The sequence below is a fragment of the Lethenteron reissneri genome, chromosome 10, assembly GCF_015708825.2.
Source record: "Lethenteron reissneri isolate LAM-NWPU_2019-01 chromosome 10, ASM1570882v1, whole genome shotgun sequence".
In the NCBI taxonomy this organism is placed as follows: domain Eukaryota; kingdom Metazoa; phylum Chordata; class Hyperoartia; order Petromyzontiformes; family Petromyzontidae; genus Lethenteron; species Lethenteron reissneri.
The window spans coordinates 6,869,870-7,158,227 of record NC_083788.1 but is presented as its reverse complement, the minus strand read 5'-3'; the positions used below and the strand labels follow the sequence as shown (position 1 = coordinate 7,158,227).

Genomic DNA, 288,358 nt, shown 5'->3' with positions numbered 1-288,358 from the left:
CGCTTGTGTGTTGCGCCCGAAACGTCGTGGTTTATTTTATTTTATACCTACGTGACTTTACCGAAAGAACCAAAGAGTATAACTAGTTCTTGTTAGTCTTTAATTTGTCTTGTATTCTCTCTAATCTGGTTTGACCTATTAGCTTGAAGATGGAGCTTACTTTCAGCCAGGTTTGTTTGGGTCAGTGGCCAATAGAAATGTCTTCACCCAGCACACCACATCCAGTATCCCTCTCGCTATGGCTGTGGATATTGCTCATCTGCCACCTAATCCAGTCTTCTATTAGTAACCCAGAAAATATTTGAGAAATTACGCTCTGCCTAAACGTGCTTTAATTGTAAATAATAGATTGTACGATGCATGATTCAATTAATATATTGTGACCGTTTGAATATATTTTAAGCAATGAATTGTTGCATGCTTGCCGTGTAGAATACCGTACCGTCGAAGAGTGTGGTGTAAGTAAAATAATATACATTGGTGGCATTACGCTATATGTTGCTTCATAGCATATAGGTGCAGCCCACGTCCATATATTTGGGTTTGCGTTACACCCTGCACAATGGCAGAAGGCAGACTTCACACTTTGTTCAATAGATGCTGTTCGCAATAAAATATGTCAAACCCACATCTTGGCATAAAAAAACCTCCAAATGTTCACAATGGGATATTACACGGTCATAAAATCCACGTCTCTTTTTTTTCAGTTCTTAGAAACATTCACGGCACTGGTGTGTTTTCGGGTTCAACAGCGTGTTCGCCATGATGTCCGACATTTCGTTTCAGGTGCTGGGAGCTTGTACAGGAACTGAATGAATGTTCGACGTATTGCTCCATGTGCTGGGAGTTTCTTCGTTTCTCGACATCATGTCGAACAACATGCAGTACAACCCAAAAAACACATCAGGGGGCTATACAGCACAAGCAGAAAAACTTAAGTAGCAGTAAAGTTTATACAAATATTTTGATGTTGGCACCAAACGTAATGTTTTGGCACAGTTTTCACGAGGTGAAGAAAATTAACACTTAACGTGAAGGAAAATATATATTTTATTTTGCAGCCCCAGTTAGAGATCTCAATGTAATCTCAGACTGAAAATAAGTCACAAAAGGCCACGCCAACTTGCAAATTGATGCTGCGTCAGCACTCGCTTCCCCCTTAAAGTAACATTTCGAGTGCGTGAAACCTTTGAGCTTCAGCAACTAAAGCATATCTGATCTGAAAAATAAATTAATAGCAATTAAATCTGTCCCAATTACTTATTTGCTACCCCTAGAAGGAAATGGACTTGATGTTCATAAAGTATTTACAAAAATCCTTTTCTTTTTTCTATATATATTATTTTATTGCTCGTGAAACATTAACAATTAAAAACCCCCCTGGTGTATAAATTAAAAGACCAACGCAACACACATTTCAAACTTGCGTTGTCTTTCACACGCAATTGTATGTACATATATTTACATAATTTAAAATGAAATAAATGTGCAACATTTTTTGTTTACAGTTATAACTTGGTGTATTTTTGTTTTGATGATAATTTATAGAATATTCGTGGTTGTTTTTGCCCCCCCCCCCCCCCCATCTTTTTGGCTTAATCAACTTTCATCGTGAGTTGTGGCATGCCGATCGTGCTATGCTAATGGAGGCACGGGGATAAGAGACGTCCATTGTGGTGATTCTCACAGGCGGCAGAGCCTTAGATCCTTGCGTTCGGGAACTGCCCCAGGAGAATCGCCATCTCACTGTGTATCTTGTCTAGCACTTTGAAACTGGCTTCTCTAGGAGAGGGGTTGGTTGGTCTACAGGCTGGCGGGCCTAGCGTAACCTTATTAATGGTTACAGTAAATAAAATAGAGTGTTCTTTCAGTCAGCTCAACTCTACCGCGCAAAAGAAGCAACACAACGTAAAAGTTAGACTTCTCAGGCGCAGAATTGTTTTTCACGTAGTTAGTAAACATCAAGTAAATTGCATGCAACATATTGGCACCGTTCAATTTAAGTATACTTAAGTGTTCACCCCATCCCCAGCCCTCACGTTCACAATCTCTGGCCAGATTACATAATGCAAATCTGGCCCTTATGGAAATAAACTTGGAAAGGCTTACTACTGAGATTTCCCATGCATTCAGCCAAAACCAATCAATAAATAAAGCATGCTGTCCACCTCGCCCATGGTGAAACCCTCACCTAGGCCTTGGAATTAAATAAATTGATTCATTGAAAGGTTTGTTAAGGCATTTGCTCACCGAAAATGCCTTTTACCGGTCACTTATGCACCATGAAATGTCTCGCCCTCAGGCCTAAATCGATAGGAATTAAACAAAAAATTACTCAACTTCACATTACGAAGGCCTCGCTGACCTGGACTTGCACAGCAGCAGTGCTGCAGCCTAAACATTGCTGAAGACACCGTTTAGACTGTAGAGAGAGAACACAGCTTTTCTGGTGAGAAAGGCAGGGAAGAAATGTCGCCCTTGACTTCCTTCAGCACTGTCACCGCAGCTCACAGGAAAACTAAAATATCTGTACAAGTGAAGATAATATTTTTTTTATCACATTTTCATTGCCGTTTTTCTGCCGTAAGATTCAGCACGGCCACACTTTCAGCATTTTAGCAAGGCTGGTGAAAACTACAGGGTGCTTGGCACATTTCAAGCCCTGTGGTATTGTGGAGATTATTTCTCTCTCCAGATTGCTTCAATGTATTTATCCTCAGTGTGTTTAATAATATAATATATGTGTGCATTGTACTGGCGTGCACATGCATATTTTATTTTCCAAGTTGGTAGAGATGTTCGTCAACTGGAGAAGGTGATTATGGGAAACTCAGAGGCTGCATCTGCTCTCCGACTCATCAAACTGAAGATACAAAGTCTAAAAAAGTCCATTTTAAAAACCACTAAAAGCCAAAAAGGCAATGATGCCCATATTTTATGCGTTTGTGTAAATGTCATTTTTACTCCGCGTCCCTAAATCATTACCTCTCTTAAGCTGCCTCTGAGCCGGCACTACCTTTCAAAACACTATGAGCATCATGGAGTTGCATGCACATCCGTGAGCAGCAAGCAAGCAGCTAGGTTCGGCTTGTACTGCTCATCACATAAAGGCTATGAAACAACTTACTGAGCCACCCATCAAGCGTCTCACTGTTCAGCACCGTGGAAAAGATCGCTCGAACTCAACCTCCTGAAGCAACAAATGAAAGTGAGGAAATTCCTCGAGCAAGTCTTCTTTCTTTAAAGCTACTCCGATGTCAGAGAAGAGAAGGAGACACTCATTAATCATAGCAACCCACCGCCCCGCCACCGTACAACTTGGCCCAAAAAAAAAAGATGCAAGCCGCATTTACTGTGCTCAAGAGTGGTCTAATGGTCGGTTAGATGATGGGCTGTGGAATGTTCCCTGCTTATCGTTAAAAACAGTGAAGGTAAACACACACACACACACCCTCCTGCCCGGCTTCAAGGCCCGTTCAGGTTAAGCCCTTGTATTTCTTTTTACGCAAAGTTCTCCCTGCTCAGCCTAAAGATTTGCCGAGCATACAGAACTCTTTAAGGATCTCACATTTTCTCGAGAAGGGGAGGTCCCACAGGCCTCTTTGTTAACAACTAGGTGTCCCCTTGTTATATCTTTGGACCCCGCGACTGGCCCACACTAAAGTTCATCCTGAGAACGCGTCATTCACCCCAAATCAAACAGGCTCCAGCATTGAGGAGGGAGCATTGTTATGACTCCCCACACGCCCATCTGCCCACACATCTTTTTACAAACGCAGCTCACGTCTGCGCACCTACCCCACGTCCCGCGGCCAAAATATCGCTCTCCCATCACCCGCCGTCGCCGGCCTACTACGGCTCCGACAAGGAGGAGCCGGCGGTCGAGGAGGCCCTGGTGGAGTTGAGGAGGGACTTGTAGAGCACCGAGTTGATAAAGCGCGGGTAGGAGTCCCGGTGCATGAGCGTGTAGATTTGCAGCTGCGCGTCGTCGAAGGTGTGCGGTGTGGGCTCCAGCATGTTTCTGTTGATGACCTCTCGCACCCGCGAGTCCAGGCTCACCTGCGCGGCACGGCCCCCCAATGCCATACGGTCTCATGGACGTCCGCCACGAATGTTTATGGGTCAATGGGGGGAGGGCGAAGACGCAGCCTTTGTTACATGGATGGAATGGCGTGTTAAGCATGGGGATGCTGATGGGTTTCATGATGGCTCTTGTACGCGAAGACGTTAATGGGTTAGTGCGTTTGATAGTTGCATTTGTTAGGTAAATAGAATGATTGAGATATTACATATGGAGCTGTTAATGGGTTGATAATTGTAATGATAATTTCTATTTAGCACAAGATACAAGAAGAAGTTGAAATTAGGCACACAATATAATGCCTCCGAAACGTCGTGATTTTTATATTTATTTTTTATTTTACTTTTATTAATTTAAATTTTTTACCTACGTGACTTTACCGAAAAAACCTAAGAATATGAATCCTTGCAGTCACGAAAGCTTCAAATCTAGAAATAATGTAGATGTTTTTCCGAAAAAAAGTTCAGATGTTGAAGCATTGACATTAAAGATGATGGCCTCCATCAATCAAGCAGTGTAAGATATGTTCAACGCAGACGACGAAGAAAAGTTGTTACTTTGCTGATGACGCTTGGAACAAGAGTATGGTCATGAATTTATGATCGTTGTTGCCACTTTCTTTGGACAAACTATGTACAGTAGATGTGTTCATTACAAGGTATGGAATGTGGAGGTGTTGAATAATTGATTATGCAGGCATCCAGTAGGCATGTCGTGGAGATTGCTTTAACGATTAAAAAACAGTGGAGATGCTCTAGGATGGGGATGTTTATTCAGCAAAATATGGAGAAGTATCATTTTAACAGAGATATTGGAACAATTACTGGTCAAGATTTTGACCTCCATTAGACCTGATGCTGCCGTTTATTAGACACACAAAGGAGGTGTTTCGCCGAAATATGTTGGAACATGAAGTTGTTGATGAGGTTACCGACTTTAATTCGCCAGAAGTTGAAGCTGTATTAATCGCAGGCAGCATGGTGCAAACCTCAGACAGGGCAGTGATGAGTGTTCAAGGAATGATGAGCATAATTGCAGCCAGGGGCGGTTTCTTCATTAGGGCGATTGGGCGACGCACCACCAATGTCATTCAACCACAGAGTCACGCTAGCCGTCACTGTCAGCCTCTGGATATAGTCCAATCAGCGTCATGTCACGTTCTGTGGAGTACCGCCTCTTTTGGGGCGATTTCACTACGGCTGAGAATTGCCCCGAGTGGCCCCATAGACTTACATTCAAAGATGTTTTTTTTCGAACGGGGGCGCTCCAATGCATTCTCTATGGCTTCCGGGAGGGCAAGCCCTAACGTGCTTACGTCATCATACGTGCTTACGTCATCATACGTGCTAACGTCATCATACGTAAGCACGTTTCATCCAACAATATAATTTATCGCTACCTAGTGGAATCTTTAATAAAATAAACTTGAGTGGTTTGTTTTAATAGTGAGTATATAAACAAACAAGATGTATTGTAAGAGTCACTTTATTTTTCATTAATATTAAATAAGTGAAGTTGCCTTTACATGCTTAAGCTGTTAATTTATTCATTGCATGGGTGGACCTTATCCTTATCAATCATCCAGACATTTGCCCCCCCTGAGAGATTTTGCAGGAGCCGCCACTGATTGCAGCCACTGTCAAACAACAGTATGCAGCGTGTTCCCTGGCTGAATGCTGTTGGACTAGGGACTAACATATTGTTGAACTATTTGATCAATCATCATTAGCCATGATCAGTCCACTGCTTGATGAAGCCGTCACCATATCTCGCAATCCTGCAATGTATTAATCCACCTAACCCTACACACAAGCTGGTTCCATCACTCCCTTTCCTCATCTCCAAGGCTTTCTGTCCTGCCCAAACCACTTTCTTTTCTTAAAAGTTTGAATGCTCCCATCTACATCTTGCTGTCTCAGTGTAATTCCAAATGTGCAACATCTCCAAGCTTTGTCGCACATATTTCTTCAGCGGGTGCATGGTAATGGAATGGATAGATGGACACAGATGAATGCAGAAGGCATGGACTCTGACCTCCTTGGGGGACAGGATGGAGATGTAGTCTTCGTAGATGTTCCTGGCGCGTTCCTCGATGGCAGCGGGATCGCTTTCGTGTGTCAGCTCCTCGCACGACAGCCAGAAGAGCAGGTTCTCCTCGCTGAATTCGGAGCGCAGGAACTCGCGGAAGACTCGCCGTCCAGCCGCCGAGCGCATGAGCCGGTCGAACGAGCGGCCCCAGGCACGCACCTCCTCGGGAGACGGAGCACTGTTGACAAATCAAATCATCAGTATATTTGCTATCTGTGCCATTCTTATAGCACCCAAGGCTGTCACTAAGCATTGTCCCGCGGTAGTTAATGCTTGTGTAATAAAAGACTTCGTCACACACTGCTGGTCTCCGTTGCTCTTTATTCAACTTCTTCCTCGCACCCTGCTGGTCCCGACAGCGGACCAGCGTCTCCTCGCGCGCGCCCCGCACGCGCTTCCTCGTCAGTCCTTCCGCTTCTCCACTCTGCACACCGCTGGCCGACGGTGTGCCGAAGCCCCTTCAGCCACGTGGCTGAAGGCGCGGATTCCCTCCGGCCACCCAACGTGGTCCAGCTTCGTGACTCTCCCAACTGACCCGGAGCCCTTCCGGGCTCCCATCTATATCCCCTTCACCACGTGATCCTGTCTCCTCCCCTTCCGGACCTTCAGATCCGGCCTTCCCATAGGGCCCTGCTGGCTCCACCCCCATTCACCTCACTTCCGATTGGACCCGAGGTGAACGGCGGGCCCTCCCATATGCCCCCATACTGGGCTCCGCCCCCCAATACCCCGGGCCGTATGATTGGCCCAGAGCCCACCAGCGAACCCCGTTTACGCTCGCATTACACTTGTATGTGGCTTTACCCAATTAAGTAACTTGCAAATTTGGACCGTGATGCTGGCACACATGGCCTATTATTTTTTTGGATAAGTTCATGGGATCTACAGGCGGTCCTTGGAACTGCGTCAGGTTTACTTTCCTAAAAAAAGGTGCCGTAACTCGAAACAGCGTAAGTCGAGACAGATTTTCCTAGAGAAACAATTCTACAATCGGGGGTTACGTTCCTGACCAAGAGTCTGATATACAACTTTTATTGATACGAATACAAATAGCATATTTAATCAATCATATATAAAGTACAATAATAGTGTTTATGACGGTTTTTAACTTCATTCTTCATAATTCCTGGATTATTTGGATTGAATACAGAAATCGCCTTTCAATTAAATTTGCTTTTCAACACCATCACTAGAGCACGAAGCGTTCCTTTTATCAGCCGTTTTAAAAGATGAAATCAATAAAAATGCTAAATAATCATGAAGAATTCACAGAGAGTTTTAGCACTGGAGCGAGTCGATGAGCCGACGGACTGAGCGACAAACTGCGCAGAACCGGTGCCTGAGTCAGCGTCGTGCGTAAATGTGAGTCTGACCACCGTGGGTAATAAACGCTGGTGTGGCAATTGGCAACCTGCCGTAAGTGCAGATTGACATAAGTCAAACCGACTTAAGTCGATGATCGCCTGCACTGTGAAGTAGATGGTGCACACTTTTGGTTAATACACCCACAGTATTAGCCAGGGCAACCGCTTGGCTTGAACGGCAAACCTGCGAAACAAATGGTAAATGTGCTACTATTTATATCATCGCCTTGTCGAGTGAAAATAAGTATGAAAAAATATGCATATTCACAGGTTATGTAATGCTTTCCAAAATGCTAATTTCCTCGAGAGTATTTAATTAACACTACAGAAGCCAACCAGTATCCGTCAGGGCAAAATGTGTTTCTCTATTTGCCAATAGTCGTTCTTGCTGCGGTTTGTGACTCCAAATTTTAGAAAACTCTTTCAACACTGACCAGTTTTCGGTAAGGAAAGTGAGAAATGTTGTCATATGGGATCATCTTTGCGGGTTATTTTGTACCCCCTGCCCCATGTAGTATAACTGTACCAGGAGTGGATAGGATTGGTGTTAGGTTTAGAGTTAGGCTTGACCGTACAATATAGCCTGATCTATCCATATACCCCGCAGCTCATGGTCAAACGAACCCAACAGCAACTGGGGCCGTGATTGTCTGTCTGCATACGTTGTGTTGCGTAGCGAGTACAGCCCCCGCGGCTCCCACCTCTCGCCAGGGCTGGGGATGCTCTCCAGTTTTGTGTCCCGCGATGTACGCCGCCCCACATCCTCTTCCTCTCGGTTCCGGATGGCAAGGCTGCATGGTGCACGCATACACACACACGTGTAGATGTGGGGCCGTACGGCGAGGACATGCACGAGTGCGTATATTTGATGGTGAAATGGGTGTTAATGGTGAAGCGGTGATGGCCATGGTGGTGGTGGTTGTGGCAAAGCGGTTGATAGCAGTGAAGTGCATGATGATGGTAAGGTGGCTGATGATGGTAAAGCAGATGTGATGGTGAAGTTGATAGCGAGGAAGGGGAACGGTACATGGAACTAATGAATGCTCCAGAAAATGATTGAAAGTCATTCAACAGAATGCAGGACGTAACTGAGTTAAAACAATAGGAACGGAATGTTAGAAACTTCATCTCTTTTTTGTTTGATAATTCATTCCAATTTAATTAATAAAATGTGTGTTCTTCGAAATGTTTTTGTTTATTCATCCACTCCACTCTGTGCAAGGTGTCAGTTTATTTTTTTATCAGGCAATTTGTTTATCATGCCCAGTTTAATGTATCGTGTATGTACATATTCTGGACCCCTGCTTGTAGTCAGTGATGTTCACTGATGGATTGTTAAGGAGCATTCCAATAATTCAAGCGGGATTTCAACGAACACTCCAGATAAGATCCTGAGGATATCATAATGGAACATCAGCACTGTTTGGAACGAGCAGCACAGACCGGAACGTTTTTTTGTTAATCGTTCCCCATCTCTGGTTGGTAGCGATGATGGTGGCGATGCGAATAGACACGAATTCCAGGACGACGGCATGGACTATGGAAGATGAAGTGGATGATGGCGATGGCAGTGATGGTACCATGAGCAGCTGCAGCAGCAGCACCAGCAGAAGCAGCAGGTGTTAGTGGCTCCTTGTTGGGGGGCTCCTCGATGGACGGTCCTGCTGCCACGGGTGGTTGCGCGTGTGTCCGGTGACCCCTCTCTGGTGCCGGTGGTAGTTGTGGCGGTGGTGGTGGTGGTGGTGGCGGTAGCGGTGGTGGTGGTGGTGGATGTGGCGGCAGTGAGCCCTCCAACGGAGGATTGCCTCTTGCGCATGTCCAGCCCTCTCGCGTCTCTTCTGCTGGTTCAAGATAACAGCAGCATCATCATCGTTAGCATTGTCACGTGACACGCTAAGGCGTAAGACCTTTAGGTCACATGGCCACATTGGGAAACTCCAAGAGTAGAGCGTTTTACACGTCACCAGGCGGTGGTTTAGTAGTGCGTGCTTGAGACCGGATATACACTAGGTAGAGAGACGGTTTTCGTTACCGAAGGATAGTGCTTGTTGCTCCCGAAGTTGTTTGATAAAGACCTAAATTGCTTAATAAAGCCTACTTTTTACGAGACATTCTGAGTGTAATCGCCTTAAACTATTTCATTATAATTAACGTGCTGAGGAAGAAAGTAAAATAGACAAACGCGCTGAAAATCAGAACCTCATTGGAGGAGGTACAACCAGTACACAGACAGCTCCTGATCAATCCACTTTTGGATAAGGGCCTCGCCACGCAGGTCGCGAGTATTATTTGATCATTCTTCGTGCCGGTGAGCGCAGGCGGGTGAGGGTGGGGAGAACAGTCCAGTCGTGTCCAATAAATCGTGTTGCTCTGCAGACCGCAACAGCAACGACAGCGCAGCAGCCTATAACACCTGTGCTGTGCATGGTGGTGGCTGCTCCACGAATTATCCAGTCAAACGTGCCTCGTTTCCGAGGTCTCACGAGATCAAGTGCACTCTAGTTGATTTCGTCAGAGGCAAACTAGATTACTGCAGCACAAACTGATTTGACTAAGTCGTTGATGTAAAGGCATTTGCAACCGGTCATTTGGCAAAAGAGTAACCAAGCACCATGGAACCCCCTTCAGGGAGATAGCTTAAATGGTAAACGCCGAGTAAACGTGGAACGTTGGACCAACTTTGCGTCAACATTCGTCCAACGGTTCGAACCATATGCCAGTGTTTGCTCAACGTGGCAAAGTTTACTGGGCTTCATGGTTATAACAGTTGTCTTCAACTGATTTATATTATAATCTTGGACGGAGGGCTGTGTGCCTACTTGTAGTTCCACCACGGCACAACTTTGTTGGAACTTTCAGCACCCATATTTTTGGTTCGTTCGGTGAAGTCACGTAGATAGAAAAAATAATAACACATCACAACACAAGCAATCGTCTTCCTCCTGAAGACGATCGCTTGTGTTGTGATCGAAACGTCGCAGTTTTAATTTTATTTACTTTTTTTTCCCATCTACGTGACTTTACCGAAAGAACCAAAGAATATGAATTCCTGCAGTCACGAAAGTTTTAAGTCAAAATTTCAGCACCCAGTGTGTGAACAGCTCCCCACACACACGCCCCACACAACACGTGCGTCAGAAGCCTTTCATATATAGTAGGTCCTGTATTGAGAGAGTGTGCAGCCGGAATGGGCTGTAGGGTTCATTTGGCAAAGAAGCAGGGTTATCTCAAGTCGTGGAAACATGAGCTCAATTCCCACTAGGGTCAACCTAGTTCTCTCATTATCATCACTAGCAGCAGCATAATTGTTCTTCTGTGACAGACAAAATTATCACCGCCGGAGAAGGGTGCACATATTAATACAAGAATGGTTGTTTCCGTTTGTATCGAACTATCCTGGCCATAGGAACTTGGTATGTTTGGTCTGTACCTAAAAGCTCAACGACGGAGCACTGGCCAACACGCATTGGGAGATGGATGTATGAGACTCGATATTTTCGCACAATGTATCAGTTTATGCTCTCCTGCAAGTGCAATGTCCACCGTGTTGAATACATAAGGACACAGTGAGGTTAGCCTTTCATGCATTCAATGTATAACATATATACATCAAAATGTTAACATAGTACACGCACAGTTACGTTTATTTTTTTTTTGTATAAAAATAATGTAACATGTTAAGTCCATTATATGTGCACGCAAATGAAGACCTTAATATATTAGGTCAGTTCACATTTAACACCAGCATATAGTGTGTAGGATAGGCAAAGCCTGTGATAGGCCTTGCTATACAGTGCACAGGCACTCCTATTCCTGTAATAAAGCACAATAAAAGGCAATACTAAACTATTTCATTAAATTGATGCACCAATGAAAACAGTAATTTTCAATATTACATACTGAACTGTAATAATATACCGTGTTATACCAGTGTATTTTGTAATAAGCACTGCTGACACTTATAATTACTGCATTGAATAACATGAGAGATATAAAATAGAAAACATGTTTTTAATTAAAATTGTGAATAGAGTTTCAATAAATGTATTAGAAATGGTAATATTCAGAACTACGACATTGAAATTGTTATAATGAATCTAAGGAAAATATTATTGATAGGATACTATTGCATTAATGACACTCGATTTTAATCAAGATGCATTCACGCTCGCATTTAATTTTACCGTGAGATATACGACACGGAGGTATACATTCTAGTTAAGATGCTAGCTGCTAATGTTGGTCATGATTACGACGTTACACTATTCTTCTTTGTGCTGATGATGACGACGACGACGATGCTGGTCCATTATGTTAGCGACGATGGCCGGGTCACTGCTATTTACTAAAGATACTGCTAGTAAATAATCCCAGATTAATAATACTAGCGATGGAGATGTATGGTGTAAAGCAAGCGGTGATGGAAAATTATGGTAGTGTTGGAGACGGTAGATGTGAATTCAACCGAGTATCGATGCTTGTGCTCGATTCGCGTATGTTATGCTAGTTGACAGGTGCTGCGTGTGTAATGCTAGGACTGTATTAATGCTAGTTTGAATGCTAATGATGGATGCTCTGTGTGGGACACTGCCACTGCTATATCGTAGTAGTAATGCTGAATTCAATACGAATCCTGCGCATGTGCTAATGAAGGGTGCTGTGTTTGCGATGCCATTAACGCGTTCGCGCTGACGGTGAATTCTGCGCGTGAAATGCGCGTGCGGCATCAATGCGAGCATTGCATAGGCGCGAGTATTAATAATCCTAGCCCCGTAGCTAATGCTATCGATGGACACGCTCTTATATTCTAAGGGTGTCCTTCGTGTCAGCGGTGGACAGCTGTGCGATGATTGTTCCAAAGCCGGCATTGTCTCGATGATAACGTTGTGTGAATTGCCGGTATTCCACCGAGCCATTGGCGTTGCATTAATGCGAGTGCGGTATCAAGGGCTAGCGTCGATTGCTGCTGGCGTTATATAAACACAAAAATGCTCGAGTCGGATTAACGCTGGCGCCGCCGCTTGCGCTGATGAGAGTGAGTGGCAATGGACTCGGTGCGCGATGCCACAACCCCCCCCCCCCCGGCCTCGTCCCGTCTCGCTCTCACCTCTATGCGCTACTGCTGCTGTTGCTGCTGCTCGTCTCTGCTCCACCTCGGCGCATCCCTCCTCCTCCTCCACTTGCAGCAGCAGCAGTAGCAGCGACAGCGACGACGACGATGATGATGATGATCAGCAGCAGCAGCAGCGGCTCACGATACCCTCTCCAGCGGCACCGCGGAGAATGATGCACTCTGACCGCGCGTGTGTGAATCTGTGATGTGTGTGTGTGTGAATCTGTGATGTGTGTGTGTGTGAATCTGCGTGACTGTGTGTGTGTGGTGTGTGTGCTTGCTCTGGCCGCTATGTCTATCCCGTCAGTGCGAATGTGTGCGCGCATGAGAGTGTCAAGCTGTGTGAGAGTGACTGTGTGACTGTGTGTGTGCTGTCAGCTATATCTATGCAGTGTGTGTGAATCTGTGTGACTGTGTGTGTGTGTGCTGTCAGCTAAATCTATGCAGTGTGTGTGAATCTGTGTGACTGTGTGTGTGTGCTGTCAGCTATATCTATGCAGTGTGTGTGAATCTGTGTGACTGTGTGTGTGTGTGCTGTCAGCTAAATCTATGCAGTGTGTGTGAATCTGTGTGACTGTGTGTGTGTGCTGTCAGCTATATCTATGCAGTGTGTGTGAATCTGTGTGACTGTGTGTGTGTGTGTGCTGTCAGCTAAATCTATGCAGTGTGTGTGAATCTGTGTGACTGTGTATGTGTGTGTGCTGTCAGCGAAACCTATGCAGTGTGTGTGAATCTGTGTGACTGTGTGTGTGTGTGCTGTCAGCTAAATCTATGCAGTGTGTGTGAATCTGTGTGACTGTGTGTGTGCTGTCAGCTATATCTATGCAGTGTGTGTGAATCTGTGTGACTGTGTGTGTGTTAGCTGTCAGCTAAATCTATGCAGTGTGTGTGAATCTGTGTGACTGTGTGTGTGTGCTGTCAGCTATATCTATGCAGTGTGTGTGAATCTGTGTGACTGTGTGTGTGTGTGCTGTCAGCTATATCTATGCAGTGTGTGTGAATCTGTGTGACTGTGTGTGTGTGCTGTCAGCTATATCTATGCAGTGTGTGTGAATCTGTGTGACTGTGTGTGTGTGTGCTGTCAGCTAAATCTATGCAGTGTGTGTGAATCTGTGTGACTGTGTATGTGTGTGTGCTGTCAGCGAAACCTATGCAGTGTGTGTGAATCTGTGTGACTGTGTGTGTGTGTGCTGTCAGCTAAATCTATGCAGTGTGTGTGAATCTGTGTGACTGTGTGTGTGCTGTCAGCTATATCTATGCAGTGTGTGTGAATCTGTGTGACTGTGTGTGTGTGTGTGCTGTCAGCTATATCTATGCAGTGTGTGTGTGAATCTGTGTGAATGTGTGTGTGTGCTGTCAGCTAAATCTATGCAGTGTGTGTGAATCTGTGTGACTGTGTGTGTGTGTGCTGTCAGCTATATCTATGCAGTGTGTGTGTGAATCTGTGTGAATGTGTGTGTGTGCTGTCAGCTAAATCTATGCAGTGTGTGTGAATCTGTGTGACTGTGTATGTGTGTGTGCTGTCAGCGAAACCTATGCAGTGTGTGTGAATCTGTGTGACTGTGTGTGTGTGTGCTGTCAGCTAAATCTATGCAGTGTGTGTGAATCTGTGTGACTGTGTGTGTGCTGTCAGCTATATCTATGCAGTGTGTGTGAATCTGTGTGACTGTGTGTGTGTGTGCTGTCAGCTATATCTATGCAGTGTGTGTGTGAATCTGTGTGAATGTGTGTGTGTGCTGTCAGCTATATCTATGCAGTGTGTGAATTTGTGTGAGAGTGTGTGTGTGTGCTCTCAGCTGTATTTATCCAATGTGTGTGTGAATCTATATCAAGACTGTGTGCTGTGAGCTATATCTATCCAGTATGTGAGAATCTGTGTGACAATGACGGTGTGTTGTGAGCTGTGTTTATCCCGTGTGAGTGAGAGTGTGTGATTCTGTGTGTGCTGTGTTAGCTACGTCTATTCCGCGTGTGTGATGCTGTGTGTGTGCTGAGCCATATCTATCCAGTGTGTGTGTGTGATTCTGTGTGTGCTGGGTCCGCTATGTCCATCCCGCGTGTGAGAGAGAGTGTAAATATGTGTGTCTGTGTGATTCTGTGTGTGTGCTGGGTCAGCTATGTCCATCCCGTGTGTGTGAGTGAATCTGTGTGCGAGATTTTGTGGGTGCAGCCAGCAATATCTACCCCGCGTGTGTCCACTTTGTGTGATTCTATGTGGTTGTTGGGTGGTTCTGTATGTGTGCGATATATATTGTTCGGTGCTCGCTAACAGCACTTGCCCCTACAGTCTGTTAAGGCTATATGGGGGATCTTTGTCTTTGTTATATATTGTGGGGAGCGGTGGTGTAGTGGTTAGCGCGCTGCGCTATGAACCCGGCGACCCGGGTTCGATTCCCGCTCACGGCCAACACCGGTGACGATTATCTGAAACGGTCCAGGACCTCTCCTAGGTCGACTCAGCCTCAAATGAGTGCCTGGTGGGGAGACAAGCCACCGCATGCCCAAGCAGCTTCCGTTTGGCCGCATAGAGAGGGCTAAACGGGCACGGCATGGGCTGGATAAGAGATGGACTGATCCGGTACGGTAGGATGTGGAGCTGAGTGGACTTGCCGACGACTGGTACCAGCGGTGTCAAGATCGGCCTCTATGGAGGAGGCTCGTGAAGGAAGCTGCTACTGGGCAGTTGGAGGCAGTCGACCTCCGGCAACAACAGAGGACAGAGGAGTGACGCTCACAATAACGAGCGGAGCGCCGGGTGGATAAAATACAACAAGTTAGCACAGTAGGTCATACAGCTGATGCATCTACCAGTAATCTCAGCCAGCAAAACCATAGCACCTGGGTCTGTCCCGATACCTCCTGTCAGGGAGCCTTCGACACTGCACGTGGCCTCATGGTGCATCTGGCGTGTGGTGGTGAATGGCGGTTATTGGTATTGGTGTCATACCGACCTATATAGGTTTCCCCAACAATCTATGTAGTTTATACGGGCTTTTGACTTTGTGATGTTTACTATATCTATCACTTGCGTGTGAGAGACTGGGTTTCTGATCTGGACACAGTCCCATGAGCCAACATGCCCAGACACCGCATGCCCAAGCAGCTTCTGTTTGGCCGGATAGAAGGGGCTAAACGGGCACGACACGGGCTGGGAAAGAGGAGGGCAGAGGAGCAACGCTCACAACAACAGAGGGGTTAAAATCTAGCAAGTTTGCACAATAAGGGGCACATGTGGTGCATCTACCAGTTATATCAGTCAGTCAACCCATGGCACCTTGGTCTGTCGCGTGACCTCCTGCCAGCAGCGAGCCTTCGACACTTCACGTGGCCTCAAGCACGTCATTGTATAGATTGTTGAAAGCCTCAATACATGGTGTCCGTTGTATAGATTGTTTGACCATACTTCACCACGTTAGTCAATGCAGATTCGTGAAGGGGTGAGGAGTACCCAGGACTGGTTCAGATATCATTCGTCACTGGTGAGTCTCACCACAGACTCTGAACCCCAAGGCTCCTAACACCACCTTAGTCTGTCCCTATGAAGCTCACCACAGACACTCAACCCCAAGGCTCCTAACACCACCTTAGTCTGCCCCTATGAGCCTCACCACAGACTCTGAACCCCAAGGCTCCTAACACCACCTTAGTCTGCCCCTATGAATCTCACCATAGACTCTGAACCCCAAGGCTCCTAACACGACCTTAGTCTGTCCCTGTGAGTCTCACCACAGACTCTGAACCCCAAGGCTCCTAACACGACCTTAGTCTGTCCCTGTGAGTCTCACCACAGACTCTGAACCCCAAGGCTCCTAACACGACCTTAGTCTGTCCCTATGAGTCTCACCACAGACTCTGAACCCCAAGACTCCTAACACCGCCTTAGTCTGCCCCTATGATCCTCACCACAGACTCTGCACCACAAGGCTCCTAACACGACCTTAGTCTGTCCCTATGAGTCTCACCACAGACTCTGAACCCCAAGACTCCTAACACGACCTTAGTCTGCCCCTATGATCCTCACCACAGACTCTGCACCACAAGGCTTCTAACACTACCTTAGTCTACCCCTATGAGTCTCACCACAGACACTCAACCCCAAGGCTCCTAACACTACCTTAGTCTACCCCTATGAGTCTCACCACAGACACTCAACCCCAAGGCTCCTAACACTACCTTAGTCTACCCCTATGAGTCTCACCACAGACACTCAACCCCAAGACTCCTAACACTACCTTAGTCTACCCCTATGAGTCTCACCACAGACACTCAACCCCAAGGCTCCTAACACTACCTTAGTCTACCCCTATGAGTCTCACCACAGACACTGAAACCCAAGACTCCTAACACGACCTTAGTCTGCCCCTATGAGTCTCACCACAGACTCTGAACCCCAAGGCTCCTAACACCACCTTAGTCTGCCCCTATGAGTCTCACCACAGACTCTGAACCCCAAGGCTCCTAACACGACCTTAGTCTGCCCCTATGAAGCTCACCACAGACTCTGAACCCCAAGGCTCCTAACACGACCTTAGTCTGTCCCTATGAGTCTCACCACAGACTCTGAACCCCAAGACTCCTAACACGACCTTAGTCTGCCCCTATGAGTCTCACCACAGACTCTGAACCCCAAGACTCCTAACACGACCTTAGTCTGTCCCTATGAGTCTCACCACAGACTCTGAACCCCAAGACTCCTAACACGACCTTAGTCTGCCCCTATGAGTCTCACCACAGACTCTGAACCCCAAGACTCCTAACACGACCTTAGTCTGCCCCTATGAAGCTCACCACAGACTCTGAACCCCAAGACTCCTAACACGACCTTAGTCTGTCCCTATGAGTCTCACCACAGACTCTGAACCCCAAGGCTCCTAACACCACCTTAGTCTGCCCCTATGAGTCTCACCACAGACTCTGACCCCCAAGGCTCCTAACACCACCTCAGTCTGCCCCTATGAGTCTCACTGCAGACTCTGAACCCTAAGGACCCTGCGCGTGACGTCACCGTCACCTGACCGCCCGTGATCTCCGCAAGCTCCGTGTGGAGCGACGGGAAGTCGAGGTGAGGTTTTTCGTCTTAAATTGATATAAATTAAACAATTCAGTGAGCGCCGTCGTATCAGTTTTACCCTCACAATCACCCAGCGGCTCGTGTCGCGTCGTTTAATTTCACCGTCAAACATTTATATTTTTTGTTAACCCCTCGACGACTCCCGGCCCGCTTGGTCATTTGGTTAGCGGGCGAATGGTGCGCTGAGGCGGCCGGGGTAACAAGTCGAGGCCGATGGTGACTCCCGCGGTGTAGGCCGCAGTCGTCGGTCTGCGTGGTGACTCTTTACATGAATCGTTCTTATCCGTTTTACATTCCTGTGTGAACACACTGCCGTGTCAGTCATGGGAGTTGTCTTGACCATTAATGCACCACGCTGGTCAATGCCGGTTTCTCACGACGGGGGTAAGTTGCCTGAACCGCGCCAGATATCGCTAACCGCCGCCGATATCAACAGTGACCAGCAATCGAACTCCGTGATCGCCACCGGGTTCACGACTAATTCGCAATACATTCGTCAATAGTGCGGGTTCATAGCGCAGCGTACTATGGCCACCGCTCCCCGGACCTATAATGAACACCGTACAGTGACCAAGAAACAGTGATGATGCATGACCCGCCCAGAGATTGGATTTTACCAAGATTCGGGGTCACAATTCCATGAACCCCCCCCCCCCCTGCAGTTTCGTCTCAATTTTATAATCTCATTTGTGTTTATCAATGTTTTGGCTTCTTCTTGGTTGTTTCGGTAAAGTCACGTAAAAGGGAAATGATAAAATAATAAAAATAAAACAATAAAATAATTCTCACGACGTTTCGGCCACAACGCAAGCAGCCGTCCTCAGGTGAAGAACAGGTCTGTCGGAAAGACAGCGTCTGAATTCAGATGCTGTCTTTCCGACAGACAGATGAATCCCTGTAGTCACGAAAGCTTTAAATCGAAATGTTTTGGCTTGTTGGTACAAATTGTTTTGCCCACCATCATGAAAGTCCATTAGCAAAAATGTACAACTGCACAGAATATACACGAACTGTACTTTCCATGTACCGTACATGCATAGCCCCCTTTGTCAATACTGTACACTGCTGGATGAGAGCCTCCACACACCGTGTAGGCTGTGGGGGTTATTTGACAACACTTAATTTACATAAACAGCAAGTAATCGATTACAATCATACGATTAATGCAATACCTGTGTCGTGTGGGTTTTCATAGTTGCACTATATAGCTCTAATGTGTTTTATGTTCCTGAATAAGCTTCCAGCACGCGTAGCAGAACGTCGGACATGTGGGTGTGCGTGTGTATTAACTAACAACACTTGCCCCAACAGTCTATTCATGTGAACCTCTGTCTTTGTTGAAGCACCATGGATCGCCATGAAGTAACCGAGTTCGTCCCCACCAACATCGTGGCGGCAAAGGCAGCAGAGGTTCGCTCATCCAGCGTCAACTGGCAGTCTTACCTCCAGTGAGTGATACATCCAGACCCGTGGCGTTACACCGGGCAATTCTGACAATGATAAGCTTTCACGTATGCATGTATGTTGAAACTTCTTTTGCACCGTACGTAACCAACCATGCTAATCAGAGGTGCGAGGGAAGGGCAACATAATAAACACAAAAAGTAGTTCTAAAGAGATTCGTTTTTATTAGTCATGCTCTATCCACTGCTCCACGAAAGGCTCCCCATTAGCCATGCTTTATCCACTGGTGCATGAAGGGCTGCCCAAGCTCTTATCCCACAAGGTCTTGTGATGCGACAATCCAACGTGGTCTTATACATGAGCTGGTATACCCATGTTTGGCATACTCATATTTGCTTATACTCGCATATTCATATGTACATATTCAATGTACATACATATCCTGCCACTTCATCACCAGTATCGTCCAATGGCCATCCCTAATAATGATGTATCCTGCCCAAGCCCATTGAATCTTATTACTTGTGAATGATGTCTTTAATTTGCATTTGTCTTCTGATCCATGTGTTCCTCTAGGAATAACACTCAGGGATAGATTAGTCTTTTCGATTATATCAAATAATATTCTCTATAGCCAGGTGAGGGCTTGTCTTTTTCAAGGAAAATCTGTCAAATAAGTACAAACATAACACTTCTAAATCACAACGATTTAAGCACAGCAAATGAATTAAAATATAGCAATGTCAATACATAATTATAATGTCAAACTGGTAAAATAGAAAAGAAGATTAAAGTAAAATGAAAGAAATTACATTTTGAGTGCAATTCCGGTGTTCAACATCAAATTATTATTGCGAGCAGAATATTAAAACAATCATGTGCATAGAAATAACAACACAGCATATATGGAAGATGCATGTCTAGATGTGAACATTGATAAACGTGTAATAAAAAAAACACCTACATTCATAAACTACATGAGTCTCAATAGACAATAAAATGTGGTGGAGATGTGTGGCGCAGTGGCTGGTGCACCGTTCTATGGACCCAGTGACCTGAGTTCAATTCACAGTCACAGTTAACATCAGTGGCAAGTGATATCTCAACCGGTCCTGGTCAACTCCCCCTTCACAAACCCACCCTGACCGGCATGTGGTTAAGTATGATCATACAACCCCCATGAGCAGTGTGCTGTGGGGAGCCCTTCATCCAATATTGCATTGTCAAAGGGCTGTCCATAAGACATTGGCATTTAATGTGTAAGATAGTATCAAAATTGGAGCGTAAATTGCTGAGACTCAAAATCTCACCTGGAGTACTGCATACAACATAGGTGAATTTAAAAAAGATATAGATTTTTACCACACTTCAACGCAAGTACCATGAATGTAAGAATACATTTGAATCAAAGACTTCACCGATCATCGCTTGTGCATGGAAGGTTGGGGTTGCTGAAGGCGTACTGTGTCGCGTTGTGCCGTGCCACATTGGCAGGAGTCAGATGATCTCCCAGGATGACTGCGAGTTCATCAAGCGATTCGAGCGGATGCCCACCGCCCAGCGGCAGCACATTCTGGAGACGGAGGGCATACAGGTGCATACCCACACACGTGCAGTGACAGTGAGAGGCTGTGCGAATATGTATATATGTGTGTCCGTGTGGGTGTGGTTCTTGTGTGAGTTTGAGTATGTGAGGAGCAGAAGTGGTTAACACACTGTGCTATACACCTGACTCCCCAAGTTAGATTCCTGGCCATGGCTGACAACAGTGAAGAATATCTGAACCGGTCCTAGGCCTTCTTTAGGTTTACTCAGCTTGAACTGAATACTTGGTGTAGTGTGTAAACATCAGCATTGCGGAGACGAAGCTGGCCAGGTGTTGTGCTCTCCAGACCACCCCTCGTGTGCCGTGCCAACCTTAAAAGGTGCTCGCTAACAGAACATGACCGTGAAAAGCTTTGTTTGAAGTTTATTGAGTGCATGTGCACGTGCATATACCGGACTCTGCATTGACTGTGTCTACACGTGGGAATCAACCATGTCCCCAAGGGCATGTGGTCATTTCCCTGTGTGCTCGTGTCATGCCTGCTTTCCGTGTGCAGACAGCCAAGACGTTCCTGAATCTGATGTCGCAAATCTCGCGTGAGCAAACGGTGCAGCTGCTGCTCACCATGGTGGACGACATGCTGCAGGTGACCCCTCCACCACTTTTTCCATTCCTCTACGTTGATCGAGTGGTCAATTACTATTTTGGTTCAAGTGTGCCACTCATAGCTATGATTGTGTGGCAATGAAATGGTTAATTTGAAATTAATGCCGGTTACTTCAAGAGCATCATCCACTCAACTTGCTTGGGGATTACTTCTGTGGCCTTGCCACCATTGTGTTTTTCGCTGTTGTGGTGCAAACTATATTTTTATTTGCTCGTGACGTTGCATTCACTAGGAGGACCATAGCCGCGTGTCCATCTTCTTTGACCACGCCAGGCGTAACAAGTCCTCGGCCTGGTCCTACTTCCTCCCCATGCTCAACCGCCAGGACCAGTTCACCGTTCACCAGGTGCGCACTCTTGGGCGTCGTCAGAATGGATGTCGCCATGTTATTACTTGTTATACAAGTGATTTGAATCTTCTCCCCATTATTATGTAAGCACACGGGCTTTTTTCTTAATGCACTGCTGGATGAGGGCCTCCCCACGCCGTGCGTGTCATGCCAGTTGTTTGACTGTAGTTTACCACGCCAGTCAGTACGGGTTGATGATTGTGGGCGACATAGATGTAGGAGCATAGACGTACAGTACAATGATGGATTTTGCAACACTGCCCTCTAATGCCCACTTCTTGGCTCACAGCAGCTTCTAACACCAGTTGTATGTGCGGTGGCCACCCATCAAAGCACTATCTAGGCCAGGGGTCGGCAACCTACGGCTCCGGAGCCGCATGCGGCTCTTTACGGGCTGCTTCTTGACGATGAGTACGTATGTACTCAGATGCATTGCGGCTCTTGAAATACTGAATTTTGTACCGAATTGGAAAGAAATGGCTCTTCTAGGTTATTTTGGTTGCCGACCCCTGATCTAGGCTAAGCTATGAGGGCTCACGAGATCGGGTAAATTCTGGGTGATGTGGTCAAAAGGCGATGGAGCAACTAGAGCCCTTTGTCAATCAACTGCTACATGAAGGCCTCTGCACACTGTGTCAGTCACGGGGGTTATTTAACCAAACTTCACCACGCTGGTCAGTATGGGTTGGTGAAGCTAACCCACCATCGCACTGCAGTACACTGATCAATGCAGGCTCTACAGACTTACACAGCACCATTTGCAGCTAGGCACATGCTTCACCAACCTAAATAATATAATTAATTTAGTTAATTGGCGAGTGTATTTTGGCTTTGCCCTCGCTGGGGATTATCACGCTCTGTTGCCACATTGGAGTGCGTGCGCGTGCTCACCTGTGTGGACGCATGCGCAGGCTGCGCGGATCATTGCGAAGCTGGCGGCGTGGGGCAAGGAGCTGATGGAGGGGAGTGACCTGACCTACTACTTCAACTGGCTCAAGACACAGCTTGGCTCACAGGTGCCACACATACATGGACATAGGACTCGTATGATTACTTGTTACAAACAAAAACATAAAGGGCTACAAATATGCAATGGGCACCATCGTGGTGAGATGTTAACTACCTTGCCTGGTATACAGGAGGCCGTGGGTGTGATCCCGACCCTGATGTCCGTATATTTTGAGTTTGCATGTTCTCCCCGTGGTCATATGGATATTTCTCCGGGTCCGTTGGTTTTTTCCTCCACATTTAGAAACACGTGTTTAGAGCATTTTGCTGCTATAAATATCCACATGATAAGCCACTTCGTTGAGCTATCATTTGTGGCCAGGTCACTTCTGAAAAAGAGCTATGTAGATCAGTGGGCCTTACCTAGTAAAATAAAAAATAGTTAATAGTTTAAAGGAGTACCAATGTTCACCAATATTCCGAAATATATATTTGTTCCTAGGGGGAACAAATATTCTGGGGGAAAAAAACATGAATTAACTGGCACTGGCTGCACACGAACGCCTGACCGCCTTTGTCTTAAACACAGTTGTGACGCTTCTGAGTTGCTGACCCACACTATCGCTCCCTCTGTGTAATGTGTGTAATGTGTAGAAAAATCGCCCAGGTGGACAAGACGGTGGCCACGTCTCACCGACCGAGGTACGTCCGCTCCAGCAGAACCGTGCAAAACACGAGACGCCACAGGGAAATGACGGCACGGTGCCTCTCACTGAAGGTTACCATGTGAGAGTTTATAGTAGATTCCCGACACATGCGTTAAATGTGGTCGAATTAATTTGAGAGCTTCAAATGAAAATAAACTAAATAGGCGAGTTGAAAGGTTCCATAGCAACAACAAAAATGATTTTCAAATCAGTCAGATGCTCCGTCATTGCAGTGAAGTTGTAGTGAAGGCTTTGCATAGTGATTTAGAAATGTATACAATTTAAGAAACCAGCAGCAACCCAGCCCACGTTTGGGGTGAATTTATATTTTTCTAAACCACTGTCGTTAACGGATCTGCATTCCACAAGTGACTTAAACATCACAAGTCTTTGCCCACCACTACCAAGTCACTGACATTTCTGTCGCCGTTATGGCTTGTGCAGAACTCGCAGTACCTGCAGTGCTCGGCCGGATGCCTGCAGCTCATGCTCAGGGTGAACGAGTATCGCTTCGCCTGGGTGGAGATGGACGGTGTCAGCTGGTGAGTGATGCTTCTTCACACACACTCCAATGGCACGAAGACAAAGACCCTCCATATAGCCGAAATAGGTTGTTTGGGCAAGTGCTGTTATTGGGCACCTATGTGGAGGCTGGCGGCACATGAGGGAGTGGTGTGACCACCACCACTATGTCCGGTACTCATTTAAAAAGCTGAATCAACAATGGGTAGGCATATGATTAGTTCAGATATTTGCTACTGTTTGTTAGCCACGACCAGGAATTGAATTTGAGTCGCTGGGTTCTTAGTGCATCGCGCTAACTACTCCACTACTGTACTCACACACGCACACCGAGACACACAGGAACACACAAAGAGAAAGACACACGAACCAGTGGCAATGCACACACACACACTCACACCGACCACATGCTCAAACAAACACATAGACTCCACTGCGTATCTCTCACCATGCCTCTCTTTCCGCTGTGTGTGTGTGTGCTTCCACAGTGTAATGTCGGTCCTGCACACCAAGTGTGGCTTCCAGCTGCAGTACCAGATGATCTTCTGTCTCTGGCTGCTCACGTTCAGCCCGCAGATGTGCGAGAGCATACGTCGCTATAACATGGTCACCACGCTGTCCGACATTCTGCAGGAGTCAGTCAAGGAGAAGGTCACCCGCATCATCCTTGCCACCTTCCGTGTATGTCTGGTTCTCTCGCTCGCTCGCACACACACACTCACTCGTGCACAAAGCCAAACGTCGTTAACTTGTAAACAGCACTTGCCCCAACATGCATACGCACACACACATGTACAATCTTGTGCACATACTAGAAAATGTAGCATGCAGTAGTAAATCCACATACATGGGCAATTGCACATGAATGGATACACCCACAGTGAATATCCATGCACAGGTACACTCACACGCACACATGCACATGCACCCGCTGGTACACACACGCAACCATGAGCACACGCGATGGTGGTGGTGGGGGACGGTCATGGCAACAGTGAGTGTTGTCATTGTGGAGGTGGTTATTTTTATGGAGGTGAGGGTTGCTATGGTGGTTGTGACGGTTGGCTACGTACGGTGTGAAAGAAATTCAACATACATACATACGCATGATGGGTGTTGTTTTATGTGTTGTGATGATGGTGAGATGGTGGTTTTGATTGTTGTGGTGGTTGTGATGGTGAGTGGTGTGATAAGTGTTGTTTTGATGAATGTAATGGTTGTTGTGGTGGTTGTTGTGTGTGGAACAGAATCTTCTGGAGAAGAGTGTGGAGCGTGAGAGTCGGCAGGAGTACGCTCTTGCCATGATCCAGGGAAAGGTGAGCTGAACCTTTGAGCTATGGCAGCACCGACTAAATACAGGTAGTCCCCGAGTTACGATGATCCGACTTACGATATTTTGATCTTACGATGGTGATAGCGATACGACAAAATTGTAAAATATTTTAAATTTCGCGCGGCAGGCAAACGCAGCAGCGTACAAGGTACGATACTGTACATTGGGACGCTGCCGGGATGTAGGCATCTCCCGCCTTGTGTGATGCCTCACTCTGACCAGCGGTCGACGGAGTTAAGTTGTCTCGGTGTTAGCGCGTGTATTTTTTTCTGTGTTTTTTGTGTTTCAAAGCATGTTAAAAGTTTTTTTTATAGCAGAGAGGATTGTTTCCTGAAAAAACTTTCTATTAGATTGCAGTTCATATAGGTAGGCTAAGTATTTACCTTGGTTTTTTTTTACTTTACATTTTACTGTACAATACAGTATTGTAATTAATAAATACATACAGTATAAATTATCACCATTCTTTAAGACTCCTGGGTAGGCTAGGCCATCTTCGATTTACGATATTTTTGACTTACGATGGAGTCGTCGTAACGCATCTCTATCGTAAGTAGAGGACTACCTGTACAGCGTCCTGTTAAATCGTACCAACTTAGACTGAATACCACCAAATAGTCATACATCATGGAAACTGTCAGTGATTTGAAGACGGATGATGATGATGAATCAATTCATTGTTGCACCTTGACTTCTGTTATCATCGTCATTGAACCGTGCCGCAGGTGCTGAAGCAGCTGGAGAACCTGGAGCAGCAGAAATACGACGATGAGGATATCTCGGAAGACATCCGCTTTCTGCTCGACAAACTCGGAGAGAGCGTGCAGGACCTCAGGTGCACACGCGGTTCAAACAAAACGGGCTCCCGGGATGCGTGTGCAAGCATGGGTGTGTGTGTTTGTGTGAGTGCGACCGGGTGTAGTTCTGATCACACCACCTCATGTGCCGTGTTAATAGGTGATTGCGAACTGCCCTTGCCCTAGCAGCCTGTATTGGCTATATGGGAGATCTTGTACATCTGTGTGCACCTAATAGGAGCTCCCTAATGTAGTCTGTTAAAGACTACACGGGGCATTTTTGTCTCTGTTCAACAGGGCCAGCAATGGATCTCCATACACAGGTATAGTGTCCTGTGAGCTCTGGTGATCTAAGGTCATGGGTTCAATTAGCTCGCGATATCTGCACCAGTCCTAGGTCGACTCGGCTTTAAAATGAGTATTGGGGAGACAAAGGTGGCCAGGCGTGGTGTCTATCGCACCACCTCATGTGTTGTTCAGAGGTTTAATTAGCAGCGATAGTCTGGAAGGCTCAATGGAGGATTCTTATTTTTATCTTTTGTGTACTTATATATTTGCATTGCAGTTCATTTGACGAGTACAGCTCGGAGCTGAAGTCTGGCCGGCTGGAGTGGAGCCCCGTGCACAAGTCTGAGAAGTTCTGGCGTGAAAACGCGGCACGACTCAACGAGAAGAACTGCGAGTTGCTCAAGTGAGTCTCACCCTTTCTGTGTTTGAGGTGCTTTCCGTGTGTGTATGTGTCTGTGTGTATAGCACTTCGCGTGGTATAGCAGTTAGCACGCTGTCCTGCGGATCCGGCAACCCGAGTTAGATTCCTGCTCACAGCCAACACCAGTGACGAATATCTAAACCGGTCCTGGGCCTCCTCTAGGTCGATTCGGCTTCTAATGAGTACCTGGTGTGGTGTGTAAACATCGCCACTGGGGAGACAAAGTCGGCCGGGCGTGGTGCTGGCCATCCACCCCCTCGTGTGCCGAGCCGGCCTTCGTAGGTGCTCACTTAACAGCACTTGCCCCAACTGTTTGCGAAGGATATACTGGGGGATCTTTATCTTTGCTTTTTGTGCTTGGTTTTTCAGGATTCTGACACGTCTGCTCGAGCGCTCCGAGGAGCCTCAGATCCTGGCCGTGGCAGCGCACGACGTGGGGGAGTACGTGCGGCACTATCCCCGTGGAAAACGGTACTCGCTCGCTCGTCGCAGCCCAGCGCGCCCATACACCAACATCATCTACACACTGCGTTATGTTGGGGTGGCTCCGGATTATGGTTAGATGGATGCCGTCTTGTCAATAGCATCTCTTTTTCATGGTACAACCGAGCTGCGCCAGGGCCATGCCAAGCCAGCCTCGTGCGGTTCAGGAGGCGCCAGGTTGTTTTTCCGCCCCAGAAGCGCGGCGGTGGCAAGATGTTAACTTCCTTGCTTGGTATGCAGGAGGGTCGTGGGTTTGATCCCGACCCTTGACACCTGTTTATTTGTAGTTTGCATGTCTCTCTCCCCTTGGTCGCGTGGATTTTTCTCCGGGTCCTCCAGTTTTTCCCTCAACATTTTGAAACATGCTTTTAGAGAATTTGGCTGCTATACATTTATAGGTGGTAAGACACCTGGTTGTGTTATCATTTGTGGCCAAGTTGCTTCTGAAAAATAGCTATTTATCTCAGTGGGGCATACCTGGTAAAATAAAATAGGTTAGTTTTATAGAAGCGGAACTGTGCCGCTGACGTCATATGCAATGAATATGTCAATAACTCCATCCACCCCTGGGTCTGCTTGACCCAGAGCCAGATTCAGATGTCCTGTGAGGCCATCGTATCATGGTTTAGTTCTGGTTCGGCTTCGCAAATATCCATAACGTGAAGGTCCCCCGCTGGCTTGGCTTGGATGTGGTAGTCGAAAAGGAGTACAGATAGTCCCCGACTTACGATGGAGATGCGTTACGACGACCCCATCGTAAGTCGAAAATATCGTAAGTCGAAAATGGCCTAGCCTACCCAGGAATCTTAAAGAATGGTGATAATTTAGCAAAACAGAGCAATTTACAGTACCGTACTGTATAAACTATATGCGTACAGTACATCCCGGCAGCGTCCCAATGTACAGTATCGTACCTCGTACGCTGCTGCGTTTGCCTGCCGCGCGAAATGTAAAATATTTAACAATTTTGTCATCGCTATCACCATCTTAAGATCGAAATATCATAAATCGTACCATCGTAACTCGGGGACGACCTGTATAGGTGTCTCTAGTGAGCAGTCTGGCTCTTGGTGCTGATGCTGACCCTACGTAGTGAACACGTAAATATACCTCTACGTTGTGTGTTTGTATTTTTTCAGAATTATAGAGCAGCTGGGTGGTAAGACCCTGGTGATGAACCACATGCACCACGAGGACCAGCACGTGCGCTACAACGCCCTGCTCGCCGTGCAGAAGCTCATGGTTCACAACTGGTGGGGCCCTCAGTGCACACGCACACTGCACATTCACGTGAGCTATGGGCTTTTACACTGACAGGAGCATCAGGTGGACACAAGTGTCACGATATTAATGTCGTCATTAAATCGCCATTTAAACCAGGTGAGAGTTTATTGAGACCAAGCGTTTTTAACGGACACCTGCATAACACCAATATAATATTTCACTCATTAATTGTACAACACTCATTAATTGGCTGAAAACATCTTTATATTAGAGGAACGCAGAGCTTGGGTAATTGTTGGTGCCAGCCCACTGCCTGGCAGCCTTCCAGCTCATCTGTGGTTCCTCAGTGATTGTGAGATTCACTTTGCATGAACGACGCTATATAAATCTAAAAATTAATATTTACATTTGCAATCCACCGTTGGATTTGCAATCCACGCAATACGGGTCACAAGTGTTATTGATCGAACTTCACCACACTGTTCAGTGCACGTTGGTGAAGGCAGGGAGTATAGATGCGTGAGCATGTAGAATGTTGCTATTCAGTCCTGTAATTATTTAGTGTTGTGGTAAATGTAGCAAAGTGGGTGAAGAGGTCATGTGAACCCATTACATGCAACACTTATGGATCGAACAAAAATATAAATGCTTACACACGCAATTCGATTTGTGTGTGTCGTGAGCTGAAGCATCGATATTAAGAAAAGTGTCCTTGCCTTGTTTTAACCTTATTGACTACAATTTCATTCCTCTAGCCTTAATTTTTTATGGGGGCATTCAAAACGGGTATAAATCAAACTTGGTAAGGTGCAGGTACAATTCATATCAGTTTGAGAGCGAGAGCACCATCTGCAGCCTAGCTCAACAATTTGTCATGAGTTGCCAGCCATTCTCTACGGTTGGATGCATCCCAAAGTTGTTGTGACTTGCGGTGTTGACTACATCATTGTTGTTTTTGCTACCTTCCCTCCTGTCTCTTGCACCCTAGGGAATATCTCGGAAAGCAGCTCAAGTCCGAGGAGGCGACTGGACAGACCAGAGGCTAAATGACAGCACAACTGTGCACCTAACACTCCACAAATCCAGCAGGCATACTCATTCACTCAACTGTAGGCGGATGCACACTCACAAGAACACACATGCACATACACACAAGACAGTTTTTTTAATTTTTGGCCTGGATAGGCTTGTTGATAAGCAGTTATTAAGGTGAGGATGGCACATGAATGAGTAGGTGGTGAAAGCTGGTAAAATTACCCCCTGGCCGCCTTTGTTTTTCCTATGCTGATATTCATGACCGCACTGCCAACACACCAGGCACTGTATAGGAGGGGTTGATGTGGAGGCCTAGGCTAGGTGGTGATGGTAACACGGTTTGGCACTGACTGCAGACCATCATGTCACTACTGCACAACACACACCCATAAGGCACAAATATGTACAACATCAATAATCAACTCGGACACAAGTACACACACAGGCAGACATGCAGCCCATAGAGAAACTCTGACATGCTTACACATACAACACAAGTAAAAATACATTTCGTTTTATGTTGAGCTATTGCTAATATTCCAATATAATTATCGAATTTATGTGATAATGATGCAGTCTTTTTGGACATTCTTGGATAGCTACTGACCATAAAATCAGGGTGTCCTTTTTACCATTGCTTCATTTGGCTAGACCTGACTGAAGATATTTAGTCAAGCTGAAACCTGTTTTTTATTTTGCCGTGTTTTTGTGGTATGTGGAGCAATTTATGATTTGGCTCAATCGAGCTGCCTGCAGCTCATTTGCAAAGGAACCCTTTCACTGTTTTAAGTTCACTAATGGTGCGTAAATCATTCTCACAAAGGAATTTAGTGTTGACTTGTACATCTTTCTTATACTTGTGCAATTATGGGATCATTAACATCAGATACCTCTTTTTTTCTCACTGTACAACTGAGCTGCGCCAGGGCTGTGCCAAGCCAGCCCGGCACGACTTGGGGGAGAGGCCAGAATTTTCCACTGTGGAACAGAGGTCGCAACCGGGTACCCGATACCCGTACCCTACCCGATACCCGGCTACCCGTACCCAGCCGGGTACGGGTACCCGTTTGCGACCCTGGTGCGGCCGGGTACGGGTAGACCGTGAGTCACTGGTGAGTAACTGTCACTCATTTCCCAACGTCTTGTCTCTTCTCGCAATCAGGTACCCGATACCCGTACCCTACCCGTACCCGGCTGGGTACGGGTAGGTTACGGGTACGGCCGGGTACGGGTACCCGTTTGCGACCCTGGTGCGGCCGGGTACGGGTAAGGAATCAAAACCCGTTTGCGACCTCTGCTGTGGAAGCAGAGCCGTGATGCCGATGATGTGTACACAATGAAAAAGTCGAGACGTGAAGGTGACGCGGCGACACGGTGTTGTTTATCTTTCTTGCAATGCACCGCCGTCACAATAAGCCACGAGCCCCAAACTCTGGCCCTCCTTGGCCTCCGAGCCCAGATTCAGATATGCGAGTGCAGCGCATCACGTTTTTGGTTCCAGCTCGTCACAGCAAATAGCCTGTGGAAAAACACCACCCATTTTTTGAAGGCCCAGCTCAGATGTTCCACTGGGAAAGGGGGGGGGGGGCTGGCTTAACCTCCCCACTGTACGACAACGCACTTTTTTCTCGATGTGCCCCGTAACATGAATGCTACTTGGGGGCAGCAACCAAGTCCACTGTAAGGAACTAGAGATATAATGTGTACTGTGGGAATTAAAATGTTGATGCTTAATGTAATGATCCTGAAACCGATTAACTGTAATTGTCACAGTGGTTGTGTGGTGTCAATATTTGTGTTTGTGCCACGTTTTGATGTTTAGAAAGTTTCTTCTCGGATGTGAGCCGATGCTAAAAAACACTCTAACCACATCAGTGAAAACTAATTGGGTTAATGAAAATAAATGTACAACTGTGTCCGTGCGTCTGTCTTCCTGTGCAAAATGCCAGTGTGAGATTGTGAAATCTATGCCATCGTTAATCTCGGTGATAGGATTGCTGTCGTGGTATAATGCTTGGCACACCTGGACCTGCAATCCAGAGATCGTGAGTTCTAACTCTTAGGATTTTTCAGTTAAAACAATGATGCAAATTTCGATTTAAAGCTTTCGTGACTGCAGGGATTCATCTTCTTGGTTTTTTCGGTAAAGTCACGTAGAAGGGAAATAAAATAATAAAAATAACAATTCTCACGACGTTTCGGCCACAACGCAAGGACGGTTGCTTGCGTTGTGGCCGAAACGTCGTGAAAATTATTTTATTATGTTTATTGTTTTATTATTTCATTATTTCCCTTCTACGTGACTTTACCGAAAAACCAAGAAGACAATGATGCAAGTTTCTTTAATCCTCACCACCTGCCCACCCAACGGTATAACTGCGTCGTAGGTCAATGAGTTGAGTGGCAAGTCGCGTGTGGTGGAGAACTACTGAGCAGGGTGGGAATGGTAGGTGGGTTAAAGTGTGGGCATTCCCCCTCTTCGAGGAGTCGTTCTGGCCGTGGTGGAAGAGTTGGACAAGTTACTCCGAGGAGAGCTCTCGAGCTCGCTGTAGAAGGAGGCCGTTCCGCCAACATTTGAGTGAACAAGCAGTTGCAGGGCTGCGCCTCCAGCTGCATGATGAAAGACTAAACTATTAAAGTCACGTAGAAGGGAAATAATAAAAATAAAACAAAATCATTCGGAAAGACGGACCTGTTCTTCGCCTGAGGACGGCTGCTTGCGTTGTGGCCGAAACGTGAGAATGATTTTGTTTTATTTTTATTATTTTATTATTTCCCTTCTACGTGACTTTACCGAAAGAACCAAGAAGATGAATCCCTGCAGTCACGAAAGCTTTAAATCGAAATTTAAACTATTAAACTTTAATTTTTATTGACCTACTAAGGCCCACTGAGCTATAAAGCGTTTTTTAAAAAAGCGACCTGGCCACAAATGATAGCTCAACGAAGTGGCTTATCAAGTGAAAATTAACACCATCCAGATAAATTCCGATTTAAAGCTTTCGTGACTGCAGTGATTCATATTCTTGGTTCTTTCGGTAAAGTCACGTAGAAGGAAAAGAATAAAATAATCAAAATAAAACAAAAAATATTTTACAGGATTGAAATTGATTGGTCCACACCCGAGACAGCTTTCTTTAGAGCCTAGTCTCACAGCTGTCTCGGGTGTGGACCAATCAATTTTAAGGCCAATGCATACATTATCAGAGTTGTGTTTTTTGTTTGCATTCCGACTGCAGGTATTGTGATCAATGCAAACATGACTCCTTGTAAAAAAAGTGTCAGTTTTGTTGCCAGATAAAAGGGTAAAAAACCAATTATATTTTCTACTGGCAAATTAGGTTCCAATGGTGTAAATGCTTCACCCCGAGCTCTCATACTCTGATGGTGCGTTGTCTTTGAGTTGTGCGCCTTTTGGCATCATCTGGTCCAACACCATGTGAGACTAGGCTCTAAGGAAAGCTGTCTCGGGTGTGGACCAATCAATTTTAAGGACAGTGCACATTATCAGAGTTGTGTTTTTTGTTTGCATTCCGACTGCAGGTATTGTGATAAATGCAAACATGACTCCTTGTAAAAAAGGTGTCAGTTTTGTTGCCAGATAAAAGGGTAAAAAACCAATTATCATATTTTCTACTGGCAAATGAGGTTCCAATTGTGTAAATTCTTACCCCGAACTCTCATACTCTGATGGTGCATTGTCCTTGAGTTGTGCGCCTTTTGGCGTCATCTGGTCCAACACCATGTGAGACTAGGCTCTAAGGAAAGCTGTCTCGGGTGTGGACCAATCAATTACAAGGACATTGCATACATTATCAGAGTTGTGTTTTTTGTTTGCATTCTGACTGCAGGTATTGTGATCAATGCAAACATGACTTCTTGTAAAAAAGGTTTCAGTTTTGTTGCCATATAAAAGGGTAAAAAACAATTATATTTTGTTACTGGTAAATGAGGTTCCAATGGTGTAATAGTTTAGTTCCATCATGCAGCTAGAGGCGCAGCCCTGCAATTGCTTGTTAGCAACGACTGTCACAACGTTAAGAGTGCCACAAATAGTCCCGGCGGAAGACTACAAAAACACACGGTAACATCACCCACAAGTTACCAACAGCAAAGTCACCTGACTTTGTATTCATCCGCGTCGGTCAAAAACATCACAGTACGTCGTCACACACAAAGATAAACACATTTGTATAAAATATATCGCATCGATTCCAATCTAATGGAAATAAATGTGCGGTCTGTGATCGATAATTGAAGGTTTAAAGCCGTTTCACTGCGCGCACTACTTCTCGTCGAATTTGAACGGAGTTTTGGCGGGAAGGCACCGGCCGCCATCTTGTTTTATTCCCGTCGTGCCCCGCGGCGTAGCCACCGTGAAGCGAGCGGCGGCGCGAAAGCTGAGGTAAAACGACTCTCGATCTTATTAAAATACAATTCGCATAACGTTTACAACTTTATTATTTGATTCGTGCTAACGTTGTGCTCTGTTAAAGTGTCTGCGCTTATGCAGCGAGACTGCGAGTTGAGTTAAAAAGTCTTTGATGCGGCGCGTTAACACTGGAGGCCTGGGACTAGTCGAGGCGAGGCCTGTGCTTTATATGTATTTCCGTTAAACGTTAAATTATTTTTGCGTTTTCGGTTATCGGCGATGTTAAGTAACACCGCGGTAGTTTATATTTCGTGCCGTTGGGGTTTTGACGCATTCGTGACAACAGTGTTTGTTTCGCGAACTTGTGGATTTTTTTCGCGTGGCCTGGCTGGTACCACTTCGTTGTTAATTAAATGTTTTGTATATAACAACTATTGTTAGTGCTTTTGTTAGCATCTATGCACCGTTATAAGTTGCGTTTCGTGCTGTGGTTGCGATTTTGTGTTGTGGAGTGTTCTTTGTTTACATAACGAGCTAGTGTATCCACAATGTATACAGTACTGTAGGTTCAACTTCTTTCGCACCGTACGTAGCCAACCTGTGCGATTCGGGGGGTAGGAAAACAAAACTTCCGTGGCCAGCTGTGAAAATCCACCTCGACTGAATAATCTTGTCATTTTTTAAAATGTGTGTGATGCTAATTTCGATATTTTGAGGAAAACTTGGGGTTTATTTATGAAATGTATCCCTCTAAACCTAGTGTGTATTCGCTTTTTATGAATGTTAAAGTACTAACAAGGCGGGAGGAAAGATGTGAAGAAGACAGTGCTCTTTCTGACTGTTGGATTATACGTAATTATTATGTATGCATTGGTAGATTGGGTATGTGTTATACGTTGAATTAAAGCATAAACCAAACGCGTACCTATATAATAACACGTATTTACGTCAACATATTGGCCTCTTTGGAGCAATTGTGTTTTGTTAGTCTTTTGCGATGTTTTCCAACCTTTGATTTGAAATTTCGTAGGGTCCCGAAATGTTGGGATCACTGGCCTAGCTTACATACTTCGGCATATCGAGGTGTGGTCACAACGTTTTGAGATCTTGTAAGGTTTAAAACTCCTTGCCGACCTAATTCTTAACAATTTCATTTGTTTGCTTATGTTGGGTGGTGGAGGGTTACACGATAAATTTAGCCATTTTATTACGTGGTCTAACCCCTTAGAAAGCTATTATGAATCTTATTTTTATTACTTGGACACGATATTTTTTGTTAATTACTGAAATATTTAACTTTGAAAATAGATTGGGATAGAACAGCTCGTTTGTAAGCCTGCCCATGGTGTAAATTAACCCATACATAGCAAACAGGTAATTAGAAGTATACAAACATTTTAAATCTATAACTGTGTGTATTTTATAATTACACTTACATATTAGTTGCACACGTATATTTACCAGTATCAAAGCAACCACATTGCTTTGCGTTATGCCCTCAAAACTGTTTAGAACAGTGAACAAATAGGCTGTGTACTCGCTGCAAAACGTTATTACCGAATACATTTGGTGAAAATGTATGTAAAAAACGTTATTATACGTTCGGTTTATATCTGTATTATAGCCAAGATTTGAAAAGTGTCATTACATAAACAGTACAGTAAAATACAGAAATTAAGTCTTTAATTAATTATTGTTCCAGAAATCGCCATTGTAAAATAGGAAATTAATATCAACAAGCTCAGAACTTGTTAAATAAAGGATATTGATGTATTATTTTACGTACAAGACTATAGAAAAGCATTTGAAATTCATGAGGGTCTGTTGTAAATTTCGTAGAAACACGGGTTGAAATTTATTTACAGTACCAACGTTCCCATTACCTCTTTTTTTTAAATAAAATATGAAATCACGTTGGACAATAAGAGACTTTATTAGCTTATGCATGTAATGGTGTCCCCTGAAATTCAATCAGTTGTGATTTGGGGTCATGATTTTATTTGGTTATTTTTGTTCTGTGTCTGGAATTAATGTTGCCTGGAGAATTTAAGTAACCCATTTACAAAAAATACACAAACATACAATAATCTATTTTTACACGCACAATTAAATGAATGTATTCTGAGTGTAAGAATGGATTTTCATCGACGAATTGATTATAATTACATGCCTATTATGCTATTTTAGTGCATTAATTTGCAGTCTAGCTAGTAATAGACCTGCTTGTACTACTTAACTCAGAGATTTGAGGACCTGTAACCCACGGGCCAGATACAATCGGTCAATGACTTGCTTTTATGCAGTCTGTGGCCACATGGGGCCATATAAAGCTGACCACTTCAAAACGGCCTGCAAACGATATCCAGTCATCACTGCAAGCTTCTTAGCAGCACTAGAATAGAACATTTTTAGACCTAGCAATAGTGTATATTATGTTTGCACAGTTGGTCAACTGTTGTTTCTCGAGTTATATGGAGCACAAAGTAAATGTATACAGTATTGGCATGATCAAAATTTAGCATTAACTAATGCTTGGTTGCCTGCAAAAAGAATATGAAAGTCCGATTTGGCCCTCAGTAAGGAAAAGTGCCCCCACCCCTGGTTTTAAGGGGTTAGTTGTTGCAGTGATGGTGATTGTATCGGTGTGTGATGTGGCAGGGCGCGCTGGCGAAATTTCTATCTGAGGGAGGCAAGCGTTCTGTCCCAGACCCGCCGTCCACTCTCCCGCCACCATGTTCTACGCACACTTTGTGCTCAGCAAGCGGGGGCCGCTGGCCAAGATCTGGCTGGCCGCCCACTGGGACAAGAAGCTGACCAAGGCTCACGTGTTTGAATGCAACCTCGAGAGCAGTGTTGAGAGCATCATCTCACCGAAGGTTCGCCCTGATGTCATGTGACCTTTCCCCTATAATTTTTGTGAGCTCTATGCTCATTCGGTAAGGATGTGTGACTGATGTGGGGGTTATGGTTAATATTAACTTTTTGGACAATTCGTGAAGCCCACTGATCTGAGCACTGTTCCCTTGTTATTGTTCACAATAGTAGTCCATGCTGAGTTGGTCTCAAAATTGGCATATCAGTTGACTACTAGGGGGAGCGGCGAGCATATTTGTCCATTTTTTGTTACATTAAGCATTTTAATTTTCTTTACGGAATGGAAAATTACTTTTGTGACAGTAGCTAGCAATGATTGCCAATGACGATAGCCCTGAACTTAAATTGTTCTGGCTTATTTATTTGTCCTCATGCCGCAGGTGAAAATGGCGTTGCGTACGTCTGGCCATTTGCTGCTGGGTGTTGTGCGGATTTACAGCCGGAAGGCTAAGTACCTCCTCGCCGACTGCAATGAAGCCTTCGTTAAAATCAAGATGGCCTTCCGGCCTGGTGAGGAAATTGCTCTGTTCCCTGTTTGTCCGCAAACTGAAGAGCACGGTATTGGGTTGGTCCTAGGGCGCCATGCTGATGAGATGTTAAATACCTTGCCTTGATCGGCAGGTCATGGGTTAGATCCCGACACTTGACACCTGTATATTTGGAGTTCGCATGTTCTCCCCGCGGTTGCGTTTTCTTTTTTCGTGGTGCTCCAGTTTTTCCCTTCACAATTATAAACATGCATTTAGAATATTTGGCTGCAATTAATTTGTACATGATGAGCCATTTCGTTGAGCTATCATTTGTAGCAAGGTCGCTTCTGAGAAAGAGCTATATAGCTCAGTGGACCTTACCTGACACGACAAAATTAAGTCCTTTGCCACGTGCATTCTCAAATGTTCCTGGCACTAGCTAGTGCAGAGGGTGCTATGTCTTGAATTGTGCACGGGCGTATAAGCTGTTGGTTTTGTTTAAATGCATGTTTACAAGTCATGTGTTATAGATGTCTGTGGGGTATGATGTATGTGTATGGGATATGTAATTTTGTACGTATATGTGTGCAGGTGTTGTGGACCTTCCTGAGGAAAACAGAGAGGCTGCTTACAATGCGATCACACTGCCTGAGGAGTTCCATGACTTCGACCAGCCTCTGCCTGACCTCGGGTACGCTTGAATAACTGTTCCTACCTCATTGTGTCTGTCTTTGTATGTGTGTGGAAAGCAGCGATGCAGTGGTTAACACACTGCGCAAATACCCCGGCAGTTTATTTAGTATGGACCTGTCTTGGGTCTCATCTAGGTCAGCTTGGCCTTAAATGAGTAGTGCAGTGGGTGAACGTCAGGACTGGGTAGACCAAGGCGGCCTGGTGTTTTGCTATACCCCTGCTGGCTTTAGTTGGTGCTCGAGAACAGGACTTGCCCATTTCGCCTGGCTTTCGAGGGTGTCTTTGTCCATGTGTAGTGACATGAATTAGCAATGTAGCAACATTGCGCTGGCGGGGAAGGGGATCTGCGGCTTACAGCAGCCCTGACGTCAGCAGGCCAGGTGATACACCAGAGGGGATATCTGGGGGAAAGGTTACAGAAGGGGCACTTGGGGGAAGCCCGGGAACCCGCTTGGAGGTTCTGGAGAGGGGGTGTGGCCGGGGCGGAACGGGGCCACACTGGGAGCATAAAAGTGGGCTCTGAGCAAGAGCTCAGGGCTGTCGTTTGAAGTGGGATCCCCGGCGTGCTGTTGAAGATCAATCATCGCCATCGTCGCTGTCGTCTTCACTCGATATTGCGCTGCTAGACGGTAGTTGGCTGTCTCGGTTCAGTGCCGTCCGTGTTAGACTGCTAGTGTTGTGTATAGGCTAGCAACCCACGTAGAGTTGTGTATAAACGAGCGACAGAAGAGTGTACCAGCGTAGGGTGTGTATTGCGCAAAGGATGCTCGGTTAAATAAAATAAGTGCCTCCAAGACTTGGCGTCTCCGAGTTAAGTCACTACACATGTATGTGTAAGTGTCTGTTTATACCCGCTTGTCTTAGTATGTATGAGTGTATCCATTGATATGCTCCCTACGTGGTCCCTAACATCAGTGGCTCATAACACATTTGAGATTAAGGGAAGGAGATCCACGGTATATTTCCCTGTGTGATTGTGTTCTGTAACATGCCCTGTGGCTAAAGCTGTTGAGTGCAGTGTATGTAAGTACGGAACACTGATCAATGTGCATGCCGCGTGTAGGGACATTGATGTGGCACAGCAATTCACGCTGAACCAGAGCCGCTTGGAGGAGATCACCATGCGAGAGGATGTGGGGACGCTGCAGGTCTTGCAGGATGAAGGTTATGGTAAGGCGACCATGCTTGCCCCATGGCCCTTAAACATTTTTTGTCTTTTCCCCACTGTTTTATCCAAATGTTGTCTTCCGTTTCATGTCACGAGACAAATGATGCATTTGCATTCTGGCAGAGCAGTGAAACCCATTGTGTTAAAGAACAACCCATAGAAGTGTATACTACAGAGTTACCACGAAGATCCTTTAAGTGGTCTCTAGTTCAAACTAGAGGCCACGAAGATGCCAGTTTATCACAAGTGGCTGCCTGGTTTCGAGTGACCATTGCCAGCTGAGTGCTTTTACCACTGAGCCACCCGACCACCGGAGGCAAATGCCAGTAGCACCACTAATCCCTGACACCCCCCTCACCCCAGCTGGATTTGGCGTGGATGAAGATGAACCTGAGATCGAGCGCCACGGCAATTCCGCGCTGGGCGAAGACATGCTGGTGAGCATCACTGGTTCGAGCCTGTTGTTCGACGCCGAGCAAAGTCGTGCCGACGTGGTCAGTCCCGGCAGAGAGGTTGTCATCGCTGGTGGCATCAATGTGGAGAAACCACCACCCACTGCGCCCGACCTGGACCCGTTGGAGTTCACAGAGGAGCCTTGCGGGCAAGGCAACGATGGTTTTGGTGACGAGGATGGCATTCTGGGTGAGACGGCGTGCACAGTTTATTTTGCAGTTACTGTGTTGTGGTTACTACGCTGTTACTCTGCGACTCAAAAAGTCGAAGCTAGCTTAGAGTTTGCCTGGGTGAACTAACTGAAAAATATCTGTATGAAAAGGCTGATGGATTAATGTGTTTTTTCAACGTATTTTTTTCTTGGATTAACATACCCTTGTTTGTTTATTAATTCTATTTTCCATTATACAATGTGGTTTTGAATTAATGGCAAACAACAGTCAAGCGTGGCGAAGTATGGCCAGATATCCCCCACGACCCATACGATGTCGGTAGGCCCTCATTCAACAGAGGATTGAGAAAGGGCTGGCCATGTACATATGTACTAGTGTGAAAATACGTGGTTGATTGAGTTTTTAACTTGGAGGGAAGTAACAGAGAGGCGAGCGGAGGGACAAAACTGCAATTGAGTAGATTTTTGGGGGAGATGAAAGTCAAGAGGTTCAAAAGAGGAATGGTAATAGGCCTGGACTTAAAACAGGAAGTAGTCACCATTAGGAGATTCAGACAGCAGGGGCAGCAGACTGAATGGCCATCCATCAGATAAACATTGAGTGGGTGTCAGTTCAATACCTTAGAAAATTCGGTGGCCAGGTTTCTCTGGTGCTGGCTGCACCACCCCCTCATCTTATCTACCTTGTTTAATAGGTGCTTGCTAACAGCATTTGTGCGTGGTGCGCGCGTGCAGTGGATACCCTCCTGCGTAACGAGCCTGGAATTTTCGACGATCCGGCTATCAGGGCCTCGGAGGACGACGTGGGGCTGCCCATTCATGGCCCCAACGATGACGATGATGTGGATGATGACGATGATGGTAATGCATTTCTTGCTTAGTTCATTTAGTCTTGAAAGTGATTGTATTGATTGTTTTGATTGATGATAGTATTCTGTTGTTTTGTTTAGTGTTGCGTTTATTGCATTGATAATATATTTAGTTTATTTTACAATACTGTGATTGTTGCACTGAATGTGTTGTGGTGATTGTACTGTCTTTTGTATTATATTTTATGCATTTTTATTGTTTTGCTTAGATTGTATTGTGTTGATTGTGCTTTGTCAGTTACATTTAATTGATAACACTAGATTACTTGCATATTATATGATTTAGATTGTAATTACCACCACTACTCCCCTGTGCCTCAGTAGTCGGACCCATGAGCCCCGTGTCTGATGACGCGGCGGAGCCTGTGCCTACGCTGGCCGAACAAACCACACTGGTGCCCAACGAGCGCGAGGCCTTCGCTCTGGAACCCATCGACATCACGGGTAAATCACTAACCGTCACTCATCATGTGACATACTGCTGCCTTATTCCACCGCCCCTTTTCCTCCAGCACAGATGTGTACTGCTTTTGCTCCACAATTATTGGGGGACCACAACTATCCAGGTGTTAGTGAATAATTTGGATAGAAGTGGAATCAGAAATTAAGTAACTGATGTTATTAAATGTGATGTGGAATTAAATATAGGAATCTCGAAAGCATTCATCATTGTGCAGGCTTTGTTAATCCACTGCATGAAGGCCTCCATACATTGTTGGTCATTAGAATTGGTTGATCATACTTATCACACTGGGCAGTTCATATTGGTGAGAGGGGGGACCAGGACTGGTTTAGATGTCACTTACCACTAATGTTTACCTGTGACCAGGAAATGAACACGGAACACTGGGTTTAAAGTGTAGTGCACTGAATATTGTGCCCCCCCCCCCACATACATGAACACACATTACTACAAAGACACAGTCATCATTAGCATTACCTTATATGTGAAAATTGGGTAATGTTTCAGCAAAGGTCCTTATTTATAGTAAACGCAACATAGAATGATTCATTGTCTTATTGTTGAAGATCACACTCGGGATTGGATTTTTACCTGGTAGATGGTGCTGTCATAAAAGTGCTTGACTGAAAATAACATTTAAAACTGGGTTGGCTGGGGAGTTGATTCCGTTCAATTGTTATTCCTGATCAATGACTCCATTGGAAAGACTGGCCCTTGCCACATGCTCAGAGCTTCAGATAAAATGTAGTGCCACCCCATGCTTATTCATAAAAATATTTAATATGCATAACATGTCCCTGACTGCACCCCCATCCCCTGCCACCAACTATGTTGCACGCAGTCAAGGAGATCAAGGCAAAGCGGAAGCGCAAGCTGATTGTGGATAGTCTGAAGGAGCTGGACAGTAAGACTATCCGCTCACAGCTCAGTGACTACTCGGACATCCTGACGACACTCGACCTGGCACCGCCTACCAAGAAGCTCATGATGTGGAAGGAGAGCGGTGGAGTCGAGAAGCTCTTCTCTCTGCCTGCGCAGCCACTATGGAACAGCCAGCTGCTCAAGGTGACCTGGGGATGAGAGTCCTGGTAAAGGGCAATGTGGGGCTGGGAGACCTAGGAAAGGGTGGCCTGATAAAGAATTAGCTGTGAAAAGGTGAAATAAGCCAGTGAGCTTGGACAGTTTTGGGGCAATGAGATCTGGAAAAAGGTTCTCTTTGTTGGAATGGTCTACTTGGGTAGACCTGGGAAAAGGTGAGCTAGGGAAATTAAACCCAAGCAAGGATGACATGGGGATGTCGTATGAGAGGTTGACTTACCTGGAAAAGTTTTGCTTTGGGAAATGGTTAGAAAGGGAATAGGGATTTAGGAAAACGTTATGTGGTGCAGAATTAGTTGGATCTGGGAGACGTGAAGTCGAATTAGCAATATTCGGGTGGTCAAGGAAAAGTTTATAAACAACCTTGATGCAGCCAGCCATGGAGGCAAACTACCCCTTAGCACAGCTTAATATAATTCTGTCTAATGGATGTGTTGAGATATAGCCTTGAAGATTATTTGACAGCCCTGACCCCTACCACCTTTATGTCTTGAGCAGCTATTTTCACGCTGCCTGGCGCCGGTGGTGGCGGAGGAGCTGCGTAAGAGGAGACAGGGAGGCGAGGCTGACGCGTTGGAGGAGCTCATGAGAGAGTGCGAGAACCCTGAGGTCCCGCGACATGGACACCACATCATCGGTATGGTGGTGTCGCAGACACAAGGCATGGGTAGACACAGACACACAGGAGATATGGCACAGGGGAATGTGGCAAGTGAAGATAATCATGGGGACATTGTACAAAGAGGAGACACTACACTGGGAAATTACAATCCTTGAAGTGTAACCTTATGGCAAGATCAGTGACTAACTCGGCACATCACCTCTGTCTGTAAATCTCTGTATCCATATCGATGTCTGCGTGGATGTTCCTGTCTCTGAAAGTTTGTTTTAATGTGCCCGTGTCTCTTCATAAGCCTTTGTCTCGGTGCTTGTATCTACGTGCTATTGTATGCGAGTCTGTTTCTGCTTGGCCAGGTGTCTATATTCATGTGTCCACAAGCTTATGAACCTCTGTATGTTCATAAGCGCCTCTGTATATGCTTGTGTCTCTATGTAACCTTGTGTCTGCTTGCCTGTGCGTGTGTCAGCGTGGTATGCGCATACCCGTGTTTAAGTTCATGTCTTCCCGTGTGTCAAGACGAGGTGATTGCGGAGGAGCCAAGTCGCCTGCAGGAGTCTACACTGGTGGTGGAGGGGTCGCACGCCAGCATGGATGACAAGGGAACTGCCCCCCAGCAGCAGCCCCTGGCACCACCCGCCACACCCTCGCACGGCAAGGGGGTCAAGCGCAAGGCCAGTGACCTCTCTGCACCAGACCTGGCGCCACCCGCCACCCCGCAGCCTGAGCTGCCACCGCCGCCACAGCACACGCCACAGACGCCGCAGGATGTGCCGCCACCGCCAGAATTCATGGAGCCCATGCTTGTGAGTGATGTACACCTGTTATTAAAAGAGGCAATGCAAAAACACATACATGGGTCTTACCTGATCAGGACAGACTTAGACTGCATGTTCCAGGCTGTCTGATAAAAGATAGAAGCTTAATTAATAAGAAAAGAAATAAAAAAAATTGTCAAGCATTTTGTCATGGCACTATAGTGACATCAGTTATGCGACTCCATACATCAATGCTGTGATAACACAAGTTAACTTAAAACTTACGCCTTTTTTATTTGCTAAAAAAATATATTTTTTTATCAGGTAAGGCCCACTAAACTGTATGGCTCTTTTTCAGAAGCGACCTGGACACAAATTAGAGGCAAATACTGTAAATACATGTTTCTAAATGTGGAGGGAAAAACCGGAGGACCTGGAGAAAAATAAACACGACCATGGAGATAACATGCAATCTCCAAATAAACAGGCATCAGGGTCAGGATCGAACCCACTACCTCCTGTATACCAGGCAAGGTAGTTAGCATTTTGCCACCGTGGTGCCCTAGTACTGTAAATTACAGCCCTTTGTCAATTCACTGCAGTATGAAGGCCTCTCAACACTTTTATTTATGGGTGTTGTTTGACCATACTTCACCAACAGTGTGTTTTGGTGAATATGGGGGACCAGTGCAGGTTAAGATATCACTCGCCACTCATGTTAGCCGTGGCCGGGAATCGAACTCAGATCACCCTGGTTTGATAGCGTATTGCTCTAACTACTGCATGATTTTTCACCCCCCTTTCTCCCTCACTACCTCCCTTGAGAGAGTGCTGTGACAGAGCACGTGATCATGATTTTTTTTGTATTCTCATAATATTGACGCATCCGATAACCTATTTTCCTTTGACCCGGAAGCCGGACACCACTTTGGAGCCCCCTCCACTGGAGCTGACGATGCTGGACGAGCAGCCGATAGTGCCGGCCAGCCTTGAACAGCCGAGCGAGCAGCCCAGCACCGTCTCCGACATTAGCTTGGCTCTCGATGGGAAAACCAAGGAAAAGACGGGAGAAGAGGAGGAGGAGGAGGAGGTGAGAGCACCCTTTCTTTCCCTCAGAGACACAGCGATTCCCTGATTTATTAGGGATTGGAACGATTTGTTTATTAAGTCACAAGTTAAAATGCATTTTTACACTTGTGATATGTTATTCGAATTGTGTGTGCAAGAATCGATTGTGTTCAATCTATATGTGCCGTAAATATATTTGACCGTTTGCTAGGCCTGTTAAACGAATCACCCCACTCGCGATTCCATGAATTGTCACGGTATGGGGCTATGATTCGACCAAAGAAAACCAACAATTTTTTTACAGTTTAACGCGTAGGCTTTCGCGTCCATTTGGGCCTGCATAGAAGTGAAATTAAACATGTTAAAGTAGCGCTGCAATTGAACACTTACAATGATGCACAAATCAACAGGGCACTGAATGCCAAAACCCAATCAAATTACATGAAAGTTGAAACTGACCAAGTAATTAAAACTATTAAAATACCGTACATTGCGGGAGTAACTGATAAACTAGGCAGACTTTTGGAAAAACCAAACATCCGAGTCAGATTTGGCACAGTCCAAAAACATACATAAACTAATATCTGGTACTAAAGATGTATTACCGAAGCTATCAACAGAAGGTGTGTACCGGATTAATTGCACTTGTGGCAAATGTTATGTTGGGCAGACAGGAAGAATGATCAGCATGAGACGAAAGAACACCAAAGGAATATTAAATACTCCCAAATACAACTGTCGGCAGTGGCAGAACATGCGTGCCAATAAGGACACTACATTTATTTTGATATGGTTGAAGTTCTGTGCAAAACGAGTTACTACTGGCCAAGACTAATTAGAGAATCTATTGAAATTGAGAATTTGTTTTACCGTTCGGATAGCTACAGGCTTAGTGCTGCTTGGAAGCGAATCATCAAATAATACATTGTTGAAATCCGTGCCTATCCAGGTCACCATATGTCAATAGGGATAACCTGTCAAAGACAATAACAGGTACTGCTGTTTTAGTGCACACAAATGATAGGTGGTACAGGAACAATGTGCTTGCATAATGTATTTTGATTTCCATATGAAATAACCCAACCGGCAATGGATACCCATTGTTATTTATATGCATTAATTAATCCCCCCCCCCCCCCCCCCCCCGTCACACGTGAAGGGCTCTCAAGTGATATCACATCTATCCCTGTAAGGAACGAAATAGGAGGATTTCTCCATAAATCTGTCTGTCTGTCTGATGATGCTCGTTGTCGTTACTGCCGGAGCAGCAGCCCTGATTGAGTCGGCGCTCGCGTTTTATCCTGCCCAGCGTGGCGAGGCTCCTCCCTCGGCCCCCCCCCCCGCACTCCTCTGGATTCCCCAGAGGGTTGCTCTGTGCTTTGCCCACAGGTCCAACTGGTAGAATGGGCTGTTACCCCTAATTCCATTGTCTACCAATCCCTCAGTGGCACGCGCTACAGTGACTCATTCAATGTCACTACACTAGTAACGAATTGGCATGCTCTTTTTATTTGAAAAACCTTACTAATTGGCTGGTTTAACGACACATTTATGCGATCTAACCCAGAAAAACCTATATTATGGATATTATGTTAACATTTTAGAGGTTGCCGGGTTCATGTCAATGAGAAAAGTTCTGATTCGTAAAAGTATGCATTTAAACACATGTCTTTCCTACATAATGTCAGAGCACGAACCTTCGGCTGTTGGTAAGGCTAAAATCAAACAGCTTATCTTTTGTGTTTGGTTATGTCAAAGATCATTTAACAATTAGGGTTGGACATTGCAACGTTGCAAAAGCCTTGGTGTTTCCGTATGTTTTTAACGCACCTTTATTTTTTTTTTGCGGGTGTTTTGATAACGTTATATAACTTGACACCGCCTGGGGGTGTCTGCATGTCTTGGAAACAACTTTACATGCTGCGTGTGTCCACAGGAGGTTGGTGATGAGAACCAGGACCAGGAGGAGAAGAGATGGAACAAACGCACACAACAGATGCTGCATGCGCTACAGGTACCCCACGTCACTCACATAACCCACCTGTTTTTGTTGTCTGCCTGCTTCATAGCACCTGCAGCGGTAACGTGTGTATGTTGAACTTATTTCGCACCGTACCTAGCCAACCGTGCTATTTGAAGGTGTAACAATGAGACCACACAGTATAGCGGGTGGCTGATATCACTCTGAGCCAGCACCACAGTGATTTAAGCCTTGGAACTGGATGGCTTTCTCAAAGTGTTCATAATGGCCCTGACAGAGCACTTAGCCTCTGCTGCAACCCCAGGTTTAAGCCTTATGGGTGGGTGTCTTTCTCTTGAACTTTATAACGACTGTCTCACCCTGGGTTCCCATTCAAGATTAACCAGGGTGATTGAGTCTTTTAAATCTTAAATACTGCATATGTTATGCATTAGCTTCATTAGACTGAAAGTGTGTATCATAGCATGCTTGCTATCTTGTTTCACACCAATGTTTGTCAACACTAGTCCAGGGTCGTGATGCATGGAGAGATGACGTGGGGGATAGTTGGAGTGTTAAAATTATCATAATTTCACTTCATAACCTCATCTTGTTGTATTAGACAAATGCCACAGTGCTGTTTTTTTACATCCCGCTTCCACTGGGATAAAACTGGTGTCTCTTACCGCTGCCATTGGGTTTTACTCCCTGCTTGCCCCCCCCCCTCCTTCCACTACACGCAGCGGGTGCTGGCGAAGACGGGCGCCGACTCGGTGAGCTTGCTCGATTTGTGCCGACGGAACAACCGCAAGCAGGCAACGGCGAAGTTCTACAGCTTCCTGGTGCTCAAGAAACAGCAGGCCATCGACTTGCGGCAAGATGCGCCATTTGGCGACATCGTGGCCACGCCCGGCCCACGCTTTCACAACCTGTGACGGCCGCATGCGCGTGCATAGTGGTACCGAGGGGGAGGGATAGGAGGTGGTGGGATGGAGCAACGGGGGGGGGGGGCGGGCAGGGGAGGGGAGGGGGGACGCTACAGCCACCACCACCGCCGCTGTCCCTTTTGTACCGCTCCGTCGTTTGGCACTGAGTGTCAGTCAGAGCGTCTCTTTGCAGTGAGATGCAGCTATTGTATGTGTGTGCACAAGTGTGTGCATATTTGTGTTTGTTTTTTATATTTACATGCACATACTTGTAAACACTCGGTGCTGCCACTGACCCTCTCAAGGAGGTCATGAGTACACTTATTCACCTGTTAATGCTTGCCTCAGCCACGCCTCCTCACCCCCACAGGTAGTTTTCACAGATTGAAATCTCGTTCCCAAGCCCCGTCTTACCTGATGGTGAGAATGGGAGACTTGTAACGGTTTGGGAGGAATTCACTGTGTGTGTATATATATGTACATACACATGTTTACCTGCACATGTGTACAATATGCACTCCGTGTATACACACTGTCCACGCAGTGCATGTACATGCACTCAGTGTAGAGGTGTACACATGTACAGTGTATACACGTGCAGTCTGGTGTAATTATGCACATGTATGGCACGTACATATACACATATACACAGTATCAATATGCGGTGTATGTGTGTATACGCACTGTGTGTGTGCGTGTATATGCTGTGTTTATGGTTTTTTTAATATAAAAATGTTCACTGTCTTAGGGCACATGAGTGCAGCTCTTTAGGTCAATAACATGAATGTTCAAATTGCGATGAAAGCACCAAGTTTAGTGCAGATGCAGTTTAATGTATAGTTTTTTAGTACTGTTATGTTATGACCCTGACAGCTTCACTATACACACTATGACCTTGGGAATTAGTTAATGACTCCTATTCTCTATTTAAATTACGTTGCAAGCTACATCTATCAGATTTGGTGCTTTTGCATTTTGAACTGTTGCCTACACATACTGCAGAAAGGATTATTTTCGTCACTAAATGCCCTCTAGTTGTAACTCCAGGAAAATTTTAATCAAGTTACGTGTCCTGACAGTGAGAAATGATGCAGTGCATAAAATGTACATTTTGTGTTGATAATTATATGTATTAAGAAAGGAATAAAAACATAAAATAAAAAATATGCCAGAAATGTAAAAAATACCATATTTCTATTGGGTGCTGGAATAACAAAGCTGGCTAGCTGAAATGGTGAAGTTTGTGTTTCAGTTAGAGGTATGTTACGTATAAGGTTAGTTATAACAAAGGTAGTGTTGCAAGGGATTTTTTTAAATGAAGGATAGTGTAAAGGGTAGTTCTATCGATACGGATAGGGAAAGCATGCTAATTTTATGGATGTGCTTGTGCAGAGAGGGTTGATGCTTTTTTAAGTGTAGGTATAAGCCAAGCAAACTTAGTGAAGAGATAAATTCACAGAACTGTGCAGCTGAGTTTGAATCTCAGACCATTTATTGATTAATATTTTAGTTATTTATTTTGGTGCCACATTCATCACTGGCGTTGGTAAGAGAACGTCAGCCATTGGTACAGGTAGCTGATCGTTGGGCTGAATAACCCTCCCTGGCCAAGAGGTGTGGCAGCCATTTGATTCCCCTTCGAGATCTCACCACTGCTCGGTGCAGCTCAAGGGATTTCATTGAATGAAAATTTCAGTGCACAATGGTTTTATTTGAATGTTCTAGTTTGTTTTAAGTTAATAATTAACTATTGTGAACTCTTTTTGGAGTGGCTTCCTTTTCTAAAACCTGGTTAAGCCCACATTTACAATAATTGGTTAAATAAATTAGTAAATGTTCATGATTATTTTGATTGCAGAAATATGTGTACTAATAGTGGCCAACTGCCAATGTTTATTTCTCAGTTTTTTTCATGAAATTTGAATTGTGGCATCAACACTGGTTTAACATTTTATTTTTAAAACATCTATTCATATGGTCATAAATAATAATAAATTGAGGGAACTGAAATTAAATTCTAAAAAAAACATCCACAAGTTTCATAGAGGAAATAGATTTTTAAAAATAACCAGAAATGCAGAACCCATTTCGATGTTCCCTAAATATGAAAACCTTTGTATAAAATAAGTTTGTTATATTACCATATGAAACTCAATTATCGCTTGCAAGGGAGATCTGTAAGCTAACTATGCAGTTTAATACAATTTGCAGTATTTCTAAATGTAAGATTTTCCATGTCTTAAAGAAATCCTACATTTGATAATGAAAACGGGACATTTTGTTAATAAATTAGAGTTGCCTATGGCCTCCCAGATCTCCTTTGAAAGACAATCGTTGATATAAATCAGCTCCAACCTGGCTGAATAATGGCCGGTGAGAATCGGAAAGAGTCGTTGGTAGGGTGTGGTCAAATTGGGGGGATTCTTTAGCATTTGGGTCGAGCAAAAAAATTATCACCTTGGATGATCATCATTAGGGCGAGCAGACGAGTGGATTTAAATGGGTTCTGTAGAACTGTCGAGACCCAAAAGTTGTGTAGAAATGTGAACCCATTGAACGATTGCACGTTACAAAACTTGTGGGGTTTGATTGTTGATCTTTCTAAATTTGGATTCATTTACATGTGAAGATATTCTGGGAATACAACCTGATTTGTTAACAAGCATGGTTCTGAAATTGGATTTTAGCAGAAATGTGTAATCCAGTGGTGCGTTTACAAGTCCATCCCTATGTACTAAGGTTTTGGATGTTGGCAAGCCTTAACTCAAAGGCATCCATTGCTTATATCAATAATATCTGTTTAATGTTGTATCAGATGTCACAGACCTTATTCAAATGGACCACTTGTGCAAGTTTATGTTTTTTGGTTTTGACATGGTGTTCGGTTGATAACTCCTTTCTCTAGAACTGCTTTGTGTGTTTAGTTGTCCTTCCCCCGCAGCTGCGATTAGCACGGTGGGCGATGTACGGTGATAACGAAGTTCAACAAAATACGATACAGGACCATACTGCTGAGAGGAATATTAGCCGAACATCATTCCCGCAATCGGGCTTTATTAAAAAATATATATTTTAACCTGTTAGACATTACATTTTAAAAGTCATTCATAACCATTAGGGTTGTTGGTTATGTATTTTAGATCGAGTTACACGCTTTTTTCAGGCTCATGTGTGTGTTATGTTCACGTTTTATATAAAAAAAAAACATTTTATCTACGTTTGCTCACTTGGAAAGTTATACTTTGAACCGTGGGTAAAGATGGCGTTCTTTTATGTTGCATTGTCGAGCTTCTAGTCCTTTCTCTCTTTTACCAAGCTTTGGCATTTGAGTGTAAGCCAGGTAAAGTGATGTTCATGGTGATTGGTAAACGTGTAATAAGAGATGCAGGAAAGTGTAAGGTGGGCTTTAAAAAAAATACATTATCTGGCATCGTTATTTGGTTTACTCCCATAATCTGAAAGTGAAAAATCGCCAGAAACCCATTTGTGAACATTTTCAAAAATAAAAATCAATATGTAGTTATATTTACCCGTTTCATATGATACACAGTCTTCATGGTCTCCCATCTGGTAAAATACATACCTTTTATTAAGGAATTATTTTGGCTGTTCAAGTTAAGTTTTTGCTTAAGTCATGCAAATGTTATGGGGATATTTGGGCATTACACTATTGAGTTAACGTTGTTAAAATGCCAAAAAAAATCAATCATCTTCAGTACAAAAAAAACCTGTGAAACGGTCATGAAATTAGATTCCAGTTAAAAGCAAATATTTAGTCTTGACTTGTTTGCACTTGTGAATGCATGCAAACTCTACGAATTGGTAATACATTGCAATAAAGACAGTTTACTTTAACAACTTACAGGTCATAAACCTTAATAGTTCGGTTTTATTGGATCAATTATAAACTACAAGTGCGAAAAATATGACTGTCTCGCATTTTAAAAGTCACTTCAAATGTTTTGCTACAAATCTGAAGAAAAGTCCCCCCCCCCCCCCCCCCATGTATTTTCACTTTTAATAACGCCAAAAGTGTCCCTCTAAGTCACCACATCGTGGCTGAAACCCGAGCTCCCAGAGCCAATATTCATGACATCAATTTCATTCTTGTTCCCCGTCGCTTTATAGGGGAGTTGGTTGTATGTACATAAAGACATGTTATTAAAATATAAATGATTCATATGTTTGAGTTGATGTAAGTTTAGTTGCTGAGGACGGTGCCCTTTGGCCTTGCGTGTGTTTCCGAGCTGTAAAGGTAGCTGTAATATGAATAACAATAAAACCGTTTTAAATAACATTTGCTTTTTTTTGCTCATTGATTTGCTGCCCAACATCTTCCACAACGTAACGATTCATTGTTATTTCATATTGACGGTAATAATTTTTTGGTAAATATTTCCTGTCGGCAGTTAAACGATTACTCTGCAGAGGGAGACTAAACAATACCAAAAATGTCAAAGCACCCCAACATTTTTTATTGGTGTCAGATCTACACCCGCGGACCTCTTCCATTTTTCTAAACCGCTACTGTCAACAGCTTCATTCCGTGGTCGTGACGTGCGCTACTGCTGGAACCACGTGTTGTTTTCAGCAAAACGTTTGTATCGGGGCAACTTAATTCACATTATATGCCCAGACTCAGGCATTTCCGCTGAACCCCAAAAAATCCCTCCAATGCGTTTGTCTGGCTTCATGAATCGAGGCGTAAATCACGTTGAACAGTAATGGTGCCTTATTTTGTATGAGCCGCAGGTACATATCTTGAATCCTCGCTGCGCTTTTGGCTATTTAAGTCTAAGGTACAAACAATGAACACTTGAGAGTGCTTAAATCTGGCTGAGCCCCCGGTAAAACGAACCATTAAGATGCCTTAATCTTGCTCATTGAGCATCAGACACTGATGCCGAAGGTCACGATCTCGTTCCACGAACAAAGTTACACAGCGATGGGAGCGGTGGTGTGTGTGGTTAGCACACTGCGCTATGAACCAATGTAGTCTGATGTGGTGTTGTGTGGTTAGCACACTGCGTTATGAACCAATGTAGTCTGTACTACTGAGCTCGATTCTCGGACATGGCTAAACATCAGCTGCGGAGAGACTACTGAACCTCACCGTTCAACACAACCCGCACCGACCAACGGGGTGAAGTATAACAACCAAAAAAACACCCCCCAATCTCATCCATGATCAGCGCGGTGTGGAAGAGAGAGATAGAGGGAGCCCTTCATCCAGCAGTTGCCATTCATTGACAAAGCGGTGCCACGTTACCGCAAATTCCTTATCGTTTTCAAATCAGTCAAATTGGCATCGGACGATTGACGCGCCGTGCATGTGCGCGTGTGTACGCGCACTGCACTGTGGGAGGGAGGGTCGCAGACTTCCGGTACAGTCCCGTACAGTGAAGTGCATCTCCGTGTCGCTCGCAGCGGAGTGGTGCCGGGCCGCGGGCTCCTTCCGTGATGATCGCCTCGAATTGGCGTCGCGAGCGTTGAAGTGTGCGTCTATTTATCTGTGTTTATTATCGATAAAGAACAAGAAGCGGCGGGGGTAGGGGGGGTAGTAGAAGAAGCTGGTGAGGAAGAGAACGCGAGTTCTGTATGCGGCGTCTCCATGGCGCTTAGGGAGCTCAAGGTTTGCCTGCTCGGGGTGAGTTGCCGGGGTCCAGTGGTTTGTTGAAGTATGATTGTGTGTGTGTGCGTGGGTATGACTGTGTGTATGTGCGAAGTATGACTGTGTGTGTGTGCGAAGTATGAGTGTGTGTGTGTGTGAAGTATGACTGTGTGTATGTGTGAAGTATGATTGTGTGTATGTGCGTGGGTATGACTGTGTGTATGTGCGAAGTATGACTGTGTGTGCGTGGGTATGACTGTGTGTATGTGCGAAGTATGACTGTGTGTAGTGTGCGAAGTATGACTGTGTGTGTGTGCGAAGTATGACTGTGTGTATGTGTGAAGTATGATTGTGTGTATGTGCGTGGGTATGACTGTGTATGTGCGAAGTATGACTGTGTGTGTGCGAAGTATGATTGTGTGTATGTGTGAAGTATGATTGTGTGTATGTGTGAAGTATGATTGTGTGTATGTGCGAAGTATGATTGTGTGTATGTGCGAAGTATGACTGTGTGTGTGTGCGAAGTATGATCGTGTGTATGTGTGAAGTATGACTGTGTGTATGTGTGAAGTATGATTGTGTGTATGTGCGAAGTATGATTGTGTGTATGTGCGAAGTATGACTGTGTGTATGTGCGAAGTATGATTGTGTGTATGTGTGAAGTGTGAGTGTGTGTATGTGCGAAGTATGACTGTGTACGAAGTATGATTGTGTGTATGTGTGAAGTGTGAGTGTGTGTATGTGCGAAGTATGACTGTGTGTATGTGCGAAGTATGATTGTATGTGCGAAGTATGACTGTGTGTATGTGCGAAGTATGACTGTGTGTGTGTGAAGTATGACTGTGTGTGTGAAGTATGACTGTGTGTATGTGCGAAGTATGACTGTGTGTGTGTACGAAGTATGACTGTGTGTATGTGTGAAGTATGACTGTGTGTGTGTACGAAGTATGACTGTGTGTATGTGTGAAGTATGACTGTGTGTATGTGCGAAGTATGACTGTGTGTGTGTACGAAGTATGACTGTGTGTATGTGCGAAGTGTGATTGTGTGTATGTGCGAAGTATGACTGTGTGTATGTGTGAAGTATGACTGTGTGTATGTGCGAAGTATGACTGTGTGTGTGTGCGTGAAGTATGACTGTGTGTGTGTGCGAAGTATGACTGTGTGTATGTACGAAGTATGATTGTGTGTGTGTGTGAAGTATGACTGTGTGTATGTGTGAAGTATGATTGTGTGTATGTGTGAAGTATGACTGTGTGTGTGTGCGAAGTATGATTGTGTGTATGTGTGAAGTATGACTGTGTGTATGTACGAAGTATGACTGTGTGTGTGTGCGAAGTATGACTGTGTGTATGTGCGAAGTATGATCGTGTGTATGTGCGAAGTATGACTGTGTGTATGTGTGAAGTATGATTGTGTGTATGTGTGAAGTATGACTGTGTGTATGTGCGAAGTATGATTGTGTGTATGTGTGAAGTATAATTGTGTGTATGTGCGAAGTATGACTGTGTGTATGTGCGAAGTATGACTGTGTGTATGTGCGAAGTATGACTGTGTGTGTGCGAAGTATGACTGTGTGTGTGTACGAAGTATGATTGTGTGTGTGTGTGAAGTATGATTGTGTGTATGTGCGAAGTATGAGTGTGTGTGTGAAGTATGACTGTGTGTATGTGTGAAGTATGACTGTGTGTATGTGCGAAGTATGACTGTGTGTATGTGCGAAGTATGAGTGTGTGTATGTGTGAAGTATGACTGTGTGTATGTGCGAAGTATGAGTGTGTGTATGTGTGAAGTATGATCGTGTGTATGTGTGAAGTATGACTGTGTGTATGTGCGAAGTATGACTGTGTGTGTGTGCGAAGTATGACTGTGTGTATGTGCGAGGGTATGACTGTATGTGCGAAGTATGACTGTGTGTATGTGTGAAGTATGATTGTGTGTGTGTGTGAAGTATGATTGTGTGTGTGTGAAGTATGATTGTGTGTGTGTGTGAAGTATGATTGTGTGTATGTGCGTGGGTATGATTGTGTGTATGTGCGAAGTATGATCGTGTGTATGTGCGAAGTATGACTGTGTGTATGTACGAAGTATGACTGTGTATGTACGAAGTATGACTGTGTGTATGTGTGAAGTATGATTGTGTGTGTGTGAAGTATGATTGTGTGTATGTGCGTGGGTATGATTGTGTGTATGTGTGAAGTATGATTGTGTGTATGTGCGAAGTATGATTCTGTGTATGTGCGAGGGTATGACTGTATGTGCGTGGGTATGATTGTGTGTATGTACGAAGTATGACTGTGTGTAGGTGTGAAGTATGACTGTGTGTAGGTGCGTGGGTATGATCGTGTGTATGTGTGAAGTATGATTGTGTGTGTGTGTGAAGTATGACTGTGTGTATGTGCGAAGTATGATTGTATGTGCGAAGTATGACTGTGTGTATGTGTGAAGTATGATTGTATGTGCGAAGTATGATTGTGTGTATGTGCGTGGGTATGATTGTGTATGTGTGAAGTATGACTGTGTGTGTGTGCGAAGTATGACTGTGTGTATGTGCGAAGTATGATTGTGGGTATGATTGTGTGTATGTGCGAAGTATGATTGTGTGTATGTGTGAAGTATGATTGTGTGTATGTGCGTGGGTATGACTGTATGTATGTGTGAAGTATTATCGTGTGTATGTGCGTGGGTGCATGTGTATAGCTGTGTGTACAAGTAGTGTTGTGGGAAGCGGTCGTGCACTGTGGCTAGCGACCTGGGCTACCGTGTCTTGGGGTCTCCCCTAGGTCGACTCGACCTCAAATGAGTGCCCGTTTGCGATGATGGTGGTGGTGTTGTTGGTGTGTCAGCAACCCCCACTGAAGAGAACAGCAACAACGCCGACTGGGCGTGGTGCTGGCCGTGCCGGCCTTGGTAGCTGATCGCCAACATCACTTGCTCCGGCATTCTGCTGTTAAAGGGCTACACGAGGCATATTTGGTTTGTAAGTCGCATGGCTGAATCGGTGCTTGTAGGTGAGAATTAAAAGTTTATCTGTTCGGGGTGAGTGGTCAAGTGTGGCGGCCTTCATAGGCGAGCGAACAGCAGCTTAATGGCCTTAATTGGTGCTCGCTAACAGCACTTTCCACGACGTTCCTGTTAAAATCAACACGGAGGATCTTTATATTTTGATTTAAAGCTTTCGTGATTGCAGGGATTCATCTTCTTGGTTCTTTCGGTAAAGTCACGTAGAAGGGAAGTAATAAAATAATAAAAAGAAAACATAATAAAATTATTCTCACAAATTTTAGTATGTTTTATTTTTATTATAATAAAAAGAAAACATAATAAAATTATTCTCACAAATTTTATTATGTTTTATTTTTATTATTTTATTACTTCCCTTCTACGTGACTTTACCGAAAGAACCAAGAAGAGGATCTTTATCTTTGTGCGTGTGTGGTCATATGCTCGTGTGCATTAGACTCGTGTGGTTATGCGAGTGATGTGTTGTTGTTGTTGTTGACGCAGTACGTGGTTGAGCGTGAGAGTTGAAGGTTTGACTGCTCTGGGTGGGTTCGGTCGAGGATTCAAAATAGTGGTGAAGTATGGTTATTTGTGTGCGATTGTGTGGTGGTGTGTTGTGTGTGTGTGTTTGGTTGTGCTCTATTTCGGCATGCTTATGTGCTCGCTCACAGGCTTTGCTTCAACAACCGGTGTATTCTACACAGGGGATCTGTGTCTGTGTGTGGTTGTGGGTGTGTGCGGTTTCGTGGTGTCGCGAATTGTTTTTGTAATGTGTGCGTTTAGGTGTCCAGTTTATCTGTAGTGTGGTAAGGTTTGATTCCTGGCCACAGCTTACATCAGTGGTGAGCGCTATCTGATCGGTGCTGGGCCTCCGCTAGCCTGACTCGGCCTTAAATTAGTACCTGGTGCAGATTGTAATAATACACATTGGGAAGATAAAGGCGATCGGGAGTAGTTCTAGCGTCTGGTTTTGTATACGAGTCTGTAATCATCTCATTCAATCAAATCATAACACCTGGGCCTGTCCCCGTGGCCTGTCAGCGAGCCTTCCTCACTTCACGTGGCCTCGAGGTGTACCTAGCCTGGCACAAACGCCGTGTTTCACGTCATCGCCACTTAATGACGAATTGAAGTTGTAGTTTATTTAAGTGGCTATGTGGTTGTTTGGTTGACTCGTTTATAGTATGTGTAGCTATTAGTCTGTAGACATGGATGAGAGTGAGATTGTGGGCCCCTTACGTGATAAATGTGATTGTGGGATAGTGTGATTTTTTTAAGTGTGTGTGAATCTGCTTTTATATGAGGTCATGTTGGTGAATGTGTGTATATAGGCGAGTGTGGTAAATAATGTACGTTATGTGTCGGTGGGGAGTTGGAGTGGTTGTGTATGATTGTGGATAAGTGGTTATATGGACGAGCGCAATTATAACATTACACGTTTAAGTAGGCAAGTATGTGGCTTTGAGCATGTGGATGCGTGGCCATAATTACACTAATTGACATTCAAATGGAACGCTCTCTTCTTACCCAGGCTATCAGTCTAAACCGTTATTACTCTAAGGTTTTTTCGGTAAAGTCACATAGGTAAAAAAAGAATAAAAGTAAGATTTATATATATTTTTTTTATTAATTTTAATTTTATTATTTCTTACCTACGTGACTTTACCGAAAAAACCTAAGAGTATGAATCCTTGCAGTCACGAAAGCTTCAAATCTAAACCGTTATTGTTGATGGTGTTTGCAATTTTTTGTTGTGCCACGTGATCCAGGATACCGGGGTGGGCAAGTCAAGCATCGTGTGCCGCTTCGTTCAGGACAACTTTGATCCCAACATCAACCCAACCATCGGGTGCGTCGTGGCTGGCTCCATGACTCAATACTTCCACAGCCTCCAGCCGCCACCCCCCCCCCCCGTCTCCCTTCCCCCAGCTTCCTGCCCCGTTGGTTGAGTTGTGTTATTCTGCTTTCCTGGCTCTTAATTGGACTTGCGTGGAGTTTCGTGGAACGTAGAGGTGCCAGCGTATGGAAGAGGAAACGTTTTTCCAGACGGAATATTTCCTTGTGTATGCAGTGTGTTTCCGATTTGCAAAAAGTACTTTCTTGAATAAATACATTATTTGGCAATTATTAATAGAACGGCAGCTCATACTGTATGAAAATGAGGAGCCTAATGTATTTTTTTGGAATGTTGTGTAAAGATCTATTTTTCTCAAATTTATTTCACCCGTGCTGTTGATATCATTCAATGAGGTTAAGATAATCCAATTGAAAATATCATAGTGCAGGATAGCGCATGTGTCAGAGAATGGCCGCATAACAGACTTCTCATGAAATAATCCTTCAGGTGGCCTTTATCCTTTTCACGGTAGGGGGGGATACTTTGCCATACGCCATTTAATATGTCAGCATCACAGCCAAACAGTTTGTTTTTACTAACGAGAAGTTAAGGCAGTCAAGTTAAAATGTTTTGATTTTCTATGCAACAATTGGTGCCCCAGTTGAGACAAATCAACTCGCTACTTCAGCACCTGGTTTCATCACGGGCTACTTTGCCATACGCTCTTTAATATGTCAGCATCACAGCCAAACAGTTTGTTTTTACTAACGAGAAGCTAAGGCAGTCAAGTTAAAATGTTTTGATTTTCTATGCAACAATTGGTGGCCCAGTTGAGACAAATCAACTCGCTACGTCAGCACCTGGTTTCATCACGGGCTACTGAATCCCAAAATTTTTAACCCAGAATCTCTGCAGAGGGAGCCTAATGACCTCCAAGCCACCGGCCAGGCCCAACACCTTGGGAGTTTTTAAGATGAAGCCTTGGATGAATAATGTCATGGGCCTGAAACTTGTGACATTGTCACTGAAAGGATTAATATACCCATTTGTGGTTTCTCTGCCTTCAGGGCATCCTTCATGACCAAGACGGTGCCCCAAGGGAACGAGGTTCACAAGTATCTCATATGGGACACAGCTGGGCAGGAGCGTGTGAGTATACCCACTCGCATACATCAATCCAATGTATAACAAGCAGAATGTTGGGACAGGGGCTTCTAGCGAGCACCTGTTAAGGCTTTAGAGTGCATGAGAGAGGGTCGTGGGGCCAAAATCGAGCCTCACTGATGATGTATGCACATTGCACCAAGTATTTATTTCAGGCTGAATCAACCTAATTGAGGATGAACTGGTTTAGGTGCCACTTGTCCAATGAAGTTAGTAGTCACCGTTGGGAATCGAACCCCTGGCAGCTGAGTTTTTAGTGCAGTCATATCACATGAGCACATGTTTACTTGACTACATGGGACGCATGCTTCAGCCTCCCCCTAGGATCCCTTGGGACTTGTTGGTGTTGCCCTCGCTGCCCTGGCTGCCCTGGGCTCATTGTTGTTGGTCCTGGGCCCTGTTTGGTTCATTACAGTGATTCTGCGACAGTGTCTCTCCCTGCCCTGTCACCCCCACCCTACTTATAACTGTCTTGAAATGTGAATGCATATCGACACTGCGTACACGTGTAGTGGGTTCACTTGAAGGACACAGAAATTCAGGAAGCTATACGTTTATTCTACGACCACAACGGGGTGACTACATAACCAGTCACCAAAACGGGGTAACTATATAAACGGGTCAAGTCAGTCGGCACACTGCCTGACCCACGATGCCGAGCACGAAGACCGGAGACCGAGGAGAAGATGTAACACGGCGGGTTCCATTCCAGCAGACAGCCCCGATGGGACCCCGGGACCTCCCTGTTATGCCCCCCAGCGTGGCCTGGCTCCACCCTCGGCCACGCCCCCTTCTGGAACTTCCCAGAAGATTCTGGGCCAGTACTACCACATGTCCCTTCTGTCACCTTTGGCCCACATCCTTACCCTGTCCTATCACGTGCCCTTGCCTGCCAATCGAGCTACTACATCCTCAAATGCCCCCTACTCTGCCAGCCCCCAGAATGGATGCTCCCCTGGAGACCTCTTCCATGACATCGTGTCCTCTGCTGGCAGAGGGCTACTACACATGCAATTCCTCTCTCTGTCAGGTAGATGGCGCTAGGCGCCGTAGTGACCCATTATATATCACTACACACGTGTTGTGGGTTGAATAACTAGAAGAAGGCTTCTCTGAGGCAACACAGTTTTTATTTAACAATTAGCACCTAACACAGAGAGGTAACGGCCCCCTCACACCCGATACACTATGGAGGTTACTCTCCAGACTACTACGCCTCTCACTGGATAATCTACGATTCCTCCGCGAGTGAAGCTTGAATCTTCACTGGTAAACAAGCTGGAGCCGACCCTTGCCAGGAGTACGGCTTCTGCCCTCGGGGCTCTTCAGTCTTCAGGAGGCTTCTTGTCTTTAGCTGAACGATGAATCCCGGGACCGTCCAGATGTCCGGCCTTTATACAGAGCCATGGCTCGCTCCTCCCCGGCCACGCCTTCCTTCTCGAACCTTCGAGAAGGATCCGGGGATGATGTCATCCCCCAGTCCCACCCTCCTGGAGTCTGGGGTTTGCTCCTTTTACATACTGGTCCATAGGGTAACCGTTGGACCCTATGGCGCATAGACTCTCAGCACTGGGCTCAGTCCCTCTGTTGTCCCCCTATTGGCATGAGGCCGGTATTGCCGGCTACAGCATGAGAACGGCCCATCTTGGCCCAATAACACCGTTACACACGTACAAAAACTTGTGTCAATCTGGCGCTGAATGAGGGCCTCCCCGCGACGTGCAAGTCGTGAGGGTTACTTGACCATGCTTCACCATGCTGGTCATTGTGGGTTTTTGGCGACTGGTGGCCAAGTCGCCCTTGCAAAAGACTTGTATAGCTCAACGGTATTTACTCGCAAAATGAACTTCTGATTCTCTTGGTGGTGGGAGCTAGGGAGCATACGCATGTGGAGCACAGAAGCATGTTTGATCGCGTTGCACTTCTCGCTGCTGCCCACGACGTAGCCCCACGGTGTAAATCACTGTATTGACGTAAATCGTTATTGTCGTTGTTGTGCTCATACTTGCGTGTTCTGGTGCTGGTGTTGTGCCCCATAGTTCCGCTCGCTGGCACCCATGTACTACCGGGGGTCAGCCTGCTGCCGTGATCGTCTATGACATCACCAAGGAGGTGAGGGCATCCGCTACCACTGCTGAATTTACTGGAAGTCAGGACTCGCTTCCGGATTACTTTCCGGTCACAATTGCTTCAAAAGGAGTAATTTTACACTGCTGCCTTGTAACAGGTGTGAAAATTGCTGATAACAAGAGCATAATAACAGCCCGAACAGCCCATGACATTGTTCTGAGAATTATTTTTGTTGACTAAATCAATCCGTATCATTAAGTGCTCTGTCTATGGACAGGTCCGAGGCACAATTTCCTCCACTCTGCTTTCAGCTGCTCTCTTTGTCCTCATCTTGTTGAGCATTGTCTCGTGTAGCCATTCTTTTTATTTCTTGCGGTCTTTTCCCAAAGAATTTTCCCTCAATCACCTGCTTGGGCAAAGCCGTTCGCTTTCACTCTACTGTCTGCCCAATCCAGATTTGTCATCCAATTCCTGTGTCTTTGTGTACTTGTGGCCTTGCGTCTCTGTCTCTACGTCTGTCTTCTTGCAACAGGACGTCCTTGTGTTCCTGTAACAGCATGTCCTTGTGTTCCTGTAACAGCATGTCCTTGTGTCTCTGGGTGCCAGGAGTCGTTCCAGATGCTAAAGTCATGGGTGCGGGAACTTCGCCAGCACGGGCCCCAGGACATCATCGTCGCCATCGCAGGCAACAAGTGTGACCTGGATGACATGAGGTATGCGCAGATTTGCACGCCGTACCGTACCAGCCACACCAGACTACCCCAGGCTACTGTTATCACACTCTCTATATGCCAACCACAGAACGCTGTGCTATGATAGTCGCACCATACAATGACATAATGCTGTTATGCTGTACATCATAACCACAGCATTCTGTACCATGCTGCCTTGAACATTACTCATCATGTCCACAGTCTCTAGTGTATAGCTATGTTTGAATATCAACACTTATAACTTTAAATGCAGGTTAATTAGGCATGGTCACACTGAGTGAAGACATTCTTCCATGCACGTCTTGGCACACTTGGCTCGTATTTTTACCTTTGGTTATTTGATGTGTTTGGGTCGGTTGTTGAAAATGACAGACGTCTAATGCCCTCACAGACAAAAGTCGAGAGGTGTGAGGTCCAGCGATCTTGAGTAGCCATTCGGAGGGAACTCTCCATCCATTCCTCCACCCTTGTGGGGGATGTCTCGTGCAGAAATTCACAAACGGGGATCGCAGAATCTCATAAAATTACAATGCTTCCTGACTTTTGCTGATATCCTGTATGTGCACTGTGCTGTGGTGATGCCGATGGTGTTGGTGTTAGTATGGTGCAGTTGTGGTGATGGTGCGTGCGTGGGTGCGCAGGGAGGTGTCCGTGCAGGATGCGAGAGACTACGCCGACTCCATCGACGCCATCTTCATCGAGACGAGCGCCAAGTCGGCCATCAACATCTGCGAGATCTTTGCTCGCATCAGTGCGTGCAACGCTACCGCCACCCCATGCACTACACCAGGGTGTTCCCAACAATTTTCAAGCGAGCCATGTACTTATGCTAGCATGTCCTGACGGGCCACATGATGTCTTAACGCCATTCTGTAAGGTGTACGGACGTTTAGTGATAGGTTTTTACCCTTTCAACTGGTACAAAAACTGACACCTTTATACAAGGCATCATGTTTGCAATAACCACAACACAAGCAGTTAAAATGCAAACAATAAGAAACAACGCTGATAATGATAATGATATACACTGTCATTGAAGTTGATTGGCCAAAAGGCGTCATCTGGTCCAACACCAATGGAGACTAGGCTCGAAGAAAAGGTGTCTCGGGTGTGGACCAATCAACTTCAAGGACAGTGCATATCATTATCAGAGTTGTTTCTTTTTGTTTACATTTTGACTGCTTGTGTTGTAGTTATTGCAAACATGATGCCTTGTATAAAGGTGTCAGTTTTTGTACCAGTTGAAAGGGTAAAAACCTATCACTATATTTTGCCACTGGTAAAGGAGGTCTCAGTGTACGGACGTTGTGATGTCGCATCATATTATGATGTCATACCGTCTACATGTGTGACCACTGGTTTTGTCTGTAGCACCATCCCACACACTTCTCTATATATATCGGTATGTGTGTGTTCCTTCCATGTGTGTCTCCCTTGTGTCACATGTATAATTTGTGTCCTGTGTGTCAGATTTAAGTGTGTTCTTTATTTTGATTTAAAGCTTTCGTGACTGCAGGGATTCATATTCTTGGTTCTTTTACCGAAAGAACCAAGAATATGTGTTCTTTATGTTTACATTTATGCATGTGTGTCGGTCCGCTGTGCGCGTGTCCCCTGTGTATTGTGTGGCCCTTACATGTCTATCACATGCATCACCTGTACACATCCACATGACCCTATTTGCACAAGTTCAACATTCCTCGTGTGTCGTCATATTAACGCGTTCCCTTCTTACGTGCCATGTCTGTCCACCGTTGTGCATACCCGTACCTGCGCGTGTGTAGGCGAGCGCGTGCCTCCTGGCAGCCAGGACTCGTCGGATCGGCCCGGGTTCCAGCTGCGTGGAGCGGGTCAGCCGGCGCGGCGCTGCTGCTGACAAAACAGTCGCTACTCGCCAGCTCGCTCGTCTCCAAGGATCGCCGCAACCCGTGTGTCGGCACGCCCACGCCGTTTGGCTGTCTGCTGAACTGCGGCTAAGGATATAAATCAGGGGTGATTTTTCTCCTTACCGTGGGCCGAGTCGGACCTTCGGTTGCCTTTGGTGGGCCACGCAGTGCCACGCACCTTTTCGTAGGCATTTGATAATGCGAACAAATAACTTGCGTGTCGACCTGGAATAAAGAGAGCTTTGTAGTGGTTGAAGTGACCGAATTTACTCAAATAAGGTTGAAAATCTTCCATTCTAGTGACTAGATAATTATTCATTCGAGATGCGTGCAGCATCGGATAAATACCTTGTGGCCATTTCAAAGTTCTGGGTCCTCGTGGTCATGGGCCGTGTGAAAATTAATCTGTGCCGCCATAGGTTTCCCCCACCCCTTCTCAAAGTGATTGTTCTACAAAATAAAAATCAGGATTATTTGGTGCTGATATATCGGCCTTTAATCCAGCAGAGGGCGATGTGAATAGTTATGTATGCTGCTGGATAACCGAGCAGTTAGCATGCTCGCCGTTGACTCGGTACACTCGAGTTCGATTCCCGCTAAAGCCACCTGGTCATTATGAAATTTAAAAGCAACGTTCTGCTGTAAGATGGACTATAAAGATTGTGTTAGGTTATTTCAAAAATCTACTCTCAGCTAAATTGAGAAAGGCCTGGTGAGCCTGGAAGTAAGCCTCGCACAGTGTCTCCTGACATAGCTTAAGAATTCAGTGTATGTTTACTGTAATAGTTAATCTCATTTTCAGGTGTGGCTCGTTCTGTACAAAATGTCTTAATTCCTGGAATTGATGCTGTGGTGGATTTGAAATTGTATTTTATTTTTTCTCATCACTGAATTTGTTCGCTGGTGATGAAGGCGTACCTCTGCCTAGAATTTCCTGTTTAGGAAACTGCAATCGCGTAACTTTAGCTGCCGTAATTTTTAGACAAATCGTACTCGATTTGTATCAGATTGAATAGCAAATATCGACCATATTATTGCTTCCAGTTCAGTAAATACCATACTCCACTGCCTATTTTCCCATTTGTTTATTTGCTGCTCCACCTCTCCAATTTTTCCCCTCGTTTCTCTTCTATGATGCAAATCATTGAATGCTCTAAAGTCTAAACCGTCCTTAATTGCGATGCAATCCCAACTCCACGTGTGTTTATAGGATTTGTTTTGTGTATATATGCTATAGCTGCGGGTTACTTGTCTTCCTTACCCCAATCAGATAAAATCACCTTCTGAATCGGTTGTAATTCTGTGTGCCGTACAAGAACATAATTGTGGCACATCGCCTGATTGGCAAATAGAGGCGGGTTTAACGACAGAATTATATATTTACGCGATCTAACCCAAAAAAAACCTGTATTATGGAGGCCTTGATGTAATCGACAAAGAGCCTTGGTAGCCTCTGGGTTAGCACACTCACCACACCACTGAACTGGTTTGCAATTGAGTTTACACTAAAGTTCCTGCTATAACCGCCAAGTAACTTCTATGGGACATTGGCATGTTCAAAGCCAACTGTACTGAAGTATGGACTTTAAATATTCCGTGGCATGATTTGTAAGAATAGCATATTGTGTGCCACCATGTCATCCAAATGTCATCTGAAAATGATATACAACTAAATTTCTAAAAATGAATAACTTCTCCCTGCGTAATTATGATTTACCAAGAAGTGGTTTTGAATAATTAATTAACTCTGGCACTTCGTTAAATTAATGATTAATTTCACAATGTTTCATCGGAGTGGCCCAGGGTTCTCTGATGCTGGTGTTTGCATCAGCATTGAGTAGATCTGATTTAAATCTCTGGCCGTCAGCCACGATTCTTGTGTGGAGTGTTTGATTGGCTCGGTCTGGTCACGAATTATAATGTAAACATTTATTTTGCACTTAATTTACTCAGCCCAGCTCTTCTAAGCTTATTCAGTAGATAGGCACTGGGAAAAAAATGTTGTTTGCACAGCCAAAGAATGGACATTGTGTTTGTGTAAGACAATTGAAGGTTGCCATGTGGAGGCCAATGGTGGCACTCTTTCGGGTCATTCCACGTGATGTGCAGCTTTGCTCTCTGTGTGGGGATTTGAATTGAATTTAAATGTGCTCTGTGCCTCTGCAAGGGGGATGTAATTAATGGGAGGGGGAAATGTAGCTGCAACATGTTTGAATATTGCTATTTTTATTAAAAAAGAGCTAACTAAAATATATGGAAACTGTTAGAAATGCTTTTCTGATGGTGTGTATCTTCAGTGGTGGTTTTGCATGCCTTGTGGGCTGGACAACATTTACCGTATTTTCCGGATTGAGCAAATTTCCCCTGTAATTTAAAACAAAAGTTGCGTCTTATATTCCGGTAGGTGAGTGTGATCAAACTTGCATAACTTTGTTGACACCGGGTTCACAAATTTGGGATGCATCTTACTTTCTGGAGGGTTTTTTTTTTAATCCGGAGAATATGGAGGTACCTAGCCCGTTTTGACTTCACCCTGCACTTGTATATTCTCAGTTAAAGGCCTGCTGCACACATTTTTTCTTGCAGCCTTGACGGCCTGTACAACCCCATGTGTGCAACAGTGATGTGCGGTGAGGTCAATGGCTGGGGAGGCACTGGCTAGTGTCAGAGCCAGATTCACACACAGGGGGTGTGGCCTCATGGAGGGGTGTGGCCTCACTGAGGGAGGCGTGTTAGACACGTCCCCCTCAGTGAGGCAGATGTGATAGCTGCCTCCCCTGGTGCTTTTTCATTGCAGTTTCATGACGAGACCAGCGAGCCTAAATATCTTTATACACATACGTGAAATAAGTTTCCTGGAGTATGGAAGGCGAGGACATGAAATGAAGGGGTCTATAAACATTACATTGGTGACATACTGAGATAGTAACAGGCACGCGCTTATTGCCCGCGGTACATCCAGTTACTGAGGGGTTGCGCAATCAGAGGGGAGGCTGAGCGCGTCGCTGCCTCACCTCTCGTGTCTCCCTGTATTTGCAGCGGAGCTCCGCAAATTTGGCGATTTTGACTATAAAAATTATTGGAATCGTACACAAATTACATTAATAGCACAGATCAGTGAAAAAAACCTTAATATTTGTTTTATTTTATTCTTTTTTTCGTAACAGCTATTTTCATTTTCTCCCCTGGTGTGCAACCCAGGGCAGCGTTACTTGCTGCTCCTTTGACTCATGCTGCCCTGTGGCTGTGTGGAGCTCCAGTTTGATGTTAGCGCTGCGATGGGGGAAAAAAATTTACGAGCCAATAAAATTATCGGAGTTACTACAAATGCGTATATGCTATTGAGTAGACATGTGATGATACAATGATTAATGGATTAAAATTAGATTATAATCACGATAAATGCATCTAATTGCGTGTAAAATGAAATGTGAATGCAAAAATACAATGTATTTATGCAAATAGCGTAAACATAACTGCAAATGTGGCATGAAAAGTGAGAAACTACAATTGAGATGACAAAGGAGACTTGTTAATGTGTTAATTCAATCATGGCTATGAATTGTACTAATTGCATGCCTGGTATTTGGCATAATAAAGAGTTGCTTTTGGTAAGTGGGAATCTCACTAAACAGTATTGGATTTAAACTCGGACTCAAGTGGGCTTCAGACTATTAATGGCAATGTCATTCAGATGTGGCTTATATGGGATTTAGCAGGAATCCATTATACTACACCAGTTTGTACAGCCACTCCAAAGTTAAGATTGCACTTCAATTAATTCCCTGTGGTGTTGTTGAATGGGTTTTGTCTCGTGTTTGTCATGGTTTTCTTCAGATGGTGTGGTCCGTTTATTTCACCACAGTGTTTGGTTCTCTGCCTTTGGGTTGCCTCTGAGTCTGATTTTCGCCGGTTCGAATCCAGGCTCCTGCGGGCAGTTTTCGTCTGGTTTTTGCTGCGGACAAATAAAAGATTGCACGATGCTATTTGCAGCCTCGCATCTTAGTGAACGGGTGAATCTAAAACTAAGCGAGTAATAGTTGTAGAGACATACATATATACCTGTCAACCCATACGGTTTAACCGTATTTTTTTCCAATGAAATTTAGTTTTCAGGTCCTTTCGGCGTACAGCCGTTTCAATACGGGCATTTTTGTCTTTCTTTGTGTGTCTCCCTTGTGATGGGACTTTGTAGGATGAACTTTGAGATTTAATAGGGCACCGGGTGACCAATAAGGTCTGAATTGGTCTGTAATAAGGTAAGCACTGATAAGGGCTTGACAGGTATGTTAATATAGCCCCTTTTCATAAGCGACCTGGACACGCATAGCTCAACGAAGTGGTTAATATGAAAATTAAAGCAGGCAAATACTCTAAAAACATGTTTCTAAATGTGGGGGGAAAACCGGAGGACCTGAAGAAAAAAAAATAACTTTACCTGGGGGATAAAGATACGCAAACTTCAAATGTGCAGGCGTCAGGGTCAGAATCGAACCCACAAATTCCTGTATACCAGGAGAGGTAGTTAACATCTCACCACCTCAGTGGATGAGTGGAATCACAGGTGGCGTGTACCTCTAATGCCAAAGCCACGGATTCCTTCCCTGAAGGAGGTGCACTTCTTCAAAGTGGATTTTTAAATCCTTTATATTACGTTCGCTTGCTTGCTTGCTTACGACCGTGCAAATCTTTCGGTCGTTTTTTAACCCACTTCACGTGATCCAATCGAGCTGACATTTTGCACACAGACTCGTTGTGCGAGACAATTAATGTTCGTGAAAAAAAAATGCAAAAATTTTACACTATTTAGGGAAAACAAATTACATATTTAATTACCAATTGCTTAATACTGGCAGACAATCATCTGACCCATAGGTGGCAGCCATCTCAAGCCAGAGGACGAGAGGACTCTAGCCGCCACGCATATAAAGGATTTATAGTGAAAAACTTATTTTTCTTGCGGGTTATACTTATTTAATCCTTTATATTAAGTTTGCTTGCGTGCTTACGACCGTGCAAATCTTTCGGTCGTTTTTTAACCCACTTCCCGTGATCCAATCGAGCTGACATTTTGCACACAGACTCGTTGTGCGAGACAATTAATGTTCGTGAAAAAAATGCAAAATTTTTACACTGTTTAGGGAAAACAAATTAAATATTTAATTACCAATTGCTTAATACTGGCAGACAATCATCTGACCCATAGGTGGCAGCCATCTCAAGCCAGAGGACGAGAGGACTCTAGCCGCCACGCATATAAAGGATTTATAGTGAAAAACTTTGTTTTTACGGGTTTACTTTTTTAAGATGACCTACAGTGACTTGCGACTCCCCAAACCAAGCAATGGGCCATATCCCGAATAACCACATTCTACAACCCCGAAGCTATCGCATGGTTGGCAAGCTTAAAACCTTGAAGAATTACCCAAAACATCAGCCTATAACGCTGCCAATGTGTGTTTGTCTCTGTTATAAGGCAGTGTTGACGAATGTGCTGAGTTAAAACATATATTGAGACTTACGCCGCAAACATGTTTCAATAAATACTCATATCCTTATGAGTGCCTATCTTATTACAGACCTTATTGGTCACCCCGTGCCCTAATACATCTCAAAGTTAATCCTACAAAGACCCATCACAAGGGAGAAAACACAAACATAGACCAAAACATTGCTCGTTTGGAGCTGAAAACTAAATTTCCTTGTATAAGAATACGGGCAAATCGTATGTGTTTACAGGTATGAATACTATAGTGTAACTTGCTTATTATTTGATGGACAACAATTTCAGCAGGGAGATTATGGATCTGTTTTAGCTCTTGAGGTCTAGAGTGCTGGCATGGTGATTAGGTTGATAGCGGTTTTGAGAGCAGTGCCATGAACTTGCTAACTTGTGTTAACATTTAATTCCTGGCCACAGACATTAACCACATACAACCGTAGAAAAAGTGTCGATTTATATCTGAACCGAACCTACAACCCATAACATCGTCAGCACCCGCATTGAAGTGTAAATTACGTGGCGTGGTTTATCCAGCAGTGGATAAGTGAATTGACAAAAAGGCTGCAGATTATTCATTTATCTTTCTTAGTTATCAGTGGGATTTGTTAAAACAATTTGTGGCAGGGTTCGCATGGCAATAGCCCATAGCCTGGTCTAAACACACCACCACCTCACTCAATATGCAGCAAACCAGTCATGAATTCGACTGTTTTTGTTGTTGTGTTCTATACTATACATAACCATTAATATAGCGTGTCATAAAGTACTGTTTACCCCTTATTCTTGTACAGGGATATTTATTTTTCAGGTTCAGACTGTGAACAGGCGTTTCAATGTCACATTTTTTCTTATTTATTTGTGTTTTGTCCCTTGCGATGGGACTTTGTGGGATGAATGTTGATATTTTTCAGGGCACGTGGGTGACCGAATTGGTCTGGAATAATGTTGGCATTGATCAGGGTTTGACAGGTATGCGTTAAATTTTGATTTAAAGCTTTCGTGACTGCAAGGATTCATATTCTTACTTATAAAATAATGTTATTATTTCCCTTCTACGTGACTTTACCAAAAGAACCGATAATAGATTTCGATTTAAAGCTTTCGTGACTGCAGGGATTCATCTTGTTGGTTCTTTCGGTAAAGTCACGTAGAAGGGAAGAAATAAAATAACACATTTTCAATATTTCCCTTCTACGTGACTTTACCGAAAGAACCAATGATATGTACGCATTAACCAAAAGGCTTCGCTATAAAGTGGTTATCATAGTGCGAGTGTTGCATGCATTTCACTGTCAGTCATCACCGCGCCCCACGTATTGATCATTCGCCTGAAACATTTTTTCCCGCCAAATTCCTCCACTGTTACTGTAACAATTTCGATAACCTTCCGATCTCTACCACGTGACCGATAACTGACGTGTTTTTTTCCCGCCAAATGCGGCGGTGGGGTGGGGGCTATTTTGTTTGTTAGGGGGAGGGGAGGGGGGGGTCGTCTAATTACATCGACCGCCGCGCACGAGCCAATCAGAATCAAGTTATTTTTTTCCCGCCAACAACACTCGTGGGGGGAGGGGCTGTGGGGGGGGGGTGTTGTTTTTCTCGCTCGGCCATCGCGAGAAACCTGTCTGCCGTTACCACGTGACGCACACGGACCAATGAGAATTGTGGGTTGTTTTTTTTACGACGCAATCCGCCAACCCAAGCGGGTTCGGTTTCGCTCCCGAGTGGGTCACGAGGAGGCCCCGGTCACGTGACAACGCACGGAACCAATCATAAGCTAATTATATTTCCCGCCAACGGTACGAGAGCCGTTGCATGCTTTGCTCGGTGGGGGTGGTGAGAGGGGGGGGGGCTGTCTGCCAGCCCCGTCGCCCCGTCACGTGACACGCGCGGGCCAATAAAAGTCGACTTGGAGTTGCTTTCCCGCCAAAAGCTTGCAAGCTTTTGCAACCTATGCCCCGCCCCCCTCTCTGTCCACACCGCCTCGCGTTATGTTGCAACGCTGTTGGCTGCGCGCATGCGCACACGAGAGGCCGAGTTGAGCTCCCCCCTCCCTTTTTTTGTTGCTGTCGTCTCGTCCCACAATGGTAGGGGGGGGATTGGTGGGGGGGGGGTTGGTGGGGGGGGATGGCTGGGGGGGATTGGTGAGGGGGGGATTGGTGGGGTGGGGTTGGTGGGTGGGGATTGGTGGGGGGGGGGGATTGGTGGGTGGGCTGGGTGATTGGTGGTGGGGGGGGATTGGTGGGGTGGGGGTTGGTGGAGGGGGATTGGTGGGGTGGGGTGGTTGGTGGGGGGGGGATTGGTGGGTGGGGGGGGATTGGTGGGTGGGGGGGATTGGTGGAGGTGGGGATTGGTGGAGGTGGGGGGATTGGTGGGTGGGGGGGGATTGGTGGGTGGGGGGGATTGGTGGGTGGGGGGGGATTGGTGGGTGGGGGGGGATTGGTGGGTGGGGGGGGATTGGTGGGTGGGGGGGGATTGGTGGGTGGGGGGGGATTGGTGGGTGGGGGGGATTGGTGGGTGGGGGGGATTGGTGGGGTGGGGGGGATTGGTGGGGTGGGGGGGGAGTGGTGGGTGGGGGGGGATTGGTGGGTGGGGGGGGATTGGTGGGTGGGGGGGGGATTGGTGGGTGGGGGGGGATTGGTGGGTGGGGGGGGATTGGTGGGTGGGTGGGGGATTGGTGGAGGTGGGGGGGGGATTGGTGGGTGGGGGGGGGATTGGTGGGTGGGGGGGGATTGGTGGGTGGGGGGGATTGGTGGGTGGGGGGGGATTGGTGGGTGGGGGGGGATTGGTGGGTGGGGGGATTGGTGGGTGGGGGGGATTGGTGGGTGGGGGGGATTGGTGGGTGGGGGGGATTGGTGGGTGGGGGGGATTGGTGGGTGGGGGGGTTGGTGGGGGGATTGGTGGAGGTGGGTGGGGGGGGATTGGTGGGGTATCCACGCCGAGCCAATCACAGCAGGAGGTTGTTGTTGGGGGGCGGGGCCTGCGGTGTTAACAGGCGCGCGCGCGCGCGCCACGGAGCGGTGTCTTCAGTCGTCAATTTGCGCCAGAGACAGAAGCTGTGAGCCATGGCTGAGGTGAGATCTGTTCGTCTTTTTTCCTTCATCTCCTCACCACCATCAACATCTCTTAAGCCCCAGACGTAGCGGTGTAGGATTCGGGCGGGTTCCCGTGCCCGCGAGCAAAATCGTGAGGTAAAATCGCGACCCTCCGTTAAGGCTTTTGTGGGCAAACCGAAGGCGAGGTTCTGTTGGGAGCCGTTGTGACACGAATCGAGGGATAAATTACGTTGAGCATGATAACAAAAAAAAGGCAATAGCTTCGTCCACTATCGCTACCACCAACAAAGAATATAAATAGAGACGACGTTTTGAACAATGACCCTAGAGAGCGCAGATGCTGCTGAGGCGAGGGAAATGGTTTCGTCGTTTCCCTCCATTTATTGCACATTTTTTGTATGAAAGTAATATTTTATTTGGTTAGTAATGTGATTTATGCTTTGTTTTTTTCCATGCGAACGTGTGCTTTGTGAGTGGCTGTGACGAGATTATTTTGTCGGAAAAATGAAATTATTTTTAATATTTTTATTTGTTTTGGGGCGGGTGCTGAGCGCGCGCTTTTGCTTCGGCTCGAATCGCGTAGAATTCAAACATTTTTTTACGGTAATGTCTAAAAATAAGTAAATAATTACCTGTTCGTGCATGATTATTCACGAAATCGAGACAATAGCGTGTAAAATATGCAAAATAGAACTGCGGATAAATAAATAATTGCGTAATGCGACGGTCTTAATAATTAAGCCTTGACTCGTGTTTAAAATTTACAAACACTTTTGAGGCATTTAATCGCGATAAGTGTGTAAAATAACTGCAGTATTATAACCCGCAAAAATACGTGACGGCGGATATCATTTGAAATACACATAACAATGATTTGTATTACTATGTAGATTATATTTGTGTTAAAATCGGTACATTATCTCGTTACGTTTAATTTTTTTTAAGCTTTATACTTTTGTAGTAATATTGCAGATAAACATTGCCACGTTTTGTTGTGTCGGTGGGGCGGGGGGTCCTCATTGTCTGAACAAAAGCGGCGTGGCTGACTGTCAAGTGTAAAGAATAAAGCCCAAGCAGCCTCCTTAGAACCCACGGTGGCAATCGAAACCACTTAATACTATCACATTTTTAATGAATACATTGGTAGAAAATTAGCAAATGTTAGCGAACGACTAAAAATATATACACTTTGGGGCGTATCGCACAAGCAGAAAGCATTAATTTTCGTCAACCAGTGTCCGTTTTGCTAAAACAAATTGTCGCTTTTAACACTTAGATTTCGATTTAAAGATTTCGTGACTGCAGGGATTCATCTTTTTGGTTCTTTCGGTAACGTCACGTAGAAGGGAAATAAAAGAAAATGAATATAAAACAATAAAAATTCTCACGACGTTTCGGCCACCTGATGATGACGATTTCTTGTGTTGCAATCGAAACGAGAATTTTATTGTTTTATTATTTATTATTCCCCTTCTATTAAGAACCAAGTACATAACACTTGGGGCACTCCTACAAAGATAGTTGCTAGTTTTCGTTGCTTTCGTGGGAACAATAAACCAAAACCCGTGGTTGTAAATTCTTGTGCTGTTGATTTAACAACAACAACAACGTTGGACGTGTAGAGAGATGGGGGGGAGGGAGGTTTACGTAAACGTCGCCCTTCCCGCCGAAATTAGATTAGATGACAGAAAATAAAATAAATAACGCGAACATGTGGTGTGTTATATTCTGGCGGGAAATAAAACAGACGCGTTTTTATCTTTGCAAGCCTGTGTCCCAATGAGTTTATTAAACATCAATCTTCCGTTATGCACACGTGAGTGTACTGCTGCTGACGTCTTGTGTCTATCCATTGTGTTGTGTGTGTGTAGTGTCTGTACGTTGTACTGCTGTTGACGTCTTGTGTGTAATCCATTGTGTTGTACGTACGTGTGTGTGGTGTCTGTGCGTTGTACTGCTGTTGACGTCTTGTGTCTATCCATTGTGTTGTACTCCGTGTGGTGTCCTTGCGTTGTACACATTATTGTCTATTTGCCCGTCGTGATCCGTCCACTGCTGGATGAAGGGCCTTGAACGCCCAACAAGCCGTCGCCATTTCACGCTCTCGCGATTGTAATAACATGCGCACGAGCCGATTCCCCCTCGCTCCATCTCCACCATGAACGCATGCCTCCTTTGCCTTCCAATCCGGTCACTATTCACCACCCGAGCGATGTGGCTTGTCTGAGCCCATTTGTGTGAATGTGCAGTATTTTGGGGGGGCGGAAAACGTCAATTTCACCTGCGTATTTTCTGTAATCCATGCCTCCAATCTACCTAAACGTAATTGAAATGTTCGTGTCATTCAATTGTTTGTGCATTTGTCGGTGTGCCTTTGTTGTGTGCAGTTAGTTGCTTTTTTAGTGTGCGAATAATTTCGTATTTGTGATTTTTTTTTTTTTGATTTGCGAATACCGCGTGTTTAATTTAATATTTGTCATTCCTTTGTTAAGCCCTGGCAGCTGTTGGTTGTGGTGTGATGCCTAATTTGCTTGCTTTCGTATTCGCGTGCATGGGCGTGGTAGGTGTCTGTCGTACGAGCATTGTGTGGCTTGCAATGTTGGGTGCATTAGTTCACCCTGTTTGCTGCATGCGATTTTATGTTGCCTACACTTTTCCACAGATTTGTCCGAAAAATAATCACAAATCTCTACTTTCGCCTTGACGGATGCGTAATTGATATGCTAATGTCATTTGTGCATCGGCTGAGAGCTGAGATGCGTGTGAACGTGTCCACATGTCGCCTATTGTGGAGACAGATTTAATTACTCCAAACCGACGCGTTCAAAATGCCCTTCTCGAACATTCTGTCCTGTGATTCTCTTGGGATTCTGTGCAATTCCCGAACCCTTTTCATTCAAAAGTTGGTAGTATGAACATTGGTATACGCTCATACATAGCAGCCCTGTAGCTTCCAATTTAAGAGCTCTTTGGCCTAATATGGTGTGTATTTCTACTGCTTACCTAGCCCCGTTTTAAGATTTCAGCATACAGAAAAAACCTGTGCTTTGCTGATTACATTTGACAAAATGTCTGGTGCACACACCCATGTCAGACATGTCAGCAAGCATACTGATGTAGCAACTGTGGTTGGCGCTTGTGGCTACACAAGGGGTTTGCCTCGAGTGTTTATCTGCCTGTTATCAGCAATCCCTTAAGTTTTGGGCAGATCAGTGTAATCGACTTGAGTCTTTTTAAAATACACCCATTTTGTAAATACTGTAATTAAGATGTACAACATTAATTGAGCCTATTGTGGTATGGTACATGCATTAAAATGAAACTAAACTTCTTGGCATAACGTCAGCTATTAGACAAAGGGATGAGGAAAAAATCGAAGTGGCCTGCCACTGCTTAAACCAATTCCACAGATAGGTGCAATGCAGGAAACTTGAAAGCAACGGTAGGATTGTGAGGTTATTGATTTGGTTTTTGTGAGCTCAATTGAAGCTGCGCAACATAGCTGCGCAACAATTTTGCCTTGACACTGGGTGTGACAGTGCCTTGAAATGTCAGATCGGCCTTTGTAGTTACTGACACTGTTGCTGCCTGAGCTTGAAAAGCCAGGTCATAATTTCCAGCCCGTGCAGAGTCCTGGGAAGTTTTATTTGGGCACCACTTCTGTGGAAAAATAGGGGAGTAGTGCTACTGTGCAACGCTCATGGCAACAGATTGTAAAGGTCGTCAGCCTTGGGCAGTGTTGCCATCTGCTTGGCCACCGAGATGCGATAAGGATTTACAATGACTCCCTTCAGGGTAGTCGTTCGTGCTTGGGTTACTGCTATTTTCTGGCCCTTAGTGAAGGGGAAAAAAATATTCTAATTTTCAAAGGGTAGATTGGATGGGAAAAGTGAGTCGTTCTATAATGGATGATAGTTTATTGAATGATCAGGATAAGGTTTGAGGAAAATTAATGGACATTATGTGCTGCAGTGAAGTAGCATTGCACAGCGATAGCGTTTTGATGTGTAGACAAAGGGACACTTTTACAATACAATTAGGATTTATATGGCACATAAATGCCGTAACGTCTCCAAGATGCGGTACATAACAATGGAATATGGGCATCATATTGAAAGGAGGCATGCTTTTATTTAAAATACTTCTAGTGAGGGAAATGGGAAGGTCAAAGATCAACAGCCTTTCCTTCCAATTGGGTGTGGAGAATGTTTACAAGGGATGCATAACGCATCTCTTGCTGACCACTTGCTGATTATTCCACTTGTGTGTTGCACAACATGTGCCTCGTAATTATCTTGTTTTGCCTTTTGGTAACTACGCTAAATTATTTTGTACCCATTTGAGATTTGGAATAAAACGTTGTTTTGTCTGGTGTGGGAGTGATGCTTGGAGGGCGAGTGAACTGTTATTCTATACCCAAAGTCAGTACCAATATGCACATTGACCATGTGTGCAATTTTTGCCTATACTGGATTACTACATTACTAGCAATGGCAACTGTCTACTAAAACCATCTTTGTCTTTTGTGAGTTTGTGCATAAGGTAGTCTGTTTGAATGCATATATGCGTAGCTTTTAATTCTAACTTAATAATTAAACTTGCTCAGACTTTCAGCCATTTTAACTGGGCACAGTTAATATCTTAGCGAGGTTGGTGAGAGGGCTTGACTGAAATATTTGCACAATGGTGTGTTTTTAGAGCATCAGGTCTACTGTTTTCAGTGGGTAACACAACAGCTGCAAGTCTCAAATCCTAAGCACTTTAATTTAACCAACGCTGTCGTGTGTAGCTGATAATTCTGATTTGAAGTTAAGTAATCGGTTTGAACACTCGACGAATCGGATAACACATAGTTAAGTGTCACCTTTGTTTCCACAATTGATGCTTTATGCGCTTGGTGACATCACTGGCATCGGCCATGGTCTCGTGTTGGGTGTAATTGGAAGGGTTTGCTTGCTTTTGGGATTAATTATGTGGAGGGTGGCCACTTTTTAAGGGATTTAGCCAATTGACCGAAAAAATGGTTGATTACGCTTTTTTGCTTTATCAAGGTATCCCAGCTCGAAAGTGCAAAATAATAACTCCGTTCAGAAACAACAATTAAGCTGCCACCCTACAATGGCGATTGCAATTTCATCTTAAAACAAGCGCAGGTCTCAACTGATTCTCTAAACAACTCCTCGAATGTGTGCTTGTGCGCGCAGCATCAGGAACTCGAGGCAATTGAGGTGAAGGAGCTGAACAAGCGTGCGTCGGGCGCGGCATACGAGGTGATCCTCAAGGAGCCCAGCACGGGCACACCGGCGCCACCCTTCTCACCCACGCGCAAAGACTGCTCGCTTGAGGAGATCCAGAAGAAGCTGCTTGCCGCTGAGGAGCGCAGGAAGGTACAGTGCTAACTGATCTGACGTCATTCCCACTGATGCGCTTTGTATTGCCATTGACGGTTACCTTCCCTTGAATCAGGTGAGAGCTCATCAAGGTTCATTGGTTCTTTTCATAGAGACCTGAGTAGCAATGACTGTTTAGGAATGGTAGTTAATTTTTCAGTGGTGTGAATTTCAATAATTTCTGTGCAAGTTGATCTACTGTTACAAATGGTATGCAGAATTAGCTTTGGTTTGTTTCCAACATATTTTGTCCTTTAGGCTCTTTCATATTTCAAGTTCAAGGAACTTGGAACTTTTGAAATGATTTCCCTTAAAGAGATTTAAGTCTCAATGGGCTCTCAGCTGATTGTAAATAAACTGCATTCATCTCGGTCCTTGGAGAGCTGCTAATTGTTCAGTGATACAATTCCACACCTTATTGAACGGGCTGCTTGGTTAATTGCAATAAAGAGTAATCTTCATAGGCTATTCCCTGCAGTGTACAGTTCATGTGGCTAGTCAGATTTAGCCACTGGTTTATACTATTTAAGAGAACCGTCTGTTTGGTACAATTTTATTGTGTTCCCAAAGCCTTGGGGTAATTTGGCGTGGCATTTGTGCACTGCACCCACATAGGGGGGAGCCGCTCAACTGTCAACTCGCCACTTCACGTCCATACCTACGAGCCTGGACAGGCACACGTCTGACTTATTGCGTTGTTTTTATTATATTTAAATTTCGACCTATGCTATAATAACTGTGCCTAGTGTAGTTACGACAAATTTTTGCTGTTAGCCTTTCAGTTTTGCTCGTATTCCTGTGGTTTTTGTTTATGAACATTGCATGTAACTTAAATCCCTTTGTAGCACCTCCATGTACGGAACAGGAGATGAGACCTTTGGGCACTTGGCGCTTTACTCTTGTGTATTAAATACCGACTGCGAATCCTAAAAACCGACTGCTTCTCACCCAGTCCCATGAGGCGCAGGTGCTGAAGCAGCTGGCGGAGAAGCGCGAGCACGAGAAGGAGGTGCTGCAGAAAGCCGAGGAGGAGAACCAGTCGTTCATGCGCCAGTCGGAGGAGAAACTGCAGAACAAGATGGGCTCCAACAAGGAGAACCGCGAGGCCCTGCTCGCTGCCAAGATGGAGAAGCTTCGCCAGTCTGTGAGCGGCTCTTCACCCCGTGGTTTTCTACTGCATGGGCTGCACTTACCCCTACCTAGCAAGGCTATTTTAATGTCGCTCAGCTTTGGGATTTCTTCGTAGCATAGCGTCCCGACATTGGTATTTAATGAGCATTTATCCTTTTTGAGAGGTTGACAAATTATTTATTTCTGAACGATGGTACCTAATTGGTTTACATGGTGTCCATAGAAAATAAAAAAAACACCAAATTATTACGTCTGAAATTGTAGAATTGCCAAGGATAGATCCACCATAGATATTGGGTTCTGATTATTATAAATTTAGTTCTCTAATCCTTATGCAATGCTTATTATTCATTTAACATAAAGCCATCTTGTGTGCCCGATCCCAGCTGGCTGGATAGTGCTAGAATAGGTGCAGATCATGCATAAAAACGGTTTTTAGGTTACTGTCAGCAGAAGGCAGTGCAGAAAAATATCTTATTGTACTGGCACGATGCTGCAAAATCTGGCTGCCATCAACATCGCACAACAAGAATCGTGACGTATTGTCATGGAGGCCCTCCATCATTGGAATGATGAAAAGGGTCTTACATGAATATATTGTAATGCAGTATTAGGCAGCGTTTTATGATGCTTCACAGCGGTAACAGCTGGAATACATTGCACAATACAAACTGCAGGATACTACATTGAACACACTGCATTGTGCACCCACAAATGTAAGTGCCTGCTGACCTATACCTAAAGTACTTAACTTGTGGGGTTGGCCCTCAAAGCCTTTCAGGGTGGTGTACTGGCTGTGGCATGGACACACTAACTTACAAAAAGGGCTCTCTAGCCTTCTGTTACTGCTACATCCCACATTCAAATGAAGATTTAACTGCATTGAGTGCGATGAGGGGGGTTTGGGGATTATTGGGCTGGATTGGAGGGGGACCACCGCACAATACGGTATGCTGCTTGTTGTCGCACTATAATTGACACCCCTAATATGTGCGTGTATTTGCAGGAGAAGCGTGCTGAGGAGGTGCGCAAAAACAAGGAGAAGTGCCCAGAGCCGTGCCGCCAATAGAGCACTGCCTTGTCCCAATCTCCCTTTCCACCTTTCCGTCACGGCACGGTCGTCCTTGACCCATGGCACCACGGCCATGAGAAACGCCACACCTTGCCCCACTGCATCGGACAACTCAACCCACCCACACCCCCTGGCACTGAACATGCTTTTAGTGTCGCCATTGCCACCCATAGTGCAGGCGTGACGAGTTGATTTAGTCGGTGATCGGTAGAAATGTTGGCTGGATTCCAATTAATCCAAATGGATGTTCCATAGATACTGGGTTGCCGTATAAAGTGGCATGGGGGAGTTCGGCATTGACTTGCATAGGAGGGTTTGGGTTTTGCATATAGTTTGCCATTTCCATCCCACATTGTGGTGTGATTTAATAAAAGCAGGCAAATGTTTAAATAACAGGTTAAAACTAATGCACAGTTCTGAAATGTGTCATTGGTAAAAAAATGTAATTGTAAGTACTGTGAAGCACGATTTCTTCCTGCTTTTATAATCCTGTAGCACAATTTGTGGATTAGTTGTATGTACACAACAACAATACAACTCCATCTGATGTGGAGGCCAACTGATGGACATCCCAAATTTACAAGAGTGAAAAGTTGTTTCTGCTGAGCCGTTGTGCCATGAGGGTTTAGTGAAGAGAGCGGAGGCCATTCCCTATGACCTGCATCTATGCTCTGGCCCTAGATTATCTGGCTGTATATACACTGCATTTCCTACACCCATGCTTAAGTCAAGTTGCCTGTCATTTACATGTAATTTTTTAAACCAGTGTTAGGTCCAGTATATCTAACAGTTAACTACAAAATACACACGTGGGACGTGGCAATTCCTAGGGAGGTAATACTTTATATGAAGGGAGATCACTGCTTTGTCTGCATTACAAAAAAGAAATCGCAATGCTAAAATATTCTGCTTATTGGATGTCTCTGGCTTGTGATGTGCACTCAGTCTTGTAATTGCTTCACCTTCATGCCTACGTGCTTCTGTATTCTGCTCGTTGCTATATACGTGACCATGAGGAAATGTGCTTATTGACGGGCACAATGTGTTTCCACCTACATTTTCTTAACCTCGTGAAATTCGATCATTAAAATCTCGAAAAGGGTTACCGATTCGTCATAAAACAACAAATATTGGCAAGATGTCGCATGTCCATTAAGTTTTATTCTTGGAGAAAAAATTTAGCTGGAAACTGCCAAAAACTCCCAGAGCTGCTGCCATGTTTTGAGGTGTTGTGTGGTTTGTGGTATTTACTCATGAGACTCGTGGAACACATTACCCTTTCATGCTATATAATCGAGAATCTGAGGTGGAATTGAGCTTTATGACATCACCGCTGCATGATCTGGCTGTGAGGAAACTACGTTTGCCACTTGGCATCTGCCGTTACACTTTTGGGAACTGGCTTTGAAATGTTTATGAAATGCATATGGCTGCAATAACTCCTGAAACCGAGTTCCACCTCGCGTTCTGGTGCATTTCATGCTTGTACATGCCTTGCAGCCATTTAATTAAAAACACCGTAAATTCCTAATGGTATTCGTTCACAGCCTGATCGTGACGTAGGGATAATTGCGTGGTCACATAGCATTTTTGGAAAACAGTGAGTTTTTTCACGTGGTTTACCACTTCATTTATATACGGCCGCGCCATTTATCGCGATGTGTGCCCTCTGCAAGTTTAATTCATTGTCTCGGCAAATCTGTGATGCTTACTCAAGACCGAACCTCCGTGCTGTACAGCCCCTGCGCCTTGTGGGGTTGTTAGTGGTTACATTGTTAAAACTGTCGTATGTGAAGGCGTTGCCCTGAGTGCTTTTCGCCACATCTTGCCTCCTTACACCGCTCTGCGGTCTTGCACTAGGTCACGCTTAAGGCCTTGGTACGTTCGGACGTGCCAACACTGCTTTGGGCCTAATGAGCACGTACACATGCCGATTTGTAATGGTCTTGGACAACTGGTCAAATTGTGAAGCAATGCTTGTTAGAAGTTATTTCTTGGAAAGTCTTCAAAAGACTAATATGCTTCTGCAGAAATCGGTCATCTAAAGGTATGCAAGACTGAATATGCTCAATTTATAGACTGAAAGTTTGAGGACCCAAAAGCTATTAGTCTTTTGTTGGATGAATGTTAGATGCCAAAGAAGTTTGCATGCTCGTGATTTTTCCGTGCGTGACTTGACCCCATGTGCAGCTGCAGAGTGGCCCTCAGAGCGTGGTTGCTGGGTTCGTGGCTGGATTTTGTTGGGACGTGGTTAAGTTTTAAGCTCTTTACCTTGTAGCGTGTTGTGTTCGTTTTGATAATAAACTTAGTGTGACACTGCCTCACGATGTGCGTGTATGTCGTGCATGTGTTCATGGGTGCCAGTTGTAAAATGGTGTAACCGCTTGATCCACGACACCACATTTGTTTGAAAGATTCGCATTTTGTTATCAAATAAGTTGGGATTTTGCCAACTTCACAAGGAACATTCGTACTCTGGTTCTTTTGGTAAAGTCACGTAGGTAGACAAAATGATCTAATGCGATAACGATGTGGTTTCTAACTACCATGGGGTCGATGGAAGTTGATGCTTGTTTTGATATTTTCTTTTATTTGCAAAATGGTTTCTACCAGAAATATACGTATGATCATTATTCTGGCTACAATGTTCGGACATACTAATGCATGTGTAGTGTACTAATTCAGAGACGAGTAGGAGGCACGCGTGTTTATTCCGGCCTTTGCAGCCATGGGGTATAACTACATATCGGGTCAGGACAACCAACATGCTTCCAGATGCACAGCTTTAAGAGAACGACGAGTTTTATTTTAGCAGCAGCCCCGACTAAGTCGGAGCTTTCCTTTTATGCTCCCCAGCGTGGCCAGACTCCACCCTCGGCCCCGCACCCCTCTGGATCCCCTAGGAGACTCCGTACCAAGCCCACAGGCCCAACTGGTAGAACGGGTTGCTACCCCCAATCCCATTGTCTTATCAATCTCCCAGCGCCACGCGCTACAGGGACTCATTCAATGTCACTACACATGTATGTCCTGTACGGTGAACTTCGCATCGTACGTAGCCGACAGCCATAATTGGAGGTGCGGGGGAAGGACAAACAAAGCATTTAGATTTAAAGCTTTCGTGACACCAGGGATTCATCTTCTTGGTTATTTCGGTAAAGTCACGTAGAATGGAAATAAAATAATAAAAATAAAACAATGAAATCTCACGACGTTTCACTTCTGGAAGGGGTGTTATGTTTTATTATTTTATTATTTCCATTCTACGTGATTTTACCGAAAGAACCAAGAAGATAACTAAAAGCAGTTCTAAAGAAATTAGTTTTCAACCTAAATTTAAAAGCGCATGTCTTGGCTTTTTAATATTGGAAGTAAGAGCGTTCCAGACGGCCGCAGAAGCGCATCTGAAAGCGCGGTGCCACGAAAGGGGGCTATCTAACGGGGGAGGGGTTGATATACAGCAGTTGCTTCATATTAACAGCGGTTCAGCTAATAAAGAGACATTTCCTGAGGACACAACATTTGAACGGCAGAAAAGGGGTAAGCGATTGCTTTGCTGTAACTACACCGGAAGGTGATACACCGATTGTAGCGTTATTGTGCAATTGGAAATCAATGTAAATATTCACTTCTGGAAGGGATGTTCAGTGAATTTGAATATTCATCAGCCTGTTCTGGGGCGGTGGTGACAACGACCATCCGCTACGTAACGAGGTGGGGGACAGAGCCCGACTGACGGCGCCGCGGCTACGGAGGCTGTGATCGCCACGTGGGTGTCGAACACGAAATCAGCAAGGGTCAGGGTCTTGCCTATAAAGGAGAAAGACACACTCATACCTCTGACAATCCATAAGGTTCACCCGTATTCTTGTACAGGCAAATTTGAGTTTTTATTATGTCCATACGGCGTACAGCCGTTTCAACACGGGCAAAATTAGATGTTCTGTTCCTCCCTTCTGATGGGACTTTGTAGGATGAACGTTGAGATTTATAAGGGCACGCGGTGACCAATAAGATCTGAATTGTTCTGTAATCAGGTTGGCACTGATAAGGGGTTGGGGGTCGTCCATAAATGACGTCACGCGATTTTGGACGATTTTTTACCCCCCCTCCTTCGTCACACGACGTCACAAAAAGTCAGACCCCCCCTCAAATATGACGTCACAAAGCTCTGCCCCCCACCCCCAACATCATATTTCCATTTTGAAAATAAAACACGCTTCAAATCGCTTTAAACTATTGTCATTGTAGTGCGTATTTAATGTTGCGCTGCACTCTGATGTTGTAGGAGAAAACATTGATTAAAAAGTCAATTCAATTAAGTAGCACGTGTTGTCTATATTTATTTAAAGTGATCCAATCGAGCTGACATTTTCCACACAGACTCGTTGTGCCAGACAATTATTGTTCGTGAAAAAAAAATTCCCAAAATTTTACACTTTTTAGGCAAATTTTTTTTATTTTTAAATCCTTTATATTAAGTTCGCTTGCTTGCTTGCGTGCTTGCTTGCTTGCTTGCGTGCTTGCTTAGGACCGTGCAAATCTTTCGGTCGTTTTTTAACCCACTTCCCGTGATCCAATCGAGCTGTTTAGGGAAAACACATTAAATATTTAATTACCAATTGCTTAATGGTGGCAGACAATCATCTGACCCATAGGTGGCAGCCATCTCAAGCCAGAGGACGAGAGGACTCTAGCCGCCACGCATATAAAGGATTTATAGTGAAAAACTTAGTTTTTACGGGTTAATTTTTTTCTTCTTGGTTCTTTCGGTAAAGTCACGTAGAAGGGAAGTAATAAAATAAGAATAAAAAAAATAAAAAAAATTGAGTATATTTAATTTTATTATTTTATTATGTTTTATTTTTATTATTTTATTACTTCCCTTCTACGTGACTTTACCGAAAGAACCAAGAAGATGAATCCCTGCAGTCAGGAAAGCTTTAAATCGAAATTTAGTAATGTTTTGTTTATGTGACAAACCTTACTAATTGGCTGTCGGGTGGTGGCGGGTTTAACGACACACATTGACGCGATCTAACCCAAAAGCCTCATATCCAGTAGCATATTTACATTTCGTGGGACGTTGAGAGAGGTGTTTTATTATTTCGCTTTTATGTTAAGTAAATACTGCCACCCTCTTCGGTGTCCGATCTGTCACCAATACAAACTGATTTACTCTGCCTCACGACAAATTCTCCCAGTTAATTTAATTTCCCCCATGCGTGGCATATGCCTGTACGCCCAGGTTGTCGGATAAGATTTCAAGTTTCTTTACGATTCAATTTACTGATAAGTGTATTGCCATAGAGGTCTAGGCATGTCACCACTGGACATCTGTAACAAGTATAACCCGTAAAAACAAAGTTTTTCACTATAAATCCTTTATATGCGTGGCGGCTAGAGTCCTCTCGTCCTCTGGCTTGAGATGGCTGCCACCTATGGGTCAGATGATTGCATGGCAGCATTAAGCAATTGGTAATTAAATATAATATTTTTGTCCTAAAAAGTGTAAAATTTAGGAAAAAAATTTTCACGAACATTAATTGTCACGCACAACGAGTCTGTGTGGAAAATGTCAGCTCGATTGGATCACGGGAAGTGGGTTAAAAAACGATTGAAAGATTTGCACGGTCCTAAGCAAGCAAGCACGCGAACTTAATATAAAGGATTTTTTAAAATACATTTATAGCTCATCGGATTCTTCCGGTATACTCTTTGGTTCTTTCGGTAAAGTCACGTAGGTAGAAAAATAAAACAAAATAAAAATAATATATCACGATAATTTTTTTACGCCCAAAGACGACCGCTTGTGTTGCGATCGAAACGTCGTGATATATTATTTTTTATTTTGTTTTATTTTTCTAACTACGTGACTTTACCGAAAGAACCAAAGAGTATGGATTCCTGCAGTCACGAAAGCTTCAAATCAAGATCTTCCAGTATAAATACATATGATTCTGACTACTTTGACGGCGAGTAACATCATCTGAGTTATGTAATGGAGCAAGTGACCGTAAACATGCGAGTTATATTTCATAAACGAAGCTTCGATCTCGTGCAAATATGCAATAGAGTTAGTTTGCTGTGCCTTTACTGCTAAATGGATTTTCCCGCCGTGTCGATCACACTAAGTTTACACAAAATAATCACCAGCGTCGTTGTTGGGAATATACAAGATTTGAAACAGGTCCAGAGTTTCCTTGCATTGCTTCATGTTAATCTAGAAATGCATTAATTTGGTTGAACTTTTACAAAAAATACATTTGCTTTTTTAGACAAAGTGAATCACCGGTCAATGGCCAGGGTCAACGGCGGCGTGGTGTATTCCGCAAAAATGCCCGATTGTGAGGGCGGGCACAAGCCGGCGTGAGTAGTTAAACGTTGAGTTTTATAAGGGCACCACGGGGTGACCAGCCCCTCCCCACCCAGCCCCACCCATCCCACGCCCCACCCAGCCCCACCCTCCACACCTAGCCCCTCCCCACCCAGCCCCTCCCCACTCTCCCCTCCCCACCCAGCCCCTCCCCTCCCCACCCAGCCCCTCCCCACCCAGCCCCTCCCCACTCTCCCCTCCCCACCCAGCCCCTCCCCACTCTCCCCTCCCCACCCAGCCCCTCCCCTCCCCACGCAGCCCCACCCTTCTCACCCAGCCCCTCCCCACCCTCCCTCTTCCTCCCCACCCAGCCCCTCCCCACCCTCCCCTCTCCACCCAGCCCCAACCCTCCCATTTTTGGATGCACGACGGACGGACACAATAATCCCCTGTGGGTTGGTGTAACCAGGAGGTTCCTACCAGTATAAACGTGTTTTGTCTATTTGTAAATAGGGCTAAATAAACGTGTTTGTGTCTATTTGTTTGTGTTTCTCCCTTGTGATGGGACTTTGTCGGATAAACGTTGAGGTTTATAAGCGGCACGGTGGTAACCAATAAGTTCCTTAATTGGTCTGCAATAAAGTAGGGCAGTATATTCATATTCTTAGGTTTTTTTCGGTAAAGTCACGTAGGTAAAAAATTAAAATTAATAAAAGTAAAATAAAATACAAATCACGACGTTTCGGAGGCAACACAAGCTTCCGTCTTCAGGTGGAAAGTAGGGCAGGTTGACAGGTATGAGACCACCTCTGTATGCTCTGAAGCAGTATCCATTGCCAGTGGCGGCTCCTGCAAAATCTCTCAGGGGGGGCAAATGTCTGGATGATTGATAAGGATAAGGTCCACCCATGCAATGGATACATTAACAGCTTAAGCATGTAAAGGCAACTGCACTTCTTTAATATTAATGAAAAATAAAGTGACTCTTACAATACATCTCCTTGTTTGTTTCTATACTCACTATTAATACAATCCACTCAAGTTTCTTTTATTAAAGATTCCACTAGGTGGCGACAAATTATATTGTTGGATGAAACGTGCTTACGTATGATGACGTTAGCACGTTAGTGCGAGCCCTCCCGGAAGCCGTAGAGAATGCATTGCAGCGCCCGCCGGTCGAAAAAAATCATCTTTGAATGTAAGTCTATGGGGCCACTCGGGGCGATTCTCAGCCGGAGTGAAATCGCCCAAAAAGAGGCGGTAGTCCACAGAACGTGACATGACGCTGATTGGACTATATCCAGAGGCTGACAGTGACGGCTAGCGTGACTCTGTGGTTCAATGACATTGGTGGTGCGTCGCCCAATCGCCCTAATGAAGAAACCGCCCCTGTCCATTGCGTACATTGTACTGGAATCACCACGCACATTCCTGACGAATTTGGGGGATGGGTCGGGGTTTAACGCGTGTAACTTGCACATGACGTCATCTCCCTTCTAATAAAATGACGTCACGCTCATGGGCCGTCAATTAAATGACGTGACGTCATTCACAGGCCCCTCCTTCTTTTACCGACTCCGCGCGCGCGCTCGAATTGCATCCGCCCACGTGGTCGAAGCTTTTTTTTTAAGTTCCCGCCATCAGTAAAAACACAAACAGTGGTGGATTTAAAGTTACAATTGAGTGGCGAAATTACGAAAGTTGCTGGTTTTCGACTACTCGGAGGCTCTCGGGACCCGATACGAGTGATGTCGGATTGGGAATGCGACGAACCTAGCGTGGTATGAGGTCGCGGTCGTGCGGGTTTTTTGTTGTTGATTTAGTTTCCAAGTTTTTCTTGGTCCACCTCCGGGTATCACAAGTCGTGTCACGGGTGTATATTTGTTATAAATGTTGTAACTAGGTTGGTTTTTTTTTTAATCGCGGGCCAATGTTGTGGAGTTATATCGTCACACGAGTCGTTGCTCAATATTTGTGTGAATCTGCCCAATGTAAACTTACTACGGAAGCATTTGAATGCATATGGTAATCTAGAATAGATATAGAATACGTTGCGAGACTAATTTATCGTAAACAATTTGTGTTTTTTAAGAATAGCCAGCGAGCCCGAACAAAATTACATGACGCATTAAAATAGATGTTTTATAATCTTGCAACTTACTCGCTTGTTAGGGTACCCCACAAAGTAGAGGATTTGGAACAACATATTTGATATTTTGATTTAAAGCTTTCGTGACTGCAGGGATTCATATTCTTGGTTCTTTCGGTAAAGTCACGTAGAAGGGAAGTAATAAAATAAAAAAAATAAAAAAATATCACTGTTTCGACTGCGACACAAGCAATCAGTCGAAACGTGAGAATTTTTATCGCTTAATATTTGTATTTTATTATTTCCCTTCTACGTGACTTTACCGAAAGAACCAAGAATATATTTGATATTCTTTGGGTCTTTCTGTAAAGTCACGTACGAACGCCTGTTGCGATCGAAACGTCGTAGTTTTTTGTTATTTCTTGTTGTTTTCTTTGAACCTATCTACGTGACTTTACCGAAAGACCCAAAGAAAATGAATTTCTGCAGTCACGAAAGCTTTAAGTCAAGATTTTACATATTTGATGTTAATTATTCGTACATTCATTTCGCAGAACCATGTTGGTTCATTCAATGGGGGGGGGGGGGGGGGTAGCCTCAAAAAGGTTAAGAATAGCGGTCGTAATTAGTACTTAAATCCATTTGTGAGCGTCGTTGTAGAGATTTATCCATGTCCTCTTATTTTTAGATAAAAATTATATCGTACACGGCCCATCGTAAATAGATTTTCGTTCGCAAGATCGGATGCGTGTGTCGTGACCGTAAGGATGGAGTGTAATTAATACATCCAAGGATAATTATGCGTCTCCTGTGATATTAAAAGCTTGAGAGGGGACAATGTCAGCAATCTTCCATTACAGTGACTGCCTTTAAACGTTTCCATTTCACAGGCAGCAGCTGCTGACAAGAAGGGGCCCACATATGGTACGTTGGTCATTCCGTGCGTGCATATCTCGACGCTTTCTTTGTACACTTTTCGGATAATACTGGTAGGAACCTCCTGGTTACACCAGCCCACAGGGGATTATTGTGTCCGTCCGTCCGGCCGTCGTGCAGGGAGGGGCTGGGTGGGGAGGGCTGCGTGAGGGGCTGGGTGGGGAGGGTGGGGCTGGGTGGGGAGGGTGGGGCTGGGTGGGGAGAGGCTGGTTGGGGCTGGTGGGAAGTGGGGCTGGGTGGGCAGGGGCTGGTCACCTCGTGGTGCCCTTATAAAACTCAACGTTTAACCTACTCACGCCGGCTTGTGCCCGCCCTCACAGTCGGGCATATTTGCGGAATACACCACGCCGCCGTTGACCCTGGCCATTGACCGAGCAACCCAACGTTCCTACCAGCTCCCTCCGCAGGAGGACAATGTGTTAATTTCAACATGTAACGCGGCCGCACAGGATTCGCTCACTCACTCTCGCGCCTCTCATCCTCCTTCGATATGGCCCCTCTCGTTCTCTTCATCCCCAGCCATCTCTCTGTCCCTCCATGTGTCCAATCCTGTTTACGGTCCTTCTTCCTCTTTACACCTCTCTACTGGAATAAACTTCCGCTGTACATTATTGAGTAGTCTCCATCCTTAATGTTCTGTTCCTCTCTTAAAGCTTACCCCCCCCCAACCAGAACCCAGCAGCACTGAGTTCGGGCTTAGGTCGGAGAAATTTCTATAACCCCCCCCCTCCCTTGTTACGGATTTGTGCCTTTTACCGGGTTCTTGTCAAATATAAAAACTATACATAAAATAAGTAATATTTTAAAACACTTTTTTTTAAACACGCTTTAATGAAATGTACAGTACGAGTAATGGCAGAACTCCACGATTCCAGGAAGGGGCCGCATATCGTAAGGGGCCGTGGTGATTTACAGGCAACGTTAGTTGAGCGTGGACAATTTGAGCCAAGGTGAAACACAACATAAAAAAGATGGTTTACATTTTTTTATTTGATTTTTAATGATATAATATAGTATTGCCATCAATATGACGTAAGTATACCAAGTTTGCAGTCGATACCACATTGGGAAGTGGGTTAAAATTGAGTTGCAAGATTTGAGGATACGACAACAACAACAGTGAGTTAATAGAAAGCGTGTTAAGATTGTAATTTTTTTTTATGATTGAATATAGTATTGTCATCAGTAATACGTAAGTATACGAAATTTGCAGTCGATACCACATTGGGAAGTGGGTTAAAATTGAGTTACAAGATTTGAGGATACGACAACAACAGACAGAGTGAGTTAAATGAAAGCGTGTAAAAAAAGCTTACCTCTTACATATTTCCCATTCCCTCTCCTCACCCCTGCACTCCTTCCCGTTCCTCCCCATCCCCTTCGTGGTCCCAAAGTACCCTTATATCGCGGTCACTTATTCCTCAATGCTTGCGCGCTCATCTCATCCAAATAATCTTATTTTGTTTCGGTCTTTTTAGACTATGTTAACGGCCTTGAGAGAAGGCGCTCTATAAATATAAAATAAGATAAAGAGAACGATGAGGCACGAGGAGGAACCACCGATTAAGGGGAATGCAGCAGCCACGCAGAGAGTCCGAACCAACAATTGCCCAAGCTCTGCTCTCCTTTATACATTAAGGTGTTATTGGCCAATTAATGAGCGCTTACATGTGGGTGGAAACCGGAGCACGCGGAGAAATCCCACGTATGTGAATGGACTTATCCCATACCGATGGAACAGATGGAATCCACAGTTTGCTGTATCGCCTTCTGGCGAGCTAGGATATGGCACCTCGATGCCCATGGGAAGGGAGTTTCACAATATTTGTGTGATCCACCAACACTCTCCTCCAGAGTGCTCGATTAAAGACGTGCGTGACCAACACCGCCTGGCTAATATCTCCGTCAATGTCAATATTTCTTATCCATGCCTTGGCAGGTAATATGCACTCCGTGAAAACGTCCTTATCAAGGCACAGTAGGTTCAGAGATGGAGAGAGGAACTCATGAATTCGGGAATATACACAAGTCAAAATGCATATTAACCGTAACCGAATGTGAGTGGGCTTTGGCAGGAAAGATCGCTGGACAGGATGGTGATAGCTAGGGGTTGAGACTAATGACTGAGTGGCAGCCAAAGGAGGGAACACGCCTGAGGATGTCCACTGCTGTGATGAAGACATTACCGTATTTTTACGTATATAACCCGCGGGGTATACCACTTTTTACAAACAAAACAAGACCCTGCGGCTCGGGGAGGTCTTTATTCATATTAAATGTAAAAATGTTGTTTATTTTAATTTTAATGTTTTGTGCATGCGGAGCGGCAGTGTTGGAGTTAGTGTACTGCGCTGTGAATACGTAATCTGAGTTAACTTCCCACTCATGGCTAACATTAGCAAATATCTGAATCGGTCCAGGGCCTCCCCTCGGTCAACTCGGCCTTAAACGAGTACCGAGTGGCATGTGTAAACATGAGTGTTGGGGAGACAAAGTTGGTCAGGTGTGGTGATGGTCCCATAACCTCCTATTACTTGCCATCCCTCATAGATGCTCACTAAAAACTCTTGCCTCCACAGTCTCTACAACAATATGGGGGATTTCGATTTAAAGCTTTCGTGACTGCAGGGATTCATCTTCTTGGTTCTTTCGCTAAAGTCACGTAGGCTGCTTGCGTTGTGGCCGAAACGTCGTGAGAATTATTTTATTATGTTTTATTTTTATTATTTTATTACTTCCCTTCTCCGTGACATTACCGAAAGAACCAAGAAGATGAATATGGGGGATATTTGACTGTGTGATTCCAACTCACGGTTAACACTGGTGATTCATCTTCTTGTTTCTTTCGGTAAAGTCACGTAGAAGGGAAGTAAATGTAAGGACAACTTGATTTCCAAATTCAATCGCCTCTCAAACAAGAAACCGGACCCACACATTGAAAAGCTAGATATTAACAAAGTCGTAATTAATCGCAGTAACAGTCCTATTTCTGAAGGTTTGAAATCCGTTTTAGCTAAAGGACTAAACTTTGCAGTCACACCTAGACACATACCAGTTAATGATATAATTGCTCGAGTAGATGTAGCTCTCAAGGGCTTGAGTCACATCGCTGCAGACGTAGCAAGATCCGAAATCTCTGTAACCCTCAAAAACGCTAAGATGCCAGCTAGCAACATCAGCAAAGAGGAGCGTTTTGAATTAGCTCAATTAAAAAAGAGGGATGACATTGTCATCCTCTCAGCCGACAAAGGCAATGCCACTGTCATCATGGACAAAATAGAATACAACAACAAAATTCAAGAACTACTAAACGATGGCAGCTATACAAAAATAAAAAGAGACCCCACCAACAGCCTCGTCTCCAAAACCAACAACATCATTTCTGCTTCAACCGCATTAATTGATCAGACCAAACAGTTCTCGTTGAAACCTTCTGCAGCCAGACCACCAAGATTGTACGGCTTGCCAAAGATACATAAAGAAGATACACCTCTTCGTCCCATTGTCTCTACTATCAACTCCCCCACTTACAAACTGGCTCGTTTTTTGTCTGAAATCCTACGGCCTTTCACTGGAAAAACCACCTCTGCAGTACTAAACTCTACTGACCTGGTATCGACAATCAAGGGGATTGCCCTGTCCCCAGACGACCTGCTTGTCAGTTTTGATGTGGTTTCCTTGTTCACCAAGGTACCTGTGCCTGACACCATCGCAATCATTGAAGACTTGGTTCATCAAGGACTGAATGCTGGGGTACCCCCCCTGGTGAGACACTGCTTAACCAATACATACTTCACCTGGAATGGAACCTTCTACAAGCAAATTGAGGGCACCCCAATGGGCTCCCCCCTATCTCCGGTTGTAGCCAACATCTTCATGGAGAAATTTGAGACGGACGCCATCCAGACTGCCACTCTACGCCCGACCTTATGGAAGAGGTACGTAGACGACACTTTTGTCATCTGGCCACATGGCCGGCCTGCTCTAGACCAATTTCTCGACCACATCAATTCCATACACCCAGCCATCAGATTCACCATGGAAGTCGAAAATGATGGCAAGCTACCCTTTTTGGATGTCCTAATCAAAAGGAGACCTGATGGTTCAATGAGCCACTCTGTCTACAGGAAAGCCACCCACACGGATGCTTATCTAAAACCGGATTCCCACCACCATCCATCTCAGAAGAATTCCCTCATCAAGACTCTATATCATAGAGCCCAATGCATCTCCGACCATGAACACATTTCCAGTGAACTCAAACACGTACGCCAAGCTCTTAAGGCAAATGGTTACTCCGACTATACAATCCGCAAAGCCATCACTCCAACCATCAAGAAGGATCCTGTTGAGGAGCCTTTCAAGACCATCACCTTACCCTACATTGCTGGGGTCACAAAAAAGATCTCCAAAATCCTGATTAAACACAAGATCCAGGTCCGATTCAACACAGTGCATAAAATCCGTGATCTGGTACCGTCTGTAAAAGATGTGGTTCCAGACATACAGTACCCTGGCGTCTACAAACTAAGTTGCCTCTGTGGTAGCAGTTACATTGGGGAAACCAAACGACATGTCTCGGACCGCATCCGTGAACATAAAGCTGACCTGAAACACGGTAGGACTAACACCTCAGCCGTGGCAGATCACTGTTACAACTCAGTGGGCTCACATGATATTGACTTCTCCAAGACAGAGGTTCTCTGCAAGCCATCTGGCTATCATGAGAGATTCGTTCATGAGGCGATCCACATATACAAACACAGAGACAACTTTAACCGAGAAGATGGATTCTGGCTCAGCAATCATTGGAAGGACGTAATAAACCATTTCGATACACATTAGGGTGTGTAGAATAATACATAGTGTGATATTAAATGTATAAGATATAGGTTGGTTTACAGCAATACAGTATATAATTTAATGTTGGGTTTATCTATGGCAGTATATAGTACGGTATATGCTCGTGTGATGTAAGAGAATAAGGTTTAGATGGAAGCATATTATAGAATTTTTACGAGGTAAAATTGTAATGTATTACTTGCTGTTAGTAACTCAGCTTATTATAGAGTATAGTAAGTATACTGATGGTGCGATGCAGTTTATACTTTAGTTTTTTATGTAGTTTATACTTTAGTTTTCTACGTGGTTGTTGAGTAACTGCAGCTACATATCATTAACATTCCTTTCCTTTGTTACTGCTAATCCCTGCACCCCCCTTGGTTGCTGCTGATCCTGCATAATGCATGGGCATAATATGACTTTGACACCCCCCCGCCCAACGCCTACGCATTTTCCATGAATATGCTAAATCCCTCTTCACATGCACATTCTTTTTGTTAAGGCGCTCTTCAACCCCCAATGCAGCTTATATATAAGCTCCTAGTTTGGTAGTGTCTCATTCTTCACCTGAAGACGGCTGCTTGCGTTGTAGCCGAAACGTCGTGAGAATTGTTTTATTATGTTTTATTTTTATTATTTTATTACTTCCCTTCTACGTGACTTTACCGAAAGAAACAAGAAGATGAATCCCTGCAGTCACGAAAGCTTTAAATCGAAACACTGGTGATGATTATCTGAATCGGTCCTTGGCCTCACCTTGTTGCCTGAGCGTGGTGTTGGCCACCCATCCTCTCGTGTACTGTGCTCGCTAACTACACTTACCCCAACAGTATGTTAAAAGGATATATATGGAATGTTTGTGTGTGTGTAGTCCATGGGCAGGAGAGGTATGTGTCAGAGTGCCCGCATTCAATCGCCAAAAGTGACGCCGAAGATGATGGCGATGATGACGGTGGCTGCTGCAGCTTCTCCATTGATGTCGGCGATGTTGGGCGGGTCATCGGTAAGATCTCCACTGCCTCGCCATGTTTACTTGATGTGGCCTGAGAGCTTGAGGAATTCATAATCCAGTTCGTGGCTGGCCACTTGCACAAATTAGACAACCGGACTGTTGAACATTTCCAACTTTAGTATATTGGCATGTCATTTTAAAGGGAATTATAGTTTTAGAATAATATGGCCTATTTAGGGAACAGGTCAGTGGTTTGCACATGAAAATAATTGCACCGTCAACACCATCCCAGTGCGGATGTGAAAGTCCGTGTCTGGGTATGTCCGACACCAGGAAAGGATGGACAAATGATGTCTACCTAAATCGGTCATAATTGATTGACATAAGAGAACATCTCATTGGGTCAAGGTAGATAAGCCATCGCCAGCCATGGTTTTTATAGGTTTCTGCTGGGGCTACGTTAGCAGGGGAAGAGCAGCAAATCCCATTGCTGTACATGTATGCTCCCAATGTCTATGTTCCTCACTGTCACCAACCTGCACTTACCTGCGTTTTGAAATATATAAGCCCCCAAAGTCTCACAGTGTCGGAAGGCCCTTATCCAAAAAGGGGATTCACAAAAAAGTGTTCTTTATTAAACACGGAGTGAAATGTCCACTTGGGTCTGCAAATGGAAATTGCAGGGGGATTTGAATGGTTTAAGAGTTTTTTTTTTTCTGTGCCCCGCAGGAAGGGGTGGCAGCAAAATCCAGGAGCTGGAGAAGCTGAGTGGAGCGCGGATTAAGGTTGGGGGTGTTCCTGTGTTCGTTCTAACAAGGGGGCCGATCTGCTCCAGACCACATCTGTGCTTCCTGTTGACTGATTCCATTTTAGAACGACTGTAATGTTTTAGCACTGGACCAAAAACCTGCGCCCAAATGATCGTATTAAAAAAAATCCTACTTAACCACTATTGTTGCCTGGCAATACAATGTTGATTTCTATTGCGTTTAAATGCGACAGGATGTCAAGATGCTGGAGAGAAGCCATGAAATATTTAGTTTATGTGGAGAGGCACAGTCAGAGGCAGTGGTCACGAGGAATATTTTGAGTCTGGACTTGGACGGAGTTGACAGCACATGTAAAGGGGGAGGGAGTTCCAGACTACGTTAGCTTTTGGAGGAAACTGAAGAACCCAGATGAAACTCATTCAAAACAGGGAGAGAACATACAAACTACACAAAGGTGCCCAATTCAGGAATTGAACCCAAGGACTTCTTGCAGTGAAACGCAAACAAATGTTACCACTGTGCCACGTTGCCACCCAAATTGATCTGGGATTTGGACCGGGAGCCAATGGAGGAATCAGAATTATTGGGGCGATTAAATAATATGCCCACTATTTCTGTTCAATGCATATAAAAAAAAATCGTATTGCATTGAAGCCATTGATATTTTGCCTTCACTCGCCCACTCCCCGTTTACCCGCAGCTGCTGAGAGATGGGGACGAGGGCACCGTGCAGCTGGTGGGCAGCGCAGGCGCGCGGCGCATTGCCCGCAACCTGATCCGCAATATCACGGGGAGTGGGGCAGAGAAGAGCCACCAAGGCAGCCAGGGGAGGTGGCGCCCGGCTAGGGAGGGTATGGAGGGCAGGGGTGACCCCAGTTGGGGCGGTGGGACTAGAGATGATGGTAGAACGGTATCGAGTGGTGGTGCTAGGGAAGGTATTGGTGGGACTGAAGATTGTGATGATAGTGGTGGTGTGAGTAGAGGTGCTTGTAGAGGTGGATTTGGAGGTGGTGAAAATGAGGTTGGAGGTGGCAGTGGTGGGTTTGGTGGTGGTCGTGGGTTTGGTGGTGGTCGTGGGATTGTTGATAGTCATGATGGGTGTGGAGGAGGTGGTCGTGGTGGATCTGGAGGTGGTGGGTTTGGTGGTGGAGGTGGTGGGTTTGGTGGTGGAGGTGGTGGGTTTGGTGGTGGAGGTGGTGGGTTTGGTCGTGGAGGTGGTGGGTTTGGTGGTGGAGGAGGTGGTGGAGGTGGTGGGTTTGGTCGTGGTCGTGGAGGTGGTGGTTTTGGTGGTGGAGGTGGTGGTTTTGGTGGTGGAGGTGGTGGGTTTGGTGGTGGAGGTGGTGGGTTTGGTGGTGGAGGTGGTGGGTTTGGTGGTGGAGGTGGTGGGTTTGGTGGTGGAGGTGGTGGGTTTGGTGGTGGAGGTGGTGGGTTTGGTGGTGGAGGTGGTCGCTTTGGTGGTGGAGGTGGTCGCTTTGGTGGTGGAGGTGGTAGCTTTGGTGGTGGAGGTGGTAGCTTTGGTGGTGGAGGTGGTAGCTTTGGTGGTGGAGGTGGTCGCTTTGGTGGTGGAGGTGGTAGCTTTGGTGGTGGAGGAGATAGCTTTGGTGGTGGAGGTGGTACTGGTGGTGGCGGGACAAGGTCGAGTGGTGCAGCCGCTGATTCTGAAGACACCGAAAATCCCCCGCGGATTCGCATTGACTGGGCAAGCATCAACGAACGCCAGGCCGATTTTGTGGCACTCAAGTGGAATGGTGCGCTCACAGACAACATGTACGCACACACGAACACACGCACACACGAACACGGACCATCTAAGAACTCTAGGGGGGCGGTCGGTCCGGCCATCTGCATATCCACACCCTGGAATTCCTCCCCCCTCTCTCCACAGACTGTCCTCCCATCAAGAAGAATTTCTACTTTGAGTCGCCGAGCGTGACCAGAATGAGCCCTGAGGAGGTGGCCGAGTGGAGGTTCGTGCCGTGTGATGACGAGAGAAGAGTGGCTTAGTCCCAAGGGAGAAGATAGGGGTGGTCTCTACGAGGATGGACGGCTTGGTGTTTAGACCAGTGTTCGTCACTTTTTCAGAGGGCCACTTTCGCCTTGACTTCGTTAGGAAGGCCGCCCCACATTTGAAACTCTTGGGTTTGACAGCGCGATGATGTGTTTTCACATTTGTGTACATCACCCGCGGGTCTTGCAATAAAGAACATTGGTTTAGACACTGGTGTTCTGCGCTAGGGTGCAAGGGTCTACAGGAGGATGGCCTGGTCTTGAGAAGGACAGCATTCGGTAGATGTCAACGTTGTGTGTGTGTGTATATATAGATTGTCTAATCTGGAGGCGACACTGGTTTTCTATGTGGTTGCCTAGTTTAGATGGTGTTGATATGTTTTAGAGAGTGAATGGCTTGGCAGAGTGAGGGTTGCCTCATCTAGGATGAGGTTGTCCCTGTTTGGTGAGCGCAATGTGGTAGTGGCGTAAAGCACGTGGGTGTATGGTCCGGTGTCGCATTACGCTCTATATAGATGGGCAAAATACGTTCTAATTGCTGCAAAATATCTAATCGCATACAAATTACCAATTAACACCCCGTCTTGTGTAATTTAGATACAAGTTACCAATTTGAAGTGTGTAAATCAGTTTCCAATTACAAGCTACGTATTCAATGAAATGATATTTTAATTAAATGTAATTTATATACTTCCCATCTCTGCAATGTTAAATTATTCGGTGATGCTGTGTTGGCAGTGGTGCATAAGCACAAATTAACTCAAGATTGTCACGAACACTGGCCTTAAAAGGGAAAATATCTAGTAGGCGACGTTTCAGATGATGGCCTGTCTGCATAGCAAAACAATGGTGACGATTAGGCAACAACCTTTGTATTCTCTGTTTTTTTTCCGGCCTCTACTCACCACTAGGCAGAGCAACAATAACATTTCCGTGGTGGACATGTGCGAGGAGGGGAGTCGCAGCATACCCAACCCTGTGCGCACCTTTGCGGACGCCTTTGAGCATTTCCCCGACATCTTGGACAACATCTGTCGCGCAGGCTTTACCACGCCTTCACCCATACAGGTTGGCGCATCATCACGGAGCATCGGCGGTGGGGCCCTGGGTAATTTTTTTTGTGGGGGGGGGGGGGGGGGTCGACAATTTTTGTAAACCTGTTAGATTAACTTTATACCCCCACATCTGGGGAGGGTCCACTTTCTAAAACTTTTTGAATCACGGAATACTGGGCTTTTATAATAGAAGAATTGATCCAGGGAACTTTGTCTCTTCCCACTGACACAATCCTGCGGAGGAGGGAGCTGGTAGGAACGTCGGGTTGCTCGGTCAATGGCCAAGGTCAACGGCGGCGTGGTGTATTCCGCAAATATGCCCGACTGTGAGGGCGGGCACAAGCCGGCGTGAGTAGGTTAAACGTTGAGTTTTATAAGGGCACCACGGGGTGACCAGCCCCTCCCCACCCAGCCCCACCCCTCCCACCCCCCACCCTCCCCACCCAGCTCCTCCCCACCCTCTGCACCCAGACCCTCCCCACCCTCCCCTCCCCACCCAGTCCCACCCTCTCCACCCAGCCCCTCCCCACCCAGCCCCTACCTCCCCACCCAGCCCCTACCTGTACGACGGACACAATAATCCTCTGTGGGCTCGTGTAACCAGGAGGTTCCTACCAGTAATGTCTCTACTCTGCAGGATCCCCTGCCTCCCATTTGCACAGCATCTCTCACATTGGCCATTTCCTTACCAGGCCTACTGCCGGGAACCCTCGCCCGTACCTGCGTCATGTCTCAACTCCGCAATTATAATGGTCTCCTCTACGGTCTCATTAAAGCCCTCATCCTCAAACTCTGGATGATCCCGAATTCCAGACTCCTCGCTCATCACCACATCACCCGAATACTTTGATCTTTTCACTGGTTCCAAATCTAATCCTGGATCAATTTCAAGATGACACACTATCTTAAATATCATCCATGTACTCGTTCCCTGCCTACCTCTCCCCTCTGCTGCTGTTTATGGACTCTCTGCTCCAGCAACCACGGTTTTGTGTTGAAGCCCCCAGTCAATCTTTGCTCGGAAAATGAGAATGACCAATCTCTCACCGTCTCCATTGTCTGGAACTCGCTTCCCCCAGTCATCTGTGCTGTTGACCCCCTGTTGAAGTCCAGGTTCAAGGATTTTATTTCAGTGCCTGGGACTGACAGCCTACGACTAAATCATTTGGAGTGCACCCTCTCATGTCAGATTTCAGAAACCAAGTAGGCTTCAGCTTGGTGCTTGGATGAGTAACCACCGTGCATACTGGGTGTTGAAGGCTGCGGGGCTACGTGTTCAGCATTTACACAATCCGTTGTACTACACGTTGTACTGCACGTTGTGCTGCACGTGCATACATCCACGCCTAACTGGAGTGGTGAAGTTTGGTCAAACAATTTCCATGATGATCGTGGCATGAGGAGGCCATCGTATAGCAGTGGGTTGATGAACGGCTGTAATTAGTTTGAACGTATTGTTATATGACAATTTGTGTTGAGTAGACATTGTTATTGTGCTGTTGCGATGTTTGCGTTGTTGCCTTAGAGCCAGGCGTGGCCCGTGGTTCTGCTGGGCTGGGACCTCGTGGGCATCGCTCAGACAGGCACAGGGAAAACACTCGCCTTCCTCTTCCCAGGGTTCATTCACCTTACCCTGCAGCCAATGTGAGTCTCTGAGTGCCACCTTATCCTGCAAGTCCCCCGAGTCTCTTCCTGTTTCACTCTGCAGGTCCCTAAGTATCTCCACACACCTCACTGCAGTCAATGTGAGTCCTATATGCTTCTAAAATGGTTCCTGTGTGCCTCCTTGATGCTTAGCATATGGTTCCAAAATGCACCTCATTCCGACGCTTGCGGATTATTTCCCCGTCGCTTGTGGTTTTATGTTTTGTACAGCAGTTTGAGATGTGGTCACATTTATACGTTTCGTAAATGGCTGGAGCGGTGGCGCAGTGGTTAGCACACTACACTCGAAACCTGGTAACTAGAATTTGATGCCCAGCTATGGATAACTTCACTGGTTAGTGATGTCTCAACCAGTCCTTGGGCCTACCCTTCTCGAATGTGTACTGACCAGCGTAGTGAAGTATGGCACATGAGGTGTGAAGTAGCCTTTATCAATGGGTTGAAAAGAGTCCAATTATATTTGAAATCGTACACTTAAAACATTTATATTGCAATTGTGTTATCGTGGTCATGTTCACAAGATGAAGAGGTTTTCATTCAGACCCCTCAGGAGTGCATACCACCTTGTGTTAGATAATTAATGCTGAAAATGGTCACTTAAAAGCTATCTGTCCGCATAGTGGAATAACTTTTATTTGCATATTAATCCAACCAAAAAATGCTGTTACTGAAATCAAGGAATATTTGATGAAAACCCAAATTAAAATTTAATACGATTTGTTTCATTGTGCAGACTTTGATCATCCGGTTGAGACGATCACTTCGGTAAACTTAATAACCAATTTTAATCACTGGTAGTTTCTCGGCATTTCTGGCCCTTTGGTCATGAGCCCCCCTAGGGCCCACCTCCTGCACTTGCTGAGTGTTCCCATGTGCCCCCCCCCCCCCAACTCCCCGTACTTCGTGTGTCGCGGTGGAAGACCCCGGGAGCAACGGGAGGGCCCGGGAATGCTGATCTTGACGCCGACACGCGAGCTCGCCCTGCAGATCAAATCGGAGTGCAGCAAATACTCGTACCAGGGAATTACCAGGCGAGAGCCTCCTCCGTGCAGCCAAACACCCACGACATCAATCGCGCAGACTGCATTTGCGTTCAGTCGCCGCTGGTCACGTCAGCGGCGATCGAAACACTCGCCTCAACAATAAATCACTTGGATCGCAGCAACAATGAAACGTCAGATCGGTCACGCACATTGTAATTCTCCACCGATCACATCGATAATCGTCGAATGATGGGTCCACATCATCGGTCGTTACTGATCACATCAACGCTTAAATGTCGGTTGGTGTCCTTCCTACTCGAAGAAGCGTTGGGTGGTGCTGGTGTTTCACTTCCATGATAGTGACTGGGGTATCTGAGATTGATTCCTGACCATGGCAAACGTCAGTGGCAAGTGATATTTTAAATTGTCCTGGCCAACACGTTCCTGCTCCCCTCCCCCGCACACCTTCGACTCTCACTGACTAAAATATTGAGGTATGGTCAGACTGACATTATGTACGGAGGCTCTCAACCAGCAGTGAGTTGACAAAAGAGCTTGTACATGTACCTTGCGATTCTTACGCGAGCACATCACCGGTGATGGGCGGTTTCTGAAACATGAGCTGGGCCTCTGTAGGGTGAACTTGGCATTAAACGCTGCCATGCTCTTTGTGTGGTCGTGCACCCGCAGCGTGTGCATCTACGGCGGGGGCAACCGCAGGGAGCAGATCGAAATCGCCACCAGGGGCGTGGACATCGTTATCGCGACACCTGGACGACTCAACGACCTCATGATGAACGGGCACATCAGCATGCGCGGCATCACTTATCTGGTGAGAGCTGCCGATTCCCGGCACCGTCACCAGTCGGCGAAATAATGAGCGCTAGTCTTCCTCGTGCTCCCCCTAATCCTCATGATGTGCAGCCTGACATCACGTTGGCTGCTGGATAGTACAACCAGGTTCCTTATTAAATACGAGGTTGAATAAAGAAAATAATAATAATAATATTTGGAACTGTTCGCAGTGGTGCAGAAACACAAAGCCTTCCCATGATTATTATCACTGTTGTCGTTCAGGCAGAAGTCTGGGTAGGAACTAGGATATCCACTCCAGATGTCACCACACTCGTTTACTTGACAAGAATTAACGATGGGCACGAGTGTTCATGCTCATTTCATGGTTTCGTCATCCTTATCCCTGCCGTGTCCCCAGGTGCTGGACGAAGCTGACCGCATGCTGGATCTGGGCTTTGAGCCGCAGATCATGAAAATCCTTCTGGACGTGCGGCCAGACAGGCAAACTACCATGACTAGGTGATCTTGCTGCCACCTCCGCCGCCATCTTAACCTTTCTCCCCCCTCTGCGGGCGTTTCCCCAAGCGCAGCTTTCTGCCGTCCGCCATGGAGCCCTGCAGCCTATAACACCTGTTATGCATGGCCGTTTCCTATCCACGCACATATAATCATGGAATACAATAGATACAAAAAAAGCTCGATAACAGACACGGCCATAACTCGACGGTGCGCTTTTGGGTTGTGCCGTGCGATGTCTGTTTCGGACCACTTGCTCGGAGCTTCTTGGGCAAGTTCAGAAACCCGAAAACGCATCGAGAGCGATGTAGCGCAGCCGCGAAATTCTACGCAGTGGCTTTGGACGAAACGTCTTACTCGCATGCACGCATCCGTTTGTCTGCACATGCAAAACTGCACAGCGCGACGTGGCCGCCCGGAGTGAGGCGTCTTGCGCGCTCCTACCTCAAGGACCCAGTGCTCGTCTACGTCGGCTCCTTGAATCTGGCGGTGAGTGGCGATGGCTTCTCCCGTCTTGCAACGCGGGAATACGGAGATGTGGTAGTGTGCTGTATGATAACTTTAGGGTTCTAGATTTGCAGCTTTCGTGACTGCAAGGATTCATACTCTTAGTTCTTTCGGTAAAGTCACGTAGGTAAAAAATGAAATAAAAATTAATAAAAATAAAGCAATGAAATCATGACGTTTCTTGTGTTGCCTCCGAAACGTCATGATTTTATTGTTTTATTTTTATTAATTTAATTTTTTACCTACGTGACTTTACCGAAAGACCTAAGAGTATAACTTCAGGGTTCCCACTTCTGACCAGTGTGCCATTTTTCGTGCAACTGTGCCTGCGAACCCCTGAAGTGTGCGAGTTCGATTTCCATTCGCGACACATTTGTGACGAGTGATATCTGAAATGGTCATGGGCCACCCTCCCCTCTTCACCAACCCCCCACATCGACTCGGGTGACTCTTTAAAATTAGACCATCCTTGTCTCTTGTGTTCTCACCTGGTTACACAAACTTGACTTTACTTGACCCAGTGTGGTGAAGTATAGCCAAACAACACCCGTGATCAACACAGCATACAGAGTTATACATCCAGCAGTGGATTGCACAAGGGGCTGTGAATGATCGGTAAATGAATGCCAATTTTGTGTTTATGGGGGTTAATGCTGTAGTTGTTAAATCCCACTGAATTCATCGGTGCCGAGATGCACGGTTCTCCACATGCAATGTGCACCGCATTTGAAGCTTGGGAACACTGGGGCTCACCCTGCCTGTCTGTGTTGGTGTGCTGCGCGGGGTGTTCCCCCCCCCCCCACTGCACGCTGATGGGTTTTCAACCGAGCTGTGCGGGCGGGGGGCAATTACTGCCAGCCACCTGCTTGTGTGTCTACAAATAAACCACAATACCTTGCTGATGTCATCAAGGAGCATAAACCATCTCGCAAACTCCGGTCATCCTTGCCATCGGCTTTTAACTAACCATCGAGCAAAGACTGTCACTGTACCGTGCGCTTTTATATGCGCTTCTGCGGCCGTCTGGAATGCTCTTCCTATATTAGGAAGCCGCTGGAGCTATGCACTTTTAAATCTAGATTGAAAACTTCTTTCTTTAGAACTTTTTGTGTTTTAGTTTGTCCTTCCTCGACACCTCCGATTAGCACGGTTGGCTACGTACGGTACAACAGTTCATCATACGTACATACACACGCTTGTGCGCATCACTTGTGCTGCAGGCCGTCCATTCGGTGCACCAGGAGGTGGTGGTCCTGAACCCCGAAGACAAACAGGACTTCCTTTTCAAATTCTTTGCCAGCATGCAGCCCAGTGACAAGGTCCTCGTCTTCACGGGGCGAAAGGCCATGTGAGGACACGAAGGGCATCTGCCGAGAGGCGGTGCCGTCACCGGTGGTACTGTGTGTAATGATACGGACGTGTGGTGTGTGCCGGTGTCATGTGATGCTGTGTCTAATGCTTTGGTTGCTGTATTTTGGTGCAATATTTAGTGTGTGCTGCTCTTGTGTTTTCTGTGCTGCCGTGGTGCTGTCTGCGGTGCTGTCGAAGCGACTCCTGAATGGCGATGGCATGGGGAGGCCGTCATCCACCAGTGGATTTGTCATGGCTTATGAGTACAAATCTTTGCCTATCAATACATCATTGGCAGATGTAGTCGGTGGTGTTGAGGCTGACAATCAAAATCACTCAGACAGAGGTGGGGGGGGGGGATTAAAAAAATCCACTCATTTCAACTGCCACACCGGGATATCAAACGAGTGACATTTCGATTTTAATTCTAGTGTGCCAACTATTACACCATAGCAGCATGCCATTTTATACATTTATAAAAAAAAAATTTTCCCCAAATGCATTTTGTTTAGGGTGTGGCGTGTCGTGCGTTTCCACTGTGTAATTCTGGGTGCTTATCTCCATGTTCTGTCTAGCCATGCGTGTGTGCAAAGCGTTGGCTTTGCGCCTTCGCTCTGCTCCCCCTCCTTGGAATTGCGTCTTTGGCTTTGAACCAATTTTTGCTCGGTGGGGCGGGCAATTTGGGGAGAAGGAGACGGCTGCCATGGGAACCGATGCCATGGCAACACATCCGATGGCAGCAGTCGCTAGGGCGAGCGTGTCGTGGCTGCGGAGGCCGATGAGGCTTGCGCGGAGTCTTGGTGCATGTGACGGGTCTAAAGCGCAGCATGGGTGTGTCGAAGGCGTTTTGAGCCGCTCGGAATAATGGGAAAACGCTCGACGTGTCATCGATTCACCCCATGGTGATTCAGCACCGAGACAGGCAGCCAGGAGTGGTGTTGGCCACAACCCCATACCCTTGTGTGTTGTGCCATTCTTTATAGGTGCTTTGTAATAGCACTTTCCCCAACAAGTCCTATGCTGACCTGCCCCTACTGGAGATCTGTGAAAAAGAGCTTCATAGTTCTATATTTGGGTTTGCGTGCATGTGTCTATACACAGCTGTGTGTGTGTGTGTAGGTGTCTTCTCAACCCACAACACCTGGGGGTCTGCCTGTGACATGCGACAGACCACCTAGCTTGGCACAATCCATAATGACGTCATTGTCACTTAGTAGCGAATAGCAGCTGTTGTTGATGTTCTTGTGTTGCGTACGCATGTGCGTACATGTGTGCAAATACGCATGTGCATGTCATACGCACACGCGTACACACACCCCCTCGTGTGCCATATTGGCCTTCATAGGTGCTCGTTAACATCACTTTCCCAAGCAGTTTATGGATATAGGGGGATCTTTGTCTGCACAACACGCACACCCATGAGTGCAGGGCCGATCACCTCTCCACGAAGTGTTGCCTCATGGGCCTCGATGTCCAGAGTCTCCATGGCGACCGCGAGCAGTTCGACCGAGAGCAGGCGCTAAGTGAATTCCGCAGCGGTGAGCATTTGCTCCCATCCCTGTGTCCACCTTCCCCTCCCCTCTCCTCCCAGCCTCCACATTCCCCCCCACCCCACCCCTGTACTACATCGCAGTGGTCTCGCTCTCCAAGCGCGGCGTTTTTTGTCCGCTTCTCGGCAGACGGCGCACGTTGGCGATGCACGCCCAACTTTGTTGTGCAGTGTCTTGATGCAGTCACTTTCAGACGGTACATAGATCCAAGCTGTATTATTGATTTGTGTCGCAACCCTGTGGAAATGTCCACTTGTCTGCCTGCGGAGGCAACCAGAGCCTGTGGAACTCCACGCGCACCAGTGAATTGGTGGGAGTGGTGGCTGCTCGGCGAGTGGTGTGCGGTCCGCGCTGTGATGTCATCCGTAATGCGTTGGCTTCACACCACATGCATCGGTCACATCTGGCAAACCCAGCAGCATTTCACCTGAGGACGGCTGCTTGCGTTGTGGCCGAAACGTCGTGAGAATTTTTTCATTATGTTTTATTTTTATTATTTTATTACTTCCCTTCTACGTGACTTTACCTAAAGAACCAAGAAGATGAATCCCTGCAGTCACGAAAGCTTTAAATCGAAATCCAGCAGCATTTGTTAAGCTTCACGAGACCCGGAAGGTGGAACCGGTCCAGAATATTCTTGGTTTCACATTGCTGGATAACATTTTGCAGGAAAGCCAATATGCTGATGCACATGTATATTATTTATATGGAGGGACAGAATGGAGTTTTACTTACATTTACTTTTACCCACAAGTCTCTAAAATAATGCATTATGAGTTTTTTTTATTATACCTGGTGTGGTTGATAATTGGTTTTTTACCCTTCTATCTGGCAACAAAACTGACACCTATTTACAAGGAGTCATGTTTGCATAGACTGCAATACCTGCAGTCATAATACAAACAAAAGAACATAACTCTGATAATGTGCACTGTCCTTGAAGTTGATTGTTGCGGTGTGCAGTGACCACGATATGGCCATGGTGCGAGATGTCCATGGTGTGGGCATTTCCTATTGTGTGGTGTCCGTGGTGTACGGTGGTGCGTGGTGTTGTGCGGTGTTCCTGGAGCGGTGGTGGTGTACGGATGCGAATGCAGGCTGCGTGCGGATCCTCATAGCCACGGACGTGGCCTCGCGCGGGCTGGACGTGACCGACATCACACACGTCTTGAACTACGACTGTCCACGCCACATGGAGGAGTACGTGCATCGCATCGGCCGCACGGGCCGCGCCGGGTGGGAGCATGCATTGTGTACACACGCGCACACACAATATCACTGCTATACACCGTGTGCAGCGCGTCACTTCGGTACACACACTGCACACACATACTCTTAGTTCTTTCGGTAAAGTCACGTAGGTAAAAAATGAAATTAATACAAATAAAATAAAAATATAAAAATCACGACGTTTCGGAGGCAACACAAGTCTCCGTCATCAGGTGGGACCGTCACAGCCACATTTGCTGCATCATGTGACGGTCCCACCTGATGACGGAGACTTGTGTTGCCTCCGAAACGTCGTGATTTTTAATATTTTATTTTATTTATATTAATTTTAATTTCATTTTTTACCCACGTGACTTTACCGAAAGAACTAAGAGTATGAGCCCTTGCAGTCACGAAAGCTTCAAATCTAGAACTACAAACACACTTGAGGCTAATACACATGCGTGATGCCATGCGTTTGTACGAATGCAACATTGAAACGCCACTGCACGTGTGACACCGACACACACACACAATGTCAGTTTTTTTTTCTACTTTCTGAGCACAGGGTCCAGAGGCCCACAATGAAAGCATGTTATAGATGAAGCCGTCACGTGTTTCTTGAATTGAGAGCCTATGAGAACTTGGGACAAGAGAGAGTGGGAGGGAAAGAGAGGAGAGCCGTGTGAGGAAAGGAGACAGTGCTGTGACCTGCAGTGCGGAGGTTGATCGCAGATTGCGCTGCGTGCCACATACTGCAAACGGCATATTGTTGTAACCTGCTGACAAGAAGCTCACTCGTGGGATGGGATGTGTGCCCCCCCCCCCCCCCCGTGCTGGGCAGCAAGGAGGGCAAGTCGGTGACTTTGGTGACGCGAAGTGACTGGAGGCATGCGGCAGACCTTATCAGCATCATGCAGGAGGCCGGGCAGGTGAGGGGAAGAGGATCCGCTATTGGATGAGGATGTTTCGATTTAAAGCTTTCGTGACTGCAGGGATTCATACTCTTAGTTATTTCGGTAAAGTCACGTAGGTAAAATTTTAATTAATAAAAATAAAACAATAAAAATCACGACGTTTCGGAGGCAACACAAGTCTCCGTGATCAGGTGGGACCGTCACAGCCAGATTTGCTGCATCAAGTGAGGCAAGGATTGCATTTAAGGGATTACATCTTGAATCCTTGCCTCACTTGATGTAGCAAATCTGGCTGTGACGGTCCCACCTGATGACGGAGACTTGTGTTGCCTCCGAAACGTCGTGATTTTTATTGTTTTATTTTTATTCATTTCATTTGTTACCTACGTGACTTTACCGAAATAACTAAGAGTATTGATCTTCTTGGTTCTTTCGGTAAAGTCACATTCAGACGCCGTCTTTCCGACAGACCTGTTCTTCACCTGAGGACGGCTGCTTGCGTTGTGGCCGAAACGTCGTGAGAATTGTATTTTATTATGTTTTATTTTATTATTTCCCTTCTACGTGACTTTACCGAAAGAACCAAGAAGATGGATGAGGATGCTTGTTAATACATTTGCATGTACACAACAATTACAACCACAGTTGCCATTGGTCGCTAAGTTAGCGGTGATTCCACCACGGCGTTTGTGTAAGGCAAGATGCACTTTTGGAGGCTACGTGTAATGTAGAATGCTCACTGCTGGCAGTAGGTCAGAGGACAAACCCAGTTGTTATGAGTTGACCGACTGAGATGGATCCACAGACATGTACATATACATACACTCACATGTCCATAGCCTCGCAGATACACAGAGACATCAGAATGTATATGTCGGGAAGTTCCAGATGGGTGGGTTTTTTTGGATGTTAATTGAATCTCCCAACACGTGTAGTGAGTCCCAACTGAGTCGCAGACGTTGTTTTAGGGAGCAACACGATTTATTAAACTATTTGCACAACATGCTCCAGGCTATTAACACAACACACTCTCGGGTGTTGACCACCCAACTAACCACGCTACGGCGAAACTAGACACGGTTCCGCTATCCCGGTCCGGACCACAAGCTGGGTCCCAGACCGCGTGGCTAGAGGCTTCTTCAAGCTTGATGTGGGATCTCCTGCCTCTCCAACAGTAAGAACCCCGAGCCCCTCACAGGGGGGGGGGGGGCCCTTATATCGGGCTGGGGCAGGCTCCGCCTCTCGCCCCGCCCACCTTCTCGGTCTCTCTCGCCCTTGCCTGAAGGCTCTCGAGAGCTCTTCCCGGACCATGTGACCACTAGGGGTCGGCACGGTTTGAACCGACTCAAACTGGTTTCAAATTGAGCAAACCAAACTAGCGACGACTGAACCAAACCAAACCAAAACCAAACCAAACTAAGCTAAACCAAACCTCTTGAGTTGGCTTGAACCGAAAAGATGTGCGGCAAACAATATTCGCATTCAATACAAATATCAAGTGTATTAATCGCTAATTTCTACGCAGGCTTTCTTCATATTGAGATTCACTAGCAAGTACTGGACGACGATGTCGTCCACAGCCATCTCCTCAAGCTTGGCACGCCCAATGTCCTTGAACGCAGTGTGGTAGTTCAATGGCAGTGAAACCCCAACACTAGGCAACATCCGCGCCCACGAGCGCACACACATCTCGGCCTTGAACGTGCACTTGTGCAGGTTTGGTCGGTCGAGAAAGGAGCGCTTGGCGGCCGAGTTTGCTCTCTCGGAGGGCACGGACGACGCCGGGATAGGCAAATAGTCGAGGGCCACGCGTCGTAGGCGCGGGTACTTGCCGCCGTACAGCTTCCACCACTCGACGACGTCCATGCTCAGGTCCTGAGTCGGCTCAAGCAGGAAGCGGTCGACCTCGGAGGCGGCGCCGTCGTGAGCGTTGGGCGCGTAGACCATGTCAAAGAGGATGTTAATGCCGCCACGCGGCGCCGCCTTCGGCGCCGCGTCCGTCGTCAACGCTGGGTAGCGCTGGTTGAGAATGTCCGTCATCATGTCCTTGATATTGCTGTACTCGGCCTTTACAACCAACCAAACTAGTTTGAGCCGGTTCCACCCTGTCCGAGCCAAACCGAGTCGGTTTTCGTAGCCCCAAACCAAACCGAACCAGTTCAAACAGAGCCAAACCAAACCGATTTGGTTCGGTTCAAACCGCGGTTTGGTGGTTTGAGCCAAACCGTGCCGACCCCTAGTGACCACCCATTGGCCCCCTCCACCGGTGACCCCCCTCCAGTATCATCCGGTCACATGTCCCCAGGTCAACCAGAGTATCATGCCCCCAACGTAACCCTAGCTGGCTGACACTCTCTCGCTCTCTCAACGGGAGCCCGCACCGCACGCTGTGCGTGGTGCCACCGCGCTTAACCAGCGCTCACCCAAGCCTCCACTAGGGCTGGTACTACATCCCGTGTCCGAGGTGCACCACAGTGACATTTCCAGTCACTACACATGTGTAAAGAGTAGCCCGGAAATAGCTTGATGCCCTGTCTTACTTTTCCTCTAACCCTTTTCTGCCTTTCCCTTTCAACTCTCGTCGAATCACTTTCCACTCCTCCCATTTCCCCCACTTAGAGGAGTGGGAGGTGGTCCCATTGACTTCATCCATCATGTGGCTGGCGATGTTATCTGTGAGTTCTGAACATCCCTGGGCTTATTCTTTGTTGGTGAAGGCCAGAATGGTGTCACCATTATTGTTTTAGGTGTGTGTACCCAGAAACCCTTGGTGAAGGAAAGATTGGTGATTCAAGCAGTCGCCCATTAAATTGTCCCTTTGTGTGCTTGCTTCAAATGAGCAGATCCTACACACACACACATACAGACAGGTATATGCATGTGTGTTTATATAGGTACGTGGGTGCACGTATAGGTGTGCTTGTGGATTTGCATGTCTGTGTGTGTATGTGTGTGTGCGGTTGTGTAGCGGTTGGCGCACTGCTCTGTGAACTTGGCGACCCAAGTTTGATTCTCACTCAAGGCCAACATCAATGACGATTATTTGAACCGGTCTTGGGCCTCCCCCTCCCCTAGGTCGACACAACCTCATGAGTACCTGGTGTGGTGCGTGTGAACGCCACCACTCGGGAGACAAAGGCAGAGCTGGCTGTGGTGCTGGCCTCCCACCCCCTCTTGTGCCGTTCTGGCTTTCATAGGTGCTCGGTAACAACAATTGCCCCAACAGTCTGCTACAGGCTATACGGGGGGAGATCTGTCTTGTATACATACATGTGTGTGCGGGTGTGAGTTATTGAATGAATGTGATTGTATGCGTGTTTGTGAACACAACTCAACAGCCTGCGAATAGCGACGATTCTAACTCCGCATGTACAACTACTCAACATCGGAAACTCAACATCAACTCAACAAAAACCTAACATCAACCGCAACTCAACAGCATCTCAACTCACCAATTCAACATCTCAACTCAACAGCATTTCAACAAGTCATCTCAAAAGCAACTCAACTCAACGTCGTTTTACCCCACTGTCTGTGGGTCGTGTCCACAACTCGCAAACTCTTCACTCTCCATAAGAGGCTTTTTGGGTCACTCTCTTCACTCTCACTCGCCCTGCCCATGAGTGGTGACCATAGTGGATAGAGGCTGAATGGTCCGAGTCCTCGCCCTGGGAGAGGGAGAATCTACACTGATTGTTTTACCTTGTCAAGTCCACCTCAAGACATTTGGGCCTTAGTGACTCGACCAGGAATGGTTAATCCCCACTGTAGATTAAACATTAGTTATCTCTTGGTATGTGCACAATACTACATAGCCCTTCGACAACAGTTTCCCCCATTGTGTCTGTGTGAATGTGTTTATTCATCTATTAGGCACTGTGTAGTAAAAAAAGAATACTGTAATTGATTTATTTAATTTCAAATTTGAGTTGTATAAAATGTTGTAGTTATGTTTTACAGTGACTGAGGTGAGTGTGAAGTTAATGTAGCTTAGATGCAAGTTAACTGTGAGGTGTATAATGTATGTGGTTCTTCTTCTTCTTGGTTCTTTCGGTAAAGTCACGTAGAAGGGAAGTAATAAAATAATAAAAATAAAACAATAAAATAATTCTCACGACATTTCGGCCACAACGCAAGCAGCCGGTCCTCAGGTGAAGACCAGGTCTGTCGAGGCGACAGCGCTGTATGTGTTTCTTTATAGAATCTTATTTTGTGTGCGGCATTGTGCATGAAGGAGAGACTGATTTAGGCAGTCCTTCTGTCGGGAGCTTGGACCGCTTCAGCTTCGACCTCTGGTATTCAGGTCTGGGTGGACTGGTTCTGGCTCCAGGTCACCATGCAGGGTGTGGACAGTTCTCCACTCGGCAAGAAACTGCCGAACAACAGGGAGTGGCACTTGTTTTGAACAACATCACTTGCCCCAACAGTCTGTTAAAGTCTATACGGGGCGGGGGGGGGGCATCTTTGTCTTATGCGCATGTGTGCGTCGGTCAGGATGTGCCGCAGGAGCTAGAGGAGATGGCCGAGCGGTTTGAGCAGAACCAGCGCGAGAAGGAGCTACGCGGAGACCGACCCAGGTGGGCAGTCGCCCTCATAATTACAATAATGCAGAGTCCTCTTGTCGGTCGACTGCTGTGTCGCCCGTGGGAGATGATTGCTCATGCTTCACCATGCTGGTGGGGTGGGTGGCTGCAGGACCAATTTAGACGCTACTCAGATTTTTCGTGGATATAATTTACCCTCCGAATTCACCGTTTGAGTTCATATTTAATCATTCACAAGCATTACGTTTCGCATGTAATTTGATGCACGTGTCGCGAGAATAACGTTGCATTTTAATGGATGAATCGTATTTGAGAGTTACGTGCCCAATCGTAGTTAAGTCTTGCTGTTGACCGGGGGTGGGGAACGTCCGGCCCGCGGGCCGTATAAGGCCCGCGAAATAATTTGGTCTGTTCCAGCCGTCACATTAGGGGTGAGTTAATTAAATGTTTGACCAAATATAACGGGCCAGTTTTTAAGTTGATAATTTTGCATGGCCCGCGAATGATGTTATAAATGGCCCTTGGCAGAAACAAGGTTCCCCACCCGTGCTGTCGACCAATGCGTTTGGCTTCATTGATCATCCAGCAGTGAATTTCTCACCGGCGGTCAGTAGCCTCCTTCACTTCATTATCACTCTTCTTTTGTGACTACCATGGGCGCGGTTTCTTTACTCATTGGTTCCTCCATTCATCCACACTGGAGGTCACAAAACTTGTTTTTCTGATTCTTTCCAAACACACTTTTGATTTCTAAAGTGAGTTCAAGAAACATTAAACTCTTACTCATTATGCCTTTAGTGATATTATTTTTTGGGGGCCTTCAGACGATCTAACCAAAAAGCCTTTATTATGAATACTATTGGTCACGAAAGCTTATGTTTAAACTGCCTTTTAGGCCTGTTCTCCACTTTTGTAAGGAATTCCTCCCCTGCCATTTAAAATTTCCTTTCTTGATTGAAGATATCTCTTTTTTGCATGTGGTTTCTGATGTGCACTACATCAAATAAAAATTGCAGGTTTGGTGGGCGAGGAAGATTTGCGGACCGCGATGCCGTCGCCGGCGTGTTCGAGGGACTCCTGTAGAGGGGGTACGCGAGGGGGTCCATTGCACCCCTGGAACCTTGGATGCACATCGGTAGCATGTCTACTTCAGACTTCTTTCCTGGTTTCTGTCTGCAGCTGAATTTCGTTAATGTTACAGCTAGCCCAGCATTCAGGCGATAGTACTGCACCACTGTAATCATATGGGGGGTTCCCAATTGAAGTTGGCTGCCAGGGATTTTGTGGGCCTTGTAAAATCTGGAAGTCTCCTGGCATGTTATAGACCGGTGTGTTTTGTTGGAGGTACATTCCCCCCTCTCCCCCTTTGAGTGTGCTGGAGTCTTGTGAAAATTGTTCTGGATTGTCTCCGTTTGCAATGTATTTTCGAGCATTGTGTGAAGGCTGGCATTCTAATGAAAGTGTTGGAAGGGAAATATTTTTTTCCCCGTTGACATGGGAAAAAAAGGTCGGACCGGTATGAAAGTGCTGTTGCTCATTTTTACATCAACATGATCCCGAGTCCTTGAATTTTGTCCATGTACACGGTGTTATTTAAATGTTTTTATTTGTCAAAACGGCTGTGGCAACAACACTTGTAGACCACAGCGTTTGGCTAACTGGAAACTTTCAGCGTGTAGTGATGTAAAAATTCGATATGGCCAAGTGTTTTTAAATATTACAGTTCCTGATGGACATGGGCAAAGTTGTGCGCTTCAGTTTAAGTGATTTATAAATTGTAAAGTGCCTATTTTCACTGCAATAAACAATGTCATTGGATTTGTAGCTTGGTGTGGATATCCACTGCCACCTTGTAACCTGTGTACACATACAGTTTGAACCGACTCAAACTGGTTTCAAATTGAGCAAACCAAACTAGCGACGACTGAACCAAACCAAACCAAAACCAAACCAAACTAAGCTAAACCAAACCTCTTGAGTTGGCTTGAACCGAAAAGATGTGCGGCAAACAATATTCGCATTCAATACAAATATCAAGTGTATTAATCGCTAATTTCTACGCAGGCTTTCTTCATATTGAGATTCACTAGCAAGTACTGGACGACGATGTCGTCCACAGCCATCTCCTCAAGCTTGGCACGCCCAATGTCCTTGAACGCAGTGTGGTAGTTCAATGGCAGTGAAACCCCAACACTAGGCAACATCCGCGCCCACGAGCGCACACACATCTCGGCCTTGAACGTGCACTTGTGCAGGTTTGGTCGGTCGAGAAAGGAGCGCTTGGCGGCCGAGTTTGCTCTCTCGGAGGGCACGGACGACGCCGGGATAGGCAAATAGTCGAGAACCACGCGTCGTAGGCGCGGGTACTTGCCGCCGTACAGCTTCCACCACTCGACGACGTCCATGCTCAGGTCCTGAGTCGGCTCAAGCAGGAAGCGGTCGACCTCGGAGGCGGCGCCGTCGTGAGCGTTGGGCGCGTAGACCATGTCAAAGAGGATGTTAATGCCGTCCGTCGTCAACGCTGGGTAGCGCTGGTTGAGAATGTCCGTCATCATGTCCTTGATATTGCTGTACTCGGCCTTTACAACCAACCAAACTAGTTTGAGCCGGTTCCACCCTGTCCGAGCCAAACCGAGTCGGTTTTCGTAGCCCCAAACCAAACCGAACCAGTTCAAACAGAGCCAAACCAAACCGATTTGGTTCGGTTCAAACCGCGGTTTGGTGGTTTGAGCCAAACCGTGCCGACCCCTAGTGACCACCCATTGGCCCCCTCCACCGGTGACCCCCCTCCAGTATCATCCGGTCACATGTCCCCAGGTCAACCAGAGTATCATGCCCCCAACGTAACCCTAGCTGGCTGACACTCTCTCGCTCTCTCAACGGGAGCCCGCACCGCACGCTGTGCGTGGTGCCACCGCGCTTAACCAGCGCTCACCCAAGCCTCCACTAGGGCTGGTACTACATCCCGTGTCCGAGGTGCACCACAGTGACATTTCCAGTCACTACACATGTGTAAAGAGTAGCCCCGAAATAGCTTGATGCCCTGTCTTACTTTTCCTCTAACCCTTTTCTGCCTTTCCCTTTCAACTCTCGTCGAATCACTTTCCACTCCTCCCATTTCCCCCACTTAGAGGAGTGGGAGGTGGTCCCATTGACTTCATCCATCATGTGGCTGGCGATGTTATCTGTGAGTTCTGAACATCCCTGGGCTTATTCTTTGTTGGTGAAGGCCAGAATGGTGTCACCATTATTGTTTTAGGTGTGTGTACCCAGAAACCCTTGGTGAAGGAAAGATTGGTGATTCAAGCAGTCGCCCATTAAATTGTCCCTTTGTGTGCTTGCTTCAAATGAGCAGATCCTACACACACACACATACAGACAGGTATATGCATGTGTGTTTATATAGGTACGTGGGTGCACGTATAGGTGTGCTTGTGGATTTGCATGTCTGTGTGTGTATGTGTGTGTGCGGTTGTGTAGCGGTTGGCGCACTGCTCTGTGAACTTGGCGACCCAAGTTTGATTCTCACTCAAGGCCAACATCAATGACGATTATTTGAACCGGTCTTGGGCCTCCCCCTCCCCTAGGTCGACACAACCTCATGAGTACCTGGTGTGGTGCGTGTGAACGCCACCACTCGGGAGACAAAGGCAGAGCTGGCTGTGGTGCTGGCCTCCCACCCCCTCTTGTGCCGTTCTGGCTTTCATAGGTGCTCGGTAACAACAATTGCCCCAACAGTCTGCTACAGGCTATACGGGGGGAGATCTGTCTTGTATACATACATGTGTGTGCGGGTGTGAGTTATTGAATGAATGTGATTGTATGCGTGTTTGTGAACACAACTCAACAGCCTGCGAATAGCGACGATTCTAACTCCGCATGTACAACTACTCAACATCGGAAACTCAACATCAACTCAACAAAAACCTAACATCAACCGCAACTCAACAGCATCTCAACTCACCAATTCAACATCTCAACTCAACAGCATTTCAACAAGTCATCTCAAAAGCAACTCAACTCAACGTCGTTTTACCCCACTGTCTGTGGGTCGTGTCCACAACTCGCAAACTCTTCACTCTCCATAAGAGGCTTTTTGGGTCACTCTCTTCACTCTCACTCGCCCTGCCCATGAGTGGTGACCATAGTGGATAGAGGCTGAATGGTCCGAGTCCTCGCCCTGGGAGAGGGAGAATCTACACTGATTGTTTTACCTTGTCAAGTCCACCTCAAGACATTTGGGCCTTAGTGACTCGACCAGGAATGGTTAATCCCCACTGTAGATTAAACATTAGTTATCTCTTGGTATGTGCACAATACTACATAGCCCTTCGACAACAGTTTCCCCCATTGTGTCTGTGTGAATGTGTTTATTCATCTATTAGGCACTGTGTAGTAAAAAAAGAATACTGTAATTGATTTATTTAATTTCAAATTTGAGTTGTATAAAATGTTGTAGTTATGTTTTACAGTGACTGAGGTGAGTGTGAAGTTAATGTAGCTTAGATGCAAGTTAACTGTGACGTGTATAATGTATGTGTTTCTTCTTCTTCTTGGTTCTTTCGGTAAAGTCACGTAGAAGGGAAGTAATAAAATAATAAAAATAAAACAATAAAATAATTCTCACGACATTTCGGCCACAACGCAAGCAGCCGGTCCTCAGGTGAAGACCAGGTCTGTCGAGGCGACAGCGCTGTATGTGTTTCTTTATAGAATCTTATTTTGTGTGCGGCATTGTGCATGAAGGAGAGACTGATTTAGGCAGTCCTTCTGTCGGGAGCTTGGACCGCTTCAGCTTCGACCTCTGGTATTCAGGTTTGGGTGGACTGGTTCTGGCTCCAGGTCACCATGCAGGGTGTGGACAGTTCTCCACTCGGCAAGAAACTGCCGAACAACAGGGAGTGGCACTTGTTTTGAACAACATCACTTGCCCCAACAGTCTGTTAAAGTCTATACGGGGCGGGGGGGGGCATCTTTGTCTTATGCGCATGTGTGCGTCGGTCAGGATGTGCCGCAGGAGCTAGAGGAGATGGCCGAGCGGTTTGAGCAGAACCAGCGCGAGAAGGAGCTACGCGGAGACCGACCCAGGTGGGCAGTCGCCCTCATAATTACAATAATGCAGAGTCCTCTTGTCGGTCGACTGCTGTGTCGCCCGTGGGAGATGATTGCTCATGCTTCACCATGCTGGTGGGGTGGGTGGCTGCAGGACCAATTTAGACGCTACTCAGATTTTTCGTGGATATAATTTACCCTCCGAATTCACCGTTTGAGTTCATATTTAATCATTCACAAGCATTACGTTTCGCATGTAATTTGATGCACGTGTCGCGAGAATAACGTTGCATTTTAATGGATGAATCGTAATTGAGAGTTACGTGCCCAATCGTAGTTAAGTCTTGCTGTTGACCGGGGGTGGGGAACGTCCGGCCCGCGGGCCGTATAAGGCCCGCGAAATAATTTGGTCTGTTCCAGCCGTCACATTAGGGGTGAGTTAATTAAATGTTTGACCAAATATAACGGGCCAGTTTTTAAGTTGATAATTTTGCATGGCCCGCGAATGATGTTATAAATGGCCCTTGGCAGAAACAAGGTTCCCCACCCGTGCTGTCGACCAATGCGTTTGGCTTCATTGATCATCCAGCAGTGAATTTCTCACCGGCGGTCAGTAGCCTCCTTCACTTCATTATCACTCTTCTTTTGTGACTACCATGGGCGCGGTTTCTTTACTCATTGGTTCCTCCATTCATCCACACTGGAGGTCACATAACTTGTTTTTCTGATTCTTTCCAAACACACTTTTGATTTTTAAAGTGAGTTCAAGAAACATTAAACTCTTACTCATTATGCCTTTAGTGATATTATTTTTTGGGGGCCTTCAGACGATCTAACCAAAAAGCCTTTATTATGAATACTATTGGTCACGAAAGCTTATGTTTAAACTGCCTTTTAGGCCTGTTCTCCACTTTTGTAAGGAATTCCTCCCCTGCCATTTAAAATTTCCTTTCTTGATTGAAGATATCTCTTTTCTGCATGTGGTTTCTGATGTGCACTACATCAAATAAAAATTGCAGGTTTGGTGGGCGAGGAAGATTTGCGGACCGCGATGCCGTCGCCGGCGTGTTCGAGGGACTCCTGTAGAGGGGGTACGCGAGGGGGTCCATTGCACCCCTGGAACCTTGGATGCACATCGGTAGCATGTCTACTTCAGACTTCTTTCCTGGTTTCTGTCTGCAGCTGAATTTCGTTAATGTTACAGCTAGCCCAGCATTCAGGCGATAGTACTGCACCACTGTAATCATATGGGGGGTTCCCAATTGAAGTTGGCTGCCAGGGATTTTGTGGGCCTTGTAAAATCTGGAAGTCTCCTGGCATGTTATAGACCGGTGTGTTTTGTTGGAGGTACATTCCCCCCTCTCCCCCTTTGAGTGTGCTGGAGTCTTGTGAAAATTGTTCTGGATTGTCTCCGTTTGCAATGTATTTTCGAGCATTGTGTGAAGGCTGGCATTCTAATGAAAGTGTTGGAAGGGAAATATTTTTTTCCCCGTTGACATGGGAAAAAAAGGTCGGACCGGTATGAAAGTGCTGTTGCTCATTTTTACATCAACATGATCCCGAGTCCTTGAATTTTGTCCATGTACATGGTGTTATTTAAATGTTTTTATTTGTCAAAACGGCTGTGGCAACAACACTTGTAGACCACAGCGTTTGGCTAACTGGAAACTTTCAGCGTGTAGTGATGTAAAAATTCGATATGGCCAAGTGTTTTTAAATATTACAGTTCCTGATGGACATGGGCAAAGTTGTGCGCTTCAGTTTAAGTGATTTATAAATTGTAAAGTGCCTATTTTCACTGCAATAAACAATGTCATTGGATTTGTAGCTTGGTGTGGATATCCACTGCCACCTTGTAACCTGTGTACACATACAGCCCAGAATGCGTGTATCCAGGGCAATTATTTTTGGGCAGATCGACATCAAAACAGCAGGTGTGGGGGGGGAGTGTTTTTGCAAGTGGAATTAAAAACGAATGTTTTCAGTTTGCATATTGACATGAATCAGAAACATGATTTCTGAAATAGAATGGAACTTCTAAAGTGAAGTCACGTAGATAAAAAAGAATAATAAATGAACATAAATCAATAACATTTTTTACCTACGTGACTTTACCGAAAAAAACCTAAGAGTATGAATTCTTCACGAAATCCAGTCACGAAAGCTTCAAATCTAGAATACATCTAAAGTGCACAAGGTTAAGCATGCAGGTGAGTGGTTTGCACCAAGCAGTAGAATGACCGTAACGATAATTAGGTGGGGTTGGAGAAAACTCAAGGGGGATGGGTGCTGATGGTCGAAACTGATAACAGTGGGAGCCAAAGGAAGGAACATTCCCGAGGGAACGACCTCTGGATATGGAGCGATGACATTTGCTGTGCTGGTGCGAGTAGGATTGTGGAATAACGAGACCAGAGGGTATATTACAAACTCATTTTACCAGGCGAGGCCCACAGCTCTATAGCTCTTTGTTCAGGACACGACTTGTACTACACAGAGCTCGCCGAAGTGGTTAATCGCGTAGAAAAATGTATAGCAGTCGTACTCTAAAACGCAACACTTATACATGTTAAAGAAAAAGCCGGAGGACCTGGAGAGAGACCTGCAAATCCCAAATATGGTCGGGCACGAACTTGCGGCCTCCTGTATACGAGGCAAAGTAGGTAACGTCTCAACTACTGCGGTGCCTCCAACGCGACTGGGTATGGCAATGACTTGAGTTGATCCGAGTACTGGACTGCCGGTGGCTCTCTTAATTGCGGACATGGTTTTTCACCGCAAGACGCAGGGTGTTCGAATTTACTGGAGCTGCCCCCTAATGTGTGTGCACATTCCACATCAACCACTGCCACCTCTCGATCATCTCTGCACGTTCATTCCGCAATCCACGAGATGCTTGGTGTGCAAGCTCTACACGCTGCGTGTGCTTTATTAATCGTTTTTACAACAAGACCTTTATCCGGCAGTAACAACAGTCGATGTATTGGAATGGTGTTTAATCGTTGCCAACACATCTTAAGCGATCCTTTGAGCCACGAAATCTTCACTCGAGAAATATTTAAAGCCAGGCGGGTTTGCCAATTATAATTGTTTGTTTAATGCACTGCCTACACTCACAAACACGAGTTTTGCAGCCTGCTTGCTGTACTGTAACCTAGAGGCACAAACAGTTACGTTCCACGCGCACGTGGACGGCTCAAGGGGATCAACAAACTACGTCACATTCCGGGCTTGCCACCACATGTCCATTGAGTATGCCTCGAGAGATGGCTGTGACGAGGGATTATATAGTAGTGGGGGGGAGGAGCCAGGGGGAGTGGGGGGGTGTGGGCTGGGAGGTGGGCATGGAGTTCAAACTAAAGCTTTGTGATGCAGGCGGAAGTTGAGCTGGTTAATAGGAAAGCTACTAAATGAAAACGGCTAAATTAAATCACCGAAACACTACAATGCTCTCCACTCCACTATGCAATACACCACTACTATAGACTGCTATACATTACACTTATACAGTCCACAATACACTACACAACTGTTGCCTTGGCAGGGCCACACCAAATGACGTTCCCCACCCCTGGCCTACCGCGTGTTCACACCACGCGTTTTCGCGATAACGCGGTTTTCTAATTGGCGAACGCTTTACGGGCAATGCGGAACACGCACCGTTATAACGCGGTTTCCGAGCGGTTGGCAACGAACTCTTTTCTTAAGCTGCGTGGCCGAGCGGTGTGATATGGGACGCGGAACGATACAGGACACGGCGGCGGTACCCTTAGCTATTGGTGCCATCATCGTTACTGGACATGTGTGAAAAGGAGCTTAATCTTAATTTTGGAGCTTTCGTGACTGCAGGAATTATTCTTTGGTTCTTTCGGTAAAGTCACGTATAAAGATAAAATGATAAATTAAATAATAGCATACGACGTTTCGATTGCAACACAAGCAATCATCATCAGGTATAATGAAATAGCAACATAAAATCTAACCAGAAAACTATAGACAGACATATAAGCAGACAGATATCACCAAGATACAGAGAGAGAGCAACACAGGTATAGAGAGGGGGGATCGTCTCTGTGGGGTGGCCTAATATTAATATTTCATCGAATTCCTCCAGTCGAAAGAAAATATTCTGATCTTACTGTGTGTGTGTACATCGTATCTCGCCAAACTTTATCGTTACATAATTTATGGGGAAATTTCGATTTAAAGCTTTGGTGACTGCAGGGATTCATATTCTTGGTTCTTTCGGTAAAGTCACGTAGAAGGGAAATAATAAAATAATAAAAATTAAACATAAAAGCATCCGACAGCTCTGTTTCTTCACCTGAGGACGGCTGCTTGCGTTGTGGCCGAAACGTCGTGAGAATTTTATTGTTTTATGTTTATTATTTTATTATTTCCCTTCTTCGTGACTTTACCGAAAGAACCAAGAATATGGGGAAATTGTTTTCGCAAGAATGCGTTTTACCCTTGACGTGGCACTTTTCAGGAACGCATCTATCGCGTTAAACAAGGGCTTACTGTATGCACAGTATGGCCCTAAACATCGCCTATTCTTTATTTTTCCTTTGTAGGCCACTTATTCATGTACCAAACAATTTTTAAATCAAATTGAAGTAAAATTGTTTGTCATATTGCGTTGGCAGTGATGAACAAATAACCAAAAACTCAACCCATTCTTCAATAACAGTGGCCTTGAAATAAAAAATATATAACTTTTAGAAAAGCGCATGCTCTATATAGGAAGGTGTTGTATATGTTGGTTATCAAAATTTGTTATGTTGTATGCGTGCGTGGGTGAAATTATTATGTTGTATATGTGGGTTATGAATTTTCAGTGAAAATAATAATAATTAAATGAAATTTGGCCAAATGTGTAATTATCCGGAAATATGTTAATTTATGTAATTATGCACATTTTATTATGCCAATTCGAGAGGTAATCGTATTAATTATGCGAGTGGGTGTAATTATGATAATGCAAGTCGTTATGATAACCAGACCCCGCCTCGGTGACGAGGGTGGGTTATCGATCGGAATAAGGCAATTAATCGTATGCAGTTATGCAGGTGTGGTGTAAGTATGCAAGATTAACTTAGATTAACTCGGCATCGTTGTCTAGGTTCGTCTCATTCTCGCTTTAACATTCCCAGAGTGTGTATTCGTGGTTATATTTTAGGTCCCCGGTTCACCCCGTTATCGCTTTAACATTTACTGAGTATGTATTAGTGTGTTTATTAAGGTCACCAAGTTCAGATCTCAACGCAGAAGCAGATCTTATGCATAGATTTCAGGAAAGAATCACACAACCACTTCTGTATTGATCAATTTATTACTAATTCAACCTTAACTATGATATAGTATGCGAACTCTCAATCCCGGAACGTCAACACGGCATCAATACAGTATCATCAACGATTGTCTGATTTCACTTTGACAACGGCACATGGATCCCGCATAACGCGATGGTTGTTAGTGAGAGAGAGAGTCGTTAAAATATGCAAATACTATGCTAAGAAAACCTTAACGTTAATGAATGATTATACTCAATATTGTTCACGCAGTACCGCCCTCCTTATTGATCATACGCAACCCTTATCACGTTGTTAGCACCTTGGGTCACGGGACAGTTGAATATTCTGTAGAGGATGCGAGTACGTGCGGCGATTATGACTGAGAGATACTTGAAAGATTATACGGCGATAAAAAAACACAATCAAAAACAGTTATTATTCTTAAAGGCACCAATCTCAACAGATACATCGGCAGGTTATCTGACAACAGAACGGCTCGGAGTAAGGGCCTGCGACGGTGCTCCTTTTCCGAAGATCGTTATCTTATACCAAGTTTACTAATTGGGGACCAGATCACCTGATAAGGATCCGGTGGGCCACCACTCCCCACGTGAGCGTGGCTCGGCGGAAGGAGGCGCCAAGAATCAGTTCGTATTGATGGATCTGTTGGGAATTTATGCGATTAAGAGTACAGCCCACTAAATATTAAAGATAAAAATTACGAATACTTTTATAAACGACGGATGGCCATCACTCGGTCTCGTTGTGATGCCTTCCCAGCCACGGATGGCTTATGGGTTCGAGTGTGTTTGAGTGGTAAGAGTTGTCTTGAATAGTCAGTGTTCGGAGTCGATTCTTTATGTCAAACAGACGCCTGGTGGTCGTGTGGTGAGGGGGCGGTGCGCGTCATACGTATCAGTCGCTCCCCTGTCACCGTGGTGAACTGGTTCGGATGCCCGTTGATACGCTGTCGCAGTTCGGAACCCGGTCGGTAGGTGGCGCCCACAACTCGCTCGCAGCGTGCAGTGTTGGGTCGTCGACCAGGGTGTGCACGGAGCCTCGTCGCCAAACCGCGACCCTCACCACTCTGGCGGCAGCAGAGACCTCCGACTCGGCAGAGGTTGACCCACGCAGGCCGAGTTGAGCTGTCAAGCGGGTCTTGCCCGCCTGCAGAGGAGATGGGGAGCCGCTTGAGTCGAGCCCCGAGAGCCGGCTTTGGTAAGCCGATCGAACTCGGCTGAGTCCCAGACGAGCTGAAGATGAGTCGAGCCGACCCGCTGGTCGCAGCTCGCTCCTGAGCCGACCCTCCCGGTCGAGCTCGCTCCTGAGTCGACCCGCTGGTCGCACTAGTTTCCAATGCTCAGGATCCTTTCCTTTATGCCGAAAAATCCCCCTGGATCCCGCCCACAAGGCGGGGCTTCTTTCGATTTTTGCTGTGTCAGGATTTGTCCGTAGGCAGGTGTGTCCATGTGTGTGTCCGTACGTCCGTATGTCCTTGTGTGCATCACCCACGGTATATTCCGTTGTCACACTCCCTCCATAAACCCACGAGCAAACAATCAGATGTTACAAATTGCCTCGAGGTCGTCTCTCTGTCTGGGTGCAATATTATCTCTTGTCTGGCCTTCTTCATGAACCCAAAACACAGACGTTACAAATCGTCTCATAGGCGTCTTTGTTCGTGTTGCACAACCTGGAGGGAGGGGCAACACTCTCTCCGACCCGGCGCACAAAGAAATGGTTAAAAAGTTTTAAGTTAACATTTGTCCCTTACTATTCACAGTTATGATTCTGTATGTAACCTAAGGTCTGTCGTTTCCCATCGTGGTGCTTGACTCAAGTGGAGGTGTTTCCCCGAGCGTATACACACTCCTATCCCGCGCTGCGGGAATACAAAGACGGCCGGGATCTCCCTTTCTCTCCGACCCTGGGTTTAACATCGTTTTTTATTATGTATTATATTCGACCTGGTGGTGATTCATCCCGTTATCCTGGCTTTTCATAAGTTTTACTTTTGTCTTTTCATGCATATGCTTCGGGTCGAGTTGTATAGAAAGTATTAAAGTATGGAAATAACATTTCATATTGACTTAATGATGGTGATGGTTCAGTAGGCGTAACTTGTGACCTGGTTTAATTGGAGTGGGTGTGAATATCAAACTTTAGCCTACCCTGTTGTTAAATTCCGACTTTAACGTTACTTTAATAGCAATACAGAATAATTGAGCTTTTTGTCTTAACTAGGCGAACGCGAACTTCTGGTGACCCCCGCAGCCTTGTTGTTCAGCTGGGTCTGCCTCCTTGAGAGATATACAACACTCTTATTCTCGTCTCACTGTGGCCATCCAACCTTCTGCTCTGGGAGTGTTATTCTTAATTTCAGGTCCAAGGCCCCCTCACGTTCAGACGTGCAGGGTTGTTTAAATCAGCTCCCTCCCCTGTGCACACAGCCTTGAGCTGACCCACTTCTTTGACCACTCACCCTGGATTTAATAATTTAATTCCTTGGCCTTTTTGGGTTTATCTTTGTTCCCTCAGCTGCAGGAGGACAAGGCGTACTTCTACCTCCCCCCTGTGTGCACGTGTTCTAACTAGCTCGGAATCCCTAAACACACAATCAGTGATGATTCCTGGCTTTCTGTGGTTGTGATTTAGACAAAGGCGCCTCTGTTTTCTTCCATTGCCTTTGAGTCGACACTGCCCTATTATTTGCCCATGTGCTGAGGTCATAGAATTCGTTTTGACTTCAGTAATATTAACATTCAGTATTGGATTAGCAAATGGGCAATGGTTCATTGATGTAGCTCGCAGCCTGGTCTCCAATTTGAGCGAGCGCGAGGATCGATAATTCAGCCTACTCTGTTGTTGAATTTCGAATTTTGACGTTACTTTAAAACCATGCAGGATGGTTGGGCTTTTTGCCTTAACTATGTCTGGCTGACACTCCCACTGTCTCTGCCGCCTGCACGGGTGACATGTGCCCGTTCATCAGGCCTTATCTTTCCTTGAAGCAAGGTTGCAAATTCTGCCATCCTAGCCCTCCTCCAGTTCATTACTTAACAACACCTGGTGTTTTGCAGTTTGCTGCGCTTTGGTGTGTTTCATTCATTAAAAAAACAAGTAAAAAGATAATATATAAAAATATCATCAAATATTATTAATCTCAATTTTGGAAGAAGGGTTAGTATACAACAAAGGCCATTTCCCGAGATGTATAAATGAACCTCATGGCGGGACCCCGGGGTCCCATAAGCCCCCGGCTCTCGCATGAACTGCATTGTGACGTCATTGTATGTCTGTTGAAGGCGAACGACACTGCGATCTGTTCCTCTCCACGAGCTCCACACGATGCGCTCATCAAAGTTTCGCTTGTTCACCTCTTCTGCGCATTCGTCCTCGCCACTGCGAGGACGACAACAGAACGATCCACGCCAGGTGGATTTAATGTGCGCGGTGGGACGGAGTCGCACAAAAATAAACTATTTTTTTACGATTTTGACTTCCCCGGGGTCCCGTCATAAGGTTCATTTGTTATTTTAAGGCCACATAGATTATTCAGATTATTTTGCCGCTATACATCTTCACATAACATGCTACCTTGTTGAGCTATCGTTCGTAGCCTGGTCGCTTCTGACAGAATAAGTTAAACAGCTCGTTGGGTTTTTACCCACTGAGGGGGGCGGGGCTACGGGTGGGAGAGGGGGCGAGGGGCGGGGCTACGGGTGGGAGAGGGGGCGGGGCTGAGGAGAGGGGGGCGGGGCTACGGGTGGGAGAGGGGGGCGGGGCTACGGGTGGGAGAGGGGGGCGGGGCTACGGGTGGGAGAGGGGGGCGGGGCTACGGGAGGTCACGGGTTCATCATCGTCGGGGAGGAGGCGGCGGCGGGAAAGACGCGGCGTGTTGCTGCCGAGGGGATAAATTGTCGCCTCCGCCGGGGTTCAAGAGACTCGTGGGGGCAGGGGACGGGAGTCTCGCCGGGGAAGTGGTGGTGGTGGTAGTGGTGGTGGGGAGGGGTATAGCAGCGAGTAGAGAGAGAGATAGAGAGAGATAGAGAACAACGGAGTCGTCGTTCCTCCTCTCCGCCGCCGCGTTGCTATCGAGTGAGAACATGGCGGGCGTTGCGCGTGGAGTTTGCGACGCGTCCTCCTCGTCCGCCTCGGCCGCCGCGCTCAGGTCGGCGAGCCCGAAGGCCCGCGGCGAGATGTGGGCCAACTGGAGCCACGTGTTCGTGTTCGACCGCCGCGGGACGAGCGAAGGTGACGGCAGCGAGAAAGTCCTGGACGTGACCGGAGTAAAGCTCTTCAGGGAGTTCAGGAGTCTCGTGGCGCAGGTGAAAGGGAGTCGCGGGAACACAACGCGGGGGGGGGGGGGGGTCAGAGAGAGTCAGAGAGAAAGAAAGAGAGAGGATCGATGAGATGGTTGAGGTTTGTTGATAAGGGAATGAGAGAGTGGAGACTGGAGAGAGGTTGGCACGTGTATCAACCACCACCACCACCCCCTCCTGTGATCTTGAGTTGCGAGGGGATAACTTTGGTGAAGCTTTTGAGAGACGCTTCTCTTGGGGCTGGTGACAGGAGATGATGAGGTGGGAAGTACACGGTGTCTCGTCTGACCCGAGATCTGACGAGGGTGAAGCTATTGTGGATTTGTGTGAGGTCCCTCAGAGGCAATGTTTGAGGCGTTTTGCTGGAGCTGGTGGTGGGACGAGATAAGTTACCGTGGTGCCAAGTGTCTCCCCGGGTCACTTGAGAGTAACGGTGGTGGTGGATATTGGGGAAGTGGTACGCAGCGCGGAACTGTTATAGATACCGTCTCGTGTGATTTGTTTACAGAACAAACCCGTCATTCCATTCACTGAGTAGAGGGGGTGGGGTGTGTGTGTGTGAGTGTCAGGCAACCACTGTTCTAGAAAGTTCAGTGGTAGCCGTGGATCCTGTGGCAGGTGAGATGAGAGGAGGTGGAGGTGTTTGTCTCTGATGCTCCTCGGAGCAACAGAAAGGAAAATAGAAAAGAAAACTTGTGGCGCTGGTGAGATGAGTGATGGGATGCAGTGTACAGGGTGGTCCAGGTGTCTTGTGACCCCCCGCCCCATACCCATCCAAATTAATTGACCCCGAACATTGCTTTTCCTTTGAATATTCATTTCTGTTTTAAACAAACCTTCAAAGAAAATAGAAAGTTTTAGAGAATTAAATGGTTGGTCACAGAACATCTGGACCAGTCTGTGCAGAAGAGGGATATGGGAGTAGGGGGGGAGAGAAGAGGGTGTCAGCTGTTGCTGGAGAATGTATGTAGGTCGGTGTTCTTCATTGCAAGGCCCGAGGCCAATTGGCGGCCCCTGGTGGCCTTGAGTGCGACCCCTTGGCATGTGGCCCTCGAAAATACACAACATGTGAAAACACCCCCCCCCCCTTCCCCCATCATAGTGCTGTCAAACCCCCCAATGCTATACATATATACGGAGTGGCATGAATATACAGAGTCACCCACTAATGCATACCTGCAGTTCACACGTACACACACGTGTACAAGATTTTTGGCATGGCCCTTGCAGGCCTGTACTGCGTACCCAAAGTTTGAAAACTGTCAAGAGAGTTCATGGGAATCATGAAGCTGTTGACAGGGGTCCTTCACAATTCCTGCCTCTTTAGCGTGCATCCTGATGTGTTGTTTAGGGCCCACGTTTCTTTAGCTATCGTGTCCGGAGGGAGGTTATGGTTTATGATTAGAGGTTGTTTTTATTGGGTTAAGTGTAAGTGTTTGGGGTTGGAGTTAGTGTCACTGTTAGGAGTTATGGTTTAGGGTTTAGTTTTTTGGATTAGTGTTAGAGGTTCGGGTTATGGTTAGGTGTAAGGGTTGCTGTTAGGTGTTGAGTTTAGTTTAGGATTTAAGTGTTACGACAAGCGTTTGAGTTTATGCTTGGGGTTATAAACGGGAGTAGCTAAGACCACTGTGATGTTATATATCTCCAGAGTGAGAGAGACGAGCATTAAGGTCTTCAGAAAGTTCCAGAAACTCATGAAGCAGAAGATAAGAGGAGAGGAATAGAGGATACGGAAGAGACCGTACACTCCCGTTACGTGGGCTGCACTGCACAGGGGACGAGACATAGGTTAAGAGATGGGGGAGGAGGGGAGCAGACGACTACACCACGTGTGCTATTGTCATTTGTGATGTATCTTTGGGTCTGCACATAGCCCTCACTGACATAAATATTTCCAGCTGCATGTGACCTTCTAACGAATTCCTGTTGCGTGCAATGCAAACATCTCCGTGCTGCGTCCACGATTCCACGGTTTGCATCTCCACGCTCCACCCGTCTCGGAGTAGTGCAGAGATGTACGGTGCTAGAAGCTGGAGATGTTATGGCCTGAGTTCAGCAGAGACGTGGCTTAGCGATGCGTGGAGAGAGCAAAGTTTTGAAGGTGGAGATACACTGCATCAAATTAATAATTAATTAGATAAGCAGAGTAGTAGCATTGGACAGCATAAAGTATATGTGTTTTATGGCAGGACATATAATTCCTTTTGTGAATGCTTTCCCACATCTAATATTTCGTTTTATCGTCTCCTGAATTAACTATTTGATCAAGAATTCACTGTAGTCATTGTTTGCATGTACATTTCTATTTAGGTATATTGGAATCAGTGTGAATCGTTAATCATTACTGTACAGTACATGTGTAGCCTAAAACGTCCATTGAGCAGCAGGGGACAATGCTTTGGTAACTGCTCAACATGAGTTACCAGGTGCCTGCAGCTGGAGTGCAGCCTTGGGCCAATTGCAAAATGGCTTAAGTGGTGAGTTCTCTGAACTGCAGGCCACCTTGCCCCCCTCCTAAGGTGATAGACACCTCTATGATTTCCCAACTGTGTTGTCGGCATCCTGACGCGAGACAAAGGATGCATTCATTAGAAGAAATTGAGTGCATAATGCATAGTGTTCCCTTACCAGTCAAAGTTATACTTCGAAATGTCAGAGCTGGAATTTAACACAATGAAATACAAAACCAAATTTATCAATTTAGTTTTTTGTGTGTGCTGTATTGGTGACCGGCCTGAGACCAACGTGGTTTTTCGAGAACCCAGCTTATTCACAACTAAGTCTATGTGAGTGTAGTCCACAGCCAAGATGCTCGCCCACGCATTTATCATCAGCCATGTGTACTACTGAAACAGCATCTTTGGCTGTGACGCTGCTGTGTACCTCCATCCACTCTGGTCAGTGCTAAACACAGCAGTCTGATAGTTTGGAAGCAGAAATTTGATTCGTTCACGACTTCGATATGAGACGTGCTACACTGGCTACCTATTAACCACAGGATTGCTTACAAACTATGCCTCCTCGTCTCCAACAGTCTGCATACATCCACTCCATCCTATCTCGCCAATCAGGGCGTGCCGGTCTCAACAGACCCACATGGATGGCGTGTTCGATCCGCAGCCCACGGTGATCTGCTGTACCCTCATGTGAACCTTGTGTGATACAGCCAGCGTAGTTTTGGGGTCTCCTGCCCGAAGACCTGGAACGAGTTACCAGCTCATGTTTCGGGATCCATCCCTGAGCCTGAGCCAGTTTTGCAATTGACAAAAAAACAACGTTGTTCAAAAGAGCTTACATCTGTGATTATTGCGCATTCCTGATGGACTGGATTCATAAGAGTGCCCGATAAATGCTCAGACTTAAGCAGGTCTGTGGGTCTCTATGTAAGTCAGTGGGTCTATATGTAAGTCATCATTGGTGAGAGGGTTAAGACCATTAACTCCCAGTACTTGAGAACGCAGTTTTAAACAAGAGCACCTGAAAACTGAATTTAAAGTTAGGTGTCTTAGCTACGGCAAGCGGCTCAGCATCCCTGACATCACATTCCTGAAGGACCCTGTGCCCATTTTTTGCAATATTGACGTTTATGTTTGGTTGTTGCTGCTGTGCTCGCGCACCGTGAATCTCCCTTGTTTAATAGCCGGTCAACTGGATAAATGGGATCATCTATGTAACGAATGAAAAATAAACTTAATCTGAGCCACCCGGCACAGCTGCTTGTTTACATTTTTTCATAGTAAACAGAGAAAACCCCATTGTGCACTGGTTTCCGCAACAGCACTTTCACAATGTAGCAACTGGCGAGTGGACTAGTGAGTGAATTGTCAGGATTCTTGCACCAGCACCACGGTGGTTACCGTGCAGCACCACTGTGTTTCGTGTGATTTTGTTTTGCCCGCGCATGCATCCGTTATGTCTGTAATCCACCACTTCAGAGGATGGAGTTGGTGGATCACTCAGAGATTACTGTGTGCAGAGAGACTCCTGACCTACTGTGTCACAGGATAGCCAGGATATGGCAGTGCAGCACAGCAAGCTGGTTGCTCATCTTCCTCATCAGGATGGATTCCAAAAACACACCTTGTCTTAAGCAGGTCACTCTTGCATATGAGACTGTCCTTTTGTCTTGAGGACTCACCTGGTTAAACAAATAAACTTGGAACTTGAAAATCCATCATTGGACTGCATTTATAAGCTTCCTTGCCCATGCTTTCCCGCCTTCACAAACCGACACTTGCTGGTGTGGTGAAGTATGCTCAGAAACCCCATGACCCACACAGCATGGAGGAGACCCTCATCTAGCAGTGGATTGACAAAAGGGCTCTACATGTATCTTTATTATGGTAATGTTGACATTTTGACCATGGCGTTGTCTCATTTGTGGAACTGCCAAGCTGAGTGGCCGTGACAGCTTCAAGTGCTTGAATGCGGAGACCTCGGTCCGGACCACCGCTGTAAATGTTTGCGTGTGCATATTTTCCAGCTCTTCCACATCGGGAGTGAAGACAGCTTTGTCATCACAACCACGAGCAGGAAAGAGATCAAGGATGACAAGTCCTTTGGTGAGTCAAGATCGGGATGCAGGAGATCGTCTTTTGCTGTGCATACTACGGCTCAATCCCATTGACCTTCCACCCCCAGCGATCTGGTGCGTTGTCATGTTTCAGGGTCGTGATGTGAATCCAGAGTCGATAATTTTTGGTCGTCTCTTATATTCCGCATGGTATGCGCACCCTCGGTGTGTAACTACCCAAAGGAGACGAAGAAAGGGTACTGTGATCAGATATGGGTGCCACCGTCACTAAAATCAAAGATTGGAAAAAAAAATGAAGAGAAGTTAAACGGGAGGGGGGGTGGGAAACTTCCACTCGTACAACTCGATTATGAAAGCCGCTGGGTCCACGAACTATCAGCAACAACAGTCCTACTGTTATCGACCGCCATATCCCAGCTGCTCCTGATGTTTCCATTTAATTTCTCTCTATACAAGTGCCTCCTCGTCCACTCAATGGGGCATATCTTTTTCTCTGTCATCCTAGGGTTGCCATTACTTTTGCTGAATGCCTGTTTGGTGGAATTCTCCATTAAACTGGTTAGATCGTGTAAAAATATAAATGTGTCGTTAAACCCGCCACCACCCGACGCAGCCAATTTGTAAGGTTTGTCACGTAAACATAACTTTTTGTTACTACTGTAATAAACCACTGCGACGACGATCTGTAACTTGTGTCTTCTTTATTATTTATTCATTCCTTGACAGCTGGATAGCTCCGCGCTCTTCACTTTGATACGGCTGCACTCCCGTTCCGCGCGGTTAGATGTTGTCCCTCGCGCCGGCTCGCTCACACCCTCTCCCGCTCCCGTGCGCCGCTGACAGGCGGCTCGCAAGGAGGAAGCCTCCGGCCCGCCACATGGCCGCTGGCGTTCCGGAGGCGAGAGACGTGGTCCCGCTCCCTGGCTCCACACACTGACCCTGAGCCCCTTCCGGCTTTTCCTTATATCCCCTGACCTACGTCACCAAGTCCCGCCCACAGCCACGACCCTTCTAGATGGTTACTCTCCAGAGCCTTTGAGCTCCACCCTTGAACTTCGGCTCATCCCTCTGATTGGTTGATGGCCCAGGCGGCGGAGCCTATCCCACTGATCGGCGGTGAACTCTCGTATTACATCACCCCCCCCCCCCCCCCCCCCCCCGGTGTAAAAGGCTAGCCGTCCCGGCTATAAATGAAGCGACGAACAATACGAGAGCCGATGGGAATGAAGACAATACAACAGTAAGAACACTAACAGGGCGCCTAACGAGCGCACAAGGCAAGGTAAGTAAGAATAACATTCAACACACGACAGCAGCAATGATAAGATGCATACGAACGCGCTATGCAAGAAGGGTCTAACAGTCACCAACAAAAGGGAACAAGATTTTGAGCATGTACGCGACGCAGGTCCATCCCCCGCTGCAGCCCGATGTGCCGCCGATCCATTGGGCGTCCGACTTGGCGGACGAAGGTCCCGCCGGAGCGGGGTCGACCGCAGCAGCCGGAGCGTTTAGGGTCTGTGAGTCTGTGGAAGGCAAACCAGACCCCTTCTGGGGATCAACCGGCAACTGAGGTGACCCATCGGACGCATCAGACCCTGGCAGGGTAGTTAATGGGGATGAGGGAGCAACACGCGGAGCAAAGAAGGGTTTCAACCGCTAAGTGTGGACGTACCAGCGGTGCGAACCCAACCGTATACGTACACATTGAGGACTTCGTACCTCTATCAAATCAACAGGCCCCTGCCATGGCTTGTGTAATTTGGGAGAAATACCCACCGGTACCTGGGGACAGTGAAGCCAGGCCCGGTCGCCTACGGCCCATGGCATTTCGCATCGCAATCAACAAGCGCACCTTTCATTACGGGCCTGGGTCTTTGCCTTCGCAATTCTCGCCGCCTCCCGTGCCTCCGTGACTTGGTGAATCGAATCGCGGACATGTTCTGGCAGGGTCAGCGCAGGTTCTTTGGCGGGCGCCCCTAGTTGCACGCCAATCAGCGGCACGTTTTCCTGACCGTACATGAGGAAGAACGGTGAGTAACCCGTAGAGGCATGCGGGGCCATACGGTAGGCGGACAGTACGCTAGGAATGTGAAGGTCCCAATTGGCCTGTTTTTCGTGCACCATGTGACGAAGCATGGCAGACAAAGTACGGTTGAACCGTTCCACCATTCCGTCTGTTTGCGGATGGTAGGGTGAAGTGCGTATCTTCTTTGTGCCCAAAGCGTCACATACGTCGCGTAGCAATTCGGCCCTGGTCTGCGATCAGCCATTCCGAAGCCCCCTTGTCCATCACATAACCGTTCAAGAACACATCCGTAATGGACGCCGCTGATTGATCGGGCAGGACCCAAGCCATTGGCCAACGCGAAAAATACTCCACCCCCACCAGCAGAAATTTGTTACCCCTGGCGGAAGGAGGAAATGGCCCGAGGATATCAAGAGCCACAAGCTCATTAATTTGCGTAACCATAATCGATTGTAAGGGTGGAATATATTTAGTGCGTGGGGGTTTCCGCCGAGCACATTCGGGACACGTCTGGATGGCCTTGGCGACATCAGCCGTCATGCCAGGCCAAAAATAATCTCTTTGGATCGTGAGTAGTGTTTTCTGCACGCCGAGATGCAACAACTTGTTGGCGTGCAGTGTTCGAATCAGCTCTTGTGGAAGCATCACGGGAACTACCAGGCGCCAATGGCCCAACAGGTCATCCTTCCACATCAATAGGCCCTCCCGAAAGGCAGCCTGGCAGAAACCGTCTTTGCACGGGGCCCTGTGGGGCCCGTCAGCCCGAGTTTGCAGCGAAACTAACGAGTCGTCCAACAGCTGCTCGCATATCCATACCGACCGTGGCAGGTTCAATGCACCGTCGGCCGGCCCCGGTTCCGCACGTTCCGCGGAGTCCACCCCCACGGACATGACAGGCCGAGGGGGCTGAGGAAGAACCGTGCACCGGTTAGTGCCGGACGCGCAGGCACAAGGGGAACCCCCGGGTAACCTGGAGAGCGCGTCCGCATTATCGTGGCGAGTATCTTTATGGTAACATATCTCAAAACAGAACTCGTGCAACGTTTCAAGCCAACGCGAAAGCTGGTCGGACGGTTGTTCAATTTTGAACGAGTATTGCAGGGCGGCATGGTCGGTGCGTACCAGAAAATTTCTACCATACAAGTAAGGCCGATATTGGCGAATGAAATGCATTATTGCCAAAAGCTCTCTGCGCTTAACACAGTAACGAGTCTCCGCTGTAGAGAGAACCCTGCTACCATATGCCACGACCCTCTCTGTGCCATTTTTACGCTGGGACAGCATGGCGCCGATGTCCGTATCACTGGCATCAGTGTCCAGGATAAGGGCAATGAAAAGTCAGCGCGGATGCCAACCGATCCCAGAGGGTTCGAAACGCCAATTCTTCCTCGGATCCCCATTTGAACCTCTGATTTTTCCCCGTCAGGACGTGCAGGGGCCTAGCAATGGTGGCAAAATTTGGAACGAAGCGGCGGTAGTAGGACGCGAACCCGACGAATCGACGCACTTCCCCCATGGAGGTGGGGGTCGGCCAGTCACGAACGCAAGAGGTTTTGTCCGGGTCCGTGGCGATGCCGTCGGAGCTTACAATGTGACCTAAGTAACGCACGGATTGTTGCAGAAGATGGCACTTCTTAGGCTTGAATTTTAGATTAGCAGACCGCATTCTATCTAAAACAACCTTCAAGCGTTGGAAGTGTTCTTCGAACGTGGACTGAAAACAATGACATCGTCTTAAGTATATGAGACATCTGTCCTATTGTAGCCCCGCCAACACCAGCTCCATCAAACGTTGGAACGTGGCGGGAGTGGCGTTCAGACCCATAGGAAGGAAATTAAACTCAAATAGGCCCTGAGGCGTACGAAATGCCGTCTTTGGTTTCGACGCCTCATCGAGAGGCAGCTGCCAAAATCCTGCCGAGAGATCGAGGGTGGAAAATAATTTCGCTTCCGACAAGGCAACGTCCACACCCTGTATAGTACCCGGTACGGTGGAGGACTCCGACGAGGCCGCGACGACATGGCTCGCCAACCTCCTCCGCTGAGTGACCGTACGCGGCAGACCCCCAGCAGCATCATGCGCGTCGCGAGCCGAAGGAACATTTAGTGCGCCGGAAGATGCATGAGGTGTCAGTACATGCCGGGTGTCCGATGCGCGCCGACTTGCCTGGCCAGGGATATGGTCCGACCATGTAGGCGACTCCGAAGGTGCAGTCACGGACGACGGAGGAGGACGGAGACCACTCCGGCAGTCACGCGCAAAGTGCCCATCCGCCCACACTTGAAGTACGTCGTCCCCGCACGTCGGGAGGCCCCCTCGGCATTCCCACGCGGCGTCAGGGCACCCTCCCGACGCCCCATGGACCCCCGTCGCGGCACCCAGCGAGGCGCGGCAGCGGCCAGATCCCCGTCATTATCGTCGTCCGGAAAATGGACGACGCGAGAAGGCGCCCAGCCAACCGGTTCTCCATCCTTGGCGGGGTCCCCCGTCCAGGCGGCCATCTGCTTCCACCGACGCAAGTTGACCTTTGCGTCGGGCACCTGGCGGCCCATCGGGATGTCAACGGTTCGTGGCCGCACACCGGTAGCGAGATGTCCATTTCCTTAGACAACTCCAGCATCTTAGCTAGATTCAAAGGGTCGAGTAAGTCGGCCGTGGAGTCGGGGTAGACGGCCATCGCGAGCGCCACGAGCGCGCCGCAAAAGGCGAGTGGAGACTCGTTGGCCCCCCGGCGCCAATGCATGTACTTCCTCTGAGCGTCAGACGGTGGTTCGTAAATTTCCGCCATCTCGACGAATGCGTCTTTCAGCGTTTTCTTCTTTTCCGAGGGAATAGATCGGAACACTGGCAACGAAACGTCGTCCAGCAATGTAGGTAAGGCTTTCAACGCCTCCTCCGTCCACTTCACTGAATAGAAAGCGGATTCGAACTGCTAAGTAAACGCATTCCAGTCGCCGCCCGCGATGAATTCTTTAATGTTGGGTAGGCGATGGCTGCGCCGAGCGCCGCCATCCTTGAGCAATGCCGCCTCCCCCAGGCGTGCGCCACGCGGTTCGGACAAAATGGCGGCATCGGGTGACACGCTCGCGACCGCGCCCAAAATGGCGATTTCGCACCACGTGGCGCCCGCCGTGGTCGTGATGGCGGCCAGTCCTTCCGAGACCGCCTGACGGGAGCCCTGCTCGCTTCCACTCGGCAACGTTTCCCGCGGTGGCACCGGCGCCACAGACGAGGCGACCATCGTGACGAGGTTTAGCAGAACAGCTTGAAGAGAATCGATCTGCTCCGCCAGCCGCCGCCAACCATCTTCCGCGGCCGGAGACGAAGACAGCTCCGCGCCGACGTCCTTGTCCGGTCCTTTGCTTGAGCCAGCCGCGGTTGCGGCAACCGGGTCCGTCAAGTCTTGGCTGAGCGGGTCATCATCGTCGTCCGAGGACGGCGCAGGTGGATTACAACAATATGAAATAACATGACAACCTGTGAATGGGCTATATTTAGTCTCCATGGAAATATCATGGTTCTTATTATTTGGGTCTTTCGGTAAAGTCACGTCGATAGAAAAAATAAAAACAATATACAAATAAAGACCCAAAGAATATGAATTCCTGCAGTCACCAAAGCTTTAAGTCAATATTTAACATGGTTCTGTTAAGAAAACTGATGTACTAGGGTGCACCACCACTGCAACAATGGGCAGCTTTTAGTTAAACCAATGGTGTAAGTTTCTTAAATTCCCCCACCTCTGTCCACCCAGCAGGACAAATGGGTACACCAGTCGCATGTGGTGGGGTAAAATGTGGGTACCCCCCCACCTCTTCCAACCCGTCTGGCCAGCCTTGGACCGTAGGCCAAAAACACCCTCTAGAACTCTCTCTGGTGGAGGCCCTTCCACCAGTAGTGTTGTCAGAAAGAAAAAACGCAGGGCTGCACCTCTACCTTTCACCTTGTATTTCGAGGAAAGCGCCGTGAAACCGATCAGTGTGTGGAATCGGCAACCCCCGAATCGCGACGATGGAGCGCATTGCGGAGCGTGTGACATCGTCTCTCACTGCCACCGTTGGCCAGTTGTTATTGGCGGTGTCGGTGACTGCGCGCCGACATGTGTGCACGCACGTGTATGTGTGTCACTCGTGCGTCCATGCGCCCGTTTCACGTGTGCCCCTCCCCCGCCCCCCCTGCAGAGCAGGGCGTGCTGGGCTGCCACGGTGACCTCACGCTCTACGTGCTCTCATCCGTGGAGCAGGAGCTCCCTGCACAGGCGTGCGAGCGAATCGACTTTCTACCGCACTACGACACTCTGGTGAAGAGCGGCATGTACGAGTACTACGCCAGCGAGGGGCAGAACCCACTGCGTGAGTTGCCGCCGCCTCCTGCTGCTGCTGTTGCTGCTGTCACTGTTTCTGCGGTTGCTACTGCTGTTGCTTCTGCTGTTGCTGCTATAGCTCTTCTTCTTGGTTAGGCTGTGGTTGATTAGCGCATTTGGCTACGTTCGGTACGAATGAAGTTCAACATACATAGTGTTGTTGTTACTGCTTTTGCTGTTGCCGCTGCTACCGCTACTTTTGTTGCTTTTGCTGTTACTGATTCTGCTACTGTTACTACTGTCACAGTCACTTTTGATGGTTTTGGTGGTGCTGCTGTGCTGTTGCTGATGCTGCTGCATACTGCTTTTTAAGCCACATTTTTTTTGCTGCATTTAACACAAAACAGCATTTTACAGAAGTCACCGGGTGGCTTGAGGTCAGAGCATTGAACCGACACTGCTGAGATCCTCTCGTTAATTATAGGTTCCTGCTGCTTTTGGTTAAACCGGGTTCTTCATTGTAAGGAGTTGATGGTCTCTGCGTGGCACCCAATAAACACGTAAAAAATCGCATTAAATTTGATTCTGTACTGAATTTGGCTAAGTTGGAGATCTGAGAATGAATAATATTGCTTTGTCCATGCATCAAACAGTACTCTGACAGTGGGTGAGAAATTGCTGCCCTCTACTGTGTGGAACAAAAAAACTCCACACATTCGTTAATAACACTGCTTGTGTGTGCGGTGGCATAGTGGTTCGCTCGCTACAAACACGGCGAGTGAGTTCGATTCCTGGCCACGGGTAACATCAGTGGCTGTTATCTGAGCCATTCCTGGGGTCACCCAAAGGGTGACACAACCTTAAATGAACATCTAGTAGTGCAGTGTACCAATATCACCACTGGGGAGACAAAGGCGAGTTGGCGTGCCCCCTTGGGTACCTTCAAAGATGCTCGCTAACCGCACTTGCCCATATAACGATCAAGGATGAATAATATTAACGTGTTTAAGCAAACGGATCGTCTACCGCCGGCTGCATTAAAGAATTAAGTTGAGTACCCTGGCCACTTATTTTGCTGAGCTGCGTGATAGCTATCAGTCCGGGGTACGGTGGCATACAAGTGACACCTCTCCCACAGTCCCACTTCTCCTGGTAGTATTTGTCTGACAGCTGAAGAAACTGAACTGTGGCTCATTTGAAGGCCAATGTAGACAAATTATTATCGAGGCTTCACCCCCCCCTCCCCGTTTCCTATGCGTACGTACATTGTCAGTAGACTCCCCATACGCAAGCGTATGCATTTGGGTTAACCCCCCCTCCCCCCTCCATGCGTGTGTACTAAATGAATGGCCTCTTAGTGCACTTGGCTATGAACCCAGCTACTACCCGAGTTCGATTCCCGCTCACGGCCAACGCCAGTGACGATTATCTTAACCAGTTTTGGGCATCCCCGAGGTGCGGTACTCAGGCGTGATGTTGGCTACCCACCCCCTCGTGTGCTGTTGGCCTTCGTAGGTGTCCGCTAACAGCGCTTGCCCCAACATTCCGTTTAAAATGATATAGGCGGATCTTTGTTTTTGTCTTTTCTTTGCAGCGTACGCCTTCGCTGAGCTCATAGACAATGCGTTGGCGGCGACGGCAGGAAATTCAGCAAGGGAGATAGTCGTCCGTCTGGTAAGAGGGACGTGATGCATCATTTCATACAAAGGCTTGCACGACCAACATCACTATTCACAATTGGATTATTTTGGGTTAGATTGTGTGGTCATGTCAATCAGGGCTGTCAATCAGGGCAAGCAATGCGAGTTGTCACATGGGCAAACTTGCTAGTTGGTTTAGTTTTTCAGCAGACCAGTTTCGTTAAAAAGGAAACAAATGATATTGGCAATTTTGTTTGACGTTTCGCTGGCGATAACAACCAGTGTCATCAGGTGCTTGCAAGAGTGACGCATTTTGGTGTCTCCACCCAGCTTAGAGGACATAGACAAAGTTATTTGCTAGCCAATTTCATTGCTCGGCAAGACAAGAGACAAAAATATGTTCCATTCACCAACCCGCACTGACCGGTGTGGTGAAGTATGGTCAACCGTATGCCCTCGAACCTCGAACCCTCTATGAATGGCACACCTATGTACGACTTACGGAAACTATATTGGTCATGTTACAAATAGGGTAAAGGGCCGATTAAACCGCACAGGAAATTGAGAAATATTACAAACAAGAACGTGAAAATGAGACGTAAAAGAAAGGCTTTTTGAATGCGACCACGACTCTGAATCATGACAGCTTATAAAATCGTTGTGTGAGTTAATTATTTATTGGCTCTGTTGCATCCTAAAGGTTTTTTTTCTCTACAAATAGTGACACTGCACTACAAAAATCTGTAAAAAAACAGTTTGTGAAATTTGTTTTTTCCCTGGCCACATCAGCTTATTATAATTAATGGCGCTAGTTTTTCCACTTACCCTTTATTGAGTTCAAACAGGATACTGCACACTCCCACTCTTCAATGAGAATAAGAAGGAGGCAAGCTTAGTTATTAGGATTACCGACTTTATTGATGTGTAGTGTATTAAATTACTCGCACTGACACGGAGTAACAAGTCACCTGCTTACACTTAATTAATTCTACTCTCGCACCAGTTGTAGGCACACCTATGACTGCCTCTCACTGTCCTCGCTGTCACCACACACAAACCGCTTCCTCCTACTACCCACTCTCATCTACCCCACACCCCACCTACTCTCTCCTATCTCGCTACGCTGCCCCGTACCCACTCACCCGTTTGTCCCGGGCTGGGGGTTCAGCCAACACCCGCCCGACGACGGCGTGAGGGGCGAGGTCCCGTTGACGGTTTGAGGGGCAGCGGCGAGATGTCTTCTCTCTTGGTCCCCGAACAACTCGTCGCACTCACGCGCACTCCCGCTTATATACCCCTCCTCATTCCGAGTCCTCACGTGCTCCCCACTTAAGCGCTTGTCGCACTCATTAAACCCTTATCATCGCCCCCATCTCCCGCCTCTCCGGCGCCAACCTCATGCCTTAACGTGCACACCTGCTCGTCCCCGATTGCACCCGCTCAACTGTGCGCACTACGTACATCTCTACTCTACAGATGTATCCGGTCCGTTTTGTCATTGTGCAAAAGAAAAAAATAAGTTTTAAACAAGCGATGGTGTGATTTAACCAATTTATATTTTTAGGTTTTTTCGGTAAAGTCACTTAGGTAAAAAATTTAAATTAATAAAAGTAAAATAAAAATCACGACGTTTCGGAGGCAACACAAGCTTCCGTCTTCAGGTGGAACCGTCACAGCACGATAGCTGTATCACTTGATCACTTGATGCAGCTATCGTGCTGTGACGGTTCCACCTGAAGACAGAAGCTTGTGTTACCTCCGAAACGTCGTGATTTTAATTTTAATTTTACTTTTATTAATTTTAATTTTTTACCTAAGTGACTTTACCGAAAAAACCTAGGAATATGAATCCTTGCAGTCACGAAAGCTTCAAATCTAGAATTAACCAATTTAGTTGAAACTGTGAACACGCCTCGGAGATATGGGGACTGTACGTACATTCTACTCGCGTATATTACTTGCACACTGTGTCAGTTGTTATTTTGAGTATATTCTTGAGTAAAATGTTGCAGTTTTTAATTAGTGTATTTCCATGTATTCCAGGATGCTGTATATTATTATAGATTGCTATTTCAGTTGCGACCTATAGGGAAGGCTGTAGAGCAAACTAGACATGATATGTGGTTGGTTCTCAGAAACCCTGCAGCCACTCCAGGATCACACCATTCCAATCCATGTGATATAATGATAAACATTGATTCTTACACATGTACTTCTACGCTTGCATTCTCAACTCAAATAATAATTAACAACCGGTGAATTGATGCATTGTTATACTCCTAAGAAATATAGGTAATTTGTTATTATTCATTGAACTGTGGTCCTGACTTGACCAGTGCGTGGGATTTTAATCGTTGCATGCATGCCTCTTAAATTAGCTCGCAAAACCGTGTCGCTTCCTCCTCACCCTGACCTTGCCGTCTGTTCATTTCTCCTCTGCCCCCCCCACCGCCCTCTCCTGTTCTGCTCTTTCTGCTCCGCCAGCTGTTTGACGAGACGCAGGGCCGGCCGGCCGTGGTGGTAACAGACAACGGTTGCGGCATGACGCCCCGGCAGCTCAACAACTGGGCCGTCTACCGGCTCTCCAAGTTCACGCGGCACGACCCCGACGCCAGCGAGTGAGCCTCGCCCCACGCCCCTCCCCTCGCCCAGCACCCCTCGCTCCTTGCCCCGTGCTCCCGCGCCTCGCCTCACCTCGCCTCACCTCGCCTCACCTCGCCTCACCTCACCCCCGCGTCTCACCTCACCCCACACCTTGCCTCGCCCCACGTCCCTCCCCTCGCCCAGCGCCCCACAGCCCTCACTCCTTGTCTTGTGCAATGCAACGGGACCCGTTCCCCATGCCTCGTCCCACACCTCACCTCACGCCATGCCTCACCACTCCTCACCCGACGCCTCGCCTCGCCCCACGCCTCACCTTGCCCCGTGCCATGTCTCCCGCGCCTCGCCAACGCACCACTTGTCAGCGATGTGTTTTAACCGAGCTACGTTTAGAGAGGCTCACTGAAGTAACCGTTCGCTACCTACTCTAATGGTGATCTGTTGCAGTGGCTGTTAATTTAATAGAGATATGTTTGGCAGGTGCACGTCATTCATGGAAGTAGCTTTTACATTGTAGATGTTATTTGTTAGCCGGGCTACATTTATTTTCTCAAGAGTCCCTCAAATACAGAAACTCCTTATGCGTTGTTGTAAAACATTATGGGTAAAATCGTATGCAAGCAGAGCTCTCTCCTGTCTCCTGTTATAAATAAATACCAATTCAGTCCATCGGTCTCTGGATTTTCACAGCAGAATTATTTGTTTATCTATGCGGAGACAGGAAACGGAGTTCTGCTTATAAATACTCTCATGGGGGACTATTACAGTGGTCATCACTTTAATAGAGATGTAAGAATGGCAGGTGCAAGAAACAAAGCAAACAGCATTCGCCTTGTAAGTGTTGTGTGTCAACCGTGTTACATTCATGTTCAGAGAGCCCGAGACTAGCGTCTATACATACAACTGCTTCTCTGAAAAATCAACAAGCCCACGGTTCGATACAGCACCTTGAGACCCGGTGACATTCAGACAGTTTATATACACATTGTAGTGTAATAAATTTAGGTAAACATGCAGCCCAGCATTAATTGATCATGCCTTTGCTGGCAGATGGGCCTCCACTAGAGGGACCTATAGAGAACCCCTCCAGTAAGAGGGCAGATGACCTAATCTCACATCCTGACCATATGTCTTGGAAGAGCTGTGGTGTACACACACATTTTATACCACGAGACCTGCTGATTGACTTGCTGTGGTGCAACCCATTTATATACTGCCGGGTTCACAGAGGCGGTAGGTTCGTTGACTCGGTCATTGTTTCAATGGCCGAGGCCAGGAAGTTGACCCTGCGACCTCTGCGTTGCGAGTACGGTGTGCTGACCCGCGTCTGCTGTGTTTGTATCGCCGTGCAGTGGTGGCTCGGGCTACAAGCCCCCGTTGGAGGTGATGCGCAGCATCAACAGCGACATCTCCTGCTTCGGCGTCGGAGGCAAACAAGCCGTCTTTTACATCGGACACTGCACACGGGTGAGCCGAGGGCCTCCCCTGGGTCCGCTCAACCTGAAATTAGAGCCCAGCAGGTGCTAGGTGGATTATTCCATTGCTGGATCGTGAGAGGTTACAGCCCACTGCCAAAACTAGTTGGGGTACGCAAGGGTCTTTTTTGTCTTTAGTTTGTTGTCCTTCCCCCGCACCTCTGATTATCACGGTTGGCTATGTCCGGCGCGAAAGAAGTTCAACATAAATGCATACACATCAGTCGCTTGTTGCAGAGGTGTTTATGGTTCGAATCCAGCGACCGCCCTGGTTATTGCTGTGAGTGTAGTAACTGCAAGAACATGCGCCGTCTGCTTCACAGTGGATGTTAAAGATGTATGACGTCATTTGCAAGAGTAGGCCGTAATTGTGTGCTAGTGTCATGGACCAAATTTGCTAAATTGCTGTAAAAACTTGGCAGGACCTTGCTGAAAAAGATTAGCAAGACTCTGCGAGGATATCTTGGGAAGTGCCGCGATTATTGCACTGCAGTACAAACCCGCTGACCCGAGTTCGATTCACGCTCACGGCCAAGACCAGTGATGATTTTCTGAACCAGTTGTGGACCTTCCCTAGGTCGACTTAGCTGCAAATGAGAACCTGGTGCGATGTGTAAATAAAGCCACTCGGGAGTGAAAGGCAGCCAGGCTTGATGCCGCCGCCCACCCCCTCGTGTGCCGTGCCAGCTTTCATAGGCGACACTTGCCAACAGCACTTGCTCCAACAGACTGTTAAGGCTAGATGGGGGATCTTAGTCTTTTTTATATATTGAACATCTCAAAAGAGTTTGGTGCGACGTGAAGAACGTGTATTGTAAGCGGCGGGAACTGGACAACAACCGGCTGTGGCCATGGCTTGCAGATGATCAGCAAGGCAGCCAGCTCCACGGACGTGCATGAGCTGTGCCTCTCCAAGGAGGACTTTGAGAGGAAAGAGCGCAGCAATGAGGCCATCTACAGCAGCTACATCCGCAACCGCATGGTGGGGAGAGCACCGCACTGACAGACACAAGCGTAGGGGGCATGGAGCCACAGACAAAGTTCAGGTCAAACTTAATTTGGAGTTTTCGTGACTGCAGGAATTACTCTTTGGTTCTTTCGGCAAAGTCACGTATAAAGATTAAATAATAAATAAAATGCAAGTATGCTAGTATTTAATTTATTAACTTATTATTTTATCTTTAAACATGACGGGAATATGAAATAAAATACTAGTATGGTAGTATTTAATTTATTATTTTATCTTTATATGTGACTTTACCGAAAGAACCAAAGAGTAAAGTTAAGGTCATCCACACTGTGCTTTTAAAGCCCAGTTTAATCAAAACTATGATTTTACTGCTCTCTGTGACCCCGTGGATCTCTGTGAGTCTGTGAGCCTTAAGTTTCTACATACGAGTCCACTGGGCTCTAACCGAGTCTGCCGGTCTCTATATGAGCTTATGGTTTCTTTGTGTGGTCATTGGTGACTGTGCTGAGATCATCAACTTGCATACACTTAAAAACAGCTTATTCACAGGCGGCTGCCCTAGATTCACATCCGATCCATGTCACTGCATCCCCGAGTCGCCCTGAACGTGTGCGTGTGTGCGCGTTGCCGTGTGTGCTCGCACAGCCGGGCGACTCATCCCACGTGAGCGCCGACGATGACCACTTTCTGCGGAGCCTGATCGCAGAGGAGAAGGGCAAGCCCAGCTTTACCAACGTGGTGGTGACGGGCATCGCACTGCCGCACATCCACTACCTCAAGGCGTCCTTCCACACGTGGACGCGCCAGCTCGCGTGCGTACCCCCCCCTCCCCCCTTCGGCTTCTCCCCTCTCTCCCCACCCCTGCCCCTATTTGATTTATTTAGGAACGGTAATACCTCGGTTAACAAATCATCTGGGAACGAAGCTCCTGTATAAGGAAGTTGGCTGTTGAGGGCCCCCCTACTATGCAATGATCTAAAAAATATCTTCAGAAATGGTGAAAATCAATTGTAAAGGGTGAAGCTTTATACGCTCCGCGTGTCCTATAAATACAATCGAGTGGGGTTTCTGTGCTGTTCATTATCAGGAGCCCATCAGCAAAGAGCTTCACAAGTCTCCCTCACTTGGCCCATTTTGGTCAAATGCGATCGTGTTTTTTGCAGTGATAAAGTGACTTTACTTACCCCCATTATGTCATCCAACTGACAATCGAGTGCGAGTGGCCTTACTGGGGAAGAAGCGCGGCGGAAATCATGTCTTCGGAAACGAAAATGCAGATCATAAAGGAGAGGAGTGGCGGGAGAGATGAAAAGTGATGTGGTGCGTTCCTTCGTGTTGGCGCAGTCCACCTTAAAGACCATTTTAAACCAAGCGGACAAAGTGAAGGCGATGAAGCAGCAATGGTTTCCTATTCTATACCCCCCTTCTCTGAGGTCCTGATACGCATCCCAATGTCTCCCATGTTACATCTACCTCTAGTAAAGAAGTTTCTGATAACAAAGTGACATCATGGAACGCATCTACTTTGTTGACCTAGGTATCTATATTTATAAAAGGGAAATTTGCGAATGTGTGTCTGTTCGAAATGTTTAGCGTACTTCCCGACATGCAACAAACTTGAAATTTGGCATGTGGGTAGCTTCCAGACTGTACACAATGCACAAAGTATAAAAATTGACTTTTGTATTTTGGGGGGGGGGGGGGTGGGCGCAATAATGCATATAACTTGCACGGCAAGTGAGCGGTGACGTCACATCTGTGATGTCACCCGCATGCGGCAGCGTTACGCAGTGTGCCTGCTGATGTCACACATCCCCCCCCCCCAAACCCTCCTCCCGCACAAATGCGCGGCGTAGCTGTCTTGACTATTTTCAGCTCGCTGTTAAATATAAAGCGGAAAATACATCTGTTTGTGTGAAGCAGCAAAAACTCTCGAACGCTGAGCTCCGAGGTCATGACATTTGCACAGCTTACGCTGTCTGGAATTTCTAAGGGAACGCGACTATTTTCAGCTTGTCACGTCATTCCCTTCCCGAGTTGCCTAAACCGACCTTGCGTATAAGTGGGTTAAGGTTTAATTTCCTTGAGTGAAAAACATCCGATTTAGTTAAATTGATTTGTTTCGGATTTTTTCTTTCTTGCAAGCATAATTATTTTTCAGGGTTTTTTCAGTGAAATATAAGGGAATAATATGAAATTAATCCTGGACAAGAATCCAAGTCCCGGGCGAAGCCGGGTAGTAAAGCTAGTACCTGTATATGATTGATTCATAATACACAATGACAAAAGCCAACCCTATTTCCCAGATCGTTTGATATCTCGCATGAAACAGATGGATTTGACACACCGTTCACACACACACACACACTGGCTCCTGCCCCTGGCCGACCCCCTTTGTCTTCCCAATCGAATGATGCCAGCTTTTTGTCGTCTGCCAGCTAGAACCAAGCCTATCCCAACCCCTCCTTATCAGTCGCAACTTGTTCTACTGTCATCAAAATTTCACAACCACTTACAATAACCCAGTTCATTTCAAATAATAATCGTCCGATGTACAATTTTATAACACGTCTTATAGGCTGCAGGGCCACATGGAAGGTAGCGCAAGACAATGCGGCAACATCGCTTGTTGGACCGTACTTTTATGCTCCTGTGCCAATGCTCCCTGCCTTCAGCAAACCCGCAACGATCGGTGTCGTAAATCGTGTTCAAATAACCACCATTTCCCGCACGGTGTGGCAAGCCCCTCATCGAGCAGTAGATTTCCAAACAGGCTGGAACGTGCACTTTGCCATGATCATTTGGGCGAAGCCTAGATCCCAACATACGAATAGATGTTTCCGATCGCGCCGTCTGGAAACATGGTTCTTTCCGGATGCCAACATAGCCCAGCACAGCAGGGCGTGTGATTGCCGGTGCTGTCTCCGCTTGCTGTTCGTGTGCAGACACATCTACCACTACTACATCCATGGTTCCCGTGGCAATGAGCTTCCCACTGCCAAGTTGGCTGCCAAGCGCCACGTGGCCTCCAACATCAACATCGAGGCGAGTGCTCTGCGCAATCCCACGCAAATACGGGCGCCTTGCAGAGCACCCACACTTTTACACTGCTGCGGTTTAGGGAATTTGCCACAGTTGCTGTTGTTGCTGCTGCTGGTGGTGGTTTGTGGCGCTGGCAGCATTGGTGGCTGGAGGTGATGGTGCCAGTGTAATTCATGCTGTTGGTATTAATGGCACTGGTAGTAGAAGTGATGGTGCTTGTGTCGATGATGCAGCTGTTGCTGCTGCTACTGATGGTAGTGGCAGTGTTGTTGATAGTGATGCTTCTGCTGCTGTTATTTCTGTTGCTCATGGTTATTGGTGGTGTTGGGCGGCGGTGTTGATGACGGCCATCGCTGCTGCTGCCACCGCCACAGATTGCTCTGTACGAGCGGCAGCGCGCGCCAAAGGTGGTGAACCTGCGCGAGGTGACGGACGACATGCAGACGCAGTATGTCCGCACGGCGTGCGATACCTTCGAGTTCCGCGCGCGCGAGTCCGGTAACTTGGGATCCTCCATCGAGGGTGTGATCCGCTACCACCCGTTCCTGTACGACCACGAGACGTACCCCAAGGACGTCGCCTTACCCCGCAGTGAGTGCCACGTAGTGTCTTAGCGGTATCACTGTCAGTGCTGCAGAGTGCCTTACCGCTTCCTACAAAGCATTTCATTATTCCCTCCCCACACGGCCGCAGTATTCTCTCCCCATTCATCCCATTGGTCTCTGCATTCATCCCATCGTCTCCCTGTTCATCCTGTTATATCTCCATTCATCCCATTGTTCTCTTCCCATTCATCCTATTGTTTTCTCCACCTTAATCCCATTGTTCTCTCCCCCTTCATCCATTGTTGTCTCCGCCCTCATCCCATTGTTCTCTACACCTTCATCCCATTGTTCTCTCTGCTGTCATCTCATTGTTCTCTGCCCATGTATCCCATCCTGTGCAACCCTATCTCCTCCCCGTGCATACAATTGATCTCTCCACGTCTCACCTCTGCCTGCTTTTCCCTGTGCATCCCCATTTTCTCTCCATCCACCCCCCGCCGTGTGGTGCAGACGAGCCACTCATGGACGAGGAGGATTACGATGTATTCATGCTGAACCCAACTCCACAGAGCAAGCGTCCCATGTTTGAGTGCTACTGGAACGGGCGGCTCATCCCCTACACCACAATCCAGGAGTGAGCGCTGACAATACCACAAGGCGATGGCGATATGAACACGGGAGACGCCGCATGACAACATAACACAGCAATACCACGCACGGAGACATCACGCAGAGACACCACATGGGAATACTACAAAACATTACCACACGGTGACACCACACAGAGATGCTACACGGCCACATGGCGACACCACATTGTGACATGGAGGCACCACAATGCGACAGCACACAGTGACAGAGTGTCCCACTTTATTTGGATGCTCAGCCAATTCCATTAATGAGGGTTTGGCTTCATTTGGGGAGGAAATGGCAGAACCCGGAGAAAACCAATCGCGCAAACGTTCGGACGACACTCAGCACTGCCATCTCCTGGCCACAACTCCGATTGCCGCACATCGTAGAGGTTACACCGTTGCACGTCCACAGCATTGTCCGTCATCCTGTTGCCTCCCGTTGTCGCCATGCCCCCCACCCCCGGCAGCTTTGAATGGTGCGAGCGGCCGAAAAAGTATGGCTCCGTTCCCCCCGAGTGCTACAACCGCATCTCGGGCTGCCTCTTCTCCAACGATCGGCTGCAAGTGAGCACCAACAAGCTGACCTTCATGGACTTGGCAATCCGACTCAAGAGCAAGGACACCATCTTCACACGCCTCGTGAATGGACAGGTACCGCCGCCCGCTGCGCCATTCCGTTCACAACGTAGATTTTTGTTAAGTGTTTATGGGGGGGGGGGGGGGGGCGGTCGGGGGAGTCACTACTATAACGTTCTTAAATATGATCCGATATGAACGAAACTTTAGTAAAAAGTTGTATTGCCATTAGCGACTTGCCCAAATGAAAACCGCCGGGCACGCTGATCAAAATGTAATTGCACAAAACTTGGAAACATGAACCAATGCAAAAAGGACCGTTTGCCGAAATGGAAAAGGGTATTGCCCAGACGGCTGCTTCTGAACAGGTATCTGTCTGCGTCGTCCTTCAAATTAAATGCTTCTATGTATGCATGATGTTTCCTTCCTTGTGAAAGAAAGCTGCCGGGGGCCGGCCGGTTCAAGTCTCCAGAGTTTGGAGCCAGTGTTATATGTGCTCTCCTTCGCTCTTCACTCTCCCTCACCACGCTGTCACACTGCGCCTCTTTCTCTCACACGCTTTCTAGCCATTCCCTTCCCATTTCATTATCGTTTGTGTCTTTTGGTCTCTCCTCTCTCACTCTATTTCTCTCTTGCTCGCCCTCACTCATTTTCTCACGCTCTCACTCAACCTTTCCATCACATCTCTCTCCCTCCACACTCCCTCTCTGCCACGGTCTACATCATTCTATCCACTTCTCCCTCATTTTCACTCACCATCCTGCACCCTGACCACTCCCCCCCCCCCCCCCCCCACTTTTGCTCTCTCAGGAGCAGCGAGCTCGCATTGAGCGCGAGTTCCTGCAGTGGCTCAGGGATTGCCATGAGCGCTACGACAAGCAGGTGAAGTTTTCGGGCTTCTGCAGCACATTGACACGCTCCGACGTGCCCAAGCGCATGCAGACGCCCTGGGCCGTGTTCTCGCGCATTGAGTGGGATGGACGCCTCTTCAACACCGGCGACCTGGTAAGCATAGTACGAGCAGGGGGGGAGAGGGGTGCGGTGATGTGGCCTCGCGGTAGTGGCAGCCGGTGGTGGCTTTGCACAAAAATTGGGAAACTCCGTTCTCGTGGGTTTCGGGGAGGTGCCATACCCTGGCCCACCAGGAGATGGCGACAGTAAAACCTTGGATTGCGAGCATAATTCGTTCCGGAAACGTGCTCGTAATCCAAAGCACTCGTATATCAAAGCGAATTTCCCCGTAAGAAATAATGGAAACACAGATGATTTTTTTCCACGACCCAAAAATACTGTGTTCGTATAAAAATGATTAATACAAAATACCTTTTTATATTTTTATTATTTATATTTAATATAGAGTAATAAAATGTATTAATACAATTTTATCGTGGCTGGTGTGAGGGAGACGAGAGAGAGGAGAGGAGGGTTATTGTGTAGGACGACTTTCACTTGCAGGACAGTTACTAAAGAACAGTTACTACACTTGGACACAAAATAAAAAAATGCTTACGCACACACTCGTGGTCACAACACTATAGTAAGCAGTATACGCTCGCACGGATGTTGACTATACGAGTGAGGCACGCCAACTGAGACCGAGCATGGGGTCACGTGACGCTCGGCAGACAAAGCGTATACTGTACGTACTACAGTAGTAGTCCTGTTGCAAGACATCGCTCGTTTATCAAATTAATATTTATTTAAAAATTTTGCTCGTCTTGCAAAACACTCGCAGACCAAGTTACTCGCAATCCAAGGTTTTACGGTATATGTATGGAATAGTGTTGCCATCACACGTGAGGGTTTTCTCTCGGTCGACTCAACCTCAACTTTGCAGTCCGTCAACATCAGTACAGGGGAGACAAAATTGTCCTGGTGCGGTGTGCTGCACACACCACCCCTTCACGCAGCATTTAGGCCTTAATAGACACCCGCGAACAAGACTTGCCCCGACAGTCTTGCATGGCTGTACGACGGATCTTTGTTGGTACGTGTGTGTGTGTGTTCATATACACATGCGCGTTTGTGTGTGGTTGGCAGGTGAAGACTATTAAAACACAGCCCATTTACTACGGTAAAATCCAGCGCTTCCTACTGTATGGCGATCACGAGAAGGACGTGTACGCCACGGGCGGGGAGATGGAGATCTCGCAGGTGAGCAAGTGCAGCTTCTGTTCCTCACGCATGCCGACCGGTATACTCTCAATGAAAGAAAACTTGCATAATGAGTATATTGCTACCGTAAAATATAAATGCTCTTGTAATGCAGTTAGGGGTGCCACGGTAGCGAGTTGTTAACTACCTCGCCTGGTATATAGGGGGACGTGGGTTCGATCCCAACCCAAACGCCTGTATATTTGGCGTTTGCATGTTCTTCCTGTGGATGCGTGCATTTTTCTCCGTGTCCCCTGGTTTATCCCTCCACATTTAGAAACACGCGTTTAGAGTATTTGGCTGCTATAAATTTCCATATGACAATAAGCCACTTCATAGAGCTATAATTTGTGGCCAGGCCGCTTCTGAAAAACAGCTCTATAGCTCAGTGGGGATTTGCTGGTAAAATAAAAATAGATAGTTTATTCTAGGGGTCCTAATGGCTGCTTGTAGATCAAGATGAACAGAGTACCGGCTTGAAAGTAGGCCATGATCTGCCAGTAAGGGGGGCAACGTTGCTATTGGTTATTCCGATTCTGTAATTTGTGAGTTGCTCGATTTTGGAAAATTACGATAGCGATGCTGGAACGCGTTGCCTTACTACTACTTTTTTCAAATGACGTCATGGAATCTTTTTCGTCCTCTGTGAAGCAGACAGGGCATGTATTTTACGGTCAACACACCCGCAGTATGAGTGTCACGATCTTAGTTAACTTTCCATTAAAATGAGTTCACATGTCGAACAAGCTGCCAGCACCTGGAGCAAAACGTTGGGACATCGTGCCATACAGCGCACGGTAAAACCGGAAAATACGTCGGAGAGCTGCACAGAACAGCTGTGAAAACCTCCACAGTGGCACAGTGAAGCCTCCATAATCTGGGGTAATGGTGGGGAGGGATAGCCCAGATTTAATTAAATCATATTACCAAACATACAGAAATTGGGCTCTAATCATGTGTTCATTGTTCACCTGAGTAGAATGTGTGTGAAGACGCAGAATGCTTTCAATGCTTTTATTCTATTGTTTCTTTGGCAATCGCCGACATGTTTGCAGTCAAGTGGGCACTGCTTGGCTGACCCTCGGTGACCGAGGAGCGGCTTGTAATTAATTGAGCAGAAAATATTAACAAATATAATTTGTGGAGACGCAGACCGTAGGGTGCTCCCCGCTGCTAGGAGGGGGTACGCATGTGCGTGGCCGTGATGGGTGTGCCTCAAATAATGCACCTCGCCTGGCACAAGCAGCTTGGTGACTTTATCAGTTTGGTGGCGAGTGGCGGCTTTTGTTGTGACAGGTGCATGTGTCGCTGTCTCTCGCAGGAGCCGCGCGAGTTGTACAGTGAGCTGCGGGTCGTGCCGCTGTCTAAGCTCGACCGTACAGCGTCGATCTCGCAGATCAAGAAGTGCATCGATGACGAAATGGCAAAGTGGGTGGTGTCCTCTTTATCTGGCTACACCCTCACACGAGCTTTTGTTTGCTCCGTTTCCTCTATTTGACTTGGAAAATCTCAGGTGTGGTCATTGTATGTTATTAACAGGGAATTTTTTGTTATTTAAATAGTGTATTTGACTCGGTACATTGCCTGGATATTTAAATTTTGAGTGGGGGACTCCCGCACAGGGGGTTGCTGCCTGTAGTGTAACGGTCAACACGCTGGAGTTGCAACCCAGAGGTTGCCAGTTCGATTCCATCTCCCAGCGTGGTAGTTTAAACAGTGGGGCAAGCTTCCTAAATCCCTTCCCGCCTCTGTCCACTCAGCAGTATAAATGAGCATAGTCCAGTTAGTTGATTGGCTGATCGGGTGCAGTAGGGTAAAATGTGGCTACTTCAAGATGTCCGGGCTAGTGTAGGAGAGTAGGCCAAATACACTCTGGATGGGCATTGTCTTGGGTTGAGACTCCATTGACACAAGCAATCAATTGCAGGTCTGCACCTTGTAACCTTTTTTAAAATTTAATGCATGGATATTTAAGTGTGCGTGTGTACTGCCGTGTATGTAGGTTTCCAGACAAGTTCCTGGTGACCTGGCCCGAGGGAGGAGAAGTGACCGAGAGTGATAAGAGACCGGCCGGCACCCCCATAGGTGAGAATCCTCGACGGGACTGGGAACACGAGGCTGTGTTACTCATGGCCGGAAGCGCGTTTCCCAACAGCGCAGCGGCAATGCAGGGGAGTTTAAGGGCGACGATGCAGCAGACAGAGCGGACAGTGAGCAGCATGCATGGCAAAGCGCACAACCCGGCTGGAGATGGAGAAGAATAAGCCACAACAGAGCAGATATTGAGCGTGTACTCATGGGGGGTGAAGCAAACAGCTGTTTGTGCAAGTGCTATGCCGTACGCAGCTGACCTGACTTAGAGAGCACATTTCATCCACATAATCTGCCCTCTCTCAAGAAAAGACCAATTTCTGGATCGTGGCACTTTTGTGGGTGACCCAAGTTTTGTTGAATGTGTGAATCATCACATGCTGACAGGGCCGGGACGGCGGTCTGTTCAAACAGCTGACCAGACAGCAGGCAGGCACTGCGCATAGCATCCCGACCTCGATAGTAAAGTCGTGTCAACAAACGCACACTAAATAAGTAATTTAACAAGCTAGAGAGATTGGGATGTTATCACTTGACCACATGCAGCCAATTCTGAGTGAGGTTCCTGCTATTATGAGTTGACGCAGATGACTGTACTGCGGAGTTTTATGGTGGTGGCGCGTGTGTTGACCAATGCCACATTGCCCAATGGTCTCCGCCGGCCCCTCTTGCAGGCCCCCTGCGCGTGGAAATTCTAAACAGGCGCGGTGACCCGATGCAGAAGCTGCCCGGTGGAGGCCAGACCTCCACTCGCAAGTTGCTGGTGGAAGCTCAAGATCCTGTTCCACTGTGAGTCTGCAGTCCTCCACCACCACCCAGTCACTATTTCTTGTTTACATTGAGTGGTGAGTTTGCAGACTTTTTGACCACGGTCAAAGGTCAAAAGTTCGTATACAAGTCATCATCATTACCCTGGGTCGATCGTTTTTTCCCTCATTCAGAATGAGCCTTGATATGATTGCGTACAACAAGAATGTCTGTGATGGCCATGCATAAAGAGTTGTGCACGTGGGAGGATAACATTCGATGTACACTAGAGAATTATACTGGTAGGAACCTCCTGGTTACACCAGCCCACAGGGGATTATTGTGTCCGTCCGTCGTGCATCCAAAAATGGGAGGGGTGGGGCTGGGTAGAGAGGGGAGGGTGGGGAGGGGCAGGGTGGGGAGGGGCTGGGTTGGCAGGGGCTGAGTGGCGAGGGTGGGGGTGGGAGGGGTGGGGCTGGGTGGGGAGGGGAGGGGCTGGTCACCCCGTGGTGCCCTTATAAAACTCAACGTTTAACCTACTCACGGCGGCTTGTGCCCGCCCTCACAGTCGGGCATATTTGCGGAATACACCACGCCGCCGTTGACCTTGGCCATTGACCGAGCAACCCAACGTTCCCACCAGCTCCCTCCGCAGGAATGTGTTTTAAATAAACTACTTGCTGTACTGCCACCTATTGGCCATCTTGCAGTTCCAGTGGATTTTTTGGACTTTAGCAGATGCAATCCAAAAACCCCTTGAAGGTTTTTAAATGCATTCTCGAAGCGGATGATGTGCGAGACGGGTGTCTGCACACCGCATGTGTTTGTGTTGCTTGCGTCGCTCACTGCAGCTACGAGCGGAGACAAGGAAATTGTGTCCCACATCAGCCAGCACGGAGGCAGCAAGTGGCCTTTCTGGTTTAAGAAAATGGGTGAGTCTTTCTCAATCACTCGATGTTGAAACTAAAGTCACGAGCCACAAAACGAACACCTCTTATACAATACAATTTGGATTCATACCGGTGGTTTTCATCCTTTTAGGTACCGTACCCCCCCCCCCCTCCACTCGAACGAACACTTGCAGGGAGATCACATGTTTACACTGTGAGTCAACATTGTCTTAGTAAGGCATTTGGCTCATGTTGTGTAGTATGTGGCACTTTAGTTCCACCTTGCAAATTCGAAAGTTCTCCTGCACAGGATCCATGCCGCAGCCTGTGACCTCCCTCTAGTCATTGCCTCCTACTGGCTGGCTAATGCCCCATGCCACCCTCGCAAATGAGACTATATCCTGGTTATCTTGAGTTCTCACCAGGTTAAACGAAACAAACTTAAAACTGAACTACGCTATCCACAGACACGTAACGCACGCACATTACACACACACACACATTCCCACCACACTATGCATGCTTATAGTCACGCTACACACTTTCCGCCCAGCATCATGAACTGCTTTTGCATTGGACACTATGCACATTGACGTTTCGTTGTTTGTAATGTTTGTGATTTTGCAGAGAACCTTAACAAGCGGGGCAAATACACACTGCGGCTGCAGGTGCTGAACGAGAGCAACGGGAACATGTTTTCCGGGCACCAACTGCCCTCGGAAGCCATACACTTCACCGTCACCGGTGCGTGTCACCTGCACTGCCACCGCTCCACGCCATCGGCACCACCAACAGCGGCTAACACGGGAGACCATGATAGACAAGAGACGGTTAATGACGGCGAGCCTACGAGTTGATCACCCGGATATGCGCCTGTTCTGGGCAGATCTGGGAAGCTAGGCTCGGGTTGAGTGAGCTTGGATGTTGCAAGATTTGGCGGCCACTGTGCATGACAGCTGCCAGAGGCTTACAGGGGTTCCGTGGTGCTACTCCCAATGCACGTGTTGAGTCGTGCGCATTGGAGTCGATTATTTTAGATTTATTGGAGTGGTATGCTAACGCCATACTGATGATAAGTTTAGGCTACGAGAGCGAGTATGAATTTACAAATATAGAAACGAAACAAAGAAACATTCCAGGTTATTGACAACCGTTTGCTTCGGTTGTGCCCGTCTGCCTTCGCATTGAAGGATGTTGACTCATTAGTTTTTCGTGGATGTGCTGTCTAGCTCTCCATTGTGTTTCCATTTGCTGGAAGCTTGTTCAGGAACTGAATTAAATAAATTTACTGAATCCAGTTCTTGCAGGGGCTCCCAGCACATCGAGCGAAACGTCGGACGTTGTGCAAAACAACGCGCACTACGTCCGGAAAACACAGAGTCCCAGGATGTTGAAGTTGTAATTGCTGATGTTCACTCCCACGCAGAGGCCAAGCCAGACAAGTTCACCGTGGGCTTCCTGGAGTCACCCTTTCTCATTGGCACCCCGTTCAACATTCCGCTCGACATGAAGGACGAGTTTGGCCACGACAGTTGCCCTCCAATGGGACTCAAGCCCATCCTGGAGGCAGCGTGAGTGCCCAATCGCTGTGTTGGCTCAGTCGAGATGTGATTCCAGTTCCCCTGTTGTCATCGTTCTGTAAGACGCGAGGTCCATTCGTTATTCTCACAATCAAAGCAGCAATCAAAGCATCAGCCGGTGTAAGAGAATAGCCCACAGGAAGGAGATTTCAAAGAATTGATTTTGAGATCTACTCAAGTAACCCCTTGGGAGGGCTGCAGTTTCCCACTTCTTTCGAGTTGTTCATCGCATGATAGTCAAAATTGATATTTTTTAGCTCTATAATATCATACAAATTTTGATTCATATGGCATAAAAAAACAGATGCAGTGTGGCTTATTTGACAGAGGCAGTCAGTCATCGGCAGAGGAAACAGGAATCTCTTGTATGGCTTTGAACAGGGCAGGTAGTCAACCCTACAGGTGGGTGGGTGAAAAGAGTTGCAGACAATGGGTATGACAGAAGAGAATGAGTGACCTCCCACACAGCAGAGGTTGACTTGGGGGCTTGAATAGGGAGCCTGTGGCAACATTCTTCAAGTCTACATGCAGTTGAGTTTGCGTGACGTTTCGTGGCTTACGACTCTCTAAGACACGCCAGCCCAATGGCTTGCCCATGTGACTGATGTTGCGGGATCCGTCTGCAACTGATAGCGCGGCTCTGGTAATTTCCCCGTAGAAATTAGCCGAGTGGCTGTAACGGAAATTGAAACTGTCAAGTCGGTGGTGCACATGCTCTCTGGGGCTGGCACACTGACTATTCGGATTACCCAGCCTCGCCAGTCAGGAGTCGGCACACCAGCTGCTTTAAGATTCGCTCACAGATACAGACAGAGAAACACTATACACACATACTATATATGCACACACACACACTAAACACAAACATGATACACGCACGCCATACATATATACACACACGACAAAAACAGCAACGGCTGCCAATTGCTACAAACCGGCAGTGACTTCACCACAGCGCTTGTGCCAGGTTAGATTTCCTTTGAGATGACGTGACGTGTGGAAGGCTTGCTGGCAGGAGGTCACTGGATAGACTCAGGTGTTATGGGTTCACCGACTGAGATGGCTGGCAGTTGCACCACTTGATAATACACACACACGTGCTGTGTACGTACACACAAACATGCTAGACACGTATATAACTACACACACACACACAACGCGCGTACATTGCGTTACGCACACATAGACACATGTTACACATACATGCTAACCTAGGGGAGACCCATGACCAATTCTGACATTGCTCGCCTCTGATGTTAGCCGCAGCCCAGAATCAAATCTCGGTCATTGGGTTCGTAGCTCAGTGGTTGAACTACCTCTCCACCCACTCCCTGCAAATATGAATGAATGCACACACACCCATAAACACATAAGCACGTACATATATATGCACCCGGCATGTATTTACATGTATATGCACATGCACAAAACCATGACAGAGATCCTTGGTGCAGCCTTACAGTCTGTTCGGGCAAGTGCTGTAAGCGAGCACCTATAAACGCACGCTCGTCGATACAGAAAGGCAAATGCTACATGTATATGACATTCTTTTTTTCTTGTGACGTGCCTTTATTTAGGCACTTGATAACACGCAAATTACTTTATCTGCAATGGCCTGAGGGTAACCCCCCCCTCCCTGGCCTGAGCCACAGAACAAATAAATCCACGTCCGTGTGCCGGGTTTTGGAAATCAGTTGCGACGGATGCAAACGGTCAGAGTTAACGCGAAACATGCTTAGGAGGAATTGAACACACCTGGTTTCTCCGAGAAGGTACAAAAAAGCCCAGACCGACTGCTTCCACTCCACATGTGGACTCAATGCACACAAATGAACTCCATAAGCGCACACACACACACAAGTTTCGCATAAATTACTGGCGCCAGCAGCCAGTCCCCACTTGCGACATATTTCTAAGTGTGCTTGACCCCGCTTGGCGGCGTGCAGCTCCATGCGTTTTACGGCATAGTTGGAAAAGCTTTTTCCTTATTGAGGGCCGAATAGGATCTTCTCGGTTCTTTCGGTAAAGTCACGTAGAAGGGAAGTAATAAAATAATAAAAAATAAAACATAATAAAATAATTCTCACGACGTTTCGGCCACAACGCAAGCAGCCGTCCTCAGGTGAAGAAGCAGGTCTGTCGAGAAGACAGCGTCTGAATGACACGCCCCAGGCTTGGAGCGTCTATTTAAGCTAGGTTGGAGCGGGAAGGTGCGCCTTAACAAAATAATTTGCATATCAATAGGAAGAAAGAACCAAGAAGATGAATCCCTGCAGTCACGAAAGCTTTAGGCCGAATAGGACTTTCAAATACCCTTAGTGGGTGACCGCAGGTTAAGTCACAAGCCCTGAACAACACTTGATGCTTTCGCAACCAATATGATTCATAAGAGATTTTTGGGTCGGGTCACGTGGAGTACAATTCCAATGTCTGTCATGCACCTTCCTCCACCCGACACAGCCAGCCAACTTTATTTATTTGGGTCTGTCGGGTGAAGGAGACTGCTATAAATTTCCACGTGATAAGCCACTTTATTGAGCTATCATTTGTGGCTAGGTCGCTTCTTAAAAAGAAGCTAATTGGTTAGGACTCTTTACTTGGTAAAATTAAAATAGGTTTTATTTTTTTGTGATTTGCTTCCCTTTCCTCTACTTTGCACACCCATCGTGCTTTCATATTGTTATAATTTTCTGACCTGCCCCTACTGGATATCTCTGAAAAAGAGCTGTATAGCTCTTCGGATTCCTCCACTATTAATACACATTCTGATTCTGATCTGACCCAAATACAGTGTATGAATCGCAAACGCTTGTCCCTGCAGTGACAGAAGTGACTGATTATGCTGAAACTAGCAGCACAACGTTGTACAGTATGACAGTAGAGTGTTCTGCACTGACCCCTGCTGGGAATGGACCCCCATGGCAACATACAACACCTGTGTTCAGAATCGTAATTGTTATTTATACTAGAGGATGAGCAATAAAGCACTTTTTCAAAGATGTTCAGTAGGGGCGAGTCAGAAAGTTTAAACAACAAACAATACGAAACACGATAAAGGTGCAAAGTATAGGAAAGGTAAGCACATCGCATATGGTCGTCGTTTCTCCACTAGGGTTCTGCATTTACATGCTTGGCCAAGTCCATTTATGAGTGTTTGGCTTATGGGAAGAAACCAGAGTACCTGCAGAAAATCCATGTGTACGAGGGGGTATCACTCACAGCCGTCTCCTGGCCATCTGTCACTATCAACTCTTACAATACCTGGACAGCCCTGGTGGTCGGCCATCCAAGTACTAAACCTAGGCTCAATGTTGCTTAACTTGTGAGATCGGATACATTTATGATGATTTGAATACAGACCACACGTCATTCGTTACCTGAGTTGGTGACTCCCGACAAGCTCAGATCGGTTTTAATTTGTGCGACCCCAACTCGCTCTCTGTATAATTCCGCACCATGTCTCCCTGCAGGGGCCTTGAGCTGTCTTATGATAGCACCGTCATCAGGGGCACCACCCTCCTGCTCAAGGGCGTCACCGCCAAGGGCACGGTGCACCACTGCCAGGGCAAGGTGGGCACACGCGTGTGCACACTTGCACACACACAAACACTGGCGCGCAAATGCGCTTGGGCACGCATACACATGCGCACCCGCACACATGTGCGCACATATGTTCACATGCGCGCACATGTTTGCACACATGGTTCCAGCCTCAGCGCTGCTTCCATTATGGGCCGCAGACGATAACGGTAGGATGCTTTGCTATCGTATCAAACCGTGCATTTAGGCCCGGCTCACAGTCACTCTTCCCTTGTCGTGCAGAATTTCAACCTCAAGGTGACGGTGCCCAACCTGAAGGAGAGCACGCAGATGCTCAAGATCCGCCTGCTGCCAGGTTCTACACGCTTGCGCGATGGGCAATGTCCGAGTGACACTGCTTGACAACGCTCATGTCTGCTCGTACACGCGTACACGCGCAGCCCTTTTGTTACTCATCTAACGGATGAGGGCCTCCCCATGCTGTGCAAGTTGTTGGGGGTTGTTTGACCATACATTGGCACACTGGTCAATGCCCGTTGAAGTGGGTGACTGAAAGTGGGAATCGTAGACCTTGGGGCCTAGTAGTTCAACGCAACAATGGATTTTACCCCAACAGTGTGTCGACTGGACGGGGAATTTCTGTGCGTGAGTATGTGTGCAGGCATATTAGATTCCCGCTCTTGGCCAAACTCAGTGACGAATATTTGAACCGGTCTTGGGCCTCCGCGAGGTGAACTCGGCCGTAAGAGTGTACCAGGTGTGGTGTGTAAACATCAGCACTGGGGAGACAAAGGTGGCCGGGTGTAGTTCTGGCCACGCACACCCCCTCGTGCGCCGTGCCGGCCTTCATAGGCGCTCGCCAATAGCACTTGCCCCAACAGTCTGTGGGATCTTTGACTCTCTTTGTATGTGTGCAGGCCCGCCCAGCATGCTGAGGGTGAAGCCCGAAGCGGAGCTGCTGCTGGTTGAGAACGGTACCGCGTTGCACTTCACGGTGGATATCATGGACAAAGCGGGGAACGTCTCGTCTCTGCCTAAGTTGATCATCCAGTGTAAGGTGCGAGGAAGCTCGCAGTCACGGTGATGTGTGGAGCAAGCAGGGTATGCTCACGGAGCACCTACATAACTTGGTGGCACTGTGCCGCAGAGCGTTCACTAATTGCATTTCATTAATATGCGTACGTATATGTGTGTGTCTGCATGTGTTTGCGTGTGTGGGGAATGGCAGTGCAGTGGTTAGTGCCCGAGTTCGAATCCCGCTCACGTCCTACACACGATTATCTGAAATTGGTCTTTTGCCTCCCCTAGGTCGACTCAGCCTCAAATGAGTACCTTGTGTGATGTGTAGACAAAGGTGGCGGGCATTGTTCTGGCCACTTCTGCCACCTCCAGCGCCCTGCATAGATGCTTGCTAACACCACTTGGCCCCAACATTCCGTAACTTTGAATGGGGCCTCTTTGTCTTTGTCAGTTTGAGGGCGCCCCCGGTCTTCCCGTGTACATGGCGGACTGCAGCAACGCCAGCTCGGCCACTCTCACGGGGCCTCCCATCCACATCGCCTCTCTCAAGGAGGATAAAATCATCACGGCCTTCATTAGCATACAGGTATCAGTGCAGCGTCCTTGCCATTTCGTTTGGCGCAGGCTACGGATACAAGCAGATCACGCAGTACGATGACAAGATTTCCTTTTGGCATGCTCCGAATGGATAGACTTTCATGTGCCCGCCACACTACTTGGGTGTGCCTAAATTCCTTGTGGAGGGGCACCTATTACCTCTCATGAAAAAAGATATTTTGAAAAATAATATATTGTGAAAATTAATGTTGTTAAAAAATATATATTGTGAAAAATTACGTGAAATTTAATATTAATTTCATTTTTTACCTACGTGACTTTACCGAAAGAACCTAAGAATATGAATCCTTGTAGTCACGAAAGCTTCAAAACTAGAATTAATATCTTTTCATAAAAATTAACATCATTGGGGAATTTTATAAATAATGTATTGTCTCGTGATAAATCCAACGGCATGTCGTTTCGTGAGCATTGACATCGCGGCGTCCTGCCGATGCGCCGCAGAACAACAAAGAAGTTCCGCCGGTGGAGCGCAAAGTGAAGCTGCAGCCCAGCAGCCGCGCCGCCTCCATCCAGATCTTCAACCTCGGCAACAACCGCGCCACGCTCATCCGTCCAGCCGACGAGATCAACTGGCCTGCGGGCGAACACCTGCGCAATCTCCTCTACAAGCTGTACGACGAGGGAGACCGCGAGATCATGGTCAACGCCACGCTTGTCTCCAAGATGCGGGTGGGGTCCCCCCCCTGCCTCTCCCCTTCGCTCGCATGCGTGCTTGCTCGCGCACTCACCCCCCCCACTCCCGCCCTGTCATCTACCTGCCCTGTCACCCGCTCATTCGGCTGCTCATCCTGCCACTCGCCCGTTTACTGTCACTCACCTTGCCCTCTTGTCTTACTCGTTCATTCGCTGACTCGCTCACTTACTCGCCTGCCTAGCCTCTTGCCTGGGTTCTCACTCTCCCATTCACTTTCCTGCCCTCTCTCCCCCTCACTCACTCAAGCTCACCCTCTTCGCCTACGTTCTGCTCACTTATTCATTCACTTGCCCTCTTTACCCTCTGACTCGCTTGCTCATCCTGTTACCTTCTTGCTTTCTTACTCTCTTGCTCTGTAACAAACTCATCCTATTGCCCGTTTGCTCTCATTCCTGCTTGCCCATGTGCTCTCTCGCTCATTCATTCATTTGTTCACTTGGGCACGACATTTGGTCTGGCTGACTTGAGCCTGGCATACAATGACAAGTGATGAATGGCCCAGCTCGATATGGACATTCTGAAAAGTTTAGGCCACACGGGGAGAGCCCATATTAAACGGTCGTTAAGAGATGGTTCCGTCTGATGATTGCTTTCATTTCACCTGCTGGACGCTGAAGGTGACGTGGACCCCCAAGGTGAACCGGGAGTTACTCATGCAGGGCCTTCTGCCGGACGTAAAGGTTCCCACGCTCGCCAGCGAGCCCAAGTACTGCCAGATCTTCTTCCAGGACGACAACAACACTCTGGAGACCTCCTTCACCATCAGGTGGGCGCTACGCGGCAGGGCGCACTGTCAGCAGTGGTTGGCATGGTGCCAACCACAATCGGGCCCCGTCTCTGGTGCGTGGTTCTCAGTGCAGTTGCACCGCCTGCACACTCGATAGATACACGACTTGAGTGGTGATGCTGTTTATCGGAATTTGCCCAGCACTCTCCGAGCCAAGTTAAGGCACAATGATATTATTTAATAATCAGCCATTATTAAATGATAATAATCAAACAGAAGTTTGAGCTGGGTCGATAAAACTCCACGCACACAGAGACACTTGGTGGTCTACAAAAGTTGTCATTCCAGCCTCATCTTTACCGCTTGACCACAGTGGCAGTGTCCCTGGTGTTCGCCATCACTTCGGCTGCAGGTTGCAATGCTTTCGTGATGTGCTGTTGAAAATGGCTTGAATTTTATTTTTTTAAAATTCGTCAAACGACTTTAGCTTTAGAATAACCCTGCAACATTCAAACAGTTTAATAGAGGTGTCCGTGTGTGTGGGGAGCGGGTAGTGCAGCGGTTAGTGCGCTGCGCTATGAACCCAGCGACTCGAATTTGATTCCCGCTCATGGCCAACACTCGGTCGACATAGCCTCAAATGAGTACCTGGTATGATGTATAAACATTGCCGCTGTGGCGGCATGGTGCTGGCCACCCACCCCCTCGTGTGCCGTGCCAGCATTCATCGCTAACAACACTTGCCCCAACAGTATATTAAGGCGATACGGGGGATCTTTGTCTTTGTGGTCGATCGGTGGGCACAGAGCCATCCCGGATGAGCCCAAGAACCTGAGGGTGACGCTGAAAGGCTTACCCATCATACAACTGGACGAGATGCTGAGCGCTGAGATCCGTGAGTGTGGAAACCGGCAGCCCCAACCGCAACCACCGCGCCACTGTTTTCCATCTCAACTGTGGTCATGCAATGGTTCACTCCTCATGCTGGCTCCCTCACGGCGCTCGGTCTTTCCAACTGTTCGGAAAATCTGCTCCTTGCTCCTGCTGCCTCAATGCGTCGCTGCCTCTGAGTTGAGTGCAGTCCTGCCCTGTGCTTCTTGCTAGAGCTCTTTCCACACATTCGCCGTCCGTCTCCAAAATTTCCACGATTGGTGGTCACATTTGGGTTCACTCGATGAATCGAACTTTAGTTCTTTAAAGGCACCTTTCTTAAACCAAGACCCCCCTCTACATTATTATTAAACCAATGTTCTCTTGCATAGTTTGTGCCGCTGCAATTATATTGGACCATCTCGTTTATTTATTTCGTTTGTTTCGTCTCGCTTGTTTTTGTTAGCCTCAAGGTTTCATTTGGATAATATTTGCGTGAATTCTCAACAAGCAGTTATCACCAATGCTGATTTCTACACATCATCGTCGGCGCATTTCATCAAATTCCTTGTGGGATGAATCGTGGCACCTCTGCTCTTCTGGATAAGCAATGGCCATTATTATTATGATTACTTGTAACTGTATGTTGCATCATTGTTTACGTTAATAAGGGAGTACCTTTGCTCAACCAAATGGTGCAAACTCTACATTCCTACAACTTAGCATATGTAGAACACCAGACCATGGTCACCAGCATTGCAAGCCCAGTGCCGATTATGGGGCTCGTATGGGTGGTTAGAATAATTAATTAAATGCTTCTTTACCTCCTGCTCTGTCCCCTACCGGCCACCAGAAAGCGCCGCTCTATCCAGCAGTTTTCTGATTGGCTTCTGATGGTCATATGGTGGGATTTCTTGTTGTTTAACCTCCCTGCCCCCCCTCTCCTCGACTGACCTTCGACCCCATTGCCCCTCACACTCCCGACAGTGGTTGAAGTGACGGATCAGTTCGGAAACACCGTGATGTCGTCCGGCTTCGCGACGGCGCTCAATGTCTCGGCCAAAGGTCTCGACCTTTCGACGCTCAACATGAGCTGGCAGGTGCGTCCGCTGCTCTGGCGCCCACGTATCCCAGCTGCCACGGTCACCATGTGGATGTGTGTGTGTGTATGGGGAGCGGTAGCGTAATGGTTAGAGCATTGCACTACCAACTCGGCGACCTAAGTTGGATTCCCGCTTATGGTCAACACCAGTGACGATTATCTGAATCGGTCCTGCGCTTCCCCTAGGTCGACTCAACCTGAAATGAGTACCTGATGTGATTTGTAAACCGCCACTGGGGGAGACAAAGGCGGTTGGGCGTGGTGTTGGCCACCAACCCCCTCGTGTGCCGTGCCGGCCTTCATGGGTGCTCGTTAACAGCACTTGCCTGTTAAGGCTATACGTGGGATCTTTGTCTTTTGGATCTGTTTCCTGTGGTTCTTTAGTAAATTAATTAATGGCGAAAGGGGTTGCCAGCCCCTCGCACCCGTCCTAGTATTACGGTTACCCACGGGGGTGGATGTGAGAGACACTCACAAACACCACAGTGTTGTTGTCTGACATGACGAAGCGGTTGGGGTGGGTTTGCCACCTGGCACCTCATCTAGCACAAGCACAGTGGTGATGTCACCATCACCTAGTGGTGAATGGCAGCTGTTTTTGTTGGAGTGTGTGTGGGGAGCAGTAGCATATCAGTTATCACACTGCTATGAACCTGGCGACCCACGTTCTATTGCCACACATGGCCAACATTGGTGATACATTTCTGAACCTCTCATGGGGCCTCCTGTAGGCCAACTCATCCTTAAATGAGTACTTGGTGCAAGGTGTAAACATCAGCACTGGGGAGACAAAGGTGGCCAGGTAGATTTCTGGCCATACCACTCCCAAATTTCAGAATTTACCCGCAAATTACTTGAATGTAATATACACCACAGCCATCGCCACCAACTGCGGAAACTTGGCAAGATCCTTCTTGAGACTCGGTCGGGTTTCCTTCGGTAAATAAGCATAATAATAATAATTGCACGCGCGCGTGTGTGTGTGTGTGTTTGTGTTTTTCAGGAGTGCTCCGGCAGCGTGCTGGTGAAGGGCATTCGCTTCCAGTTAGGCCCCCTGGGCCCCAGGGAAATTTTATTCTCGCTCAAGGACCTTAAAGAACACCTCATAGTCACCCTCGACGCGGGCCAGCCCGCCACGCTGCAGCTGCTGCCCTGGCACGACACGCAAAAGGCACTTGCACTCTTAATTATTCGCGCTCACCGCCAACCGTCGCAGACTTGGTGCAGCATCTGAAAACAAAATTTACTCTGCATTCTGCAGGACAATATGATGTGGGCTCATGTAGCGTCGGAATGTGACCCACCGTATCTTGAGAGGACGAGCAGAAACGGTGGGGATATTTATTTTATGGAGAGAAAATAGGGCAGTCATTCGGTGAAAGACAGAGGGAAGAAAGCAAGGTCGTGAGACCCTGCACTTGAACAGAGGCCGAGGCAGCACAGATGGCAACATACGGTGACAAATAGACAAAAATAATCGATGCTTGAGTCATGACAATGCATTGAATCACTGGGTGGGGGCTTGAATATTAATGAGTATTTACATATGGGAGGAAACAGGAGGACCTGGAGAAAAGCCACATGTGCAAGGGGGGAACTCTGTATCCTGTACAGATGGAACAGTTGGAGATTAGTCCACAGCTGATGTATCACCTCCTGGAGAGCCCAGCGTATGGTACCACAGGAAGGGAGTTTTGCAACATTCTTGTGTCGCACCATCCCTCGCCTCCACAGTGCCAGACTACAGGTGTGCATAGACACCACCACCCATCACTTAGCATCTCTCTGCTCCAGCGAGCATGGGACTGCCCCTTGGGTACTAGCTGACATAAGGATAATGAAATGCAGTATTGGCTTAGCTGCCCCGAAATTTCCAAATCTCTCGACACGTGTGATGTTTTCTGAGCACATGTGCAGTGCGTGGGTCGACGCGAGGTTAAAGTCAATAATCGTCTGTGCTCATCTGAGTTGCTAATTGTGTTGTGTGCCTGTCTTTACGCGGTGAGTGGTGGGGTATGATGGTTGGCCAGCAGTGCAGAACTATGAGCTCAGGATCCCGGTTTCAATTCCTGGCCATGATGCTCGTTACCGATGTCAATTGGAATCGGAGCATGGCCATGTTCTGAAATGAGTACCTAGTCTTAGTGTAGTGATCTCAAAAACATTGGCATTGTGGAGATAGAGGCAGGCAAGCGTGGGTGTTGCTGGCGTTGTGTGTGTGTGCGCGCGCGTGCATGTATACGTATGTTCGAGCGCATCTGTGTGTGGGTGTCGAGCGCTGTTGTAGTCGTTAGTGCACTGCATTTCAAACCGGTGACCTAAGTTCGATTGACAACTACAGTTAACATCATTGGTGAGTGATATTTGAACTGGTCTTGGGCCTTTCCCTAGGTCATCTCAACTTTAAATGAGTAGCTAGTGCTGTGTGTGTGTGCATTTGGGTGTAAACATCAGCAACTGGCCAGGTGTACAGTGTTGGCCTTCATGGGTGCTTGCAAACGGCACTTGCCCCAACAGTCTGTATAAAGGTTATATCGTGGAGATCTTTGTCTTCTGTGATGGTGTGCGTGTGCAGCCCATCACTGTGTACAACTGCAGTAGCCTGGAGAAGCCCTTGACGGTTCAGCTGTGCGACAAGTGGGGAAACCCTTGCCAGCAGCCGAACGTCCGTGTGCAGCTCATCACCCCGCACTCGCTCAAGGTCTGTTCCAGCTTCTCCTTCATGTATGAGATCCCAGCTATGTCGCTCAGCGCTCGAGCAAGCTGCTCGCAATCGGAAGGCCGCGAGCTAAAATCCTGGTTGGTAGTTGTCTCAGCCCAACATCCCCTGCGGGTCAATAAAATAAGTACCGCTTCATGGGGAATAGTCAACATTGGATGTCCTAGATATCGACTCGTCGCCACCATACGAATGTGAAACTTCCACCACTGGCTCAGGACGGTAAATTGGGGGTAATTTTTTTATGGATTGGGGAAGAGAGTTTTCAAGGCTGGGGAAAGACAACGAAAAGGCACTTTCCTGACAATGCCCATGCAACACATCAAGGCACCCATGTGGCACATCAAGACACCCACATATTCCATTAAGGCACCCATGTGACACCTACTGGACTTCGAAAATAGAGATGTCTCTTGTCCATTCCGAGGTCAACAGGGGGTAGTGTGCTCTTAGAAATGACTTGGGCATTTGGGGAAACGCCCTCTGGACTCGGCTTACTTTCTTAGCATTTTTTTTCACTCTGATGGATGAATTATTCAATGCAAAACCAAAGAAATACGTCTTTGGTTCAATGTGATTTTAGCAGTGGATGGAATCGGCAGAGACACCACGGCATTATCGCAGTACATCCCAACGAACCTCGATGGATGAGAGGGTTGCGTTGTTGATTCTGTAATGGCCCTGTAGTCTACACGTTTCTGCACTGTACAGGTTTTATATGCTGACGACTTAACGAGATGGGTGCCATACTCGGGGATTTTTTATTTGAATAAAACGGAGATGGAATACACGGATTGTGGTGAAGCATGCGGAGTGTATCCTGAGAAGCACTTTCCCGGGTCATCTCGACGGTGCAGGCATTGCGTGTGGATTATTTATTTAGTTAGCGAATTAGTTTTGACACCGAGAGTCACACCAGAGTCAGAGTTGGTAGAATTCAGTCACGACTGGTTGGATCGTTAGCTTCCCCTCCCCACCCTTCCCTCGATGGGGACCCGGGCACTGACGGAGAGGAGGTGGCATGAACTTCGAAGCCATTGCCCCCCAGCGTGTATGCACGCAGATGTGACTTGTCTTCAGGGAGCGGTAATGCGACGGGAAAGTGTGTCCCAGCCACCGCAGTCACCATGTGGATGTGTGTGTGTGTATGGGGAGCGGTAGCATAATGGTTAGAGCATTGCACTACGAACTCAGCGACCTAAGTTGGATTCCCGCTTATGGCCAACACCAGTGACGATTATCTGAATTGTTCCTGAGCCTCCCATAGGTTAACTCAACCGCAAGTGAGTACCTGGCGTGATGCGTAAACATCGCCACTGGGGAGACAAAGGCGGCTGGGCATGGTGAGGGCCGCCCACCCCCTTCGGTGCCCGTGCCTGCCTTCGTAGGCGCTCGATAATAGCACTTTCCCCAACAGCCTGTCAAGGCTATAGGGGGGAATCCTTGTCTTTGATTTGTCTTCGTGCCAGCAAAAGTGACACTGCGCGGTGAGAAGAGCACAGGAGCAACGTCAATTACGTACACGTGACGTCACTTCTGGTTTGACACCGTATATCCGAAATTTCATACCTAGGCCATGCTTTTTAATGAACCGAAAATCGGAAACACCATGCCTGGCCTGCGTGCATGTACGTTGTGCGCTATGTTGCTGGTGTGTGCTGTCGCGCTGACTCCTCGTGGCTGTGTGGAACAGCTCTCTCCGGCTGCCACCACTCAAAAGACGAACAAGCAGGGGAAGGCCGAGTTTGGGGTCCTCCAAGTGAACGCGCCCTGGTGAGTCAGCCATTCCACGCCGCGTCGCATAGCAGGGGCAGAGGTAGAATGTGAGATGGTCCTGGGTCGCCTCTAGGTCGACTTGGCCATAAATGAGTGCATGCTGGGATTTGTAAACGTCAGCACTGGGGAGACATCAGTGGTCAGGTTTGGTGCTGGCCACAACACTCATAGGTGCGCTGTACTGGCATTCATTGGCGCTCACTAACAACACTTGCTCCAACAGCCTTTTGAAGGCTACTCGGGAGAGCTTTGTACATGTATGCGTGTGCTTGTGTTTTTTTTGTATAAGTATGCTTATGTGTGAGTGATAAATGTATGTATGTTGACCAATGTGGTGATGTAGGTCACGTAAACATCATGACCCACCCAGAGTGGAGAGGCCCTTATCCTGCAGTGGGTTGAAAACACTGGCGGTACATACACATGCATGTATAAAAATGTGTGTATGTTTGTGTATTTATGCTGTGCACACCTGTATGTGCATGGCGAGTAGTGGCGCAGTGGTTCGCGTGCAAGGCAACGAACCAGATTATCAAAGTTCCATTCACGCTCGCAGTTAACATCGGTGAAGAATATCTGAACCGGTCCTGGGCCTCCTCTAGGTCAACTCAGCCTTAAATGAGTACCTGGTGCGCTGTGTAAATAGCACCGGAAAGACAAAGGTGGCCGGGCGTGATATTGGTCACCCACCCCCTTGGGTTCCGTGCCGGCCTTCGTAGTTGCTCACTATCAGCGCTTGGCCCAACAGTCTGCTAAGGCTATACGGGGGGGGGATCTCTGTCCTTGTGTGTGCGGCACACTCCAGCGGAGACTTCACGCTGCAGCTGAAGGCCCACGTGGGGAAACAGGTGCTGGAGGGGCCCAAGATCCTCCTGTCGGTGCTGCCCGATCCCAACAAAGCCGCGCAGCTCCTGGTGGACTTCAACAAGCTGGTGCAGCACACTGTGGGAGGCATCCTCACAGGCATGGCTACCACACACAGACTGCCCAGTGTGGGTACATTGTGTGTGTATGTATGAGTGTGCTTGAGTGTGGGGAGCGGTGGTGCACCAGTTAGCGCACTGTGCTACTAATACGCGACTCGAGTTCGATTCCCGCTCACGGCCAATAACAGTAACGATTATCTGAACCGGTCCTGGGCAACTGCACCTCAATTGGTTATCTGGTGTGATGAGTAAATATCGCCATTTGGGAGGATAAGGCGGTCGGGAGTGCTGCTGGGTCACCCACCTCCTCGTGTGCCATGCCGACATTGACACGTGCTCGCTTACAGCACTTGTACCAAAAACAGTCTGTTCAGGCACCTGTGGGTGATGTCACCTCCACTTAGTGGCAAGTGGTGGTGGTTGTTGTTTGGGTATATTTTTGTCTCTGTGTGTGTCTGTGCGATTATGGAGAGCAGCGGTGCGATTACAGGTTTTTATTCCTGGCTATGCATAACGCTAATTACAAGTGACAAATGAATCTGTCATCGGCTGATGATTACATAACTGGGAAGCAAAGGTGGCCGGGCAAGATGCAAGCCACATTACTCCTCTGTCTTGGCCTGAGTAGGTTCTCGTTAAAAGCACTTCGCCACTAGAGTTCAAAGGGCTAAATGGGGATCTTTGTTTTGTGTGTGTACATATTAGTATTGTCATGAGTGGTTGATTTTGTCAATAAATAGTGAGCGAACCATCATACTGATCCCTTGCCAGCACAGCTGGGCTGCTGGCTTTGAATCTGCGTACCCACTGAGATTAAACCAACTGCTCAAGTAGAGCGAGTTTGACCAGCTCGGCCTGGTCACCAATCATTGCACGAAAGAAAACTGTTATGAGTTAACCACTGAATATTTGTTTAGTCTCAGGACACTTTTTTTCAGATGCGTCCTGCATTGGGTTGTTTGTTCATCGCCATTAATGAGAATTTCGCTTCACATGTGAGAAAACTCTTAAGTACCCGGGTAAAACCCACCACACATATGAGGCGGTAACGCTTAGATCTCCACAAAGATGGATTCAACAATCCATGCTGTACTGCTATATTTTGGCCACCTCGCAGCCTAAGCGTATGAGTCAAAGTTAAATCCTACTCAACTTGTTGTTGGTTGTGGAATTTTCGCATTAATATGGCAGGGGCAAGTGTATCCACAGGACATTTTCTGTATTCCATACAAATTGAAACTCATTTTATTGACCCCGGAGGGATGATGGTCGAACGCTCAACCCTCGGATTGCAAGCCGCTCATAGGGCGGTTTTCCATCCAAGTACTGGCCACACTAAATCCTGCTTTAATTTCTGAGTTCCGACGAGATCGGGCCTGTTCAGGACCATTTCATTTAACATTTTGCTCGCGCTTGCACGTTTTCATCAAATTGCTGCCTTCGTTTTGGCTGTTGCAGCTTAATGAGCGGTTGAATGATTAATGACGGATAGAGGTTCCCAGTTGCGACACAGCCAGTGTTGTGCTTGAGCCTGGTTGTCGTTTCTCGAGATTTGTCGACTGCTGCCAGCACGGCCCCTTAATGGGCACTGAATGGCACCGTTACGCCGGTGCCATCGGCGGTAATTAGGCACGAGCCAGCTGTGTTTGTGCTGTCACCAAGGCAGTAAAGTGACACACATACACGTGCCAACAAGTGTGCACGCGTGCGCGCACACACACGCCATAGCTAAATATGATACTTCAAAGGGGCACATTTTTCAGTTCCGTGTTAGGACGGAACAGTCTTTGAAGCCGCGCGTGACCTTAAACAATTCGCGCATCCGATCCAAATTAAAACATTTTGCAAGGGAGATTAAGCCAATGAGACTTTGTATGTGCATGGAGTTTCATTATCTCAGAAGTCCCAGACCTTGTAAAAATTCGATTTTGTTCTTTGATTTGGCCTCGTCTGGCTTTGTAAATTCGACAGCTCTAATTCAACAGCTCGATGCAGAGCGAATCACTCGCCCCCATCTGCACAGCTAAGGAGAGTGCAGGGCAGCCCTTTGTGAAAGATAGACCCTTGAAGGATGTCGTGCATGTGATATACGTTTCTAAAACGACAGGCGGCTGTGAACTGTCTGGAGCCGTTATATATGAGTGTATTTTACTTAACCGGTCATGATTAAACCAGACTTCTCATGTGTAATGAGGCGATGGTATCAGCCCCATCACTAATGACTTCACAAAAAACCCTGTAGTATGAAAATAAGGATTAGCATTTTTAATAATAAACACATCACGGTGCTGTGTGATGGAAGCGATACATTTGTAACACTGGTGTCACAAAGCTGGCCAGCTTACCCAGTGGAAGAGGGAGCGATTCGCAGTTGGAAGGTCGCGATTTAAAAATGCTGGCTGACTTAGCCAACCATGCTTTCGGTGTCGATGAAATGTGTACTACTTTGGGAAAGGGTCAACAGCGGTTTCCTATGGATGGCCTCGCCACCACCATAAGAATGCAGAATCTCCAATGCTGGCTCTCTGCAGGGCTGCAAATAGGAGATGAACACCAATGTCTCCTTGCTTCTTCAAGTAGGAAAGCACTTTGACTTTGGTAGTCGTGATGAGCGCATGGCGCTCGCACCGTCGCGGCTCTGCGTGCGGTTGACGGAGGGCCGTGTCACTCTGTGGCGACGTTTCCTCTAAAACAAAAACAGCGGAAAACAGAAAAAGACACGGCCATGAATATTTTAGTGCCGTGCTTTCCAGGAAGGTCTATTCTTGTCGTCGCGTGGGTACGCACACGTGCCAACGCTGTTTAAAACCTGCTTGAATCGAGGCGTTGTCTGCACTGCAGTTTATCTCCCACAGAAGCGAGTGGCCGTTATGCACCCTTTTATTTTGGCGGAAATTGGGAGCAATAGTGTGTGCGTGAGAATGCATTCAGTAGGCGCTTGGAATGGTGGTGGTGGTCATGATGGCAACGATGTTATTAGTTGTAGTGCCGGTTATTTTGTGACGACGTGTCTGTCCATCTTGCTGTGGTGGCTACGCATGTTGTCTGTAGTACAGAATTTTGGATGCGAGGGTGGGTGGATTACACAGATGTTGTGAATCTCCCTTTCCTCTGGGCGTCGAGGTGCCATGTGCCCTGACTCGCCGTGAGAAAGATGGTATAACAAGTGGACTAACCTCAATCTTTTTCCATCTGTGTATGGTGATTGTGTTGTCTTCTCATGCACATAGGCTTTCTCTGGATGCTCTGGTTTCCTGGCAAACTTAGAAATACTCAAAACATTGGTTCAAAACATTAAAAATTTTAACCCCTCCTGAAAAAGTCTTTGGATTTAGTTTGGCTTTTTGTGTCTAATTAATTATTCATCTGATATAAATGTAATCTTATGCTTGTGATGCTCTGCATTTTATTGTACGTGTGAGAATTGATTACTTGAAATGCATAGCAATGATGTGCCCATGAAAGGCCGATGTTACATTGAAGAGACAATGAATCAAACTAAAATCGTAGAAACCATACGGAAAATTTCGAAAAAATAAAAAACGAGGCCACGTGGAAATATTTGAGCCAGCGCTTCTCCTAGCCGCTTTGGGGTGGTGTGAATCATTACAATCCCAGTGGTGTACTCTGAAAAAAGGCTATTGTGCAAAACATCACCGATTGTGGATTTTATTGACGAATGCGTTGCGTTTTTTTGTTATTTGTGCCCGTGCATACCACTGCCGATGCAGTATAACTAAATTATGTATTACCATATACATATTGGATCATCTCTACGAGAGGTGTATAGTTGCGCCTCGTTACGGATGGGTGCGATTGACGGACAGAACTTATGGGGTAAAAGCTTTCAACCTTGCTTGGAAAGCCTTAAAAACACATTTAACCTGCTCCCCGATCATTTCCCCTATTGTAGGGCAGTGAGCTCAGAGACGCCCATGGCAAGTCTCTAATTTTTAGGGTGTATTGCTCCGGGTGTGGTCCACGTTATTTGCTGTTTTTCCTCATCTTCGGAAAATCTTCTTTGTATTCTGGGTTCTTGAATGACAAACAAAATTACAAAACAATTTACGCCACGTGCTCGATGCGGTGACCTGCTCTCAGACCTCATGGTGCAAGTTCTGGCTGAGGATGGGAAGCTGATGAAGAACGTGACACCCAACAACCTGAGCATGAAGATCTGGAATGCAGACACCAAAGTCTCCCCCAAGTCTCCCTCTAAGGTATGCAGGGTCAGTGCCAGCTGGACAGCTCCCCTATCCGCTAAAATTACATTGTTGCGACCGTGTCCGCACACGTGCAGTTACATAACGGTCCGTATGTAACGTTACGTGTCGTGCAGCCCTTTGTCCGTCCATTGCCGGCTGAGGGCACGGCAAAATGTTTGACAAGACATTGGCCGCGCTGGTCATTGCAGGCTGGTGATGATTGAAAGAGAGTGGCTGGCGGAGCATGCAAGTCCAGGACAACAATAGACGTCGCTGCCTGGACCCTCTGCTTTCCGTAATATAGCCCCCATAGCCTGTGACACGTATGGTGCTCACCCATCCCAAGTTCTATACAGGCTCTAGCCCAACATTCTATGACCTTGGGCACATTGCGGGTGATGTGGCCGTAGCTCTGTATTCGTTCAGGAGGTTCGGGGAGTCTGAAGAGCGTTTTTTTTTTTAAGGAAGGTTCTGCACCAGTATGAATAGAGGCTTTCTTTCCGAGAGTAACCTCACTTTTCCCACCTATGTCACCAGCACGCCAACCACCAATACCGTGTTGTAGATGCACAGGCAAAATATCTTTCCATGTGACGACACATCTTCCGGGCCATGTGAATTTTTTCCACGTGCGTTCACGCGCGCACGCCGCCACCGCCGCAACTCAATTGTTTGATCAGCCCCGTCGGCTTGTCTCCTGCATGTTTGTGCGGCGGTAAAGTTTGATTGAACCTCCCTCTGCCCAACACGGCTTGTCGGACATTCCAGAGTAGCCTTCGTGGCCCAGGCATTCTTGACGGTAAGCGGCTAAAGTTGACGATCGCCCACTCTGCAAACAGATGCAAAGCTTTGAGTCGTCCAAATTAGCGTTTGCCTGTTTGCTCGCCCATCATTGCCTGCCTGCTTAGGTTTACTGCTGTCCCCCCTCCAATATTTCTGCACTGCCCCCCTCCACTGCTGTCAACTTTACCCACCTGCCTTTGCCTTCTTATTCTCACCAGCAATCCCCATGCATGCCTTATTCTCGCCTGGTCCACCATCAATTGTCTTCTCTACCAACACCGGTCCTTGGAGATTTTGAGGTTTAAAAAAAAAAGATAGAATTCCCTTTTTTTTTTGTACGATAGCCTCTGCGGCCATCTGGAACGCTCTTCCTTCTGATATTAGGAAACCACTGGAGTTGTTTACTTTTAAATATAGATTGAAAACTATTTTTTTTAAACTGCTTTTTGTGTTTAGTGTGTTGTCCTTCCCCTGCACCTTTGATGAGCAAGGTTGGCCATGAAGTATGCGAAAGAACTTCAACATACATGTATGAATATGGAATGAAACACGCTGAACCCGCCAATCCAACATAGTTTCCAGCTGTACGGAAGTAACGGTTATTGGACAGCAAAATCGATGCGGGAGTATAGAAGTACATTTTAAGTACATTATAATGATGTATTGTACTTTACTGATTATCCTGCCCACAACATAACTCCACAGCCTCTTACACATGTTATGCACGGTGGGTGTCCATGCAATCACGATCCAGATTCAAACCTGCTTAGCTTCCGATATATGATGAGATCGGGCTCATTTCGAGTACTTTGGTCTTAGGTGACTCTGTACAGGTCTGGCATTAATAATAATTCATAACGCGTAACCCTGTGCCCCCTCTACCGCATGAAATACGAGGGCGCTGTTAAAGCGAATAGCCTTTCCTTGCAAACTGTGGCGTCCGCAAAGAGAGTAATTGAGGTGACACATCCCTGGAGGGTCCTCAAACAGGCAAACATCCTCTCCAGCAGAGAGAATCCCATCCTGTGTGTGCGGCCCGAGACAAAGTGCAACATAAAACTCTTCAAGCTGCCAATGCTGGCTCACGGCTCCCCTGTCAGTCCTCCCCTTAAGGAGACGTTTGTCTCAATGCGATGTCATCATCAGCAGCAGAAACATGATCAATCGTCTGCTGAATAAAAGGCCTTCTGAAGCCACCACCATTTGTCATGATTCCGCTTTCCGACAATCCACACGTGAGCTGATTTAGAATCTCCATCTCCGCCGAGTTCCCTCCTTTTGCTGCAACTCAATCACGAGTCTCATCAACCGGACATCATTCCTTCGATCGAAGCGTCGCCTCCAAACCCACTTTATTTTCTTTACAGCGTGTGTGATGCCTTCAACTTACATATTTTCTCAAATCTTTATTCGATTACGTTTCTCTACTTTATATTCTCAAAAAAATTGGTGCGCCCCCCCCCCTCCCTTGTCCTGCCATCCTTCTTCATCAACCCACACTGACCAACATGGTGAAGTATGGTGAAATAACCCGCATGACCATGTATAACATCGACACAGGCATTTAGCTTGCCAAGCCGCACCTTGCCACCTCTGGAAAGTTGGGACGTTCAACAGCGAACCCGTCTACCGCAACGTGTGAGAAACGTCAAGCGAGAGGGCTCTCTGCCTCCTTCGTACTCTCATCGCCGCTTGCTGCGCCCGTTTAGGCCTCCCGCTGTCGCAGCCCGCCGTCCGGGCCACGGCGTTGCTTCGCACACACAGAGAGGGGAGCACGTACACTTGTGTGCTGTTCCCGCAGCGATAGGATCTGACGCTGGCAGGCACGGGCAGTTTCTGAGGCCAAAAAAACACAAAACAAATGTTGGCGGCGAGTTAGCAGCGTTGGGAAACTTGAAGAAAAACATTTCTGCAGATCTTCTTGGTTCTTTCGGTAAAGTCACGTAGAAGGGAAATAATAAAAGTATAACATAATAAAATACAAGACCTGTTTTTCACCTGAGGACGGCTGCTTGCGTTGTGGCCGAAACGTCGTGAGAATTGTATTTTATTATGTTTTAGTTTTATTATTTTATTATTTCTCTTCTACGTGACTTTACCGAAAGAACCAAGAAGATGAATCCCTGCAGCCACGAAAGCTTTAAATCGAAATTTCTGCAGATTTTGCTCTTTTTGGGTATCCCTTCTCGGTGTTTGGTTCTTCGACAGGAATACGGACGAGAATAATGGTAGCTTTAGTGAAAAATTTCGTGGTGGAATTAAGGAGACGCAAATTTTAGTTGTGGTTTTTTTCTCATTTCTCTGGTGAAAACTTCACTTTTCCTATGCCACGGGCGGGAGCGTGCATCTCGGCTTGAAATTCTTCCCAGGCCTTACCCGGCAAGGAATTTCGAAAATTTTAAAACGTTTAAAATGTCGAGTTTATTTGGACAGCCTGCATCGCGGCCCTGGGGTCAGCACGTACGCAACTCATGCCCTGAAGCATGAAGTGGTAGCTACGTTCCCAGTTCATCTTCTTGGTTCTTTCGGTAAAGTCACGTAGAAGGGAAGTAATAAAATAATAAAAATAAAACATAATAAAATAAAATAATATAATATTTTATTATTATTTTTATTTTTTATTTTATTACTTCTCTTCTACGTGACTTTACCGAAAGAACCAAGAAGATGAATCCCTGCAGTCACGAAAGCTTTTAATCGAAAAGTTCCCAGTTATTTAAATTAAGTACATCAGAATCTTTATTTATCCTGGAGAAATGCAATGAGCTATGAAGCTCTTTCACAGATGTACAGTAGTCTCACAGATGTCCGATAGAGCTGAATTGATTAACGTCGACATTTTTTCTATGCAGTGACTCGTAGTATTACACGGTTATTCTGTGCGATGTCATTGAACGGTAAAATCACATCCGCTGAAATGTAAGGCCGATTAAGTTACTTATTTTGGGAAGGGAAACTGTAGCTTTCTATTTGCAGCTGGCCCATGCGCTCAATCTCATAATAATGTCAATTCTTCCTAAAAATAGTCTCAAGACTTTTTTCGAGGGCCCTGCATATGGATGTTTGGCCATTGTCTGTTCAGGAGAATTTTGGATATTGGGAGGAAGCTGGAACACCCGGAGAAAACCCGCGCAAACGATTTTTCGCACGGGTTTACAAACCCTCTTGCTGTACTGCCATCCCTTGAAGCTAACAATGTACAGTAATGGGCTTTTTACAGAAATAATGAGAATGATTCAAATGGGCTTCACTTCTCTTCTCTCGAAATGCAGCCACAAAAATATGAATGTTGTAAATGTCTATTTTTTATCGAGTGGGTCTGAATTTTGCCTTAAAACTTTCGTGACTGCAGGAATTCATATTCTTGGTTCTTTCAGTAAAGTCACGTAGATAGAAAATAAAAATAATAAAATAAAATTTTCATTTAAAATAAAAATCAATTGAAAATAAAGCAAAAAAATTGCTAAACAACACAATCCAAAAAATTGTTGAATAAAATTTTTATAAAAATTTCTAAATTAATTTAAAATAATAAAAGCAAATAAACCCACGACGTTTCTATCACAACAGAAGCGGTCTTCATCAGGCGGAGAGAAGTGGTTTTGACTATCCGTTGGGGGCTGGCAGCCCGGCGCGACATCGCGTGATTGAGGTTATCCTCGCTCCGTCGCAGTGAATTAGCATGTTCGTTATTGCTGCTATTAGACGTGTGTCGACCACGATTGTTTTTTAATAGCACCGCTCAAAAGCTATCCCCGGGAAATGTCTGCGGATTATTTAAGGTTTTTAATTTGAGTTATATTGCTAATTGTGAAGGTTTTGGGACAATTTGCCAGGCGCCGATGATTCAGGAAACCACACGGAACTAACCGAGTTTGTGCCGTACTCTAGATTTTTACTTGTGTGCACTTCAAGATACTTCCGGCATCATCATGGGTGTTGTATTTCTCCCGTCACTGAGGAGCGTGGGTTTTTCTCCAGATAATCTTGCCGTTTTCCCCATCAGCAAAATCACAACATGTGAAGGAATTGGCCTGAAATCCGGAATGGGGCGGATGCTCCTGAAAAGACGAATTCGTATCATGAATTTTAGTGAGGCTCCTAGGACAAACAACGGAACTCTTTAATTGTTGCAAGGTTTCGTCGATACGATGCCGCCGCAGTGTTGCTGCGTATGTTCGCACGGGTTTACTGCGTCGCTGTCATGTGTTTCTAGGTTGTAATGCACATTGTTCGATGTGATGTTTTATTGTTTTTGTGCTGATTTATGTTTGCTTTGTTGCTGCCCTTTATTTTATTTGTTTCCCTTTCGTCATTTCGGTAACCTCCCCCCCCCCCTCCCAAAGTCACGCTTTCAAATGAGACAATATACTGATCTCTTGAGTTCTTACCTGGTTAAACAAAATAAACCTGGAACTTGTCCGACGTCTCGCTCCACGTGCTGAGAGGAAAACGTCAGACGTCACGCGTCGTAAGCAGAAAACGCATCGAAGAGCTATCGTGCTGTCGTCACCAAACTAATCTCACTGTCGGTCCCCTGGAACGATAATATCTTGTTGCCGTAGGATGAGAAACTTGATTTGGCTCGATTTGGCCTGATCTTACCCCAGAACTCGAGTTGAAGAACAACTTGAAGTGGTAGAAATAAAGAAATCACAATTTGCATCATTTGCTGAGCTACTAAACTGATCACATGAAATATTTCAGAGTTTGATTTCGGAATTTGCATAGTTTGCTGCATATTATTGATCATCCCTCCTCCAGTTTTCACGTGGCTTTCACAACCCCGGGTGCAAATTAAACAATTCCACATAAAACATCTTTCATTGGCATGTTTGGTGGTGTATTTCTGCTCAACCCACAGGGAATTCTGGCCCACTCAGCTGGTTTGAATACAGTTAAGGATTGAATGAATTAATCTCACTATAACTCACCGAGTATGACTAACAAAATAGATGAGCAAACCAAAACACTTTCATATATCTGGTTTGAATAAAGTTAACGAACGGATGAATGAGTCCTCGGGCAATCACCTGGTTTGAGTAACGCTAATGAATTGCGTTGCAGAGCATCACATTCCAGTGCAACATGCCCCAAGCGGGAGACAAGGAAGGACATTTCTACTTCCGGTGAGTGACTGCCTAACAACCAACAATTTTACACCATACCCGTTGCTGTTAAAACCTTTTAAAACCCATACTTCACCACGATGGGCGGTCCCGGTTGGTGCAAGGGTTTCATTACTTGAGATATTTATTCTCGCCATGTTGGGCATTACACCTTCGTGGAATTTCTCACAACAACCGTTTGATGATGATTGCTTGTGTTGCAATCGAAACGTCGTAGTATGCTAGTATTTAATTTATTATTTTATCTTTGTACGTGACTTTACCGAAAGAACCAAAGAATAATTCCTGCAGTCACGAATGCTCCAAAATTAAGATTGAACCGTTTGACCATGTGGGCATGCGCGCGTGGACCTGTTTTCCATAAGCGGGGAGTGTTCGTGCCGCACTGTTAACCCGGTGGACCCGAGTTCGATTCCCGCTCATGGCCAACATGGGTGACAAATATCCGAACCGGTCTTGGACCTCTCCTTGAGTCGACTCAGCCTTTAATGAGTACCTGGTACGATTTGTCAACATCCGTTATTGGGGAGACGAAGGCTGTAGGCCACCCACCCCCTCGTGTGCAGTGCTGGCCTAAATAGATGCTCTAATAGCACTTTGCCGCAACAGTTTGTTAAGGCCGTACGGGGGGATCTTTGTCTTTGTCATTTATTTTTTATACAGTACTAGCTTTACTACCCGGCCACCTTTGTCTCCCCAATGGTGATGTTCACACACCACACCAGTTACTCGTTTGAGGCTGAGTCGACCTAGGGGAGGCCCAGGACCGGTTTAAATAATCAACACCGGTGGTGGCCGTGAGTGGGAATCTAACTCGGGTCACCGGGTTCGTAGCGCAGTGTAGCGCTAACCACTACACCACCGCTCCCCCCACACACACACGCAGACACACAGACACAAACACACAGGCAGCACGCTAACCAATACACTACCGCTCCCCCCACACACACGCGCGTGCGTCCATAGGTACACATACACGTGCTTGCTGCAGACACGCAACTTTCAGGGTGCGTACGGCAGTAAACGACTAAAATAAACCAATGCTGCGCGAAGAACGCCTTAGACCTGCAACACATTTGTATTTCACTTTACCCGCGGAGGGTTTGGGGGTGGCGTGACATCAGCAGGCACACTCCGTTAGGCTTCCGCATACGGGTCACATGACAGATGTGACTGTCACAGCAGCTGACTTGCCGTGCAAAATATATGCATTATTGCGCCCCCCCCCCCCTTCCCCCCATGGTGTACAGTCTGGAAAGTACCCACATGGCAAATTAAAAGTTTGTTGCATTTTTCGATTTAAAGCTTTCGTGACTGCAGGGATTCATCTTCTTGGTTCTTTCGGTAAAGTCACGTAGAAGGGAAGTAATAAAATAATAAAAATAAAACATAATAAAACAATTATCACGACGTTTCGGCCACAACGCAAGCAGCCGTCCTCAGGTGAAAACCAGGTCCGTCGAGGCGACAGAGTCTGAATGAAACAGCACACGAGCTTGGAGCATATATATAAGCTGGGCGCATTGACAAAGGAATTTGCATATCAAAATGAATTTAGCATATTTATGGGAAATGCAGGAATGTGATTAGTACTGCATATGCATGTGCATTATGCAGGATTAACAGCATCAGCAGTGACTGCAGCTCCCTTTGATGCTGTTAATCCTGCATAATGCACATGCATATGCAGTACTAATCACATTCCTGCATTTCCCATAAATATGCTAAATTCCTTTTGATATGCAAATTCCTTTGTCAATGCGCCCAGCTTATATATATGCTCCAAGCTCGTGTGCTGTTTCATTCAGACTCTGTCGCCTCGACGGACCTGGTTTTCACCTGAGGACGGCTGCTTGCGTTGTGGCCGAAACGTCGTGAGAATTGTTTTATTATGTTTTATTTTTATTATTTTATTACTTCCCTTCTACGTGACTTTACCGAAAGAACCAAGAAGTTTGTTGCATGTCGGGGAGTACGCTAAACATTTTGAACAGACAAACATATTCACAAATTTCTCTTTTATATATATAGATACAACATAGACCCCCCCACACTTGCACATGCATGCACACATGCACATTGAGCATTGATCGGTGTGTGTGTGTGCGGACCGGTCTCTCGCAGGAATAAAGTTCTGCCGGAGGTCACTGGGATGTACAACATTGAGTTCATATACACCCACGAGAAGACAATGCTGAAGGGAATGCTGGTGAGTGGCAGTCTAACACCAGATGTGCATCTCTATACAGCAGCAGACTGTAATGCTGCAAAGTAGGCATGTGATGAGTCTCTGTCCCCCTTGCGATTTGACGAATTTCCGTGGCTCTTGGTCGTGATTTGTTTGGACAATTGAGAATTTGTTTTCATTTGTGGGGAATTTAGCAGCTTCTAGTGACATTAGAGGTCATGTGAACCCATTACTTACAAGGTATATGATTCTGAAACGGTCCATTCTCCAACGCTCGATGGGGCGGAACCAAAGCGCAGTGGTTTGCACAATGCTCTACGAAACACCAGTGGCCTGAGATTGAATTTCCCTACCACCTTCGCCAATCCATTTTGACCAAGCGTATATTATAAATCATTCGATTAATTGTTTTGTTTGGATTAGGAGGCCTTCATCCAGCAGTGGATCAACAAAGGGCTGTAAGTGGTAGGGAATCAAGTCTGTGTGCTAACATGTGTTACCGCTCGCCCATCTCGTCGTAGCTATGTGATGTTTGTAATACGTATTGATTTCAACCAATGAATCATCCCACTGGGGACAATGGTCGAAAATAAGTACCACTTTGTGGGGACTTCAACAGCAGTTTACCTACGGTTAGACTAACCCCCACCATCGGAATGTGGAATTTCCACCACTGACTTATGGCTGTAATATTCTTAGGTTTTTTTCGGTAAAGTCACGTAGGTAAAAAATTTAAATTAATAAAAGTAAAATTAAAATAAAATAAAATCACGACATTTCGGAGGCAACACAAGCTTCCGTCTTCAGGTGGAACAGTCACAGCACGATAGCTGTATCAAGTGAGAGAAATTCCAAGAAAACCGTACTTGTAGATATACTGGTTGAGGGTGGGAGGAGCCAAGGTAGGCCCTGAATATTATTTTTGTGTGACGGAAGCTTGTGTTGCCTCCGAAACGTCGTGATTTTATTTTATTTTTATTTTACTTTTATTAATTTTAATTTTTTTCCTACGTGACTTTACTGAAAAAACCTAAGAATATGAATCCTTGCAGTCACGAAAGCTTCAAATCTAGAATTATGGCTGTAAACTGCAGATTAGCACCGCCTCAATGCTCATTTGAGCAGTAGGGGGTCCTTAGTTGTGATCTATAAAACAATAGAGGAACAAGGAAAGGAAAAAAGAGAGAAATTGGCAGAGATGGTAAAGAGACTTGCAAAGCGACGGGCTGTGAAGACAATGTAACCGTAATTTGACAAACATCCCAATGCTCAAAAATTACCAGCTAATCACTCGATTTGGAATCACACACACACACAGCAGCAGCAGCATCGCCCCCCTGCTGCGAAAACGTGGCAGCACTTTCCTGAAAAAGTGTCTCGAGACTCGGCAAAGCTTTTCTGGGTGAAACAAGCCGCGGGCAGGCCAGCCAGACAGGGCACTTGCGTTCCTTGACCGCATCCCGCTCTCTCTTGGCCACGCGCGTGCCCAATTCAGGTCACGCTGGAGGTGAAGCCGGGGCCGCCCGAGCGACTGCAGCCGGACGTGACACCGGCCACGCTCACCGTGTCCAACTCGCGCTCGCTCGACAGCCGCACGCTTCTGCGCGCCGTCACGCTGCGGCTCACGGTGAGCGTCGCGGCGCTTCCTGCGTTCTCGTGGCACCCACCGGCAGGCCGGTGTGGCTCTCGTACCCATTAGGGCGTCCTCCCAGCAAACCATTCCCGGTGGTTGTTGGCTCGATCAGGGGTTGGCAACAGAAGTAGCAAAAAGAGCTTGTCTTCTTGTTTCTTTCGGTAAAGTCACGTAGAAGGGAAATAAAAAAATAAAACATTGTAAAATAATTCTCACGACGTTTCGGCCACAACGCAAGCAGCCGTCCTCAGGTGAAGAACAGGTCTGTCGGAAAGACAGCGTCTGAATTTCCCATAAATATGCAAAATTCTTCTGATATGCAAATTCCTTTGTCAAGGCGCCCTTCCACCCCTAACCCAGCTTAAATATACGCTGCCAAGCTTGGTGGTGTTCATTCAGACGCTGTCTTTCCGACAGACCTGTTCTTCACCTGAGGACCGCTCATCCTACCAGTTATCTAAGAGAGCGAATGGAGGTCACTTTGGCTAACATTTCAATGCAGGGGAACAGCCCCACTCTGAAAGTTGGGCGTATCCTACTAGCGAATGGTTCTTGGTGGTTATTAATTAGATCACAGATAGAAGCCGCAAAGTGCTTGGATGGGCGACCGTCATGCACAACAGCTGGGCCTGTTTAGTGGACGGCAGACGGCAGTGCGGTAAATCCATTGGTCTATTGTACTTCTATGCTCCCACACGCTGTGGACCCAACCTTCGCCTACCCACACGGACTAGTATGATGTGGGGGAGGCCTTCATCCAGCAGTGGATTAAGAAAGGGACATAACCCGTGTGTTATAACACGGCATGTCGCGTCGCAGGATCAGTTTGGGAACCCGACCGGTTGCGACTTGGACGGAGAGGTGGAGGTGACCATCGAGGGGAGTGAGGAGGTGAAGACAGAGGGGGAAGAGAGGCCGCTCTTCATTGGACATAAACCCTCGGTCCAAGTCCCACTCACCGCCGGCGTCGCCAAAATTCAGGTGAGCGGCAGAGGTGTGGCACCTTCCGATTAGCACGGTTTGCTACGTATGGTGTGAAAGAAGTTCTACATGCACACATGGCCGAGCGGCTCCGAGGTAAGTGCCAAGTCGCCACCGCTGAGCACTGTAAGCTCAATGGCAGGTTTGAGCCGCCTGTGATGAAACCTGGTTTTCATTTGTCACGAGTCGATGGTCTCAGCCTGGTTAACAGTGATTACACGAATACATCGTGTTAAAATAAATTCTGCAATTAATTTGGCTACGTTCCAGCTCTGAGAGTTAACAGTATGGCGTGGGAGAGGCCTTCATCCAGTGCTGTTTGTGGCAGGGTGGGTGAAATATAGCTGCTCCCTACTATGTGAACCAGAGGTAAATATAAGGGATCTTACGAGGAAGCTCGGTAATAAGACCAAGGGATTGTACTGCTGTGCGAGAGATACACATCGATTCTCCGTCTCATAGCGGCATGGCTCTTAGAGCACAGTTGAGATAACATTTTCAGAAAGTATTTTTTAAAAACCTGCATGAATAAATATAGAATAGACACTGGGCATGGTATTGTTTTTTCTGTTGGAGATGGGTGGACAGTACAGAGGCCAATATTGCATCACAGCACAGAGCTGTCAACACCAAGATTCTGGATTCAAATCTGCATGTCTCTTGTGTTTAAAATGAATGTTTGACTTCATGTGGGAGGAAGCCGGAGTACACGGAGAGAAAACCCACCACCCATACGAGGGGGTGACACTCGAAACTTTGCACGGATGAATTTCTTAATATAGTCTTTTACAGCTACCCTCTTCGCCATGCGTGGTAATTTCTCATGCAAGTCCTAACCAGACTCAACTCTGCTTAGCTTCAGGGATCGAATGCGATTGGACCTGACTTCCGGATTTGCGTGGTGATTTGCGATGCTCTCTCTGCCTATCGATCCAGGACACCTGTGAAAACGAATGTAGTCCGTATCACAGTGTTGTTCCTGGCCAAATATTCTCATTAAATTAATATTACCAAGGCTCACCGCTGTGCGCGGCAGAACGGATGTCAAGGACCATGGGGGAATTATTCTCGAACGTGGGCATCTTTGTGTGCCAGGGCCGGTAGCTCAAATAGTGAGCTTGAAATTACCCGCAACTCGGTCGTAAAATAAAACACGTCCCGACTAGGGTTTCCCAGACCCCTTCCCCCTCTCTTTCCAAACAAATCACGACTCGCACCTGGTTAAATAAAGGACATTGAATTTAATTAATGCACACACACACACGTGCATGCGCACGAAACAGAAATACTGCTCGTGGCTACACCAAATCCTCCGTGACTAATCTTCGTAGACAACCACTAATTTCTAGGTGCTTTTATGCCACTTAGGGTGTTGGCTTGTGCTCATAATTTTGACAGAAATGTAGCATGTCGTTAAGCTTTACGAGCCTGTCGTTAAGCGGACTTTAACGAGCGAGCGTGCCGATCGGCCCTCTTCCTGCTGCTTCTGCAGCCGCCATCGTGGTGGCCTGCACTATTGCGGTGTTTGCGCTGCGGCTGACGCTGTGCGGTGGTGTACATCCCCCTTTCGCGTCCACACCGGGAGGATCCCGTGCTAGCGACATGACGATGGGCAACTGAACAGAGAGAGGACGCGCACAGTGTTGTCAGCTGTGCACATATACACTTGAATACAATGACAAAGATCCTCGCATAGCCTAACAGACTTGGGGGCAAGTGCTGTTATTCAGCACCTACAAAAGCCTCCACGGCACACAAGGGGGTGGGTGGCTAGCATCATGCCTGGCCGCCTTTGTTCACAGTGGTGATGTTTACACACTACGGCAGGTACTTATTTGAGGCCGAGTCAACCTAGGGGAATGCCCAGGACCAGTTGAAATAATCGTCATTGGTGTTGTTATGTAGCGCAGTGCTCGTGAGTGCTGCTCCACCACTCCCCACACATGAACACACACGCACATATATATTTACACGAGCATATACAGTGTACACAATCGTGTGCACACAAACATAAGCACTTAAACATTCACACATGAACATTCGTATCTGTGCACACGAACGTACACACACGTGAATATATGCGCACGTGCACATACATACTCGCACATACACAAAGTTCCTCCTCTTCATTCTCATAAGCGATTGGGGCAGACTTGCATGCATTGTGCGCGTGTGTGAAATACACACACGTCCACATACATGCACAAAGGCACAGCTCTCCCTGTTTATCCTCACAGAATATTGGGACAGACCCACGCACATTCACACAGCGCACATGCTCACGCACGCATGCGACTCACTGCTCCGGTTCATCAGCTGTGCAGATGAGTGAGTGGATTGCTCTGTGCCTTCCTCGCGGAACAGAGTCCCGCCGAGTTGGGGCTCGGCCGAATCCCGAGAAGAAAAAAGCGAATCCGCACGAGCGATGTTGTATTGTTTTCCTCTTTTCGTCAGAGGCCGGCGCCGAGACGGTTAAACTGGGCCACGCTTGGGGAACACGGTTTCATCTCGGGTGGCTGCGCCGATTCGCAGCCTAGCGTCTTGGCGGTGCCGGCCCAGTGCGTCTCAGACGAATGTAGCAAGCGGCCTTATCTCCCCTGAGCCCCACTCCCTCAGTAGAGAGGACAATAATTCACCCCCTGCCCACCCCGTGAAGATTATGGGGTCGTAATTCGTTTCAACAATCAGTTGCTTTTTTCTGTTTTTGTTTGCAGTGTTTTGATTCACTCCATGAGCCTAAGTGTAACATTAACATGTCACATGCATGTAATAATACACATAATAATTTACAGTCTTTCGTCAGTCAACTGCTGGATGAAGCCCTCGCCATTCCACTTTGGTCATTGGAGGTTGTTTGACCAAACTTCACCTTGCGACTCAACGGCGTGGGTTTAAGAAGCGACAGAATACCAGGACCAGTTTATACTGGTAGGAACCTCCTGGTTACACCAGCCCACAGGGGATTGTTGTGTCCGTCCGTCGTGCATCTAAAAATGGGAGGGGTGGGGCTGGGTGGAGAATGGAGGAGCTGGGTGGGGAGGGTGGGGAAGGGCTGGGTGGAGGTTGGGAGGGGTGGGGCTGGATGGGGAGGGGCTGGTCACCCCGTGGTGCCCTTATAAAACTCAACGTTTAACCTACTCACGCCGGCTTGTGTGCTCGCCCTCACAGTCGGCCATATTTGCGGAATTCACCACGCCGCCGTTGACCCTGGCCATTGACCGAGCAACCCGACGTTCCTACCAGCTCCCTCCGCAGGAATGTGTTGTATCGCTCGCTGCTGATCTTAGACGTGGAGGCTGGGAATCGAAACCTGCAGATGTTATCCTCGATGTTTATGTCAAAGTCAAGGTGTCACTTTACTCAAATGAGCAGTGAATGATCCCAAGGCAGTGGTAAAAATTCCACGTTTCCTTTGACTTTGGGCCAGATGGCAGAGCCAACTAGAATGATGGTATGTGGTACTATAATTGAAAGGAAAAAAAAAACCCTCACGTACGCACACTCGTACGATATATATTCACGTTAATATTTATTCCCCTATTAAAGACGTGCGAGCATGAAGTATGCATACAAGTGGTCGTTCCGTTCTGTAAGTAGGTGCTCGAGTAAAACAAACAAGTGCTGCTCGGAGCTTGTTATCAACGCCGATCAGAAAACTAAAACCAACACGGCCCCAATACACAATGCACGGCAGCCAAGGCGTTGCACGGGCAGTGTCACTCTTGACAAATTACTGCCCGAGTGCTTTGTGAGCCAGCGGTCGAGCATTTGGCAGTGGTGGCGACGGTGAATGGTGGTGGTTGTCGTGGCGGTGGTGATTGTGGTATTCGGGTTCGTGGTGACGCTGTTTGTGGTTTGTGTTGTTCACAGCCACGGCAATGTCTCCCGAGTGTGAACGGATTGCTCGAAGCTGCCAGACTGTGATATTTTTTTCACAATCGGCTGTTGTGAAATGTGATTCGGGAAAAAAAACTACTTTTGAACTAACGTCTGTTCTTTTTTGGACCCCGCTGTAGCAATCGGGCGCTTTTGGGCCCTTCGGCTCCAGAGTTTTTTTGGCGGTGTTTACCCCCCCAAAAATCTGGCAGCCCTGCCTGCGCTCCATCGGAATGTCCCGATTTAACCCAAATGTCATCCGCTCGGTGCCGAAGCCACGGCTCCCGAGGGGGGGGCCTCCGACGCTGGCCCTGTGTGCACGCGGGTGATTGCGATCGCGAATTGTTGATGTCGTGTTGTTATTATGGCATTCGGCCATGGGTCATTTTCAGATTAAAGTTTTGGGCAGTGACACTGGCTGGCACACAGTGACCTACCCCTGCCGTGTAGTACCGTTGGGTCTTTAATAAGTGTGTAATACGTTTGTAGCTATCATCTCACTCGACTCCCCTCCCCTCCACTGTCTCCTACATCTCCTCTCATCTCTTTATGCTCCCCATAACACTCTTCTCATCTTTCTCTACTCTCCTTAGTCCACTCTCTGCTCCAGCAACCAAAGCTTTCTATCCATGCCCTCAATCAACCTTTTACTCAGTAGGAGGGCTACTAATTATCTTCTGCTACCTCCAGAGTCTGAAACTATTTTTCCCCAGCCAGGTGGTGGTGATGATGAGCTATGTACAAACGGCCTAGGTTCAACAAATGTGGCTGAAACCCTGTTTTAATCTTCGTGGGGTTTTAGAAATGTCTAAACTCTCTTCCAATTACTTTTTTTTGTTGAAAGTTGGAATTAATTTTGTTAAATTTTTAAAACCCTTGTGGGGGAGTTGGTGCGGGTGGCAGGACAGAGAGACTTAAACCATGACATTTCACACGCAGTGTTAACTACCTCGCTTGGTATACAGGCGGTTGTGTATATTTGGAGTATGCATGTTCTCCCCTGTTGTTGCGTGGATTTTTCTCCGGGTCCTCCGGTTTTTCCCTCCACATTTAGAAACGTGTTCAGATTGCCTGCTCTAAATTTCTACATGATAAGCCACTTCGAGCTATCATTTGTGGCCAGGTCGCTTCTGAAGAAGAGTTCTTTCGCTCAGTGGGCCTTACTTGGTGAAAAAAATAATAGTTTAGATTGACGGACAGGTGCCCTTTAGTTATAATGAGTGAAGAGCCCGTTGAGGGCAGTGGTTTCTCTTTTAAAGGAGACCTGGGTTGCATGGGCTCCTCAACCCCGCCCAATGAAGACAGTGCTCGGTTACTGCTGTGTCTCGGGGCAGCCGAGGCTGTGCAGGGAAAATGCGAACCACGATGACCCACATACTAATCCACGCCTCGCTGGAAAGCGGAAATGGCCTGCGGAGTGAAAGTGGGATTGTTAACGGTGCCGGGGCCGGGCTCTGGATGGGAGGGAGGGATGGTGCGCACGCATTTTTAGTTGATGAAGACGCGCGCTCTTGGATGTAGACAGTCACGAGTCGAATGCTACGGAGCTGTTTGATGTGGCTAATTGAATTCCCAGTGTTTGGCATGGGCAAATGTCACGTGAACGGGCGTGTGTGTGTATTCACAGGCTTTTAAGTTTGTGTATACGTGTGTGTATGTGGACAGGCCACTGCTTGAGAAGCGGTCTTGTGGTTAGCAGCACTGCACTCCTATCCAAGCGATCTGGATTCGATTCCTTGCCACAGCTAGCATCAGTGGTGGTCCTAGGCCTAGGTCAACTCAGCTTTCAACGAGTAACTGGTGCAGTGTGTGTAATGATCATTAATTGGCCGGGCGCAGTGCTGGCCACCACAAATACTCGTGCCATGTCGGCAGCCTTCATAGGTGATCGTTAACTCTACTTTCCAAAACAGCTTTTGGACAGGCCACCCCAAAAGAAGTGGTGGTGCAGTGGTTAGCACACTGCTCTTGCATCCTATCCCATCGACCTGGGTTTGAATCCTGACTACAGACAATATAAGGGGCGAGTGGTTATGAATTTGCCTGTGTCTTCACAACCGATTCTGACTTAAATGTGTATGTAACTGGTTGTCGTATATAAACATTAAAAACTGGATGGGAGTGGTGTGGGCCACGCTATATCCCCTCGTGTGCTCTGGCAGCCTGAAGCACTTGCCTCAACCACCTGTATGACTGCATGGGTGTTTGTGTTGTGTGTGTCAACTGTTGTATATGCAGGTGTGTTGTTATATTTGTGTGTGCATGCGATATTGTGTGGTCATGTGCGTGTATGAGTGTGTTGGGCAGAGCACCATGCCGAGCACAACTTGTCCACTTGTGAAATGAATGAGTGCGTGCACGTGCATTTGCGTAAGTGTGCCCGTGCGTCTGTCTCATTCCGTCCGTGTGTCAGTGTGCTCGACTTGCTAAGTTCATCTTTGTTTCTTTAGCTCGTGTTCGTGTGTTTGTATGGATGTGTGCGCATGCATGTTTTCAATTTCTGCAGTTCAGATTCGTTTTTTTAGCTCCTAATCATTTGCGTCCTGTGCAAGTTTGTGCGTGTGTGTGTGAATGCATAAGTGCGTGCGTGCATTCAGCTTACTTACGTTCATATTCATTTATTTAGTTCATCTTCATAATTGCGTCCCGTGCAAGTTCTCGTGTTCATGCATGTGTGCGTCAGTCTTTATTTTTGTGTGTGTGAGAATGTGGGGAGTGGGAGTGTTGTGGTTAGCGTGTTGCGCTGTGAACCCGGCAATACGGGTTCGATTCCCGCTCACAGTCAACACCAGTGACGATTATTCGAATCGGTCCTGGGTCTCCCCTAGGTCGACTCAGCCTTAGATGAGTGGTGCCTTACCGGCCGCCATCGGTACTCGCTAACAATACTTGTCCCAACAGTCTGTTAAGGCTCTACGGGGTTCTTTGTCTTTGATCTTTGTGTGAGAATGAATGCTCGTGAGTGTGAATGTACGCGTGTGCGCGTGTGTGTGCCTGCGTGCCACTGCAGCTGCACTAGTTGTTAGGAAATTCCAAGTGCAGATGGGCGTGCGGTGAGTACGTCCAGCCGCGCGCAGTTTTGTGGATCAAATCCAAAAGTGCCCCACAACTTGTGTGTTTTTTTTTTAATCTCCTCGCTTATTTCCTGACCATGCAATGGAGTAATCACATTTACTCTGCCATATTGGTTCCGGGGGGTTTTTCAGAGAAAGCTAAATGGAAACTATAAATACAGCCGCGCTTGCGTGTGCGCTCTTAAATTAAGACAGAAACAATGAGTCCCCGCCTACCCAGACCTGCTCGCTCGCTCACTCGCTTGCACACACACACACAGCAACAGGCATGGCGTTTCCCTCCGAATGTGGACTCTAAATGGAAAAATAATACGGATTTATTTGACTGCACTCGGTTAAGCAAAAGTGAAAGAGGCTGGGTGATGTAGAGGGTGCGTGCCTATGTCAGGGCATTGAGCCAACACCTTTAGAGGTGACCTGGGTTCAAGCCCTGTGGCTGCGATGTCTCAGGAGGCTGAGGCTGATAGGTCGTCAGAACACAAAGTCAGTACTTCCAAAGACCTTGGTTGGAGCCCCATGAGCGGCTGTTTTTTTGTGTGTGTGTCCAATCACGGAACATTTTTTGTATTTTTTTCATGCTTCTTTGTTTTGCAATCTACAATCAGGGCGAGTTTTCCCATCTGGGATGACATGGCCTAAGTGTATCGTTACAGTCGCCAACTCTTGCAAGCAATGACGTCCACAATGCAATTACAATACAATTTGGATTTTTGTAAAGCTTCTAAATACGACCGCATTTGCAACATACTCTTCAAAATCAGGCATTTTCTGTTCTTTATAGGGAGAGAGGGGGAGGCAATCGGTCATAGGCAGAGGATGAAAGGGAAGCTCACGAGCCTGCGCTTGAACAGGGGCAGGCACTGGCGGAGCCAGTGTCGGGGTGGGGTGGCACGTGCCCCCCCAATGATCCGATCGAAATCCCTAATTTCGATCGGATCATTGGGGTTTATTCGTAATTAATCGGCATTTTGCGACTGCCACTGTGTAGCATATTATTACGTGCCAGGGACTCTATGAGATGATAGGACAATAATCTGAGTCCATAATTGTCAATAAGTAACGGCAAGCGGTTATAAGTGACTCAGAGAATTGTGCGCAGTTGCGTATACAGTGCACGACTTCCCTGAAGGCATTCACCTTCAGCGAGCGTGATGCCGATCACACACGGTTCGAATTCGACCCTCGATCGATGGCTCCGCCATCGCCGCACACGCGTCGAATAAAAAGCAAGGGACAAGTTCTTGCCTACTAACAACTCCGATCATTTTTCATTGCTGGAGGGGTTGCCCCCCCTACCTGAAAATCCTGGCTCCGCCATTGGGGGCAGGCAGTCGACAGCACGGATGTATTGATTCATCAATCTCCATCTGTTCTTATGCTCACGATCGATTAAAATCCATTCTTACATTTGGTACGGCACGTGTTGAACTGCGCGCAAGAAACTCAATGAAATCCGCATTCATTGTTCACGTCATGATGGGTTTACATGACCCCCTGCCGCTGCCACCACAGCCGCCACCGCATTCACCGCAATGGGGGGAAAAAAACGTTCCTTGACTATTGGTTCGAATCGCCACCTATGGTTTGCGACCCATGAATCATGACGGTTCATACAATCTCAAATGATTACTAGCCCCGAAGTCCCTGGACATCCACTACCCGGCTGATGGCTCACTTAGCCGTCGCGTTTAACCGCACACACGGGCCGCGAGGCTGCTGCTCGGGAGCCGGAAACGTTGTTCCGCTTCGCTTGAGCCATGTCAGTGCAGGTAGTCCACGCGCCGCTTGTGCCCGTCCATCCCCCTCCCGTGGTGCCCCGGCCTAATGACGAGGTGGTTGAGGGGCGCCATGCTGGCGGCTCTGCTCGTGACCTCCTCCCCCCGCCCGCTTCTCAGCCTCGCGAATCAGCTGCTTGCGGTTGAAGCTGTGAAAGTCCTGCGATGCTCCAAATCCATCGCCATGTCTTCCTCCTGCGCCCTCTTCTTTTTTAAAAAGCCTTTATATTAAGTTCGCTTGCTTGCTTGCTTACGCGCTTACGACCGTGCAAATCTTTCGGTCGTTTTTTAACCCACTTCCCGTGATCCAATCGAGCTGACATTTTACACACAGACTCGTTGTGCGTGACAATTTATTTTCTTGAAATTTTCCCCCCAAAATTTTACACTTTTTAGGAAAACATAAATTATATTTAATTACCAATTGCTTAACGGTGGCAGGCAATCATCTGACCCATAGGTGGCAGCCATCTCAAGCCAGAGGACGAGAGGACTCTAGCCGCCACGCATATAAAGGATTTATAGTGAAAAACTTTGTGTTTACGGGTTAATTTTTTTTCAAGTCCCGTGACAATCGGTGGATCAGGCCGGAGTCCATGTCTTGGAGATTCGCCAAGCGGAATCGCTTGGAGTCGAGTTTGTCTTTGCTGTAAGCAAGCAGTTGCAAAAATGTCCGCATCTAAGCGAATTCGGTTGCATGGAACCAAGTTGCGCGACCGATCGCCCTGGTGTGGACCCAGATTTATCCACTGGCTTTCGGATGGTTCGCTGAATCTGTTGATGTGACCAAAGAACTGCGGTTTTGTTTAATGGTGGATATTAAGTCGTTCTTTTTATCCCGGTTGGTCAGTAATTGCGATTGTACGTGTTCATTAGTTGCGTGCGCTGTCCGTTAGATCTGTGGTAACTTCCAAAAGTCTTTAATATCACAACCAGGTCAGGGAAAAGTCATGCATACACGTGGTTTATGTGACGCTTTCCAATATGCGTTTGTCTTTTGAAGTATTTAATTAACAGCATGATAGCTGATGGGAAGCTGTGATGACGGGCGTGCTTGCAAATTTGAAAATGCAATGCTCCATTTTGCTTTGGTTTGTGCCTCCCAGTATTTTGCAACCTCTTGGTCAATTTGACCGATAGATTTTATTGTTTTTTATTGGGTAAATCCCTAAAGGTAACACAATGTTCTCCTAAAGTTTGGACAAATTATATGGTGATGCTGCTGCTGCGTTGGACAAGGACAGTTTAGAAAAAAATCTCAACGTTTGTGTCAACACCACTGCCTTAAAAGAAAGAAAATAGGCAACGTTTTGGGCAATTTCCTTTCTAAATAGCACATGTGTACTAAATGTTATTTACTTTTAAGGCAGTGCTATTGACATGTTTTGTATTATTATTCTGGAGTTTGGTTCATATTGGATCGGATTTACGAGAACTATAGTGCCCACCAGAATATGAATGGGCAAACTGAGCTAACTCGTGAATGCTTTCAACCTTAGTTTGAAATTGGTAAAAAGAATGGGGGCCACTTACGTTCTGAACAAATTCCACAGCAAAGGTCACCGCGTCTGTAATGTGGAGGAAGCACTGGTGACTTGACTGATCGCACGTCCTGCGATGGCGATTGGCTGTCGCGGAAAGATTCCTCCCGTCGCCGGGAATCTCCCAAAACCGTTTGAAATGACCAACGCTCACCCGAAAGTGACCTGGACGTGTGACCTAAAATGTGCGAAAGTGACTTCTGGTGAACTGGAAGGGACTTGAAATGCCAGTGGGGAAGGCCGGCGGGGGGGACTTGGGTGTCAATTGCTTAGGGACCCTGAACACCGGTAAACACGGCGCCGGCTGAGATTTGCGGCCAGGAAGCGTGCTTTCTTGCTGCGCTGCAAAGTGGAGAGGTGTGGAGCACGTGGAAATGGTGGAGTTGACGGGCGGTTGCACACGCAGTGGGGAGGCGCCTGCTGAAAGCGAAAGCTATTTAGAAACTTTATTTATTTTTCACTGGCGCCCAATAGTGCTTCCTCTCTTCATGTTCGTCAAGTCGTCGTCACTGCTGGTGACTCGTCCACCCTTGGTAGTTGTACTGCACTTCTTATTTTCTATGACGGGAGAAGCTTCCAATGGGACGTCTAGTTTGGCGATCCACTCGGTGGCTTCCTGACTTGCTAAGTCGATAAATGAAGCACAGATCTGAGTGGGTAGGTTAATGCTATACGTTCCACGCTCTGGGACTTGGAGGTCACATCACCCATCTTCCCCTTGTGAAGCAGGTGGCCGCATCCCCCTTGTCCTGTGCGAATTTAGTTGAGTGCTGTCCCCACTGTCTTGAAGGGAGGTCAGTGGTGAGGTGTTGGTTCTTTATGTTGCATGCGTCCCATGATTTCGTCCGTCTGTACTGCACTCGGGTCTGATAAATTGAAACCAAAGCAGTTTAACACGCAGCCGCTATATCTGCCACTTTCAGGCAAATTCTACTCATAGTATCGTCCAGTCTCCCATGACCGGGATGGGAGTTGGATTTAATTACCAACATAATTCAGGAAACCTGCGCAACAAGCAGTCCCATAAAAACAGCTGTGCGCGGCAATGGATATTCGCTTCCAGATGCAAACGCAGGCAGCGCGTGTGCATTTCGGTGTTCTTACTCGAATGCGGAGTCCTGAAGCACGAGCTTAGATTTGGCCATTTGATTTGTGGCCTCACCAAAATTAATATTACCGCCATATTTACTATTTATGGCGCAGCTCCTGCCACAGACGTCGTAATTCTCTCTGTGGATGTCCTGTTGCCTTGCGGCTGCCAATATCAACAGCAATTGATATGTTTTTCTCACTGCTCCTCAAATCCTGAACTTGCGCGTACATCTCAGTGTGTGTGTGCTAGGGTGCACAGTGTGTCATGTGTATGTCTATTTCCGAGCATGTCTGGCGCGGTGGGTTAAGCGCCCAGCTCGCAATCGGGTTACGAGTTCAAATCCCGGTCGAGCGCATCGATCGCCCTGTGGTTGCTAAAACACATGTACCATTTTGTGAGAAGCCAACCAGAGCTGCTGTTTGTACGGATAGTCCTGCTCTCTCCACAGGAATGTGGAAATCCTAATTGCTGGCTGTTTGTGGCAATTGTGTGTTGGGGCAGTGGTGCTGTGGTTAGTTTTGCTGTTCCCTGAAAATTGCCTGAAATGGACATCAGCCCCTCCCGTAGGTTGACTCAACATAAAATGAGCACCCGGTGCATACATAAACATGAGCAGTGGAGAGATGAAAGCGGTGTGCTGGCGTTAATATATGCTCGCCAACAGCACCTGCCCTAATAGTCTTATGCAGGCTACACGGAAGGTCTTTGTTTTGCAATGTCCAGTGGGCAAGCAAGCACGTGCGGGAATGCCTGTCCGCACATCCCTCCATAGCCTCGCCCCTCTGCGCCGTCAAAAGACGTTGGGGAAGCGAGCGAGAGGCGTTTTTCCTCTTCCCATGGTCGCATCCACCCATGCCACATTTGATTTGGCTCTGGCCATCGCCCCCCTACCCCCTCAACATCTCCTACCCCGTCGCTTCCTCTACCAAAGCCTCCTCTCCCACTACCATCCACCAACCCTTTCCTCCATCCGCTCTTCTCTAAGCTCACAACCACCCGCCCTTCCTCCACACGCCCATACCCCCCCCCCCCCCATCAATCCTCCCCCCTCCCGCCCCTGTCTTTTTCTTTCTTCACGTCACGCCAATGCCTCTCGCCAAACCAAACGGCGTGGTTGCCAAGCCAAACGTCGGGCCGGCGATTGAGACGCACGTCGGCAGGTCGGCGAGGCCGCGTGGCCCGAGCCGTGTCCCGTGAACAACGATGATCGGTTCTCCGCCATCGTGGGGCACAGGCGGCGGCGCGGGTGGCGCGGACGGCCGCTCGCGGCGCCGTGGTTTTGTTTGTGGCAGCGAGGAGCGGATTACGGCGTCGGTGACGACAGTCGGGGCGGGGCGGGGGGGCTGGGATTGAGAATAAAAAAAGCAAAAGCCCCGTGACGGCCGTGAGAGCCGCTGCTGCAGCCATAGCTGGTTTATTTTTGTTGATTGCAGAGAGATTAAAAGTGAGACGTTTTGGCTGTCGGCTGAATTGTCAGCGTAGCTGGTTTGCGACGGTGCCAGCCTTGTTGCGATTTGCAAGCGCGCAAGTTCAAATCTCACTCTGGGTTCAATTTACTGACCGACATTGTGATCGTTGCCTCTTGTACATGTACAGCCCTTTTGTTCGTCCACTGCTGGATGAGGCTCCCCCCCCCCCCTTCCCCACCTGCATCTCTCATGCTGTGTGGGTTGTGGGGGTTATTTTTTATCATACTTCACGCCGGTCAATGCGGGTTGCTGAAGGCGACGGAGCGTAAATGAGGCCAAGTACAAGTACATTTCAAAAATGGAAATCAGCATGGGTGCAAGGGGGAATATAGTTTGTTGGAATGCAAGACCGTGAGGGATGATAATGGCTTGGGGGGGAGGCCTTCATTCAGGTGCGGGATATATCATGGCTGATGATCGTCATAATCATTGTGTTGCAGCCCCAATAGGCTTGTGTAGCGAGTCTACCGGGCGCCGTTAACGGCGAGCGGCAATGCCTACAAACCGTGGGGCGTCCGTTGAAAACAAATTGAATTGGCATGGCGTAGAGGCTTGTTAAGCAAGCGCACATCCTCTGCGGCTGTGGGGGACGTGAGCAGCTTTATGTCTGTGTGTCTAAGCTGTGAACACGATTGATTGGTTAATGAAACCGCGCCCCCCCCCCCCGACCACCCCCGCCTTTGTCACCTCTCCAGGTGCACTCACAGTCAGGGATGCAGGTTCAATTCCCAGTCGGGGGTCGACTGCGGTAGTAACATTGAGTGGTGCCTTCATGTGAAGTAAAATGTTATCGTCCTGGTTCTTGCCATGGGAATGTGAAATGTTGGCTGCTTAGCTCGGAGCCGATCCGTTCCTTATTTTGAGCATGGATCACAAGATTCACATGATTGAAAACCAGAGGGAGAGTCCGTTGAGACCGAGACTGTTTTAACAAGGGAAACCTGCTTTACAAAGGAAATATAACGCGCACACATTTTTTCCCATCCTCTTTCTGCTTCTTGCACTGCTCGACTTTGGAATTCCCTCCCAATCTTCTCCGTTTCCCCAGTTTCCATAACCTCCACTCAATTTCAAGAAACGTAACAAACCGTATCTGTTTCACTTTCAGTAGCTACTATTAGTCGCTGTCCGATTGGCGTTTTGTGCCTTTGGGCCTGTGCTCAGCCACCGTGATTTCAAAAAACTAAAAAAACTAAAAAGAGAGGATTTCCAATGAGAGATGAGTACCACCCAGGCTCTCAAACAATTCGTTGGCACTTTCTCTGCGAATCCCCAAGTCCCCTGTGCTTCGTGCTGCTGATGAGATTACTTTCTGTAGCTTAAATTACAGCAGCAAGTGCACTTTCTTTCCGCAGTACATTCACCATTGTCATATTCAGCTCCACGGGCCATTTCTGCTTTCCAGCGAGGTGTGGATTAGTATGTGGGTCATCGTGGTTCGCATTTTCCCTGCGCAGCCTCGGCTGCCCCGAGACACAGCTAGTAACCGAGCGCTGTCTTCATTGGGCGGGGTTGAGGAGCTCATGCATCCCATGTCTCATTTAATAGAGAGACCACTGCACTCAACGTGCTCTTCTGGGGGGTGGGGGGCCAGCCAGGCGTGTGGAGTGGAGAGGAAAGCACCAAGGCCCAGCCCTTTCCCGTGCCATTGATGTTGTGCTACTTTCATTGTGTGCGCGTGGGTGTTGGCATCGCATTTACAAAGTGGTGCCGTGGCCCTGGGAAACCCTGGTACCTTGAACCCTGGTACCGTTAGTTCCTGGCCATGCGTGTACTCAAGTGCTCTGGTAGTGTAGCTACAAACTTTTTTATTTTATTTTACTAGGAAAGGCCCGCTGAGCTTTATAGCTCTTTTTGAGAAGTGACCTGCTACAAATGATAGCTCAGCAAAGTGACTTATCACGTGGAAAATTATAGCAGCCAAACACTCTAAAAGCAGATTTCTAAATGTGGAGGTAAAAACCGGAGGACCCGGAGAAAAATCCACACGACCCCACATGTTACAGGCGTTCGGGTTGGGATCAAACCCACAATCTCCTGTATATCAGGAGAGGCAGTTGCATATCTCCACCATGGAGTGCCTCTCACCACCGCGAATGACTCCAGACTCACAACCAGCAATCGAACTCATGTTTTTAGAAGTGCCGGCTCATTTCGAGGTGGTCAGTAGATGGCGGTACGTAAGTTTATGTTTGAGTCTGTCTGTGCAAAGCTCTGAGGGTTACCTCCTCATCCATGTTGGTTTTTTCCGGGCGCTGTTGGCTTTTGCCCACATGAAGCCAAACGCTCATTGATAGAATTGTCCAAACTTCTTAATGAATGTAGCAGGACTCTTCCTGAACAAGAGGTGTATGACTCAATGAAGCTCACCTGAATAAATGGCGTAATTAATATTATGGTTGAAGTGGTAGCACAGTGGTTAGCTAACTGTGCTCAAAACATGGAGACCTGAGTTTGATTCCTGGCCGCATCTAACATCTGTGGTGAGTTATATATAAAACTAGTCCTTCACCAACCCACACTGACCAGACAACATCCCCCATGACCAACGCGGCGAACTCCAGGGTTGGATTTTAGACACCCACACATGGATTGAACTCAGGACCTCACAAGTGCTGGCTGATTACTCTAACATGAACATCAAACCTTGGAGAAACACCTAGTCCCAGGGCTTGAATCCAGTGCTTCAAAGCTATTGTGTTTATTGCTCTTACTTTGAATTCATCCTCCTAAGAGACACCTACACCCTGGGATTGAACCCAGGCACTCCGAGGCGCGCTGGCTGCCATGCCCTGACGTGAGCATCACCCCCCTTAGGGAGGCTGCTGTCCCCTTGCCTGCCAGCGTGTTTGTTTGTCCGAGTGACCGTGCGGCTTCATTTTGCACCGAAAAAGAAAGAAAAACCTTCGCGCCACAACGCTAGCTTTGTCCACACATCGTGAAAAATGTCACGGGCCCAAGACATTGCAGGGATGAGCGAGTGAGCGAGCGGGGTGGGCGAGCGGATGGGGGAGCGAGCGAATGGGGGAGCGAGCGAGCGGGCGGGGGAGTGGGCGGATGGGGGAGCGAGTGGGTGAGCAGGTGAACTTTCGGCTTGGTTTTGTGTTTACGGCAGTGATGCATTGCTTTGGGTCGCAAATGCCACCCTGCTTGCACGGCCGTACTGGCCCAACACCATGGAGCATAGATGTACAAGTATGACAAATGGATTTTTCTGTACTGCCCTTTGCTGCCCACCAAATAGTGCCGCAAACGCTGTGACAGCCTGTTTGTGCATGATAGTTCATACATGGTGCCACCCGGTATCAACGCTGCTCAGCGACTGAAATCGGATGGGATCGGGCTCTTTCCGAGTGATTTGGTTCCTGGCCATGTATTTGTCATTTGAGCTACAGTACTGACACCCACACGGCGAGTGGGATTGCCTCCTCTTGCGGGCGATGACATTGCAGCATCTATAAAAAAAAATAACAACCGACCTTTCAGCAGCATAACACAGAGGGACTCCTGTTTGATTCAATCAATGGTGCGTCAGTTGAAGCAAAGGGCAGGTTTCTTGGGTTCAGCACAGTTAGTCAATCGCCAGTTCAACTGGGGTGGGATAAAGTGTGGGTACTCGATCTTCTTCCAAGGCACCTGGTGAGCGTGGATAGAATAGGCCAAATAACCTCGAGGGGTAGTCTAGGGCTCTCTTGGAGGCCTTTCTGCCAACAGTGGCATGAGCAAGCAATTGTCGGGCTGCACCTTTACCTCCACATGTAGAGAAACATGCTTTTAGATTATTTTGCTGCTATAAATGTCCACATGATAAGCCACTTCGTTGAGCTGTCATTCGTGGCCAGGTTGCTTTTGAACACGAGGCTAATAGTTGAGTGAGCTTTACCAGGTGATATAAACATAGTTTAGTTTTATTTGTATATTTTTTTAAAGTGATTTGTTTACATTTCCTATACTTTGCTGCACTCCTGTTGTGTGTTGGTGTTGTTTGTCGTTGTAATGTTCTGACCCGCCCCTACTGGACATCTGTGAAAAGTAGCTTTGTAGTTCATCGGATTCCTCCAGTATAAATAAGTATTCTGATTCTGATCTTTTTGTGGTGAGCTAGGAACTGGGGGCTCCCCCCCCTAGATATGGCAACGGTATTCCAAGTTTGGCCCGACTTGTGCCAGGCAGCTCCCTGGGCACGCGGCTCCTCTGGGCGTTTGGCTCCTGGTTTCTAAAGTGTGAGGTCGAGCAAGCGGCTAATTACTCTAAGATGTAACCCCGTAATTTGTCATCAAGTTTCTTCATTTCTATTCAAAGTCGTGTCCAAGGAAAATATTTTGCCACTACATTTGCATTTTGTAGCCGTGAGCATGAAGGCTCCTCTTTGTTTCCCGGCATCGCGTAATGTTGTTTTAGTGTGCTGTACCTTGAATGATTAATTTAGAAACATTGCGGCCCTCAAGTGGGCTCGGGATGTTGAATAAGCGTACATTTTTTCAACGTGTCTTTAATTGCCTTCAGGTTACATGTGATTTTAATCGGGAATTTATAAAGATAATAAACTCATGTTTTGATGCAATACAGACCAGTGGACCAATCATGCGTCTCATGTTGTCCTGTGTCTCATGCCCTCCATTGTTTGGTGATTTCTCTCTCATACCCTCCTGTGTCTCATAAATTGGTACCTTGTACCTCCAGGTTGAGTAGGCAGCAAAGTGAACTCCTTGATAACTAGAGCTCTCAGAGGCAATGTGTGGTGATGGTGAGGCTCAAGTAGTGGGCTCCCACAACACCGGTTCTCCTGGGAGGCTGCTTGGGCTGCACCGTGGAGAAAGCGATGGAAGCCACTGCCAGCGCATTCCAGTTTCTCAATCCACCCTCCACGCGTTGACACCTTAGGCTGGAAAACCCACGGCGAACTTTGTTACATCTGAAACCCGGACCAACGAACCGCCACTCTTCTCATGTCCTTCCATGTGTCGGGTGCCCCTGTGTTTCCTGCTGCCCATGCGCTTGTTGTACCCCATGTGCGACGGTAGCCCTTGCTACAACTGCACCTAGCAGGAGTGTGCCCTGCTGTGCGGTTGAACCGCCCGTACGTGTGTGACAGTATATCTCTCTCTCTCTCTCCCGCGGTCTCTTCCGCCCCCCCCCCCCCCTCCGGCGCCTCGTGCCGCAGAGCCTGGTGCTGGCAGAGGACACACCGGGCCACGACAGCGCAAAGTACGTGCTGTGCTTCGAGGTGCGCGGCGAGGCCCTGCCGGAAGAGCCGCCCGTGCAGCCCTACAGACTCCCCTTCATGTTCTACAACGGTACGACCACAGCCGTAGCCAGGCAACCTGGTTACCCGGAGCAATGTGCCATCCTCACCCTACCCCACACAAACTGCTGCGGCGCCGGCACTGCCCCAACGTACCTTGGAGCCGGAGCCACCACCATGCCCCTGCCGCTGATTGCTTCGTTTCCGACGATTTGGTCACACATTTAGTCGAGCGGTACGCCCACGGCAGCCTCCTGCCCATCCCACTCTTGCTCTGGCGATGGGTTATGACAGCCACCGCAGCAGCAAGCCCCAAAGACACCATTGCTGATGAGGCCAAAAAGGTCAAAGCCTGTCCAGAGTTTGTTTAAACAAAGGCTGCCGGGTGATTTTGGTCTGCAAAAGCAAGAGCAATTCGACCGGCTCGTAATTTATTTAGAATAAAAACCTCTTGCACTTGGCACGCGAGAGTGTAGGCCAAAATCTGCTCATGAGACCAGACCGGAAGAAGCCAGTCCAGAGTGTGTGTCCTGTGGAATCGAATGCTGCACGTTGCCACCATCACATTCCTCCCCCGACGTTTTTGCAGATGGCAAGAAGCAGCAGGAAATGGCGGCGCTGTCGAAGCAACGGGATCAGCTGTCGAGCATTGTGGGGAAAATGCGGAGCATGCTGGAAATTAAGGAGAAGCTCGTGAAGGAGCTCAAAGGTGACATGAGCACTTGTCCAGACAAGCACACATGTTCAGACACGGACAAAGACAAACACGCATTTACGGATGGACACGCATGCACAGACATGTACAAACACACACGCTTACATGTGGACACTCACACATACACAAACAATATGGAGCCTTTCAGAGACTGTTGAGGCAAGTGCTGTTCGTGCGCACCGATGCAGGCCAACACGGTATGTATGTATGTCGAGATTCTTTTGTACCGTACGTAGCAACCGTCCTAATCGGAGATGCAGTACACGAGAGCCCAGGACCGATTCAGATAATGGTCACTAGCTTTGGCTGTGACCGGGCATCAAACTCGGGTTGCTGGCTTCATAGTGCAGTGCGCTAACCGGTACACTACCGCTCCCCATCCACACACACACACACGCACGCGTGTGCTCGCACATGTACCCACGCCGACACGCGCAACAATGCTTTTGGAAACCGAGGTGCGGAGATGGGATGTGAAGCATGGAGACCGCACAGCGATGGTAAACAGAGTAAGGGAGACCAGGAGCCTAGATAGAGCGATGCGAAGTGAAGGCAGCCGGAGGTCGTGAGATGTGGCAACGTTACGCCGCGCGTATGGGCGGAGTGTTTACGTATGCCGCTGTTGTGATCCCGCTGCAGTGGGGCAGAGAGAAGCCGCCACCAAGGAGCAGAAGCTGCGCGCGGATCTCCGCAAGCAGAAAGTCCCCGACATGCAGCTCAACACGGTGAGACCCACCAGCCGCGGCACTCGGTCATACTGCCCAATACACAGGCTGGTCCGCTCAGCCTAAACACCCTGCCCCAGACATGCTCCGTTGTCTGTGCAACCAAAACAACAGCAGCAGGCAGAGCTGACCGGCAGTGTTCGGCTTGCGTGTGGGCGTGCATAACAGCGAGCCACTTGCGCTCCTGTGTCTCGTGTGCCACTGTGCTTCATACCCTCATCTGGTGCCCTCCACGTGTGTTGCGTGTGACTCATTGTCGTCGGAAGTGACGTTTAGAGTGGACTTTGAACCACAGCAGCTTGCGCTCATAACCAGCGGTTTAGAGTTCCTTGCCCGCGCACTCAGCTGTGTCTGCGTGGCGGAGTCCACGTGCCCCCCCCCACCCTCCCCCCCTGTGCGTGCAGGTGGAGGTGGTAGATGAGCTGATCGGATCGCTGAAGGAGCGACACGAGCTTCTCGTGCAGCAGCCACGCCGCACGTGCACCCTGCCGCCATACCCGCGCGTCGACCAGGAAATCCTGGGCAAGGTGCCTTTTCTGCACAAACGATGCCTGCCCGCTTAATTTAGTGCTTGCCCGGATTCCAGGAACTCGCCCGTGGACTTGCTCGCTCGCTCGCTCGTTCGCCCACGGTATCGCTGCCCCTCTAACCATCTTTGATCCAACCTTTTATCAACAGTTCGCTCAACCTCCACCGTCTAGTTCACTCGCTCCCCAATCGTCCACCCGACCAGCACTGAACCATTACTCAACTCACCCACCGCCATTTACCTCACTCGCCCCACTTTCCACGTGCTCACCCACTCTCCGACTCTACCAATACTCAATAATCACCACCACCCCCACGAGTTTTACTCGCATAACGACCAACCATCAAACTCGCCCATTCACCCACAACCCACAAACTCAACCACCCTTTCAAAACTCGCCCATCTCCCATAAACTCATCCACTTGTTCATCCTTCCCCAACTGACCTCGCCCACCTTGCCTCACCTGCGGTGACTGGATTTCGGGTTTTGCAGCCACGGCCAACTTCCGCAGCCTGCGGTGCCCAGCAACCTGTCATTGGCCTTCCCCAAGGTCAACTCAGCCTTAAATGAGCACCTTATTCCGTGCGTATAAAATATTTTCCGGGCGTGGTGCTGACCACCCACCCACTCTCGTCTGCTGTGCCGGCCTTCGTAGGCACTACTCGCTAACAGCACTAGCCCACAACAGTTTGTTAAAGGCTACCCGGGGGGGGGGGGGCCTTTGTCTTTGCATGTGCGTGCCCCGCAGCTGGGCCACTTGGCACTGATCGAGGACGAGGAGGTGGCGAGGGTTTTGTCGTGGCACATGAGCGGCGACATGGACTGCCTGCTCACCCTCACGACGGAGGCCGCCCAGCGGATCTACGTCGAGACCAACGGGCAGCAACAGCTGCTGCCCCTGAGCTCCATCTTCAGGAGAAACCTGTCTGCCTGGAACAAGTGAGGCTTATTATTTTGGTCCTCGCAAGAGGGGGGACACCCTCGCTGCCTGTTGTGGCACCAAAAACCTTTGCAAGCAAAGCTCTGGAATACACTGGTGATTCAGTTGCGTTGGCCGCACCCCCCCTCCACCGCTAATCACCGGGCATTTGTGTACATCTGTGGTGCAGTTAAAGTCATCGGTTCAAATCTATTTTGTTGAGCAAGGTAAGAACTAAAGAGGCCAGGATGAGTGTCATTTGCGAGAGTGACTCCGGGGCATCAGACTGCAAGGAGGGGGGGCGATGATTGCTACCTGTATAATCCCAATTGAGTGATTTGTGGGTGTTCTTCGAATTTGGGCAAATCTGGAAGCTGACGCTGGCACACAGTGGCCTACTCATGAAAATTATGTCAGGGGATCTTTTAGCGTCCACTGCGACGCAGGCTGCGGGTAGTATCTTCACGGTTAATTGATTCAATCTCTCGGAGCGTCAGTGATAACCAGGGCGGCCGTTGGATTCGAACCGTGAACCTCTGCAACAAGTGGGGCGAAACATACCACTGCTAGACCGTGTCACTGTCCCGGGCGGAGCTGCATTGAGAAGCTTGGATAAATCCGTGGTGGAGGTGCAAGTGGTAGGATAGTCGATCGAAAGCGATTTGAAGCATTGTCTCTTTTTTCCCCAGTTGTATTCATCCGTTGGGAGATTTTTGTGCAGAGCAGTGCATCGCCCCGTTTGCCCGCAGAAGCAGACGTGGCAGAACTTTTCTTGAAATCCTTTCAAGTAACTTTTAAAAAATATATAATTTGCGCACTAGGGGTGGGAGGGTGCACTTTTCCCCCACTCCCTGCTACAGAAGAATGTTTGTTGCATGGCAGCTTGAATTGCAGGAAACTTTCCAAGGTTTTTTTTTAAGTGGTATTCTGCCGAAGGCTGTGTACACCAAGCCAAATGAGCAATTGAGGTGAACGTGTAAATTATTCTTCGTAAGTTTGTCCACTTTATTTCCTACGTTGGACATGTTACTGACAATTGCACATTGGTTAAAGCTTCAGCTTTTAAATGATCTAACTTACATAAAAGGCACACACTGCTGGCGCTATAGTTAGCGCTTTGTCACTTGTTCACGAAGACACCCTACATTATGGTGAGCATGGCTGTTGAATAGCACGTGATTATGGTGACGCCTCTTTAACCATGTGGCATCATGGGAAATACCCACAAATGCATTGCAAGCCACAACAGAGCACGTGTGTGCACAGGAGCTCAATTTCTCAGGACTGGACTTAAACATCTCTGGTTATGCACTGTGATGACCATATACTGGTATCGCATTAATCAAAGATCGTCAGCATTATACAGACCCAGCCATACAGCCATAACACTACTTTGGGCCGTTACAGAAAACTGAGCTCCCTTACAATCTGTGGGGCCTCTATAAAAGTGGGATGGGCACAGCCTTGAGACTTGTTCAGCAAGTTAACATCATCTCCAGATGATGAAAATCCCCGTCAACTGGAAAAGTTGTTCCGCCGGCCAAGACGAATGCTTTTAGATGTTCAGCAGCGGTGGCCTGGTGGCTCACGGGACTAATACCAGTGCCCATGTCAGAGCACTGAGCCAGTTTGATTACTGAAATCCCCGAAACAGTGAACACTGAGCCAGCACCACTGAGATCCGAGATACAGAGAGAGTACCGAGCTAGCAGTGCTGAGATGCTTGGTTCAATTCCAAGTTTCCTTTCTTTAAGTTTGGCCTCCTGAGATTGAGCCATGAATTTCATGATGTCAGCTCGGCTACCACCAAATGCACAGCGCATTGCATGAAATAGGTTTTTCACTTGAATTCGAGCAGAGCCAGTCGCGACAGGTTTTCGTGTACGGCCCCCCGACTATGCGATGAGCGACACGTGGCAAGCTACCCTTTTCACAGCCGGAGGATTACCGTGCCGTGGTTATGGTTAACAAACCGGTTATGCCATTAGTTCCCGTGCCATCGTTTCTGGGGTCAGTCCCCACTGACGTCAATGCGAGGTCCTGCCGGAATAGGCAGTTCCTCACTTCATATCTTGATTATAGTAATCAACGTAATAATTAACAGCCCCTTTGTCATCCGGCTGACTGATGAAGGCCTTCCCGCGTCATTTCAGCCGCAGGGGTTTGTTTGACCATACTTCACCGCGCTGGTTAGTGCGGGTTTGGCGATAGGGTGGGGCAAGGGCAAGAACCGGTTCAGACTTCGCTAGCCACTTCTGTTAGCTGTGGCCAGGAATCAAATTCTGTTCGCAAGGTTCCACACTAAGCGCTGCGCTAACCGCCGGACCAGTGGCCCATCACTGCAGCACATTATGAAGCTGAAATTACAGCAGCAAGTCCTGCAGTACGTTCACCATTGTCATCTTTGTCATCAGTCGTTATCTATTTACTGCTGGATGAAGGGCTTCCCAAGTCATCGCCATCCCCCGTGGTCTGGTGATGCATTGACGCATCCAGCTGCTGCCGTGACTGATGTTTCAGCGGCAGGGGACCTTCTTCACGTTCATCCGCTGTGTTTCTATTTATTTGTTTATTTACCAAGTAAGGCCCACTGAGCTATATAGCGCTTTCTCAGAAGCGACCTGGCCACAAATGAAAGCTCAACGACGTGGCTTATCGTGTGGAAATTTACGTCGGCCAAAATACTTTCTAAATGTGGAGAAAAGTCCACGCGACCTCAGGGGGGGGGGGGATAAAGACACGCAAACTCCAAATATTACAGGCGTGAGGGTCGGGATCGAAACCATGACTTCCTGTATACCAGGCGAGGCAGTTAACATCTCGCCACCGTGGTTGCCTGCTCGGCGACGAGTGTGGAACGAGCGTGGAACGAGCGTGGAACGAGCGAGCAATTTTATGCTAAAACTGCACTCTTCGATGAGCTCATAGTGGGCCCTGCGTCCGTTCCGCGCGGCGCGCGCAAACCGCCACATGTGCTCGCCACCTGCTTCTCAGGCTCCGTCCTGCGCAACACGAATAAATACAAGAATTATCTTTTGGCACTGGAACTAACGATTAACCCGTAGTTTTCCCAACAACATGATCGGGCGAGAACCGTTCGACACCAGAAATATGGCTCCAAGTTGTTGCCGTTTGAATTCGTCCCGAGGATGTTTTTTCAGCGTGACCTCTAACCATCACGTAGCTAACAGCTCGTATCACTCGATGATGCCCAAACTTTCCCTATAAATGCATCCAATCTCAGACGTATCTCAGAAGCTAAGCAGAACTGAGTGGGTTAGTGCTTGGGTGGCTGGGAGATGAGGACATTGAATGTCACCTCCTCGCGTGCATGGTGGAGAAACTCCACTTACTCTAGAATCTTCCCACAAGCCAAAATTAGTCAAACATCCCAATGCAGGAAAGCAACGAGGTTCTGTGAGACTTTACTGGATAATTGGATATTTTATTATTATTATACATTCCAACCCCAGTTTCCTTTTGGGGAGATCGGCAACATCATTGAGGCGGGTTCATCTGAAATTGGGGGCTAAATGGGCCCTGGTGTAGGGTTGTGTGAACACCAGAATGGTCTGACTACTGAAGACAAAGGAGTCTCAAGTAGAGACTATAAAGTATATATAAACAAATATTATCAGGTAAGACCCACTGAGCTATAGAGTTATTTTTTAGAAGCGACCTGGCCATAACTGATTGCTCAACGAAGTGCCTTATCATATGATAATTGATAGCCAAATACTGTAAACGCATGTTTCTAAATGTGGAGGGGAAAAACTGGAGGACCCGGAGAAGAATCGACGCGACCACGGGGAGAACACGCGAACTCCAAATGTACAGGCATCGGGGTCGGGATCGAACCCACAACCTCCCGTATACCAGGCGAGGAAGTTAACATTTCGCCACCATGGAAAGACAATGACACTCTCAGCACGGTAGTGGTATTCTTGAGTCTTCTGGCTCAGGCTTTCCTGGGTACACAATCGGCAGCGTTTAATACATGCGCATTGCTGTCAAGTAAGGGGCAGCTGGGCGTAATGCAAGTCGTGAGCAGTGTGGTGTCGCTCGCTCGCAGTCTAAAATGAGGGCACTGCATCGTGCCCGTTATTTCCATGTTTGGGCGGTACGTTCCCTGCTACTCATTGCCAGTTTGTGCGCCCCTGCCCCATGATCACTTACAAGAAAATATATTTTCCAGCAAAAAAACGTCGCCGCTGCCAAATCTGAATCCGTCACGCTTATTTGGCCGCTCGGCGAGTCACGGTCCATCGCTGCTGAAGCAGCGCGATGTGCGGTGGAAGCAGGCCGCTTTCAGAGCCAATGCCGGCACTGCCAAGGCACGTGGGTTGAAACTTTACGAGCTCCCCACCCAAGATGTAACTGGGATATTTCGCGCGCGCCGCCGACTCTCATGGTTTGTGTTTTCCTTATAATCCCTTCGGCCTATTGGGCCATTGGTGCATGACTGTTTCCTACTCTCCATCACAGGCACCTGCTTGCGGTGGTCTCTCCTCTTCTCTCTGTCCGTCGCTGTGTCTTTCAACCAAGACGGCTTCCATCCCGCGCTATGCTACGTCTTTTTCCTGCGGTACCTTCCAGTGTTACCGTCCTCTGCAACCGGTCACCATTCACACTTGTCACACGTCCGAAATATTGCAGTTTTCTGATTAGAGCTGGCTTGGTGGCCAAAACTGATGACTGTGGTAGCCATTGGAGGGGACATGACCGAGAGGATAATCAGTAGATATAGAGCAATTCAATTTGCTCTGCTGGTGCGAGTAAGATTGTGGAATGGCAAGATCATAGGGTATACAATTATTAAACTCCTAAGCTTTTTAATTTACCAGGTAAGGCCCACTGAGCTCTGTATAGCTCTTTTTCAGAAGCGACCTGGCCACAAGTAATAGGTCAACGAAGTGGCTTGTGGAAAACTATAGCAGACAAATACTCCAAAACGCACGTTTACCTGTATCTATTCTTGTCAGGACTTCCTTGCTTGTTGCATGTTCTTGCTCAGAAAGAATTCTCGAAAAAGGCTTTCATTAAAAAAAAATCTTCTCTATTTTCATCTTGATAATTAGTTTTTTTACCCTTTTATCTGGCAACAAAACTGACACCTTTTTTTTACAAGGAATCATGTTTGCATTGACCACAATACCTGCGGTCGGGGTTGCAAACAAAAAACACAACTCTGATAATGTGCACTGTCCTTGAAGTTGATTGGTCCACACCCGAGACAGCTTTCCTTAGAGCCTAGTCTCACATGGGTTGGACCAGATGACGCTATTTACGTAGGTTTTTTTTGTTGGCCGTACAGCTCTCCAATACATTTTCGGGATGTACTTCGTGTTGTTTGGCGCAAAATCTGACGTTTCGCTCCCATTGGCGAGAGCTTCTTCAGAAACTGTTCCATGCTCAACAGGAACAGTTCCATTCCCCCTCCCATTCGCCCGTCATTGACAGGAATATTCACTCCCAGTTTAGTCAGCAACCTAGGAAGAAAGTGCACTTATGTGCGGAGTTTATTACATTTAAAATATTGTTTTAAATGTTGCAATGAAAGGCTGGGAGGGGGTTGGGAGGGGGGTGGACGAACCATCCCGGGGCCACTAACACCCACGTGAACGCTGAAGCACAAACATGTGACTTTGGCGGCGGCAGCAGTGGCAGCGATAAAAAAAATAAAAATAAAAGAATGAAATAGGAGATAAAAATAAAAGCCTATTTATCTTGCGCGTCGCCTTCAGCTGTTTGCTGAACCGTTTTTATAGGTGGAGGCAGCGAGCGCGGCCCTGCCTGGGTGGTCTGCAGCGACAGTTGCGATGTTTAAAGCGACATTTCTCTCCAGCGAGAGTTAAAATTCTTCGCGTTGGAGGGAGCCTGTCATCGTTGCTGTGCGCAGGCCCAAAACACCAACTGGATGGCGAAACGAATAGCACTGTTGCTAAATTCCTCTTGATATACAAATTATTTTGTCAAGGTGCTCTTCCCCCTCCAACCCAGCTTAAATATACGCTCCAAGCCTGGTGGTGTTTCATTCAGACGCCGTCTTCCCGACAGACCTGGTCTTCACCTGAGGACGGCTGCTTGCGTTGTGGCCGAAACGTCGTGGGAATTATTTTATTATGTTTTATTTGATTTATTTTATTATTTCCCTTCTACGTGACTTTACCGAAAGAACCAAGAAGATGAATCCCTGCAGTCACGAAAGCTTTGAATCGAAATTTAAGGTGTTAATAGTTAAGAGCATAACACGTTTCTTGAATTGAATGAGGTTGTTATTATTAAGAGCTTGAGGGAGAATATTATGATGGGAGGGAATTTCTAAATATATTGTGGTGGTTGAACACTGCATGGATGGAACAGACTAGTCTGGGAATTCTTAACCTTGCTGCAGGAATCCATGAGGGAAGTTGCAAGGTTATTACCATGGTGTACATACCATGGTGTACACACTCAGAGACACTAGGAGTAGGAGGCACTCTATTATCAGCCTTCACAGGTGACAAGAGGTAACTACAACTCCCAGTCAGGACAGCTGGCAGACTGCCTGCGAGAAGGTGAAGACGAAGACTGGCGACGAAGACTCCAGCAGCACGACGAGGGGATCCCACTCCAAGCAACAGCCCCGAGCCTTCGCTCGGGGTCCCCTTTTATCCTCCCAGCGTGGCCTCGCTCCACCCCAGCCACGCCCCCCTTCTCGAACCTACAAGCGGGTTCCCAGGCTCACCTCACGTGCCCCCTCTATCACCTTTCCCCTACATCCCTCTCTCTGGCTTATCACGTGACCTGCTGACAGGCAGGGCTGGTGCAACTGCAGATTCCCCCTTCTCTGCCAGCAACCAGGGCTATGCTACGTAGTGACCCATTCCATGTTACTACACATTTATGTATGTCGAACATCTTTCGCGCCATACGTAGCCAACCGTCCTCATCGGAGGTCCAGGGGAAGGAGCCCATACTAAACACAAAAGCAGTTCTCAAGAAATTAGTTTTCAATCTAGATTGTAAAGTACATAGCTCCAGTAGCTTCCTAATATTGGAAGGAAGAGTGTTCCAGACGGCCGCAGAAGCGCATCTGAAAGCGCGCGATGCGGTGACCGTCTTTGTTCGATGGCTAGCCAAAAGTCGCTGCGAGGATGACCGGAGTTCGCGTGATGGTTTATGCTCCTAGACGAGATCAGCAAGGTATCGTGGTTCATTTGTAGCAAACACTTTGTGTATAATGAGTACGACCTCATAATTTATTCATCCGACAACCAGAAGCCAATGCAGCTCAGCGAGCGCTGGACGGACATGTTCGTAGCAAACGAAGAGTGATAACCAGGCGACTGACTGCCAGTGAGCAAGTGACTGGAGTGAATTGGTGAGTGGTGGATCATGAATCACCCTGACTGCTTTATGTTTAGTTACACCATCTGCCAGTGAGCTCGGAAATGGGTGCTCCACCCCAGATGCAACAGCAGGATTTCAACTTAGGCCGAATTTGTGCTGAGTTAGTCGATTTGTAGACACGCCATATCTCTGTAAGCACAGCAAAACTGGCCACTGCATGGATGGACATGTGCGAAAAATCTTGAGCCAGTAAATATTTTTTGAATAACACGCTGGACATTGCAGAAAATATATGTGACCACTGTTAAGCAGTTTAATTGCGCATATGCGATGGAAGAGTTGCAATGGGCTCTCTTGTTGTTAAATTAAAGTGGTTCCGTTTAAACTGATTAAAATATTTTTGTTCAAGTTTGTAGCAAAAGTAACGATGCGTGCGTCCACGTCCTCTGCGTGCGCACGTACATTGTTTTGTGAGCCAGGCCCACTCTTTCCATCGGCCAACCAATGATTAGTACTGATGCATTGTGGGGAACTCCATTGGCATGATGAAGAGGAAGGCATCTGGGTGAATGTGGCCGGGCGTGTAACGTGTACACGTGTGGGGGTGTGTGTGTGTTTTCACAGGCACATGTGTGTTCGCACGCTCGCATGCGTGGGGAGCGGGAGTGTGTAGTGGCTAGCTCAATGTGCTAAGAACCCGGCAACCCGAGTTCTATTCGCGCTCACTGCCAACATTAGCGACGAATATCTGAACCGGTCCTGGGCCTCCCCTAGGTCGACTTAGTCTCAAATGAGTACACGGTGCGATGTGCCACTGGAGACAAAGGCGGCCGGACGTGACGTGGTGATGGTCACCCCACCCCTCTTGTGCCACAGGTGCTCGCTAACAACACTTGCCCCAACAGTCTGTAAAAGCTATACAGGGGATCTTTGTCTTTTTGTGTGCTTGCGTACAGGCCGCTACCACACATGATCAATGGCCGTCCGTGGTTCAATGTGGAGGGGAATCCTGTGTACGCGCGCCACCTGCTCATCTTCCCAAAGCACCAGCAGCAATGCCAGATCGGTACGCAACGCGTGCCACTATGGCACCGCACCTGCACCAGTCCCACTACGCAACAGGGCACAAAGCACACCGCCAGTACACACCACGCCTGCACCAGCACACACCAGGCTGTGCCCGCACCGCACCAGCATCCACCGTACAGCCACACCAGTACACCCTCTGACTACGCCACTCATACTAGCGCACCTGCACCGGCACACCATCATGCACCCAGACAAGTGCACGCCTGCACTGCATCAGCACGTACCACACCGCAGCAGTGCACACCGCACCGGTGTGCACTACAGAGAAAGGGGGAGAAGGAGAGGAGAAGACAGAAAAATTAGAGGAAAGAGGATTGCGTGTAGAGATCGCGTAATGGTGGAGGGGGGGGGGAGAGACTTCTTCAGTAGCGGCGCTAGGCTGACTCGTGCCGAGCGTGTGTACCGGGGCTCGTGGCAAGCGCTGGCGGTCACCTACGCGAGACGCTAACCAAGGCTCTCGGCTTGGCTTCTGAGAACTGGCGCGGTGGGGAGCGCGTCCAGGGGCGGTTTTGGTGCAGGTTTTGTGGAACAGATTAAAATCGTGGCGTTCGCAGAGCTCCCATCAATTTAAAAAGGAGGTGATGAATGTGTGCTGGGGTTTTTTTTTTTTTTGCAAACGTATTTAATTCATGTGTAAGGACTGAGTTCGACATTTATATAAGTGGAATCTTGGCACCGATGGAAACATTCTTTTCCAGCTGTTGATATATGTATATATATGAACGAAAAAAATTGAAATATTCTAAACATGTTTCTACTCCCAAGATGGTCTTAAATTTTCTCCTTTTGGGATCTGCTCGGTCTAATTACGCAATATGCTCATGGCGTATTCATAAATACGCATTCGTTTACAATTTAGTGAATTGGCTCGAAGGAAAAGGTGCCACAATTTTTTTCGTAAGAATTTTTCCACCCTTATATATGAGCGTCTTGCGTAACAGCCGTGCGTTATTTAGATGTAGGTGCCCTTTTTAGCCTGGGAGAGGCCCGCTGATGGGGGCTTTTTACTGCATCAAGGGAGACAAAGGAACAAATATAAATGTAGAATACAGGTTTCCCTCGCTTTATGCGGCAGATGGGACGCACAAAGCGAAACCGCACGAGACCGCTGCGAAACTGACCGCATAGCCACATATGATTGCATTCAAACTGCGTAGAGCAAATTTTGGATGGAATAGGTTAGCTGCGTTTCTGCAAAATCGCTCAAACCGAAACCGCGCAAAGTGAGGCAAATCTGTAGTCGCAATTGTAACAATTATATTTGCGTTACGTCATTCATGCCAAAAAACACACGTGAACCATTTCAAGCTGTGCGAATGACTCGCCTCCAAGTAGCACGGTTGGCGACGTACAGTGCGAAAGAAGTTCAACACACATATATGTAATAATTCAAGCGTCCAATGGGAATGAGCTTCAGGAGAGCTGTAAGAAGAACTTGCTCAAGGAGAAGGTAGCAAATTAATGTTCAAGGTTAATGGGAGCCAACCAAAGGCTCGTACGACAAGTTTTGCTAAACAGCTGACAGGTACCTGTCAGGGGACACACACCTGGAAAACATGGCGGAGTTCATGTGCACCTGGTGCAGTTGGTGAAGGTGGAACGGGATCTAAATTATTTGACGAATAGGTGGACGAGGGAAGGTCGGTCTACTCCAGGAAGACGCTATAGACTATGGACACGTTTGCTACGTGCGACGGGTAGATTGACAATCTGGGCAACCTTTGCAAACGGTGACGTTCGTTCTCCAGGGATTATCCAGGTGATATATTTTTTAATACATCTAAAAATTTGAAAACCAAATCATAATTATTTAAAGCAACATACCAAAGTGTCAGCAGAGGAACATATTTAATCGGGGTTTGTTTACGGCCATGACAGGTGGGAGAGAAACATGGGCATTGACAGGATTTGGGGGCAAAAAATCTTGAAGTGCTCAAAGAAGCGTTGCAAGTCGCACACTTGGAATTACACTTGACGGTCCGTGGGGCCAGAGCAGATATTTCGCCGGTCGGTACCACCGGAGGTGGCATCGCTTTAGCGGTTCCAGTTCATTCATGTGGCCAGTAAATGGTGAATTTTGTGAGAACCATTTTAAAAGATTGGGGTTATCAAATAATTCACTTATCGGCTGTATAAATACATGAGCAAGACTAAAGTTTTGCTTACCTTAGGTGGTACCGACTTCTGCTCTAGCCCATGGGCTGTTAGAGAGAGGGATGCGTCACCTAAGCGGTCCATAGAATCCAGGCTGCTCCTTTTGTGTGTCCCCTGCAGTGTTCTCACAGCTGCTGGGGGATGCCATCATCCTGGACTCTCTGGACACGGCCAACCGCTACAGGCAGGAGGTGAGCACCGTGAGGGACCCACGTGTGGCCTAGCTGTGGCGCTGGGTGGCCTAGGTGTGGCGCTGGGTGCCCTAGGTGTGGCGCTGGGTGGCCTAGCTGTGGCGCTGGGTGGCCTAGGTGTGGCGCTGGGTGCCCTAGGTGTGGCGCTGGGTGGTCTAGGTGTGGCGCTGGGTGGCCTAGGTGTGGCGCTGGGTGGCCTAGGTGTGGAGCTGGGTGTCCTAGCTGTGGCATGGGGTGGCCTTAAATGGTGGCGCTTGGTGTCAAGTCATAGGTGTTCCAGTAGTACTGGTGACTGGTAGTATGTTGGTTGCACTGGCTGAATGGCCTAGCGATGGGTAGTGTCGTCGTAGTTGGTCTACGAATTGCTAGTGCAGAGTGGTCCAGTGATTGAGACAAGTGTGAGGGCCAGGTGGTCTCGTGTTAAGATGGTCTAGTGATGGGTAGTCTTATCAGCAGTCCTGGGTTGTGTAATGATCACTCGTTGAGTGGTAACAATGGGCGGTGTAACACTTGTTGCTCTAGAGCTGGCTGGTCTAGTCGTCGCACTGGGAAGTATATAACCTGGTGGTCTACAGCGCCGGATGATCTGTAGTCGCCGCACCGCATCTCTCCTCAGGTCGTCAAGTCGATGTTCTGCCCGACGCTGCTGACGCGCAATGGGGAGCGAATCCGCAGCAACGGCAAGTTTGGCGGTCAGCAGAACCACGCGCCTTTGCTCGCCAAGCTCCGCGGTGCTGTCTTCGGAGCGCCCCTCCCCGCCGAGTGCCAGGAGCTCAGCAGCCAGATCGGTACGGCTCCACCGCCGTCTCGTGGGTTAACGTCGTGGTGTGGGTTTAGGAAACACTCGAGCCACTTGCCCGGTGAATACAACCACTGCTGTCCCCCGACACTCCAGCACAAGCGGGCACTGGCAGCAGCTGTGGTCGCCATTCTGAGCAAATTTGTGCAGGTGTATTTATCACCTGGGTAATAAACACAGAGGCTACATTTGTGTGGGTTGCGTGTGCATGTGTGCGTAGTGTAGCGGTTGGCGTGCAGCGATACAAACCCGGCGACCCGAGTTCAATTCCTCTTCTCACGACCAACACCAGTGACAATTATCTGAACCAGTCTTGGGCCTCCCCTTGGCCAACTCGGCCTCAAATTAGTACCTGGCAGACAAGGGCGGCCGGGCATGGTGCTGGCCACCCCGCCCCTTCGTGTGCCGTGCCGCCCTTCATAGGTGTGTCCGTTAACAGAACTTGCTCCAACGGTTTGTTAAGGTTGTGCAGCAGAGGTCGCAACCGGGTACCCGATACCCGTACCCTACCCGATACCCGGCCGGGTACGGGTCCGGGTACCCGTTTGCGACCCTGGTGCGGCCGGGTACGGGTAGGCCGTGAGTCACTGGTGAGTAGCCGTTTCTCACTCATTTCGGGTAGGGTACGGGTACGGGTAGAGTACGAGTACCCGTACCCAGCCGGGTACGGGTACCCATTTGCGACCCTGGTGCGGCCGGGTACGGGTAAGGAATCAAAACCCGTTTGCGACCTCTGCTGTACAGGCGATGTATGTCTTTGTGTTGTGTGCGTGCGTCGCGAAGGCTACCTGCAGGAGCTACGCTCGGCCATCGAGCAGCATAACGATGTGCAGCGAGAGCTGCGCTCGCATGTGGACGAGATGCGGTCGCCGCAGATGAAGCAGCAGCAGGCGGAGCTGCGTGACTCGGAGCAGAAACTCCGCTCGCTCGAGTATAAAATTGGTGAGGTCGCTTGCCCCCATTGCCACGAGCCGTGACCCCCACACCATCATCCTGATCCTCGCATCCCTCCGATGACTCCATAACTAGTCCCATATCCTCTCCCAGATTGTTCTCTTCCCGGAAATGGAATTCTCCGTTCAATGTCTTTGGACCTGTGATGTGTGTGCGAGTCGCCGTCTTGTTCACCCGTCGGTTGTGTTCCTCTGCCCGTCGCTCTCTTTACACCCTTTGGCTTCTCTTTCCTTCCCCTCTGTACTTTGCTTGTGGTTCACCCTGACCTCGTTATATTTTCATCCATCTTTGGAGCGCTCTGCCTTCGCATTTCAACACTTAATAAATGTAAATGCTTATCTTGAATTCACACACGCGTTTCACTGCACGCATTGCGAGCGTAAGAATCAATTTCAAGCAATTAAATTTTTACATGTCCCCCCCCCCCCCCTCACTGCCTTAGGGATGACCCCACAACGGCCTGGACTAAAAGCCGGCATGCCCGTGACCCTTGACCACCGGGGCTCATACATATCCACTGGTGGTAATGGCTTGGACTTGGCGACTCCCTCGACCCCTCTGACCCACAGACGTGGCCGACGGGAACCCGCCCGGCGCAGTGGGAGGTGAGCGGCGTGAAAACCCACAGGCAACAACCAGGCTCACCAGGCCTACTTGGGTCTTCTGCCCAACGTCAGGTCTAAGGATTAAACTCCCTCCATCCTATCCGATCTTGAGCTTTCTTCGGTCAAGCAGCATCTGTCTTTTTCTGCCTTTCGGGTTTTCTTTTCAAGAATACTTCCTTTCAAAGAACTTCCTTCATCGAGCTTTTACCTCACCCCCCCCGGGTAACGCAGAGGGCATCAAGCACATGAATCAGGAGGCGGCCGGGTGGCTCGGAAATCAGAGTGCTGAGCTGGCAGCGTTGAGCTGGAAGTATCCTGGTGTTTGAGTCCAGCTTTGAATCACCAGTGATTTTACCAGGTTCTAAAGCGGAGCCATTTATGGCCTGGTCACCAATGATAAATTTGGTTATGTGCTTAATCTGGGGTTAATTCCTGGTCTTAAAATGTAAATATCAACACTTTTCTGACATTTGAATTGACGAACATTTGTAATGTTTGTGTTGTAGCCATTCAGCCGGCTTCTGCTAAAGGAATAACCATGTTGAATATCTCACTCCTGCCATGTCCATCTCGTCTCCTCGTCCCCCCTGCCCCAGTGACAATGGAACAAGCAGCAGCCCCGATACCCCCATCAGGAGCAAGCGCCGCAAGCTGTGACGGCCTTCGCCAGTCGAAAATTTCGTCTGGGACATTTAAGAACATTGTGGTGGCATTGTGGGTAATGCAACACCCATGCCGCCCCCACAGCAAGAAAGGGGGCGGCAGAAGCTGGAAGGCGCTGGTATAACCAACTCTTCACCCCCCCCCCCCCCCCCATCTGATTTAAAGGGGTCACTCATGTTGGCCTATGGCCCACAGACGAGGCTGCATTGGGACACACTGGGATGAGCGCGGCTACGTGCCCCAACCAAGCATTACCGGAGTGCGTTTAAATTTGTGAAGAATGTGCCGCGTAGGTTCGAAAAACGAAAGCTTGGATGTTGCTTGCTGTTCCTGACCCTGTTGGTTTGTCCCGACGATCATCGATCCTGCCTGTGCACGCCTGTCGTTGCGAAAGTGCGAAGACAGGAATTCACCTTTATTGGGAAGATTTGTCGCCGTTTTGGAGGTAAGCTCGTGCCAGGCGTGGTTGGGCCCCTGAGCACTTCAAAAGGTGGTCACGCAGAGAAATGCGTGTGCATTAGATTCTGAATCTGACTGGCCTAATGAAGCGGGCCTTGTAGCGAGCAGTACAGGTGAGTAGGTCACTGACCTACCTGTATCAATCTTCGATTATTTTCTGGTATGCACATGATCGTTTCTGGTTGCGCTTTCACCACACACACTCTGAGAATTTGGCGAACGTGCGGTCATAGTTCTCTCCTGAAAGGACTCTAGTTCTTGTTGTGTTTTTTAAACGAAGGAGCGCGCCACCGCAAGTGGGGACGGTCACATATTATCTATCGTCAGTCAGGCCGGTCGATGGAGTCTGATTTTGAAACTAGAAACGGTGAGAGATTTGGAAACGAAACAGGATTCATGATTTTTAATTCTTCTAAGAACGAATGGATGGATATGAGGAAAACTGGGAGTAAATAAGCCTTGCTGAACAAATGTTAATCTTCAGTCAAGGTCAGTGTTTACAGTTTTAGGTGTCCTATTTAATTTATCATAGCTATAGTTTCACGTTGCTTGTCCGTGTAGCACGGTTGGCTACGTACGTGGGAAAGAAATTCAACATACACATGTACGTTGCTATCGCTGTTGATACCAGCTTTGTATTAGATTTGACGTTACGTCCGTGCTGTCGCTCGCGGGGAAATTATCCCACAGCTCTGTGTGTACTGAGCTGTTCTGCATTGCCTACACATGCAAAGGCAGCAGCTTCTTTTCCAACCACATTGTCCAACTTTTCCCAGTCTCTTCTGTAAGTAATGAATATATCTCAATTACAAAACCGTTCGTGAAAAAGGAAAAATGAATCCTTCCATCAAAATGCTAAGATTTACAACTTTGGGCGTTACTCTGCGTCACTCGCGTGCATCGTCCATTGACGGACGTCATTTGGTTCGGGGTGGTCACGTGACAGGCTGAAATGCGGAACTGTGTATTAGTTTGGGTCACTGTGATTGATTAAAGTTGGTGACCATCATCTCTTCATTGGCATACTGCATCTGTTGTTTCCCAAGCACACCCTCCTGGTGGAATTCGACACGTGGCAACAGTTACTTTGATACATGCCCAATAGTGGACATTAATTGGGGAAACCGATCAAGAAACTGCAAAATCAATTTTGCTGGCCACTCTTGTGACATGGAAAGCTATGACGAAGCTGCTCGTGGTTAAATGGTCGGCACACTTGACTTGTAATCCAGGGGTTGCCGGTTCGATCATCCCAATGCGGCTGTTATTTAAAAGATTGAGTGGTTTGTTTTTTAAATCCCCCCCCCCCTCCCGCCCCCATCGTGTCTGTCAACCCATCCCTACGAATGGGTGGGGTGAAATGTGGGTGCTCTCACCTCCTCCGCGAACGAACGTCTCCAGGGTGGGATAGTCAAATGCCTCCTGGAGGAGTTCCCTAGAAGCTCCCTGTAATGGAGGCCCTTCAAACATCTAGGAATGCGGTCAATTGAGTGCAATCGGCAGCACAAACGCGGAGCAAGTCGTTATTAACGTGCACCTTGAATGTCACTGTGCAGTTTGCATCTACCGTTCCAAATTAGAGGAAAAAAAGTTCTGACAAAGGTAAAAAAAATGTAAACTTTAAATATGTTGAATTATATTGTGTACAGGTCATTTATATTGCTGTATGTATAATACCATTTAAGAGGAAGGCTTCAAAACTAATGATAGTATTGTAGGCCACTGCAGATGGCAATTGTGAAACATTGTACATTTATTTTACTGAACGTTTGTTACTTGCCTAAAAACGCATATTTGCCATAGGCCCATTTTGCAAACAACTAAATAAACAGGTGTTTTTACTTTTAAAAAAAGGTATTTTTCTTGTTCTTTTATGCTTTGTGTATTGTTGCAAAAGAAAACTGATCGTGGAAACGGAAATGGTGAAAATGTTGCGCTGCAGCGAGTGTCCTCCCGGCTCTCTACACGTGCTGATCTGAGGACGTGAGATTGACTCCTGTCCCTATGGCAAACGTTCGCGGCGTGTTATTGCGGAATTGGGACTGGCTCACACACCCCCTTCCCTCCACGTACCTACCCATCCTTCACCAACCCACAACCGAACAGCACTGGTAAAGTATGGTCAAACAACCCTTGTGACAAGATGTGCTGTGGGGGAGGCCTTCACCAGTTGATTGACGAAGCTGTAAATTATTACAAATTTTATTGTTGGCTTGGCAAAGACTATGAAACTCATTACTGTTGCAAAACAACTGAAACTAAAGTTGGTTGTTTTTTCCCCATCGCTTTGCTTAATTATGCTAAACCTGGCGAAATGTTCGCTGAAACCTTTCCCATTTCCAAGACATCTGCAAGTTGCAGGGTGGGTCCCATAAATCTCAGAACGCGCGAGCGGTTCGGGGTAATTTTAATTAGAGACATACCGCCGTTGTTTTTCAAGACATCGTACTCACCGCAAAGAACTATAGTGATACGACCGTACTCTGACAGCTTGCGCCAAACTGTGTCATATGTCCCTGTTTGGGAGCCTTCGTACGTCTTCTGACTTGAAGACGTACCGATAAAGTTATTTTAGTTTAGTTTTTCTTCCGATTCCGTTCCGATGACGTAGGTGCACGTCATCACATAGGTGTGTACGTTTTCGGAATGGAATTATGAGAAAAACTCATGACATGTACGTTATCGGATTATAACCTGGGAGCCTTGAGCGGTGCTGCCTCAATTTTCCGTGATACAGACAAGAGGAGCACACCGATCCCCCTGGCTGCCTCCTTGAACTCCTCTACAGATGGTCACAAAATCAAATTGAGTGATGATTCCATTTAGGCAAGGTGCAAACAACTCAAAATCCAGTCGCATTGTCCTGGGCCATTCTGTAGCCTCCGAAGTCAGCAGTGTTCACATTGAGAAGACGGACCTCCCTCCAGGAGTCCAAAATAGAGCAGAACAGCCATATAGCATCTGTACAGCATCCTGCGTGCCACTGAGACCCACAGTTCATGAGCCGAGATGAGATGTATATCACTTGTACCACGAACTTGAGTGGCTCCTATTTATTTGTGCTAAATAACAGTAAATTATGTGAGAACCATTTGACATGAGTGGGCTCATCAAATTAATTCACCAATTCACCTTATTAAATTGGTAAGACGTGGTTAGGTGGTACCAATTTCTGCTCTGGCCTTAATAGTCTCATATCGAGGACTCAAACGTTATAGTAAAGAGCTATAGAACTCGCTCAAGGACCCAATAATAGACTTCCTTGTGCAGGTCCACAGCAAGTTCCTGTAACTGTGAAACCAGTGAATTTGTTCATTAGTCGACAGCTTGTGGCCATGACCGAAGCGGTTATCCGCTGCTACTCGATGGGGGGGGACACACAGCTGCATTGTCGCCCGCGAAACCGCAGTCAACTATGCGACTCTCAAACCGTTGCAAACATAAAAGAGATGGAAAAGGTGGCATGACCGCAGCCAACCCAGCACACAAATCCACGCCTACAGTGTAGACAGATGTTCGCCCGCAAACTACACGCGCTGTGTTTGTACCCGCACAGAGCACACAGCTCACACGTGGGTGCCCACCGCGCCCTTGGGTGGCTACCACACCAGGTTCCTCGGTTCGACTTGTAAAATACTGTTGATGCTGCGTTGGTGGCGGGTGCACAAGCACAAATAACAAAACACTTGACACATTCTGAGACATCTCCTTTACCAGTGGCAAAATATAGTAGTAGGTTTTTACCCTTTCAACTGGTACAAAAACCGACACCTTTATACAAGGCATCATGTTTGCAATAACCACAACACAAGCAGTCAAAATGCAAACAAAAAGTTGTTTCTTTTTGTTTGCATTTTGACTGCTTGTGTTGTGGTTATTGCAAACACGATGCCTTGTATAAAAGTGTCAGTTTCTGTACCAGTTGAAAGGGTAAAAACCTACTACTATACTTGAAACATGGCAAAAGGGCCGTTATAGCACATTTTTACGTGCTTGTAATAAGGACCATTGCTTTTAACGCAGTGTTGACGAATATTTTGAGATTGTTTTTGTCCGTCTAATACAACTCTGGGATGCATTTGCGTGTGGTCGCGTGATTCTCTATTGTAATTACAAATATATAACCCCCAGTGCGGCGACTGCTGAACCAATTTCAAACCACGGGCCGCATAGCTTGCTGCCACTGCAGCAATTGAGGGTTTTTACCAGGCCACTCCTGAAGCCTGGCTCGCTAGCCAACTACGACGTGAACCTTCAAACGTCGCCGATCAATCCCTCGCCTTAAGAGGAATGCCCTTCTGCAGACTGGTGGCACGTAGAGCTGCGTTTGTGCATCATCAGCAGGCCAAGTTGTTTTGAAAAAAGTCAGCTGTTTGTAAATAACATTATTGGCCAATGCAGCAGACTTTGAGAGTCGCGCGCTTTCAGATGTGCTTCTGCGGCCGTCTGGAACGCTCTTCCAATATTCGGAATCCACTCGAGCTATGCACTTTTAAATCGAGATTGAGACCTCATTTCTTTAGAACTTTGTGTGTTTTTGTTGTCCTTCCCCCGCACCTCCCATGAGCACGGTTGGCTACGTACGGTGTGAAAGAAGTCCAGCATACAGTACATACGTGCGTTGAAGCAAGGGTGGACGACGGCCGGTGGTCAGGATTCACGACGGAGTGGCAGCCAAGGAATGGAACGTTCCAGAGGACGTCCACCACATTCATTCATCGCGCATAGTCTCCTGAAGGAGCGTTGCGCCAAACGTGTGACCTCTTGCGAATAGCATTCTCATAAACTGCTCTTGGCTGCCATACACCGGTGTCTCGAGTTATTTGTTTGACCCACGGATCACGGTTGGGGGCGACGGCGCTATTCATTTTAGGGTCTCAGTCCACCTCGGACGTTGATCGCCGACTAAAGTGAGCGCAATTTGTCGAAGTTTGCGCCTCCAGACGGGCGCGACGCGTCCACAAAGTGACGGCCGTCTCCCTCGGTCTTAAGCTCTCGATCGTCCACCACGGAGATGGGCAGATGAAGTCGGTCCCTGTGCAAGGTGCTGGATGGAGAGTTGTCTTACGGCAGCCCGAGTGGCTTTCGGTCGGCTTGGGGGGGTGGGGGGGAGGCCTTTGTCCAGCTGTGGATAGTTGACGGCTGGTGATGAGAAAGACTCCAGACTGGCTTGATCATGGTATTGTCAGATGAAGGGAGAATGTCAACTTGCATAACGCGCCTCAGCAGAGAATTCGCCCTCGGAGGTGCAAGGAACCACAGACAAGTGGTAAAGGCAGCAGCAGCAGCAACAGCAGCCAGGCAGAGCTGGTGCCAAATTGCCCTCCCTCCCCCCAAGTTCTGCAGTCCTCTATTCAGGGTGCTTCAATTTTTTTTAACACTTACATGGGACTATCTTTTTTGTGGAAAAAGAACGGATAGTACACTGCGACATGATAACAAATATTAATAGCTTGAAAAGGTTAAAAGAGCCTCCACTTGTTCGCCGTCATTGTCAACGCGTGCCTGGAATCTTCTCCAGGTGGTCTCCAGAGCTCGGAGGCACAAACATTTCTTGTGGTTAGATTTCGATTTAAAGCTTTCGTGACTGCAGGGATTCATCTTCTTGGTTCTTTCGGTAAAGTCACGTAGAAGGGAAGTAATAAAGTAATAAAATAAAACATAATAAAATAATTCTCACGACGTTTCGGCCACAACGCAAGTAGCCGTCCTCAGGTGGAGAACAGGTCTGTCAAGTAGACTCTGTCTGACTCTGTCTACTTGACGGACCTGTTCTCCACCTGAGGACGGCTGCTTGCGTTGTGGCCGAAACGTCGTGAGAATTATTTATTATGTTTTATTTTTATTATTTATTACTTCCCTTCTACGTGACTTTACCGAAAGAACCAAGAAGATTTCTTGTGGTTTTGTTGCAAATTGTCAGAAGTGTCGACATTTTTTTGAAGCGCCCTGTACATGAAGGTGTTTTCTTGGCCAATTAATGAGTTTACACGTGGGAGGAAATGGGATCACCCTGAGAAAATCCGCACCATGCGAGGGCGAAAACGCGATCTCACGTCGATGTCCATAGCACCTCGACGGGAATCAATGTCCTCTGTTCCGGCGCTTTGCAGCTTAGGTCCTGGGCTACGAGGTAGATCACACGGCCCTGGGATGTTGTAGCTCGGAGGTAGCAACCCGACCCGTTTCTAGTCTCCGAGTGCCATTCAGTGATGTTGCTCCACGGACCCTGACTCCTGCCTCTCTTAGGAATGAGCCAAGAGTCATTGCATCTTCGTGTTGCCGCAGCGCTGCACGGAAACAGGGGTCCGGGAGCCCTTGCAGCCCAGTGTTCGCTGTCGAGCAGCAGGAGGAGGAGGGGAGGGGGCGAGAGAGAGAGAGAGAGAGCGAGGGCGCGGCTGTAGATCTGCAAAGAAAGAAGTTAAGGGTAGAGAGAGAGAGAGGATGAGAAATAGGCGTGACATGAAGAGAGGCGCGAAGGGGGAGATTGTGAAGGAGATCGGTGGGCAGCGGGCGGTGTGGGGGGGGGGGGTGTTGAACCGGGCCGTATCAAAGCGGGCGGCTCGTGTTTACCGAAGCTGGGCAAACATTTTGCGATGGGACGAGGCTGAGGAAGAGGAGGAGGAGGAGAGGAAACAGGCACCACCCTCCCCCCCACACACACACACCCGCCCCCCACTTTATTAATAAATGCGACGGAGTACAAGGAGGGCCGCGAGACGCGAAGGGGCAGCCGAGGCGAGGGAAGATCGGCTCGCAGAGTGACCGCATCTTCCCTAGGGCAGCGTCACCACCGGTATCACAATCACATCGCCTTCGCCACTCATCACTGCCTTCACTCATTTAGCGTCGTCGTCGTCGTCATCATCGATGTCGCCGTCACCATAACGCAGCATTCATCCCTTATCATCATTGCACATCGTTAACCATCGTCATCATCGCGTCTCCGATTTTTTTTACAGCATCATCATCATTACCCACCATCATTCATCATCAGCAACCCCCTACATTTTCAGCATCATCGTCACTGCCCTCGTTATTAACTGCCCATCACAATCGCTCCCATAACTCTCTCTCTCTCGATGATGATGATGATTTTGTAACTGGGGAGAAAGTCTTGGCAAAGCGTTGCTCGAGTAACTTTGTTCCCGTTATTTTTTGTTTTGTTCCGATGGTTGTGGCCACGTTCGACTGAGGTGGAGGACTTGAAAGGAACGGAGAAGAAGGGGAGAAAAAAAACAACCCGCGACAACATTGGAGCGCCTGTCGACCCGTGTGTAGCTTCGCTTAAAAATTAAAATCACGCAAACAGCGAGAGACTCACAACTTGGGCCCAGGTCAACAGCACACACACACACACGTACACACATACAAAGAGAAACGAATCTAAAAGTTAGTTCCGATCATTTGATTGATCAAGTACAGCATCGGCACAGACGAGCGGACGCATATGGACCTCGTGAGCTGCAGTTCAACTCCAGCAGTGGAGAAGTGACCTTCATCATCATCATCACAGCCACCAGCCACCACCATCATCATCAACACCAAGGGAGGCATCCTCCACCCACACACCCATCCCGGATCATGGCTCCGGCTGAAGTCCCCGGTGCTCCGTTGTTGGTGCTGCTGGTCGCCCTGTGTTGCCTGGGCCCTCTCGGAACGACAGCCAAGGGACACTTCGGCTCCCCGTACCGAATGAGCCTCTACTCCGCGCCGTCCCCTCCCGTGCGTTCCCCTCCCCGACACAGGTGAGTGAGCGACGCGGCGAGACATTGTTAGCTTTGCTCTGGTCTGGCCTCGCTGGTGGCGGGGGACCAGTGGTGAAACGAAAACTTTCGAGTTAAAGCTTTCGTGACTGCAGCCGTCTGCTTGCGTTGTGTCCGAAACGTCGTGAGAATTATTTTATTGTTTTATTTTTATTTTTTTATTTTTTTCCTTCTACGTGACTTCACCGAAAGAACCAAGAAGATAAAACTTTCGAGTTAAAGCTTTCGTGACTGCAGGGGATTCATATTCTTGGTTCTTTCGGTAAAGTCACGTAGAAGGGGAGAAAAAACACTTTTTTCAAAATTTTCTTGCTGTGGTTTTCACACCTGATGATGATTGCTTGTGTTGCAATCGAAACGTCGTGAGAATTTAATTGTTTTATTTGTAGTATTTAATTGTTTTTTTTTTCACTTCTACGTGACTTTACCGAAAGAACCAGGAATACGAAACTAAAACTCTAAAAACTAATTATATTTTATTTGACAAGGTCAATATCGATAGCTCGTTTTCAGAATCGACCTGGCCGCAAATTGTTGCTCAAAAAAAGCGGTTTATGTGGACCATTACTAGCAGCCAAATACTCGAAACGCGTGTTTCTAAACGGAGAGGGGAAACGATTGGAGGACACGGAGAGAAATCCACGCGACCACGGGGGAGAACTTTCAAACTCCAAATATTATACAGCAGGCGTCAGGGTAGGGTTCGAACCCACGTTCCTCCTTGCAATGCCAGGCGTGGTAATTAGCATCTCGCCACCGTGTCGAGCGGGCACCTTCATGCGTTTCGCGCATTTGGCTCGTGGTGGTGCAGCACGTGGGATGATGGAGTGGAGACGATTTCGTGGGCATCCCCCGAACTCTACCACCGAGACTGGCTGTGAGCGTTGCTTTATACTCAGTCGCAATGCAAAGCTGTTACACGCTATATGCGCCCGATGATTGCGCTCACCGGGTGATTACGCACCACTTTTAAAGCTAAAATTGGCGGTGCATATTTCATCCGGTGGGTGTCTGTGTGTGTGTGTGTGAGGAGCGGTAGTGTAGCGGTTAGCGCTCTGCGCTATGAACCCGGCGACACGGGTTCGTTTCCCGCTCATGGCCAACACCGGTGACGATTATGTGAACCGGTCCTGGGCCTCCCCTAGGTCGACTCAGCCTCAAATGAGTACCTGGTGCAGTGTGTAAAGCATCGCCACTAGGGAGACAAAGGCGGTTGGGCGTGGTGCTGGCCACCCACCCCCTCGTGTGCCGTGCCGGTCTTCATAGCTGCTCGCTAAGAGGATTTACCCCAACAGTCTGTTAAGACAACACGGGGGATCTGTTGTTTGTGCGTGTCTCCGTGCGTGTCTCTGCGTTGCGTGTCCCGTTTGTGTGTATACCGCGCGTGTCGCGCAAATGCTTCGAAATCATCGACGCAGCCCTCGCGTCGAGCAATCATCAGGCGCGCGTAGCGCGTAACAACTTAAGCTGGTCAACTCGGAAAGTCACAATGACCGTAGCGGATCACATGAGTCGGCGTGTTGGAGAGATCCTGCCGAAACCGGGTGCATCGATACATTCATTAATACTCATTATTAACATGATTTATATCAACTCTGCCTGCGTATGCGTCCCAGTGACACGGGGAGGGGTGGCGCAGTGGTTAGCGCACTCCAGCTACGAATTCGACGATTTTATCCGAACTGGGCGCTCCAGCCTTGAATGAGGTGCTGTCTGTAACAGTTCCCGGTGCGGTGTGTAGACATCAGAATTGGGGAAGACAAAGACGGGCAGGGGCGCGGTGTTGGCCACCCCCTGTACCCGTTCATGTCAGAATCAGAATGAGTATTTAGACTGGAGGAATCCGATGTGTCGTGTAGACCTTCAAAAGGCCCTCGCTAACAGCACTTGCTCCAAGTTTTACTCAAGACAATTCCGGTCTTTGTTCTGTCACTCGTGACCTCGAGATCGCTCTTAATTAGATAACAAAACATCAATTTTCGGGTCAGTGTGGAGAATATCATTCACACAATTTCAGACAATGGGTCTATAGATCTCTAGCGAATATCTGTCCCTGCGCATACGTCTTCTTCTTCTTAGAAGTATTTAAGCAAGCCTGGCTGAGATTACAGCACTGTATTCAAGCGAGCCAGACTGCTTAAATGTTGAAACGGGTCCAGAGTTTCTGCTCGAGTTGCTGAAATTATAGCCACTCTCAAAAGTGGCGTGTGGCTGGTGGAAATGCGTAAAATATAGGTTTTCTTTTTGTGTGTGTATTGAGGAGCAGGTATAGATATATAAAAGGGATACAGTACTGTACTATTGAATTACCTGCTCGGTTTATTTTGTTCGATTAGATTCGGCGCCCCTCCCCCCCTCCCCTACGTCGCGCGCCTCCTCAAGCATCGGGCGCGTGCGGTGTGTGTTGTTTCCCTCGTTTGTAACGGAGCGGGTAATACGGTATTGGCAAACGTGTAACTGTGGACCTGTGGTGGGGCCGCGGAGACTGGGAGGCGTGGGAAACCCCTCTGCTGTGTGATGGCCCCCAAAAAATACACACCCAAGAGTTTATGCGCCAACGTTGGCGCATGGTTGGAGACATTTTGAGCCCTACGGTTCCAGCTTCACTGCGGCCGTTGACCCTGCTGTGTAAGTCAAAGGCGTGTTATTGACGAATGTGTCGAGTGGATTTTTTTGTTCGCTATTTTCTGCCCTGTCTTGTGTTACTGTGTTCAGTTTATAACAAAATGAAGTAACCCTGGCTACCGCCATTGGAACCTCCTTTGCCAGTAGCAAAATATGATAATTTGGTTTTTTACCCTTTTATCTGGCAACAAAACTGACACCTTTTTTACAAGGAGTCATGTTTGCATTGACCACAATACCTGCGGTCGGAATGCAAACAAAAAACACAACTCTGATAATGTATGCACTGTCCTTGAAATTGATTGGTCCACACCCGAGACAGGTTTTCTTAGAGCCTAGTCTCACATGGTGTTGGACCAGATGACGCCTTTTGGTATTGTGGTCAATGCAAACATGACTCTTTGTAAAAAAGGTGTCAGTTTTGTTGCCAGATAAAAGGGTAAAAAAACAATTATTATAACCCTGGCTACTCACTGCATAACACTGTTCGGAGCAAGTGCCGTTAGCGAGCCACCTATTTCTGTGCTGCATATATAGAAGACTGGCGGTCACAAACTCCAATCAACTACGTAGCTCTTGTCGATACGATTTGCCTCGGCTGCGTGCCCCCTGGCCCGTCTTTGTCTTTATGCAAGATTGAGGATTGGTTCATGAGATAAATTAAATTGGCCACCGTCATGGCGCTCACATGGGCTCACTTCAACGTTACCTTCCGTACTTTTAATTTCAATGTCGGTGATGTTCATAATAACACTGTTTAGGTACAGTACTCGTTTGAGGCTGAGTAGACCTAAGAGAGACCCACACTGGAGTCTGAGTTTCAGTTTGGGTCAAGTTAGGTGAGGCCCTCACTGGTCCGATATTTCAGTCTGAATCAACCTAGGGGAGACCCACAACCACTCATACTTGGGGCGACTCAACAGCTCTACATTTCAGTCAGTCTAAGAGTTGCTTTTTACTGGTTCCACATTTCAGTCCGAGTCAACCTAGGTGGGGGGGGGGGTTGGCAACCCACACTGAGGTCTCATTTCAGGCTGAGCGGACCTGTGGGAGCAAAGACGTCATCTCTCCTCTCTCTACCCCCCTCCTCCTCCGTGTTGTGCGACTCCCCCCCCATCTCACCCCCTTCGTGTCGGGCGTTTCCCTCCGCAGGAACTGGTGCGCACACGTGGTGACCCGGACCATCTCGTGCGCCGTCATCAACGGCACCGACTCCTACGTGAAGGCCGAGCGTAGGCCCTGCTCCTGGCCCAAGGGCAAGTGCCAGCGGCCGCTCATGTGAGGATCGCACGGGCCCGGCCCCACGGGAACGGGCCACGGTTCGAATCTCCCGCTCGCGGCCGTCGGCTTTGCCACCGGTTTGAATTTCGGCGGGTTACTGTTGGTAAAGTGGGTAGGTGGTGCGATGGGTGATAAAGGTGGTCGCCCCTCAGCTACAAAAAGGAGGAAATGACCGGGGCGTTTCGTGGGAAGAGGAACGTCTCACAACACCAGTGGAGGGTTGAACTGCGTGTAATTGTTTTGTCTTGAGTGGTTCATTATTTTTGTTTTATTATTGGTGGCACATACCTCCAGATCAGCACTGTGGAGGCAAGGGTGGTGGGTCACGTAAATGTTGTGAAACTCCTTTCCCGTGGGCATCGAGGTGTCATACCCTGGCTCAACAGGAGAATACGGCACAGCAATTGTGGATTGCACCTTTCCATCTGTTTGGGATAGTGTTCTCCGGGTGCTCCACTTTCCACCCACGTGCAAAGACCCCTTAATAGTCTGGTAACACCTTTACATATTGAGGACCGCAGAGCTTGGAGAATTGTTTGCACCGGCTTATCGAGTGGCTGCTGCTGCTGCTGCCTTCCCATTTGTCATCTGGCTCCTCGTGCTTCTGATTCGGTCTCTCTCGACGAGAGCGAGTGAATACTGTGTGGTGGCGGCAGGAGCGCGTTACAAGTTTAAGTTATGATTATTATCAATTTTACTACGCAACTGACAGAAACGGATATCTTTAATGTTTTCGGAAGCCTTAGAGGTTTCCCAGGACAGCAGCTGTCTCAAAGAGAGGAAGATTCTGGAGAAAATCAGGACAGGTGGCAACCCTAGTCGGCGACCTCGGTAAAATATTTCCACTCCCAGAACACCACGTCCAGTATGCCTCTCGCTTTGTCTGGGGCTACGAGTCAATCGCCGCCTGCTCCACTCTCCCTGTGACCCGGAAATAAATAAATAAACATCCGGTGAGAAATGAATACCCTGGTGGGAAGTCAACCACTTGTGCGTGGTGACCAGACCCAGGGCTCAAACCCTGGTGCTTGGAGGTTGCTGGCTCAAGTGTCTCTGACACTGGCATCAAAACCGCACGCGACAGCCAGCTTAAGTAATTGAACCCTGACCCTCATGGGAGCTGGTTCAGTTTCCAGATATGAGCCGGAGCCCTCTAGAGCGCATCAGTATCTCAGAGCTTTTACCCAGACACTTCGAGGTTGCTGGGCCTACTGATTCTGAAATTGGCATCTGCTCTAGGAATAGAAGCCGGACATCAGAGGTGTTGGCCGAGTTTAGCGACAGCCATATCAGCCTGCCATGTGTAACGACACGCGTGTAACGAAGCACGCGTATCGGCTCTTGTTTAACGACGCGCGTATTGTTACACGCGTGTAACAACACGTGTGTAACAACACGTGTGTAATGACGCGTTGGCTGTCGGCACTCACGATCCTGTAAGTATCGATGGCTGTATTGGTGGTTCGCGCACGTGGCACGTCGCGCTCGTGTGTCACTTCAGGCCTGTGGAGTTAACGAAACTGCAAAGAGAGGAAAAAACATGAGAAACGATCCAGCGATTAATAAACAAAATTATAAATTATTGAATCGCATCGCAATTCCATTGGATCGCAAGGAGGGAACAATTATTAAAATGCCCAGTCGCAGTGCCCGAGGAGACACATTTCCAGGAATTGACCCTAGACACCCAAAAGGTTCTGAGTGAATCACCAAATGTTTTAATGTTAGCCCCCGAGGAGATGTAGTTACAAGAATTGAACGCAGGCACTCGGACAGGCTGGCTCGGTATTCTGTCGCGAGATAAAGATTCCTAGGAGAGACAAGCAGCCCCAGGGCTTAGATGTCTAATGTCAGCCTCCGTGGTGTCGTCCAGTTCCAGGTGTTGAACCCAGGTACTCAGAGGTTCTGGGAGAATTATTAAATGCCCACTACAGTATTAGCCCCGATTTAAAGCTTTCGTGACTGCAGGGATTCATCTTCCTGGTTCTTTCGGTAAAGTCACGTAGAATGGAAATAATAAAATAATAAAAATAAAACATGATAAAATAATTCTCACTATTATTTTCACTATTATTTTATTATGTTTTATTTTTATTAGTTTATTATTTCCATTCTACGTGACTTTACCGAAAGAACCAAGAAGAAAAAAGGAGTATTAGCCCCCTCGGGGACTGATCTATGAATTGACCCCAGAACCTCAGAGGTGCTGGCTCTGTATCCTAACATGGGTGACAACCTCCTTCCTGGCAAGACACCGGGGCCCCAGGGCTCCAACCCAGACACTCACAGTTTGTTGCCTCCGCTGTCCTCATGCGAGCGACAACCTCACAGTAGCCACTGGTTCAGCGGATAAACCCCACCCCCCGCCCCACCGCCCCCGCCGCTTGCCCGTGTCGCCGCAGGTACCGCACGTACCTACGCCCGCACTACAAGCTGGGCTACAAGACGGTGAGCGAGATCGAGTGGCGCTGCTGCCCGGGATTCGGCGGGGACAGCTGCCTCGACCGCGTCGGGGGAGGGGCCCCCCCCCCATCGGGTTCAGGTGAGCAGCCCTGAGCCAGACTCCAACACAAAGCGTGGCCCCCCTCACTCCGACCAGTAACCCAACCGTTTCCCTAAAGCTGCCCCTTGACGCTAACCCTAATACTTGCCTTTGAACCTAACCGTGGCCCTATTCTAAACCAGAATGTATCCTTTAATCTGACCAGTAATACAGCCCCTATCGTAACCCCTATCTTGGATTATAACCCTGATCTGAACCCCAAATCTGACCTCAATAGTGACAATGGCCCAAACCCTGACTCTAACCCAGAACATCACCCTGACCCTGACCTATAACCTGACTCTTATCGCCAACGATGAACCAACGTACAAATCTTAATTTAGGAGCTTTCGTGACTGCAGGAATTATTCTTTGGTTCTTTTCGGTTAAGTCACGTCTAAAAATAAAATAATAAATTAAAATAACATATGACGTTTCGATTGCAACACAAGCAATCATCATCAGGCATAAAAGAAATAGCAACAAAAATCTAACTAGAAAACTATAGACAGACATACAAGCAGACAGACATCACAACGGCACACAGAGAGAGGACACAATTCTCTGTGTGCCGTTGTGATGTCTGTCTGCTTGTATGTCTGTCTATAGTTTTCTAGTTAGATTTTTGTTGCTATTTCTTTTATGCCTGATGATGATTGCTTGTGTTGCAATCGAAACGTCATATGTTATTTTAATGTATTATTTTATTTTTAGACGTGACTTAACCGAAAAGAACCAAAGAACAACGTACAAATATTCTCACCATTCACAGTACACAACACTGACAGAATAACACAACAGCACGCACACAATGACGTAGATTACAGTGTTGACACGAACCCGAATCTCAACCCCCCAATTGTAATTCTAACCCTAACCATGTGCACGTGTGTATCTGCCTGCATGCGCGGCACGTGCGCGTATACGCATGTGCCAAACGTGTGTCTTCATTCCGATGCGTGCGAATTCATGAGCTCCATGTGAGCCCATCTGCCTCCCTCCCTCCATCGTTCCTCCTCCCTCTCCCTCTCTCTTTTCCCCCTCCTCCCCCGCTCTCCCTCCCAGTGCCTGGAGCCGGCTTCGTCAAAGGCGTCCCCACCGGTGGGGGGCCTTTCAAAGTGGGGGGCCCAGCCTCGAAGGTGCCGGGGGCCATGGTGCCAGGGCCCCCCCCGGGCGGGGCTCAGGGTGACCCAACCAAACCGGGCTTCAAGCCCAAGTATCCCCCGAAAAGTACGCACTCGTCCCACGCCCGTGCGTCGCGCGCACGGCGCATTTTCCCCACACGTGTTCCCGCACGCATCCAATATCCCCGTGCGCCGGGTTGTCATCGGCCGCTGCGGGACCGTGCTTACACTGCGGTCAGCAGAGTGCAGTGCAGAAGAATCAATTGCTGCGGTGTTCTCTCGCGCTCCCGCGTCTATGCTGGAAGCCGTCGCCAACCGGCAATTGACCGGCATGGGTGAAGTGTGGTGAAAGTATCTGTCAAAACCTGCATGGTGGTGGGAAGGACTTCATGGGTGCTCGCGAACAGCACTTGATCTTAAAGCCTGTTAAGGCTATACGGGTAGTCTTTGTCTTTATACAAACACGAGTTGGTCGAGTGGCACAGGGGTCAGAAGTGCTGAGCTGACACCGCGGTGACAAGATGTTAGCTCCCTCGCCTCGTATACAGGAGGTTGCGGGTTCCATCCTGACCCTGAAGATGCCTGTCTTTTTCTGGAATGTGCGTGTTCTCTCTCCCCACGGTCGAGTGGATTTTTCCACGGGTCCTCCGGTTTCCCCCAACCCCCCCCCCCCCCCCCCCACATGTAAGACTCAACATGCATTGAGAGTATTTGTCTGCGATAAATTTCCACACGATAAGCCACTTTGTTGAGCTATCATTTGTGGCCAGGTCGCTTCTGATAAGGAGCTACATAGCTCAGTGGGGCCTTACCTGGTAAAATAAAAAAAGTTTTTTTCAAAAATCTGCTGTTCGTATTGTGACAAAACGAGACGGTAAAAATCACATAATTCTTGAATAGAGTTTCAAGTTGGTTTTTGTTTCAACTGGGTGAAAACTACGGAGGCAAGGAGAGTCTCATTTTCAAGAAGGCCCTGGGTTGTCGACGATTCATTGGTTGTTGTCGCTGTCGCTGTAGCTGGTACCCGGTGTACATCAGTGTAATGCACGGCGCAAGGGCCAACGTGTGTGTCCAGATCCCCACTTTCTTAAAATACGTGGCGTTTATTCGAATAATAGTTGCTTGGAAAGCCAATAGCATGAATCGAAATGTACGCGCCCTTCAAAAGATGTAATCGCAGAAATTTTCAACAAAAATCATATCTCTATTTGCATTTCAGCAAATGAATACATTTGGGACACAGTGAAATTGTGTTTTAAGTAGAAATTAGCTTCATGTGCAATCGCCAGCAGTGGCCGTTACAGAGAAATAAATCCGTTTGGGAAAACGGAAACATTTCCTCATCAGGGGTTGCATATGTAAGTGAGTCCAACTGAGTCACAGACATTGTCTTGGGATGCAACACTATTTATTACATCAACTCCACACACAACATAACGTCACCTACACTCGGGTGTTGAACGCCCATCTAACCACACTTCGGCAGAACTAGACACGAGCTGGGTCCCGGACCGCGTGGCTGGAGGCTTCTTCAAGATTTTGCCGAGGTCTGAGTGGTGGTGAGAAGTTATCTCGGTCTGAACTTGTCGCCTGTTTATTGAGGGTTTTCTCTGGGTCCTCCAGTTTTACCCTCCACATTTAGAATTAACATGCCAAATACTTTGTCTTGAGTGGTTCATATTGCATGATGAAGATACCCACTGGACACAGTGGCGAGATGCTAACTACCTCACCTGGTATCCAGGAGGTCATGGGTTTGATCCCGACTCTGATGCCTGTATATTTGGAGTTTGCATGTTCTCCCCGTGGTCACGTGGATTTTTCTCTGTGTCCTCCAGTTTTTCCCCTCTACATTTAGAAACATGCGTTGAGAGTACTTGACGGCTATACATTTCCGCACGACAAGCCTCTTCGTTGAGCTATCGTTTGTGGCCAGGTCGCCTCTGAACAAGAGCTATGTAATAATTGTTTTTTTACCCTTCTATCTGGCAACAAAACTGACACCTTTTTTACAAGGAGTCATGTTTACATAGACCACAATACCTGCAGTCATAATGCAAACAAAAAACAAAACTCTGATAATGTGCACTGTCCTTGAAGTTGATTGGTCCACACCTGAGACAGCTTTCCTTAGAGCCTAGTCTCACATGGCATTTTGGCGTCATCTGGTCCAACCCATGTGAGACTAGGCTCTAAGGAAAGCTGTCTCGGGTGTGGACCAATCAACTTCAAGGACAGTGCACATTATCAGAGTTATGTTTTTTGTTTGCATTATGACTGCAGGTATTGTGGTCTATGTAAACATGACTCCTTGTAAAAAAAAGGTGTCAGTTTTATTGCCAGATAGAAGGGTCAAAAACAATTATCATATTTTTACTGGCAAATGAGGTTCCAATGGTGTAAAGAGCTATGTAGCTCAGCGGACCTTACTCGGAAAATAATAAAAGTTTAGGTCCGTTTAGTCCGGCGGCACCGGCGGTTACGGCCACGGCGAACATCTCAATGTTGACCTTGGCCCTCGTCCCAACAGGCGGCAGGCCCCTCATGGACATCTACGGTGAGCGCATCGATCGGCTGGAGGAGGCAGTGCGGCGCGTGACGCTGGTGCTCGAGCAGACGCAGGGCTCGCTGGTGGGCATGACGGACGGCCTGCGTGCCTCCCTGCACGCGGACGCGCGCCACATGATCCAAGCGCTCATGGGTGGCGTGGTGCACGAGCATGGCGCCGGCCCTCCCCATGGCGAGGCGCCCGACTCCGTCGTGGGCTTCGAGGCCGTGCCTCCCGACCACCGTCACGAGATCGTGCCCGGCGGAGACAAGACTCCTGGGATGTATGCCGAGGTACAGAGACGTAATGGAGGGAGGCGGTGGGGGGGGTGGTAATGTATGTATGTTGCACTTCTTTTCCACCGTCTGTCTCCAAACGTGATTTTTGGAGGTGCAGGCGTCTAAACAAATGAGTTCTCAATCTAGATGATGATTTAAAACTGCACGGCTCCAGTGGCTTCCTAATATCGGAAGGACGAGCGTTCCAGACAGCCGCGGAAGCGCATCTGAAAGCGCGCGATGCAGTGACCGTCTTTGTTCGATTTGTTAGCCAAAAGCCGCTGCTGGGATGACCGGAGTTTGCGCCTCCGATTAGCACGGTTGGCTACGTACGGTGCGAAAGAAGTTCAACGTACATCCAGTATAAGAATAAGCTACAATAGTGCAGTGCAGTGCTCGTAAGAGGGGCCACAGAGATCTGGGCCTATTAGTGTGTGTGTGCGTATTTTTGTTTTCTGTTATATGCCAATTCATTATTCAGGAATGCGGCGGTGGCTATGCGCGTTGCCGAGATCAGAAAGGTATTGTGGTTCATTCGTGGCAAGCACTTTGCGTGCGATGAGTGCGACCTTCTAAAAATGCATCGTTCGGCAACCGGAAGCCAATGCAGCTTGGCAAGCACTGGACACCGGGTGAGAGGGGGGGTAGGGGCCCGGTGCTGGCCACCCAACCGCTACTCGTGTGCCGTGTCGCCGGAACTTAATGGGTGCCAGATTTGAGCTTTCGTGACTGCAAGGATTCATATTCTTAGGTTTTTTCGGTGAAGTCACGTAGGTGAAAAATAAAAATTAATAAAAGTTAAATAAATATAAAATAAAAATCACGACGTTTCGGAGGCAACAATGTGACTTTACCGAAAAAAATCTAAGAATATTCATGGGTGCCAGATTTGAAGCTTTCGTGACTGCAAGGATTCATATTCTTAGGTTTTTTCGGTGAAGTCACGTAGGTGAAAAATTAAAATTAATAAAAGTCAAATAAATATTAAATAAAAATCACGACATTTCGGAGGCAACACCGTGCCTTTACCGAAAAAAAACCTAAGAATATTCACGGGTGCCACTCGCTCACAGGGCTAGCCGCGTCTTGCGCCTGCGCGTTTTTCCCCCAGCCGTACCCGGACGTCATGGCGAAGGTGGTGGCGCTGCGGGAGGAGCTGCGGGAGCGCGACCGCGCGCTGGCCGAGTTGCAGGCCACCGTGGCCGGGCAGGCGCAGCAGATCCAGCGCCTGGCCGACAGGATCCCCCATCACCCGCCTGCCCCTCCGCCGCAGCAGCAGTTCCCCCACCCCGACCTTGCCGTGCTTGACTCCCTGCTGGGCGACCGTATCCTGCAGCTCAAGGGTGAGGGCCCTCGGCCGCTCGTTCGAGGGTTCGAGGCGCCGCGTTTCCCCCGGGAGGCTCTAACCCTCTGTCCGCCTCGCGTGCTCTTTCTGTTTTGCGTCGCGACGCTCGCTTTGTGTGCAGCATCGTTGAGGTGCGGTCGGTATCGAGGCGCTTTGTACATTGCGCCGGGCCGCACCGAAGGAAGCACCTTCCCTCCTCCTTCCTGCCTTTGAGAGCCGTGGTCGTCGCGAGTCAGGAAAACCGGCATTTTAAATCTCAGAGCCGGAATAACATTTATTTGATAAAATAGCAGTCCACACGTCCTTTGTCAAGTCAATTTTCTTTTTGTTTACGTACGTGGCGCCTGTCTGGCACAAATATGCCACTCAAGTCTCACATTCATGCTCTCTCCAACCAGCCAGCGAGCCTTTTAACTTTATATAGTGTCATAAAACATTTGTATTGATTCAAGAAAAAAACGCCACTTTTTTCAAAAAATTTCTTACTGTGGTTTTCACACCTAATGATGATTGCTTGTGCTGCAATCGAAACGTCGTGAGCATTTAATAGTTTTATTTTTATTATTTTTTTATTTTTATTATTTCCCTTCTACGTGACTTTACCGAAAGAAGCAAGAATATGAATCCCTGCAGTCACGAAAGCTTTAAATCGAAATCATTCACGAGCGAATGTATCTTCTTCTCTCTGTCCACTCGTCCGACAGGCGAAATCTTCAACGGCGTGGACGAGCGCATGAACGGTCACGGCGGCGGCGGCGGCCACGGCGGTGGCCACGGCCTGTGCTCGTGCGACTCGCAGCTGGCGCTGCTGGAGCAGCGGGCGCAGCGGGCGCAGCTGGCGCTGCAGGAGCACGTGAACGCGACGCTCTCCGCCTTCCACGGCGAGCTGCAGGGCGTTCGCACCGACGCGGACGGCGCCGCCGCCTGCTGCGCCGGCGCCGCCGCCACGCTCGACGGACGGCTCGCCGACCTCGAGAGAGGGGTGCGGAGAAAACAACACGACCACCACCGGGGGAGGGCGGGAAGGCGTTTTTCTCGGCATCGAGATATCGAGAGATAAGGCGGCCGCGCAGGTCGGCACGGCGTGTTTCGCCCGCTACTTTTAGGGTTAGATTTGAAGCGTTCGTGACTGCAAGGATTCGTACTCTTAGGTTTTTTTGGTAAAGTCACGTAGGTAAAAAATAAAATAAAAAATTAATAAAAGTAATAATATAATAAAAGTAATAATATAAATTATTACTTTTAAAAAATTTTAAATTTTATTTTTTCCTACGTGACTTTACCGAAAAAACCTAAGAGTACTTTTAGGGTCTTCCTTTTAGTTTGGAGCCTCGGGCATTTACGACTCGGGGAACTTGCAGTGACCGACACTTCTTAACGACGCTGCTTTTGAAGTGGTGTTTAATTCAATACTCTTGGTTTTTTGGTCGTAGCATCAGTCTCATGATCGTGTCTTTGCACACACGGGCACTCGGTGTGTGCTTGAAGCGCCTCGCTTCCCCGCTGCGCACAGGGTGGCCTGGAGAAGGCAGAAGCACAGCAAGTAGGTTTGTGCACCCACCTCTGCGGACCTTCGAGTGTTGTCTGCCGACCGTGCTCCCTTCTGAGACCACGACGGTGGACGTACATTTCTCTAACCCCTCCCTCTCTCCCCGCCCCCGCCCCCCCTTTCTCTATTTAAGGCCTCGACACAGAGGCATAGTTTCTCTTTGTGCCTATGTTTGTTCTCTCTCTATGTATCTCTGCGATATCTGCCTGCTTATATGTCTGTCTATGTTTCTGGTTCTGTGTTTAATCTCTCTCTCAAATTTAGCATTCTCAGGAAGAACGTAATCAACCAGATAGGGTGTTGACTGTTATGTATACTTAGACATTACATGTCTAAGTATACTAGATTTGTGTTTCTAATTCATTTATACCTGATGATGATTGCTTGTGTTGCAATCGAAACGTCGTATGCTAGTATTTAATTTATTATTTTATCTTTATACGTGACTTTACCGAAAGAACCAAAGAATAATTCCTGCAGTCACGAAAGCTCCAAATTAAGTTTGGACGTACATGTGTCGGCGACGGCGTTTCTAACCGCGATCCCCCTGCCCGCAGGTGCTGGGCGGCCCCGGCGTCATCGCGGGCGCCGTCATCACGGGGGAGGTGGTGGCGCTGGACGCCCGTCTCGACGGGCTGGAGGCGCGGATCAACGCGTCCGACACGTGCCTGCCAGAGCGCTGCTCCCACCTGCGGGACTTCCTCTCCGGCCTCGTGGCGGGCGAGGCGGCCGACCTCAAGTCCCAGCTCGAGCGGACGACGCTCAGCCTGGAAGTTCGCATCGCCGACGCCGCGCGGCAACAGCAGCCTCCTGGCGGCGGCGGCGGCAGCGGTACTGGCGTCGGCGTCGTCGTGACGACCGAGGGGGCGGCCGCTAATGGAACGGACGCCGCCGTGCCCCAGGATGGCGGCTGCTGCACGGACGACAACCGCGTGGAGCACGTCCTGGCACGGCTGTCGGCGGTGGAGGTCGGCGTGGCGTCGCTCAATGCCAGCGTGCGGCGCTGGGAGCAACGCGGCGGGGGCGCCGGGGAGGACGCCGTCGAATACGGGGATTTTGGCGCCGTGCAGGGAGAGATCACGCTGCTCAAGCTCAACTTCAGCACCATCAACCGCACGCTGCGAGGCCTGCGCGACTCGGTGAGCCCGCCGCGGGAGCGAGGGAGCCGCTCGTGACGGTGGCGCCGCAGTTCAGGTTTCCACGGTCGCGCGGTTGCACGTTCCCCCCCTCCCCCCCTCCCTCGGTGTGTGGTCGGGTTTTGCTCCATGTGCTCGGAGCTTTGTGTTTTCGCCAGTTCGATCCCTGGCCTTGGCTAGAATCAGCGGCAAGTATTTATTGAACTGGTACTGGGGCCTTGCCTAGGTCCACTCAGCCTCAACTGACAACCAACTATGGCACGTCCCAAAACATCAGCTCGGGGGCAGCCGGGGCCTGGTTTCCTGGCCACATCCCCCCCTCTGCACGGCCTCCTGGCATTCCCCCAGTGCTCGCTAACGGCACTCGCCCCAACAGCGGGAGGGGGGCAACGTTAGTCTCTGGCTCTGTCTCGCAGGTGAGCGAGTACCGCGTGGAGAGCGCACGGCGCGTCAACGAGTCGGTGACGCAGGCGGAGCAGCGCCTCGATGGGGAGGTGCAGCAGGTGCGGCGGCTGCTGGGGGAGCAGGCGAGCCGGCTGGCGCGCGAGGACTGGCGCGTGCGGCGCCTGCAGGGCCAGCTTGGCCTGGTGGCGCAGCGCGTCGCCTCTGACGGGGCGACGCGCTGCAGGGAGGTACGCTGCAGCACCCCCCCCCCCACGTGCACCCCCCCCCGCCCCCCCCAGGACCCCCCCTCCCCTCACTGCCCTTATGTCGTGGGTCACATCGCACGAGCGCGCGGACCGTCCTAGGAAGGGGGCGATGCGTCATTCACGTGACACTTGGCTGAACCTCGTCAGACATTCATCGCTCATCCGATGCTCACGGCTCCACAATTCATGCAGCGAATGCAGGCAATACATTCTGTCATATACGCACACTTATACCGGGCAATCGTGTTCATACTCCGCACGACACTCGTTTGCAGGGCTCCCAGAAGAGCAGCCAGGGTTTGGCGGACGGCGGCTGCTTCAAGTCCGAGGGGGCGGCACCGGGAAAAAAGGAGACGCCGGCCGCGGCGGCTCTCAAGGAAGGCCCAGCCGTCCGGGACAGGGCCGCGATGATGCGGGCGGCGTCCGTGGAAGGGGCGGCGATGGGAGAGAGGGCGGCGATGGGAGAGAGGGCGGCGCTGGGCGAGGTGGCGGCGGCGGCGATGGGGGTGACGTCCGTGGAGGGCATGGTGGCGGGCGAGAGGGCGGTGACTTCGCGGCAGCAAGGGGCGACGCTCCGAGACGACAGGGCCATCAGAGCCAGGGCCGCAATGATGCGGGCGGCCTCTGTGGAGGGGGCGGCGATGGGAGAGAGGGCGGCGCCGGCGGAAAGGGCGGCGCCGGTGGAGCGGGCGGCGCCGGCGGTGGCGGCGCCGATAGCGACGGCCTCCGTGGACGGGGCCCCCTCGGTGGCTCGGGCGGCCTTCGTGGAGGGGGCGGCGCTCCCCGAGGAGCGGGCGGCGGGGCCGGCCGTCACGTCGGGCCCCAAGGTGCAGGCGGCCGCCCTGCTGGAGATGCGGCGCGAGGTGGCGGCCGTGCGGGAGGCCCTGGGCCGCCAGGGCGAGCGGCTGTGGGCCGGCGTCGAGGCCGTCAACGCCACGCTGAGGGCGCAGGCGGCTGACGTGGCCGCGCTGGAGGCCGCGGTGGATCACCGCGGGCCCACGACCTCGCCGCCCCTGCCCATGCCTGTCGCCGGTGAGTCGCTCGCCCGTGCGCCCAGCCGCTCAGGTGTTCAGTGGAATTTGGTGCGCAGAGATTAACATCTCTCTGTAATATATACGGCGTTGTTGTGTTTCCCGTGTTTATTCCAATTGGTGTCATGTCACGAGGTGACGTGATGAAGTATGCATGGCAGATATAATGGTGATGATGGAGCTGATGGTGGTGGTGATATTGGCGGTGATGGTGGTGACGGTGATGATGTTGGTGATGATGGTAGCTGTGATGGTGTGGTGATGGTAGTGACGGTGATGATGTTAGTGATGATGTTGGTGATGATAGTAGCTGTGATGGTGTGGTGATGGTGCAGGGTTCCCGGTGCACGAGTTCCACCGAGCTGCGTTCTCGGCGGCGTTGACTCGGTCATCGCCCCGGGGTCGCGTCGTCGCGTTCGACAAAACTTATGTGAATGACGGACAGCACTACGACCCAGACACAGGTGCGCGTGATACACTATACACTACATGACCACACTACGACCCAGACACAGGTGTGTGTGTGATACACTATACACTACACCACCACACTACGACCCAGACACAGGTGTGTGTGATACACTATACACTACACCACCACACTACGACCCAGACACAGATGCGTGCCATACACTATACACGACAACACCACATTACGACCCAGACACAGGTGTGTGTGATACACTATACACTACACCACCACATTACGACTCAGACACAGGTGCATGGGATACACTATACACTACACCACCACGCTACGACCCAGACACAGGTGCGTGCGATACACTATACACTACACGACCACACTACGACCCAGACACAGGTGAGCGCGATACACTATACACTACATGACCACACTACGACCTAGACACAGGTGCGTGCGATACACTATACACTACACGACCACACTACGACCCAGACACAGGTGAGCGCGATACACTATACACTACATGACCACACTACGACCCAGACACAGGTGAGTGCGATACACTATACACTACACGACCACACTACGACCCAGACACAGGTGCGTGCGATACACTATACACTACACCACCACGCTACGACCCAGACACAGATGCGTGCCATACACTATACACTACACCACCACGCTACGACCCAGACACAGGTGAGCGCGATACACTATACACTACACCACCACGCTACGACCACGGCACGTGTGACGCTGTGTTTGTCTGCAGGGATTTTCCGCGTTCCGTACGACGGACGCTACTTCTTCAGCGGCACCCTTGTGTCGGCGGACGGGCAGGGCGTCGTGGCGTGGCTGTCAGCAGCCGGTCGCACCGTGGCTCAGGTAACGACGATGAGAGGAGGTGGCCTTTCCTGCCCCGCAGGCATATTATTTTTGAAATGTGCATCCCGGCAATCGCTCGCTCTCGCCACTGCCAAAAATGTGACTCTATAGCGACGCTTTTTGGCCTCAAGACTCAGGCTTTATTGTCTCAGCCGGTGAGGCCCCTGTTGAGCCAAGTGGCTCTGTTACAAGGATGACCGCTGCCCAAGGTGGTCGGCAGAAGCGGCAGCAGCAACAGGACATCGCAGTTACATCGAGTCAAGTACATTTATTTTTGGTTAGCATGTCGCGCCTTTCTGGCACAAATCTGCCACGCGAAGGGCATAGAGTTGAATAAAGATTCATAGAGTAAAGTACAGGTGCGTGTAGTTACATAGAGACTCGTATACCGCAGTCCAAGACAGTGGGCAGTGGTGGCAGTTACAGGATATCATTGCAGGTAGAGAATGTGTAGATCAACCAAAGCAAAAATCATTTACACGGAACCCAAGCCAGACCTCGCCGCAAACAGGATTAAACAACAAATAGTGCTTGCGTATGTGATGAGACGACTTCAGAGACACGATTGTAGAGGATTTCTTATTTATTTCTTAATACTTTAACGACAGGGTCACAGAGTAACATTAGCGCTGACTGACTTATAGCTGAGCCAACCGTACAGCGACAGCGGCGACGTACAACTATATAGCTGGCTGGCTATATAGTGACGACGGCGATGACGACTGTATAGCTGGCTGGCTATGCAGCGACGACGACGACTAAGAGATGACAGCGATGACAGCGACGACAGCCAGGACCCGAACCCCCACGACAGCCCCAAACCCCTTTTTGCCTCTCCCTCATATTCACTCAGTGTGGCCAAGCCCCGCCCTTGGCCACGCTCTTGGCCATGCCCTTGGCCACGCCCCTCTTCTCGAACTCTCCTATGGGTTCCAGGAGCTTCCAGTTCAATCTGCTCTTTGACCCTTGGCCCAGTTACGCCCCCCCTTGTGGTCGCTCACGTGTGTATCGTCCTATGCTGCACCCACATCCGTAGTTAACACCCATGGCCACTAGATGGCATACTGTCATTACACATACAAATCAACAACAGTGTTAAAAACCACGATGGCCAGACGGCTCGGAAGGTGTTGCGAGATACCAACGCTTTACCCCACCACACGTGACCCGCCGATTGACCAACTGCGGCCTACAGATTTAACCTGCTGGGTGATGGGCAGCCCTTTGTCTGTTAAACACGTAGTTTTTTAGTCGCGCATTATTCCGTAAGGGGCCGTCCATAAATGACGTCACGCACCTAGGGGGGGGGGTCAGACATTTGTGACGATGTGTGACGAAGGGAGGGGGGGGGGGTGTTTGAGAAATGTGACATCACATAAAAATTCGCAACTTTAAATAAATATAGACAACACATTCTACGTAATTAAATAGACTTTGCAATAAATGTTTTCTCCTACAACATCAGAGTGCAGCGCCACATTAAATACGCACTACAATGACAATAGTTTAAAGCGATTTGAAGCATGTTTTATTTTTTTTGGGGGTGGGGGGCAGAGCTTTGTGATGTCATAATTGAGGGGGGGGGTCTGACTTTTTGTGACGCCATGTGACTAGGGGGGGGGGGGGGGGGCAAAAATCGTCCAAAATCTCGTGACGTCATTTATGGACGGCTCCCAAGGGTTCTGTGTAATATTGATATATTTGCCTTAATGTTGTTGCTGCTGCTGTGCTTACTCACCGCGGATCTCCTGTGTAAGATAGCTGGGCAACTGGCTAAATGGGATCATAAACCCGAGAAAACGACTGGACATCTGTGAAAAAGATATGTATTGCTCATCGGATTCCTCCAGTATAAACAAATATTATAATTCTGATTTTGTGTACCAAATCATATCAATTTAAAGTTTGTCAATCCACTGCTGGATGAAGGTTCCGGTACACCGTGTGGGTCTTCGTGGTTTTTGACGATACTTAAAAATGGGATTATGTAAAACTATAGCAGGAGAGTGTATGTAGCAAATTGATGGTTTAGGCCATGGCCCTCCTTCAGGGTAGATGCTCAATTGGAGTTTGAAACCTCGTGCTTGAACACTGCGGTGCCCTAAGAAAGCTGCAGCAATTTAAGAAAGTTGACAGGTGAACAGTTTTGATTTGACACGTGAAAAGTCTTGAGTCTACGTAAAACGAGACCGCGAATCCGAGTGCACAACGCCCATATAAACGGTGTTAATCGCGAAGCGGTCCATTTGGCTTGCGTCCCTGTGACCACTCACCCCGTGCCCACAGGTGGACACGGCGAAAATATCCAGCCATTCGGAGCCCGGCTTCATCAACGGCAGCCGTTCGCATCACGCCAAAGACACAAAGGAAGACGGCGTGGAGGAGAGAGAGGAGGACGAGGACGATGAGGAGGAAGTGGACGAGGCGGAAGGAGGAGTCGGTGGGGAAGAAGAGGGAAACCGCCTCATCGGTGGAAACGTCCGCCGGCAGTCCGACCGCAACGCGGCGGAGCGACGCGCGACGCACGACAGTGGCGGCGGCGGCTCGGGCCCCGGCGTGTTCGGCGTCATCCTGAGCCTGAGCGTGGGCGACCTCGTGTTCGTCGAGGTGGCGAGCGGCGAGGTGGCCTCCTCCGATCGGCCCTTCACCACTTTCAGCGGGGTGCTGCTCTACGAGACGCCGGCGGCGGCGGCGGCGGGCAGGTAACTCGGCGGGCTCCACTCGCCCAAAGTTGGTTGGCTGCTGCTCCGACGTCGCCGCGGCCGCCCTCTGGAGGGCGCCCTCGACGCTGCCGACGGCGGTTTGGGACAGCGCCGCCTGGGAGAGAGAGAGCGACGCTCGGACCAATTAGGCAGCGATGGTGCGAGCAACCGTGCTGGAGCGCCCCATCTGCTCGCACGGGGAGTGGGTAACTAATTCCTTGCGGAGGGCCGAATCCATCATTATCATCAGCAGCAGCAGCCATTGTCTATCCGCTGCTGGATGAAGTCCTCCCCATGCCGTCAACCATCCCTCACAGACCAGCGCTGCCACCGTCCATCTCAGTCCTGCACGTTCCATTACCAACCTCGTCCATCGGCCAGAAGGCCGAATAGAACTTGCAAATACCTTTGGTGGCCAATGGTACATTAACACACACACATCTCAGTCGCTCCTGCCTGTGACTGAGCGTGCGAAATTTGAAAACACAGACTTGTTGCCAGCTCGAAAATATTGCCTCCTCCGGCACCCAATTAAAGTACAAACAAACTACAACTCCGTCGTGTGCCTCCACATATATACAGTACCTTCAAATGACTATTTAAACCGTCGGCCTATTGGCTAGGCTATCGTGGGGACACACAATGGGGTTCTGCTTGTGTAGTACTCTTGTATCCATGATGCACCTGGGTCACAGCCGGTTCTAAGTGGAAGCCTGGTATTGGCCGTGGGCCGCATGGAGCGAGGTTGTGGGCTCATTCTGACCCATGGGGCATCGGCGTCCCCAGCGCTGAGCTCGCCACTGGCTTCCATGACCGATCACGTGGTCAAGGAGCAACTCGCGAATGGCCGTAGTCGTCGTCGTCACCATCATTTGACCGGGAGATTCAATTCAGGCCCCTTGAGACGCGTGATGCATTGCCTCTTTTTGGAAAGCGCGAGCTCTCACGTCAATTCGTTTAGGACACTGCAGCACATTTAAGAAGAGTTGAAATGTAACTAATCTGGACTATTTTTATTATACATGTTATTTGCAATTTTAATATAGTTCAATTGAGTGATTTTGCAAGACGCTCATGCCAAGGTTCCCCAAACTCCAATCCTCGTGAACCACCCCCCCCCCACACCAAGTTTTTTTCCCCACGTCTACAAATGTATTTCTACCACTCAAATACAAATCAACTTGTTCCATGCTACACCGCGCCCGATGATTGTTAAACACGTACTACGTGGCCTGATCAGCAATTGACTGGGTCGATTAAGCCGATTCCAATGAAGATTGAGCTCACAGCAGTGCATGTGTACACGTGTTCCACACTGCCGCAGACAGCCGGTAATTGCTCGACTGCCGCAGCACGTGGGCGTGTTTAACAAACATCGGGCGCGTGCAGCGTGCAACGAGTTTATTTGAATGGGAGGAGTCAAATTGGTGAAGGCGGAAAGACGGAGTGTGGTGGGTACAGCTTTCCGTGACGACCAGCCATTGGGCGCGGCGTGTGTGGTGTGCGCAGTGGCTTAATTGGCATGTGAATCGAAAAGATTTTGTAAACGCCTAAACGCGGACCGTGACGGGCCTCGTGCCTTCGTGGCTCCAGGTTGACAAGACCACAGAGTCCAGCTCTGGTTTGCCAGGCTCCGATGATGACATTGAAGCATCATGCAGGCGAAAGTTAATTGATAATTAATGGGAACACAAAGGCAACGTGTGGTGATAGTGATGCACCAGCGCTGGGCTTCCACCAGACTAGTTTTTTTTGGGAAGCTGTGTACTGAAATGAAAAAAGCCAATGTCAGCACACTACAGTGTCGGAGCTTGTGGGACTTCTGTGTGAGTTACTGGACATCTACGATATTCTATGGGTCTCTGTGTGCCTCTGCCAGCACATTTAATGTGTGCCACGTTTCCATGATTTTATCAACCTGAGTTGGCTGCCATTTTGAGCCGGAGCCTGAATTCCCCGTGCTGATTTTACTTTACGGCACAAAGGACCTGTATTAGATGGTTATCTAGTCACTACTCGGAGTAACGGTTAACGTTAACATTTCGCCATGGTGGCGAGATGTTAACTACCTCGCCTGGTATACAGGAGGTCGTGTGTTTGATCCCTACCCTGACGGCTGTATATTTGGAGTTTGCATGTTCTCTCTCCCCGTGGTTGCGCGGATTTTTCTCCGGGTCCTCCGGTTTTCCCCTCCACATTTAGAAACATTCATTACGAGTATTTGGCTGCTATAAATTTCTGCGTGATAAGCAACTTCGTTGAGCTCTCATTTGTGGCTGGGTCACTTCTGAAAAAAAAGAGCTATGTAGCTCTGTGGGCCTTGCCTGGTAACATACACAAAATAATCATCGTGGTCAGAAATATTTTCAGTTTTTCTTCCACGTGTTCGAAAATGCCTTCGGTAGGTAACGTAAGCCAACGTGGGACTCCGCAAACTGTTTTGCTTCGTGGGGAAAATCGGATTTGGTTTGGCGAACCACATTTTCGGACGAATAACTTATTTCTTTTACGGTCTCAATTGTTGCGGCAGAGCCTGAACGGGTTTCCCCGTGAATGCCAAAGCACGCGTTGCACTGCAGCCAAGTGCCAATCATCCTCTCTCCGCCCATCGCTCACCAAGCTGTACATTCCTCGCCTGCTCTATCGCTCCATCACACGTGCGTGCGTGCTACGTGCTGCGTGTTGGGTACTGTACGAAATGGCTGTACATTTGCTCTGCCGGTCGTGTAACGTTGCCTTCGTCGGTGAAGTGTACACTTTTTTTTGCGCGGTCGTTTACTCGGAATGTTTGCGAATTTTAAAACGAGGCGGCAACATCAGTGGGGAATTCTGGGATTGTTAAGTGGGACACCACCAGAGTGGCGACTTCTGGGATTTTTTTTTAAAGGATGGTGGCACCTTCTTGGAATTTTCGCAAATGTTTGAAACGGAGGATGCCCCTGGTGATATTACTGTATTCTAAAGGTGGGCTGGTGGCTTTTATATTTATCTATGTATTTCTAGTGTGGTTCTAATGAAAGTTTTATTTTTAAAAGAAATATGATGTAATAGTACGTAGTATTTTATTAAGTTTATATGTGGCGATTTGCAAGTTACCTCTTAAATTATGGTAGCTTTGATTTCAAAGAAAACGACCGCTAATTAAACCTGCAGTTTGGAAAATGACTGATATATGTTCTATCTCCGTGAGCAGTGGTGGTGGGGAGGATGGGGGGGGGATTGTGGGGGGGGGATTGTGAGGGGGGGGCTTAAGGGGGGGAGGGTGAGGGGGGTGAGGGGGGGTGAGGGGGGGTGGTGAGGGGGGGAAGATGGGAGTCGGCCCTATAACGTGAACAACACCCCCGTATCCTATTTGTGCATTCACCCTCATTCGTCCGGGTTTTTTTTTATTCTTGAGAGTTTTTACCGTAAGAATGTACGAAATATTTTTTTGGTGCTGTAGTGTTTCTAATATGCAAATACCTAACAGAAAATAAACGATAATTACGATGTAATATCATCCTCCCATGAGATTTTCATGAAAGCACTATGATCAAATGGCCCCACTCGGCAGACATCTCTGGTTGGGTTAACCGAGTGGAAGTCCTTACTGAGTACCCATTTGAGGCCGAGTCAACCTAGGGGGAGACTCACACTTGGTGCAGAATTTTCTCGAACTCATATTCTCCAAGTCATCTTGATCCGGCCTGTGATCCACCACAAGGTATCCAGACGATAACAGCACAGCGAGCGGGTTCTCGCACCCACCCGTGCAGACCTTTCGATTGTTATCCTTTCGAAAAAAATGGGATTTTTTTCCGCGAAAACCTCCGTGCTGATGCCGCTGCTGACGCATCTCCTTGTACTCGTTGGGGTTTTGCCTTGGCCAGCTGCTCTCTGTCTATCCGACACTTCATCAAGCACCGCGGCAACTACGCGAACTGTGTCGGTAGAGCGGGGGTCAACCTGAGTATAATCTGGGCACAAACTAAACAACTGAACTATATTTATTTTTACCCCCCCCCCCCCCCCCCCCCCACTGAGCTATATAGCTCTTTTTCAGAAGCGACATGGCCACAAATAATGTCTCAACGGAGTGGCTTACGTGGAAATGTATAGCAGCTATCTACTCAAAACTAATGTTTCTAAATGTAGAGGGCAAAACCGGATGACACGGAGAAAAATCCACGCGACCACAGGGAGAACACGCAAACTCCAAATATACCGGCGTCAGGGTCGGGATCGAAGCCACGCATTGACCAACGTGGTGAAGTAAAGTCACGCTTCCCCAATGAATTGGGGAGGCCTTCATCCAGCAGTGGAAAAAAAATTACCGGTGCTGCTGCTGCTGCACTTTTTGTCCAAGGACGGTGGACGCAGAATTGCATTGCGTGATGCAAGACAAATAAATATTGCCGAGTGTGTAACGTTAGGGGGTGACCTTGCAGACCGCAGGCATGTCGAGGTATATACATATCCTGCCATACACACTCCAGCCAGATGTGATTTGACAAATGAGCTGCGCTCGTAAACACAGATGCACTGCCACATACAAAAGCACCGTGGTAGCAGCATCAGTGAGGAATTCTGGGATAAAAACAGCTGTACTGGCTAGGATGTTTTTGATTGTACACTTTAGCTGCACTGGCTAGCAATTGTGCGACTAGTAAACAGGGCAGCACTGTGGAATATTCATATGCTTATACGGGGCAGAAGAGGGCTCACAGAAGAATTATGTGGGCTAAATACTACGTCACTGCGTAACATTTATCCAAGACCCAATTTCCTTATGGGAGATAAGAATGGGCAGTAGCATATGCTCATGACCACCGCCACCCCCAATGGCTGCACACACCAGGCCAGGAATTGAATTCCCGTGTGCACGTTTGCGTGTCGTGAATAATGTTGATGCATTCTGACGCTGACCTTTATGCGACAGGGTACACAGTGATGTTTATGGCTTAAAGGCAGCACCCAAATCAATTTCAGTTGCCATCCCAGTCCCCCCTCCTCCTCCACGCTCGTACTCACCCCCCCCCCCCCCAATCTGTTCTCGCCTCTGTGCGTTTACTGGTGGCGACAGTGGAGCGGTCAAACGAATGTTTGAAATGCTCGGAGATGCGAGCGATGAAATGATCTTGTGGTGCAGGTGTGCTGGATGGATTGCTACATCTCAGAACGGCGGCAGTTGGCGGTATCTGGGATGCCTTCATCCACCGATGGATAGAGGCCTTCATTCTGCAACGGATAGATCGTGGCCAATGACGATTTACTTATCCATAACAGGGTTTTTTTTTGGGTCAGATCGCGTAAATATATAAATGTGTCGTTAAAACCCGCCACCAACTAGTAAGGGTTGTCACGTAAACAGAACGTGGCCAATTCGTCACTAGTACAGCACTAACCGGTGTGGTGGGAGAGCCAAGCCACAACATTTACAATATGAGTACGACGTTTCGCCAGTAATTACAACTAGCTTCATCAGGCGAAACGTCGTACTCAGATTGCAAATGTTGTGGCTTGGCTCTCCAACACACCGGTGCGCTGTATTAGTGACGAATTGGCCACATTCTGTTTACGTGACAGCCCTTACTAAATTTCGATTTAAAGCTTTCGTGACTGCAGGGATTCATCTTCTTAAATAATTTGATTATGTTTTATTTTTATTTTTTCCATTCTACGTGACTTTACCGAAAGAACCAAGAAAATGAACCCTTACTAGTTGGCTGTGTCCCTGTGGTGGCGAGTTTCAACGACACATTGATATATGTTTACGCGATCTAACCCCCAAAAAAACCCCTCTTATGGATGATATTGTTACGCGAAAGCATGTCAAGCGATTGATGTACACGAATTTAACAGCGCTTACATTAAGAGCCCGCTCAGGCACATGCCTACCTCCCGGACGGCGAGACTCGAGGTAGTGAAATCACAAATTGGCCATCGAATGTCGGTGCTCGTAGTTCAAGCGGGGGGGGGGGATGAAAACACAACGCACGCGAAGTGTGTGTGGGGGACAGAGCCGGCCCAGCCACTAAGCGACCTTTGCAATTGCAAAGGGCCCCGTGGCCAGCAGAGGGCCCCCTAGAGTCACTGCTAGCTCGTGGGTGAAAAAAATCATACATCAAAGGGGCCTCCAACCAAATTTTGCTTAGGGCCCCCAAAGGTCGGCTCTGCTGGGGGACATAAACGAGTCGCCGTGAGAGACGGCGACTCGGCATTGACGCAGGACCTTTGCGGGTCGTCGAGGCAATGAGTTCTATTGGAGACACGGGGTGCCTTTTTATCGAGATGCCTCGCACATCAGTGCCGCGGCTAAAGACGCCCGAAACGTGGCGTCTGCTGACCTTCCGTTTGACTACAATCCCCGCCACCCCCATTAGCGTGAAGAAGACCCGCGCGTACGCGTCTGTGTGAGTGTAGAATGAGACGAAAGAACACGCGCACACCGCGAGGCTGGGCCTGCCGAGTCTAACTCTACTCTTAGTTTTTTCGGTAAAGTCACGTAGGTAAAAAATGAAATCATTATTTTATTTTTCTTCGTGGTTCTTTCGGTAAAGTCACGTAGAAGGGAAGTAATACAATAATAAAAATAAAAATAATAAAATAATTTATTTTTATTATTTTATTACTTCCCTTCTACGTGACTTTACCGAAAGAACCAAGAAGATGAATCCCTGCAGTCACGAAGGTTTTAAATCGATATTTTATTTTTATTAATTTTTATTTCATTTTTTACCTACGTGACTTTACCGAAAAAACTAAGCGTATGAATCCTTGCAGTCACGAAAGCTTCAAATCTAGAATGAGAAGACAGAGTCTGAATGTCTGTCTTTTCGACAGACCTGCTCTCCACCTGAGGACGGCTGCTTGCGTTGTGGCCGAAACGTCGTGAGAATTATTTTATTATGTTTTATGCTTATTATTTTATTATTTCCATTCTACGTGACTTTACCGAAAGAACCAAGAAGAACATTCAATTCGTTAGCAGGGTTACACGGTGAACGGTAGAGGGCAGTGGAGCACAATACTGTCATTTGTTGTACATTACTGTGCTTCTATGCTCCCGCGTTGTACGCCTGCAACCAACCCCACGCCGCCGTGTACGGAGGAAGACCAACATCCAGCAGTGGATTGACAAAAAAGCTGTGCGTGTACGCGGAATGAATGCACATGTGCTACGGAGAGACGTGATAAAAACAACACACAAAAACGCGAACAAAAAGCACTCGGTCTTTTTAGTATTATGCAAAATCCACCAGCAGTTCCTGAAGAACTGCAATTGTGGCCATCTCGTCTTATGTCACCATGAAAATGCATTTGAGTAAATGTGGCCAACTGGCAGGCTAGCTTTCGACCGTCAACTCCAAGGAGATAAAACTTGCAACTTTTTTTTAACAACAGGAAGCAGGACAACAAGACGACGGTATACCGGGGTTCGCCTTGATTAGGAATCATCAGTATCTCAGAGGGCTCTTATGTGGCCGGGTAGGACATCCCGTACCACTGTGGGGGGTGGGGAGGGGGGGACAGTTTGGCACCGCCTAGAAACCACTTGTAACGCGTTCTGTCTGCACGCGCGCTTCTGCCCGATGAGTTTGATGAGTTTCTCCAATTGGTTTGCCCACCCCTTCCATTAACACGGCCTCCGGGGGATGAACACGAGGCGAGAGCGAGAGAGAGGAGAGATCTGGACCGTTAACTCGCGGCGCATTTCCCCTCCCCCCCCCCGTCAGCCGAGATTGGACCAGCATAGTGAGGGTTACTTAAGGGAAACAATGTTAATCTCAACCGAAAATAAATGAAATATCCGAACGAATGAATAATTGAAAGGCTGAGCGTAAGGTCGGAATATTGTATTCCATTGCCACATCCACCGCAATTAATTTTCGAAAGGCTGCTGCCCTTGTCAAGATGCAGAGGCACTTGTCACTAGAGCTAAAGGCCCTCAGGGGCTCAGAGTCTCGGAGAGAGATATATATAAGACAGAGCCTAATAAAAACTAAACATTCACCAACCACGGACTGGGAATTGTCGGAGAGAATAACGCAACATACCGACAGTGTGTGTGTGTCATTGTTGTCGCTAAGATGGAAATTAGAAGGCACCGGTGTGTTTTGGGGGATGTTTCTAGCACATATTTGAAGATCCGAAGCACAGTCAATGTCTGTATAATCTGCACATGTTATTTGGCTCCTGGGTAAAGGATAAAGGTGTATTCGGACGAGATTGAGATGTGATATGAAATAGATGTATTCATGATACATCTGAGAGAGACGTTTCCAGAACAGAGACTAGGTGTGAGCTAGATGGGACATAAAGAAGAGATGGACAAGTGTTGCTTGGAAGAGAAAGCTTGCCCAGCACAGCCCATGGGGTCTCACACTCCCATCCCGCCGTGATCCATCAACCCCAATCACCTTAATTCTAGATTTGAAGCTTTCGTGACTGCAAGGATTCATACTCTTAGTTCTTTCGGTAAAGTCACGTAGGTAAAAAATGAAATTAAAATTAAAAAAATACAATAAAATCACGACGTTTCGGAGGCAACACAAGTCTCCGTCATCAGGTGGGACCGTCACAGCCAGATTTGCTGCATCAAGATGATACAGAAATTTTGTCGACTAACAAAGAGATCTGCAGACTCACCCAGAGACCCATTTACTGGTGCAGGGACACACAGTCTCACGCACAAAATAATAGACTGACACAAAGACCCAGAAATAGAAGGGCTGTGAAGATGTCACCGGTGCAGAGCATAGAGGGAGACCGAGATGGGAGGATGCAGTGTAAGGAGATACAGGATAGGGCATGTGCCAGGAGAAGAGGTTTAGAATAATAATAGTACGCTTGTTTACTCAGAAAAGCCTCACTGAGTGTCAGGACTTGTTTTTCCATGTGTAACCCCAAATTAGTAATTTTCTGGTAATATCTTAACATCGGTAATATCATTCCCTCCACTCACCCCTCCACTTTTTCCCGTCCCTGCCCTGTCCTTTCGTGAGCCCTATGTGCCTTCTGTTACGATCACTCATTAATCGGCCCTTACACGTCCAGTGCCATCTAATCGCTCTCTCTATATATATTTTACCGCTTTTAAACTCTGTAAAGCGCCTTGAGCTAAAGCGCTCTATAAATATAAAATAATATAAATACGATTGGGATGTTCAATGCAAGTACACCAAACAAGGACATCCAGGCAGCTGAGCGCGCATTACAATGAGACCTTTAGTTTAGAAGCAGGTATATTGAGAGCCGTCTCTTGGGGTTTCGGCCTCTCACCTGGTTATATAAAGGGCAGAGAAATTAAAATTACTCCATAATTGGGTTTAATTAACTGCAGAAGAGCCTGTGCTGTTCTGCAATTAATTACCACCCGCAATGCATCCGATATTGTCAGATCTGGGAAGCTAAGCAGGTTTCAGACTGAAATTAAAATTACTCCATAATTGGGTTTAATTAACTGCAGAAGAGCCTGTGCTGTTCTGCAATTAATTATCACCCGCAATGCATCCGATATTGTCAGATCTGGGAAGCTAAGCAGGCTTTCAGACTGGATAGTGGTTGGATTGGTGACTCCCTCACCTACCCTCCAATGAATAAACCAGGTGTTATAGGCGTTTCGGGGAGCAGAGGGCAGCGCAGCATTCAGCATTGTTGTACAGTACTCATACTCCCCGCCGCTTTCAGCAAGCCGCATTGACCGGCCGTAATTAAGTAGATGGTCAGGTGACCTGCAAAACCGGCAGTTGATTGACTTAACACTGCTGCACTTTAATGTAGATTCCCTGTTAAATGCGTACACGAACGTGTGAACATTTGGTTCTTAATTAAACGTGTACATACACATAGACGCGCGCCATACAATATGGACACTCAGTAAACGCACATGCATATGGTGGATGTATGAGTGCATGCACGTATGTACCGCAACGTACATGTTTTGTACACTATAGCATAGCCACGACAAACTGGTGGGGCAAGTGCTGTAAGCGAGAAACCTCATGAAGGCCGGCACGGCACACGAGGGGGTGGGTGACCAACACCACGTCCGGCCGCCTTTGTCTCCCCAGTGACGATGTTTACAGGTACTAATTTGAGGCTGAGTCGACTTAGGGGAGGCCCGGGACCGGTTCAGATATTCGTCACCGATATTGGCCGTGCTAAGCGCTGCTCAACACTATAACACCATCGGACAAAAACACTTGTACACACGCACACGTGCACGTGTGCGTGTGTACAATTGCACGCCCCATGCATTCCGCGCCCATTCATTAACCATCTGCAAAAGCCGGCTTGCGCCATCTCATTTGCATACTAATTAACCCGTGCGCGTGCACGAATGGGTCACGTGATCCAACTGTTGAGGGAAGGCGGGGGGGGGCTCTGAACGGGGGGGGGGCTTTGAACGAGGGGGGCGAGAGGCTCAGAACGAGGGGGGGGGGAGGCTCTGAACGAGGGGGGGGCTCTGAACGAGGGGGGAGGCTCAGAACGAGGGGGGGGCTCTGAACGAGGGGGGGAGCCTCTGAACGAGGGGGGGGGGGAGGCTCAGAACGAAGGGGGGCTCAGAACGAGGGGGGGCTCTGAACGAGGGGGGGGGGAGGCTCAGAACGAGGGGGGGTAGGCTCAGAACGAGGGGGGGGCTCAGAACGAGGGGGGGGCTCAGAACGAGGGGGGAGGTTCAGAACGAGGGGGGGGGAGGCTCAGAACGAGGGGGGGGGGGCTCTGAACGAGGGGGGGTAGGCTCAGAACGAGGGGGGGGCTCAGAACGAGGGGGGAGGTTTAGAACGAGGGGGGGGGAGGCTCTGAACGAGGGGGGGGCTCAGAACGAGGGGGGGGGGAGGCTCTGAACGAGGGGGGGGCTCAGAACAAGGGGGGGGGGGCTCAGAACGAGGGGGGGAGGCTCAGAACGAGGGGGGGGGCTCAGAACGAGGGGGGGGGCTCAGAACGAGGGGGGGGGGCTCTGAACGAGGGGGGGGGGCTCTGAACGAGGGGGGGGGGGAGGCTCTGAACGAGGGGGGGGGAGGCTCTGAACGAGGGGGAGGAGGCTCTGAACGAGGGGGGGGGGGGCTCTGAACGAGGGGGGGGGAGGCTCTGAACGAGGGGGGGGGCTCTGAACGAGGGGGGGGGGCTCTGAACGAGGGGGGGGGGCTCTGAACGAGGGGGGGGAGGCTCTGAACGAGGGGGGGGGCTTTTGAACGAGGGGGGAGGCTCTGAACGAGGGGGGGGGGCTCTGAACGAGGGGGGGGGCTCTGAACGAGGGGGGGGGAGGCTTTGAACGAGGGGGGGTGGGCTCTGAACGAGGGGGGGGGGGCTCTGAACGAGGGGGGGGGGCTTTGAACGAGGGGGGGAGGCTTTGAACGAGGGGGGGGGGCTCTGAACGAGGGGGGGGGCTCTGAACAAGGGGGGGGAGGCTCTGAACGAGGGGGAGGCTCTGAACGAGGGGGGGGGGCTCAGAACGAGGGGGGGGGGCTCAGAACGAGGGGGGGGAGGCTCTGAACGAGGGGGGGGCTCAGAACGAGGGGGGGGGGGCTCAGAACGAGGGGGGGGAGGCTCTGAACGAGGGGGGGGGGGAGGCTCTGAACGGGGGGGGGGGGGGGGCTCTGATCCAGGGGGCGGGGTGGACGTCACGTGACGTCGTTTCCCGGTTGCCCGGCAACCGCTAATGAGCGAGACGTTCGGGTACCAGCGGAAGGGGAATTTGGCGTCTGGATTTTTTGGGGATAAAATTGACGGCGGTCTCTGCTGTGACAACAGCAAAGTCAGAATCTGAATATTTACTTACACTGGGAAGAATCAGACGAGCTATACAGCAATCGTTCACACACGTCAAGTCGTTCTACAGATATTCTTGGGTTTTTTTCGGTAAAGTCACGTAGGTAAAACATTAAAATTAATAAAATAGAAATAAAATAAAAATCACGACGTTTCGGAGGCAACACAAGCTTCCGTCTTCAGGTGGAGCCGTCACAGCCACGGCAGCTGTATCAAGTGAATGAGAGATTGCAGGCGCTACCACTCCCTTTATATAATGGTTGGAGAAGGGGGGAAGGGCCAAGTACGGCACACTTTTTATTCATATGGTAAGGTGAGGCTTAAGAGGGTGAGCCTTTGTTATGGAGAGGTACGGTTTGTGACTCAACCTGTGACAAGGATGTCCAGTAATGTCCTGTTGCTCCGGCCTCATCTGCCCGACACGATCCCACCATCACCATTGTTTGGAGCAGCAGCATCAGCATCATCATCAACCACCCTGCTCGATTTAGAGTTGCCACCTGTCCTGATTTTCTTAGGATCGCCCTCTTGTTGAGGCAGCTGTTGTCCTGGAAAAATCTCTGAATACTTGCCAGGGCATTTTGTCTGTTGTGTGTGTATATATATATGTATGTTGCACTTCTTTCGCACCGTACGTCGCAAACCGTACTCATCGGAAGTGCGGGGGTGAAGGACAACAAATTAAACACGAAAAGATTGTTCTAGTAATAGTTCTAGATTTGAAGCTTTCGTGACTGCAAGGATTCATACTCTTGGGTTTTTTTTGGTAAAGTCACGTAGGTAAAATTTTTTATCAAAATAATAAAAATTTTTTATGAAAACAGATAATTTATTATAATAATAAAATAAAAGAATAAATGAAAATAAATCATTTATCTTTCGATTTAAAGCTTTCGTGACTGCAGGGATTCATCTTCTTGGTTCTTTCGGTAAAGTCACGTAGAAGGGAAGTAATAAAATAATAAAAATAAAACATAATAAAATTCTTCACCTGAAGACGGCTGCTTGCGTTGTAGCCGAAACGTCGTGAGAATTATTTTATTTTATTATGTTTTATTTTTATTATTTTATTACTTCCCTTCTACGTGACTTTACCGAAAGAACCAAGAAGAAATCATTTATCATTTTATTTTTCTTATTTTTTTTCTACGTGACTTTACCGAAAAAAACCTAAGACTGGTAATAGTTATGCACCAACTCAAGACAATACATGTCATTGTAACTTTCCCATGCAATCTACGTGCTTACTTCCACATTTAAAATCGGCGTACGTTTAGAGTACTGTATTTGGTTGCTATAAACGTCCACGGGATGACAAGCGACTTCGTTGAGCTATCATTTGTGGGCAGTTCGCTTCTGGAAAATAGCTCTATAGCTCCGTGGGCCTTAGCTCTGTCTTCTCGACAGACCTGTTCTCCACCTGAGGACGGCTGCTTGCGTTGTGGTCAAAACGTCGTGAGAATTATTTTATTATGTTTAATTTTTATTAGTTTATTATTTTATTATTTCCATTCTACGTGACTTTACCGAAAGAACCAAGAAGATGAATCCCTGCAGTCACGAAAGCTTAAAATCGAAAAATAAAAAATGGTTTAGTTTAGATTAATAATAGATTAGTAATACCGGTCCTTTCCGACTTCCCCTCACCCCTTTAGCCAACTCCCACTGACCGACGTGGTGAAGTATGGTTAAATCAACCCCCCCCCCTCTCCAATTGACAGCCACGGCATAATTTCCGTACTCCATCCATCAGCCGATTGGCAACGACAATGTTGTACATTGTCTATGTTGACAGAAATGCACGGAATGATATTGTAGCATGGTGTTCTTCCTGGAATGCGTGGTGCAGGAATGCGTGTTCACACTCGCTGTAGTCAACATTCCATTCCCGGTGATTTTTAGTAAAAAAAAATATATTCCATTGTTGATCTCCGTAATGTAACTCACATTTTAATGGTTCATCGCACGTCCCATTTTAATGACTAATGTGACTGCACGGTGGAAGCACAATTCACTTACGAACCGGGACACCCGAATTTGATTCCAGGCGACGGTTGACTCCATCGTTAGGGGAAGTCCTTGACAACTGGAACTGGTTAACACATTCCTCCTGCGGAGGGAGCTGGTAGGAACGTTGGGTTGCTCGGTCAATGGCCAGAGTCAACGGCGGCGTGGTGTATTCCGCAAATATGCCCGACTGTGAAGGCGGGTACAAGCCGGCGTGAGTAGGTTAAACGTTGAGTTTTATAAGGGCACCACGGGGTGACCAGCCCCTCCCCACCCAGCCCCACCCTCCCACGCCCCACCCAGCCCCTCCCCACCCAGCCCCTCCCCACCCTCCCTACCTAGTCCCTCCCCACACTCCTCACCCAGCCCCTCCCCACACTCCCCACCCAGCCCCTCCCCACCCTCCCCTCCCCACCCAGCCCCACCTTCCACACCCAGCCCCTCCCCACCCCTCCCCACCCAGCCCCTCCCTGCACGACGGACACAATAATCCCCTGTGGGCTGGTGTAACCAGGAGGTTCCTACCAGCATAATATAGGGTAATTGAGTAATAGGTAACAACGCAACGCCATCCGTTGGGTCGCAAGGAATAGCGCGCCTCTCGTTGGGGGCTGCTCACTTGCGTGGTTTTGCTTGCTCTGCGTGTCAATGCACTCGTGGCACAAAGCGACACACGAGTAGCTATGGAACGACACCCACACTGCTGCTGCGTCGTGTGTCGTGATACGTCGTGGGTTCTGGCTACGGGATCGTCCGCATCGCTCAGTTCTAGATATTTATTTTGCAAGTTTATTTAGTTTCGGTCAAATTTCTATTGAAAGCTTTCGTGACAGCAGGGATTCATCTTCTTGGTTCTTTCGGTAAAATCACGCAAAATAATTAAATTATCATGGGTTCTTTTTATTATTTTATTATTTCCCTTCTACGTGACTTTAAAAATAATAAAAATAAAACATAATAAAAAAGTTATTTTATAATGTTGTATTTTCATTATTTTATTATTTTATTATTTCCCTTCTACGTGACTTTACCGAAAGAACCAAGAAGATGAATCCCTGCTGCAGTCACGAAAGCTTTAAATCGAAATTTAAAACTATTTTTTTTCCCAGGTAAGGCCAACTGAGCTATTATTTTAGAAACGACCTGGCCACAAATGGCAGCTCAACGAAGTGGATTATCATCACGTGAAAATGTACAGCAGCACAAATACTCGAAACGCGTGGTGACGTTGATTATAAATGTGGACGGAAAAACCGGAGGACCCGCGGAGAGAAATCCACGTTTCCCCTGGGCATCAAACAAGAGGGCGCAACATCGGGCCAGATTTTTCTTCTGCCGTTACTTAATCAGTGTCGGGGGGGGAGGGGGTGGGGGGGCTTCCGCATGGGCATTCATTCGTGGGGCCCTTTCAGTCCTGGGCCTCGGGTAAACATCGGGGCAGCTAGCTTTGTAAGGGAGGCCGTGATAATTCACGCGCGATTTCCCTCTTGCATTCGAGTGCCCGGAAGCAAAATTACATATTTTCATTCTTTGGTTCTTTCGGTAAAGTGACGTATAAAGATAAAATAATAAATTAAATAATAGCATACGACGTTTCGATTGCAACACAAGCAATCGTCATCAGGTATAAATGAAAAAGCAACAAAAAATTCTAACCAGAAAAACTATAGACAGACATATAAGCAGACAGATATCACCAATATACAGAGAGAGAGAGAGTAACACAGACACAGAGAGGGGTGATCGTCTCTGTGGGGTGGCCTTAAATAGACAGAGGGGGGCGGAGGCAGAGAGAGGGAGGGGTTAGAGAAAAAATGTACATGTCAATGAGGACGAAGAGACGCGTAGTAAAGTACGCAGGCTTAGAGGGAGAAAGAACACACTAAATTAAATAACCTAGCAAAGTATCGAAATGTTATGTAAAACGACACAGAGAGTCGGTCAACACACAATTAACGCATAGCCTGGTCGATTACGTTTTTCAAAGATTGCTAAGTTAGAATACATATTAGACTTGATGTCGTGCGTCAAAAATCAATGTTTGGCTGGCAGGGAACAAAATGTGAGCTTGTTGTGCGGATCAGTATGCGGCAGAGGTGGGACAAAGTCATTGTTATGCAAGTCCAAGTCGAGTCTGAAGTCATCAAATTCATGACTCGAGTCTGACTCGAGTCCAAGTCACATGACTCGAGTCCACACCTCAGAGGTGGGACAAAGTCATTGTTATGCAAGTCCAAGTCGAGTCTGAAGTCATCATATTCATGACTCGAGTCTGACTCGAGTCCAAGTCACATGACTCGAGTCCACACCTCAGAGGTGGGACAAAGTCATTGTTATGCAAGTCCAAGTCGAGTCTGAAGTCATCATATTCATGACTCGAGTCTGACTCGAGTCCAAGTCACATGACTCGAGTCCACACCTCAGAGGTGGGACAAAGTCATCGTTATGCAAGTCCAAGTCGAGTCTGAAGTCATCAAATTCATGACTCGAGTCTGACTCGAGTCCAAGTCACATGACTCGAGTCCACACCTCTGGTATGCGGTGGCGTGTTCCAGGACGACGTTGTAACTCTAAATCAAAATAAAGTTGTACGAAATGTGAAGGCAATGAGCTGGTCGTGTTCACCATGCTTGTTTATTTTCGCTGCTTCGTGAGTCAGGTTGTTGTTTTAACACGCAGCAGGCTTTCGCGACCAATATTATTCATAATATAGGTTTTTGGGTTTAGATCGCGTTATTTATAAATGTGTCGTAACCCTCCACACCACCCGACACGGCCAAACAGTAAAAAATGCGTCACGTTTTTCAAAGGACAAAATAATTCACTTCTTTAGCCCACCGGTGTGCTGAAGAGAGAATCAACAGCATTTTAAATTTGACTAGTCCGACGTTTCGCTGATAATTACAATCAGCTTCATCGGGCAAGAATGGTGAAGCTCTCCTGTTGCTTCCGTTCTTAAATAGAGCAGCCTCAGGGTGACGTCATCATTTAAATGGCGTCATCATTTAAATGATGACGTCACCCTGAGGTACCACGGGGTAACCAGCCCCTCCCCACCCAGCCCCACCCCTCCCACCCCCCACCCAGCCCCACCCTCCCCACCCAGCCCCTCTCCACCCTCCCCTCCCCAACCAGCCCCACCCTCCCCACCCAGCCCCTCTCCACCCAGCCCCAACCCTCCCACCCCCCACCCAGCCCCACCCTCCCCACCCAGCCCCTCCCCACCCTCCCCTCCCCACCCAGCCCCACCCTCCCCACCCCAGCCCCTCCCCACCCTCCCCTCCCCAACCAGCCCCACCCTCCCGACCCAGCCCCTCCCCACCCTCCCCACCCAGCCCCTCCCCATCCTCTCCTCCCAGCCCCACCCCTCCCATTTTTGGATGCACGACGGACGGACGGACACAATAATCCCCTGTGGGCTGGTGGAACCAGGAGGTTGCTACCAGTATTAATACATCGGTATTGTACAGGTGTGTTAGTTACGTCTCTACGACATTTGAAGATGGAACGGTGCGGTGGCATACGCGTCGTTTTTGGCTCCCCGAGTCCATGACTCAACCGGAAGAAGGAGCCACAATCGACGTAGCATTTGTGACAGGGCCGAGAGCATCGAACGAACCACACACAACAACAACAACAACCGCCATTCGCCACCAGGTGTCGGTTACGTCACTACAGTGCTTGTTCCAGGCTGGGTGCACTTCGAGGCAATTATCGCAAGCCCAGTGGCAGGAGGTCACGGAACAGAGCTAGGTGCCATGGGTTGACTAACTGAGATAACTGGCCGATGTACCACTGTGCCCCCTACCGTGCCACATTGCCGAGTTTTATCCGTCCGAAAGCTTTGCCCCTCCTACCCTCCGCATCGATTGGAGGGCAACTTGCCTCCAAATGCCCAGCAGCGTCCTTCACAAGCCTCCTCCATAGAAAGCCGGTCTTGACACACCCCTGGTACCAGTCATTTGCAAATCCACTCAGCTCCACATCCTCCTGAACCACGCAAATGACAAAGACAAACGAACATCTATGTATAAACACCGCCGAGCCTATGTCTGATCGAGATTCCCACCCGATTCTCAGCAGCGCTGCCTCGGTGTTGCTCTCGCTGACACGATCCCCTCGAGCGCTCGCCAATTCATTACCATTTTAATTGACGGTCATTATTTTCGAGGCCTTTTGTAACGCCATCTGCCTCCTGTTTAAACGTGATTGCGAGACTCACAGTAGCAGTGCGTAAGAGGCATTACTCCAGATTTTGCGTTCTTTTACAATGAGACTCCAATGAGCTTAAGATTTAAAAGCTACATTTCATCGGGATGCCCCTTTTTTTTTAACAGAATGAAAATTTATGGGACAGCACTTTCACAACTTGCTCAGCTCTTTGAGATCTTGATTGAATGCGCACGGCTCCACTGGACCTTCCCCATTCATCATCATTAGTGGATACCTCTTCGTCATCATCATCATCGCCAGTGGCTGCAGCATCATCATCATCACCAGTGGCTGCATCATCATCATCACCAGGGGCTGCATCATCATCACCAGTGGCATCATCATCATCACCAGTGGCTGCATCATCATCATCACCAGTGGCTGCATCATCATCATCATCATCACCAGTGGCATCATCATCATCATCACCAGTGGCTGCATCATCATCATCACCAGTGGCATCATCATCATCATCACCAGTGGCTGCAGCATCATCATCATCACCAGTGGCTGCAGCATCATCATCATCACCAGTGGCAGAAACATCATCATCACCAGTAGCATAATCATCATCACCAGTGACTGCAGCATCATCATCATCACCAGTGGCTGCAACATCATCATCACCAGTGGCATCATCATCACCAGTGGCTGCATCATCATCATCATCACCAGTGGCTGCAACATCATCATCACCAGTAGCATCATCATCATCACCAGTGGCTGCAGCATCATCATCATCACCAGTGGCTTCAACATCATCATCACCAGTGGCATCATCATCATCACCACCAGTGATATCATCATCATCACCAGTGGCATCATCATCATCACCAGTGGCTGCATCATCATCATCACCAGTGGCATCATCATCATCATCATCATCACCAGTGGCATCATCATCATCATCACCAGTGGCTGCATCATCATCATCATCACCAGTGGCTGCATCATCATCATCATCACCAGGAGCTGCAGCATCATCATCATCATCACCAGTGGCTGCATCATTATCATCACTACCCAGTAGCTAAATCATCACAAGTGGCTGCATCGTCACCATGCCGCATAATCATAAACAGTGACTGTATCATCACTGCCATCAACTGTGTCCATCTCACAAAAAAAAGATTATATAATAAATGAATTACCATCATAATCGTCATCATTCATTAATGATTACGAGTGATACATCATCATCAGCATCAATGGCATATTTCACCACTGTCTCTTATCATCCGCATGTTGAGCAGTGGCCACACGCATATCCATTAAGCCTTTTCATTGTGTTAGGCCGGAATGCCTCGACTGACCTTGTTTTAAAGGATTATAACGCCCTAATATACAGCATCTAATCACACAAACTGGACGAGCCAATACACTTACAATACCCCCCAACAAACTCAACACATTTGTCAATAATTATCGTATAACGCTGGTCTACACTTTTCTAGACGTCGTCTGCTTCAGAGATGAAATGAGCTGTTGATTATGGATTTTTGACGTGCCGAATTCAAATATGACAATTAAAACAACTGATGGGCTACTGTTCCCATGATATTTAAGTTTTTACATTTTACGCCTGTGTATATTGTGTAGATAGTCGAGTTTTACTAATATATTGTAAACCTAGGTCTTTTCATGTGTTTATGGTTGTTTTACATGACAACATGTCGCCTGTCCTGTTCATGTAATACTTTAAAAAATCAGCAAACGGGCTATAATTTGTATTATTATTAAACAAAAGGCAACAAACTGTTATGTAGTTTAACACGTGTGAGGCTTTCGCGACCAATATTATTCATAATCAACGTTTTTGGGTTTAGATCGCGTTATTTATAAATGTGTCGTAACCCACCACCACCCGACACGGCCAATCAGTAAAAAAGTGTCACGTTGACAAAAGACAATTAGTTCACTGCTTTAGCCCACCGCTGCTGCTCTATATAAGAACGGGAGACACAGCAGAGCCTCACCATTCTGGCGAATTGCCCGATGATGCTGGATGCAATTACCAGCGAAACGTCGTACTCAAATTGTAAATGTCGTGGTTTCACGCTTCAACACACCGGTGGGCTAAAGCAGTGAACTAATTGTCTTTTGTCAACGTGACACTTTTTTACTGATTGACCGTGTCGGGTGGTGGAGGGTTACGACGCATTTATAAATAACGCGATCTAAACCCAAAAACGTTGATTATGAAACTATTATGTACATAGTTTAATCTTTATATTCAGTGTTTACTCGGCGCGTCTTGGCTTGTCTCTTGTATTCATTAAATGGAACATCTCTTGTCACTGTCGAGCAATCATCTTCAAGCATTGATGGGCTCCATTTGCCCTGATAGCGTTGCTACATTGTCGCAATGTCCTGGTGAAATCGCTCACCGCTCCGCAGTTCGGTGAGAAAAAATCTAGATGAGAGTGCAAAAATGTTATCGTGAGTGACATTTTGCAACCAAGGCTTTTGTATGCCTTGAGGAGGTTTTCCACCAACTCCCTGTCGTTGTTGTTTCCGAGAAAAATAGTTGCCATTAACTGGAAGGCGTTCCATGACGTCCTTACCTTGCCACGTAGCGCGCCGTCAAATGCATCATCTCGAAGAAGTTCACGAATCTGAGGACCAGCAAAGACACCTTCCTTTATCTTAGCTTCACTTAACGTTGGAAGTTTTCCACGGAGGTACTTGAAAGCTGCTTGTGTTTTGTCCGTGGCTTTGACAAAGTTCTTCATCAGACCCAGCTGGATGAGTAAGGGTGGTAACAAACTCTTCCTTGATTCAACAAGTGGTGGATGCTGAACACTTTTCCTCCCAGGCTCCAGTGACTGTCGGAGTGGCCAATCTATCTCGATGTAGTGGGAATCTCTCGCACGACTATCCTATTCGCAGAGAAAACAGCAGCACTTTGTGTATCCAGTCTGCAGACCAAGAAAAAGAGCAACAACCTTCAAATCGCCACAAAGCTGCCACTGATGTTGGTCATAGTTTATGCACATCAAAAGTTGTTCAATGTTTTCATAGGTTTCCTTCATATGGACTGCATGACCAACTGGAATTGATGGCAAAACATTTCCATTATGCAGCAGAACAGCTTTAAGACTCATCTTCGATAAATCAATGAACAGTCTCCACTCATCTGGATCATGAACGATGTTGAGGGCTACCATCACAAAATCGATGTTGTTGCAGGCTACAAGATCACCTTCCATGTAGAATATCGGGACAAAATCCTTTTGACGGTCCCGGAACATGGAAACCCTAACATCACCTGCAGGTGATTCTACTGCTGCAGTCTGGAGCGCAACAGCTCTGCCTTACTCTTGAGTAGTTCCAAATCCCTGACAAGGTCTTTCATCTTCTTGGTTCTTTCGGTAAAGTCACGTAGAAGGGAAATAATAAAATAATAAAAAATTCAACATAATAAAATACAATTCTCACGACGTTTCGGCCACAACACAAGCAGCCGTCCTCAGGTAAAGAACAGATCTGTCGGAAAGACAGTGTCTGAATGAACACCACCAAGCTTGGCAGCGTATATTTAACCTGGGTTAGGGGAGGAAGGGCGCCTTGACAAAGGAATTTGCATATCAACAGAGGAATTTAGCATATTTATGGAAAATGCAGATATGGGATTAGTCACTACTTGTGGAATGCGTAGGAGGTGGGGGGGGGGGTCTCAAAGTTCAGTTCACCTTGTGTTATGAGGTGTCGTTCAGAGGAGGAGGATGGGAGAAAATCTGGGTCATGTGACCTTGATGGTAAGTTTCATCCTCTTCCTCGTCTGACTGAAGTGAGAATGATTCTGGTGCATCAGGAACCGGCAGTCATACTCCGTGGGGTACTGGGAGTATGGCTGATGAAATGTTTGGATAATGCATAGTCCACTTTTTCTTCTTTGACATACCTTTCCCAACTGGAGGCGCCATGCAGAAGTAACAATTGCTGATATGATCTGTTGGCTTTCCAACTCATTTCCACTGCAAAAGGCATATATTTACTTTTCCTGTTCAACCACTGGCGAAGATTTGTTGCACAAGTGTTGCAGCATATGTGTGGGCCCAGCATCTTGTCCTGATCTCCCATTTTGCAGCCAAAATAAAGGTGATAGGCTTTCTTAACCATAGTGGTCATACTGCACTTTTGTGATGCAACAGTCACTTCACCACAAACATAGCAGAAGTTATCTACTTTGTTGTTCACACAAGTACGAGGCATCTCTGCTCACTTTAGCTAAACAGAAATGTGTCCGTTTGCAAAATCAAATACTGACAAATAAGAGAGCACGACACTGTATGATTTCTAGAGCCGATATAGGGCAATTTGTTCAGCAGAGGGATGCAAGCCTAGTTATGATTGCATCATCCATGACTTCTAGGAATACCATGATGCAATTCATATAATGTATGATGCAATAACAGGTTCAGATTAACACGTAGGCTTTCGCGACCAATATTATTCATAATCAATGTTTTTGGGTTTAGATCGCGTTATTTATAAATGTGTCGTAACCCTCCACCACCCGACACGGCCAATCAGTCAAAAAGTGTCACGTTGACAAACGACAAATAGTTCACTGCTTTAGCCCACCGGTGTGTTGAAGCGTGAAACCACAACATTTACAATTTATGAGTAGCACGACGTTTCGCTGGTAATTGCATCCGGTATCATCGGGCAATTATGGGTAACACGATGATGAGACGGACACGGGTGATGGCAGTGATGATACAGCCACCGTTGCATAGATTTCGCGGTTCGAATCCAGCCACGCCCGCCCTGGTTATCGCCGCGGTGCGTATTGACCGTACGAATACTACGCGCCGTCTGTCTTCTTCACGTTGTCATTCGCGATAGCCGTCCATTGCGGTGGAAAGATACCACATTTTTAAACAATACGTTACTGCTGGTTGAAAACGATCCCCCTTCGAGGAGCTCTAAAACAAATCCCCATTTGAGAGAATTCTTGGCCTACTTCTCCACAGTGGTCAGGCGTCTTGCCAGATGTGCGAGGAACTCCCCCACGTTACGTCCAAGGCATACGATCCCGACAATCGACTGTAACGGTGGTTGCTTACCCGCCTACACGGTTGAGATCGAATTTGAGACAGCCACCTCTGGATTGCAAGTCCAATGTTGCTCATCGTCCCTTACCGCAGCGGGGTAGCTGGAGCAACGCGGTTCAAACCTTTTACTCCCACGCTAATAACGCGCGTGTGTGTGTTTTTTTTTTTTAAACGCTATCATTTGTGCAACAAAGCGCAGTTGCCTTGCCCCGGCTGCAGGCTTAAATGATCGCAGATGCACGTGCCAGGTACAATCTGATACGCAGCTCGGTCACAATTACCGCGCGCCTACCCTCCATGCCGTAGCCCGCACGCCTATTGTACTCACTCGTCGTATATACGACGATAAAGCCCATCATGTTCGCGGCGTATCTCGCTCAATCTGTCTGCGTTCAATTCAACGACAAGCACATTTCGATATGTGCACGGCCTGTAAATGCAGTGGCAGCTCGGCTCGAGATGCTACATTCATCCGTTCCGATTTAAAGCTTTCGTGACTGCAGGGATTCATCTTCTTGGTTCTTTCGGTAAAGTCACGTAGAAGAGAAATAATAAAATAATAAAACATAATAAAATAATTCTCACGACGTTTCGGCCACAACGCAAGCATCCGTCCTCAGGTGAAGAGGACGGCTGCTTGCGTTGTGGCCGAAAAGTCGTGAGAATTATTTTATTATGTTTTATTATTTTATTACTTCCCTTCTACGTGACTTTACCGAAAGAACCAAGAGGATTCATCCGTTCGTTCGTTTGTTCGTTCGCCGTGGTGTCCGTGTACCCGAGCGCAGGGAGATGAGGATGATGCCCGTGTCGGATCAAAGAAGTGAGCCAGTGCCGCTGGGATTTGGAGTTTCAATTCCGGATGCTCGAAAATAATTATTATTTAATCTTCGTTTTTTTACTTTTCCTCGAATTTCGTCACCTGTGGTTTTACATTGGCGTCGTCTCGCGAGATGGAGTGACAGTTCGAGTTGTATTACAGGACGGCGTGCGGGAAATGGCTATCCCAGAACAAGTTCTGAAATTCTGTCAAGTAACTTGTTACAATTAACAAGGGCTTTGAACTGCAATTGGTGAGAGAGATGGGTGCAAAGATGTCATCCTCTGAAACTTGAGGTCCATGATAGAGTCTGGTGGTAGACCTCAGTTCCTGTTAACTAAGAATTGAGAGAAAGGTAGGTGAGAGACTCAAGCTTTTGTGTCCTGGGTTTGGTGAGTACGTTCTGTGGCCGATTTCAGTCTCTGAAATTTAGCATCAATTGCATCCATCTAGGAGTCAGGTGGGAGATTTGAGATCGGCAAAAACCTGGCTCGGATATTTTACGACTATGAGACCCGAGTTAAAAGGTACAGAGAGAGCTGGGATTAGCGTTCGGGTTTGAGACCTAAAGACTCGATGCTTACAGAGCTGCGCCTTTTGGCGTCATCTGGTCCAACCCATGTGAGACTAGGCTCTAAGGAAAGCTGTCTCGGGTGTGGACCAATCAACTTCAAGGACAGTGCACATTATCAGAGTTATGTTTTTTGTTTGCATTATGACTGCAGGTAATGTGGTCTATGTAAACATGACTCCTTGTAAAAAAGGTGTCAGTTTTGTTGCCAGATAGAAGGGTAAAAAAACAATTATCTTACAGAGCTGGTTCCGTGGGAGGGAGGGTTAGGGAGAGCTGGGCTTGAGACTGGAGGTTCTGAGAGCTGGGTTCGGAGTGTGGGAGGGGATTGAGAGTCGGGGCTTGAAGAACTCGCAGAGCTGTGATATTTGCAAATGAGGTGGGATGCAAATGTGGCCCTCGAGGGGGAAGTGGGTGGCGCAGTGGGGGGGCGACTGACTGCCCCGTGCTGCCACGCGCGTTCCGGTCCGACTGACGCACGCCCGTTAGCCCGTCACCACGGCAACCGCAAAAACGCTTCCACATCCCCAAAATAGCTGGGAAAATTGTGCGCGTGTGTCTGTGTGTGCGCGTGTGTGTGTGAGCGCGTGTGTGTGTGTGTGCGCGCGTGTATGTGTGTGCGCGCGCGTGTGTGTGCACGCGCGCGCGCGTGTGTGTGCGCGCGCGCGCGCGTGTGTGTGCGCGTGTGTCTGTGTGTGCGCGTGTGTGTGTGTGTGCGCGCGTGTGTGTGCGCGCGCGCGTGTGTGTGCGCGCGCGCGTGTCTGTGTGTGCGCGTGTGTGTGTGTGCGCGTGTGTGTGTGCGCGTGTGTGTGTGCGCGCGCGCGTGTGTGTGTGCGCGCGCGCGCGTGTGTGTGTGCGCGTGTGTGTGTGTATGCGGGAACGTAGTGGTTAGTGCACTGTGCAAGGAACCCGACGACCTGCGTTCGATCCCCGCCGTCGGCAAACGTCATTGGCAAATATATATGATCCGGTCCTGGACTTCACCAAGGTCAAATCGGCCTCAAATGTGACACGGTGTGGTGTGTAAATATCAGCACTGGAAAGACAAAGGCAGTCGGGTGTGGTCCTGGCCACAGCACCAACTCTTTGTCTGCTGCGCCGGTCTTTATATGTGCTCGGTAACAGCAGCTATCCCGACAGTCCGTATGGCTATATGACGGGTCTTTGTCTTTGTCGCGTGCGTGTGTGCGTGAGTGGGGGATGGGGTTGGTTGCACACGTTTCTCTGAGACATCTATGTGCATTTATGTTCGTATCAATGTGTATATATATATTTTTATACAGTTTTTTTCCTTTATAAATAATAATATACATAATTTCAACTTGTAATGCACCACCGCCGCACAGTATTCACTCACATTGAAACAATTTTTTTTACTATTTCACAATTTTTTTTGTAATTTTACTAGGTCAGGCCCACTGAGTTATATAGCTCTTTCTCATTAGGCGACCTGAATGACTCGGAGACGCGAGGTGGAACCACAAAGAAGCGGGGAGGCTATCAGCAATTTCCCAAGCTCTGCGGTCCTATATATATTGAGATGTTATCGGTCAACATCTCGCCCAACAAACCTGTATTATGGATGATGTTGGTCGCGAAAGCCTCCGTGTTACACTGCTATGGGAGAAAACCGGAGCATCCGAAGAAAGCCGAAGCTTGCAACAACGCTCCGTCCCGTACAAATGGAACAGGTGGAGTCCACATTTGATCTATACCGCATTCTGCTGAGAAAACGAGGGTATGGCTCCTTCTCGATGCCCAATGGAAAAGGAGTTTCGCATCATTTGTTTGAACCACCAACCCTCGCTGTTTCTACAGTGCTGAATGATTACAGGCCACCGACATAGCCACCAGCAGTTTGGCTCTTTGCAGTCAAATTGATTGCAAATATTTTTTTTTCTCGATTTGAAATTCAAAGAAAGGGTAGGCCTTTCGTCCAGCAGTGGATTTACAGAGCTGGACGTGTCCACATGTATGGAAGGGAACATCGAGACGATGCATGTTTCTTTACCACGAGAGACTTGCAAACCATGTGGGTATTTAGGCAGAAGTTGTGTAAAGATTTTGCCGTTAACAAAACGAATTCCCCCACACTTTATGTGAAAAAAAAACACAAATTAGCATACAACTAAATATCAATTAAAATTCCCTCTTATAAAATAAATCCCGGATTAAAACTGACAAGGTGATTAATTTAATATAATTGTATAAATTCGCATTTAATTAACTTTTTTGTATTACGAGAATATAATTAAATAGCTTTTTTCTAAACAACTAAAAGTAAGACAACATTTTTAATGCCTTTCCGCGTTTCTATTTATTTAATTTACATTTTGTTTTTACTTAAAAGTGAATAATAATACTTTAAACTTGTAAGGCGCATTTCATCCGTAGATCCCAATATGCCACCGTGTATGGAAAGCAGGCACTAAACCGAACCTGCAGTGTAAACGGCCAGAACCATTCAGGGATAAAGTCTCAGTTTAAACAGGCGAGTTTTCAAGACAGGCATTAACTACAGTAGGTCCGACGACTCGGGTTGTCTTTTGAGAAAAGGCAAAGCATTGGTCCACAGCAGTGGCGGCTCCTGCAAAATCTCTCAGGGGGGGCAAATGTCTGGATGATTGATAAGGATAAGGTCCACCCATGCAATGGATAAATTAACAGCTTAAGCATGTAAAGGCAACCTCACTTCTTTAATATTAATGAAAAATAAAGTGATTCTTACAATACATCTCCTTGTTTGTTTCTATACTCACTATTAAAACAAACCACTCAAGTTTATTTTATTAAAGATTCCACTAGGTGGCGATAAATTATATTGTTGGATGAAACGTGCTTATGTATGATGACGTAAGCACGTATGATGACGTAAGCACGTTAGGGCTTGCCCTCCCGGAAGCCATAGAGAATGCATTGCAGCGCCCCCGTTCGAAAAAAAACCATCTTTGAATGTAAGTCTATGGGGCCACTCGGGGCGATTCTCAGCCGGAGTGAAATCGCCCAAAAAGAGGCGGTACTCCACAGAACGTGACATGACGCTGATTGGACTATATCCAGAGGCTGCAGTGACGGCTAGCGTGACTCTGTAGTTGAATGACATTGGTGGTGCGTCGCCCAATCGCCCTAATGAAGAAACCGCCCCTGGTCCACAGCACTGTTCTTCATTGCAAGGCCCTTTGGCTAATGGCGGCCTCTGGTAGCCATTTTGTGCGGCCCTATAAGGGGATTGTGTGGCGGCCCTCACACTTGATGATGTCTTATCGGCTAAAGTGCCCCCCCCCCCTCCCCCCCTCTGAAAATTAGTGAAGAACACTGCGTCCATAGTTTGGGAACTGCGCAGTGGCAAAAGTCACATGACCATACGAACAGAGCCTTGACCTCGAGTTACTAAAAAGGCGTTCCGAATATCTCAGGAACCTCGTTGGAGAGTAAACACGGATCTGTTCCAGAAAATATTGCGAGGCTAACCCATTGAGAGCCTTGTAGGTCAGCGTCAGGATCTTATAGTCCACGCGATAATCGACTGGTAGCCTGTGGCATGAGAGAAAAGGGCAGCTGTGATGATGATGATGTCCTCGCATCAGGAGATGCATTCAATATGGCGACCACATGGCACGGGTAACCATAACTACCACATTCGAACAGCCATCGACATTAACCGTTATAGTCGTGGTCCAGTGTTTACATTTCAGACATGGACTTGAAACGTTTGGATACACACTGGCACGTTCTCGCGAATGAACGGTGGTGGTGCTGGTTCATTTGGAGTGTCCTGAGCAGGAATTGGCATCAAGCAAGACCTCAACAATGTACTTCGCTGAACCCATGCAAGGCCCGAAGAACGCTGCTGGCGAACAGAGTGGGACAACGCGGACCTCCAGAATAAACACCCTCATCACAACTCTAATTAGCACGGTTGACTATGTATGGTACAAAAGAAGTTCTACATACCCCCCGGTTTTGACATTCCTCTACGAAGACACCGGTGTTGTATCTATCAACCACATCAGAACATCAACAGGCCAATGCGCACATCTCCTTCATGCATTGAACATTTAAATGACAAGCCACAGGAGTGTGAATGTGGCCATGCAACCCAAGCGATGGACTGTGTAGTAAACCATTGTAGTCTTGTGTTCCTTCTGATGTGAGCCGTGGCCAGGAATTGAACTCGTGTCACAGGGGTAATAAAGCAGTGCGATAACCACTAGTACCACCACTCCATCCCTCACAATGTATGCCTTTTACAATTCGCATTGACATTGAAAACAAGTAGCAATTCGTTGAATTTTATACAATTGGGTTTGACTTCAATTCATTAATGTTTTATTTTGTTCCTGCTTTGGTATTTTTCTCCTTCAGACTAAACATTTGAGCATTAATATTTTAAAATGAACTTTATTAATTTACGATGTTATTTGTTGATTTGTTTTCTTATTTATGGCCTTTTTCAGTTTTTTTTGTCGACGTCTTCAAAGCAAACGCAGTTAAATTTTAAGTTGCGTGTTTTTTTTATTTATCGTGTTTACTTTATTCGCTCCGTGTCGAACACTTGGCTTCGTTTGCATCTGTAATCGTAATTCTGTGCTGCAAACACGAGTAGTCGATATTTTTTCTGGTTTTTCTATTTGATCAAACCTCTGCAATTGTTGACATCGTGCTATCAGAGTCGATTCGTTTAGAGTAGAGCTGGGCCCTCTGATTTCAGTCATTGACCACTCTACCTATTATTGGTTCCATTGCTCGACTAATCAGAAAAGACAAAAATTGTTCGTAGAAAAAATAATCTTCACCTCCGTTTTGGTGTGTGTCGCTAGATGGGAATTGACGGGCGGGGCTTGGTGACGTCATTGACAATTAGCTGCTGCGTTGTGGGCGTGGCTTATATGGGGTTTCCAGCCTTCGGGAGCCAAATGTTTGGCGGCCATATATTTCAAAGGCACCCGACGAATAGACCATTAAACAGCGGACGTTACATTGTCTTGTTGATTTTATCGACAACCCAGTAAACACGGAACGCTGCGGTGACATCAGCGGCACTGGTGATGGCAACCTCTTGACCTTGAGTGATCGGTGTGTGGACTGAGATGATCAAACACGTCACCCAGTTTAATCACAGGCACATGGACCGGCTGCCAGCATTCAAACCAAGAGCCAGCAGCGAACGTTGTTGCCTCGGTGATCTGACACGGCCATTATGAATCCATTGACTTATCCGGCCACCTCATATGTACATGCATAGTAATGCGCAGGTTGTCGCTGCGACTTACTACGCATGCATTGTTGTGGATGGAGAGAGAGAGGTGAAGGTGAGGCCCCCATAATGAGTCAGATGCATTCTGTCTGGGGGTCCAATTAGGGGCGCATGTGGATTCGTCTATTTTAATTATTGATCCAGCGCGCGCGCGTGCGTGCACGCCACGCGCTCCCAACAGGCGCGTCCGGTCTTTGGCTACAAACACCGTCACTTTATTTTATTTACAACTACAGGGACATCCCTTCTATAGATGTCCCACTGATTTCTAATTACTCTTCTGCGTCTTCTTCTTCTCTTCCCTCCTCCTCCTCCTAAACCGGTGAGTGAACTTCGTAAGCAACGCAGAGCGGCTCTGTTGAGAAGTGTTGCCTATCAGGAGAGGGCGTCAAACGGCCGAATACGTTGTTTGTGCTGGAGATTGCAGGGAGACGTGTGGAGGCGTTGGGGTTTTAAATGTTGGCCTAGTTCAGGGGTCGGCAACCTACGGCTCCGGAGCCGCATGCGGCTCTTTACGGGCTGCTTCTTGACGATATGTATGTATGTACAGTATGTACTCAGATGCATTGCGGCTCTTGAAATACTGCATTTTGTACCGAATTGGAAAGAAATGGCTCTTCTTGTTATTTTGGTTGCCGACCCCTGGCCTAGTTCTTTTCGTTGAGCGCATCGCAGGGATTCAACGGAGATGGTGGCGGGGTACAGGAGCGGAGGACTGGGGAAAACATCTAGCAGTGGATTGATTGATTGATCATGGCTGATGCTGACGATTAATTTTTTGGTGGAGTGTGTTTAAAGTATCACCCTGTATCTGCACCGATTCGGTGACTCGCAGGAAAGGATTGTTGTTTGAATCGAGCTAAAGATACACCCTCCCTCCCTCCTACTAGGGGTATTGAGGCATATGATGTGGGATTTTAATGTTACACCCCCACCCCACCAGCATGTTATTGGGTTCTCTCCCCCCCAGGCACTCCGTCTAGCGCTCAGGTGCTGCGATACTCGGTGAAGAAGAAAAAAACACCCCGCCAATATTGGCTCAACGCAAAAATAATTAACCCTGTTGGGCACCCATACACCTCGTGCGGAATGACTATGGTATCACGTGCCATCATCTCCAGTCTCTCAGCCTCCCAGCGACCCGGCAAAAAATATTCAGTGACAGATTAAGCTCTGGCTCCATCATAAAGCTTTATATTGGGATTAGATCGCGTAAATATAAATGCGTCGTTAAATCCGCCACCACCCGACGCAGCCAATTAGCAAGTGTTGTCACGTAGACAGAACGTGGGAAATTCGTTACTCGTTCAGGAGAGTAAACCCACAACATTTACAAAACCTTTAACGTGGATGACATTGGTCGCGAAAGCGCTGGATACAACACGCGTGAGGAAGCTGTCTTATGTGTAACAACAATTCGCTCACTCGACTTGCAATTCGGAGCTCACCGGTTAGAATCTCCAGGCGCGGAACGTGAAACTACGGAGTATTTATTTTTAAATCCTTTATATTAAGTTCGCTTGCTTGCGTGCTTGCGTGCTTGCTTGTTTGCTTACGACCGTGAAAATCTTTCGGTCGTTTTTTAACCCACTTCCCGTGATCCAATCGAGTTGACATTTTCCACACAGACTCGTTGTGCGTGATAATTAATTTTCGTGAAAATTTTTTTAAAAAATGTTACACTGTTTAGGGAAATTTTTATCAATATTTAATTACAAATTGCTTAATGCTGGCAGACAATCATCTGACCCATAGGTGGCAGCCATCTCAAGCCAGAGGACGAGAGGACTCTAGCCGCCACGCATATAAAGGATTTAGAGTGAAAAACTTTGTTCTTACGGGTTAATTTATTAAATGTCCACGCCGCCTCTTTGCACCCAGCATTACAGATGTACCCACCACTAGATGGTCGATTGGCTGATCCCGTTTGGTGGGTTAAAGTGTGGGTCGCATGTTTTTCCAAGACGGTCTGGCCACCGTGGACGAGTAGGCCAAAAATAAAAAATAAAAATTTACCCTCTGGAGTCTAAGAGAGTGAGAGAGCTCCGAGAAGGGGGCCTCTTTGTCGCTCTGTGTAGTGGAGGTCCTTCTCGCCAGCGTGAGAAATGCCCAGCGCTGTGCCTTTACCGTCACAACACTGCCACGCGCTGACCCCCCCCCCCCCCCCCCGTGGCGCATTTAGCATATGCCTCACTACAGGGTTTGCATCCGCGGTCCGGTGTGCAGAATTTACCAGGCGGCTGTGGGAATCGAACCGTGCAAACTGGCGCGGGGGGCTGGGGGGGCTGAGGTTGAGGGGGGCTGGGTGGGTGGGTGGGAGGCACGCGCGCACTGACGCTTCTGGCTATCGGCCGTCAAAACTATTAATAATAATAACAACAAGAGCAGTCGCAGCGCCATTTCCACACGAAGATGAATTGTAAATTCGTGCGCGCACACGCGCACGGCAACACCGCGTGCGTGCGCGCTGCGCGTGTGCGCGCGTGTGCGCGATAAGTACGACGACGCAGCGTGCGCAACAACGGGGGTCGGTCAACGGAGCGGTCGGTTTTTCTCGCACGTCCGGAGGACCGGTGGATGAAAGAAAGGACGAACACACAAACACACGAAATAATGGTTCCGAAATTTTAATGACATTGATTTCCAAAAAAATATATATATATCTTCAATTACGGTGGGGGAGAGACAGCGAAAATTGCAGTCGGGGTGGCAGTGAGCGGGGTGCGCGGGGAGGGAAGGGTGAGTTTAAAAAAAAAACATATCGAGAGGGCGCCACAGCGGTGTGTTTCTGTCGCTATGGCAACGATCGTGGCAAATTTCTGGCACAGAAAATTCATGTCATTCTCCGGGAGAAATAGGAAATAAATAGTTGTGTTGAAGAGAAGTCATCATGGCACCTGCGGATTGCATGTTGCGCGAGAGTGGTGGCGCAGTGGTTAGCGCGAACCCAGCCACCCGAGTTAGATTCCCGTTCACGGTCATCACCAGTGACGATGATCTGAACCGGTCCCGGGCCCTCTCCTAGGTCGACTCGGCCCCAAATGAGTGCCTGGTGCGGTGTGTAAACATCGTCACTGGGGAGACAAAGGCGGTCGTGTGTGGTTCTGGTCACCCACCCCCTCGTGCACCGTTTCCGGTAATATTAGGTGCTCGCTAACTGCACTTGCCCCAGCAGTATCTTAAGGCAATGCGGGTGTTTTTGTTGTTGCCTTTGTAGGTAGGATGCATTGGTCATTTGCTTGGCTCATGGATCAAGGGAGGCAACATCACACGCAGTTTGATTAGCGCAAGTTAATTAATGGCGCTGGCTCTTGAGGCGTGTACCCGTACAGCCCTTTGTCAATACCCCCGCTGGATGACGGCCTCCCTCCCTCCCTCCCTCTCCACTCTGTGCAGGTCCTATACGAAGCAAAACTCTCACAATGGAATTGTGAAAATATCCTAATGCAGAACCCTGCTGCATGAATGTGGCGGGCAACGTTCCATAAGAATACATCGCTCCGAGTGCGTGAGTGTTTCTCATCGGATCTCGAAAGCGAAGCCGGTTTCATCCTGGGTAGTGTATGATTGGACTTTACCAGGCTTTTTGTTGGCGTGGGGCTGTGAGATATGACCAGGAGCTGGCAGTGCTGAGTGTCACACCCTCGGAAAAAGTGTGATGGGTTTTCGTCGGTTTCCATCCACACGAAGTCACACATACCCATTCAATGGAATTGGCCAAACACCCCCGAATGCAGGGGCTTGCTGAAGAAGGGGTTTGAGTCTCATTGAGGCAGCTCTTGCTTGCCCACAAAGGAACCACAATACCTTGCTGGTCTCGTCAAGGAGCATAAACCATCAGGCGAACTCCGACCATCCTCGCAGCGGCTATTGGCTAGTCATCGAACAAAGATGGTCACTGCATCGCGCGCTTTCAGATGTGCTTCTGCGGCCGTCTAGAACGCTCTTCCTTCCGATATTAGATTGAAAAACTAATTTCTTTCGACTGCCTTTTGTGTTTAGTTTGTTGTCCTTCCCCCGCACCTCCAATTAACACGGTTGGCTACGTACTGTGAAAGAAGGTCAACATGCATACAAGTGCATGCATATTAAATGACTAATTTTTAGTACTGAGCATCATTTGTAGCCATTTATAAATTGACTACTGGATGAGGGCCTCACCATGCCATGAAGGTTGTGAAGGTTATTGGCAACACTTCATCATTCTGCTCAGTGTGGGTTGGTTAAGATGAGGAGCATAGATGTGCAGTAAAGTACAACACGGATTTTCAGACATCTAAGGTTTAATACATATGACTACGCTAATATGGTTTAGCAGGGAATTTACATTTTTTAAGAATTCTGGAAATAATGGGAAAAAAACCGGGACTCGTGAAAATGTTTGAGAATGTTTGAGACGAGCTGTCTCTGGTGTGGACCAATCAGTTTCAAGGACAATGCATATATTATCAGTGTGTTTTTTTGCATTCTGACCACAAGCACTGTGGTAAATGCAGACATGATTCCTAATAAAAGGTTTCAGTTTGGTGTTTTAACATCTTAACACCTGTTTTTCGCCAGAAAAAATGGCAAAGGAGGTCCCATAAAAAAGGGGGGGGGGTCACGTGGATAAGATAACATACCCAGGATAATGACATCGAACTCTCTAGAAAAGCAATCGAATTGGGCAGGACACGTCACTGCACGTTTCGGAATAATGATGGAATGGCAGTCAAGGAGCGGAACACGCCCGGGAATTCACCTACCGCGGAGACGGAGCAATGAAATCGGGCCCGTGTCCACGTGCTGGGTGGATTACTATATCACAAGATTTGTGAGTGATGTTCGATGGCTTGGGGAGATGTTCAGCCAGCAGTGGATTGACCATGACCGATTATAATGACGATGATGCTCATCGCCGAAAGTTAGCATTTTCAACGTGCAAAAACATAAACCTGTGTTCAAAATATAATTTATCAATAACAGTAAAAAAAAAATGGAAAGAGGCATGAACGGAAACCTTATAAATATTTGATTAACTTGGGATTATCAGGCATGCTTAACGGCCCTGCCTCAAATGTCACATCTTGTTCAGAGGCTGCTTTATTAGGCTTGCTCTTTGAATGCATCATGCGATGTTCCAAAAATGTTTTTTCAAAAAAGTGAAAATTAAAATTATCCGCTATCACAGGCGACCAGGTGCCTTGTCTCAAGGGGGGTCGTGGTGGTGGGAGCCCATCCAGCACCTTTTGATATTCCAGGTTCAAGCCCGAGGGCTGGGTGTCTCGACGGAGATAAGGGCAATTTTTGTTCGTGCACCGAGCCACTATTTGCCTTTTGTCTTTGTGCGTGTGTGTAGCAATGTACTGTACAGTATTGCATTGGGCAGTGAGGAGCGGTTGTGCAGTGCCAAGCCCGCTGCGTGACTGAATATCGAACCCGGCCACCCCAGTTCGATTCCTGTTCACGGTCAACGCCAGTGACGATTATCTGCCCTAGGTGGTCTCAGTTCTGTATCTTGTGTGGTATCTGGTGTGGTGTGTAAACGTCGACACTGGGGAGATAAAGGCGGTCGGCTACCCACCCGTGCTGGACTTAATAGGTGCTCGCTAACAGCACCTACGATTATCACGGTTGGCTACGTACGGTGCGAAAGAAGTTCAACATACATAAATTGTGTACTTCCAGACAACAGGCTCATTTGATGATCTTTGTCTTTGTGTATAGCATGCGGTGTCATTCCTTGACCTGTATTGTGAATGTATACAATATATGAATGATATCGTGTGCATTTGTGTCTGTGTATTATTGTTGTAGACTGTGTGTGTATGTAGGTGAGCGGTGGTGTAGTGGTTAGCGCGCTGCGCTACGAACCTGACGACCCGAGTTCGATTTCCGCTCACGTCCAACACCAAGTGACGATTATCTGAACCGGTCCTGGGCCTCCTCTAGGTCGACTCAGCCTCAAATGAGTACCTGGTGCGATGCGTAAAAACATCGCCACTGGGGAGACAAACAGACTGTTGGGGCAAGTGCTGTTAGCGAGTACCGCTAACAGCACTTGCCCCAACAGTCTGTTTAAGATATACGGGGGATCTTTGTCTTTTTTGCGGTTGTGGGGAGGAATATCATAATAGGTCCCTTCCCCCAACCCACACTGACCAGCTTGGTGAAGTATGGTCAAACAACTGGCATGGCGAGTGCGTAAGGAGGAATTGAGGATGATGTCTGCATCAAAAAGTGACAGCGTTCAGGTATATGTAGAGCGCCTCTAATACCGTATTAAGTAAGACGCACCTCAAACTTTGTGCCCCGTGTCTGTGTAAATGTATGCAAATATACAATTTACCGGATTATATAAGATGCACTTGTCGCTGCAGCTTGAAAATATAGGGACAACAGTGTGAGAATGCGGTAACAAATGAAACCTGTGATTTGTTTATCCAGAAGAGATTTGTTTACCCAGGAGAGAACTCATGCATATTTGTGTTTTATATTTGTGTATTGTGTGTCCGCGCGTGTTTTTTTTTTGGTGTTTATTTATTCGTTGCATTGTATATGTGGTGGTGTGCGTAGTGTGTATGTATTATGTATTATGTGTATCTATGAGTGATGTGCTTGCGCATGTGTTATGCATGAGTCTGCATAGGTTTGTATCTGTTACGTATGTATGTTGAACTTCTTTTACACCATAAGTAGGCAACCGTGCTAATGTGATCGGTATATGGCGTATTGTCTACGCATGTTTCACTTCTTATATTACGAGTGTGTTTTTGTGTCTGTGTGTGTAATGTGATGTATCGTAATTTTGTTTCTATTTATTTTGCTTAACCAGGTGAGAACTAAAGAGACCAGTATGTCTCATTTTAAATGACCTGGCATATGTCTGCCAGTAGGGGGCAATGATTGATATCTGTAATCCCAATTGAGTACTATGGGAACCTCATTTGCCAGTAAAAATATGATAATTGGTTTTTTACCCTTATATCTGGCAACAAAACTGACACCTTTTTATAAGGAGTCATGTTTGCATAGACCGCAATACCTGCAGTCATAATACAAACAAAAGACATAACTCTGATAATGTGCACTGTCCTTGAAGTTGATTGGTCCACACCCGAGACAGCTTTCCTTAGAGCCTAGTCTCAAAGGCGCCTTTTGGCGTCATCTGGTCCAACCCATGTGAGACTAGGCTCTAACGAAAGCTGTCTCGGGTGTGGACCAATCAACTTCAAGGACAGTGCACATTATCAGAGTTATGTCTTTTGTTTGTATTATGACTGCAGGTATTGCGGTCTATGCAAACATGACTCCTTGTAAAAAGGTGTCAGTTTTGTTGCCAGATAGAAGGGTAAAAAAACAATTACCCAATTGAGTAATTGGTTGGTAATGTTTACATTTGCATAATCTGCATCCTGACGCTGAAACACAATGGCATACGCTTGCGAATTACGTCATTGGATCTGTAACGTCCACTGTAAAGGAAAGCAGACGGCGCATAGTATTATTGTGGTTAGTACACCCGCAGTGATAACCAGGGCGGCTACTAGATTCGAACCGTGAATCTCTGCAACAAGCGGCTAACGCGTTACCGCTATAGGCAAGGTCACCGCGTGTATTATGCTGTGTATATTCAGTATGTGTGTGTTTGTGGGGAGTGGTGGCCTCACACCGCTCCACTCAGCCTTAAATAAGAACCTGGATTGGTGTGTAACATCTTCTTGGTTCTTTCGGTAAAGTCACGTAGAATGGAAATAACAAAATAAGAAAAATTAAACATAATAAAATAATTCTCACGACGTTTCGGCCACAACGCAAGCAGCCGTCCTCAGGTGGAGAACAGAGTCTTCTCGACAGACCTGTTCTCCACCTGAGGACCCCCCAACAAAAATCCTTATAGCTGCGTTTTTTTCACGTTCCGGTAATATGTAAAGAAATAAGCGAATGCGTTTTGTCACCAGGAAGTGGAGGGGGGGGGGGGGTCCGCGGAAATGTTTGTATCGGCTGAGTGGTCCGCGAGGCCAAGAAAAGTTTGATAAACTCTGCTTTAGACTAGAATTGTATTGGTTGGGCCATAGCTTTCTGGAATAGATCGTAGTGGTTGGTGTATTGGCCACCGCTTGTTTAAAGAAAGTGTATATACTGTGTTGAAATTATTTATAAAGACACTTTAATACGCGTATGTATTATGTATTTGTGTTTTGTCAGTATGTATAACGTTATGCATCTGTATGTATGCATGCATGCGTGTGATGTGTGTGGATGATGTGTATGTCAGCATCTGTGTGATGCATCGGCCAGTCATCTCAGTCAGTCAACCCGTGGCACCTGGGTCTGTCCCGTGACCTCCTGCCAGCGGGCGTTCGACACTCCACGTGGCGTGAAAGTGAACATAGCCTGGCGGTTGTTATTCCTGGATAAAATAATAAAACTAAAAGACAGCGTTCTAATGACAGCGTTCATTCGTTAGAACGCTGTCTTTCCGACAGCTCTGTTCTTCACCTGAGGATGGCTGCTTGTGTTGTGGCCGAAACGTCGTGAGAATTTTATAATGTTTTATTTTTATTCTTTTATTATTTCCCTTCTACATGACTTTACCGAAAGATCCAAGAATATGAATCGCTGCAGTCACGAAAGCTTTAAATCGAAATTTCTGGCGGTTGTTGTTTTTGTATAATATGTGTGTGTATATAATGATGATGTTTGTGTTGTATATATATATATGTGTGTGTATATAATGATGATGATGTTTGTGTTCGCGCTCAATCTAACAGCGATTTGCATCTAGTTTCAAAACGTTTCAAAGGGCACCCCCACTGGCAGCTGTGCCTGTTGGGACAAGGTGACTTATTGCACAGTGGTCCGCAAACGGGCATTAGTCTGCCAGGATGAGGACACGATTGGCTTCTATTTCTCATTCCAATTGAGCAATTTGTATGCGTGCGTATTTTGTGTGTGGGAGTGTTGTGTGTATGTATGCACAGTCTGTTATGTACCCAATACACATGCCAAGTTTGAGCCAACGTTCCTGCCTTACTGTGTGGTGTGTCTTGTGAGCTGCGTTTGTACTTGTATCCCTGTGTGTGTTGTATATGTAAGACAAAGATCCCCCTGTAGAGCCTAAACAGCCTGTGAGGACAAGGGCTTTTAGCGAGCACCTATGAAGGCCAGCACGGCACACGAGGGGGGAGGTGGTTTGCCAGCACCACGCCCGGCCGCCTTTGTTTCCCCAGTGGCGATGTTTACACATCGCACCAAGTACTGATTTGAGGCTGAGTCGACCTAGGGGAGGCCCAGGACCGGTTCAGATAATCGTCACTGTTGTTAGTAGCCGTGAGCGGGCATCGAACTGGGGTCGCC

The 288,358-nt window shown here is 47.7% G+C and overlaps 8 protein-coding genes across 12 annotated transcripts in view; 7 read left to right on the top strand and 1 right to left on the bottom strand.

The window, feature by feature from the left end:
• LOC133340891 (regulator of G-protein signaling 20-like) overlaps positions 1-13,023 on the bottom strand; it is a 17,647-nt gene extending 4,624 nt beyond the window's left edge. The window contains exons 1-5 of one of the 3 annotated variants that reach the window (XM_061549363.1): positions 12,641-13,023; positions 9,114-9,374; positions 8,235-8,324; positions 6,116-6,347; positions 1-4,059 (exon numbers count right to left, since the gene is read on the bottom strand). The exon at positions 1-4,059 is cut by the window's left edge and continues 4,624 nt beyond it. In XM_061549363.1, the coding sequence (XP_061405347.1) occupies positions 3,853-4,059; positions 6,116-6,347; positions 8,235-8,324; positions 9,114-9,349 (765 nt within the window). In that variant the 5' untranslated portion in view covers positions 9,350-9,374; positions 12,641-13,023 and the 3' untranslated portion in view covers positions 1-3,852. The remainder of the gene's footprint in view (positions 4,060-6,115; positions 6,348-8,234; positions 8,325-9,113; positions 9,375-12,640) is intronic. The other 2 variants (XM_061549362.1, XM_061549364.1) reach the window with 2 other exon arrangements.
• Positions 13,024-17,600: 4,577 nt separating this feature from the next.
• Positions 17,601-31,357, top strand: ATP6V1H (ATPase H+ transporting V1 subunit H). The gene is made up of 15 exons (XM_061549361.1): positions 17,601-17,708; positions 19,061-19,165; positions 20,616-20,715; positions 21,224-21,313; positions 21,567-21,680; positions 22,595-22,699; positions 23,286-23,333; positions 23,783-23,880; positions 24,349-24,541; positions 25,108-25,176; positions 25,919-26,028; positions 26,556-26,681; positions 27,069-27,170; positions 28,322-28,435; positions 29,395-31,357. The coding sequence occupies exons 2-15, from the start codon at positions 19,065-19,067 to the stop codon at positions 29,450-29,452; spliced, it is 1,428 nt and encodes a 475-aa protein (XP_061405345.1). The 5' UTR covers positions 17,601-17,708; positions 19,061-19,064; the 3' UTR covers positions 29,453-31,357.
• A 2,430-nt stretch (positions 31,358-33,787) lies between these two features.
• Positions 33,788-51,701, top strand: LOC133340889 (double-strand-break repair protein rad21 homolog). 3 transcript variants are annotated; one of them, XM_061549358.1, is made up of 14 exons: positions 33,788-33,846; positions 36,472-36,689; positions 37,068-37,197; positions 37,749-37,848; positions 38,914-39,020; positions 39,382-39,660; positions 40,379-40,504; positions 40,834-40,956; positions 41,817-42,040; positions 42,572-42,710; positions 43,212-43,498; positions 44,367-44,540; positions 46,455-46,532; positions 47,222-51,701. In XM_061549358.1, the coding sequence occupies exons 2-14, from the start codon at positions 36,546-36,548 to the stop codon at positions 47,411-47,413; spliced, it is 2,103 nt and encodes a 700-aa protein (XP_061405342.1). In that variant the 5' UTR covers positions 33,788-33,846; positions 36,472-36,545; the 3' UTR covers positions 47,414-51,701. The 3 variants fall into 3 exon arrangements, with proteins under 3 accessions (XP_061405342.1, XP_061405343.1, XP_061405341.1); XM_061549359.1 differs by lacking the exon at positions 33,788-33,846 and adding an exon at positions 34,136-34,204 and having other exon boundaries at positions 40,837-40,956; XM_061549357.1 differs by lacking the exon at positions 33,788-33,846 and adding an exon at positions 34,136-34,204.
• A 1,096-nt stretch (positions 51,702-52,797) lies between these two features.
• RAB22A (RAB22A, member RAS oncogene family) lies at positions 52,798-67,674 on the top strand. The gene is given in 8 exon segments (XM_061549356.1): positions 52,798-53,051; positions 57,788-57,867; positions 58,923-59,004; positions 61,059-61,097; positions 61,099-61,131; positions 61,696-61,802; positions 62,444-62,553; positions 63,587-67,674. Coding segments are annotated over 8 exon segments (579 nt in total). The 5' UTR covers positions 52,798-53,015; the 3' UTR covers positions 63,679-67,674.
• A 4,452-nt stretch (positions 67,675-72,126) lies between these two features.
• LOC133340887 (stathmin-1-A-like) lies at positions 72,127-82,159 on the top strand. Its single transcript, XM_061549355.1, has 4 exons — positions 72,127-72,265; positions 77,452-77,634; positions 78,590-78,781; positions 79,775-82,159. Exons 1-4 carry the CDS (start codon positions 72,257-72,259, stop codon positions 79,835-79,837), a joined length of 447 nt encoding a protein of 148 aa, XP_061405339.1. The 5' UTR covers positions 72,127-72,256; the 3' UTR covers positions 79,838-82,159.
• A 5,627-nt stretch (positions 82,160-87,786) lies between these two features.
• On the top strand, positions 87,787-114,628 carry LOC133340725 (uncharacterized). Its single transcript, XM_061549115.1, has 19 exons — positions 87,787-87,937; positions 89,136-89,169; positions 94,895-95,026; positions 95,705-95,760; positions 96,446-96,871; positions 97,109-97,493; positions 97,631-97,712; positions 98,664-98,820; positions 100,333-100,451; positions 101,393-101,503; positions 102,146-102,287; positions 102,669-102,769; positions 103,168-103,255; positions 104,494-104,621; positions 106,052-106,161; positions 107,271-107,409; positions 108,227-108,314; positions 112,794-112,876; positions 113,860-114,628. The coding sequence occupies exons 1-19, from the start codon at positions 87,905-87,907 to the stop codon at positions 113,924-113,926; spliced, it is 2,481 nt and encodes an 826-aa protein (XP_061405099.1). The 5' UTR covers positions 87,787-87,904; the 3' UTR covers positions 113,927-114,628.
• Positions 114,629-127,199: 12,571 nt separating this feature from the next.
• SMCHD1 (structural maintenance of chromosomes flexible hinge domain containing 1) lies at positions 127,200-223,291 on the top strand. Its single transcript, XM_061549354.1, is given in 49 exon segments — positions 127,200-127,517; positions 131,995-132,073; positions 138,257-138,427; positions 139,973-140,052; positions 142,503-142,636; positions 143,972-144,086; positions 144,957-145,076; positions 145,710-145,876; positions 148,010-148,109; positions 148,481-148,697; positions 149,162-149,285; positions 149,754-149,937; positions 150,673-150,867; positions 151,903-152,016; positions 153,338-153,444; positions 154,019-154,101; positions 154,782-154,876; positions 154,878-154,896; positions 155,706-155,786; positions 156,372-156,488; positions 157,171-157,315; positions 160,795-160,894; positions 161,147-161,219; positions 161,782-161,921; positions 162,336-162,470; positions 162,947-163,174; positions 163,817-163,965; positions 164,733-164,821; positions 165,784-165,896; positions 166,902-167,069; positions 168,474-168,599; positions 170,311-170,390; positions 171,199-171,356; positions 175,421-175,539; positions 181,375-181,436; positions 183,561-183,645; positions 185,120-185,251; positions 186,077-186,238; positions 204,231-204,363; positions 204,901-205,020; positions 205,666-205,751; positions 206,156-206,278; positions 207,030-207,220; positions 215,489-215,598; positions 217,896-217,966; positions 218,583-218,754; positions 219,549-219,707; positions 220,162-220,324; positions 220,921-223,291. Coding segments are annotated over 49 exon segments (6,177 nt in total). The 5' UTR covers positions 127,200-127,295; the 3' UTR covers positions 220,982-223,291.
• A 5,205-nt stretch (positions 223,292-228,496) lies between these two features.
• On the top strand, positions 228,497-252,530 carry LOC133340885 (EMILIN-3-like). Its single transcript, XM_061549353.1, has 13 exons — positions 228,497-229,194; positions 232,990-233,115; positions 235,521-235,660; positions 236,726-236,890; positions 239,315-239,625; positions 240,722-240,953; positions 241,660-241,937; positions 243,062-243,643; positions 244,057-244,272; positions 244,566-245,322; positions 245,657-245,785; positions 246,524-246,636; positions 248,923-252,530. Exons 1-13 carry the CDS (start codon positions 229,031-229,033, stop codon positions 249,340-249,342), a joined length of 3,633 nt encoding a protein of 1,210 aa, XP_061405337.1. The 5' UTR covers positions 228,497-229,030; the 3' UTR covers positions 249,343-252,530.
• The last annotated feature ends 35,828 nt before the right edge of the window (positions 252,531-288,358 follow it).

Coding starts and splice junctions, on each gene's coding strand:
- ATP6V1H (XM_061549361.1), top strand. CDS start 19,065: ATGGATCGCCATGAAGTAACCGAGTTCGTCCCCACCAACATCGTGGCG. Junction 21,314..21,566: donor TGGTGGACGACATGCTGCAG/GTGACCCCTCCA, acceptor TGCATTCACTAG/GAGGACCATAGCCGCGTGTC. Junction 24,542..25,107: donor TCATCCTTGCCACCTTCCGT/GTATGTCTGGTT, acceptor TGTGTGGAACAG/AATCTTCTGGAGAAGAGTGT.
- LOC133340889 (XM_061549358.1), top strand. CDS start 36,546: ATGTTCTACGCACACTTTGTGCTCAGCAAGCGGGGGCCGCTGGCCAAG. Junction 39,661..40,378: donor TGACGAGGATGGCATTCTGG/GTGAGACGGCGT, acceptor GCGCGCGTGCAG/TGGATACCCTCCTGCGTAAC. Junction 44,541..46,454: donor AAGAGGAGGAGGAGGAGGAG/GTGAGAGCACCC, acceptor GTGTGTCCACAG/GAGGTTGGTGATGAGAACCA.
- LOC133340725 (XM_061549115.1), top strand. CDS start 87,905: ATGTCGGATTGGGAATGCGACGAACCTAGCGTG. Junction 87,938..89,135: donor AATGCGACGAACCTAGCGTG/GTATGAGGTCGC, acceptor TCCATTTCACAG/GCAGCAGCTGCTGACAAGAA. Junction 97,713..98,663: donor GAGGAGGTGGCCGAGTGGAG/GTTCGTGCCGTG, acceptor ACTCACCACTAG/GCAGAGCAACAATAACATTT.
- LOC133340885 (XM_061549353.1), top strand. CDS start 229,031: ATGGCTCCGGCTGAAGTCCCCGGTGCTCCGTTGTTGGTGCTGCTGGTC. Junction 240,954..241,659: donor CCGTATCCTGCAGCTCAAGG/GTGAGGGCCCTC, acceptor CTCGTCCGACAG/GCGAAATCTTCAACGGCGTG. Junction 245,786..246,523: donor GCACTACGACCCAGACACAG/GTGCGCGTGATA, acceptor GTTTGTCTGCAG/GGATTTTCCGCGTTCCGTAC.
- LOC133340887 (XM_061549355.1), top strand. Junction 77,635..78,589: donor CCGCTGAGGAGCGCAGGAAG/GTACAGTGCTAA, acceptor CTTCTCACCCAG/TCCCATGAGGCGCAGGTGCT. Junction 78,782..79,774: donor TGGAGAAGCTTCGCCAGTCT/GTGAGCGGCTCT, acceptor GTGTATTTGCAG/GAGAAGCGTGCTGAGGAGGT.